At 39.7% G+C, this 288,358-nt stretch overlaps 2 protein-coding genes across 2 annotated transcripts in view; one reads left to right on the top strand and one right to left on the bottom strand.

The window, feature by feature from the left end:
* Nucleotides 1-48,386: 48,386 nt before the first annotated feature.
* On the bottom strand, nt 48,387-183,912 carry LOC124613419 (calcium-activated chloride channel regulator 1-like). Its single transcript, XM_047142121.1, has 12 exons — nt 183,679-183,912; nt 182,941-183,026; nt 167,160-167,289; nt 162,673-162,809; nt 155,117-155,264; nt 153,309-153,521; nt 127,394-127,523; nt 117,985-118,078; nt 117,284-117,462; nt 87,201-87,265; nt 64,097-64,220; nt 48,387-49,651 (listed from the first exon to the last, which is right to left on the bottom strand). The coding sequence occupies exons 1-12, from the start codon at nt 183,910-183,912 to the stop codon at nt 48,993-48,995; spliced, it is 2,199 nt and encodes a 732-aa protein (XP_046998077.1). The 3' UTR covers nt 48,387-48,992.
* An 80,519-nt stretch (nt 183,913-264,431) lies between these two features.
* Nucleotides 264,432-288,358, top strand: part of LOC124613417 (F-box/WD repeat-containing protein 4-like) — a 133,217-nt gene continuing 109,290 nt past the window's right edge. The window contains exons 1-3 of the mRNA XM_047142119.1: nt 264,432-264,822; nt 275,962-276,060; nt 284,882-285,064. Of these exons, the coding sequence (XP_046998075.1) occupies nt 264,596-264,822; nt 275,962-276,060; nt 284,882-285,064 (509 nt within the window). The 5' untranslated portion in view covers nt 264,432-264,595. The remainder of the gene's footprint in view (nt 264,823-275,961; nt 276,061-284,881; nt 285,065-288,358) is intronic.

The raw sequence follows: 288,358 nt of genomic DNA, 5'->3' as shown, positions 1-288,358 counted from the left end.
TACAACTTAACACCAGGATTTTACAAAATTTTAGTTCAGTTATTAAAGATGATTTTTTTCAATTGTAATGAAAATTCACAACATTTTTTTGCAATTTTTTATTTATATATTAAAAAATATACAGTTTTTTTGGAAAAAGACTGTGTTAAATTATGCAGAAGGTACTGTGTAACATTTACTGAAAGTTTGAAACAAATATGTTTGGAAGATCCTTAGAAAACATGTAATTAGTATGAGAAAATAAAAGTTTTGGGAATCGAGCGACAAAGATTGGATTAACTTTTTAGTGCATTCCAGGTCCATAGGATGGATTGTCTTCATCTTCTGCAAACTCCTCCTCCAGCTTCCTCTTGTTCCTCCTCCTGTTTACTCTTGCTTGTATTTCTAGACTCTTTACAGCCCTGTCTGCAGCCCGAAGGCGTTCCTTGTCTAAAGCAAGCATCGATCGTACCATGTTAGAACCTATCTTCATTCCCATATTTCTAAATACCTTGCACCTTACAATGTTGTCATCATTGAAAGTCGCAACAGCATCATACACACCAAAGTGAAGGGTTTCTATTCCAACAAATACAGTCTTGGGGATTCTCGACCATATAACACTATTTACACTTTCATTGGGGTATTGAGTTTTTCCGTGAATACACTTTTTCAGCAGTTCAGGTGCTGCTAAGTCTCTGAAAATAGGTTTTATCACCTCCATTATTGCATGAGGCAGACTATGCTTATGAGTGTACACTTCACCAGTTAGCAATCCTTTGTTATATTTACACCAACTGTCTTCTTCTTTGGGACACAAGCTATGTTGGGGATTTTCATCGGCTGAAGAAGTATGAAAAAAAAGAGCCCAAACAGTCTTCTTCATTTCGTCGACACTTTGTGTATTTTGCCTAATAGCCATTCCATAATAGTTCTGTATTTTGTCAATTACACTGTCAGTTAACCTTCCCTTCCCATCCAACCCTTTACCATCACTGAGTTTTTGTTTTTATTTCACAAAGCTTTCAGTCGCCGAAGTCTTGTTCCCATTCGCTTCTGTATGTGTCCAATACACTCAAATTTCTGCACTACAACATCATCACCATAGGGCTTCAGTCCTTGAACATGTTTGAAACTTTTAGAATCACCGTCACCAAGGTAATTAACATATCGCACTTTATCACACGCCTCAGAACGCTGGAATATACTGGCAACACCAGCCACTTCCATTCCTCCACTACTGCCACTATAGTTAGCTTTGCAATTATTTTCATGTGTACCTTTATATTTTTGTGGACATCTACAATACTTTGATATTACTGCTACATCTAAAACTTTCCCTGTATACATATTGGTGGCACCATGAAGAGATGTGTGTCCCCCTTTATGCCAGGTACCGTCGAACGCTGCAGTCAAATCTCTGTTACCATTGTTTTCCATTACTGCCTCTTCCAGAGCGTTCTTCATAGATTCTATGCAGACATCTCCTACTTTAGACCCTATTAATTTATTATAGGTCGTAAACTTGGTTGGGGGATTTGGAAGATTCATGATGCCACAGAAAATTGCACCTGCAGTAGCACCCCTACCAACTGAACGCAAGGAATAAACAAATCTAATGTTTTGTTCGTAGATTTTGTTACCATTTTCTTCAGTTGCAGTTACTGCAACACTGTTCCAAAAGGTGGTCGTGTATGAACACTTATCACATTTCAGTTGTATTTCACTAGCAAGTCCTACGTGCTTTATTATGGAGAGTTCCAGACCAACTTCACTACAATGAATACATCTTACACAGTTTGAAAAAATTCCTTTGAGAACCGACATATCAAATATTTCATTCACATCCGATTCGCCCATAAAACATTCATAGTTTTCACTCATTGAACCAAGCTTCTTCTGTGAAGTATTTTCTTTCCCACTTTGACTGCTATGGGCAGGTGTACTTGAGAGGTTAGGTTCACTCACTTGGTTATCGTCTTTATTGTTTACAGTAATAACACGTACCTTTGGCTTTCCAACATTTCTCCTTTTCTTAAAAGCCTTCAGAGGGTTTCTAATAACTTTACTTTTACTCATTATTATACTTCAACAAAACAGAGACTCAAGAAACAGAATTAATTACGAATATTTTCGAGATAACGACAGAGTAAATAAACATGAAACAATCGACAAACACACCAGCGATATATATTGAACCATCACAGGTTAGCCACAACACATACTTTATCTCACATCACTAAAATGTACCTGATGAACACGGACGTTAATAATAACACCATTTGACAGCAGTTTAACAGCGCCACAGTGGGTCACGCCCATGTAGAACACATTTCTAAAAAAATTTAAAAATAGTTGTAGTCTTCGGAATTGAATAAATTATATATCTATTAAAAGGTAATAGTCTGCAGATTCAGAAAACGCAAAAATCTTAAAATTGAACTTTTCATGATTTTGAGCCTTTCCGGAGCCCCTTAAAGTTACAACAATTTTACCCACCACTTCGTTAAAAGCCTCCTCGAACTCACTATCACTGTCACATTCCATATTTTTCACCAAGAAACACTTAACACTGTTTACTCTACCACCTGTGACGACACACTGGCGGCCACATATGAGAAAGTATTGGAAGCCATTATTGGTTTCGTGTATAAGCTTACTGGCCGGTAAAACTGGTGGCGTCCACTTCAGATCGCCAGAACTGGCTACCACTTCTGGCCCCGTGTACAGCAGCCTGTAGGCACGCATGGCGCCGGAACTTCAATTGTTCGATCTCGCAATGCTGCGCCATTTTGGCTGATTGCGCTTTCGCTATCGCTATCAACAGTGGGCATATATTTTTCGGTCATGTTACTTGAATTTGCAAAAGATGGAAATTTCACAAAAACGTTAAAAATTTCATGCACTATTTATTACACTTGATAAATGTAAATAGCCTAATGTCAAAGCCTGTTTTACGTCCATTACGATGCTCAAACTATTGTGCAACAAATCTTTGTTTTACTGTGTAACACACTGAAAAATTTATGTAAATTTTTCGACAGTAAAATCCAAAGAAGGAAATAATGATGCATCACAACACAACAGCATGATGCGGAGAATGGAGGTGCTTGCCACACGAAAACGTAAGTAAAAACGAATATAGGCGCGAAAACATCACGACATACTAAATTACATTCTAGAAGATAGGTTAACTCCCAGCAAAAAATATTCTCACCAACATCGTTTGGTTGCAGATGACAAGCTACCTGTAGTAATTAACACACAAGTGATCCAGAAAATTCATGCACATCAAATGTAAAGGTATTTACAAAAAGAAACAATATGTTCTTTGAACTAAAGATGCTCATAATTTTATAATCATTTAACATAAATGTTCACATTGCAGAATAAATAAAAACGAAAACCCACTGATAATGGCACAGTGGTGCCGAAAAATGTTTCGGTACTGAGAAAAAAACGGTGTTTTGCAAAACTGTCGGACCTCACATTCCAACATTAGTTAACAAACATTACTCACGACCGGTGCCCAGAAGTCCTGGCACAGAGGTCGACAGTTGTAATATATATATATAAGAGATTTTCTAATAACTGTATATGATTGTGTTGTTAAAATGTTCTGTGCTTATTGGTATTCTTTTGGTCATCGGACTTCCTTACACTTCTGTTGAAGCTGCAGGGGGCGGAGGACTCCGGGGACACCGGCGCTTGTCGTAAATCACGAAAATCCTCATCCCGTAATCTTCCTCTTCACTTACTTCAATAAATAAAAGGTTTGACACTGTTCTTTAACATTATATTATTCACTCACATACACACATAATACATCGAGATCGCGATACTTCCTCTCTAAAATCGCACATCCTCATCGTCAACTGTACAACCAATTGAATGAGAAAATGTTTTCGTTTGCCTGCGCCTTACCGCGCATTCATAACTAACAACTTTGCCAACCTTCTGGTTACTCGATGTTTCAGTTTTTTTATATCAATCTTAATTGTACGGCATCCTGGGGACCTTTCAGCATGTAGTTATACAAGCTCTACCAGATCTTAGTGATTTTAACCATTGTGGTATGGTCAACAACAATTTTTTGTTTTATTTCTTTATCACACTTTCCTGCATCATTGATCAGAGATTCTAGATATACACCATCATTCACTGCCTCCAGATCCTTTAAGCATTGAATTTGCTCTAAACTGTTGTGATTAATAACCAGTAGTTTGATTTTTTTATGTTTATCTCTAGACCAAAACTTAAACTAATAGTTTCCACTCTGTAGACTAAAACCCTAAGTTCCTCCTCACTGTATCATCTGCGTGGCATAGATTGTTGATTTTCCTATTGCTAATTGAAATTCGACCTCCCAGCCATCCAGTGCTCCCCTGATGACATACTCTGCTTAGGTGTTACAGAGCTGTCATTACACTATGCAACTTGACTGACTTCATTTGTCACATCAAAAAACTCTTCAGAATTCACCATACATTTACCATAAATTTTTAATGTACTCTTATATTTATTTAGTCGTACTGTATGTCGTGAGTATAGTTGCTTGTTGAGAAATTTTACGCTTAAGTTCTTATAGTTATTATGGATTATAGCTTATCTTGAGGACAGCAACTCCAAGAAGTGTCCGTTTCTAGAATGCAGATCATATCTCATGTTGGATTTCTCCAGATTTTGTCTAGCATGTTTTAAATAGTTACGTATGTACAAGCTAGGCAGTGTCATTACGCCGAGGCATTTAAAAAAGTTTCCACAGAAATAACTGTGTGCTGATCCTAATATACATTATATTGCTTCCTTTTGCGGTCTGAAAATACATTTAGCTCCTGGTGAATTACCTCAAAGCCATATTCCATAATGCAGCTGGGAATGGCAGAAAGCAATGAATGAGAGAAGTAACATCAGTTTGCTCATACTGCTTCTTAATTTATACAATAAAAAAAATACATGAGCTAGTTCGCTGCACAGATTATTAGTGTGTCCTTCCCAAGAGGTCCATAATCAATCCAAGTACTTTAACTGTTTTGTTTTCATTTTGAGATTAAAAATTATTTATCCTATTTTTGTGTGGTTTGTGCACAGTTGATTGGCCAGACACCAGAGGTTAGTCATTAGTACTGTTTCTTTGCTGTTATTTAGCACATTTTGTAAATCATTTTCTGTAGTTATTAGTGTCATATCATTAAGGTTTAGTATATTCACACATGGCACATGATATGAAAAGTCATTAACATAGACAATGAACAGGGAAGATTCCTTCTACCCGCAGATTCTAGAATACATGGTAGGGATCATGAGATGTATCGGATGATTAAAAAGTAAGTATAAATTTAAAAACTTAATAAACCACGCAATAATGTAGATAGAGAGATAAAGTTGACACACATGCTTGGAATGACATGAGGTTTTATTAAAACAAAACAAAAAAAGTTCACAGAATGTCCGACAGGTGGTGCTGGACAGCAAAACGTCAGTGATTGCGCGTGACAATCGCGTATAAAAGGAGCTGTAATGAGGGAGAGAATCAGATGCACCAGCAGTCGCAGCATGTTGACCTTACCTGAAAAGGCACTTTTAGTGAAGCTGTATTATCAGAAAGGGGAATGTGCTAGTTCAGCCTTACAATCCTATCGCCATAGGAAGGGGATTGGAATGGATAAAGGTCCATTGACAAATGCAGCTGTGGCGAGAATAATTTCGAAGTTCGAATCCACGGGTTGTTTAGACGATAGACCCTGTAGTGGCCGACCGAGCACAAGGCGTAATGCTGCTGAGACAGTTCAGGAAGAAATGGAGACTGTAGCGGGTTTGTCTATGCATGAGGAAGTCAGCGCTCGTGCAGTCGCATGTTGCCCGGAATTCCATACACTACTGTTTGGTTGGCACTGAGGCGTACCCTCTGATGCTATCCGTACAAAATCCATCGGCATCACGAACTGTTACCTGGCGATTTAGTGAAGCAGAGGGCATTTGCAGTGTGGGCGTTTCAAAAGATGGCGGAAGATGATGATTGGTTGAGTAACGTGTTGTGACCGACGAAGCTCATTTCACGCTCCGAAGGTCTGTCAACACCCACAACTGCAGAATTTGCGCTACCGAAACTCCTAGAACAATTGTGGAAACTCCATTGCATGATGAGAAAGTCACGGTATGGGTTGGATTTACCACATCTACCGTTATCGGGCCTTTTTTCTTCGAGGAAATGCGTGATTCTTGTTTTGTAACTACTACCGTGACGTGTGAGAGGTACGCCGATATGTTACAGAATCGCATCATCCCCAGACTGGCTGATAAACACCTGCTGGAACATATGATGTTTACGCAGGATGGCGCTCCACCCTATATTGCTAGATGTGTGAAAGATCTCTTGCTCACATCATTTGGTGATGATCGTGCGCTCAGCTGCCACTTTCGTCATGCTTAGCCTCCCAGGTCCCCAGACCTCAGTCCGTGCGATTATTGGCTTTGGGGTTACCTGAAGTCGCAAGTTTATTGTGATCGACCGCCATCTCTATGGATGCTGAAAGACAACATCTGATGCCAATGCCTCACCATAGCTCTGGACGTGCTTTACAGTGCTGTTCACAACATTATTCCTTGACTACAGCTATTGTTGAGGAATGATGGTGGACATATTGAGCATTTCCTGTAAAGAACATCATCTTTGCTTTGTCTTACTTTGTTATGCTAATTATTGCTATTCTGATCAGATGAAGCGCCATCTGTCAGACATTTTTTGAACTTTTGTATTTTTTGGTTCTAATAAAACCCCATGTTATTCCAAGCATGTGTGTCAATTTGTACCTCCTTATCTACATTATTCTGTGATTTATTCAGTTTTCAAATTTATACTGACTTTTTGATCACCCGGTATATGCAATAGCAAGCCGAGCTGCTGACATCAGAGTGAACCAACCAGCAGTCAGTGGCATGCAATTACCATAACATATTGTGTTGTAGTTGCATTTATGAATGAAAACGATGTTGTTTGTGGCAGTGCGAAATTTTATTAGTGACTGGTGATTGAGTACAGAGTTTTGCCATAATTATCAGTGTAACCATTGATTTTTTAAAGTAAGTTTTTAAGTGAAAAAGCAGGCTTGTTGTGCGATCACCAATTGTACTGGCCACTGCAGACAAGTACATTATGACTTCAAGATGCATTCAAGATATTCTTGAGAGCTACTTTTCTAAAGTAAGTGGACCGAGGAGATTCTGTGACCATCCTCTATGACCACCCTTTGCCTACCCCCATCTCCCAAAGAATTAAGTGTTTGATTTTGAGCCATACAGGGAGCAAAATCCTATCTGGTAGTATGTGCAAAAAAAAAAAAAAAAAAAAAGACAGAGAGTTTATTACTTTATAAGTTGTTTTGTTCCATTGTCTTGTGATCACAGTGATGAGATGGCTGAACAAGTCATCTGAATTGATCTGACATGCCTGAAACATTACTGTTGCTGTCTTGCTCCAGCGAGCGTTTTGAATCAGTGAGTGCTGTCGTGCAATCCAGTGAGTGACGACCAATGTCTTGCTCAGAATGTTATGCTAGATGCTGATAACTGATCCATGACTGTGTTTCACTTTCTCCATTTAAGTCTCAATTGTGATACACTGGTCTTTGAGCACCAGGGCCTCCACTTCCCTTGTAATTCTTGGTTCTTCACAGAGAGAAGGTCTGCCACCTCATTCTTCGTCATCCATCTAGTTCCGTAGAGCCAAATTGAAGAACAAATGTCCATGATCATGGAATGTGTCAATAGAAGAAATTGCAACAGAAAAGTAATAATAGATAAAATAAAATTTTTATGAATCCTAAAAGATGATAAGCTATAAGTTTATATAAATGCAGTCATCAATATAACACAGGAATCAGCATAATTTTTCAAGGAACTTCTCAATAGAACAGAAGGAGTGACCCAAGAGGAAAATTTCCAGTTTGCATTTGAAAGTGTGTGGATTACTGCTAAGATTTTTGAATTTTTGTGCTAGCTTATTGAAAATGGATGCAGCAGAATAGTGCACGCCTTTCTGCACAAGTGTCAATGAGGTGTGATACAAATGCAGATTGGATTTCTGTCTGGTATTAATTGAGTGAAAGCTGCTATTCTTGGTAATAAGCTGATATTGTTAACAAGAAATGACATTAAATTCAGAGACAGATGCCACAATATCCAGATTTATGAACAGGGATCGCCGAGTTGTTCACAAACTTATGCTCCCTATTGCCCAAACTGCCCATTTCTGAGTAAAAAAATACCCTTTGACAATGGGAACAATTACTCCAAAATATAATACCATACTACTGTTCTGTTGAACTATCACTTATTTCAGGTACTATTTCAATAGGAAAAATGGCAGCATTAAGTCTTTTAACATGATCCCAAACATGAACTTTCCATTACAGCTTAATATCTGTCTGAACACCTAGAAATTTGAACACTTCAGTCTCACTAATCATATGCTCATTTTGTGTAGGCCTAATGAAAACATCAGGTATTGTTCAATTTTGTAGTAGAAACTGTAAAAACTGAGTTTTACTGTGATATAGTGTTCAGATGTGTTTGACTGCACTGAAAACATCAGCACAACCTAATGACTGTGTCTTATGATTGGCGATACACTTCCACGAACTCTCATGGACTGTTTCAAAAAATTACAGAGTGATGAGTGGCATGAAGTTTATGATGTGCCTAGTGCCAACTCCAAATTTGGTAGAATTCTTAAAAAGTTTGTAATCATCTTTGGAAGTAGTTTTCCTTCCAAAAATAATTAAATTCTGTAACCTTGGACATAACTGGTATCAGAGGGGAAAAAAGGAAAGGATATCTACTAAATAGCAAGCATAAATAAGAATCTCTAAATATTTTCATGTTATAAGCAATGCAGTAATATTTCAGGAATAGTTGTAGAAAAACAACAGGGTAGGGACATCTTGTCAGAAACTGACTGATCAGACAAAAAATCAAAAGGGTATGGAATATTGTTAAAAGAGACACAAGGAAATAAGTCACAGAAGATGACACAATGTCTGTTAAAGAGAATGAGAGGACTATAAGAGACAGTTAATGTGTAGCAGATAATTTAAATGATCTTTTTTTAAATAGCTGAAAATAGTGATTAAAGAAGTTTAGAAGAGAAAGCAAAACGGTATACTGAAGAAGCGATACAAGAGAAATTCAGTGAAATGAACATTTCTCACACATTCCAACCAGAAATAAGGAAAATCACGTGGTCCTCAAAAGTAAAATTTGTATAGTTTATTTCTTTGTTCTTTATTCTTCTGTAGACAATCTCTATTGTATGGATATACTGAAAACAAATTCATATATCATTTACATTATATCTGTACATATAACGTTCCATAAACATATTCTAATCCAGCTAAAAAATAATAAAATTATACTTGGATATTGACAAATTCAATACAAGTTTTACAGATACATCGTAACCCAGGCAAAAAAAGCATATGTAAATCACCCACTGATTTTTATATCAATTCATGCACTTCTCTTTACAATTTGGCAGATTCACTTCTGTGGCATGTCGAAATGTGCTGTTATCTAGAGAGGGGGGGGGGGGGGGGAAAGCATGCATTGTGTCATATAGGTACCAGATGTCAGTTTGTGGAATGGAGTTCCATTCCTGTTGCGCTTGGTTGGTCAATACAGGGATGGTTAATGTTGTTTGTGGATGACAGCGGGAGTTGTTGTCCGGTCATGTCCCATACGTACTCGATTGGAGACGAATGTGGTGATCAAGCAGGCCAAGGCGACAAGTTGACACATTGTAGAGCATGTTGGGTTATGACAGCAGTATGTGGGCCAGTGTTATCCTGTTGGAAAATATGTATGATTTGGAACTCAGGGTGCATGAGATAACCAAAGTGTGCTCCTGCTGTCACCCGAAATCACACCAGACCATAACTCACCGTGTAGGACCAGTGTGTCTAACATGTAGACAAGTTGGGTGGAGTTCCTCATCTGGCCTCCTCCTAAACAACACACGGGCATCGCTGGTACTGAGGCAGAACCAGCTTTCATCAGAATAGACAACAGACCTCACCCCCACCCCCCACCCCTCCAATGAGCTCTCACTTGACATCATCCAAGTCGCAAGTGGTGGTGGTTTGGGGTCAAAGGAATGCTCACTACAGGGTGTCTCGGTTAGAGCTGTCCTTGAACTAAACAATTTGAAACAGTTCGTTGTGTCACTGTGGTGCCAACTGCTGCTCAGATTGCTCCTTCAGATGCAGTATGATGTGACAGAGCCTTACACCAAATACGATGGCCTTCCCTCTTGTCATGTGTCTGTCTGGAGCCCGGTCTTCTTGTGACCATTCATTCTCATGACCACCACTGCCAGCAGTAATGTACAGTGGCTACATTCCTGCCAAGTCTTTCTGCAGTATTGCAGAAGAAACATCCAGCTCCTAATAGCCGTATTACACAATATTGTTCAAACTCAGTGAGTTGTTGATAATGGCGTCTTTGTCGTCTTAAAGGCATTCTTGACTAACATCAACTCACTGCATCCATTCTCAAACGTAACTAATGCTATGGCCGTTACAGTGCATATTTAAAGCAAACCTGATTTGCATCCTCATGGTGGCACCACTAGTGATGCTCTTATGTGGCTGGTGCAAAATGTGAATAGACATCACCTTTCAGATGTAGAAATATGCCTACCAACTTTTGTTTGTGTTGCACAACTCATTCTTGGTGTTATGATTTTTTTCTGTCAATGTATTTCAAAATACACATATCTTTTCTATGCATTATGCTCTGTATGTTAGTTTAATACGTAAAATGCACTTATCTGATTTGGGATTCTTTTTGGTTACTTTCTCACATCTCTTGCACTCCCTTAAGGACAAAGATATGTAATGAATGTATGCCTCAGAATCCCATCACTAGTTAATCTTTCACTCAAGACTAGTGTTGAGATGGACAAAGGCATCTACCAAAGTTTCAACGACACAAAAGAATTACATTGTTCCTTTTTCTTATCATTGTCTAGAAATTGTATAAAATTCAACTTAATAATGTTCATAAGGCACAAGAACCATTGATCTTGCCAAATGGAGAGAGGCTTACAGGTGTAAATGATACAAATAGCCATACTGTAGGCGAAACCACATTGGAGGGGTGTTTGTGGAAAGACTAGACTTATTAGTTATAAAGTGCAGATTAAAGTTGAAGAAATTTATGTGATGGGAATTGAATGAGTTGAAATTGTTGAGACATTCAAAGGGAGCAATATGCAACAACTGACTAAATTAGGAGAAAGAAATACAATAAAGGGAATGGGTAGCTTTAAGAGATCAAACAGTGGAGACAGCAGAGGAACAACTAGGTGAAAATAAAAAGCTTATTAAGGATACTTTGATTTTAAGTTAATATATTAAATTTAATTGATAGAAGAAGAAAACATAGAAATGCAGCAAGCAAACAGGAATACAGGTGTCTAAAAATGCAACTGAAAGGAAGTGTAGAACTACAAAGCAAGAATGGCTAGAGGGGAAATGCAGAACTGTTAAAGGATGCCAGACTTTAGAAAATGTATATTCTACATGTAAGAAAATTAAACAAACCTTTGATCATAAGAGAGCAGATGTATGAAAATCAAGAACTAGGATGGAAAGCCAGTGTTAAGCAAAGAATGTGGGGCTAAAAGGTGGAAGTCATACACAGAATGGCAATATAAACGAAAAAAATCTTGAAGTTTTAATTTTTTCTCACTAAACTTGAATTCCTTCTCCAAATTTGTCCTTATTTTCCTTCACAGCTAATCTGCAATTACTATAAATCTAAGTTTGGCTTTTTTTGATGTTGTTGTTGTTGACGTTGTAGTCTTCAGTCCAAAGACTGGGTTGATTCAGCTCTCCGTGCTTTTCAATGTATCTTCTGAAATAAGTCATGTGGTAAGTATTGTCTTGTGTGTTCCTGCAGTTCTCCAGAATCGAAACTGATCACCCCTGAGATTGGCTTCTACCAATTTTCACAGCCTTCTGTAAATAATTCAAGTCAGCATTTTGCAACCATGAATAATTAAACTGATGGTTCAATAATGTTCACACTAGTTCTTTGGAACTGGAATTATTACATTCTTCATGAAGTCTGAGGGTAGTTCATCTTCATGGTTGATCTTGGATCACAGATGGAATAGTGTTTTCATAACTGATCATCCCAAGGATATCAATAACTATGAGAGAATGGTGTCTATTCCAAGCGCAATGTTTTTGTTAAAGTTTTATTTAATAACTTGAATGACATTTAAATACCACTGTCTTACCACACAGATTGTTTTATGCTCTTTACTGCAATGGAATCGTTTATTATCATTGTTAAGCACTGGTTTGTGGACTTTTAGTGAACCAATGTTTTTGGATGAAGAAAAACTTGTGTTATTCCTAAATAATCAAAAGTTTTGACTTTGGTCTTTCAGTGGTCTGTCAAATTCTTACTCACTGTATCATATGTCCCAACTCATTTTCATTTACTTCCTCTTCCCTTCCTTTAATATTGTCTTCAAGTTCATTTCCTTTGTGTAACCCTTCAATATATTCATCCCACCTTTTGGGATTCCCTATTTCGCTTACCACCTGAGCTTTTAATATCCATACAAATTAGTTTCATGTTCCATGGATCATTTGCATGATAAATCATAATGATGTGGAATGAGTCATGTTGCAAATTAATTTGTAAATATGGCTACATGCTGAAAATATATAAGTTTTTTGTTTCTTCTTTTTTACTTTGTTATTATTATTATTATTATTATTATTATTATTATTATTATTATTAAATGAGAGTTAGTAATTCTTACACACCATCTTTTAAACATTACAATAACAGAAATTCTTCAGCAGAACAGATGGAGTTGTCAAGGAGAGACTTTTTAGTCAGATATTTTATGTCACTGAATAAGCTGTCAAAAATTTTAGTTGGAGCATTGTGCACCCCTTTTTGTGCTAAAGAAGCCTTAATGTGGAATAATGAATGCTGTTTTTCCTTATGGTATTGTAATTATGTTCATCATTGTTCCCTCAGAATTGCAGTGAGTTACTCAACAAACTTTATGAGGGAATAAATATACTGTGAAGCAGTAGTCAGAATGCCCAACTTCTTAAACAGACAACTACCGGATGATTGTGGGTAAGCACCACATGTTATTCTTACAGCTTCTTTGAGAAAAAAAGACTTTCTTTTTAAATATGAGTTTCCTCATAACATAAAAGCATATGAAATTATTGAATGGAAATATGCAAAAAAAAAGGTCAACTTAATGACTCCTCTCTCCCCAAAATTTGCAATGTTTTTAAGAGCTCCAAGATGTGGTTCTTCCAGTTTAAATTCTCATCACTATGGACACCTAAGAATTTTTGCTTGGACTGATTACAGTTGTAGTGTTATGTGCAGAAAGAAATATTTTGTGTATATTAGATGTAAGATTTTTTGCATATATGAGGAACAAGTTATTGTGGTCTTCAGTCCAGAGACTGGTTTGATGCAGTCCCCCATGCTACTCTATCCTGTGCAAGCCTCTTCATCTCCCAGTACCTACTGCAGCCTACATCCTTCTGAATCTGCTTAGTGTGTCTTCCTTTATGATTTTTACCATCCACGCTGCCCTCCAATACTAAATTGGTGATCCCTTGATGCTTCAGAACATATCCTACCAACTGATCCCTTCTTCTAGTCAAGTTGTGCCACAAATTCCTCTTCTCCCTAACTCTATTCAGTAGCTCCTCTTTAGTTACATGATCTACCCATCTAATCTTCAGCATTCCTCTGTAGCACCACATTTCGAAAGCTTCTATTCTCTTCTTATCTAAACTAGCTATTGTCCGTGTTTCACTTCCATACATGGCTACACTCCATACAAATACTATCAGAAAAGACTTTCTGACACTTAAATCTATACTCGATGTTAATAAATTTCTCTTCTTCAGAAACACTTTCCTAGTCATTGCCAGTCTACATTTTATATCCTCTCTACTTCAACCATCATTAGTTATTTTGCTCCCCAACTAGCAAAAGTCATCTACTACTTTAAGTGTCTCATTTCCTAATCTAATTCCCTCAGCACCACCTGATTTAATATGACTACATTCCATTATCCTTGTTTTGCCTCTGTTGATGTTCATCTTATATCCTCCTTTCAAGACACTGTCCATTCCATTCAACTGCTCTTCCAAGTCCTTTGCTGTCTCTGACAGAATTACAATGTCATCGGCAAACCTCAACATTTTTATTTCTTCTCCATGCATTTTAATTCCTACTCCAAATTTTTCTTTTGTTTCCTTTATTGCTTGCTCAATGTACAGATTGAATAACATCGGGCATAGGCTACAACCCTGTCTCACTCCCTTCCCAACCACTGCTTCCGTTTCATGCCCCACGATTCTTATAACTGCCATCTGGTTTCTATACAAATTGTAAATAGCCTTTTGCTCCCTGTATTTGACCCCTGCCACCTTCAGAATTTGAAAGAGAGTATTTCTGTAAACATTGTCAAAAGCCTTTTTTAAGTCTACATATGCTAGAAACATAGGCTTGTCTTTTCTTAATCTATCGTCTAAGATAAGTTGTTTGGTCAGTATCGCCTCAGGTGTTCCAACATGTCTACAGAATCCAAACTGATCCTCCCCGAGATCGGCTTCTGCCAGTTTTTCCATTCGTCTGTAAAGAATTTGTCTTAGTATTTTGCAAAGAATTTGTCTTAGTATTTTGCAGCCTTGAATTATTAAACTGATAGTTCAGTAATTTTTACACCTATCAACACCTGCTTTCTTTGGGATTGGAATTATTAATTTCCTCTTGACGTCTGAGGGTGTTTTGGCTATCTCTTACATCTTGCTCATGAGGTGGTAGAGTTTTGTCAGGGCTGGCTCTCCCAAGGCTATCAGTAGTTCTAGTTAAATGTTGTCTATTCCCGGGGCCTTGTTTCAACTTAGGTCTTTCAGTGCTCTGTCAAATTCTTCATGCAGTATCATATCTCCCATTTCATCTTCATCTACATCCTCTTCCATTTCCATAGTATCACCCTCGTATAGACCCTCTACATATTCCTTCCACCTTTCTACTTTCCCTTCTTTGCTTGGAACTGGTTTTCCACCTGAGCTCTTGATATACATACAAGTGGTTCTCTTTTCTCCAATGGTTTTTTTAATTTTCCTGTAGGCAGTATCTATCTTACCTATAGTGATATATGCCTCTACGTCCTTACACTTGTCCTCTAGCCATCCCTGCTTAGCTATTTTGCATTTCCTGTCGATCTCATTTTTGAGATGTTTGTATTCCTTTTTGCTTACTTCATATACTGCATTTTTATATTTTCTCCCTTCATCATTTACGTGCAATATGTCTTCTGTTACCCAAGGATTTCTACTAGCCCTCATCTTTTTACCTACTTGATCCTCTGCTGCCTTTACTATTTCATCTCTCTAATCTACTCATTTTTCTTCTACTGTATTTCTTTCCCCTGTTCTTGTCAATTGTTCCCTAATGCTCTCTCTGAAACTCTTTACAACCTCTGGTTCTTTCAGTTTATCCAGATCCCATCTCCTTAAATTCCCACCTTTTTGCAGTTTCTTCAGTTTTAATCTACAGTTCATAACCAATAGATTGTGGTCAGAGTCCACATCTGTCTATTTATTTATTTACTTAGCATCCTTGTATCTCATCATTATGAAAATGATATAGGATTTGTCATACATTGCCTTACAAAGAAAATAGGACATGAAAAGATTTACAAATATATGTCCATAAATAAAATATTATTACATATAACATGAAACCATACGCATAACAACATTCATAATATGGTAAATTAGAATAATAGATGAATAGAATTTAGTTTTCAGTGAACATTTTTGGTCATTTTGATGAAGGAAATAAGCTACTGTATATTGAATGCTGGTGATTTAAGTATTCCTTGCACTATAAAAACTCTTGCTAATTAACATTTTTTAAGTTCTTTTTTGAATATGTGGAATTTTGGTATACTTTTAATTTTCTTTGGTAGTGCACTAAATAAGAATTTTGGCTGATAAAGAACACTTTTTTGATACATAGCTTTTGTGTGACTTTCTCTATGAAAGTCGTCTCTATTTCTCGTTTTGTAGTTATGAAATTGACTGTTTAACAAAGAATGTTCCTGGTGTGCCTTCATAAAACATATACTTTCATAAATATAAATACATGGTAGAGTCGTGATTTGTAGTTCCTTGAAAACTTTTTTGCATGATTCTCTGTGTGTCATACCTCTGATTATCCTTATTGCCCTCTTTTGAAGCACAAACGAGTGTTTGGCCAAACTGGTATTCCCCCAAAATATGATACCATATCTTAGTGTGCTATGTATGAGTGCAAAGTATGATCATAACACTGCATTAACACTACAGGAATTTTTTAATATTCTAAGAATATAACAATACTGACTTAATTTTTTGTTTAACATTTCTGTGTGTTTCTCCCACATTAAATATTCATCTAGCCATAATTCTAAAAATTTAGTATGGGGGTTTTTCTCTATCTTACACTGCCCAAATTTTACCGTTAGATCAGATTTTACTTTGTTTGTTACATGTCTGAAGTTCATCCAAACTGTTTTTTTGTCATTAACAATTAATGTCTTACAATTTAAAACCTGGTTCCTAAATATCTGTCTTGCCATTATATAATCAATCTGAAACCCTCCAGTGTCTCCCATGCCTCTCCCAAGTATACAACCTTTTTTCAAGATTTTTAGACCAAGAGTTAGCTATAATTAAGTTATGCTCTGTGCAAAATTCTACAAGGCAGCTTCCTCTTTCATTCCTTACCCCCATTCCACATTCACCAACAACTTTGCCTTCTCTTCCTTTTCCTATTGTCGAATTCCAGTCCCCCATGACTATTAAATTTTTGTCTCCCTTTACTATCCAAATAATTTCTTTTATCTCATCATACATTTCATCAATCTCTTCGTCATTTGCGGAGCTAGTTAGCATATAAACTTGTACTACTGTGGTAGGCGTGGGCTTCGTATCTATCTTGGCCACAATAATGGGTTCACTATGCTGTTTGTAGTAGCTTATCCGCATTCCTATTTTCCTATTCATTATTAAACTTACTCCTGCATTACCCCTATTTGATTTTGTATTTATAACCCTGTATTCACCTAACCAGAAGCCTTGTTCCTCCTGCCACCGAACTTCACTAATTCCCAGAATATCCAACTTTAAACCATCCATTTCCCTTTTTAAATTTTCTAACCTACCTACCCAATTAAGGGATCTGACATTCCACACTCCAACCTGTAGAATGCCAGATTTCTTTCTCCTGATAATGACAACTGCCCGAGTAGTCAACACACAGAGGTCTGAATGGGGGCTATTTTACCTCCGAAATATTTTACCCAAGAGGATGCCATCATCATTTAACCATACAGTAAAGCTGCATGCCCTTGGGAAAAATTATGGCTGTAGTTTCCCCTTGCTTTCGCCTGTTCCCAGTACCAGCACAGCAAGGCCATTTTTCTTAATGCTACAAGGCCAGATCAGTCAATCATCCAGACTGTTGCCCCTGCAACTACTGAAAAGGCTGTTGCCTCTCTTCAGGAACCACACGTTTGTCTGGCCTCTCAACAGATGCCCACCCATTGTGGTTGCACCTACGGTACAGCTATCTGTATCACTGAGGCATGCAAGCCTCCCCACCAGCGGCAAGGTTCAAAAACTGAGCCTTGAGGAATGTCATACCTGATTTTTTTTTTTCCCAGTCAGAGTAATGTCTCCATACCACATTCTTGAAGTACTAAGTATAGCATTCAGCATTCTTTCAGTTACGTATGACATTATCCATTGGTTGTTATATCTTCAATCCCCTAAAATTAGGGTTCATATAGGAGAATATTGTGATTCACACTGACAGATGCTTTAGGTCAGTGGCAGAAAATACCAGCTGGTGCTATTTTGTTACTTTATGGTTGTAAAATCTGGTGAGTGAACATGTAAATGACATTTTCCATAGAGTAATTCTTCTGATTTCAGAATAGCTGGTGTTGGTGGGAAGGCTACAGATGACACATGTTGTGAAGCAGTCACTGAAATGAATAATGTCATGATGGACAGCATGCTCAGCTTCTGGATGGTCCAGCTGTTTCCTGGGCACAATTTGTCAGTGGCCATTCATGCTTGTTGGTTGTCATGTCCATGTAGAATACAGTACAGTGGTTGCAGCTTAGCTTGTAGACCACAGTACTGGTTTCACAGGTAGCCCTGCCTTTGATGGGATAGGTGATGCTTGTGACTGGATTGGAGTTGTTGGTGGTTGGAGGACATATGAGACAGGTCTTGCATCTAGTTCTATTACAGGAATATGAGCCATGAGGTAAGGGGGTGGTGCAGGGTAGTTACCCTCCCAAACTTGTACAAAACTAGGTCATCTGTGCCTTACCTCCCCAATCACCCACCACCTCCAAAAGTCCCACAGTCTGGCCACAGAGGAACATTCCCCTTGTGAATCAATACCACCCTGGGCTGGAGCAACTGAATCACATTCTCTGCCAGGATTTCAACCACCTCTTGTTGTTCCCTGAATTGAGAAATGTCCTACCCACTATCCTTCCCACGTCTCCCACAGTAGCATTCTGCTGCCCACCTAAGCTATCCTTGTTCATCCTTACACAACCCGGTCCATACATCCTCCCACCACCAACACCTCCAGACCAACCACAAGCATCACCTATTCAGACAAAGACAGAGCTACCTATGAAGCCAGTTATGTGATCTACAAGCTAAGCTGCAACCACCATGCTACATTCTATATGAGCATCACAACCAACAAGCCGTCTGTCTACTTGAATGGCCATCAAAAAAATGTGGCCAGGAAACAGCTGGACCACCCAGTCGCTGAGCACCCTGTCCAACATGGCATTCTCCATTTCAGTAACTGCTTCACAACCTGTGCTATCTGTACCCTTCCCACCAGCACTAGCTTTTCTGAATTGCACGGGTGGAAACTCACCCTACAATATATTCTACATTCCCATAACCCTTCTGGCCTCAACCTTTGTTAGTCATTGTCCTTTACCCACCTATCCCCTTCCCTGTTCTGATTCCAGGACCACTCAGCCTTCTGTTCCACCAACACACCCACAGTCTTTTTACTTCTCTCTTTTTCCATGCTCCTTCCCCATCTAACCTCCTGACTGCACCTAGCTGCCCTACCCTCTCCCCTTCTTGTCCCTGTATGCTCCCATGAGCAGCACTTTACCATCCCCTATCCCTACACAGCTATCCCTCCCCCTCCCTGCCCCAGCCTCTTCCTTACCCGAACCACGCAGTTCGCTTCTTCAATCATGTGCTGCTTCTCACAGTCTGGCACTGTAGTGTGTGTGTGTGTGTGTGTGTGTGTGTGTGTGTGTGTGTACTGCTGACAAAGGCTTTAATAGCCGAAAGCTTTAATTGTGTGAATCTTTTTATTGTGTCTATCGCGACTCAGCATCTCCGCTATATGGTGAGTAGCAACTTTCTTCTCTGGTATTGAATAGCATCTATCCTTTTCATAATATTGTCATTATTCCATCCTGTATATTCCAATGTTTGAAACTGAGGTTTACTGTGGAAATTATCTTTGATTAGGTGAGATACTATTCTATAATACATGTCTTTCCAAAAATTTGGGAAAATGATGTTAGTAGTGAAACGGGCAAGTAATTATTGACATCTCACCTATCACTTTTCGTAACTAGGGATATTTCAGTGTCTGTGGAAAAATGCTTTGAGTTAGTGAAGTGACAGGGCTTATTATAAGGGAACAAATCTTTTGTAGTCTGTTGGAAATGCTATCAAAGCCAGGTGAGCTTTTACACTCCTGGAAATGGAAAAAAGAACACATTGGTGTGTCAGACCCACCATACTTGCTCCGGACACTGCGAGAGGGCTGTACAAGCAATGATCACACGCACGGCACAGCAGACACACCAGGAACCGCGGTGTTGGCCTTCGAATGGCGCTAGCTGCGCAGCATTTGTGCACCGCCGCCGTCAGTGTCAGCCAGTTTGCTGTGGCATACGGAGCTCCATCGCAGTCTTTAACACTGGTAGCATGCCGCAACAGCGTGGACGTGAACCGTATGTGCAGTTGACGGACTTTGAGCGAGGGCATATAGTGGGCATGCGGGAGGCTGGGTGGACGTACCGCCGAATTGCTCAACACGTGGGGCGTGAGGTCTCCACAGTACATCGATGTTGTCGCCAGTGGTCGGCGGAAGGTCCACGTGCCTGTCAACCTGGGACCGGACCGCAGCGACGCACGGATGCACGCCAAGACCATAGGATCCTACGCAGTGCCGTAGGGGACCGCAGACCGCACCGCCACTTCCCAGCAAATTAGGGACACTGTTGCTCCTGGGGTATCGGCGAGGACCATTCGCAACTGTCTCCATGAAGCTGGGCTATGGTCCCGCACACCGTTAGGCCGTCTTCCGCTCACGCCCCAACATCGTGCAGCTCGCCTCCAGTGGTGTCGCGACAGGCGTGAATGGAGGGACGAATGGAGACGTGTCGTCTTCAGCGATGAGAGTCGCTTCTGCCTTGGTGCCAATGATGGTCGTACGCGTGTTTGGCGCCGTGCAGGTGAGCGCCACAATCAGGACTGCATACGACCGAGGCACACAGGGCCAACACCCGGCATCATGGTGTGGGGAGCGATCTCCTACACTGGCCGTACACCACTGGTGATCGTCGAGGGGACACTGAATAGTGCACGGTACATCCAAACTGTCATCGAACCCATCGTTCTACCATTCCTAGACCGGCAAGGGAACTTGCTGTTCCAACAGGACAATGCACGTCCGCATGTATCCCGTGCCACCCAACGTGCTCTAGAAGGTGTAAGTCAACTACCCTGGCCAGCAAGATCTCCGGATCTGTCCCCCATTGAGCATGTTTGGGACTGGATGAAGCGTCGTCTCACGCGGTCTGCACGTCCAGCAGGAACGCTGGTCCAACTGAGGCGCCAGGTGGAAATGGCATGGCAAGCCGTTCCACAGGACTACATCCAGCATCTCTACGATCGTCTCCATGGGAGAATAGCAGCCTGCATTGCTGCGAAAGGTGGATATACACTGTACTAGTGCCGACATTGTGCATGCTCTGTTGCCTGTGTCTATGTGCCTGTGGTTCTGTCAGTGTGATCATGTGATGTATCTGACCCCAGGAATGTGTCAATAAAGTTTCCCCTTCCTGGGACAATGAATTCACGGTGTTCTTATTTCAATTTCCAGGAGTGTATTTTGGAGAGAATATGTAATCAACTTAGTTTCAGAAGGAGAAGCTGGTGGTACATTTATATGATTGAATTTGACTGGAGTTGCTTTTTCAACATACTTCTGTGACTATTCTCTTGAACTATTTGTCCCTATACTTTCTATTATGTTTAAGAAATGATTATTAAATATATTTACTACCTGTGACTCACCATTCATAACAGCCCTTCCAGTCAGCTATCATATTCTGCAGCTGGTTATCCTGTCTCTTATTTCACTAAATCGCCTATAGCCTTAAATCTGTTGCTGGAATTATTGATTTCTTACAAAATGTGTCAAGTTCCTTGACTTTTCAATAACTTTCCTAAGTGATCTTTGAGTAGCTTTTGTAGTGTGCAACCACTGCAGGATCTGTACTTGTTCTTGCTAACAGACACATTTCCCTTTTCCTTTCACAAGATACTTAAATCCCTCAAGTGATCCATGATTTTTACGTGGCTCGCTAATGTCCTTTATGATTAGTTTATGTGGAAAGCTATTTTCAAGTAATGATATGAATTTATTATGGAATAGATTAAATTTTATGTTTGCCTCTTGTTGATTATATACTTCATCCCATGGTCATCTCTTGTAAACAGTTCTCAAAAACATTTGTCCTGGAGTGATTAACTATTCTGATTTCCACTGAGAAGTATCAAAGCTGTAAGATACTATCTTATTTATCATAACAGACTTTGCATCATGATAAGAGAGAGTATTTGTTACTGGATAGACAGTTGTTTTCTTGCTTCAACCATTGCCAAATAAAATGTTATCAGTTAGGGTCCTGTTGTCTATATCTGCATCTATACTCTGCAGACCATCATGAGGTGCATGGCAGAGGGTATGTCCCATTGTGCCAGTGATTAGGATTCCTTCCTATTCCATTCACATATACAGCACAGGAAGAATAATTGTTTGAATGCCTATCTGCCTGCAGTAATTATTCCATTCTTACCCGCACAATCCCTATGTGACTGATATGTAGGTGGTTGTAATAAATATATTCCTAGAATCATCATTTAAAGCCAGTTCTTGAAACTTTGTTAGTAGACTTTCTCGGGACAGTTTACATCTGTATTCAAGAGTCTTTCATTTCAGTTTCTTCAGTATCTCTGTGACACTCTGCCATGGATCAAACAAACCTGTGACCATTCATGTTGCCCTTCTCTGTATATTCTCAATATTCCTGTTGGTCCTATTTGATATGCATCACTCACACTTGAGCAATATACTAGAACTGGTTATGTGATTGATTTGTATTCAATCTCCTTTGTAGACTGATTGCACTTCCCCAGTACCATACCAATAAACAAAAGTATTCCACCTGTGTTACCCACAACTGAGCCTATGTGCAATCCATTTCATATCCTGACAAAATGTTACACCCAGGTATTTGCATGAGTTGGCTGACTCCAATAAGGAATCTTTGATATTATAGTCATAAGATACTATGTTTTTTCCTTTTGTAAGAGCACAATTTTACATTTCTGAACATCTAAAAGAAGTGGCCAATCTTTGCACCACTTTGAAATCTTATCAAGATCTGACTGAATATTTATGCAGCTTCTTTCAGACAGTACTTTATCATAGATAACTACATTATCTGCTAAAAGTCAGAGTTTACAGTTAATATTGTATGTATGGTCATTGATATACAACATGAACAGCAAGGCTCCAAACACACTTTCCTAGGTCACACCTGAAGTTACTTCCACATCTGACGATGACTCTTCATCCAAGATAACATGCTACATCCTTCCTATCAAAAAGTCCTCAATCCAGTCACAAATTTAACTTGATACCCCCTATGATCGTACTTTTCACAATAAACTTAGTTGTGATACTGAGTCAAATGCTTTTCGAAAATCAAGAAATGGAGCATGTACCCGACTGCCTTGATCCAGAGCTTTCAGTATGTCATGTGAGAAAAGTGCAAGTGGGTTTCACATGATCGATGTTTTTGGAATCAATGATTTTTGAGTTGAGAAAACGTTCTAAGATTCTACAACAAATCAACGTCAAGAATACTGGATGGTAATTTTGTGGATCATTTCTACTACCCTTCTTGTAGACAGGTTTTACTTGTGCTTTTCTCCAAGGATTGGGAATAGTTTTTTGTTCAAGGGATCTATGATTGATTATAGTTAGAAGAGGGTCTGTCTCAGCTGTAAGTTCAGTATAGAATCCGACAGGAATTCCGTCAGGCCCTGGAGCTTTGTTCAATTGTAACAATTTCAGCTGCTTCTCAACAACACTGACACAAATATTTTTTCATTCATCTTTTCAGCAGTATGAGAATTAAATTGGGGCAACTTGCCAATGGCCTTGCTGCAGTGGTAACATTGGTTCCCATCACATCACCGAAGTTCAGTACTGTCAGTCTCGGCTAGCACTTGGATGGGTGACCATACTGTCTGCTGAGCGTTGCTGGCAAGTGGGATCCACTCAGCTCTTACGAAGCAAACTGAGGAGCTACTTCATTGAGAAATAGCAGCTCCGGTCTCATAAACTGACATACAGCCAGGAAGGCAGTGTGCTGACCACATACCCTCCATGCCTGCATCCAGTGATGCCTTTGGACTGAGGATGACATGGTGGCAGGCCGGTGCCATTGGGTCTTCATGGCCTGTTTGGGCAGAGTTTAGTTTAGTTTTTAATTGTCCTTAATTTTCTTTGCAAAAGAAAATTTGAAAATGGAATTATTACACATTTCAGCTTTTGCTTTGCTATCCACAGTTTCAGTTCATGTCTCATTTGCTAGGGATTGAATACTAACTTTGGTGCCACTAATAGCCTTTACATACGAGCAGAATTTCTTTGGGATTTGTGCAATATCATTTGAAAATATTCTGCTACGGTAGTCACTGAAGGCATTATGGATTGCTCTCTTGACAGCCAAATGTGTTTCATTCAGCATCTATAGCTCTACACTTTGTTTTACACCTATTTTAATATCTGTTTCTTTAGAAGTTTCTTTACAGTGATTGTATTTGATGGAGGATCTCTCCCCCTATGAAATGTTCTACTGGGTATATATCTATCCAGTACATGGTCAACTATTCTTTTAGACTTGAGCCATAGTTCTTCTACAGGTTCTTGTCCTGTTGTGTTGAGAGTTTCAGGTTCCTCACTGAGATATGACACTACTGATTTTTTATCTAGTTTACTGTACATCTTTCTGCTTGTTTTAGTTGTCCTTTGTACTTTGTAAATCACTGTTGCCACAACTACAGCATGGTCTTTGATACCAGTTTTGATGTGGACATCCTCAAAGAGATCAGGTCTATTTGCTGCCATTAGATCCAATATATTTCCATTATGAATGAGTTTCATTACTATCTGTTCTAGGTTGTTTTTCGAGAAGGTATTTATTAATATTTCACAGGATGTCTCCTCACACCACCTTTAACAAAACTGTAATTTTTCCATTTAACTGTATTAAAGTCTTCATTGATGATTACAGTATGATTGGGGAACTTGTGTACAAGTGAACTGAGGTTTTCTGTAAAGTTTTTGGCTACATCAGGAGATGAGTCTGGTGGGCGATAGAAGGATCCAATTATCATTTTATGCCCACCCCTGATACTGAGTCTTGCCCAAACATTCTCACATGTAGTTTCAATTTCTATATCGGTGGATTTGATTTTCTCGTCTACTGTGACTAATACACCTCCATTTCACATTTGCCTATCCTTTTGATGTACATTCAAATTTTCTCACTGCTGTCAATTTCAGGTTTCAGTTAGCTATCTGTACCCAGTATTATGTGTGTTTCACTGCTTCTAGGAGTGCTTCAAACTCTTGCACTTTGTTGCAAATGGTTCGGCAGTTACTATAAGGATTTTAATACTCTCCCCTGTGGGAGGCCTTTCTTTCAATCTCACACTGATACTTCTGGGTTTCCTATTGCTGTTGTTACCTGGATTGGATGGACAGTTGCCTAATCCAGATACCTGAGCAGCAGCCACTGATGTGTAGTGCACAATTGACCTATTTAGGGGGACCCTACAGTTCTCAACCTTATGGCACAAGTCCAAGAAGTCCCTGGTTCAGTCCTTCCACTCTTCTAAGAACAAAAGCAGAATTATCAAAACTGTGGACAATGCTGCAAATTGTGAGCTTTGTTGGAATTCCATGCCCAAGCTGGTCTTCTCAATCTTCTGTGCCAGTTGCTGGAGTGACCCAGGTATGATATCAGAGCCCAGATGACAGGCATCATTTGTTCCAACATATGCCACAATCTGCAGCTGATTGCACATTTTTTCCTCAATGGTTGCTGGAATAGCTTCTTCAACACATTGAATGAGGCCCCCAGACATACACACCGAGTGCACCTGGTGTCCTTCTGTGTCCCTTACAGTCAATTCCCTAAGGGGTATCATCATTCACCATGTATTTGAACTGATGATGATTATTAGACCCCTACCCTTTTGCATTTGCCTCCTCTTGACACTAGACAGAACAGGTTTCCTCAAAACACATGAAGAGAGTCCCACTGTGTCAGTTTCAGTGAAAGACAGCACCTCAAACTTATTGGTAAGGGTGATTGGTACAACATCCTGAGTCCTCCCTGGTCCCCATTGACCTTGTTCACGACACCTAGATCTGCCATTGACATGCCACTTGCTGTCAAGTGAATGAGTAATGACTGATCTTGTACTTTCTGCTGATGAGACAGGATCCACAGAGAGGATAGTACTTGAGGTACCTCTGGTACTGGTATCACAGGTATACAACCCTCAGAAGCTCTTCCAACATGCTGATTCACAGCAGCTGCCAATTGTATGATAGGAATCAAGGTGGTTTCCAGCTGCTTATGAACAGCAACCAACTTAGCCCATGTTTGAGAACAGCTTTCACAGTGGGGCTGCATTTAGGATAGTGTGATGTGTTACAAGGCAGCGAACAAATAACTTCAAGTTAAATCTGCTGATTATCTTTTAATCTGTTGAGCTAAGAGGTTGCTAATTCCCTATAAAAATTGAAGCAGATAAACAAAATGAGATTTCTATTAAGGCAACACATAAACATGTGGTCAAAATTACTAGTTTCCTAAAACGTTTTGATGTTAATTATAGTTGTCACTAAACTCGGAAACAGACTTTATTTATGATAAATACAGATAATATATAAGACTTCTCCTGTTTAAGGGAAAACTAGGTGTAACACAATATGCTTGTTAGAAAATCTGCTACAGTAACTAAATCATGAAAGCTGATTTGTTACACATTGCTCATAGATTATGCAAAGGACAATGGTAGCTTCCTAAAATTCTCAAAAAAGCATGTTTATTTGCGTTGACAGACAATGAAATTCAGGGGTAATGTATTCTTTAGCAGTAAATGTGAGCCTCAAACACTGATTTGCTACAAAATAGGTTACATATCCAAAATACTTGTACCAGTTAGTTTTGTAAGCATTGAAAATTCTCAAAAATAACCTATTTCTCAAGTAATCATACAATGAAATTAGAGAATGACTGTTTTGAATGATGACAGGCCTACTGTTCTCAAAATTTTTAAAAGAGCACATTAACTTTAAGCCTACAATTGACAATAACAGTAAGAGTTTATCATGGCACTCATGAATGTTCGAAATTTCACAATACAAAAGGATATTGATACAATCAATGAAAGATTATGCAGAAGTGGTGTAAACAGTAAAATAATCGAATCTAGAACTTTAAAAACAAATATGTGCAGTCTCATGCAAAGGAAATTTCTCAAGTCGGCTTTTATATACACTCCTGGAAATGGAAAAAAGAACACATTGACACCGGTGTGTCAGACCCACCATACTTGCTCCGGACACTGCGAGAGGGCTGTACAAGCAATGATCACACGCACGGCACAGCGGACACACCAGGAACCGCGGTGTTGGCCGTCGAATGGCGCTAGCTGCGCAGCATTTGTGCACCGCCGCCGTCAGTGTCAGCCAGTTTGCCGTGGCATACGGAGCTCCATCGCAGTCTTTAACACTGGTAGCATGCCGCGACAGCGTGGACGTGAACCGTATGTGCAGTTGACGGACTTTGAGCGAGGGCGTATAGTGGGCATGCGGGAGGCCGGGTGGACGTACCGCCGAATTGCTCAACACGTGGGGCGTGAGGTCTCCACAGTACATCGATGTTGTCGCCAGTGGTCGGCGGAAGGTGCACGTGCCCGTCGACCTGGGACCGGACCGCAGCGACGCACGGATGCACGCAAGACCGTAGGATCCTACGCAGTGCCGTAGGGGACCGCACCGCCACTTCCCAGCAAATTAGGGACACTGTTGCACCTGGGGTATCGGCGAGGACCATTCGCAACCGTCTCCATGAAGCTGGGCTACGGTCCCGCACACCGTTAGGCCGTCTTCCGCTCACGCCCCAACATCGTGCAGCCCGCCTCCAGTGGTGTCGCGACAGGCGTGAATGGAGGGACGAATGGAGACGTGTCGTCTTCAGCGATGAGAGTCGCTTCTGGCTTGGTGCCAATGATGGTCGTATGCGTGTTTGGCGCCGTGCAGGTGAGCGCCACAATCAGGACTGCATACGACCGAGGCACACAGGGCCAACACCCGGCATCGTGGTGTGGGGAGCGATCTCCTACACTGGCCGTACACCACTGGTGATCGTCGAGGGGACGCTGAATAGTGCACGGTACATCCAAACCGTCATCGAACCCATCGTTCTACCATTCCTAGACCGGCAAGGGAACTTGCTGTTCCAACAGGACAATGCACGTCCGCATGTATCCCGTGCCACCCAACGTGTTCTAGAAGGTGTAAGTCAACTACCCTGGCCAGCAAGATCTCCGGATCTGTCCCCCATTGAGCATGTTTGGGACTGGATGAAGCGTCGTCTCACGCGGTCTGCACGTCCAGCACGAACGCTGGTCCAACTGAGGCGCCAGGTGGAAATGGCATGGCAAGCCGTTCCACAGGACTACATCCAGCATCTCTACGATCGTCTCCATGGGAGAATAGCAGCCTGCATTGCTGCGAAAGGTGGATATACACTGTACTAGTGCCGACATTGTGCATGCTCTGTTGCCTGTGTCTATGTGCCTGTGGTTCTGTCAGTGTGATCATGTGATGTATCTGACCCCAGGAATGTGTCAATAAAGTTTCCCCTTCCTGGGACAATGAATTCACGGTGTTCTTATTTCAATTTCCAGGAGTGTATAAATAAACATGTGTATTGCATGGGTTTTTCACTTAGCTGTTTCTGTGCACACTTCTTACACTGGCATGCCAAAGAACAACACTCAATCAAAATCTAAAATGTGCAGCATCAACGAAGTACATCTTCTGCCTGTTGCAGCTAACAGTGCAGAGTCCATATCCAACCATGTTCATAAGTTAATTACTGAGATCAAATTGTAGTATCCAGATAAGTTTACATATCATTTTTCTGTCAGCATCCTTTAGAAAATCCTCACTGACATCACCGCAGATTATTAACTGATTACTGCTGGCTGACAGGTAGCATAGTTAGAAATCCGTATTCCTTATAAACAGTTCAAAACTTCCCTGTGGGGATCTACATATAGTTACAATTAAAAGTGAACTATTTTTCATTATTAGTTTACAAGCACATACTTCTATTTGCCAGTCACTACAAAATCTACTTGTCTCAATGCTTTTGAGCTTTCATTCTGTTTTAATATATGTAACAACTCTTCCTTTCCCATATTAGTTCAACATGAGTAACATGCTAGAGTGTAATTGTTAATATGTAACTTACGAAGCCTTGTAATTATGAGGTGCTCAGATTGGCACATGAGTCTATATTTTCAGAGTGCTCTAAATTTTCCAAACAGGCAAGAAGCTCTTCTGCCTTATTACTTAATACTCTGATATTTTGATGAAATATGCTAACATTTCTTTTCTGTTCATTCTTAATCATTTTGTGGGGCTTTTCTGGTTTTTTGACGTCTTCCAAAACAGGATGCCTGAATCCTGATTTGAATCTAAAAAAGGTACCTCTTTGACACCAGTTACCACAGTGATCCACATTGTGTGATGTGAACCCCATACAGTTCAACCAACATACCTTTCCCTCTCCTATTCATATGTAGGGCATGTCTATAAATCCCCATCTCCCAATTATAGCAACAGGTTCTGCACTCAGCAGCAGCTGGCTCAGCTCAGTGGTCACACAGCTCACAGCAGTGTTAACCCATGGCTGGTCATAGTGCTGTAGGATCTCCACAAAACTCACATTTTGTGTGTGGTTGCTACTCCTATTTCATCCAGGTCACCCCTAATTACTGTCCTTAGGAAGGCTGTTCCCTTCTTCACCTACTACGATAATCTGATCCTCTTCGTAAAAATCTTTGCACAAATTCACCATGTCCTCTGTTACCTGGCTAAGGTTAGCATTTCGCTTCATGATACTTGTGATATGGAACAGTGTTCTTAATTTTTCTGTACCATCTGACCTACACCCATACCATGGCTACCACTGAGCAGCAAGACCCTTTCTTCCTACACTGTTTTGGTACTGACTTGCACTTCGTTTCTTTGCGAGAAGTCTGCTGCGTCCTACTGTGACCTACAACTGGATGAGACTCTGTCCCCCCTACTTCGATTATGTAACCTGTAATCTTTCCCCTCCTTCCTAATTCCAGCTATTGTCCACAATAAGCAAAGTCTTTTCTGAAGATTTGAGATGAGTAAGATTTACAATAAACTTTTTAGTTTACTTATCTTTTCTTGTAGAGTTGGCTCCAGTTTTTCTTGTCTAGGGGTCCGATTCTTGAATCTGAAATTCCCACATTTTAGGTCCTCATGGTTGAATTGATCTCAATAATGTTGAAGATTGTTGTTGCACAACTTTTGTTTTTGCATTAGTATATTTTGTCGCATTTTAGTATATCATCTCCCTGACACGCTCTTCACTCTCTTGCAGTGAGAGGATTTTACATGGTGGAAAATCAACATTCTCAGAAATAAATTTAGCTGATCTGCAGTTAAACATTATTTCAAATGGTGACAAACGTGTTGAAGAATGTTGTAAGCTGTTCATAGCATCTTCAAAATCACTAACATAATCTATCCAACAAGTATATTCTTACTAAAATATGTTCTAAACAGTCTTCCAATTTCTCTCATATATCTTTCTGCAGGATTATTTGACAGATGGAACACAGAGGTTAGAATATGCCTTATTTTTGCATGATCAATAGAATCTTTCCAAGCTTGTGATGTAAGCTGAGAACCATTGTCAGATAAAATTGTTTTACAGAGACTTACCTGATGAAAATATGTGTTTTCAAACTTAGAAATGATTTGCTTACTGGTAGCTTTTCGAGGAAATAGCCTTATGAACTTCAAAAATACTTCAACCACCACAAAAATGTAACAAAATCCATTCTTAGACCTAGGCAAAGGTCCGTAGACATCCATAGACATGAGATCTAGGTTACTATTACGCAGTATGTTTTGCATTTGGCCTCTACTTGTTTGGCTACTTACCTTCACTCTTTGACATCTGTCACAGCTGGCTTTCTTCTTCTTGACTCTCCTTTTTAAGCTATAAAAATAGATGTTTTCATGAATGTTTTGGTTGATTGACAATGAACAAAACTCTCATGTGTATGAGTAATTAAAGTATCAATACAGTGTTCCAGCCAACACAGTTTCATTCATCTGAATCAGTCTTATATCTCCTGAATAAAATACCCTTGTGTACCTTATAATATTGTTCAAGATTTTCTCCTCATTTTTACCCATCATGCTCTTACCCAATTTCCAATTTTGATCATGATTTTGATACCTGCGCATGTCTTTGCAAATTTTCAAGATCTCTTTTTCCTCAAGTACATAATCTTAAACTCTTTCTCTCCTTCTCCAAAGTTGTTAGATGGTTTAGTTCCTAAAGGTAGCCTAGACAAAGCAAAAGCACTACATTGTCTGTGCCCTTAATGTACCTGATTTCATAATTGAACTGCTGTAAAAACAAGGCCCAATGAGTAATTCTGCTATGGAACAGCTGATGCTCCTGGAGATAACATAATGCTTTGTGATCAGTATAGACAATGACTTTGTTACCTAGTAAATAGTTTTTAAACTTGTTGAACACCCAATGTACAGCCAAAAGTTCTTTCTCAGGTACAGTGTATGTCTTTTCATGCTTCTGAAATGCAGGAGATCTATGTTCAATAACACCTTCAACTTCAATCTCTTGAAATAAATGTGGACCCAAACTAACATCACTACTGTCTGTCATAATATAAAAGAGGAAGAGACAAGTCTGGTCTGAGTAGTATCTGACTTTGACATAACTGTCCTTTGACCTCATCAAAAGCATCCTCACATTCCTGATTCCAATCCCAAACACTACTCTTCTTCAAAAGTTCACACAGGCATGAAGCATTCAAACACTGGCTGGTACAAAATTTTCTATACAATCCCATTAATACAAAAAATGATTTAAGCTGTTTTTTTTGTGGGGAGTAGGAAAATTAGCAATAGCATCAAGTTTATCTTCATCAAGGGCAATTCCTTTCTCACATATAATATGTCCTAAAAATTTTAGTTCTTTGACACCAAATATACACTTAACTATTTTGAAAGTTATTCTTCCTGTTTACAATTTTGAAAACACATTCTCAGCAGATCCAAATGTTGTTCCCAAATCTTTTCAGTGACCGAAATGTCATCAACATACACAAGTAATTTTGAAGTCAGTTTACTTCCCAAGACAGAATCCAGAGTTCTTATGAATTCAGCTACATATACATTTTGCCCAAATGGCATCACATAGTATTGAAAACAACAACATGCAGTATATGCAGTATACTTTCTAGAATTAATTTCAAGTGGAATCTACAGAAATCCAGATGTCAAGTCCAAACTACTCCTGAATTGTACATAATCAGATTTGTGTAACAGCTCATCCATGTTCTCAGAATGGTCATTCTTTCTGATAAGAAATTTATTAAGATGCCTAATGTCCAAAACAATTTTCACTCCACCATTTCTCTTACTTAGCACAACCAAAGGATTATTGTGGTTACTTCTCTCAGTTACTCCCCACGTTTCCATTTTCCGCATTGCTTTCTCAACATATTTCTTTTTTGAAAATGGTATATTATATGGCTTGAGAAACATTGGTTGATGATCTCTAAGGTAAAGCATGCAATGATAGCCTTTCTCTTTCCCTGAACTCGTTTCTAAACTCCATTAACAAATTCCTAAGTTGTTCCTTTTGTTGGTCATTAAGAGTTGTAGCTTCCCTCACTTTAGAATCTACACACTTTCAAAATCCTGATCCTCAGTCTCATCAAAATTTATATCGTCATCAAACATCTGTTACTCACCTTGGATCACAATGTTTTGCAAATATTTACAACTTTTCCCACAGTTTAAGTATCACTTTTAGGTTCCACAATAAACCATTCCTTGGCACTCCATCCAAAACAAGCCTCAACTTTCACTATCCAATCCAGACTAGGGATCACTATGCATCCATGTTCAAAGATCTTGTCTTCTATACAAGAAGTTAAAAAGTACCTGAGATTTTACCAATTTGCTTTGCTTGCCTGTGGCTCTTCTTTTATTCTACAATGGGCATTTTGACAAAATTCTTACTATACTTGATCTTGCCCCTAAATTGTTCAGATATACCACAAATTGGACTACCTGTATCAATCAAACAGTTACCCTCCCAATGATCAATCTAATTTTAATGCAAGGACACCCAAAATCTGAATCATCCTCTCTGTTGTCAGACACTTCATGCAAAAGATCACTTTCAGTTTCATCAAATGCTACATCCACACTGCCTTCACAAGGTTTTATCAACTTCATAGGTATCAAAACATTACTTTGATTACTCATGTTGTCAGGTAAAGATTGAACACCATGAATAGATTCCATGGCACAACTAACATCACTTGTTACAGAAGGAACACAAAACACATTACTGTCAAAATTACACTTCCTGCTTATATCCTCTTTCACTTCATTCCACCAACTGGGATACAAATTCTGACTAACCACAGCTAATTTATTCCAGAATGCACCTTTATCTATGTTATCATCAATCTGGTCCCAAACAAACTTCAAAAGGTTTTCACCTTTATTCTCCAGGCTCACAGATACCTCACCTTTACTGTTTGAATCTTTACCCTGCATGACATTAATGAAAAACTATTTTGAGTGGACTGGTATTCCAAGAACCCCACTTACAACATGACATATATCACTTACCTTACCTGTACTGTCAACATCATTTACAAATAACTCTGAAACTGCATTATTCTTAAACTCCACAAATACCTGATACTCATCATCATCATATTCCTCCAAAATTACTTCATCAACAGCATCACTAAGAATACAAGTATCATCTCATCAACACTTACCTCAGATACATTTATTTGCAATAAACACCAGTCTCAGACGTATCAGCCTCAGTTACCTCACAGCTCTCATTCACATCTACATAAAAAATACCACCTAGTTCAGATACAATACAGTCACCACCTGATTTACATACATGAAACAACAGTGTCTTCTGCCCAAGAGAAGAAATCATTAGTACATACTACATCAAAATCCTCACTACTCTCACATTCTGGTTTGTGATTAGCACTTACATCACCATAATTAAACATAGTATCCCAAAACTTTTGATCAAAACATAAATGAGAAATCTGATATTCTTTCTGTTCAGTTTCAGATACATGTGACGTATCATTAACACTGTTATTATTTTCTAATTGCAAGTGTAACTTGGGGGTCCTGTGCTTGTTATGTTGCTTCACCCCAAAACTGTGGACCTTCATTGTGGCAAACTGCCATTTCCCGAGCAGTTGATTTGATTTGATTTGATTTTAACAGGGAAGGTAAAACAGCTTAGGTTTAACCCACCACTGTCCACACCAAAACTGGGTTTATTGTGAGGTATTGCTCCCTGTATATCTAGTAAAGCCAGCCAATGAACTTGAATCGTGCAAGGAATCCCTTTACCAGTTTTTTGTTAGACACAATTTCTTCAGGTCTAGTTGTCCGGAAGATTCTGTATCTTTTGCTCTCCAATGCCTTGCATTCGAAGACTAGGTGTGATGCAGTTTCTTCATCCTCATCACAGGTCCTACATTTAGGGCCTTTTCCATTATACCCATTGTGTGTAGGTGTTTTTTTGAAATTCCCATGGCCTGTCATCAGTTCAGTCATGAGTTTGATCTCTTTCCTGTTCAATCCCAGGATTACAGAGTTTCTTTTAAAACATGGTTTGGGCATCATTGCCTTACCATTTTTTTGTTTATGGACTTGGTCCAATATTCTACATGCTATTTCCTAAGCCAAGTCTGTAGTTCTAGTTTGACCATAGCCTTGGTGATTGTCAGGATAGGTCCAGGTCCAATAAATGGAGTCATTGCCCCCATCCTGGCCAATCTGTCAGCTTCTTCATTGCCACAGATCCCTGAGTGGCAAGGGACCCACACTAGGTTTACCCTATTGCGTCCCCCTAGCTCCACCAGAGCCCTGTGGCATTCTGCAACAATCTTAGATCTTGTTGCAGGAGCTGCCAATGATTTCAGGGCTGCCTGGCTGTCTGAATAGATGTAGAAGCTACAGCCATTGTAGCACCTATGCATATTCTCCTCCACACATGCCCTGATGGCAGTAATTTCAGCTTGGAATACAGAGGCCAGTTTTCGTAGAGAGATGATGCCCTCCAGTCTTGGCTGAACCCTGTACGCCCCTGCCCCAACTCCTTGGTCTGATTTCGACCCATCAGTGAACCAAACGATGTCCCCCATATGGTGTCAAACTGTTTTTTCCCACTGCTCCCTGCTTCCAATTATTATATTGTAAGGCTTGTTGAAGCAGTTGGGAGTTATTATATAGCCAGCAGGCATTTCCCCAGCCATTCCTGTATTTACCTCACTCACTATATTAGTGTGTAATTCTGGATATCCAAATGAGACCCAGTTTTTTCCAGTTTTAAGTCTGTATGCCCCAGCTGCTGCCTCCATCTTGGCCCAAAAGTGTAGTGGAGGCATGTCCAGCATGGCTTCCATTCCAGCAGGTCAGTCTCTGCACCTTAGCAAGCTCCTTAGCTGCAACCCGCTGTTCTACCATCTTCCACCACACTACAGCCCATAGGAAATCCTAGGTCTAACCACTGTGGTGTATATACAGTGCATACCCCTGGGGCTTGCTGTTCTACCTTCTTCCGCCACACTATGGCCCATAGGAAATCCTAGGTCTAACCACTGTGGTGTATATACGGTGCATACCCCTGGGGCTTAGACCCCAGTTTTTGCCACAAGTCCTTCTGGTGCTCACTAGAGTACTTTTTGTCTTGGGGAAGATGCTTGTAATGTGAGGGGTCCATGTTAGTTTCTCATCTAAGGTTACCCCTAGGTATATCATATCCCCTTCACAGGCAGAGTCTCATCAAAGAGCTTTAGATTCCAACTTGAATGTTGGATATGCCTCTTCATAAATGGCACCACAACAGTCTTCTTAGGATTAACCTTTAGATCCTGTTTGATGCACCATTTTTGCACAATGTCCAATCCTCCATGTGCCATATTTCTAACTGTGTCAGTAAATTTGCCAAGTATTACTATGACAAGGTCACCTGCATATCCTTGGAAGAAGCATTGTATGGAATTTAGTTCCACAATGAGTTCATTCACCACTAGATTCCACAATAAAGGAGACAGAACTCCTCCTTGTGGGCAGCCTCTAGTGATTTTAATTATCATCTTTTCATTCATCATGGTAGCCTCTACCTACATTCCACTAAGCACAGCCCTGGTTCACCTACATATAGTGGTCCCTAGGTCATGCACTTCTACTGCCCTTACCAAGGAATTGAAGTCGTGTTACTGAAGGCCCCCTCAATATCCAGGAAGATGCAAAGGGCTATTTCTTCGAATTGAAGTGCTTTCTTCACCCTCCCAATGAGATGGTGGAGAGCAGTCTCACATGATTTACCTGGTTGATATGCATTTTGGTTTGAATGTAGAGGGGCCCTAATTAGCCTCCTCTCCCCAACGTATACATTAACCAGTTTTTCCAATGTTTTGAGAATGAAGGAGGACAGACTACTTGGTCTCATATCCTTGGCCTTAGAATGATCAATTCTCCCTAGCTTTGGAAAGAAGACAACCTTCACTGCCCTCCAAACATTGGGAATGATTCCTACTGTTAAGCTAACCCTGAATAACCTGCATAGGTCTCTTCTCTCCTGCCTATTGCATGAGAGCTGGAAAAATGTCATCTGGGCCAGGTGACTTGAATGGTTGGAATGTTCCCACCACCCATTGGATTTTATTAAAGTCCACACATGCCTTGGCCGATTCCCAGTGCTCTCTTCGAGTGCCTGAGAGTCATTGACTCTCTGGGATCACATTCTGGTCTGTGTTGTCTGGCAGAGCATATTGAGGAAAGTGAGTTTTGAGGAGCAGTTCCAGCGTCTCGTGTGCTGTCTTTGTATATTCCCCATCCTCCTTCCTCAACATATCTCCTGGATTGGTTGGTACTCTAGTGAGAAGTCTGGCAGCTGTGCCCTCCACTTACTCACAGAATGCCTTCCAGGATGCCTTCTTTGCTTGTCTGGTGGCAAGGTTGTAATAGACAAGAGCCTCATGATATTTAGCACATTGTCCTTTATGTCTCGCAATGTTGAAGTCTCTGTACCTGTTTTCTTTGCATTTCCAATTTATTATGCCACCAAGGCACACTCCTATTTGTGCACTTCTTGGTGATTGTGCAGTTGTCCTGATATGAGGGCACTAAGGCGGAGGTAACAGCCTCTGCTACTTCTTCAACTCTACTGGATTCCTTATTGAGATTTTAATTTCTGATAAGCCTAAGTCAAGGTCCCTCCTATATGTCTCCCAGTCTGTTTTCTGGGATTCCTATACCTCATGGTCTGTCTGATTCCCATTTCAACCTTGAATTTAATGTTCATGTGGTTCAATAAGGATGGCTCTAACACTACATGCCATTGTTTGACATAGCTGCCCATCATCATGGAACCAAAGGTTATGTCAATTACTTCTTACCTTCTGCTATTCCTAAATGTAGGTTCATTGCCCCTATTCAGGACCTCCAAGTGGTTAGCTAAAAGAAATTCAAGAAGGTACTCACCTCTACTGTTGGTGTCCTTGCTGCCCCACACTAGGTTGTGGGCATTGGCTTCACATCCCACCACCCTTGCTGATAGCAAGCCTCTACCAGTCTCCTCACCTCCAAAGGCAAAGGAGGAGGAGAGCTGTCTTCATAAGGGAGGTATGCTGAGGCCAAAATAATTTCCCTCATGATATGTTCCTCACATTGCTGCATTTTAATGGTCACTAAGTCCCTGGAGCAGAAATCCATCATTGGCATGAAAGAAATTCAATTTCTTACATAGATACATTTTCTGGAGTTTCTTAGATGTCTAGCATAAATCAGCTTACCTCCAGCGCCACCAAGGCCCAATATCTTCCCTTTATATAAATAGGGTTCTTGTATCAGGGCCACCTCCAGTCTCCATCTTGCTGCCATCTTTGAGGTCTTTGAGAACCCTGGCGGTGACCTGTGAGAACCCTAAAAACAATTTCAGATCCTGCTCTCGCATTGCCTTCAGGGACTTCTCTCCGACCTCCACCATCAGGGTTCATCCTTGTGGTACAAACTTCTAGTTGATCACTCTCCAGTCTTCTGTTGAGACTTTTGGGTTCTGGGCCCCTATTTTCTCAAACAGAGTCTTAGGAGAGACTTCCTTAACAATCTTTGGTACCCATATTGACACCTTTGCGGTCTTAAGAAACTCCGCTGCCGTCTTGACCAGCGGCTTTGCATCTTCCCACGGGAATATCATGGGCACCTTGTCCTTAAGCCATTCCACCATGTGTACCCCCTCACAGACAAAAATAAGGGCACCACAATCTAGATAGACCCTCCTGAAGTTGAGTCCTGGGCCAGTGTACCCCCCAAACTTTTGCAAAGAGGGCCATCGGTACCAATTCCTCCTGCTGCAAAGTGATAGCTACAAGTGGATAGCCTTCCTGGATAACTGCCATCCTAAAAACCATGACTGCAGTACTGTAGGTCGGTTTCCCTATTTCTTGCCTCGTTTTTTTCTGAACTCGCTTATCCAGGGAGGAGGGAGTCTTAGATTCCTCTCTTATCCTCTTGCTACCTGTCTTCAACGTTGTGGGGGTCTGTGTATCCCCTTCAACCTGAGACAGTTTTTTCCCGGGGGTCTTAGGTTCAAATCCCTTTAATTCCCTCCACTTTTCTTTAGGAAGCCATTCTTTCCCTTCCTTTTTCCTCTGTTCCCTGGGTAGTTTCCTCCTCTGAGCCCCAGACAAGGCTGTGATTTTAATCTGGTCTCTTGTCGGTTACAGTTCCCACTTCTGGCTCAGTTCTAGACCCTGATTCCGTAGTGGGAATGCCTTCCATCAGTCCTGACCCTGATGTTTGAGTGTCTAAGGTCTCAATTTGCTCCTCAGTTTGTTTTTCTTTATTTTCTTTAATCATGTCCATATTAGTCCCACGAGATTTGGGGGTCTACAAAGTCCACACCATGGATACCCTGTACACTGTACACTGATACAGTGTAAGGCTACTTACTCAGGGAGGTCACCCGGTATTCCTGAGGCTCCATTTGTGACACGTCTTCCCATGTGCCACGCCCCCCTTGCATGGATCACATCACACCTTGAGTTGGGAAAGGGTGTTGGGAAAGGGAATTGAGTAGGACTAAGAGTGGGTTGGGAAGCTGGGACATTGTGGGACACTCTTAGTTTGATCTATTGGCTGAGGCCTTTCCGGCAGTAAGTCCTCTACCTTCGGCATAGCCCTCAGCTTCACATGGATACGCAAGCCTCTCCACCTGCATGGACAGTGCTTCATCAAGGTGGTGTCCCCCGGAGAGGTTCCGAGCAGTTACTTCTATGATTGTTTCTTCTATTAAAATGTCCATGTCCATTGTCCCCATTATTCCTATCCTACTGATGTTTAAAATTTCTCTCTCTGTTGACACTTCGAATTTGCTGGAAGTTACCATTATCCCTGTTTCTGTGATTAATCCCATTACAATTTCTATCATTCTAATTATTATGGTACATACTTCTTTCTACTGCACTATCCAGCCTGTCAACATATCGTAAAAATTGTTCAACACAATTGTCAGGTCCATGTACTAAATTCCACTGCAATCTTTCTGGTAATCTTCTTTTAAGTCCATCAATCAAGGTCATTTTGTCAAATTGTTTGTCAAGATGTGCTAATTTTTTAAGCTGGTTCTTACAAAACTCTTTCAAAGTGGCGTCCCTATTCTTATAATTAAAACCATTCAAAATTCACTTTTGAGTCGCTCCTGTTTAACTTCCAATGAAAAATTATTTAAAACTTTTCTTGGACTTCTGATATGTTACCCAATGACTTAAATTTAAATTTACCCATTATTATTAAATTATATGATGGAAAACTTTTGATAGGAGTATTAGACCACACAGTACTATTGTTTGCACACAGATGTTTGTGAATGCAAATTCTCTGTACTGCTGCAATTTTTTGATCTAAAACGGTTACATTAGTTTACATATTGTTTTCTACATCTAAAATTTTTTGCTTTAAACTAGCAATATTTTGTTAGGGTTTTTTTTTCCACTACAGCCTTCTGTTCAACTCTCATGTCATCAACATTCTTTGATTGTTTTGCTGACTCAGCTACAAACTCATTTTCCAAAACAATAAATTTATTTTCTAAAACATCAACTTTTTCATTTACACTTTCTAATCCCTCTGACAACCCATTTTTTAAGTCTGAAACTTGATTACTAAGTTGATCTCTCTGATCTTGTACTCTGTCCATTTTGCTATTCTTTTCAGCTCTTATTTCAGTCAACTGATCATTGACTACCCTAAATTTTCTGTTGTTATCTGTTTTCATTTCCTACAGTTTTGTCAGAATTAACTGCAAAATATCAGTTTTTACTGTATCTTTACTGACTACAGTTTCACTCAGCTCTAGCATGTCCTGACTGGATCCTGCAGCGTTCATTTCTATCTCACCTTTGCTTTTGCCCCTATTCATTTTGTTAACAAGCACACAAGTCCACAAACAAATTAACTTCACAAATAGTTTGTACTTATCTTTCCTTTCCCATGTCCCTGATTGTAGATGTGGAGTTCTCTTCCCTTTCATTCGATCCAGTCCATCATTAATGGTAGTACATCATCTTTGTTGGGCAGCCTTCAGTTTTTCTTCATGTGATCAAAAATTTATTCATATATAATTTTCCAAAATCAATGGAATAAAGTACTTTCTGCAATAGACAAAACTTTATTGTTAGTTAATTAATCACGGATGATACCCCACTTGTAATCTTCCCCCTCCTTCCTAATTCCAGCTATTGTCCACAATTAGCAAAGTATTTTCTGAAAATTTGAGAGGAGTAAGATTTACAATAAACTTTTTAGTTTACTTATCTTTTCTTGTAGAGCTGGCTCCAGTTCTTCTTGTCTAGGGGTCTGATTCTTGAAGCTGAAATTCCCACATTTTAGGTCCTCATGGTTGAATTGATCTAAATAATTTTGAAGATTGTTGTTGCAGAACTATTGTTTTTATGTTAGTATATTTTATCACATTTCTGTATATCATACAGTGTTTTGAATTTTCACATTAACAAAGCCGAAAGTTCATTGTTTGCCCAAAATACAAAAATACGTCCAGTCACATCAGAAGCATGCGTATTTCTACTTCACTCTGCAGTAATAACAATATTCCAGAGGGCTTACAAGTTTTCTTGACAAATAAATTTATATTAGTTTCAATTATTATTTCATAAATGAATCCAGAAATAAAGATAGTAAACAGTACTAGATTTTGTAATTAATAATAGAAATTTTAAGTGTGCCAAAAAATTTGTATTTTCAAATGTTTCTAAAAATACAATTTTAACTGTACATTCAGAGCTAGTATTTATCAATTGTAACATCAAAAATAAAGTAATTCCTTTTTATAAACTTTAGCTTGAAGTATAACACATTGTGTATAAAATTACATGAATTTTTTTCTTCAGAAAAGCAACTGAGATAATACTAACCTGTCCAAAATTTGAAAAATATTACTGGTATTGACTAATCCTGTTGAGGAAAAGTAATACTAGAGGAGGATTTCCCATTATAAATCTCAAATGTGGATGAAGCTGAAGAGCTGTTCCCCTTCTACCCTTTACTTGTTACCTTTATCCAGTTCCTAGGTGCTTCTCTTTTGCCCAAAAGCCCTTTTAATTTTTCCATAAGTGGCATCTATCTTTCCCATAGTCATGCATGCTTCTACAGCTTTGCATTTCTCCTCTAGCCACTTCTGTTTTGCCTTTGCTGCAGTGTCATAGATTATCCATGGATTTCAATTGGATGTTGTTTCTTGCCTGTTCGATCCTCTGCTATCTTCACTGTCTCTCAAAGCTACCCATTCAACTTGTGTTGTACTCTTTTTCCTGTTTCTGTTGTTCATACTTCTGATGTCTTCAGGTGTCTTCCTTGTATGCAACCTTCTTTCATGAGTGTTAAATCAAGACTTCACAATGATTAAATCATGCACTTTGCAAAATTCCAGCATCCGTGTCCCCTATCATTCAATTCCTCCAATCCATGTTCTCATGCTATTTCTCTCTCTCCTCCTTTCCCTACTGTAGAATTCTAATCTCCCATTACAACAAAATTTATGTTCCCATGATTATCTGAATAATTTGTTTTATCTCATCATATATTCTTTCAATCTCTTCATTATCAGTGGAGCTAGTAGGCATATAAACTTGTAGTATTGTAGTAGATGTTGGCTTCGTGTTTATCTTGGCTACTATCAAGCATTCACTATATTGTTCATTATGTTTTTCCCATATCCCTATTTTCTTATTCATATTCTATTCCTGCATTACTCCTATTTCATTTTGTGTTTATCATTGTGTAATCAGATGATGAGATGTCCTGTTCTTTTCCCCAACACACTTCAGTAATTCCCACTATATCTAATTGTAACCCATGGGTGTACCCAGCGAGGGCAAGAGCTGCTGCCCCCCCCCCCCCCCCCCCCCCTCCCCAGAAGATATTCGCAGTTTTTCACTAGTTTACTGTTTTATTTAATAAGAAATGCTGCATGTTTTCTCGGACTGTAAAAATGCATTCTTGTATTAAAATGTTTATTAAAAGCAGTTTTTCACTGGTTTACTGTTTTATTTAATAATATATGCTGTATGTTGTCTGAAGTCCTTGTTTCCTGAGACTAGTATAACCTGCCCCCCCCCCCCCCCCCCCCCCCAGTTCAGATCCTGGGTACACCCTTGTTTTAACCCTTTTAAATTCTGTTACCTAAGTACACAGTTATCTTATAAGATAGGTTAAGCAAAGGCAAACCTACATTTATAGCATTTGCAGACTTAAAGAAAACTTTTTGACAATGTTGACTGGAATACTCTCTCTGAAATTCCGAAGGTAGCAGGGATAAAATACAGGGAGCAAAAGGCTTATTTTTGTACAGAAGCCAGACAGCAGTTACATGCTGAGAGGCATGAAAAGGAGGCAGTAATTGAGAAGGGAGTGAGACAGGGCTGTAGCCTATCCCCATCGTTACTGAGTCTGTACATTGAGCAATAAAGGAAACCAAAGAAAAATTTAGAGTAGGAACTGAAGTCCAGGGAGAAGAAATAAAAACTGAGGTTTGCCAGTGACATTGTAATTCTGCCAGATACAACAAAGGACTTGGAAGAGCAGTTGAACAGTGTCTTGAAAGGAAGATACAAAGTGAACACCAACAAAAGCAAAACAAGGATAATGGAATGCAGGCAAATTAAATCAAGTGATGCTGAGGGTATTAGATTAGGAAGCAATAAACTAAAAGTAGTAGATGAATTTTGCTGTTTGAGCAACAAAACAACTGATAATGGCCAAAACTGAGAGGCTATAAAATGTAGACCAGCAATGGCAAAGAATTTGTTTTTGAAGAAGGGAAATTCATTAACATCGAATATAGATCTAAGTATCAGGGAGTCTGTTCTGAAGGTATTTGTCTGGAATATAACCATGTATGGATGTGAAACATGGCCCATAAAAAGTTTAGACAAGAAGAGAATAGAAGGTTTTGAAATGTGGTGCTGCAGTAGAATGTGGAAGATTAGATGGGTAGATCAAGTAACTAATGAGCAGGTGTTGAACAGAATTGGCAAGGAAAAAAGTTGCGGCACAACCTGACTAGAAGAAGGGATTGGTTGATAGGACACATTCTGACACATCAAGGAATCACCAGTTTAGTACTGGAGAGAAAAATCGTAGATGGAGACCAAGAGATGAATACAGTGAGCAGACACAGAAGAACATAGGTTGCAGTAGTTATTCAGAGATGAAGAGGCTTGCACAGGATAGAGTAGCATGGAGGGCAGCATCAAGCCAGTCTTCGGACTAAAGACCACAAATTCAGTAACAACAAATGCCCACTGAAGACTAAGGACTCTCATGGATACGATGGAACGCCTTGCAGATTGTTAAAGTACTGTGCTGCACGTGTTAGCCCTGTATTTAGCAATATTCATAATTTTTCTTTTAGGAATGGTCAGTTTCCTGAATGATTTAAGTACTCAGTAGTAAAGCTGCTTTATAAAAAGGGAGAAAATGATAATGTAGACAATTTTAGACCTATTTCTATGCCATTAGTGTTTGCCAAGTTATTGAAAAGGCTGTGTATGTAAGGATAATTGATCATTTTATATCACATGATTTGCTATCAAATGTACAGTTTGGCTTTAGAAGTTGTTTAACAACTGAAAATGCTATATTCTCCTTTCTCTGTGAGGTACTGGATGGGTTAAACAAAAGGTTTCGAATGCTAGGCATATTTTTCGATTTAACGAAGGCATTGTGTTGATCACAAAATATCGCTCCAGAAGTTGGACCATTACGGAATACGAGGAGTAGCTTAAAATTGTTTCACCTCTTACTTTAGCAACAGACAGCAAAAGGTCATTATCCACAATGCTGAGAATGGCTGTGATGTGGGGTACAGTCAGGGGGGGGGGGGGGGGGGCTGCCCCAGGGATCAGGCCACTCCTGTTCCTTATTTATATAAATGATATGCCCTCTAGTATTACGGGTAACTCTAAAATATTTCTGTTTGGTAATGACACTATCTTGGTAGTAAAGGATGTTGTGTGCAACATTGGCCTTGTTTCAAATAGTGCAGTTCGTGACCTAAGTTTATGGCTTGTAGAAAATAAACTAACGCTAAATCACAGTAAGACTCAGTTTTTACAGTTTCTAACACACAATTCAACAAAATCTGACATTTTAATTTCACAGAATGGGCATATGATTAGTGAAACGGAACAGTTCAAATTTCTAGGTGTTCAGATAGGCCAGCCATTGTGGCCGAGCGATTCTAGGTGCTTCAGTCCGGGACCGCGCTGCTGCTACGGTCACAGGTTCGAATCCTGCCTCGGGCATGGATGTGTGTGCTGTCCTTAGGTTAGTTGGGTTTAAGTAGTTCTAAGTTCTAGGGGACTGATGACCTCAGATGTTAAGTCCCATAGTGATCACAGCCATTTGAACCACTTGTTCAGATAGATAGCAAATTGTCATGAAAGCCCACATTCGGGATCTTTTTCAAAGACTTAATCCTGCCATTTTTACTATTCTAACAGTATCTGAAGTGAGTGATCATTTGACACGAAAATTAGTCTACTTTGCTTACTTTCATTTGCTTATGTCATATGGTATTATATTTTGGCATAACTCTTCCCTTTCTAAAAGGATATTTTTGGCTCAGAAATGGGCTGTTCAGATAATAAGTGGTATAAGTTCATGAACCTCTTGTTGACCCCTGTTCACAATCTGGGTATTTTGACATTGGCTTCTCAATATATATATTCCTTACTGTCTTTTCTTGTTAACAATATTAGCTTATTCCCAAGAATAAGCAGCTTTCGTCAGTTAATACTTGGCAGAAATAAAACCTGCATTTGGATCAGGCTTCCTTAACTCTTGTGCAGAAAGGTGTGCAGTATATTGCTGCATCCATTTTCAAAAAGCTACCACTCAAATTCAAAAATCTTAGCAGTAATCCATGTGCTTTCAAATTGAAACTGAAGTGTTTCCTCATGGGTCACTCCTTCTATTCTGTTGAGGAGTTCCTTGAAAAAGTATGCTGATTCTTGTTGTATTGTTGATTGCGTTTACATAAACTTATGGACTGACTTTTTTGGTTTCATAAACATTTTATTTTTATCTGTTATTACTTTTAAGTTGTAATTTCATGTACCGACATGTTCCATGACCTTGGAGATTTGCTCCTCAATTTGGTCCTACAGAACTTGATGTATAAATAAGTAAAAATAAAACTTAAGGGATCTAATACTCCACACTTAGACCCATAAAATGCCAGTTTTGTTTCTCCTGATGACAAATTCCTTCTGAGTAGTATCCATTTGGAGATGTGGATGAAGACTGTTTTACCTCTGGAATATCTTACCCATGATGAAGCCATCATCATTAAACCCCACAGTACAGCTGACTGTTCCTGGGCAATATAATGGCTATAGTTCCCCCACACTTTCAGTTTATTGCAACAAAACACAGCAGTGCCATATTGGCTAGTGTTACAAGGCCAAATTAGTCAATCTCCTAACTGTTACCCCAATAACTAATGAAAAGGCTGCCACCCCTTTCCAGGGTATAATGTTGTTCCGACCTCTTGACCTCTCCACAGATACCCATCTAATGTGGTTGAATCTTTGGTATGGCTATCTGTATCATTGTGGCGGGCAAGCACCCCACCTCGGTAGGGTGATGAACCTTGTTTGGGGCGGGTGGAGGGGGGGGGGGGGGGGAGTAGTAGTAGTAGTAGTAGTAGTAGTAGTAGCAGCAAAAGTAACAATAATAATAATAATAGTAATAATAATAATAACCTGCTACTGTAGAAGACACATTTTTAAAGCACGGATTTTAAGTAGCCTGTTAGCACCCTTTGGTCACTGTTACTGTTTATGCTTGCAAGATCTTCAGCTGTTTGGTTACCCACAGATACAATTATGTTAGCACTTGCTCACAAGAATGTTTATTCACATGTGTCTAAAATGACAAAGACAAGAAAATGCTTCTGATTGTGAAATATGCACTGTTATTCATTTATTATATACAAAAGATGTGAAAGCTACTGAAATTCGTTGGCAGATTAGTGAGTGTCGGAATTGTTAGAAAATGGTGTAGAGCATTTAAAGATGGCCATGTATTGTGTGCACTGAAAAAAGAAGTGAGCTGCTCTCACTTTACCATTATCTCATGCCTTTCCTCATATTTCAAGACGTGTTCTATATGAAATTGATAGGACACTTAAAGTACTAGAGGTTCTGCACATGCACTTGCAGCAGATTTCTATGATGATAAACTCAGAAGCTGGTCACTGGACACAATAACTGTCATAATATAGGTGGAAATTACATTGAAAAGTAGGTTAAGATTGAGGCTTTCATGTGAAAATAAAATTGTTGTAATGTTGATTTGCTTTTTATTTTATTTCAAAATGGTACTTACTTTTATAATGAACTTTGCATAATGCCGATCTTAAACCTACACTGTTCAAATAAGTGTTGTTCAGCAATAAATTTTTTTTATTACTCTACAGAATTCAATCAGATTTTGATGTACAAAATAACTGGTATCTGATGAGACTAGCATCAAAGATGGTTCAAAACATTCTAAACTTAAACTAATTAACTTTTTCTCTTAAGTATTTTATGGTGAAATTGAAAGGTTACCATACCAAAGTGGCCAACAAGATGAATTACCAATATTAACTTTTTCCTGAAGGTTCTGGGCTCTGATTTCCATTAGAGAAGTTTCATAGGAAATATTTCCTTTTTCTGTCTTTCCACTGGTTACAAAATAGGTACAGAAAGAACTTTTTAACATTATCAATCTGTTTCTTAGTTTTTATTCTAGTTATTACACTGTATAAAAGCTTTTAAAAATGTTCAACTCTGTTTCACAGCCTCAAAACAAGCTATTACTGCATAATTTTTTATGCATTTTGTGTTAATTTTTATGCATTTTCTATTAAGTGATAGTATATTTATGTACAAAACAGTTGTGAATGTAATGCAAGCCAGCAGGCAAAATCAAACAATGGAAAGCCCAGGATGGAATAACAATATTATGAAAAGGATAGATTTCTGAAAATATGAAGTAACTAAATAGAAAAAAAATTTACTCACCAAGTGGCAGGAGGAAAAAACGCACATAAAGGTGCTGAAATTTGCAAGCTTTTGGAGCCAGTGGCTCCTCCTTCTGGCAGAAAGGTTGAAGCAGAAGGAAGGAGGCAAAGGAAAATGACTAATGATCTTTGGGAAATGGGGAGAGATCAGAAAAGTCGCTCAGAAACGTGGGTCAGAAGAGACTTACTGGATGGGATGAGAAGTTTGGTGAAGGGAGGAGGTGAAAGGGAAATAGAGAAAGAGAAAAGGACTGGTGGGTGCGTTGGTGGAATGGAAGGCTGTGTTGTACTGGAGTGGGAGCATGGAAGGGGATATGTATGTGGAGAACTGGGACTAGCAAAGGATGAGGTCAGGGGGGTTACAGGAATGTAGGACACGTTTCTGGGAGAGCTCCCACCTGCGCATTTTGTAAAAAATGCAGGTGGGAACTCTCCCTGCAATGCATCCAATGTTCCTGTAACCTCCCTCATCTCAGCCTTTGCTAGTCCCTGTCCTCCCCTTACCTTTCCCCTTCCTTGCTCCCCAGTCCAACACAATACAGCCTTCCATTCCACCAATTCACACATTGGTTCTTTTCCACTTCTCTCCCTGCAATGCATCCAATGTTCCTGTAACCTCCCTCATCTCAGCCTTTGCTAGTCCCTGTCCTCCCCTTACCTTTCCCCTTCCTTGCTCCCCAGTCCAACACAATACAGCCTTCCATTCCACCAATTCACACATTGGTTCTTTTCCACTTCTCTACCCCCTTTCACTCCCCCCCCCCCCCCCCTTACTCCACTTAGCAGCCCTACCCACCACAGCCCTGGATGCTCCCACATGCAGCACTACACCTTCCCCCATTCCACCCTGCTGTTCCCCCTCTCAACCCCATGCCTCCTCCTTACCCCCACCACCAGATTGCGGCTCCACAATCAGGTTTAGTCCCAACCTAGTATGGCTCCAGTGGTCAGAAACAGTGGTCATGCGTGTGTAAGTCAAACTTGTGTGGATGTGTCTCTCCTACTTCAGAAGAAGCTCTTTTGGCCAAAAGCTCATCCCCTCTATATGAAGAACAGAATCTATCCTTTTTATAATATTGTTAATGTAAGCCAATATAAGTTATACGATTTTTTATTGTTTGTACATGATTAATATTCATTCCATAATTAATAAAATCTTCTGAGGACAATGTAATTTATGACATTACTTCAAGAGAATAGCAATACTTAAGAAATGATTCTCATTTACTTCTAAAAATAGGTTCTTAATCCTATTCTATTTAAATTCATTGTCCCAGTCATTACAGAGTTAAATTTAATGACAGTGCTAAAATTCATTGGAATAAAGAACTGTTTTATTATTCTAGGTATGTAGTTAATTGCTTTCAATACTGTACCATACACATACCATTACAATTTATAAGAAACAGTCATTCATAGTAAAATCTCTAGAGGATTGAGAACAAAAAAAGTCTTTATTTACTTTTGTTTATTTTTGTAGTAGTACAATTCAGATATTTTACTAATCTGTTGCTTCAGGCGAAACAGACTCAACTGATGTATATGTTACAAGATGGGACTTCCTTTGCTTATACTTAGCACGATATACATTGTAAGAATGAGAGACACAGACATTTCTTAGTTTGTTCCATTTCCTCAATATTAAAAGTCCACCTATAATAATCAACAAAATCACAAGCACAGTTATTAAGGGTACAAAGGGAAAGTTACTTGTTTCCTGAGTTTCGATTCCAGTCTGATTTCTTGATTTATTTGGCCACAATGTTTGGTCATTGATAGTTTCTGAAATAATGGTGCTACGGGGCATATCACTGATAGTAGTAACAGTGCTTTCCTCTGTACAACATGTATCACTAGTTTGGAAGAATGGTGTCTCTTCCACTGATGAGTTTTCTTTAGTGTCATTTATTGTTGGGCAATATATTTGAACAACATTTGACAGTGGACCTGACAAACCCTCCTCAACTTTGGCATACATAGAAAGACAGAGACAAGTATTGAAGGAAAGATAGGGTGTATAATTTAAAGCAAGGCATTCAGGTTTTCCAGAAGGATGTGTCAAAACTGGTGCAACAACTTCTGCAGTCCACACTGACAAATTGGTTTGAAACATATGAGGACATGACTCCATCCTTATATATTTAATCATGTATTTGTCAACTGCAACAACAAAGAAGAATAAATAATAGTATTATGTTACTGTTTACAGTAGTTACATAGTGAAATATAGAGGGATTTACAATTGCAGAAACAATTGTGGTATACATAGGACTAACAGAAAATTTACTGATAGAAATAAAATAAACATAAATGTAGTGTCTGTATTTCATTCCTTTAAAGGATGGCACATAACAGGGTGTTTCAAAAAGAACATATGTATTTTGAATGCCTATATTTGTTAAACTTTAAGACATATGAATATGAAACTTTACACACATATTTACGAACCTCTCAAGTTCAGATTACAGATGTTCAATGTGTACTCCATCAGCAACACAAACAATATCAAATTGATACTCAGATTCCTCCCATACTTGAGCAAGCATGTCCTTCGTCACTGATGTTATGGCAGTACGGATCCAGTTCTTCAACTCTTCCAAGTTCTGTGGGAGTGGTGGTACAGAAATGTTTTCTTTAACGAAACCCCACAGGAAGAAGCCACAGGGTGTCAAATCCGGTGACTGTGAGCCCGGCTGAGACATGCTAAGTCATCAGCTCCTTGATGACGAATCCAGTGGTTCTGTAGAGTTTCATTCAGATATGGGGGTGCCCTATCTTGGAAAATGAAGTTGTCTTTGTGCAACCTCAACAACAACCACTTTTGTAACATAGCGAGATACTGCTGACTGTTAACAGTGCTTCTACCAAAGAAGAATGGTCTGTAAACAGATGATTGGTATATCACAAAAACACAATGACTTTGGCCAAATCTCGTACATGTTCAGTTGCTGCATGTGGGTTCTGTAGGCCCCAAATGCGAACATAGTGTTTGTTTATCTGGCCACTAACATGGAACGTCACTTCATCACTGAACACAATGTGTTGTGTGAAAGTTTTATCAATGTCAATAGCATCAAGAATCTCATTACAAAATGCCACATGTTTGCGTTTGTCATCAGGAGGCAGAGCTTGTAACAGCTGTAATTTGTATGGCTTCATAACCAACTGACATCTCAAAACATGCCAAATTGTTGCTGTAGGCTGTTGTAACTCGTGACTGGCATGATGAGTTGATTTTGAAGGACTATATTCGAAGCAGTTTGAATTCAAGCAACATTTTCTTCAGGAACACAAGGGCGGCCAGGACTCTTTACTTTACATACACATCCTGTATCTAGAAACTGTTGATATCATCTGTGAATGTCCCACCCATTTGGAGGATCAATTTGCTACCTCAACCTGAAACATCTTTGCAGTGTAATCACAAAATTGCACTTCATAAACTTGAGAACACAAAATGATTTCTGGTGCAGAGTAGCCATTTTAACCATATGAAGGTTACCAAGCAAAACAGAAGACAACTGACATCCTACGGCTATTATATAAATTAGACTATGTATTTGTTTCTCCAATAGCCGAGCCGAGGTGCAGCAGTCGATAGTTTGGACAAAATAATACTCTGTTAATACGTATATTCTTTTTGAAACACCCTGTATATTACACTCTAAAATGGACACAAGTGTGTGATATGTGAGACCCACACATAGTTTCAAGATAGTAAATTACAACATTTTTTAACAAAACAGGAACTATTCATTAGGAAATACAGAGAGCCTTTGACTAACATTACAGCTCAGAAATATGCCTGTTGAAAGAATCGTGTCGACCATTATTTACCAAACTTAAAATATTAACTCTACCATCCTTATACAAATATGAGATTATTATATTTTTTTACACCAGACATGAATTATTTGAGGGAAACCATTTTGTCCATTCACATGATACCAGAAACAAAGAAAATTTTATGCTCCCCACCCACCACCTCAGACTGTATGCCCAGGGACCTCAATACATGGGAATGAAAATTTGTAATATATTAAAAGGGAACAAGTTGATGCAGATGAATTTAGGTTCACTTAAAAGAAAACTATATGAGGTACTGACACTGAAGTGTCAGTGGATGAATTCATGCAGGACAAACTGGAAATTTGAGCTGGGTACAATGTGTTATCCTTATAGTGCTGTTATTTATTATAGTGCTATTATTTATTAATGTAAAAATCATTGTAATTGTTTTATAAATTTTTGACATGTCTCCTGTACACAAACCAAATGGTTGGCAAATGTACGTCATGAGATGAATAAAACACAATTCACAATTCAATGTATAAAAAGTGTGTGAACACAATAGCATGAAGTTAAAATAAATCGATGAAATAACAAATGCACAACAGAAGCTTGTGAGACATGTATACAAGAGTTCAGCAAAACTGTTACAAATGAAGCATGTAACTGGGTGCCCAATTTTTATGTTATCAACAACAGTTTTTTTTTTTTTTTTTTTTCGTCCATGGTATTGCTGAGAGGGATTTCTTAGAATCATCACAAAACTTAAAGCTAAAATGTCTTGCAGCTGGAATAATATTTTACATAAGTTGCTAAAGGGATGCAGAAGAGAACAAATGAAGCCCGTTATACCTAATATATACTGTCCTCTGCCATGTAGAATTCCCTTATCTCTTGAAAATTACTGAATTTCTATCGGCATATAAGGAAGGAATAAAAACTCTCACTAAAAACTGCAGACCAATATCATTAACTTCAGAATATTTTAAGTAACTTGAGAAAGTAATATTAAAACAAGTAGAGGCATATTTAAAGGAATGTGATCAACTCAGCAATTTGCAGCAAGTTTTTAGGAAAGGAATATCTGCCGTGACAGCAGCAGCAACTTTTATATATGAAATATTAAACTATAGGGATAAGGGAGACATAGTAATAGAACTTCCCTGGATGTGAGTAAAGCTCTTGATACTATGGATCATTCCATTTTATTGCATAAATTACAAGAATGACTAAGGGATGAGAGTGATAGTTTTATAAGCAGTTATCACCTATTTCAGCACAGCAAACAGTGTGTTAAGCTAACACAGAGAATGAATGAACAGTTGCTAACAAGTGAGTCAACCAACAGGATACTTCAATGTGTTAAGCTGCAAGAAAGTATATTTTTCTGCTTCTTATATATGTTAATGATTTACTGAACACAAAAATTACAAATTCATAAGCTATCCAGATGACACATCTTTGTCACCTATGGCAATGATATACAAACTGCTGTCAACAGTAGTAAAATCAGTTGCAATATTCTGCCATCTTACTTTACTGTGAAGACAGTACAATGCAATTACTGCTTAACTCTATTCTAAATATAAATGTTACACCATTTACACCTACAATGGCATGCAGATAGACAAAGAGACACACATTTTTGTGAATAATTGGGGATGACTTGTCATGGAAGGAGCATACAGATCATATTTGAAAGATAGTAAAAATATCTATTTATCAAAACAGGTCTCAGCCTTCCTCAACCATGACAACTTAGGGAAAATATAATTTTCTTGATTGACAAATCTGCATCTGCTGCTAAAATGGCAGGTTATCAAGATTTAAGCAAGTCTGAACATGGCGTTATAGTCGGCGCACAAGCGATAGGACACAGTATCTCTGAAGTAGTGATGAAGTGGGGATTTTCCCATACCACCATTTCATTCCAAGAGACTTGGGCAATGCCAGCAGGACAATGCAACAATCCACACATCCAGAATTGATACAGAACACTCCAGGAACACTCACACTGGCCACCAAACTCACCAGACATGAACTTCATTGAGCATATCTGGGATGCCTTGCAACGTCCTGTTCAGAAGAGATCTCCAGCCCCTCGTACTCTGACGGATTTGTGGACAGCCCTGCAGGATTCATGATGTGAGTTCCCTCGAGCACTATTTCAGATATTATTCAAGTCCATGCCACATTACATTGTGGCACTTCTGTGTGCTCGCAGGTGCCCTACATGATATTAGGAAGGTGTACCAGCTTCTTTGGCTGTTCGGTGTATAATTGCAACACACTGATAAGGGGACATTTTCACAGAACTACCAGCAATAAAAAAGATGCAGACTGCAGTCCACATAAAATTTTACAATAGACTACAATCTGATTATAAGATAGTTTATTTGAACACCTTTACATAGAAGTTTCAAACTGTAATGTCGCCTTGTAAATTTGTTAGTGTATATAAGCAAAATTTGATTTTGTAACAGCAAACTGATAATTCCAGGCCTCACTTTTATATCAGTATATGTATTTATCATGCCCCAGTAAGAAAAGTACAATTGGAACAACATTGCATCTCATCATATTGTCATATTGTAATTACACTCAAGACCAAATCCGAAAGCTGGATTGTCACTGAAATACAACATTCAGCACTGAAAGAACGTTCATTAAGAACACCAACATAAAGCCAGAGCAGAATAAAACTCTTGGACAGAGAGTGCAGTTATTTATACAAACATTGAATATTCCAGGTTAAATACTGAGGCTGAAAAACAAAGAAGACAACATGTATCGAATATTCCAAATATACAAACATTACATTCATAAGACATTCCAGAATTCTTTCAGAAATGATAAATACGAAATAACAAATAGTTTCTGGTAATAAGGTTTGACCACTGAATCCCAGTACACCAGCTAGCGACGATAACCACTACGACATACTGATGGCATCAGAACGAATCTGCAGTGGTACATGTTGCTATAAAGCATAGCAACACATTTCACTTTCTTTAACTAAACCAATGAAAGATGTGCCTGTGAAAAATGTGACTTCAATTAGTACTAGTGTAAAGAGCATCTACTGTGTCCAAGTTTGTTGGAATTTATGTGCAGATGTGAGAAAGAAAAAGCAATGACAGATGTGTAACTTCGACTGGCCAGTGAAGGGTCACTTGCATGTTGCAGTCATGCTTTGGGGGTGCTCTGGACTCCAAAGAAGAAAGGGCCTGATGACAATGGTAAAGAACTAAAGAAAAATGAACATTGTTATATAGACACTAAGCTATGATATCTTGAGTTAAGCAGAAACTTATGGTTTTGGTCAAGCATTGAAGCATCATGAATGAACATGTTGTCTGAAGAGCTTTGTTAAATATCAATTGTTGTGAGTTGAGAACTTATCTGAATATAGAAGATTTACAGAAACCATGTTTTATGATTTTGTTGTGAGTTGTTTAAATGGAGAAGTTCTCTTATAGCCCTAACCTCTCTGCAATCAGAAAATAAGTCAGCAGTCAAATACATGTCACTGCATAGCAGGACCACAACATCAAGAGAAAAGAAGACGGCAGCCAGGAAATTCGGAAAAGAAGGTAACTGTTATCAAAGGGAGAGAGTAAAGACTTGGCATCTCGCAATATATCAATCACCTAAAATCAACTCACAAAAAGAAAAACACCTCACATGGCAATGTATGTAAACTGAAATTTTTATTTATTTATTTAGTGCCCATTTGATCACATTCATGATATTGGACTTGTCAAAGTACAAAACAATATAAAATTTTATATATTTACATTCATGTACAAAATAAAGTCACATATAACTAGTAATGTTTCACCACATCTAGTTGCTTTCTTATAAACATATCTTCATGATTGTAGTAACATAAATGGTTTGCTACTTGATTAGGCACAAGAAAATATAATTTTGTACATAGAGAAAATAAATGCATTGCTGAAAAATTACTGAAACATCTTGGCCAATTTTACTTAAGTATTAAATGCTGTAGTTAAATAGGCATAATAACCTGTAGATTTTCATATCCACATATATGGCTTGAAAAATACATAAATAATTAGACACATTAGTATATTAGTAAAAGGAGCTGAGTTTTATCTAGGAAGACTTGGATAATTATGAATTTTTGTTTAGAGAGATTATGAGGCAGAACCAACAGATCTGAGCAATATTGCAGATATTGAGTAATATTGTAGAAGCTGTTATTTGTTAGTATAGTTTTTAGTTGTTTTTTTAAAATGTGTTAGTGTTTGGTATGTTTTGAAGTTATCGGGTAATGCACTGTAGAGAATTTTTGTTTGGAAACTACACTGTTCTGATTTATTGATTTTCTGTATGCATCCCTATGATAGTCATCCTGTTCCTTATTTATGTATTTTTATTTATTTATTAGTGCCCCTATTATCACATTTGTGATATTGGGTTTGTCAAAGTACAAAAAAGTATAAAATATTATATATTTACATCATGTACAAAATCTTGTCATTTGTATCGACAGATCTTTATAACAAAACATTATTCTGCTCAATTAGATTACAAAATTATATATGTACCGTACATATAGATAAAATAAAAGCTAGCAAAACACCTTGGTTGATTTTACTAAAACTATTAAAGACCACTACTTCAATTAAATATGCACAGTAACATACTGCATAAAGGTGAGGTGCATAATTAGATACATACATGGATAAAAAAGTTTAGTTTTATCTAGGAATGGTTTGATAATTATGAATTTTTGTTTAGAGAGTTATGAAGCAGACCCACAGATTTGAGCAAAATTCCAGGTATTCATTAATGCTGTAGAAGCTGTTCTCTATTAGCAGTTGTTTTAGTTCTTTTTTAAATGTATTACTGTTTGGTATTTTTTGATGTTATATGGCAATGTAATGTAAAGAATTTTTGGTTTGTAAACAGCACTGTTCTGACATATAGATTTTATGTGCACATCCCTATGATAGTCATCCCTGTTCCATGTTTGGTAATTGTGGATCTCACTATTCAAAGCTGAAACTTGGTGGTTTTTAATGAAGCAGATACTTTCGAATATAAATATAGATGATAAAGTCATTATTTTTAGTTCCTTAAAGATACCTCTACATGATGCTCTGTAACAACATCACTTATTAATCTTATGACAAGTCCAAAAACTGATTGTTATATAGACAGCAAATAGATAAATACCTAAAGGACTAACCAGGGATATTAAACATATACAAAGAAGAACAACAATGTAGGAAAAAATTGATTGCTACTTACCATAAAGAAGACAAGTTAAGTTGCAGACAGGCACAATTAAAAGACATTTACAAGAAGCATTCAGCCACAGCCTTCATCAGCGAAAGAGAAACACACACCATTCATACACACAAGCATGTGTGCACACCTCATGCACACATGACCACCAGCTCTGGCAGCTGGGACCAGAATGCAACTACCACAAGGGACATGAGCAGCAATCTGCAGGGGGCATGGAAGGGGAAGGGAAAGTGACAGAAGTGTATGGGTTGGGGGAGAGGCAAACTCTGTATGCAGAATGTGCAGATTCTAGAATGCCAAGTGGCACAGCGTCAGGAGGTTGTGGGGCGGGGAGATAGTGAAAGATGGGCGAGTGAATTGGCATAAGGTGGGGGACGAAGTGTGGGAGACAAGAATGGGGAGGAGATGATAGGACAAAGGGGGTGAGGAGGGGGGTGGGGCTGCAAACCACAGTAAAGTGTTCCCATAGGGAATGTGAACACAAAATTAGAAAACTTACAGTGCACGAAGAGGCACTTCAACAGTCATTCTGAGGGCTATACGAGAGCATCAGTATTTAAACAACTCACTACAATATCACAGAACACAGTTTCGGTAGTGACATGGCTGCTTTCACAGGTGGCCCGGCCCTTGATGTGGTAGGGTAAACCTGTGACAGGACTGGAATAGGAAGTGCTCGGTGGGTGAATTGGACATGTCTTGCACCTGGCTCTTCCACTGGGGGTATAATCCTTGTGGCTAGGGATTGGGACTAAAATGTTGTAGAGATTGTGTGGGCAACAGAGTGCCACATTAGGGGGATGGAAGGATCTCAGGTAGGATGTCCCTCATTTCAGGTCATGATGGTAGGTAATCAAAGCCCTGGTGAAGGATGTGGTTCAATTGCTCCAGTGTGGGGTGGTACTGGGAAAGAAAGGAGAGACTCCTTTGTGGCTGGTTCTTGGATGTGGTGGGAGGATGGGGCTGTGAGGGGAAATGGCATGAGACTCGGTCTGGACTAGGTCTGGGAGATAGTGCCTGTCTGTCAAGGCGTTGGTGAGATCCTCAGTGTACTGAGCAAGGGAGTTCTTGTCACTGTAGATATGCTGTAGCCCGGGTGGCCAGGCTGTATGTGAGGGATTGTTTGGTGTGAAAGAGATGACAGCTGTCGAAAAGCAGTTACTCTTCGTGGTTGGTGGGTTTGATGTGGACAGTGAATGGAACCATCAGAGAGGAGGAGGTCAATATCTAGGGAGGTGGCATGCCTGCTTGAGGAAGCCCTGGTGAAGTGGATGGGAGAAAAGGTGTTGAGGTTGTGATGGAACAAATATTGGGAACCTTGGCCCTGAGTCCAGATCATGACGATGTCATCAATAAACCTGAACCAAACTAAGGTTTTGAGGTTTTGGGAGGCCCTAGATGGCCCATAAACATGTTGGCTTAGGAGGGTGTCGTGTGGGTGCCCTAATCTGTGCCACAGATTTGTTCGTATACCATCCCTTCAAAGGAGAATTAGTTGTGGGTTAGCATAAGGTTAGTAAGGTGTATGAGGAATGAGATAGTGGGTTTGAGTCTGAAGGACATTGGGAAAGGCAGTGTTCAACAGCACTAAGACCACAGGTGTGAGGGATGTTGGTGGATAGGGTGGTGGCGTCAACAGTGACAAGTAGTAATCATGGAGGTATAGGAGTGGGGATGGTGGAGAGTCAGTGAAGGGAGTAGTTGGTGTCTTTGACATGTGAGGCTAGATTATGGTTAATTGTTTGGAGGTGTTGGTGAATGATGGCCTAAATATTTTCAGTTGGGGAACAATAACCACCCATAATGGGGTATCCAGGTTTATAGGGTTTGTGGATTTTGGGGAGCATGTAGAAAGTGGGTGTGCAGGGTGTCATAGAGGTGAGGAGGGAAATTGATTTAGGGGAGACTTTCTGGGAAGGGCATAAGGCTTTGAGCAGGGATTGGAGGCTTGACTTCTGCTCCTCTCCTTTTTTGCTCCTTTTTTCCCCTACCATCTTGCCTGAAGGTGTGCCTGTTGGCATTCTAGTCTGCGCACATTCCGCCAGACAGCGTTCGCCTCCCCCCACCTGTACACTAATACTCCTTCCCCTTCCCCTTTCTTCCCCTTCCCCTTTCCTCCCTCCTCCAGATTTCTGCTTGCATCCCACATGATAGTTGCATTCCAGTCTGTGCTGCTGGAGTTGGCATTCATGTGTGCATGTGGTGTGCTTGCTTGTGTATGGATGGTGTGTGCTTCTCTTTTGCTGATGAAGGCTGTGGCCGAAAGCCATACGTACGCATCTTTTCATTGTGCCTGTCTGCAACTTAATGTGTCTTCTTTATGGTTAAGTAGCTATCTATCTTTTCCTGCATTGTTGATATCCCTACCTGGAGCTTCCATTGTTTGACATACAAAGAAGTGCTTTGGGAGATCATCACAGATATGACATAAAACTTGAACTGACAGACCCTTGAAAATGGACGCCAACTGTCCTATAAAAACGTGCTTACAGAGTTCCAAGAACCATGGTAAATTGAGGTCAGGAATGCATACAGTCCCTTACACATTGTTCCCACAGGGAATGTGAATACAAAATTAGAGTACTTACAGTGTACAAAGAGACATTTCAATGGTTGTTCCTCCCATACTCCACATATATGAATGCAATGGAGAGCGTGTCTAATATTTGATACTGTAGGGAGTACCCTCAAGCATGCAATTCATAGTGATTTGCAGAGTATGCACATAAATGTAGATTTAGTTGTCTTCCTGCCAAATCAAAAAGAGTCATCTATCACTTTCCACCCTCAATGGGGACTCATCTCAGATGAAAACGACCTGCAATTCATTGTACATGTTGAAGTGCTCACAGCAAGTGCTCTCTCATTAGATGAATCATAAGTGGTATACACACAGCTGTTAGCTTCACACATGTATCACCTTTACAAAGTATCCTGTGGTATTACTTTTCTTCTGGTTGCCATAAGGGCAACCTGTAGTTGAGGTTTGGTCAGAGTGCTTAATATCACTTATTCTTCACTGAGACTTTTGGATACTGTGATTAAAAATTGTTGGCACTGTCTTTGAGCAAGTGGATACTGTGATTAAAAATTGTTGGCACTGTCTTTGAGCAAGAGGAGTTCTATCATATCTGAGTCTGCTCTGCCCTGATCTATCAGTGTTCTTCCACTCACATAGCTCGAGTGCCCTCATACCCTCACTATAGTGAAATACTTTTTTGCAGCACTGATTCCATGGCAGCTTTCTCAATTTATGAGCAGTTGCTCTAAATTTTCCTAAGTTATTGTTGTTTTGGTGACTTTTCCCATAATTCACAGAAAACCAGCTTTATATAATATCAAAGATTTGTGTGAAGAAATTTACTTTTACAGACATGTAAAGAAAAGTGAGAGAAGCACCACTATGATGGAACCTAATGATAAAAAGTTTCTGGCCACTGCATTATTATCCTGAGTTGATAAAATCAATGACATGTGGCACACAACCTCATTAACAATGAAAAGAGCACCAGCTGGGCTAAGGCTAAGATGTCTTTTGCTCCTATGAGCTACAATGGAAATAAAATCAGTATGGTGCATTGTACAGTGACTAGACAAGTATTCCACCAATTTATGATATTAGCATGTGAAGAAAGCTTACTAACACCACAGATATAGTCACAGCTTCTAGAAAAAGTAACTGGGAGTACTAGGAATCTAAATTATAACACACTTACATATGGTTTAGAAGATTAATAGACCTGACAATGGTAATTTGCAGGAAAATCCTCCAGGTTCATGCACAATGATATAGTTTGAAAACTTTGGTAAAGACTCCTGAATTCCAGAACAACATTTTAATCCTAGTTGTAAATCCATTCCAATTAATAGTCACTCCAGATTTATAACTTAAACAGAGCTGTTCCATCCTACACCAATCTCACCAAGGATCACTTTGAAATGGCACTCTTAAAATTTAGTTGCATCAAACATTGTTTGGCAAGCATATCACTTTTAGAGCTTCAAGGCTTGATAACATGGACAGAAAGACAAAAAAATTGTCAGTGCTGTAGGTTAATTGTAGTATTAACTCAGAAATCAGGATTGGTCTGCTTTTGCAACAGTTATATGTTGTTCAGAGTGTATGTTAGAAAGTCATAACATCAGTACCAATTGTATGGTTACAGCACTTACATACGTTATGCAGTTGTCACTCATTCATATGGATTGGAACATAAAACTGACAGTACCAACAGCTTCAAAGATAAGCTTTTAATGAAACTAATATAAAGCTATTAAAATCTGGTAGTTAGAAAAATCAGTATTCATAATATGAAAGAAAGAAGTGCTTCTTACTATAGCAAACATGGAATTCCTTTCATCTGCCAATACGAACAACATGAGTAGGGCTGGCAGATGGAAACAGCGAAAAAAATTGAAAGGGAATCTGCCCTGAGGGTCTAACACAATAAATACATCTAATGTAACAGCAGAGTGTCACTAATCACCATCTCACTGTGCAGTGGAGCCCTTGAAAAGTTGGTTGATCTCATAATAAGGAGTTGACTGTTGCAGCTTATTTCCTTGTGTGTGTGTGTGTGTGTGTGTGTGTGTGTGTGTGTGTGTGTGTGTGTGTGTTTGTGTGGTGCCCAAAATTATCCATTATTGTATTAAATCTAACATTTGTCTCTTGATGCAGAATAAAAGTAAGATCCCACACTAATTTCTGTTATTAACAGCAACTATGAATAGAAAACTGGTTAAATGATTCCAGGCTAAGAATAGTTGAAAGCGTTACTATAAAACATAACTCAGCTATGAAGGAGGCTACTCACAAAAGTTATGTGATACATTATTGAATGCTGTTCATCAGGCCAGTAGTTTTACCAAACAGGGCTGACAGAAGCAATGTAAAAATTCAAACTAAATGCTATCCAATTTTATTCAATGTGATTGTCAGAAATTCTAGTAAGAAATGTGAAAAAAGGACCTACATCACGCCGGCTAGGGTGGCCGAGCGGTTCTAGGCGCTACAGTCTGGAACCGTGCGACCGCTACAGTCGCAGGTTCGAATCCTGCCTCGGGCATGGATGTGTGTGATGTCCTTAGGTTAGTTAGGTTTAAGTAGTTCTGAGTTCTAGGGGACTGATGACCTCAGAAGTTAAGTCCCATAGTGCTCAGAGCCATTTGAACCATTTTGAACCAACATCACAAAAGGGTTTGTTCTAAAATTCTGAGTGTCAGACTTACAAGAGGAATCACTTAACCCTACTGTTCTGTTTGCTTTTACTGTACAAATGTGCTGTATGGCTCAATATGACCTGTCATAATAATACGCTGCAAAAAACTTCTACTCACGCACAATTTTCTTACAGTTGTAATCCATTGATATTGTTGTGAAATTACAGTAAGTTGTTAATGACCATAGCGATGATAGTAATAGCAATAATAGTAATAATAATAATAATAATACACAGAACTTCACTAAAGAAAATTTAATATTTTAATATTCACGCTGGGTATATTAGGAACAACAGACATTTCCACCAAAAAGTCATCCTCAACAACTATCTGTCCATCTGCCCATATTATTTTCTTTCCTTCTTACTCATTGCAGTTTGGACACAAGTAGGTGATGTGCGTTTTGTATACATATTTATTACACTTTCCACACAACATATTTGTTTTATTGACATTGCTTGAAGGACAGAACTTGTAGCGTGCACATTTAGTAAAGATCCTTGTTGTTACTGATTTAGCCACACCTGCCACTCCTTCACTGTCTTGGATGTTCCTAACCATTCTCAAAGAATCTTCTGTTCTTGTAAAATGCTTCCTTGCTGCAGTGTCCTTGCAACCAAGTTCCTCCAAAAATATTCTCCTTCTAGTCAATTTTCTTGCATTCCAGTTAGTGTTAATCGAAGTCCACAAGACGTATGCGTTATAAGCACGAACATCAGGAATATTGTAGAAAACTGTCATGGGCCATCTATTGGTTTCTCATTTGCATGTATAAGTACCTTTTAGCTGATCAAGTGTGTCTATAGCCCTTTTTGGTTGAATTATAATCTAAAATTATTTTTGTCTTCTTATCAGCCCTGTCACTTATTTCCCTGCCAAGATGTAGAGTGCTCATTAGTACAACATTCTTATTTCTCTTAGGAATATAATTGACCAACATAGTGTCATTTGTGAAGAAAATGAAGAGCTATGATCCTTCTTGTTGGTCATATAAGCTATGGTTAATTTTTATGTACGGTTCCTAACATTGCCAGTTTCCTTTTCACAAGCAGCTGTCCCAAACTGTATGACATAAAAAAATTGTCGTATGCTACATTCTGACCTTGCAAATCAGAGGTAAGATCAGTAACTACTCTCATTCCCTGATTTTTTTCTGGTGCTGCTTCAATCTCCTTTCCTGTATAAATTTGGGCTTTCAGTACATATGAAGATTTTCTGTCACACAGAGTCCATATCTTGATTCCACATTTTGCTGGCATACCTGGTAACTCCTTGGGTACTCCTGATGACATTTGAAGCAGGTAGGCGGCTGTGTTCTGCTGGTGGTTGCAACTGCCATTCCATGTTCCCATTTTTAGAAACAGAAGTCTGTACATTACTTTGAACATGCTGTGGACTGTCATCAGTGTCATCAAAACACTGGCTTTCAGGTGCGATATTGACATGATCTCGAAACTCACAAAGAAATCCTTCGTCTGTTGAGCTATTTACTAATCTTCCAACTCAGTGTCAGTCAATTATTTAATTGCCATGATGTCACTATCCAGACTGATCACAAATGATAGAGAACACAAACTGAGTAGAAATGATGGATAGTTCAAACAGTTGGCAAGTTGTAATGACAAGCCCATTGTTGTAAAAACAGTGTCTTTGTTGATTTGTTGAATGTTGAGAGTAGGTAAGAACAATGAAAGTCATAACTGCTATAAAATATGAGACAACCATAAAATATTTGACTTTAGAGTAATCATATTAAAGACAGGTCTCATTGACCTGAAAATTACATATGTCACTTTCAAGGCTTATGACCAGATAACTTAAAAATATATTTGAACTTTTTTAACCACTTACTGCACTTGCATTTTCAGACAATGTCACCAAATTTTATACAGTTGTTTTGATATTTAAATAATAAGAAACGAAATTTATAACCATTTTGGGTCATATAGATCCAAACAGAACAGCAGGGTTAATGGGCAGTTTATAACAATTCATGCTTGTAAATTGACATACAGGTAGTAATTCGCCTACAAACTCACCAGTGCAGTACGAGAGTGACTAATGACACTGGTACAGTGTACACCCTTGACTTCATACTGTGCAGTGATCTAAGCAATAGAAACTAATTCTGAAGGCTTGAGATTCAACATTATTACATATGTCTGAATGTCACTCTATTCAGTTCAAGTGATTTACTTCAGATTTTTGTTAGGTAGATGCTTTTTTACTACCTCACATTATTCTCAAAAGAATCATGTGATATGAGTGGCTTTAAAATTATTAAAAATAATTACAAATATTCTCAATAAGATATACCTTTTCCCCAGTCCAAGTGTTTCCCAGGAGCCGTCCAGCAAATGTTAACAAATGTTTTATTGCTTTCCACAATCTTCAAGTCATTTATGCATGAGGGAGGATAAATGCTTGCAGCAGATATTACCTGTAAAATATAAAAAGAAATGATGGAAAGCTGGATTTGTGTACAATGTGATTTTTTTTCTATCAAAGGTGTTATTGCTGGCAAGATTACAAAGAAATGATGTACACTAAAAACAGATTAAATAACAAGTAGGAAGACATGCCTACTATTTCTTGGGTTATTGGTAACATGGTACAGGAAACTTTGAATCATATTCAAGAATTTTTCCAATAAATTGTAATGTATAATAAAACTATATTCAATAATAAAATTATTTATCTGAACATGACAGTCAAAAGTTAACAAAAAAGACATACTGACTAGTCCAGTTTAGAAAATAGTAGAAAAATTCCACATGACGGAATTACAACTAATGCTTAAAAAGAACACCGGATGCTACAAATTTTCCTCCAAGCTATCTGACAGTAAACCAAACAGACAGGAGTAAGGATAGATAATACATGAAATTTGAGTATCTCATGAAAGGAGGCAAAAGCGCAGTGTACTGAGATGTTGAATAAAAGTGAAATTACATGAGATATGTTGTTGTTGTCCTCAGTGCAAAGACTGGTTTCATGCAGCTACTCATACTTGTTTGTCTTGTGCAAGTCTCTTCATCTCTGTATAACTACTGCAGCCTACAACCATCTGAACTTGCCTACTGTAGTCAAACCTTGACCTCTGTCTACACTGTGTAGCCCCAGCACTCCCACCCATTACCAAATAAACTATTACTTTATACCTCATAATGTGTCATATCAAATTAAGTCTTCTTTTAGTCAAATTGTAACAAAAAAATCCTTTCTCCACAACTTGATTCATTACCTCTTCATTGGTTATGGTATCTACCCACATATTCGGCATTCTTCTGTAACAAATTTCAAAAGCTTCTCATCTGCACTATTTACAGCCCATGTTTAACTTCAGTACATGGCTACACTCCAGACAAATACTTACAGAAAATATTTTTCAATACTTAAACCAAGTAAGGTTGTGCAGTGGTTAGCACACTGGACTTTCATTCAGGAGGACAACAGTTCTAATCCCCCATCTGACCACCCAAATTTAAGTTTTCCATGGTTTCGCTACATTGCTCAAAGCAAATGCTGGGTTAGTTCCTTTGATAAAGGCACAGCTGATTTCCTTACCCATACATAATGAGCTTGTGCTCCATCTCTGACTTCAGTGATGTTAAAATATTCCTCTTATTTCAGAAAAAGTTTCCTTGCTATTAATGCCAGTCTACATTCTATATGCTCTTTATTCCTGTCATCATCAGTCATTGTGCTGCCCAAATAGTAAAACACAGCTACTACTGGTACCTTTAATGTTTCATTTCCTAATGTAATTTCTCAGCATCATCTGATTTAGTTTGACAACAGTCAGTCACCCATGTATAGCATTTGTTGCTATTCATCTTACAAACTCTTGTCCATTATCAAAAAAGCATACACTATGCACACATAATAAATCAGTTCCAAAATAATCTAGAATATTATTATTCAAGAAATTAAATTAGTAAGGCAAATGAGATTCAGCTCCTTAAAACTAGACATAGAACAAAAGCCAATGTGAAAAACATTAGTCACTGAATTCCATAACAGTGACTACAAGAATATGAATTAAAAATTAATTGACATCATATTTTTAGAACTGTGTTTTAGTTGTTATAGCAGATGAAGGAAGATTGTCTTGATCACAATTTCTTTTATTAACAACTAACAGTTTCAGTTTGCCCTGCAGCATCTTCAGGCGTGACACAACACGGTGAAGCTTGTCAACAGTAATATGAATGACATAAAAGTCATGTAATTCATACTACTCGTTGCATCGCAGCTGCTTACTTGGCAAGGCTAAATAAAATAAAGCCTTCATAAGCTACATGACCTAGCCGTAACTCTGTTGTGGCTCAAGTAATGGGAAATGATCCCTTGACAAAGCAGAGATAAGCCAAGCCTATATAAATAAGCTCAGTATTCAGTTAGCCATCCACCAGCTATGAGGGGAACAATGTGCCAGTCTATGGGCTACATTGGGTCAACAAGCTTTCATCACCAGACACTTTTTTCAGTGGCTTCAGGCTTGCTGCACAATCTAAGTCTGAAACTGCTGATGTGGCACCTTCCAAGCAGTGAACCACTGCTGGCCAAGTACTTTGGTGGTCCATGGTTCGAACTCCAGCGATCTAGCTGCCTAAACGTCAATGCCTGCAGGCATACACTGGTACTGATCATCTCACTGTGCAGGCAAATGTTGTCACTCACCACCCTTGACTGTGCAGGTGCTTGTCACCATTGTCAGGCGTCACCCTCTGCACTGGCATCTACAGATTGGTTCTGTGCACCCAATGCATCTCACACTGAGATTTGTGGTCACCACCTGCCTCTTGGGTCTGCCAGAGTCAGTGTGGTACTGCAGTCTTGCCTGCCACTTCATGGCAGTCACTGAGCCAGGGACACTTCACCAACTAAGTCCAGCCTATGCCTTGGGGCAATGACGGCCAGTGAGGAATACTGTGCCTATTGTATTTTACGAGGGAATAAAAAAAGAGCATTTAACGTTGCAGTTTCTATGATGGATGTTGAGCAACTACCCCAACATACACAGAGGTCACTCATCCTACATCTCTACAGGTGGTGACAGAAGTGAATTCCTGAAACTTCTACAAGTAGTGTTGCAAATATTGCTGCCACAGATGGATGGATCCAGGACATTGCCAACCCCAGCTTGCAGCATTGCAAATGCAGTGGGGTGAGTGGACTGACTGTTTCTTCCCCCTACTGTCTCATGTGCAAGGGTAATGCTGGTGAAACAAGACTACCATAAGAACTTGAGTGTGGAGTTCGTGGGGTCCGAGGAACCCAACAATCTATCAGAGTTCCATGGGAACTCTAGGGAGGATTACACAGACATAAGTCCAGTGAGGTGCACACAGTGCAACCTTTTAGGCCACAGTACACTATGTTTGGAATGAGCACCAATGAGGTGTTACACACACCACTGCTAAGGCCATTTTGCTAAACAGTGGACTGAGCCAAGATGGCTCAAGATCGGGCATAAAATCTAGTAGTAGTATGTTGGTATTACAGCTTTTGTTTGGCAGACAGGAGTCCCACAGTGTTGGAGTATGAGACAGGATGTTTCCACACAAGAAATGATTTAATCATTGGTGAATCAAGTAGGTCACTTAAAAGCAGACAAAATGGAAATGCATAGGTAGCTAGCTATTATGAGAGAAGATAGGGTCTCACTGAGTTTGACAACTTCTTCATTGGACTCAGCTGCTGGCAGTTTGGTTAAATCCTTTTTGGGCAAGACAATGGAGGAGTGTTATCATTAATAGACGACTTATTGGTAGCCATAAGACCGAGCTACTGGACAGATGAGAAGTAATGATGACCAAATTGCACCTGACAGGAGAAGTAAGGAAATATGTATTATGAAGGTTTAAGAAATATGCTTACATTTGGGCTGCTTAAAAAAGGTCTCAAGCAGCACTATAAGAAGCAACATGGCTCTTGATTCTTTCATGAACAGCTGAGTTGAGTGTCACAGTGAAAGTAATAAGTATAAAATTTTGTCTACAATATAAGAAAGTTTAATGTGAGTACCAAAGAGTTGACAGGAAGAGACAAAGTGAACAAAATTATTCTCAATGGAGTGAAACATTGGGCACTGGATGCTTTCCTAAGGGGACTGCCACCCAACACATCAAGAAGGGTATGTGCAGGACTCCCGAAGGACCAGGTTTGATCAAAAAAGTGTCTTCTCTGCCAATATTAGGTGCTATAGATGTGGATATTCGGGTCACATTCAGAAGCAGTGTCGCAAACCACAGTGCACAAAATGTGGAGTGGCTGAGCACTGAGAGCAGGACTGTAGGAATAAGAAGCAAAGTGGGAGGGATGAAGTAATTGTACATTAAATACCGTTCAAAAATCCAAATCTACCCAACAGTGTTTCCAGTAAGATTCTATGCTACAAAAACTTATGCAGACGTGTAGTTTTGCTTATCTGACATCCTAGATGGTAAAAAGCATGGGCTTTTATTGGGCACAGGGGCTCATGTGTCTGTGACAAGTCTGGACCTCTTATAAGAGGTGGTTAAACCCTCAACATTACAGTTTAAGTGGAGTGGGTAATAATGATGTAGTCAGTAGTTTCAGCAATGTTGAGTTTTCAGATTGGAACGGAATGGTTGTGGGAGAATGTAGATGATGTGCCCCATGTAGGTGAAGGGTGCTGCATAGTTCTAGGGTTAGAATCCCTGTATAAACATCATACAAAAATTGATATTCACCAGTGCACAGTGGAACTCAGTGAGGCTTTGTTCTGACTGGGGAAACCTGTTGTCAATGACATACTGCTGCAAGGTTCATCTATCATGAAGGATGAACCAATTAAACTATGTGCAAAGTCATTAAGACTAAATACTCCAAGGTACAGAGAAATTATTTTGGGTGAATGTGGGAAAAGAACTACATGTCAATGTATCATGCATGGTAGAAGTACTAGAGGAGAATGATGAGTAGATGCATCATTATGTTTTATATGCATGAGTGTCAAATGTGTACAGGAAGCAGACAGTGAGAGAGTGGTTCCCATGAATGCAGATAATTTTGGTGCTAATGAAGTAAGTTTGGCAACAGGGTGGTTAGTTACCAAATTAGACTTTATAGACATGGTAGATGCAGACAGATCAAGTGTGGATCTTAGCCATAATCAAGCCAGTAGTACAACTATATTATGTGTTGAAATGAAGCATTCAAATCAAGCAGAGATTGTAGGTATGGAAATACTATTGTTGAAATTCAAAGCCCTATTTGATTCTCGTCATCCACTGCCGGCAACCCATGTAATGCAGCATAGGATTCTGAGTGGAGATAAATCACCTGTGTACCAGAAACCATATATGGTATCCCATCATTTACAGCCAATAATGGAAGATTTTATTAATCAGCAATTGAATGATGGCATAACAGAAAAAGCATTGGTCCTTGGGGAGCTCTGGTTGTTGTAGTACCCAAAAAATCATCATACAGTACAAAGAAATATAGATTCATTGCGACTATCATTACTTGAATAGTAAAACAATAATGGATGTTTATCTGTTACCAAGTACTATGAAGACCTGGATAACTTGTGGCAGTGTCAATACTTTTCACACAATAGATTTAAAAAGTTGTTACCCCCTACTGGAAGTAGTGTCCAGAGAACCACCAAAGACTGCATTCACAGCCCTTTGGGATCATTACCAGTATTGGCAAATGCCATTTGGTTTATAGATGCACCAGCTTATTTCAACATATGCTGAATTGAGTGTTAAGGGGGTCTGAAGTTGCAGCAATGCATAGTGAACCTTGACAATATTAACGTGTTTTCAAAGGATATGGAGGAAGATGTGCAATAGTTGAAAGGAGATTTTAAGAGATTAGGTTTTCTGTGCCTAACCTTGGGTGTTGAAAAGTGTCATCTGGATTAAGGGAAGTGAACCACTTAGGACATGTGAAGAGCCAAGATTGTGTGAAAACAGATCCTAGGTTGATACATGCATGCGAAGTTTTGTGTCACCATGGACAAGTAAACACTTGCAGCCATTTTTAGTATTAGCTAATTACTTTAGAAAATTTGTATAGGATTTTCAGATATTGCACAATCACTTTTGCATTTCTTGAAGAAGGGTATGAAGTTTCAATGGACAGCACAGTGTCAAGCCACATTTGAAAAACTGAAGGAGCCATTAACAAGTAGCTGTGCTGAATTTCCTGAATTGCAAAAGGGAATTTATTGTGTCATGTGATGCTAGCAACTAGGTAATAGTTGTGTTTTGAGTCAGAAGGTACAGGCTAAGGAGCATCCAGTGGCTTACACTTTACAGAAATTGAACATGCCTGAGAAGAATTGCTCTACTATAGAGAAAGAGATGAGCCTCATATACAATGCCTCATATTTCAGATGTTATCTATACAGCAAGAAATTTAAGTACTGATGAATGATGTGACAGTAAAATGGTTTTTAGGTTTAAAAGATCCATCAAGCAGACGTACATAGTGAGCATTAAAACTGAGTGAGTTTGACTTCAGGTTTTAAAAACAAATGATAACACACAAGGGCTTAGCGGGAAGATTGGTGTAATATGGGCACTAGGTCATGCCTTGCAGAATGGCAGATATGCTATCGTGTAATCTGCTGACATAGACTGCAAACTATTCACAACACAGTCACAGTCTGTCATTCACAGTGAGTTGTTATGTAGGTCAAAGAGGCTTTGACCATGTGTGATAGGCATGCCGTGCTATGGGAAGTGGTACTGAAGGAAGTACATGGTATTGTGTTATCTGAGCATGGTGATTGTAGGATGATAGACCAGACAGTAGCTGAGCATTATTAGTAGAGACCAAGAAACCAAGATGTGGATTAGTACATAAGAAATTGTGCACCATGTGTGCAGCATGGAGATTTCAGTTGTCAGCAAGTGCCACTACCAAGGGCCAGATATATCCAAGCCATTCAAGGTGATTGGAATGGATATTTTAGGAGGTTTTAGCTAAATACCAGTGGAAAGCATTATATACTGAATGGTGTAGATCATTTCTCATGATATGCTGCAATTATCACTATTCCACATCAACAAATGAATACAGCAGAGCCAAAAAGCCTGTGACAATTCTTACCACTCTTCTTTGCATATATTCAGTATCTCTTGTTTGTCCTATCTGGTACAGTTCCCATACACTTGAGCCAAGTGATTTGTATGAAGGTCTCATTTTTACATCTACATCTGTATACATACTCTGCAAGCCACTGTATGGTGCCACTACTAGTCATTTGCTTTCCAATTCCATTTCCAAATAAGGCAAGGGGAAAATGACTATCTATATGCCTCTGTATGAGCCCTAATTTCTCATATCTTATCATCATGGCCTTTACACAAAATCTTTGTTGCTGGCAGTAGAATCATTCTGCAGTCAGCTTCAAATACTGATTCTCTAAATTTCCTCAATGGTGTTCCTTGAAAAGACCATCACCTTCCATCCAGAGATTCCTATTTGAGTTTGTGAAGCATCTCCTTAATACTTACTTGCATGTTGTTCGAATCTGAACTGCTTCAATGTCTTCCTTTAATATGACCTGCTGTGGACCCAAGCAATCAAACAGTACTCAAGAAAAGGTCTCACTACCACCTTGTATGCAGTCTCCTTTACACATGAACCACACTTTCACAAAATTGTTAAGGCTTTCGTGGCCACTTGTTGACAAACAGCCTGTTGGCTTCTGTCTCGGGTTCTTCAGCCAATGTTTGTTTCATGATATTTTGCCAGCACAAGTGGCTGGCATTGTCAAAGCTTCACCCTCCATTGCTGATGGTGGACTGAAGTAGAGCTCACAGCCACAGATTATACACTGCTGGCCACCGTAAATGCAACACCAAGAAAGACAAGAGGTAGCACAACAAAATTTATTTTGTAGATAACATGTTGACCAAGTATCAAATGATTACGTTTACAGACGTCTGTGACATGTGGTTCCTGCCAGAATCAGTAGCCAGAGTAGCCGCCATTGTTGGAGATCACCGCTGCCACACGTCTCGGCATTGAGTCAAAGAGACGCTGGATGTGTTCCTGGGGTACAGCAGCCCAAGCAGCTTCCACACGTTGCCAAAGATCATCTGGTGTGGCAGCTGGGGATGTAATCTGGGTCACTCGTTGAGCAACCATGGACCACATGTTTTCTATCGGCGAAACATCCGGAGAGCAAGCCGGCCAGGGAAGCACTTCAATCTGGTTATTGACGAAGAACCTTTGGACAATGCGTGCCACGTGTGGTCGCGCATTATCCTGTTGAAATATGGCTGTGGCCGAGCCCTGAAGGTAAGGAAGGACAACTGGCTCCAGCACCTCGGATATGTAGCGCTGGCTATTTAAAGTACCGGCAATGCGTACTAGAGGCGTGCGAGAGTAATATCCAATACCGCCCCATACCATAATACCCGGTGCAAGACCAGTGTGGCGGTGCATAATGCAGCTGTCCAGCATCCTCTCTCCACGGTGTCTCCACACTCGAATCCGACCATCGTGGTGCTGCAGACAGAAGCGTGCCTCATCAGTAAAGACAATGTCATTCCATTCTGCCGTCCACATCCGTCTGTCATCACACCATTGGCAATGGAGACGTCTGTGGTTCTGCGTCAATGGTAGACGAAGCAATGGACGTCTTGCGGACAGACCACTCTGCTGTAAACGGCGTCGAATGGTACGCGCAGACACTGGATGATGCGTTAAAGACGCAATGTGCTGAGCTATGGTTCGGGATGTCACTGAGCGATCCGTCACTGCCATGCACACAATTTGCCTATCAGCACGTGGAGTGGTGCACCGAGGTGAACGCGATCGACCACGTCGGTCCGTCGTACCCTCCTGCATCCAACGGTCACATATCCGCATTACAGTTGTTTGGTTTTGTCCAACATGACTAGCGATTTCTCTGTATGATAATCCACAATCTCTGTAAGCCACTATCCTTCCTCTGTCGAACTCGGATACTTGATCAAACGATGTTCACTGTTGTCTACGAGGCATAACTGATTGTTTTGTGAAACAGCCACATGTGCCGAACGTACACTCGTCGAAATCGCCAAGCCTTAAATGGCACTATGAGGTGGCGCCACAGGCGCGCGTGATGTGCGTCTGCGCTGAAATTCTAATCAGTTGCATATCTCATCACTGCAAACCCATGGTGTAAATTTCACTTGATTCGGATGCTTCCTTCAGCGTGTTGCATTTACGGTGGCCAGCAGTGTATATACCTGACACACCAACGTCCAGGGGCTTTTCTGTGGTCATTTCTGGTGTGGTTTTCCTCTTGCTACCTGCAACAATCATTCACTGCAGCATGAGAATCCTGGATCCATTCACTTTGAGGTTTTATTCTTTCTTGTTGAAGCTATTCTCATGTTTGTATATTTCTATAGCTTCTCTGAACAAGCAGTTGTGAGAGCTCGTTTCTACAACCAGAACTTCTGCCTTGGCAAATTTTACTATGTGGTCAGCCTCACACGGTGCATGCTCTGGCACTGCCTATTTCTCCACCTGCCCCAACCTCCAATGTCACTTATGTTCCATGATCCTGGAGTTGATTGTCCAGTCATTCCAACACAAACTTTTCTGCATGTGCATGGTATGTGGTACATTCCCCACACTGCAAGTGGGTCCCTTTTCTCCTTTGCCAATCTGAGACACTGAGACACTCTTTGATCTACTTTGTCAGTTTATAAATGGTTTTTATCCCATATTTGCACAATATATAGCCGATTCTGTTCATCACTCTAGGAATGTATGGCAGAGTGGCTGTGCCTGACATTTCTTGTGTCACTTCTCTGAGTGTTTGACTTTGTTACACTTCTTATATAACTGGAGGAGTACCCTTTGCTCCTCAGAATGCTTTCCAGGTGTTGCATCTCGCATCCGAGGTGCTGTGGCTCACATATTTGTCTTGCTCATGATATGAGCATATTAATTATGCTTTTTTTCTGCCTCAGATGGTGATTTGTGCAGGTATCGATCCATGTGTGTTGGTTTTTGATACATGCCGTGTCACAGGTTTTCACCATCCCTTGTGACCAGCAAATCTGCAAAAGGTAGCTGTTTGTCCTTTTCTGCTTCCATGGTAAATTTTACATTGGCATGGAGGCTGTTCAAGTGTCTTAGAAAGTCCCTGAGCTGTTCCTCACTGCAGTTCCACACAATGAAGATATTATTGACGTATCTGTAGAGATCTTAGGTTTACAAGGTGTCAAGTTCAGTGTCTGTGCTTTGAAATGTCCCATGAAGAAGTTGGCCACCATTTAGAAGCACAGGCAGTGGACTTGGTATCTTGTAAACCAAAGGTCTGCTACAGATACATTGATGATACTTTCATTGTGTGGAGCCATGGTGGGGGACAGCTTGCAGGCTTCCTAATGCACTTGAACAGCCTCCATGCCAACATAAAGTTTACCATGGAAGTAGAAAAGGACAAACAGCTACCCTTTCTAGTTGTGCTGGTGACAAGGGATGGTGAGATGCGAGCAAGACAAATATATGAGCCACAGCACCTCAGACATGAGATGCAACACCAGGTAAGCATTCTGAGGAGCAACAGTTACTCCAGCAATTATATAAGAAGTGTAACAAAGTCAAACACTCGTCAAAGTGACACGTAGGAAAAAGAAATGTTGAGCATAATCTTTCTGCCATACAATCCGAGTGACAGACAGACCTGACCACATATTGTGCAACATGACATGAAGATCAAAGAGTGTCTGAGATTGGCAAAGAAGAAAAGGCACCCACTTGCAATGTTGGGAATATACCGCATACCATGCACATGCGGGCAAGTTTATGTTTAAATGATTGGGCGAATAACCAACACCAGGTTCACACAACATAAGCAGCATTTCAGGTTGGGCAAGTGGAGAAATTGGCAGGGGCAGAGCATGCACTGTGTGAGGCCACCCACAAAGTAAACTTCATCAAGACAAAAAATGAACAAAAGTATCTATTCAAAGAGTGAGAATATTGTGTAAAGAAAATTACTGCACATGTGCCTAGGCCTTTTTAAAGATTTATATATTTATTTATTGTATTTTTTTTTTGCATGGAGACACCAACTGGTGTCTTTTGCAAACATCATAGCATTTTTTTACAAATTTAGTACAAATGTACCATTGTACCTAATAAGGCACAATATTGGGTGTTACATCGTACCTATTACAAATATTCAGATTTTACACAACTATATATATATATATAGTATAAGAAGTGTAACAGAGTCAAACACTCGTCAAAGTGTTGAGCATAATCTTTCTGCCATACAATCCGAGTGACAGATATATATATATATATCATGTCTGCTTGTGTCTGTATGTGTGGATGGATATGTGCGTGTGTGTGAGTGTATACCTGCCTTTTTTCCCCCCTAAGGTAAGTCTTTCCGCTCCCGGGATTGGAATGACTCCTTACCCTCTCCCTTAAAACCCACTTCCTTTCGTCTTCCCCTCTCCTTCCCTCTTTTCTGATGAGGCAACAGTTTGTTGCGAAAGCTTGAATTTTGTGTGTATGTTTGTGTTTGTTTGTGTGTCTATCGACCTGCCAGCGCTTTTGTTCGGTAAGTCACCTCATCTTTGTTTTTATATATAATTTTTCCCACGTGGAATGTTTCCTTCCATTATATATATATATATATATATATATATATATATATATATATATATATATATATATATATATATATATATATATATATATATATATATATATATATATAATGGAAGGAAACATTCCACGTGGGAAAAATTATATATAAAAACAAAGATGAGGTGACTTACCGAACAAAAGCGCTGGCAGGTCGATAGACACACAAACAAACACAAACATACACACAAAATTCAAGCTTTCGCAACAAACTGTTGCCTCATCAGAAAAGAGGGAAGGAGAGGGGAAGACGAAAGGAATATATATATATATATATATATAATGGAAGGAAACATTCCACGTGGGAAAAATTATATATAAAAACAAAGATGAGGTGACTTACCGAACAAAAGCGCTGGCAGGTCGATAGACACACAAACAAACACAAACATACACACAAAATTCAAGCTTTCGCAACAAACTGTTGCCTCATCAGGAAAGAGGGAAGGAGAGGGAAAGACGAAAGGATGTGGGTTTTAAGGGAGAGGGTAAGGAGTCATTCCAATCCCGGGAGCGGAAAGACTTACCTTAGGGGGAAAAAAGGACGGGTATACACTCGCACACACACACATATCCATCCGCACATACACAGACACAAGCAGACATTTGTAAAGGCTTTACAAATGTCTGCTTGTGTCTGTGTATGTGCAGATGGATATGTGTGTGTAGTTAAATGTCAGTTGATGACAGACCTCATTCTGGACATCCTAAACATATGAACATGTAGAAAACATTCATGCAGTCATCAACAAAGATTGATGATGAACCATTGTAGAAACTGTGAAGCTGTTGAGAGTGACTTGGAGTTCAGTACAGTGAATTGCCCAATTCATGCCATGACTGCTGACTGCTGACAAAAACAAGGTCATGTGGAAGCAATCTGTGCTTTGAAAGAAGAACCCCGAAATTATCCAAACTTTTCTTCATAAATTGTCACACATGATGAAACTTGATGTTATGTTTACAATCCTGAATCTAAGCAACAATCAAGTCAGTGGAAAACATCAAGTTTACTTCACCCCAGGAAAGTTTGTCAGGTGAAATCAAACAAAAAACAAAGCTGATAACTTTTTGCGATGTGAGAGAAGTCATCCATTCAGAGTTTGTTCTGCAGGGTCAGACAGTTAACCAGGCTTTCTATTGGGAAGGTTTGAAAAGATTGCACAACAGTGTGCTGCAGAAGCAGCCTGATTTGTGGCAGTTGGGTGACTGGTTTTTTCTATCATGTCAATGCCCCTGCTCATATAGCCCTGTCTATACAATTCTTGACAAGGAATGGTATGAGCCCTGTGCATCATTCCCCATTCTCACCCATCCTTGCCCTGTGCAACTTTTTTTTTATTTCCTAGAATGGAAAGAGACATGAAAGGAAAGCGTTTTGCTGATGTTGCTGAGGTAAAGAAAAAAAAAAAAAAAAAACAACAGAGGCGATCACAAAAGATGAATTTGTAAAAGTTTTGAAAAATGGAATAAAAGATTAGACATGTGTATTAGTGCAAATAGAGAGTACTTTGGAAAGGACTAAAGCTTTGTGCTTAAAATGTGAATAAATAAGTTTTAAAAAAAAGTTCGGTTTCTTTCGGGTATACCCTCATAGATAAATGATCAACGGACAGGGTAAGCAGCCTTCTGCAGCTGTTTTCTGATGATGCTGTGGTGTACAGGCAGGTGCTGTCATTTAGTAACTGTAGGAGAATATAAGACAACTTAGACAAAATTTCCTGTTGATCTGATGAATAGCAGCTTGCTCTAAATGTACAAAAAATTAAGTTAATGCAGATAAGTAGAGAAAACAATTCTGTAATGTTTTAGTACAGCATTAATAGTGTGCTGCTTGACAGTCATGTCAATTAAATATCCAGGCTAATGTTGTAAAGCGATTTCAAATGGTACAAGCATGTAAGGATGGCAGTAGGGAAGGCGAATGGTTGGTTATGGTTTATTGGGAGAATTTAATGAAAGTATGGTTCATCTGTAAGGAGACCACATATAGGATACTAGTGCAACCTATTCGTGGGTACTGCTTGAGTGTTTGGGATTTGCACCAGCTCAGATTAAAGGAAGGCATTGAAGCAATTCAGAGGCAGGCTGCTAGATTTGTCAATCAACAGGTGAGTATTATTGGGATTGTTTGTGAACTCAAGTAGGAGTCCCTAGAGGGAAGAAAGGAACCACACAAATTGGATGTACTGGTCTCCTCTAGTTATGGACTTGTTACAGGGATGAATAAACTCAAACCCTCCCATGTAGAATATGAGAGATAACATTGATCATTGCATGAAAACAGAACTAAAGAAATGCAGTGATTGACTGGATCGCTGCATAGTCCCACACAACTCATAAGCTATGAAGTTCTGGAGTATGGCTTTGGATTCACCAATGAAAGAACACAACAGTTTCAGCAAGAACAATTTGAGGAAACAGAACTCAATCTCTCGATCACAATCTATACGGGTGCTTGGAGCACAATGTGTATTGATGGGATGCAGGCAATGTGAGCTTTATACACGTTTTAACTTCTTGGGAGGTACTGAGTTAGGCTCATGGAGGATCAGCAGAAATTTCAGCAGCTGGTGTGGGGGGTGGGGATGGGGGTGGGGTGGGGGGGGGGAGTATTAAACCATGACATGGCTCTAGCCTGTCAAAATGTATGAGCACTTTGCGATTAGCTAATTGAGACCTAGCATTCACGGGCAATCCTAGTCACAAGATCTGGTATGGACCCTCATAGGGCAGGGAGAATACTTAGTTTTTCACTTTTTTATTGCAGAATTTCTCAAGAAGTCCCAGTCCCCTTATTGATATGGCATTAAGATGGTATCTTTATTACCCCTCTTTATCTGCTTAGAGATTCTGGGTAAAATCACATACTATGCCAACTTCGGTCTCCCAAAGTGTCTGTGTGATCAGCTGCCTGTCAACAGACTTTTCATTGCCTTCAGGATGGTCTTAAAGCATCTCTGTGCCTGATGCCATATACTCTGGGTCTGCCATTAACACTGGTAATAAATATGTCCTGGTACAGTGTTGTGGAAGTTTTGCCTCACAATTTGTCAGATGGTTCGGAATGCCCAATTGCCTTCACCTCCAAAATGTTAAACTCTGTGCAGCTAAACTATTCTCAAATTGAGAAACAGGCTTTAGTGATCATTTATGATGCCAAAAGTTTCATGTATATTTGTGTGGCAGGACCAGTAGTCACACGTGTCATCCTCTACCACACATCACACAGGCTTGTGGAGAATATATGTAGATATGAACATACGTAGATATGAATATATGTAGATAATAGAGGGAAACATTCCACGTGGGAAAAATATATCTAAACACAAAGATGATGTGACTTACCAAACGAAAGTGCTGGCAGGTCGAAAGACACACAAACAAACACAAACATACACACAAAATTCAAGCTTTCACAACAAATGGTTACTTCATCAGGAAAGAGGGAAGGAGAGGGAAAGACAGAAGGATGTGGGTTTTAAGGGAGAGGGTAAGGAGTCATTCCAATCCCGGGAGCGGAAAGACTTATCTTAGGGCGAAAAAAGGACAGGTATACACTCGCACACACACACATATCCATCCGCACATACACAGACACAAGCATGGCTCTAGCCTGTCAAAATGTATGAGCACTTTGCAATTAGCTAATTGAGACCTAGCATTCACGGGCAATCCTAGTCACAAGATCTGGTATGGACCCTCATAGGGCAGGGATATGTGTGTGTGTGCGAGTGTATACCTGTCCTTTTTTCCCCCTAAGGTAAGTCTTTCCGCTCCCGGGATTGGAATGACTCCTTACCCTCTCCCTTAAAACCCACTTCCTTTCATCTTTCCCTCTCCTTCCCTCTTTCCTGATGAAGCAACTGTGTGTTGCGAAAGCTTGAATTTTGTGTGTATGTTTGTGTTTGTTTGTGTGTCTATTGACCTGCCAGCACTTTCGTATGGTAAGTCACATCATCTTTGTTTTTTGAATATATGTAGATATCAACGTGGAATCAGTGGACAAAACCAAAGATGTCATGAGTGGGATACTGAACAAACACCAAGAATGTAAACTGGATTGTCCAAGTTCAAAGCAGGCTTGAATACTAAATAGCAACTAGGCATGATACAACTGGGAACATGTGATGTATGATACTAGACTGAGCCATGGCCACTCACCTAAATCCAGGCTGTTAGTGGGTGAGATCATGTGACCTTTTTGTGGCACCTGACTCCGTCTAAATGTAGTACCTCCACTTCACTGTCGCTAATGTCTGCTGGCGGGGATATTAAAGATGTAGATGTGAATCTTCCATTCATACACAGCCTCATAAGGAGGAGTATGCCCCATCAACTCTTCAACTATTACAGACGGACACAACATATGACATTTATTTATCCCAGTATGCAGGATGTGCACGATGCATGGGACACAGGAGGTGTAACAGGGTGCAATGATGCACATGTAGAACTTCAACTGGACTAACGCTGTTGACATGGGGAGTCTGATAAATCACAAGGAAGTTATGCAAGGCATCCTCAATCGATGATGTCTGCAAGGCCTTCTGCATCAGACCCTCAAAGTTACGGACCAACTGTTTAGCCTCCACATTGAAGGCCAGGTGGAAAGGAGCAATTGTCAAATGATCAATGCTATTGTGCTGACAGAAGATCTCAAACTGAGTTGAAGTAAATTGTGGCCACTATCTGACAGAAGAGCACAAGGTGCCCCATTAACAGTGAAAATCCTCTCAAGGACACAGATGGTGGCAAGGGAGGTAGCGGTTGACATGCTTGCCGCATACAATAAATTGAAAAGAGCATCTACCACCAACAGCCACATAGTTCCCTGATGTGGCCCAGCAAAATAGATGTGAACCCTCTCCCACAAGTGGTCAGGATGAGGATATGGTGAAAAACATTGCACACTGGACGCCTGATTGATGGAGCAGGCATGGCAGGAGCAGCATATCTGTTCAATGTCAACATTATTGCTGAGCCAATAGATGTGCCACCGAGCCAACACCTTCATGCACATCATAGTCCAGTGTGACATATGAAGGAGCTAAAGATTGCAGGTTGGAGAGGGGGTGGAATGAGGACATGACAGTCAGAACCCTCTGTGGTCAATGTCATAATACCCTGTGAGGAATTGAACCAGTAGTGCAGCCCAAAATAATTACAAAAAACTGGATCAGTCAGGCGGGAAACGTGCTCTGGCCACCACTTATAGACCACTGAGAAAATGAGAAAACCTTGTACAGGGTGGGGTCACAGGACACCCCCGGGCAACCTTGCATGCTTTCAGGAGTAGTTCACCCAAATATGTTTGCATCTGATGATATAGGGCAAAACAAAGAGTTTCATGGTGATATAATTGCATGTCAGGGCCAAGAGGGAGGCAGGGCTGGCCAAGTTCATTGCCAAGTAGAGTGGGATGGTGTGGGGTAAGGGGAGGGGGGGGGGGGGGTAAAAATGGACGCTGTAATGATACCTACTTAAAAACAACTTCTCATCAGGGAGCTTAGACTGATGTCTGAACAAGAAAATCAAAGGTTTTTGAATAGGTGAATTTACTGCCACACAAATATACATGAAACTTTTGGCATCATAAATGATCACTAAAGCCTGTTTCTCAATTTGAGAGTAGTTTAGCTGCACAGAGTTTAACATTTTGGAGGTGAAGGCAATTGGGCATTCCGAACCATCTGACAAATTGTGAGGCAAAACTTCCACAACACTGTACCAGGACATATCTATTAGCAGTGTTAATGGCAGACCCAGAGTATATGGCATCAGGCACAGAGATGCTTTAAGACCATCCTGAAGGCAATGAAAAGTCTGTTGACAGGCAGCTGATCACACAGACACTTTGGGAGACCGAAGTTGGCATAGTATGTGATTTTACCCAGAATCTCTAAGCAGATAAAGAGGGGTAATAAAGATACCATCTTAATGCCATATCAATAAGGGGACTGGGACTTCTTGAGAAATTCTGCAATAAAAAAGTGAAAAACTAAGTATTCTCCCTGCCCTATGAGGGTCCATACCAGATCTTGTGACTAGGATTGCCCGTGAATGCTAGGTCTCAATTAGCTAATCGCAAAGTGCTCATACATTTTGACAGGCTAGAGCCATGTCATGGTTCAATACTCCCCCCCCCCCCCCACCCCACCCCCATCCCCACCCCCCACGCCAGCTGCTGAAATTTCTGCTGATCCTCCATGAGCCTAACTCAGTACCTCCCAAGAAGTTAAAACGTGTATAAAGCTCACATTGCCTGCATCCCATCAATACACATTGTGCTCCAAGCACCCGTATAGATTGTGATCGAGAGATTGAGTTCTGTTTCCTCAAATTGTTCTTGCTGAAGGACTCCTACTTGAGTTCACAAACAATCCCAATAATACTCACCTGTTGATTGACAAATCTAGCAGCCTGCCTCTGAATTGCTTCAATGCCTTCCTTTAATTTGAGCTGGTGCAAATCCCAAACACTCAAGCAGTACCCACGAATAGGTTGCACTAGTATCCTATATGTGGTCTCCTTACAGATGAACCATACTTTCATTAAATTCTCCCAATAAACCATAACCAACCATTCGCCTTCCCTACTGCCATCCTTACATGCTTGTACCATTTGAAATCGCTTTACAACATTAGCCTGGATATTTAATTGACATGACTGTCAAGCAGCACACTATTAATGCTGTACTAAAACATTACAGAATTGTTTTCTCTACTTATCTGCATTAACTTAATTTTTTGTACATTTAGAGCAAGCTGCCATTCATCAGATCAACAAGAAATTTTGTCTAAGTTGTCTTATATTCTCCTACAGTTACTAAATGACAGCACCTGCCTGTACACCACAGCATCATCAGAAAACAGCTGCAGAAGGCTGCTTACCCTGTCCGTTGATCATTTATCTATGAGGGTATACCCGAAAGAAAACGAACTTTTTTTTAAAACTTATTTATTCACATTTTAAGCACAAAGCTTTAGTCCTTTCCAAAGTACTCTCTATTTGCACTAATACACATGTCTAATCTTTTATTCCATTTTTCAAAACTTTTTCAAATTCATCTTTTGTGATCGCCTCTGTTGTTTTTTTTTTTTTTCTTTACCTCAGCAACATCAGCAAAACGCTTTCCTTTCATGTCTCTTTCCATTCTAGGAAATAAAAAAAAAGTTGCACAGGGCAAGGATGGGTGAGAATGGGGAATGATGCACAGGGCTCATACCATTCCTTGTCAAGAATTGTATAGACAGGGCTATATGAGCAGGGGCATTGACATGATAGAAAAAACCAGTCACCCAACTGCCACAAATCAGGCTGCTTCTGCAGCACACTGTTGTGCAATCTTTTCAAACCTTCCCAATAGAAAGCCTGGTTAACTGTCTGACCCTGCAGAACAAACTCTGAATGGATGACTTCTCTCACATCGCAAAAAGTTATCAGCTTTGTTTTTTGTTTGATTTCACCTGACAAACTTTCCTGGGGTGAAGTAAACTTGATGTTTTCCACTGACTTGATTGTTGCTTAGATTCAGGATTGTAAACATAACATCAAGTTTCATCATGTGTGACAATTTATGAAGAAAAGTTTGGATAATTTCGGGGTTCTTCTTTCAAAGCACAGATTGCTTCCACATGACCTTGTTTTTGTCAGCAGTCAGCAGTCATGGCATGAATTGGGCAATTCACTGTACTGAACTCCAAGTCACTCTCAACAGCTTCACAGTTTCTACAATGGTTCATCATCAATCTTTGTTGATGACTGCATGAATGTTTTCTACATGTTCATATGTTTAGGATGTCCAGAATGAGGTCTGTCATCAACTGACATTTAACTACACACACATATCCATCTGCACATACACAGACACAAGCAGACATTTGTAAAGCCTTTACAAATGTCTGGTTGTGTCTGTGTATGTGCGGATGGATATGTGTGTGTGTGCGAGTGTATACCTGTCCTTTTTTCCCCCTAAGGTGAGTCTTTCCGCTCCCGGGATTGGAATGACTCCTTACCCTCTCCCTTAAAACCCACATCCTTTCGTCTTTCCCTCTCCTTCCCTCTTTCCTGATGAGGCAACAGTTTGTTGCGAAAGCTTGAATTTTGTGTGTATGTTTGTGTTTGTTTGTGTGTCTGTCGACCTGCTAGCACTTTCATTTGGTAAGTCACATCATCTTATATATATATATATATATATATATATATATATATATATATAAAAATAAAAAAATAGAGGGAAACATTCCACGCGGGAAAAATATATTTAAAAACAAAGATGATGTGACTTACCATACGAAAGCGCTGGCAGGTCGATAGAAACACAAACAGACACATACATTCACACAAAATTCAAGCTTTCGCAACAAACTGTTGCCTCATCAGGAAAGAGGGAAGGAGAGGGAAAGACGAAAGGAAGTGGGTTTTAAGGGAGAGGGTAAGGAGTCATTCCAATCCCGGGAGCGGAAAGACTTGCCTTCGTGGCAAACGAATCTGCTCCAGCCCGGAATCCCTGAACCATTACACCAACAACCTGACAACAGCTTTCGCATCCTGCAACTACCCTCCTGACCTGGTACAGAAGCAAATAACCAGAGCCACTTCCTCATCCCCTCAAACCCAGAATCCCCCACAGAAGAACCACATAAGTGCCCCACTTGTGACCGGATACTTTTTGGGACTGGACCAGACTCTGACTGTGGCTCTCCAGCAGGGATATGACTTCCTCAAATCCTGCCCTGAAATGAGATCCATCCTTCATGAAATCCTCCCCACTCCACCAAGAGTGTCTTTCCGTCGTCCACCTAACCTTCGTAACCTGTTAGTTCATCCCTATGAAATCCCCAAACCACCTTCCCTACCCTCTGGCTCCTATCCTTGTAACCGCCCCTGGTGTAAAACCTGTCCCATGCACCCTCCTACCACCACCTACTCCAGTCCTGTAACCTGGAAGGTGTACACGATCAAAGGCAGAGCCACATGTGAAAGCACCCACGTGATTTACCAACTGACCTGCCTACACTGTCATGCATTCTATGTGGGAATGACCAGCAACAAACTGTCCATTCACATGAATGGACACAGGCAGACAGTGTTTGTTGGTAATGAGGATCACCCTGTGACTAAACATGCCTTGGTGCACGGCCAGCACATCTTGGCACAGTGTTACACCGTCCGGGTTATCTGGATACTTCCCACCAACACCAACCCATCCGAACTCCGGAGATGGGAACTTGCTCTTCAATATATCCTCTCTTCCCGTTACCCACCAGGCCTCAATCTCCGCTAATTTCATGTTGCCGCCACTCATACCTCACCTGTCATTCAACATCATCTTTGCCTCTGCACTTCCGCCTCGACTGACATCTCTGCCCAAACTCTTTGTCTTTAAATATGTCTGCTTGTGTCTGTATATGTGTGGATGGATATGTGTGTGTGTGCGAGTGTATACGCATCCTTTTTTCCCCCTAAGGTAAGTCTTTCCGCTCCCGGGATTGGAATGATTCCTTACCCTCTCCCTTAAAACCCACTTCCTTTCGTCTTTCCCTCTCCTTCCCTCTTTCCTGATGAGGCAACAGTTTGTTGCGAAAGCTTGAATTTTGTGTGTATGTATGTGTCTGTTTGTGTTTCTATCGACCTGCCAGCGCTTTCGTATGGTAAGTCACATCATCTTTGTTTATATATATCAGAAGGTAAAACATATTCAGTAAATTAAAATTGCTTTTTCAGATGACAATGAAACTGAAAATTCTTGTTCACTTTGTGAATGATATGCTAATCAAACCACATATTAAAGCAATTTACAGATTATTACACAGTTTCAACACAAGTAAATCCCACTCACTCACTGGAAACCTAAGCAGTTATAACAAATATACTTACACACATGAGCTACAGAAGTTCTGTACTGTGTCCTTAAATATTTAAATGGATGCCACATTTTGAAATAAGCATTTGCCACAATGGAAGGTAGTAATTGTTATGTTTAACAGATGTGTTCGGAAGAGGTAAGCTCATCCAATCGCAGTGTGCTCCATACATTGTGTGCTCAAAAGGTAATGGGAATTTTTGTTTTGCTTATTGAATCTTTATTTATTAACATCAAATTTGTCCCCTTCAAAACAAACCACCATATATGTGTGTGTGTAATACAATTGTGCCAATGCTTTTTTCCAGTCTTAGAAGCACTTCTGGAACTCACTTTTCATTACAGTGTTCATCTCCTTCAGCAACTTCATTTTTATCTCATCAATGGTGACAAAACAACATCATTTCATGGTTCTCGTCAGACTTGGGGATAGAGAGAAGGTGCAGGGAGCCATGTCCAGCAAATACAGTGGCTGATGTGACATAAAAGTTCCATTATTTGCAAAAAAAATCATGAACCAGCATTGACATGTGAATGGGAGCATTATCATGATGCAATTTCCATGAGTGGTTTTGCCACAGTCTTGGTTATTTTCTTCGGATTGCTTCACTCAGATGGTACACATATGATTCCTTATTGACCATATGACCATACAGCAGGAACTCATGATGCACTATCCCACTGCAATCGAAGAAAACAGTAAGAAGCACCTTTACATGTGACTGAACTTTTTTTTTTCAGTCTTGGTTCTTCAGGTAGTTTTCATTGAGATGATTGAGCCTTGCTTTTTATGACATACCCATACACCCATGTTTTCTCACCTGTTATAACCTTCTTTACATGTTCTGGATCGTTGTCAACTTCACTCAGAAATTCCTGAGTGATGTCTACATGATGTCATTTTTGGTTGAAATTCAACACTTCTGGAACAAACTTCGCTGTTACACATTTCACGCCCAGCAGCAGCTTAATATAAGCAAAAGGATAAGCCGGCATCATCAGCAACCTCCCTGATGCTGATTCAGTGATTTTTTTCCAGAACTGTTTTCTTTACTTCCTTCACATTGTTGTCAGCAATTGATGTGCTAGGGCGTCCAGGGTGGTAACTGTCTTCAGCGTCTTCTCAACCCTCTTTGAAAAGTTTATACCACTGATAAACTGTTGTCTTACTCAGCCTCAGTCAACATTTTGAATGCAGTACTGCACTTTATTCCATTTTTCAAGCAAATTCTTTGATCCATCTTTTTCAAAAGTAAAAATTCACTGAACACTTTAAAACATGTGAAACCTTTACTTCTACTGTCAACAATAAACTAAATATTCACAACAGATGAAAATGCACAAATACATCAGGAACATCTGTGTCACCCAGACAAAAAATTGAAAATCAGATGTATAAAGCCAGCAAAATTAAAAAAATTTCCATTACCTTTCGATCACATCTGTGAGTGAGTTAACCAGAATAAATGATATGAACTCAGTATTGCTGCATAAGAACACAATTTATTTAAGAATTGCAAATAATTACATACCATTGATGCATGCATAGAACATGAATGATTGCAAATAGGTTAAAGACTATCTAAAATATGTTGCTTGGCATGAACAGTGATCCACTGTGTCAACCAAAGAGAAAACATTACACTTGATGCACTTTTCAAACTTCTGTACCCACAAGTCCTATTACAAAATGGAGCCTATGGGGCTGTGCAACAAATGAAAACTATGCCTTTTATAACAAGTACAAGACACCAAAAAATCACAGAAAATGCAAGCTAAAATGCAATCAGTAATGACACTATTGTGTCTGGGAGCTGATGTTACATTGCATTAATCTTTAAAATCTTTTCTAGGAGTCCATTGTATGAAATTGCTGTGTCAATTAAAAAAACATCATCTTACCTTAAAAGAGTTAGTTTTGCAGATCCTGGAGAATGGCTTAACCTCAGAAGACATTTTTTCAGATCCTTTGAAGAACAAACACTACATTTTAGCAACAAATACTAAACTATTTTAAACAATTCATACTTACATTCAAATATCACAATAGATAAACTTCTCACAGATAAGTTTTACAAAAGAGGAATGGTTCCTTGGAATTAATTTGGGAAAGTGTGCTGAAAAGGCAGATCTTATGGCTCTAATTTTGGGAGCCAACAGAACAATCTGAGGTCCAAAAGCACCTTAAGAGATGACACAGAATATCTATCAAAATTTTATTAAAATCTTTAGTTTTCAGTACTCGAAACAAGAGGTTGAAACTCTAAGGGAGAATAACAATCATTCTGAATAACAATCATTTTCATTTGTTTCACAGAGATATTTTATATTCTTATTCTGTATTCAATATTATGCTTATTATTCAATGAATCACAATATTACACCTTCTCTAGGATGAGTCCTCTATTACTTCAAAACATAAGCAATGCCTTTGCTAATTTGCAATTCTTTTTTCAACTGGAACATTAAGTGGGAAATTGTATATTTGAATAAATGAATTCATAAATTTCACCCAATTCTTGAACCTGTCACCAAGAAATTGTGAGATTTAAATGGTTCTTAGCAAAGATCATATATTCATAGGTATGAATGCAGTCTCTGACAATTTGTGGAAATCAAGTGGAAAATTTGGAAAATATTGGCTGCTTAAGTTCTGTCAGAATATTCTACAATTGTCAGAATAAAACAGAAATGATTCATTGTAGGATTATTTGATAGACATTAAAACAGCATTCCAAAAAAAGTACCACATGGAACATTAGTAAAAATTATTTAGCAGTATCAGAACAAACTAAAAACAGAGCCTGAGTTGTGACTCTTCAGGCTTTCCCGGCGGATATGTTGTAAATAGTCTTCATGGGTGAGCAGCCAGATGACGTTGTGCAAATCCCACAATATTTCTTCGGAGCAACTGTCCGATATCATCAGGTGGTTGAAGCTCACTAGTGGCTAGATATGACTGACAAGATCCACATGTCGACGACGCTGTATATAGAGCACACGCGTGAAGATTGCGCGCACGTGGAAACCACGCGTGCACAAAAATTTGCAGATAGATGGCACCAAACTAAAACGCCCTCTGCCGGGAAATGCAGAGCGGCCATTCTGCGCGTGCGCTGATGCTGTGTTTGCTAACATGCTGCCAAAGTTATGATGGGTCTATTATCGAAAGCTCTTTGCTTTCTCGTCGTGATTTAACAGCAGCGAATGCAGGGTTCCAGGCTGTACTCAATTGAAATCCCGCATCCCTGTTGATAAGGTTATCAGCTGTACGGATATGTATTGCCTCCTTAATGATGCAATCCCAGAAAGAGGATGCTGGGGATAAAACTTCCGTCTTTTCGTAAATCATGTGATGTCCTGTGTTCAGACAGTGTTCTGCAATTGCCGACTTCTCCGGTTGGCGTAGGCGTGTATGACGCTGATGTTCATTGCAATGTTCTTGTACTGTGCGACATGTTTGACCTATATATGCCGCCCCACACTGACAAGGAATCTTGTACACACCACGTTTCCTCAGACCGAGATCATCCTTAACCAAACCTAACAGGTTCCTCAGTTTTGCAGATGGTCGGAAAACACACTTGATGTCATATCTTTTGAGGACTCTTCTGATTCTTGATGACGTGGCACCAAATTACGGCAAGAAGGCCAAGGTGGTGGGTGTCTTCTGCTCCATTGATTGAACTCGCTTGGGCCTGAATGCATTACATATTTGTCTCTCAGAATAACCGTTTTGACGGAAGACTGTCTTCAAATGTTGCATCTCACTCGGCAGGCTTTCAGAGTCAGATACCACACGTGCTCTATGAACTAGCGTACGTAATGCACTACCGCATTGTGCTGGATGATGGCAGCTTGTGGCCTGCAAATATAGATCTGTATGTGTTGGCTTGCGGTATACGCTGTGTCCCAAGGTCCCATCTGCTTTCCTTCGTACCAAAACATCAAGAAAAGGTAGAGTGCCATCTTTTTCCACTTCCATAGTGAAGTTAATATTCGGATGGAGCGCATTTAAATGTTGAAGAAACGTAGGTAGAGTATCCAGTCCATGTGGCCACACCACAAACGTATCGTCAACATACCGCAGAAAACAAGAGGGTTTGAGAGTGACTGACTGTAGTGCTTTATCTTCAAAGTCCTCCATAAAATAATTGGCCACCACAGGAGAAAGAGGGCTCCCCATGGCAACACCGTCCACTTCTTCAAAATATTGTTCTTGAAATAAGAAGTATGTTGAAGTAAGCACATGTTTAAATAGTGACACTATGTCCTCCTCAAAGTTGTTACTAATGAGCTCTAAAGAGTCGTGCAAGGGCACCTTTGTAAATAAAGACACAACATCAAAACTTACTAAGAGATCCGATGACTGCAGTCTAAGAGTTTTCAAGCAACCTATGAAATCCTCAGAGTTGCGAATATGATGGTCGCATTTTTACTGAGATGCCGTGACAAGCAAATCATCCCTGCATTTGCTAAATTTAAACACCATATAAACTCTGAGGCTGCCACTAGAATCAAACGATGGGCGAGTGCAGCACTTGTAAGAGAAAGTGTACGCTATACACGTCAGGAATTGTGCTTGGTGTCCAGACGATTACTATCACTCCATCCAAAAATCGCAGCGAATCTTTCAGCGGTATCCTGGAACTGGGTAGATAGCGCCACTTGGGCGCTAGCTGATTGGACTGAACAGCAAGCCAAGGTTCGTCAAATGGCAAAATACGATCGACTCGAAGCCCAAACGCAAGAAAACATGCCAAGAAGACACACCGTGTTTAATATCACGGAAAAGATGTTGGGCGACGCTGCAGTTTCGGTGCTAGAGAAAGGTCTGAATTTTGCTCCTACACCTGGAACCATTCCTATCCGAGATGTGATTAGTGGAATAGAACAGGCTGTTTTGAAACTTCCTAAGGAAGCTGCCGAAGAGATTAGGCGTGATTCATGCCGCATCCTGACTCGGGCGCCACCTAAGAAGACCAGCTTTAACATTACCGCAGCTGAAAGAACTGCACTACATGATCTGAGAAGAGACCAAGACATCGTCATCTTACCTGCTGACAAAGGAAACGCTACTGTTCTCCTCTCACACACAGAATATAACAGCAAGATGCACAAACTGCTCGACGATCCTGCATACAGTAAATTAAAAAGTGACCCGACGGGTAGGATCCAGAGGAAGACTTTGGAACTCATCAGAAAGAGCTCGATCCCAGCGCAATTCGCTAAGGGCTTACGTCAACAAGCTGCAGTTCCTCCTAGACTCTATGGCCTACCCAAGATCCATAACAATGGGGTGCCTCTGCGCCCTATCATGAGCAACATTGGAGCACCTACTTATTTTGTTGCCAAATATCTGACGTCACTATTGGGACCTCTCGTAGGCAAGTGCGACCATCATTTTCGCAACTCTGAGGATTTCATAGGTCGCTTGAGAACTCTTAGACTGCAGTCATCGGGTCTCTTAGTAAGTTTCGATGTTGTGTCTTTATTTACAAAGGTGCCCTTGCAGGACTCTTTAGAGCTCATTAGTAACAACTTTGAGGAGGACATAGTGTCACTATTTAAACATGTGCTTACTTCAACATACTTCTTATTTCAAGAACAATATTTTGAAGAAGTGGATGGTGTTGCCATGGGGAGCCATCTTCCTCCTGTGGTGGCCAATTATTTTATGGAGGACTTTGAAGATAAAGCACTACAGTCAGACACTCTCAAACCCTCTTGTTTTCTGTGGTATGTTGACGATACGATTGTGGTGTGGCCACATGGGCTGGATACTCTACCTATGTTTCTTCAACATTTAAATGCGCTCCAACCGAGTATTAACTTCACTATGGAAGTGGAAAAAGATGGCACTCTACCTTTTCTTGATGTTTTGGTATGAAGGAAAGCAGATGGAACCTTGGGACACAGCGTATACTGCAAGCCAACACATACAGATCTATATTTGCAGGCCACAAGCTGCCAGCATCCAGCACAATGCGGTAGTGCATTATGTACGCTAGTTCATAGAGCGCGTGTGGTATCTGACTCTGAAAGCCTGCCGAGTGAGATGCAACATTTGAAGACAGTCTTCCGTCAAAACGGTTATTCTGAGAGACAAGTACGTAATGCATTCAGGCCCAAGCGAGTTCAATCTATGGAGCAGAAGACACCCACCACCTTGGCCTTCTTGCCGTACTTTGGTGCCACGTCATCAAGAATCGGAAGAGTCCTCGAAAGATATGACATCAAGTGTGTTTTCCGACCATCTGCAAAACTGAGGAACATGTTAGGTTTGGTTAAGGATGATCTCGGTCTAAGGAAACGTGGTGTGTACAAGATTCCTTGTCAGTGTGGGGCGGCATATATAGGTCAGACATGCCGCACAGTACAAGAACATTGCGATGAACATCAGCGTCGTACACACCTATGCCAACCGGAGAAGTCGGCAATTGCAGAACACTGTCTGAACACAGGACATCACATGATTTACGAAAAGACGGAAGTTTTATCCCCAGCATCCTCTTTCTGGGACTGCATCATTAAGGAGGCAATACATATCCGTACAGCTGATAACCTTATCAACAGGGATGCGGGATTTCAATTGAGTACAGCCTGGAACCCTGCATTGGCTGCTGTTAAATCACGACGAGAAAGCAAAGAGCTTTCAATAGTAGACCCGTCATAACTTTGGCAGCATGTTAGCAAACACAGCGTCAGCGCCCGCGTAGAACGGCCGCTCTGCATTTCCCAGCAGAGGGCGTTTGAGTCTGGTGCCATCTATCTGCAAATTTTTGTGCATGCGTGGTTTCCGCGCCTGCGCAATCTTCACGCGCATGCTCTATATACAGCGTCATCGACATGCGGATCTTGTCAGTCGTACCTAGCCACCAGCGAGCTTCAACCACCTGATGATGTCGGACAGTTGCTCCAAAGAAATGTTGTGGGATTTGCATAACGTCATCCAGCTGCTCACCCATGAAGACTATTTACAGACCCTGAGTTGTTTGTAGTACATATCTATATTCTCTAGCACTGCAAACAAAGTTCACTGGATTAACCCAAACTCTAGATTAGAGATACTGATTACCAGTTAACAGAATGAGCAACACATGGTGGTACCACTTGTCATTAACATGAACAAGACTAACATCATACTGTCCTTGCGCTTTTAAAATTTTCCTCTGCCATGAGCACAATGATAATGAAAGGACCTCTTATTGTTGTGGTGCCGGACTCTACTAAATTGAACGCACCATCTAGAGAACACACCCACTGGATGTAGCAAAGCATTTGATACTAACATGATGGTTGCACTGCATTTTAGATGCTCTTAGCAGAGCTGAAGCAGTGGAGACATAACTGGGTTCTGCAGTGCTGCTGCACTGGTGGGCAGTGCTCTAACAAAGCTTCAAGGTTTGGCATGCCTCTGGTCTGCTCACATGATGTGACATCATTGCTGCACAGAGTTCAGTGTTTATAAGCATGGAGTTGGTACTGTATGTCATACAGTACTGTAAAGAAAGAAGAAGAGAATGCTACAAGATGTCAAATAACAGGGCAGGTCTAAACATGCCAGACAGCTGCAAATGAATGCAGCCAACTTGCAGAACAAAGACTGTTGCCATACCCAGCTCAAGGCCAATCTCCAAATGTATCATAGTTGTTCCCTGCTGCTACATATAGATTCCAGCCACTTGGCCCAGAATCAGGGAAAATAAATGAGGTGACCATCCAAGAAGGTGGCATCCCTGGAGATGAAAATTCTCCATGAATGGAACTTGCCAAGCATTAGTCGATTCTGGGAGATGTTTCCTGTGACATCGGATGCTTATCTTTACTAGCTGAAGAAGATTATGTTCCAAGATTGAAAGGCCATTGCACTAAACATTGCAAATTGAAAATATGTCAGCTGATAGGAAACTGTGTTGTGAGAACAGCTATCAATGACTGAATGCAGCCCTTTCAATTTATTTCACCTGAATGCAACCATAAAGTTGTTCTTGGAAGATATTTCTTGCAGGCAACACTTTAATTGCATTTTTGTTATGTGAATAATATTTGTTGTTTTCTTAAAGACTTTTGCAGAGTGTATAAGCCATTTGACAACTGTGCTGAAGTGTGTCCATGATGTAAGTTTCCATCTGAACTCAAAGATACAGTATCGGCAACAATAGATAGATTCATACCGCATAAGTTAATAAGAGACGGGACTGATCCAACATGGTACACAAAACACATCAGAACACTGTTGTAGAAGCAACGAAAAAAGCATGCCAAATCCCCAAGACTGGCTAACTTTCACGGAAGCTCGAAATTTAGTGCGGACGTCAATGTGAGATGCTTTTAATAGTTTCCACAATGAAACATTGTCTCAAATTATGGTTGAAAACCCAAAGAGATTCTGGTCGTATGTAAAGTACACCAGTGGCAATAAAACAGTCAATACTGTCACTGCGCGATAGCGATGGAAATGTTACCAATTATGGTGCCACTAAAGTGGAGTTACTAAATACAGTTTTCCAAAATTCCTTCATGAAAGAAGAAAAAGAAAATATTCCAGAATTTGAAACCAGAACAGCTGTTAGCATGAGTGACATAAAAGTAGATATCTTAGGTGTTGCAAAACAACTCAAATCACTTAAGAAAGGCAAGTCTTCCAGTCCAGATGGTATACCAATCAGGTTCCTTTCAGAGTATGCAGACACAATAGCGCCTTTCTTAGCAATCGTATACAACTGCTCCCTTGACGAAAGGTCTGTTCCTAAAGACTGGAAAGTAGCACAGGTCACACCAGTATTCAAGAAAGGAAGTAGGAGTAACCCATTGAATTACAGACCCATATCACTGACCTCAATTTGCAGTAGGATTTTGGAGCATATACTGTACTCAAACATTATGAATCACCTTGAAGAAAATGACTTATTGATATATAACCAATACAGATTCAGAAAATATTGTTCTTGTGATATGCAGCTAGCTCTTTATTCCCATGAAGTAATGAGTGCTGTCGACAAGGGATCTCAGATCGATTTCATATTCCTGGCTTTCCAAAAGGCTTTTGATACCGTTCACCACAAGTGACTATTAATCAAATTGCCTGCACATGGAGTTTCATCTCAGTTGTGTGACTGGATTTGTGATTTCCTCTCAGAGAGGTCACAGTTTGTAGTGATAGATGGTAAATCATCAAGTAGAACAGAAGTGATATCTGGCATTCTGCAAGGTAGTATCTTAGCACTCTGCTGTTGCTGATTTACATAAATGATCTAGGTGATAATCTGAGCAGCCCCCTTAGATTGTATGCAGATGCCGCTGTAATTTATCGTCTAGTAAAATCATCAGATGATGAATTCCAATTACAAAATGATCTAGAGAGAATTTCTGTATGGTACGAAAAGTGGCAATTGGCACTAAACAAAGAAAAGTGTGAGGTCATCCGCATGGGTACTAAAAGAAATCCAATAAATGTTGGGTATATGATAAATCGCAAAAATCTAAGCACCGTCGATTCAACTAAGTACCTAGGAATTACAATTACAAGCAACTTAAATTGGAAGGACCACATAGATAATTTGTGGGGAAGGAAAAAGAAAGACTGCGCTTTGTTGGCAGAAAACTTAGAAGATGTGACAAACCCATTAAAGAGACAGCCTACATTACACTTGTCCATCCTCTGCTGGAATATTGCTGCACGGGGTGGGATCCTTACCAGGTGGGATTGACGGAGGCATCAAAAAAGTGCAAAGAAGGGCAGCTCAATTCGTGTTATCACACAATAGGGGTGAGAGTGTCACTGATATGATACGCGAGTTGGGGTGGCAGTCACTGAAACAAAGGCAGTCCTCTTTGCTGTGAGATCTATTTACAAAATTTCAATCACCAACTTTCTCTTCTGAATGCGAAAATATTGATACCCACCTACAAAGGGAGAAATGATCATCATAATAAAATAAGAGAAATTAGAGCTCAAATGGAAAGATTTAGGTGTTCCTTTTTCCCATGCGCCATTCAAGAGTGGAATGGTGTGAGAAGTAGTATGAAAATGGTACAATGAACCCTCTGCCAGGCACTAAAATGTGAATTGCAGAGTAACCATGTAGATGTAGAAGAATCTCAGAGAGTGCTTCTTCATCACCAAAATAATAAAATCCTTGGGAAACTTAATGAGAATGAAGTGCATCCTGATGCAGAAAAAGTAAGAGCTGTAGGAGATTTTTCAGCTCCTTGACATATTAATGAGATGAGACTTCCTCCAAATGTACTAATACCACAGACACTGTGTAAGGTATTTCAGTTGTAAGGCAAAGCTACTACAAAAATAGCTGCACAGAGAGAACAAATTTTCTTGGAGCAAGCAGCCATAAAGATCTTCTTGTTCCTTAAGGAGGACTGTTTGCCAATAGCAACAAAATTTTAACAATCCATCATGAAAAGAATAAATATGTTAAACATTAAACAATTTTAATTGTGCCTATCTGCAACTTAATGTGTCACTTTTACATTAAGTAGCAATCTATCTTTTTCTGAATTGTTGATATTAAGTGTTTTGTGTTGTTGGAATCATCAATCGAATATGACTATCCTGCTATTTTTAGTTTTCTATAGGACTTAAGTTGTAATAAGTTTATGAGTTGAAAATGTAAGTTTTCTGACAAGTGCTGAGGAGGGCATTATATGTATGTTGGCCGCAAGGGGCCTTAGAGTTTCTTCAAGACATTCTAATACTCTGAGATAAGTGCAAGTCACTAGGAATTTGAATTTTGTTGTGTCAATCTCACACTTTGAGAATATCCAAAGCTTGAATTACTCGGACTTTGAATTACTGCAAGCAAGAATAATTTCACAGTTGTGAGTTATGGATTTTGAGATTATGAGGTACATTAACATTGTGAACTTGAAGAAATTATAGCATAGAGAGCTGCTGTTGGACTTCTGTTATTTGTGACATAGTATTTGAAACTTAGGCAACATCTACTCTGTGAGAAACTTTGACACAATTTGTAAAATAAGTGCTAGGCTGCCAAGCAACTGGATTTAATGAAATATACACTGACAGAAGAAAAATGTAACACCAAAAAAAAATTAAAGTAGAGTAATGAAATTTTGGAAATACCATTGTCTAGGTAAAATATTTAAGTGATTAACATTGCAAGATCAGGGGTTAATGTAAGCAAGAGATAAGCTATCCCAAATGTGAAATGTTGATACATTAATATTGTGTTGTACAGGTGCCACATGTCAGTTTGTGGGATGGAATTCCAGCCTGTTGCATTTAGTAGTCTATACAGGGATGGTTAATGGTGTTCGTGGATGATGCTGGAGTTGTCATCTGATGATGTCTCATGTGGTCCACTGGAGACGGATCTATTGACTGAGGAGGCTAATGTAACATTTTGAGACCCTGTAGAGCATGTTGGGTTACAAGAGTGGTATGTGGGTGAGTTTTATTCTGTTGGAAAACACCCCATGGAATGCTGTTCATGAATGGCAGCACAACAGGATGAATCCAAATTTGCAATCATAATATGTGGGATACCAACAAGAGTAGTCCTGCTGTCATATGAAATCTCATTCCAGGCCATAACTCCAGGTGTAGGTCCTGTGCATCTAGCACACAGACAGGTTGGTTGCAGGCCCTCAGCTGGCCTCCTTCTAACCAACACACAGCCATCACTGGCACTGTGGCAGAATCAGCTTTCATCAGAAAACACAAAATACCTCTACTCAGCCCTCCAATGAGCTCTCACGTAACACCATAGAAGTCACAAATGGCGGTGGTTTGGGGTTAGCTACATGGTGTCTGGCTTGGAGCTGTCCTTGAAGTAATCAATTTATAACAGTTTGCTGTGTCACTGTGGTGCCAACTGTTACTCATATTTCTACCGCAGTTGCTGTATGATGCACCAGAGCCATACGGCAAACATGATGGTCCTCTCTCTTAGTGGTACCATGTGGCCACCTGGAGCCCAGTCTTATTGCAACTGTCATTCTTGTGACTACTGCTGCCAGCAATCATGTACAGTGGCTGCATTCCTGACAAGTCTTTCTGCAATATTGCAGAAGGAACATGCAGCTTCTAATAGCCTTATGATGTGAACTTGTTTGAGGTCAGTGAGGTGATGATAATGGCATCTTTGTTGCCTTAATGGCATTCTTGACTAACATTAGGTCATCACATCCAATTTAAAAGGTAACTGTTGCACATAGCCATTACAGTGAGTATTCAAAGCAAACTTGATTTGCATCCTCATAGTGATGCTACTAGCAGCACTCTTATGTGACTGGCATGAAATTGGAATAGACATCCTCTTTCAGATGCAGAAACAAGCCTACCAACTTTTGTTTATGTCAGACAACTCCTTCATGGTGTCTGTAATTTCTTTTTCCGTAAGTCTAAAATTCACTCAGTCACTGAACATTCACAGCTGTGCAAATGAACTTGGGTGAAACAAACCGAACATCGACAGAACTTCAATACAGCTAGTGTTGTTTACTAGCGATATGGAAAGGATAGATTGCTACTCACCACATAGAGGAGGTGTTGAGTTGCAGACAGGTACAATGAAAAGACTGTTAAAAATTTAACCTTTCAGACAAAAAGTCCTTCTTTTGAAATAGAATACACATACACATTCATATTTTTGTTGTGCCTGCCTGTAACTCAATGGCTGCTCTATATGGTGAGTAGCAATCTGTTCTTTTTGTACTGCTGTTATTCCATCCTGGAGTTCCCATTGTTTTACTGTTGTTCACTGTGTTTTAATGAGAGTCTACCACATTCTATAGAGAGGTACTTGAGTTCGCATGCTGATTATTTAGTTGCATATATTGTGGTGATGTGGGGTCTACCCTTAGAATCCTAGTAGACTTTATGGATAACGATTGTTTCAACCATTAAATATACAGGGCTATTACAAATGATAGAGGCGATTTCATAAATTCACTGTAGCTCCATTCATTGACATATGGTCACGACACACTACAGATACGTAGAAAAACTCATAAAGTTTTGTTCGGGTGAAGCCGCACTTCAGGTTTCTGCCGCCAGCGCACTCCAGAGCGCAGTGAGACAAAATTGCGACAGGAGCCGAGGAAGCGTATGTCGTGCTTGAAATGCACTCACATCAGTCAGTCATAACAGTGCAACAACACTTCAGGATGAAGTTCAACAAAGATCCACCAACTGCTAACTCCATTCGGCGATGGTATGCGCAGTTTAAAGCTTCTGGATGCCTCTGTAAGGGGAAATCAACGGGTCGGCCTGCAGTGAGCGAAGAAATGGTTGAACGCATGCGGGCAAGTTTCACGCGTAGCCCGCGGAAGTCGACGAATAAAGCAAGCAGGGAGCTAAACGTACCACAGCTGATGGTTTGGAAAATCTTACGGAAAAGGCTAAAGCAGAAGCCTTACCATTTACAATTGCTACAAGCCCTGACACCCGATGACAAAGTCAAACGCTTTGAATTTTCGGCGCGGTTGCAACAGCTCATGGTAGAGGATACGTTCAGTGTGAAACTTGTTTTCAGTGATGAAGCAACATTTTTTCTTAATGGTGAAGTGAACAGACACAATGTGCGAATCTGGGCGGTAGAGAATCGTCACGCATTCATGCAGCAAATTCACAATTCACCAAAAGTTAACGTGTTTTGTGCAATCTCACGGTTTAAAGTTTACGGCCCCTTTTTCTTCTGCGAAACAAACGTTACAGGACACGTGTATCTGGACATGCTGGAAAATTGGCTCATGCCACAACTGGAGAACGACAGTGGCGACTTCATCTTTCAACAGGATGGTGCTCCACCGCACTTCGATCATGATGTTCAGCATTTCTTAAACAGGAGATTGGAAAACCGATGGATCGGTTGTGGTGGAGATCATGATCAGCAATTCATGTCATGGCCTCCACGCTCTCCATACTTAACCCCATGTGATTTCTTTCTGTGGGGTTATGTGAAAGATTCAGTGTTTAAACCTCCTCTACCAAGAAACGTGCCAGAACTGCGTGCTCACAACAACGATGCTGCGCCGAGTGTGGGAGGAACTTGATTATCGGCTTGATGTCTGCTGAATCACTAAAGGGGCACATATCGAACATTTGTGAATGCCTAAAAAAACTTTTTGAGTTTTTGTATGTGTGTGCACAGCATTGTGAAAATATCTCAAATAATAAAGTTATTGTAGAGCTGTGAAATCGCTTCAATCATTTGTAATAACCCTGTAAGTCAGACTGGAGTGCTGTAAGCTGGCACACATACAGGCCTTGGATACCCATTACAGTGGCAAATACTGACCTTTAAGCCGCAACCGGAAGAGATGGTATCAACTTTTAAAATTGTGCAGTAGTTGCGGCTATCAGAAAAATACTAAAATGGTACTTTATCCCATATCAGATCCCCTAATGCTTCTTAACCATTATCTAAAAAGGATAACAATTCTGAAGAGAGGAGACAAAAGCAAAGAGATGTCACCCATGTCCATTGCATGAAGCCTTGTCATTGTCCTGAGGCACAGATGAGCTATAGAGGCTTCATCATGAGGGCCATGACGATCTGCCTGATAATCAATGTGCCTCGATAGACATTACTGCATCTGAGTGTCACAGTTACCATGAGTACCGGTACTTGACAACATGGCTAAAACATAATTATTCAACATTGTTGCACAATGGAGGACCACTGACTATATTCAAATACACATGCTGTACATCTTCCACTGTTATCTAATGGTTATAGTCAGTTGTTGGTCATGTGTGAATCACAGTTTTGATTCTCATGTTCTCTAATTACTTATTATTTACAATTTGTAATTCGGGAAGGTTTTGGAACTTACTTATTAGTGTAATAGTGTAATTTACTAAATCATTCTATGTCTGTGTAAACACTCTACTGAGGTAGGCAGTTCAGTTACATCTATACTTTCGAGTGCATTTAATACATATACTTTCAGTTTGAAGTATAAATTATTGTTGATGACTATGCTAAGCTAACACTCTGGGTTCAATAAGACAATATTGTACCCAAGGTCTTTAACACACCCCATATATTGCAAAGGCCCCAACACACTTCCTGGGGAGCATTCCAGGAGGTATTTGTACACTTGTCAATGGCGTTCTATCTATAATGACATGCTGTAACCTCCATGCCAAGAAATCTGCACTTGATTCAGTTACGAATTTCATTTGATAATTGTTATGATGGTATTTTTGTAAATAAGTATTGGAGTGAAACTGACAAGCAAACATTCCGAAGAATAAACAAAAGATCTTGATGAAACTTGATGGATGTGTAGAGTGGGCAAAATAATGTAATACATATTCTTTTATTTGTGCATAATTTCACTTTTAAGTTTAATGAGAATATCTTTGAAATGTTGATATATAAAAAATGTTTTTCATATAAAAGTTGATATGTAATTAACATCCTTGAAAAATGTATGATGAACTTTTGTAATAATTTGAACTTTTGCAAAATACACCACAAGCATTGATTAACTTTGAAAAATGATAACTTTTCTAACAACATAAATTAAAGAAGCTGTTGGAAAATAAGCTGTTCACAATGTGCTGTTGAAGTATTTCCAACATACCTAATTGAAATATCTAAACATTCATTATTCTTCTAATTATTTATTTTGCTTAAATTTGTTTTATATTTAAATTATTATTTTACTTCATGTTTTTGTTTTTTGTTTTTTAGTTTACCATTCCAAGTGTGAATTATGTTAATTTATTATAATAAGTAAATCATTATTATGATACAAAATCATTATGATAATGATAATCTGTAAAGCAATGCTTAAAACATAAGGATTTTTACACCATGCACATAAAATAAATGAAATTCCTTTACATAATGTACACAATGGAGAATAAATATAAAACAAAATTCAGCAAGATTCCAAATTGTCGCAGGTGATTCTCTAAGTATCCTGATTTATGTCAGGAATTTTTCAGTACATTGGTAAGCCTTGATGAAAACAACTGACTATGCACTACTGACTGGAGGTTTGTTATATAGTTCTCAAGTATAGATTGACATCATAATCATTCAGCAGAACTAGATCTGAAAATCTCCTCACAAAGTTCTTTCAACATCAAAAGCCATATGTGTCCCATGGCTGTATCTGTGCCATTGAGTCCTTTGGAATCACCAGATGAACAAGCTTCTTATCCTCAGCTATGATGCTCTAAACAGTTCTTTCACAATGACCAACCCAAGAATCTAACAATAACACAGATTTTTCTTCCTCACTGGGGGATGGGGGGGGGGGGGGGGGGACTTTCAAATATTTTTTGACCTGGTCAGATGTTTGTTTACCAGATTTTGATGCTGTACAAGCACATTTGCAGCTTCAAAAAGAGATTCTCAGTCCAAATTCACCATTAGTTTCTTTTAAGGCACGTGGTCAGTTTGAAAGAATCTGTTTGTGCATCATACACAAAGACAAGAAATTTGTTGGTCTGGTGGTCCCAAAGAGCTTGATGATACAGATATAGCTGTCAGTTGTATACAGCTTCTACGTTGGAAGAAGTTTTTAAAAAGATTTTCAGTTCTCATTCTGTTGAACGATTATTATGTCAATCTGTACTCGAGAAACAATATAATCAGGCTCCAGTCACTAGTGCATAATGAATACGTTTCAGTAAGGCTTACTAATATACTGGAATATGCCTGATCCAAATCAGTTTATTTAGAGGATCACCTGCAACAACTAAAAAAGCTGTTGAATTTTGTTTTATATTGTATTCTCCACTGTGTAAATTATGTGGAGAAATATTCATTTTATATGTGCTACAGCAAGAACAAACACAATTTATGAAACATAGTACTTTATATAGTAACATGTAAGATACAATGAAGAACAACAGTAATATGGGTTGCAGAAATAGGCTGAGCACTCACTTGTGATTGCTTAAATAATACTGTTTCTTTGACAGCTCACCAGAGCCCACCATGGGGCTGACGCAGGTGGCCTTTATAAGTGGGCCTCTGAACTGTATGTACGCCTGATCTCTGAAATCGCATGTGTCATGAGTAAAGGTACATCACTACTCCCTTCTAGGCAGTGGGAAAACCACATACATACATAAAAAAACTAGCCAAAAAATATATATAGTGCAAAACAAGTGCAAGGTACAGAAAAAATGCATGACACATAAAAAAAGCACTGGTACCGAAAAATCAATAGTACCATGGAGAGAGAGAGAGAGGGGGGGGGGGGGGGGGGAGAACTACTGATCTCACAAGGCAGTGAAATTATGAGACATGGAAAAAACCAGTGACATCCATTTCATTGCCCGATGGTGGCTGCTGCAGCAAGTGGTGGGCAGTCACCACTGAGTAGGGGCGGAAGTGATGAGGGAGCGGATTGGCGCACCAGCTCCCTTTTTGTGAGAGGCCATAGGACAGGACCAGGGATGGCATCTCCATAGTGACATCTTTGTCAAGGTCATCAGTGAGCACTGGGGGCGTCAGAGAAAATGGCCGCAAAGGACCCAGCAACAGAGGCAGCTGCAGTTGGGCTGCACCAGCAATGGCAGTCGAGGAGTGGGGGCAGAGGCAGGAACCCCAAGACAGTGATCATCCTGGCAGTGAACTATGCTGCAACATGAATGGACTGTTTGTGGCACAGCAACAGGCATCAGTGGCAATAGGGGTGGGGTAGAAGATGAGCCCTCTGGAACAGACCCCCGCTGTGTTCAGCCGCAGCTGGTCAAGATGACAGGACATCCACCTGTCAGGGGCATGGATGACACACAAGCACCAGCTTGATGAGGGTAGGAACACATTTTGGCTGGCGGCTGAAACTATGAGCCTAGACAGGTGCACCCAGCCAGAGCCATCGTGGAGTCAGCGACGCTGGCAGATGCAGAAGGAGGATCTGTGGTTAGCATTCATGTAGCAGGACCACTGGGGTCTTGTCCCCCACCGGAGTGAGTCGGGAACTCAAAAAATGGTCTAAAGCAGCTTGAAGAGACCTGCCAGACACATACTTCCGCATGTGGGTTTTAAATATATGAACCACAAGTTCGGTCTCACCCTTAGGTTGAGGATGAAATGGGGGAGGTGTGAGATTTTGAACACCACTCGTCTGACAAGAAACAAACTGGTGTGTGTGTGGTGGTGGGGGGGGCATTATCAGTAACCACAGTATACAGAAGTTCATCAATTCCAAAAGTCTTTGACAGGGCTGAAATAGTGACCACCATGGGCAATGTGCCACACAGGAAAACTTGGAATAGGCATCCACTGCAATGAGCCAATACTGTTTTACAAAGAGCCCAGCAAAATTGGTATGTAGACACTCTCATGGGCACTGTTGGGAAAAAGACATCTGCAGGGCTGCCTATTGCTGAACACAGTGAGTGCGAGCAGCGATAAGCCCCGTAATGTCTTTGTCTATGACCAGCCAACACACATGCTGGTGGGCCAAAGCTTTGGTGTGAGAGGTCCCCCCAATGAGCACAGGCAGAAGCCACAGTACATTATGGTGTAAAGAAGTAGGAATCACAACCTGGGAAGCAGTGTCCTCCTTAGCTAACAAAAGAAACCACGCAAACACAGAAAGGCAGCCATGGAGGAACAAGTAGTTAAGCAAGGGGTCTAAGACACTGCCCAAGGCCAGCCGTGCTGCACAAGAGGGAGGACTTGATTAAATACAGGATCTGTGGCAATAGCCAATGCTATTGTGGCTCTAGTGATGGGAAAAATATTGACACAACTCCTCCTGACCAAAAGCTGGATCCAGCTGGAGCCATCAGTGGGTAATGGATCTGATAATGAGAATAGGAGAGGAAGAAAGCCAACTGCTGCAAGCAATGTGCTGCCTTGTCCAACACGGTAGCCAAAGGGTTAAAAAGAGCAACCAACAGCTTGTGATCTGTGATTAAAAGGAACTTAGAACCATACAAGAAGATGTGCAATTTAGTGAGAGTGAAAAAAAATTGCTGAAGCTTCCTTTTCAATTTGAGAATACCACTGCTGAGTGGGAGTTAAAGTCTTAGAAGCATAAGCATTGGGTCGTTCAGACCCGCCCACATATTTGTGCACTAACACTGCTCCAAGACCATGCTGAGAGGTATCTGTAGCCAACACAAGATGCTGCCTGGGTGAAAAATGGACAGACATGGGGCAAATTGAAGGTTAGATTTAAGCAAAGTGAACGCTCAGTCACTACCTGGGGACCAGAAAAAAAGGCACATTTTTACACAAAAGTATGTGCAGTGACTGAGCAAAAGTGCATGCATCTTGTAAAATCTTTTGATAGTATGCAACTTTACCTAGAAATATTTGCAGTTCCTTAACAGAGGTTGGCCATAGCAAAGCTGCAATTGCGTCAACATGGTGACATGACAACTTGACCCCTGTGCAAGAAACCTCAAAGCTAGATACTCAACTGATGGCTGGAAAATCTGAGATTTGGCAAGTTGCACTTGCAACACACACATTGCAAAACAGAAAACAATGATTGAAAATTTCGAAGGTGATCTTCAGTGGAAGCACTCGAAACAATAATACTGTCGAGATAATTGATGCAGCTGGGCAGAGAAGCTGTGAGCTGTTCTAAAAAACACTGAAAAATTGGGAGCACACTAGGAACACCAAAAGGCAAGTGTTGATATTGGTATGGCCAAAAGGTGCATTGACAATGAGAAGGTGCCTAGTGGTGTCTTCCAAGTGGAGCTGGAGGTACACTTCTGACAAATCAACCTTGGAGAAGTAACGACCGCCTGATAACTTTGTGAGCAACTCATCAGTGTGGGGCAAAGGGGTATTATCTATCATGGACTGCGCATTAATCATGATGCTGAAGTCACTGCAGATGGGAAGCTTACCTGATGGCTTCTTAATGATGACCAATGGTGTAGCCCATTCACTGGGGGATTAGGCCAAATGACATTGAGCAATGTCAAACGGTCTAATTTGGCCTTGACACAGTTGCACATCCTGATAGGCATGTGCTGCACCTGAAAAAAGTTAGGGTGGGTGAATTTTTTCACTGTAATGTGGGCCTAAAAACTGGTAGCACAACCAAGCCCAGGGGAAAACAGAGACAAAAACACAGCGCAGAGGGACTCCAGTTGCTGATACAGAACTTAATCTGTCACTAAATTTACCTCAATGGCAATGTAGAAACTGAAACCATCAAATGCATCTAACCCAAACAGGTCTGCAGTCTGGAAATGATGTACAACAAGGGAGGTGATAGGGCGCACAACAGATCTGTAAGAGACAGGAGCAGAGAACTGACCTAGGATTGGAATCTGCTGTTTATTGTAGCTAACAACTTCCGTGAAACCTGTGTGAGGAAGGTGAGCCCAAAAACTCACTGCAGTTCCTGTGTCCACCTGCATTTTTTGCGGTCTATTAAACACACGCAAGTCAATAAACAGTTTGTTCCAAGGGACAATCATTGTAGAGATACAGTTTCTGTCCATTGGTACTACTGTGTGTGCCACATTTGAGAAGAACTTACACGCTGATGCAATGTAGTGTTTCTTTCAACACTTGGTGCAAACCACCCAATGCTTAGGGCACATAGCACACTGATGTTTGGTGAAGCAGTATGGGCAAGACAGAAGGGAGGCACATGGCCTCTGCTGTGCTACAGCCTGTTGCTGCTGTGTCCGTAATTGATGCTGCCCCATATGATGCTGAGTTAAAGGTTGTGCTGTTGCTACAGCTTCCCCATCATCCTGAACACTTGCAGCATGCCTAACAGGGGTTGACTGAGCAACTTCCAACACCTTCTCCCCATGCAGAAACCTAAAAGCCTGCAGCCCTTGACATTGTGTTATGCTGAGCACATCCATACGCATTGGATTCTCACATTGAAGTGCTTTGTCATGGACTTCCCTATCCAAGACCAAACAAATAATAACATCAAACAACAAGTGATCAGCATAGGATTCCTGGTGGGTACTAACAACAAATTTACAACAACAGCTCAATCCATGTAATTCTGCAGCCCAGGCTTTGTAAGACTGGTTCAGCCATTTCTGACAATGGAAAAATTCTACACACATTGTAATGAAATGCTTTCTGTCACAGTAATAGGTTGTGAGGAGTTTGCACGTTTCATCAAATGATAAGCTGGCCAGTTCTTGCAAAGGTATAAGTTGGCACAACAACGGATAAATGCATGGTGAAAGCCAGGAAAGAAAGAAAGCCCTACATGGGTTTGCATTGCCCACATGAAAAATCTGGAAATGTTGGCATAACCATGTCTTGTAAGAGTCCCAATCTTGTTCACTGAGAGTGGTGGCAGGAGCCTGCTGTTGTTCCACGAAAGCTTGCAGCTGAGCAAAGATACATTGGAGCATTTCTTCCATCAAGACACTTGTCAGGTGACTTAGTACTGACACTAACACATGGACAAAACATAACACTCACTTGGTTCAAAGTTTGCTGTAGCAAGAACAAACATGATTTATGGAACATAGAACTTTACAGAGCAACATGTAAGATACAATGAAATACAGGTTGTGTGTAGCAATGAACACATTGAATGGACAGCAGTAATACAGGTTACAGCAACAGGCCAAGCACTCATTTGAGATCACTTAAATAATACTGTTTCTTTGGTGGCTCACCAGAGTGTGTTAAGGGGCTGACCCAGATGACCTCTATAAGTGGGCCTGTGAACGGTATGGACTCGAGTTCTCTGAAATTGCACATGGCATGAGTAAAGGTACATCAATATGCATGGCATAAAAAAGCCTTATGCTTTCAGCATTGTTTTACAGATTATCATTATTGTAATGATTTTGTATTATAATAATGATTTGTGTATTATTATCAGTTAACATAATACAAATTAGTGAAATAGTAAACTAAACAACAAAACCATGAATGTAAAATGTAAAGTAACAATTTAAAACATGAAACAATAATAAGTAAAATAAATAATTAGAATAATAATGAATGTTTAGATGTTTTAATTACATATGTTGAAATATTCTGACAGCACATTGTACACAGGTTATTTCAGAAATCACTTTTATCACATATGGATGTATGAGGCTTAAAAGCTTCTTTAATTTATGTTGTAACAAAAGTTTTATTTTTTAAAATTTTGAATGGTGGTAGGGTATCTTGCAAAACTTCAAATTATTACAAAAGTTGATTATACAATTTTCAAGAATATTAATTACTACACATCAACTTTTATATGCAAAACATTTTTTATATATCATCATTTCAAAGATATTCCCATTAAACCTAATGTGCCAAATTATCTTGCAGAAATTAAAAATGAAATTGGACATAAACAAAACACACATATTATATTAATTTGACCCCATTTACTCTTCCACCAAGTTTCATTGCAATCATTTATTTTCACTTGTTAATGTTCCCTCATGAGTCACATACTTTTCAGAAGTCAAGAAATACAACATCTATATGTGATGCCATTTTTCATTCTTTGTCTGACAGAGAATTCTATCAAGATTCCTTACAGTTAGATAGAAATTATGCTGCATAGGAAATTCTTTGGGTAATACTCAGTGTTAAGAGTGGGCATTAAGTTCTTTTATCAACAACCAAATCACCCCTAGAAAAAACCAAAAACTTTAGGGTACACCTCAGTTTGCTAGTGTGTATGGCCCTTAATCATGCTGTCATCATTGGATGAAACTTTGATCTTCAATACAGATAGGGTAAGTTACAGCTTTGTAAATGGTGGGCCAGACAACACATCCTGTGAAACAGTGCTAAATACTTTCTCTGAAAACTACTTGGAAGAGATAGTTCAGAAGCCTACTCATGATGGAAATATGTAAGCACTAATGGCAACAAATAGACTTGATGTCTTTGAGAATGTCCACATTTAAAAAGGTATCAAAGATCATGAGGTACTTGTAGCAACAGTGATTACCACAAAAGGTAGTAAAATAAGTACAAAGATTTAGATGTTCAGTAAAGTAGATGAAGAGGCACTAGTGGCATACTTCAAGAAAGAACTTGAAACATTCAACTCTCTTCAGGAGCATGTTGAGAACCTGTGGCTAAAATTTAGAAGAATAGTTGACCAATTACTGTGGTAGATATGTACCTATGAGAACATTGCAGACAGGATGGACACTCTGTGGTACACATTTTATGTAAAGACACTAAAAAAATCAATTGATGCACAACTGGTTTGATATAGAATGGTGGGTTATAGATATACAGATGGTAAATGAAAGGTGAATGGTTCCTGAAAGGCAATGAAACTCTCAACAACTATGACAGCACACCTCTAACAAAATATGAGGAACCTCTGTTCACACATTAGGGCTGTCAGTGGTACCAAAGTTAGTGTCATCAGTGCCAAAGTTATCAAAACCAATGGGTACCACTCTTCCACCATTCATTTCCTGAACATGTAGAATACTTCTTTGAATGAAGTATCATTATGCATCCAACACATCATTCTCCTCAAAGACTCTGTCACACACTACACATTAACAGGTAATTTCAGCCCTACACTCACCCACCCTATCTTGTGAGTTAAGCCTTAGTGATTTTGTCCACAGTTTAACTGGTTTGTCCCTGAAAGCAGACGAATCCTGTGACAGTATTTCATTGGTGACAGTTTCCCCCAGCTGGAACACTGAAACCTGAGTTCAGCCATATGCCATCAAATATCAGTTTTGGCATGATGTTTGAACAGAAAGTCTGACCCCATGATTGTGCAGTAACCTTCACTTGCATGAGGCACCAATTTCATTCATCCCTGAAATCATTCCTCCCAAACCTGAAAACTCTCACCCACCACAAACTACATCACAAAGGAATTAACCATTTAACATCTGAACATTTCGCTCCTTGGTTCTACAGTTCTGCTCCTGGTGCCCAAGCACACCACACTTCTCACTTTGTGGCTGTTGACACTGTCTCTAGACATGCCCTGAATCCCCACAACTATAACATCTTACATCACCTGATTAAATATTCCACCTACTGTGCAACCCTGTTTCCGTATCTATGCCCTCCTGCTTCATACCTATCCTAATGACAGTGTTCAGGTCTTTTGGGGTACCTTCCCTAATGCTCCTAGAGATATCGGATAGCAAGTCCCTCAGAAAAATGTCTATAACCCTATTCTCTGATTCCTGGAGGATAATATTATTTGCTTCATCACTTCCTGTTAATTCTTAAGTATGCCCATTGACTTTTATTATCCTATCACTGAAATTTTCTACTGACTTCCACTCAACTGCTCCTGAAAAAAATTCATACTATTCTGTTGCCTATTGTCTTGATTGATTCCAGACTGTTGAACCATCAGCACATTCTTCAACTTATAATTATACTTCAAAAATACTTTCGCATCCCCTGTCAGTTGCAACTTAGCCATCTGTAACAGCTTATTGTTTAACCAAAACCAAATCTTTGTCACTGCCTCCAGATCATACAGAAAGGACAGTATATCCTCAGTTGGCTTGCCAGAAAAGGGAGTAATCAAACTAAGCTTGTTTCCTCCTCACTCCCACCCCCATCCCCGGTTTGATGTGACTCACCACAATTTCCTTTCCTGGGCTAACCTCCTCATCTCAGAGTAGATCTTGCATCCTACATCCTCAATTATTGACAGGTTGTATTCCAATATCTGTCTTTCTCAACAGTTTTACTAGATTTATTAATAACTGAATCATCTCCTGTCCAGAAACACCATGGATCCCAGATTCTGTCATTGTGGATCCTCTGTCCCCAACACACAACCAAGTATAATAAAACAGTAACACAAAGACAATACCCACTCATAATCATAGCATACTAGCCTACACCTTACATCTAATCATGAGCCACTTCAACTTGGTACAATGCCTATCATTATGGCCATAATGGTGGCAAGCAAAACACTCCACTGATATTGACTTAGCACCTGTTGCACTGTGCACCAATAGGTTGTGCTGTGAGTACATTACTGATTGTAAGTAGTGCTTCCTGGAATTGCCTCGAATTTGTGAGAAATCATAAATACTACTCTCACCCTATGATGTCCATCCAGCCTAGAACCCATCCCCTGCCCACAAAAGTATGAGAAGAAAACAAAACAGTTCATAAGTTCTTCCACTACAACTCTTGATGCTAACTGCTGCAGCTGCTCTGTGATGTTAGGTCTGGCTGTCAATGTTCATCTTGGAGATGCTTCTGACACCAAAATTTAGAGGAAGTGCCTCCATGATGTTGGGACTGGCTGCCAATGTCCATCTTGGAGATGCTTCTGACACCAAAATGTAGAGGACCAGGGTGGGTAAACCCTGCGGTGGCAGAGTTGAGTTGAGGCAGTGTGTTGACATCAGGATGACATCCGTTGGTGGCTCAAGAACACAGTCACATATTTTATTAGAAAGCAAATTGCAGCACTTGTAGCATCATTCTGTAGCAGTTACACCTTACAGCCAGTGGCCAGCTTGATGTCAGCAGTGGAGTAGGAATGCTGACATGGGATGCCTGTGGCAGCATGTGCACTGCCTTGGCATGGTTCTGCAATTCAGAGTAGCGCATGCCTGCAGGTGTGGAAACCTGCCATTGTTGTTGTAGTAGAAGACACCCCAAAGCAGTGGTGTCCACCTTTGCAAGCAGAGGAATACAGTGTCAGTTTGCCTGCTCTGGGACAGGGAAAAGGTCAGCTGATCAGTCCTGGCCATGAATGCCTGCTCTCCAGAGCAGAAGTAGCTGCAACTGGCTAGAGATGTCCAATTAGCTGGAAGGCATCAAGTCCACAGGTGTGAATTTAGAATCAGAAGTTGGCTCTTTGGTGATGGAGGCCAAGTCTCGTGGAGGCAGCCTGAAAACCATGTTGCACTGTCATCTGCGTTGGACCTCCTGTTATAGTAGATGCTGCTAGATTGAAATGTCTTCGGCTAAAACTAAAGGGTATTTGTGCAGGTTAGGTGGTCATTTGTTGTGCCAAGGAACTGCTCCCAGCCATACACCAAAACAATGTGGCAGCCAGAAACTGCAACTTTCTTGTCATTGCCGTGGTCTGCCCACCTTTCTGCTGTGTTGTCAGTACTGAGAGTGCTGCTGGCATCTGCTCCACACCTACTGGCATCCGTGACTGCCTGTGATGGCTGTGGCAGAACTGCTATTTTACTCAATAGCACTGGAAAATACTATGGTGCTACACATAGTATAAGCCGAGTGACTCACAAATGTCCTTCTATGACAATAATTTTTGATCTTATAGCAAAGGCAGTGCCTTCACAAGCAAATTTCAGAACTTATCCAAGGCAAGAAAAGCACTATCTGTTTTTCTGGGTCGATTACCTTGTACGCCTTATACTGCAAATATAATTGCAATATGTACGAATCCCAACCTTAACATGCCTCTTGAAAAGAAGGGAATGTAGTAAGTATTGGATGGCTTGCTGCTGCCTACTGCAGATGAAACTGAGTGGTAGATAATTGCATCACAATCTTACTTAGAAAATTGATTTGCATCTTGAAAAGGAGAGAATGTGGTTGGCAAAGGGTAGTTTGGCAATGGTCATTGTGGATGAAACTGTGTAGAAGTAATTGTGTTGCAATCTTATTTAACAGACTAATTTGATACATGTGAATCTAAGATACCATTTTCAATTTTTTTTTTTTTTTTTTGTTGCAGCTGCTGCAGTAGCATGATTTGCACTAACTGAGAGTTCTTACCAAGCTATTATACACATAATGAATAAGAAACTCTTCGTTGTTAAATAGCATTCTCAACAAAATTTAGTATTGTGTGTTGTGTCTCCAACCAGGACAATGTGACTTTTGTTTACTGTAAACATGCCTGAAAGGGTCATTTTAAAGTTAAATGATACACACATTGTACCTTTACACCAAGAACTGTCGTCACTAATAGGTAGTCACCCACAAATTTGGTGCACACCATGGCAATGTTGTTCAAACATTCTACCACTATCACAAGTCTCAAAACATTGAAGATCTATGGAATATTTCTTCATGATGCCTTTATGGAGGCAACTGGAAGGGCTGTTTTGATCCAGACACTATGCAACTATTTTCACATTATCAGTTTGGCCTCTAGGTGTCAATCACAAACAACAACATAAAATGTGTAGCACCATGGTGGCCAAAGAAGGTGGGAAAGGGAACACCTGTAATGGATATTGGATCAGTGGCACTGGATTCTAATGATGGCTGACTTGTAGAAAAATGTGGATATAGTTATGTAGCAATGAATGTCTCAAGCATGCAGCTCCACAGGTTCAACAGTAGTTGGATCAATCATGTTTTGGGCCAGAATCATATGTGAAACTGACATGCCCTTTGTTGCTATTAAGGATCAATTATGCAGTCTTCAACGGGATCCTGTTCCTGTAACTTTTTGTCTCCCCCCCACAGTCAATATTGGCAATGGGTTTATCTTTCAATGTGATAACACAAGAGTACAAAGCACTCTCCTCATGAACACCATTCAACAGGAGACAGGAAACAAATGACTGGAATAACCTGCCATTTCTGCAGTATGAACCTGACTGATCATGCTTAAACCTAGTAGAGACATGCGGTGTGTTATCACAGGAACCACTACTTGCAAACACTAATAATGCTGACTGGGCTGGCCTTGCCATTTTAAAATATTCTTCTGATATTCAAGGCAGTGACTGGGTGGGCTCTAGCCAATGGGGGCAATGGAGTCTGTATTTATTTTCAATTCAGTGAAGATGCTACTTGGTGGACATGTTCCCAGGATATGGTACATGTTGTGTTGGCCAAAGAGCCAACACAGTGTTACTAGAGGAGGCCGAAATGCACGCGTTTTAGCTCACGCATGCTGGCATGAGGAGGGAAGAACTATACTTACGTGAGGTCTGGAACATGACATGGAATTAGAATTCAGAAAGCAGACATAATTAGTTTGATGCTTAACTTTAATCCATTAATGATGAACGTTGCTCTTGAAAGTACATGATTCACAATATCAATATCAATAGTAACTGAATATGGTGCCTTGCTAGGTCGTAGCAAATGACGTAGCTGAAGGCTATGCTAAACTGTCGTCTCGGCAAATGAGAGCGTATGTAGACAGTGAGCCATCACTAGCAAAGTCGGCTGTACAACTGGGAGAAGTGCTAGTGAGTCTCGACTAGACCTGCCGTGTGGCGGCAGTCGGTCTGCAATCACTTATAGTGGCAACATGCGGGTCCAATGTATACTAACGGACCGTGGCCGATTTAAAGGCTACCACCTAGCAAGTGTGGTGTCTGGCGGTGACACAACAGTACAAGCTTCAGAACAACCATGGCAGTAGTGCTGATTTAGATATACTACCACAACTTGATTTGTTAACCCATAATTGTCTCTAGTTTATTCTTGTTGTTAGTAAGACTGTCTCCAAGATATAGCATATCAAACAGAAATATCACATAGACAAAGATTGACACGTAAAGAGATATCGATCAGTATTCATTTATTCACTCATCATTTTCTGTAAATTCCATCATGAAGTAAAACAGTCAGGGATCTGGAATGGGCTATGTTTTACATTAATAGGGGCAAGCAGTCACTGCAGTAACCTCTATAAAGTATACTAACAACAAATTCTGAGTGGTGCTAATTTACTTTGATAAAAACCACTTCTTGTCAACTTACAAAGCACAATTTTGGTGTACTCTACTTCTTCCAAATAATCATTTAAAAAGGAAATAGGTAGTGACAGATGACAGTTTAACAACTAGAGTTCATAAACTTTGAGACCAATTTATGGAACATAACTAAAATATTGATTTACTGACAGCATGTCACTATAGTAATGTTATCCAGAGGTACCTAACAATGTAAAAGAAGTAGTGTTAAATGAATAGACAATGGCCCTATATGAATTTAGGCACAAAAATCTTCTACTCCTTTCTGCATGTCTTAGGCATTTAACTGTTACACCCTCTGTATCATGGTATTCATGGAATGATAATTCCATTTAGAAATGTATGACATCAACTGCACCTGTCAATGAGCTGAAGCCTGTAGCATTTCACTATTTCCAGATTTACACATAAAAGTAGCACAATGGACATCAATTTTATGAACATTCAATAATGTTTAAATTCTCAGCTCATTAATTCACTGCAATGTTTTTCCATGGATATGTAAGAAGAATTTTTTGCTATCTTCATTAGCCATCTTTTCATATTTTCTATATGGAGTTTTGATTTTCTGTGTCTTAGTTAATTATTTGCATGTTCCATGGGTCATAATTTTTGTTTACCTCTCAGGCTCCATACCAGACTGTTCACCACATTGTCAGTGAATGCAGGATTCAAGCCTATCACGGCACAAAAGAGGACTTCCTGCTGGCAACTCCAAATGCAGTGCACTGGATTGAAGGACTGGATATTCAGTTGTAAAGACAAACTTAAGTTTCTTGTGCGTCAATATGTATATATGTATATGTAATTTAATTTCATGATATGTCTGTATTAGCCATATGCTAAATAAATTTACCTCTCAGTATGATAGGGACTCAAATCAGTTTTATAATTATAGTACATTTTCTCAGCAAACTGTATGACAACATCATGGCCATTTACATGATTTCCTAAGGCAATTTTTTATTTTTATTTTTTGTTACATGCGTACCACACACACACAAACACACACACACACACACACACACACACACACACACACACACACCATACTACCACACATTACACTCTGAGAAATTAAATACGATTTCAGTTTATATATGAAATTATATTTTACTATCAATTAAATTCTTTATTTCACTGGGACTGGTCAAAGATTTTAATGGTTGAGTACTTCATTTCTTTCTGTTCTACACTAAGGCTGTGTAATGGATAGTGTAAATCATTGCTCCTTCTAGTATTATACTCACAAATGTCGCTGTTGGTTTCAAACTGTGATTGATTGTTGACAACAAACTTCAGAAGGGAGTAAACGTGCTGCAGGGGCATCTGTATGACAAATATTTAAAGATATGTCTACAAGAGGTTCTTGAGAGGACAGCTCATGTCATCCTTACTACATACATCTGTGTAACTAAAACTTTTTCATCAGTGGCAAGATGCCTCTCAATTATGACACCATAAGACATTGGTGAATGAAAATAGGAAAAGTAAGGCAACTTTTTGACAGTTTCATCTCCAAAATATGATATTTTCTGTAATGCAAAAGTTGCGCAGCTGAGGTATTTAAAATATGCAACATGTGACTTCCAGTTCAGGTTCTCAATATGAACAACTAATAATTTAGAATAATATTCCAATTTGTATAAATGTAACATTTACATAATTATTTACAGTGTGTTTTACAATGAAAGTATTTCAAACAAAAGTACGAGTGTTACTTATTTAACTTACTGTTCAGATTAAACATTAACAGTAAATTATCTTAATGAGCAAGCAAACTAAACTCCATTCATTATTTTGGTTTTCAGAGTTTACTGTGTTACTGATGTAAGGAGAAACCACAATAGGAAAAAGTATATAAAACAGATAAAAATGTGAAATGTAGCAATTTTTGTGCATTTACAGAATACACTGCCAGAAAATAAATTAGCACACCCTTTTAGAGGTTTCCAATTCACTCAAGATTTATTGTTGCAACAGTGCATATGTACTCATGAAATGATTATATTCACAGATCAATAACACAAGTGGTTCTGAGGTACCAGGTACTGATTCATGCTGAAACACCCATATTAGTACGTGGTGTAGCCTCCATGGGTGGCAATGTAGGCAGTGACTGTGACCAATGTCCAGTCAATTGTATAGATGGTGAATACTATCCTGGGATTCGTTGACGAGTCACATGAGTCATTTATTGTCCCATGATATTTCACATGTGCACAACTGTAAACGAGTATGGAAGTTGTGATGGCCAGGGAAGTCACTGCACATCTTGCAGAGCATGTTGAGTTTCACAGGCAGTGTGTGGGTGAGCACTATCCTATTGGAACAACACATCACCTTCCTGTTGCAGTAATGGCAATAGAAAGGGAATAACAACATTTTACATGTATCGAGTGCTGGTTAGTGTCCCCTACAGAAACATCAAAGGTAAATGAGAGTTGTAGCTTATCACACCCCAGACCATAAGGCTTGGAGTGGGACCAGTGTGTCTTGGATGAATACACTCTGTGAGATAGCACTCATCTGGTCTATATCATATGTGCAGAAAACCATCATTTATGTGCAGGCTGAATCTGCTTTCATCGCCAAAGATCATGGTGTGTCATTCCATCCTCCAGGTGATCCTCTGACAGCACCAGTTGAGCTGTGCATGTAAATGTGAATGGAAGATAGACAAGAGGTGGGGATGCCCATGGTCCCACTGCTGATAACCAGTTCACAACAGTTCATGCTGACACGTGTAGGCTCACAAGCCCTCTTACCTGTAATATGGTGGCTGTACAATCTGCCACTGCTGCCCTTATAATATGATGACCCTGGCAGGCATCTGTTTTGTGTGGGCATCCGGAACTACATCTGTGAGTCTGAGAACATTCATGTGACCACTGATACCGGCATCATTGCACAACTGATGCAGCACATCTGGCTTGTGTGGCAATTTTCTGAAAGGAACATCCCACCACTTCGAAAGCCACAATTTGACACCTTTCAAACTCATCCAGTAGGCTGTTGGAAGCACAAGTGCTTCTCCGTGGCATGCTTCACACATTTGCACTGCACTGAGCCTTCTGGCTGTGAGAATTCCTTATTAAAGAGCAGACACAGATGGTGTTCCAGTAGCTACATCATTATATTGTCTGTTGGCAGATGACACTGAAACCACTACAGAGCATCTACTACCCCCCAGGTGACATATGCCATCACCAGATCAAAATCAACATCATTTTTCCAGATGTACTAATTTCTCTTTTTTCCAGCAGTGTAGTTTGTTATAATATCAGTACTTAATAAATGTAGCTTGTCTTTCAGTAATTGGATACTGAATCTTCTGATTTTACACCTTTATGATAGCAAGTAATTTAAAAAATACAAGTTTATAACATATTAACGTGAGAGAAAGCACTACCTTCAACTGTTGTCCTGTACATCCCAATTGCTTCGAATTTCAGAGTGTACCTCCCAGTCATGGAGATAATTGCCAGAAAACGACTGTAAGTACCATCATTTTTCACCTCATCTGCTCCAGAACCATTATCCCAAAGGTCTATTTTTGTCATAGTTCCATCTGGTGCATAAAGAATAGCACTGAAACCAATTAATGTATTGCTATAGTATTTTCTAAATCTGTGTAAGCTACTGTTTTATCAAATAAAACATACACAATATGTATCTTCCAAAAAAATGTGACAAGGAATATCACAAACAATGAATTTATTTTGAGTTATATTATCATATTTTTGTGGATACAGTGTTCTCAGACTACTTTCAGTATGAAGGAATAATTTACTTTAAAAGAATTGTGATCAATTTTAGACTAACACCATGTATAATGGAAGAAGACCTTCTAATAATAAGAAATAAAACTGAAACAACTGGGCCAAATATAATAAGCAAACTATAGAGAAGGTACTCAATTTACAACTCTTGTAATCTACAGTTTTGTCCAATAAAGCAAAACACAGAAAATTTAATAAAATTGGTGCTTGTAGTGAAAGAGATAACAAATTCAAAATTAAAACAAGGAAAAACTCTATATATATATATATATATATATATATATATATATAACTTTTGAAATCCACAATTTCTTCTGCCATTTATACATACCTTATGTTCAAGTCAAATACAAAATGATGATCTTCATTAGATACAGTAGCATAAACTGCTACAGGTTTAAGGTTAGTATTTACAGGACCTGCCTCTGTAACACAAACAATCAAATTAATATTGTGAGAAGACTACAAATGTTGTATCTATGTCAGAATACAACAGTGATCATCTCAAAATACTGGAAGCTGTAGCATATTTTTACCACTGATATGCTTCAGTAAGGTATTCAGCAATATATATACCATTTGTAGACAGAAAAAAAGGAAAACAGATTAGGATTTAATGTCCTACCAACAGAGGCGTTAACACAGATGGAGCACAAGCTTGCAATGGATAAGGAACTGGAAGGAAACCAACCATGCCCTTTCAAATGAAACATCCCAGAATTCACTTTAAGTGACACAGGAAAATCACAGAAAACCGAAATTTTGATGGTTGCATGGGGATTTGAACTGCTGACATCTGGAAAATGAGTCCAATGTCTTACCACTAAGCTGCCTCAATCAGTAGCTTATGCGTACCATGCACGACATACCGAATATTAAATCAATGCTTACAAATTTACAAATGTCAGGAGTGAAATTGACTTTTGAAAATTGTTGTTTCTGTTGTTGTGGTCTTCAGTCCAAAGACTGGCTGATGCAACTCTCCATGCTTCTCTGCCCTGTGCAAGCCTCTTCATCTCCGATGACTACTGGAACATACATCCTTCTGAAACTTCTTAGTATATTCATCTCTTGGTCTCCCTCCACAATTTTCACCCTCCACAGTTTCCTCCAGTACTAAATTGGTGATCCCTTGATCCCTCAGAATGTATCCTACCAACGGATCCCTTTTTCTGGTCAAGCTGTGCCACGACTTCCTCTTCTCCCCAATTCTGTTCAGTACCTCCCCATTAGTTACATGGTCTACCCATCTAATCTTCAGCATTCTTCTGTAGCACTACATTTCAAAAGTTTCAATTCTCTTCTTGTCTAATCTGTTTATTGTCCATGTTTCATTTCCATATGTGGCTATGCTCCACAAAAATACTTTTAGAAAAGACTTCCTGACAATGTTAACAAATTTCTCTTTTTCAGAAACGTTTTGCTTGCCATTGCGAGTCTACATTTTATATCCTCTCTACTTCGACCATCATCAGTTATTTTGCTGCCCAAATTCATCTACTTTAACTGTCCCATTTTCTAATCTAATTCCCTCAGCATCATCTGATTTAATTTGACTACATTTCGTTATCCTCATTTTGCTTTTGTTGATGTTCATCTTATATCTTCCTTTGAAGACACTGTCCATTCCATTCAACTGCTCTTCTAAGTCCTTTGCTGTCTCTGACAGAATTACAATGTCATCAGCACACCTCAAAGTTTTTATTTCTTCTCCCTGAACATCAATTCCTATTCCAAATTTTTCTTTTGTATCCTTTACTGTTTGCTCAATACACAGATTGAATAACATTGGGGTTCGGCTGCAACCCTGTCTCACTCCCTTCTCAACCATTGCTTCCCTCTCCTGTCCCTCAACTCTTATAACAGCCATCTGACTTCCATACAAATTGTAAATAGTCTTTCACTCCCTGTATTTTACCCCTGCCGCATTTAAAATTTTGAAAGAGAGTATTCCAGTCAACACTGTCAAAAGCTTTCTCTAAGTCTACAAATGCTATAAACATAGGTTTGTCTTTCCTTAACCTATTTTTTAGGATATGTGTAACAATTTACTTAATTAGTGCAGTACTTCTATTTTTTTCCTTTCATTGGCCGGTTTGTTTTAAGAAAGAGTACAGTTACAATGTAAACATTGCTATTAGGAAATCCACAGCTGTGATGTAAAATTGTGTTTTGTTGATATTATAATTGACATGTCACATTCTTTTTAGTTTCTATCTTTAACAGCAGTGTATACTGTCATAAACTACCACTGTTTTCAAGTTTCTTACAAGAGCTTCTTATTTAGTATAACATCAAGAAACGAAAGTTTAAGACTCAAAGGTCTGGGTAGCTTCAGGGAATCAGTAACTTTATCCAAGGTGTTTTCTTCTTGTTATAACAGAAATCATTTTGTTGGGTGCTATTTCTTCAGGTCAAAAGGGAACTTTTAAGCCTTGCAGCATAAAATATTTAGAGAATCAACAAGCTTAGTTTAAAGTTATTTCTTTATAGTTCTGTAATGGACTGCACCAGTCAAAATGCAATCCCACTGTGAGTGGTGTACTGGGCATGGGGCAAGCGAGTTGCTTAGTTGGTGTTTTTAAGCAGCTGATAATTGGCCTGACTGCTATTGACTGACTGGTAGCTACTGCAGATGGGTGCAGTGGGAGGACTACAGTGTCACACATACCACAGATACCAAAGGTACGTCAAGTACAGTCCCATCCTATTGTTACTGTCTCCCCTACAGGAAGCACAGAATCTATCACCACTCATCTGTTTGACTGAGAGACATATTAGTGGTGGGTCCAGGGGTCTTGCACATTATTGGCAGGGTCCAGGAAGAAATTAAGGCATGAACCAATTCCTCTAACCAACAAGTTTGACATGCTATTTCCCACTAAATGGAGACTGTGAGACATATTTCTGGGATGCCTACTGCAACTTGCATCAGGAGTAGCTTACGTAAATGGTTAGGGATCTGTTAATCACTGCAGGTTTGAATGTGTGGCAATAAGGTACCTCTTAGGGAAATGGAAGTACCATTTTGTGCACTCAGTCTGGATGTCAAAGAGGCTGTTCTTGCAGCCACTGAGAGAGAAAAGTGCTGATTGAGGTGCACAGATAAAACAATGCCTACCAACTTGGCTTTGGAGCTGTATTTGGATCAATCTAGATCAGCCTTGCTAACAGAATTTCAACAAAGCTCACAATCTGCAGCATTGTTCAAAGAACTCTATGTTACCCCCTGCTTCTGAGTCAAATGGAAGGCCTGAATCAGTGACTTTGAAAGTTCTGTGAAAAGCTAGGTTGCATCTTTCCAGTCTTGAACTATAGAGTTGAGAACTGTAGGTGCCCTTTTGAACTGGTCAAAGGCATACTACACTTCACAAGCTGCTAGCCAAGTATGTCAGGTATCCAACTGTGTGTAGGATGCACATAATGGCTTTTCAGATCAGGCAACTCCAAAACCAGTCCAAATAATGATAGCTCTAGAAGACCGTGCATAATCAGTGTAAGTGATGCAGAAAAGGACAGCCAGAGTTGCATCTAAAATGGCAATCAGTTTTGGGCTATGTCCACTCTCAAACAAACCAATGTCTTCCAAGTAAAATGTCCATACAAAATCACAGTAAATAAAATGAGTACATATGCATATGGTTTCCTACTAATGCTAGTCAGTATCTGGACTATCAACAATATCTCAAGACTGCATGTCAATAGCCACCAGGAGAAATAACTGAACTGGACATTCTATTAATTATGTTAGTCAGTGTTCCAGTATTCACTGTATTCAGAACATTAGGATATTAGTTGGGACAATACATATGTGTGCTCACTGTATTTACAGCTATTTTGGATAGATATTTTACTTGGCAAATATTGACTGGTTTGAGAAGTCACTGACCAAAGAAAGATCCATTCTAGTTGCAACTCTGGCTGTCTCCTTTTGCATCACAATTTAAAATGATTGTTGTACCACTATATCCAGCATGCTGGAGCATTGCAGATTATTGTAAGATCCAAGGAATGCACCACAAAACTGAAATTATTAAAATCAAAGTGATTAGCTGCTGAAACATTTGCAATAAAGTGTTTGCATTTGAAACACTCTTAAAAACAGTGAAGCTCACATAATACTAGGTACAGTAAATCCAAAATTGACAGCTGGGAGATTTTTTTGGGTAAATTAAATTGTATATCAAAAGAGTAGGTTAGTGAGTAATTGAAGTGATGTATTTGGCACGGTAGACAAGAAGCTGTAATTCACTGAGATAGAAACTGAAGCTACATGTAAGAGAATTTGGACAATATTCATTATCAGGAATGGGCATAAACTTAAAACTAGATATTTCTTTTGACAACAAGAGCCACCCTACATGTAAGTGAAAATTTTAGAGAAAACCTCAGCTTGCTGGTATACTTTTTGCCCAATCAAACTGTCATCACAGTAGGGGACTTTAATCATCCAGCAGTTAATTTGGGAAGGTAGTACAGTTATGGGCATGATAGCATCTTACAAAACAATACTAAATGCCTTTACCATATAGTTCAGAAGCCCAATCATGATAGAAATATATTAGATCTAATTGTAACAAATTCACTAGATCTCTTTTAGTACAACCACATGTAAACAGGTATCAGCAAACACAAGGACTGTAGCAACACTGAAACACTGATTACCAAAGCACAAATAGCAACTAAAAACTTGTAGAAAGATTTACATGTTCAATAAATTAGGTAAAGAGGTACAAGATCCTATCTCAAGAAGGAAATGAAGCTACGGTCAAGAATATGTAGAGGACTGTGCTGCGTTCACCAGAAGACAGGAGGATAGCCATATAGAGAAAAGGTGCCATGCAGCAAGGTCAGCTTCCAGAAAGGTGCAACATAGTTCTTGCCACATGTCAAAGAGGATGCACACAATACAGACTACGTCATGCTTCTGCCTTATATCACATATATAGTTCCCAAGTGGACACCCCTCTGACTAATGCAGATAAAAGCTGATGCACAGCTCTGCTCAGTCATTATCTAGAGTATCTACATTATCTCAAGACTGCATCAAGACCACGTCTATAATCAACACAAAAATAACTGATTTGGACATTATACTAATTATGTTAGTCAGTGTTCACTGTATTCAAAACTAGACTAGTGTTCAAAGTTAGATTAGTGCAAGTGAACTATGAACTACATTGCCACACATTATCTTTATACTTTAATCAAGTATTACAAAATTTCAATTAATAAATTATTATTTTGATAGCCAAATGCACAAAGCAGTAGCCAGGAATAAGTTTTTCCAGCACTTTACAAGATACACCAAGGTAACAAAGACAGGATAGCAGAGCTACAGGGGCTCACTAGAGACTGAAAATTTCTGTGTAAAAATGAAAAATACAGAGAGCCTTATGCTGATTGTCTCATTCATGATACACTCATTATGCACTTGTCCAATAGCTAGTGAAAGACTATTTGCCTTTAATCTGGGTGCATGACCAGATACTTGCATCAATGTGGTCCATTTCAAAGATGCTAGTGTATTCATGATGCATCAACAACAAGAATGCCACAGACAGGCCATGAATGAGGCCATGAGAGACTACCACAGGACATAAAAAGGCAACAGCACCTAATAAGCATATATCATAGAGGGAAATTACATTAATATATATGCAGTAATATTAATCACAAGTGCAAAGACTGTTCTTCAGGAATGTGCAACACATATATTGCAAAAAGGAAGGTCATAAATCTGAAGCATGCACCATAAAGCAAATTAGGCAACATAATAGCACATGTAAGCAAGTATACAAAGGCTGTTAAAGACAAGCAAGTGCAACCAATTAAAAATCATGGGCAAAGAGTAAAGTGAACAATGTCTTCTCTGCTGATGACAAGCTTTTCTCTGTAACATTGAAAAGTAAATTAAGTGTTATTTAAATAAGTAAATAATTCATTTATAATTCACATATTTTTTCATTGTAGCTCCCATTTTCTTGAAATACCATACAATATGAAATGATGCACAATATTAACTTATTATGTGGAGTCAAATTATATTAATTTCATATACAAGTCACCAAGAACTGAGCAGTTATATGTAGAAGCAGTTTTTGTATCATTTGCAACTTCTACAGTAGAATATTGTGGTACAAAGAACTGTCGACTGACATGAAGATCATGAATACTAGGAAATTTTTAATTTAACAAGGCAATCAATCTTGAATTGCCTCTTCATGCAATTTGGAATAAAAGGCAATGGGTAACCTGGGATGGAATAACAACTATGTGCAATAGTGTATATTGCTACTCACCTCACAGAGGGGACACCAGGCAAATTTCAAGCATGTTTAAAAGTAGACTAAGCTATAAGACAAAGTTCTTCTTCAGATGTAGTAAAAAGACCCACCCACTCATCCAAACACACACACACACACACACACACATTCATACATGTACTGCACATTACACTGGGTGGCATGCTTGGCAAATTGGTAGCCCACCTGTCTCTTGGCAATAGCTAGGTGATTGGCATTCATGCCAATTGATAGTTTGTTAGTGGTTATAATACTGTAGAACACCACACAGCTTCGCAGCCAAGTTGGTATATCACACAGCTGCTTTCACAGATGGCACTGCCTCTGGCGAAGTAGGAGATACCTTCATGCAACTAGGTCTGTTGCATTCAAATAACGTCCGGGAATTCAGTCAGGTAACACTTTCAGTGACTGCCAATATTTCGGCTGGAGAACAACCCACCATTTTCAAGGCAACGTCCCCTCTAGGCAGTTTGCCTTGAAAATGGCAGGGTGTTCTCCTGCCAAAATAACGGCGGTCGCTGGAAGTGTTACCTGGCTGAATTCCTGGAAGTTATTTGAAAGTTGTATACACCAGGAGAAACTCAGTTCTCAGGTCTATTGCAGGCAGTGAGCCATGGGGGAAAGGGTTGGGAGCTGGGATGGAATGGAGATGGACAAGAATATTGCGTATATTGGGTGGGCAGCAAAATACTTCTTTGGGAGGGGTACAAGGAGAGTATTTCACATTTCTGGGCATGATGAGAGTATTTTGAATCCCTGGTAGGAAATGTGATGTAGCTGCTCCAGTCCCAGATGGTACCCATCCCAACATGTCGTTGTTGAATGTGGCAGTCGCTTTCCATATTCTCCAGGAGCTCTGCTACATCATGCGGTAGAGGCGGTACATACATTAGATCTTTAATGTGTCCCCACGTCACACAGAGTGAGATCTGGTGATCAGGGAGGCCATTTCATGAAACAGATGTCCCCTTCTGTAGCACGGCCAATCCATCGATGTAGCAGTTCTGTGTTCAGGTACCCATGAACTTCACAATGAAAATGGGGTGGAGCCCCATCCTGCTGAAAGATGAACAGAGAGTCCGATTGCATTTGAGGCATCAGCTATTGCTGCAACATGTCCAAGTAGGAATATCCAATGACAGTGCTCTCAGCAAAGAAGAATGGCCTCTACAGTTTTTGATGTGACAAGCTACCAAAAAAAAAAAATTACCTTTGGGGAACCACGCTCGAATTCAATGCATTTGTGTGGATGCTTTGTACCCCAGATTCGACAATTATGCCTGTTCACTTTCCCATTAGTATGAAAAGTGGCTTTGTTGCTAAAAATTAAGCGATCAACAATGCCATCTGAATCCTCATTCAATTGTTGCAACTGCGAACAAAACTCAAAACACTTGTCTTTGTCATCATCATTGAGCTTTTGCACTGGCTCCAATTTGAATGGTTTCATAGGTCGCTTCTGTTGCAGGACTTTCCACACTGTCATTGAAACCATTTTGAGTTCATGGGATGCACGACACACCAATTTCTTTGGACTCCTTATGAATGTCTCTTATATATGCTCCACATTCACTTCACTTACATTGGAATGTCCGCTTCTCTTTTCCAGGCACAAGCAACCTGTTGTAATGAATTTGTTGTGCCAGTGGTAAATGGCTTTCCTTGTTGGTGGCTTCCTACCATACTTGGTTCTAAACATCCATTGGTAGCACACTTGTTTTTGTCGAACTTCAACACACGGAAAGCTCGCTCAGCACCTGAACTCGCCATGTTTGCGACTAACGCTGACTATTGGCAAATTACCAAACTACGCTGTGGCAGTATACATGAAGAAAAACTTTCAAGGTTTCTCTTTAAAATGACATATGTATGATATTTGTACAATGTTTTGTTCTTATGCAATAAATAATTGAGTGTTCCCGTACTTTATGTACAGGTAGCTTAGTCTAGTTTTAAATGTACTTTAAGTGTGCCAGTTACTCAACACCTTCTCTATGTGGTGAATATCAGCATGCCCTATTTCATATTTTTGTTACTCCACCCAACTTTTCACTGTTTGTTTGAAACTTATTTTGACATATCATGTTAAGTAAGTTGCTATGAAGAATGAATTGGGTGATATCTTATGAAAATTGTAATCAATTAAAAAATTAGAATAATCATCAGAACAATTGCAAATCTGATAATTTGTAAAATAGTTAGCATTCGACACAATTGAGCAAGGCATTGGGAATTACAAGTCTCTATTACATAGTTCACAGAATATATAATGTGTTGCGGTAAAGCACCCATCTATTTTTCTCTTTGCTTTTCCTTTGCATGTTGTGTATAACACCAAGAATTGCAATTATTATTATTTATCAAACCTATGATTCTTAAGGTTTTAACATCATACACATTGTTTGCATCAGTCTCTTGACTACGTCTAGATTCCAAGTATTTCCACAAGCAATTAATTTGATATCCTCATGAAGATACAGTTATACATAGGACTACGTACACTGATCACTCAGAACATTAAGACCACAGACCTACTATCGATATAAACCCATCCACACAATCACAGTGACACCTTGCGAGAAATTACTGCTAGTTAGACACATGCATGCCGCATGTAGTATCAGTAAGCGTCTGTGGAATGGGGAAGGTGTGCCATCTTACTGAGTTTAACCAAGGGTAAATTATAATGGCCTAAAGGCCCAGCACAATCGTTTCAGAAACTGCACAACTTGTCAGGTGTTCAAGGAGTGCTCTGGTGAGTGTCTTCAACATGTGGCAAAACCAAGGTGAAACCATGTCAAGATGTCGTGGAGTTAGGTGGCCATCCCTCATCACAGATGTCAGACATTGTAGGCTGGGTAGATTGGTAAAAACAGGACAGGTGGTGAACTAACATCAGACTTTAATGCTGGGGAGATAACAAGTGTTGCTGAGCACACAGTGGACCGAACAGTCCTAATGATGGGCCTCTGCAGTTGACGACCCACACATGCACCAATGTTAACACCACCACATCGGCATGGGCACGTGACCAGCAGCACTGGACATTGTCACAGTGGTAGCACATAGCTTGGTCTGACGAATCCCAGTACCTTCTTCATCACGTCAATGGGAGGGCGTGACTCCATCATCTTACAGGGGAACATCTCCTTGACACTTGTACTTCAGGATAGATTAGTTAGTTAGTTAGTTAGAATTTATGGGATTAAGTGACTTGTGTGAGCAGATGTGGTGCCAACTCCCTCTAGCGACCTACCAAGGCCTCATTGCTTCCATGCCATGATGCATTGCTGCTGTTATCTGTGCCAAAGGTGGACATTCTGGCTATTAGGTTGGTGGTTATAATGTTCTGGCTGATCAGTGTATATCATAAACCTCTTTTCATATATATAACTGAGTGAATGATAAAAGAATAAATAATTAAATCATCACCTGCATTATGCCAGCACATCATATGTATCTTGGCATTAGTCTTCAGTTCAGAAGTCAGTAAACCACTGCTGACAAACACTGCAGCATACTTGTTTATGGAATTGTATGTGAGACTGATTGTCCACAAACCCTAGGCAAGTAACAAATATGTTTCTATCAGGTTTTATAAGACAATTAAGTATCTGAGCAATACATACATCGACAAAAATGAAGTGTTTACATTTACTGCACTGCAACAAATATGTGCCTAAAGCATTAGGTAAAGATAATGATAATAATGAACAGCAGTTGATAGCCAATTCAGTGAATTGTTGTGAACTAAGACAAAATTTCCACATTGAATAATGGATGGGAATTCCCTTTAAATGTGGATAAATGCAGGATAATATCTATATCCCCCTCAACCACTCCCATGAACCATGGACCCTGCCGAGGTGGGACAGCTTGCTCATCTCAATGACACAGATAGCTGTACAATAGGTGCAACCACAACACAGAGGTATCTGTGGAGAAGCCAGACTAGCCCTTGGTTCCTGAAGAGAGGCAGCAGCCTATGCAGTTGTTGCAAGGGCAACTGTCTGGATGATTGATTGACTCGGCCTTGTAAAATTACCCAACATGGACTTGCTGTGCTAGTACTGCAAATAGCAAAAAGTAAGGGGAAACTATGGGAGTTCTTTTTTCTTCAAGGGCAAGCTAGCTCTACTGTATAGCTTAATAATGATGGAATCCTTTTTAATATTTCCATTAATTGCAGTGCAATAAGTAAGTGCCTAAAGCATTACGAAAAGTAACCACTGGGGTAGGTAGTATTACTATTAAGAGGAACGAGACCATCCTAACCAACTGTGAACAAGTAGCTAATGTATTTAACAACCATTTCTTAAGCTTAGGAGAAAAAATTGGTGAGAACAGTTCAAAAGAAAAAGCCAGGCAGTACATGGAAGAGTCTGTTTTGAAAAAAATTAGTTAGATTAAGTTTCACCTAACAACCTCTTGTGAAATAAGTAAAATTATTAAATCTTTGAAAAATAAATGTTCTGTTGGCATAGATGACATCTCTAATACGATATTAAAACAATGTGGAGCAATTACAGCTGAGTCACATGTGTAATGCATCACTAACTCAAGGTATTTTTCCAGACTGGTTAAAATATGCCATTGTCAGGCTCTACAAAAAAGGGGGCACAACAGATGTCAATAATTATCAGCCAGTATCCCTGCTTAGAGCATTTTCAAAAATCTTCAAGAAAGTAATGTGCTCAAGACTGGTTAGCTATTTCAACATTAATGGGATACTTAGTAAATCACAGTTCGGATTTCAAAAATGCTGTCCCACTGAGACAGCAATATACAATTTCACTGTCCACATAATAGAGTCTTTAAATAGTAAAATGTCACCAAAAGGAATTTTCTGTGGCTTGTCCAAAGCATTTGATTGTGTGAACCATGACATTATGTTGCAGAAATTATGGTTCTATGGTATAAATGGAATAGCATATGAGAGGTTTAAGTCATACCTACAGAACAGGAAGCAAAAAGTTTCCTTATATGGGTCAAGTGATTTAAATAATTTTGCCACTTCATCTAACTGGGGTGAAATTACATTAGGTGTTTCACAGGGTTCAATCATGGGTCCCCTTCTGTTCTTGATATATGTGAATGACCTCCCTTCCTATCTGAAACAGGAAGCTGAACTGACACTGTTTGCTGATGATACAAGCATCATTATTAATCTGGTAAAAGAAACTCCAATTGAAAATGATACAAATAAGGTCTTTGGAAAAGTCATTAATTGGTTTTCTGCAAATGGACTTGCTCTAAACCTTGAAAAAACACAGTACATCCAATTTTCTGCTGCAAAAAGTACAGTTCCTTCAATAAATATAACACATCAACAGAAGTCAGTAGACAGGGTAGAGCATACTAAGTTTTTGGGTGTACACATAGATGAGAATCTTAACTGAAAAATTCATAATTTGGATCTCCTAAAGTGACTAGGTTCAGCACCTTTTGCAATCAGAATAATTGCCAATTTTGAGGATACAGAAATTAGTAAGCTAACATACTTTGCATACTTTCACTCTCTGATGTCATACGGAATAATATTTTAGGGTAACTCAACACCTAGACAAAAAGTATCCACTGCTCAAAAGAAAGTGGTTAGTTTAATGTGTGGGGTTCAGTCACACATCTTTTTAAAAGATTGGGAATTCTTACAACAGCCTCACAGTACATTTACTCACCAACGAAATTTGTTCTCAACAATGTGGACCATTTTAAAAACAACAGCGACAGTCATGATTATAATACCAGAAAAAAGAAAAACTTACACTATCCTTTACTCAACCTATCTTTGGCACAGAAAGGGGTCAAATATGCTGCTGCAAAAATTTTTGACAAATTACCAGATGGAATAAAATGTCTGACAGACAGCAGTAATAGCTTCAAAAATAAATTGAAATCATATCTCCTTGACAACTCCTACACCATAGATGAATTCTTGAATAGGAATAAATAAATCCATAAATATAGCATATGCATTTTGTGCCATTTAAGGGAATGGGGTAAATAATAGAAATATTAATCCTGATGTAACTTACCAAACGAAAGCATTGGTATGTTGATAGAGACACTAACAAACACAAACACACACACAAAATTCAAGCCTTCACAACCCACGGTTGCTTCATCAGGAAAGAGGGAAGGAGAGGGAAAGACGAAAGGATGTGGGTTTTAAGGGAGAGGGTAAGGAGTCATTCCAATCCCGGGAGTGGAAAGACGTATATATATATATATATATATATATATATATATATATATATATATATATATATATATATATATATATAACACCGTGAATTCATTGTCCCAGGAAGGGGAAACTTTATTGACACATTCCTGGGGTCAGATACATCACATGATCACACTGACAGAACCACAGGCACATAGACACAGGCAACAGAGCATGCACAATGTCGGCACTAGTACAGTGTATATCCACCTTTCGCAGCAATGCAGGCTGCTATTCTCCCATGGAGACGATCGTAGAGATGCTGGATGTAGTCCTGTGGAACGGCTTGCCATGCCATTTCCACCTGGCGCCTCAGTTGGACCAGCGATCGTGCTGGACGTGCAGACCGCGTGAGACGACGCTTCATCCAGTCCCAAACATTCTCAATGGGGGACAGATCCGGAGATCTTGCTGGTCAGGGTAGTTGACTTACACCTTCTAGAGCACGTTGGGTGGCACGGGATACATGCGGACGTGCATTGTCCTGTTGGAACAGCAAGTTCCCTTGCCGGTCTAGGAATGGTAGAACGATGGGTTCGATGACGGTTTGGATGTACCGTGCACTATTCAGTGTCCCCTCGATGATCACCAGTGGTGTACGGCCAGTGTAGGAGATCGCTCCCCACACCATGATGCCGGGTGTTCGCCCTGTGTGCCTCGGTCGTATGCAGTCCTGATTGTGGCGCTCACCTGCACGGCGCCAAACACGCATACGACCATCATTGGCACCAAGGCAGAAGCGACTCTCATCGCTGAAGACGACACGTCTCCATTCGTCCCTCCATTCACGCCTGTCGCGACACCACTGGAGGCGGGCTGCACGATGTTGGAGCGTGAGCGGAAGACGGCCTAACGGTGTGCGGGACCGTAGCCCAGCTTCATGGAGACGGTTGCGAATGGTCCTTGCCGATACCCCAGGAACAACAGTGTCCCCAATTTGCTGGGAAGTGGCAGTGCGGTCCCCTACGGCACTGCGTAGGATCCTACGGTCTTGGCGTGCATCCGTGCGTCGCTGCGGTCCGGTCCCAAGTCGACGGGCACGTGCACCTTCCGCCGACCACTGGCGACAACATCGATGTACTGTGGAGACCTCACGCCCCACGTGTTGAGCAATTCGGCGGTACGTCCACCCGGCCTCCCGCATGCCCACTATACGCCCTCGCTCAAAGTCCGTCAACTGCACATACGGTTCACGTCCACGCTGTCGCGGCATGCTACCAGTGTTAAAGACTGCGATGGAGCTCCGTATGCCACGGCAAACTGGCTGACACTGACGGCGGCGGTGCACAAATGCTGCGCAGCTAGCGCCATTCGACGGCCAACACCGCGGTTCCTGGTGTGTCCGCTGTGCCGTGCGTGTGATCATTGCTTGTACAGCTCTCTCGCAGTGTCCGGAGCAAGTATGGTGGGTCTGACACACCGGTGTCAATGTGTTCTTTTTTCCATTTCCAGGAGTGTATATATAGTTATAATAGAGGGAAACATCCCACGTAGGAAAAATATATCTAAAAACAAAGATGATGTGACTTACCAAATGAAAGTGTTGGCAGGTCGACAGACGCACAAACAAACACAAACATACACACAAAATTCAAGCTTTCGCAACAAACTGTTGCCTCATCAGGAAAGAGGGAAGGAGAGGGAAAGACGAAAGGATGTGGGTTTTAAGGGAGAGGGTAAGGAGTCATTCCAATCCCGGGAGCGGAAAGACTTACCTTAGGGGGAAAAAAGGACGGGTATACACTCGCACACACACACATATCCATCCACACATATACAGACACAAGTCTTTCCGCTCGCGGGATTAGAATGACTCCTTACCCTCTCCCTTAAAACCCACATCCTTTCGTCTTTCCCTCTCCTTCCCTCTTTCCTGATGAGGCAACAGTTTGTTGCGAAAGCTTGAATTTTGTGTGTATGTTTGTGTTTGTTTGTGTGTCTGTCAACCTGCCAACACTTAACATTCCTTTACAAATGTCTGCTTGTGTCTGTGTATGTGCGGATGGATATGTGTGTGTGTGTGTGTGTGTGTGAGTGTATACCTGTCCTTTTTTCCCCCTAAGGTAAGTCTTTCTGCTTCCGGGATTGAAATGACTCCTTACCCTCTCCCTTATAACCCACATCCTTTCGTCTTTCCCTCTCCTTCCCTCTTTCCTGATGAAGCAACCGTTGGTTGTGAAAGCTTGAATTTTGTGTGTATGTTTGTGTGTCTATCAACCTGCCAGCGCTTTTGTTTGCTAAGTCACATCATCTTTGTTTTTAGATATATTTTTCCCACATGGAATGTTTCCCTCTAAAATATATATATATATATATATATATATATATATATATATATATATATATATATAAAACTCTTTGCGTTTACAAATGTCTGCTTGTGACTGTGTATGTGCGGATGGATATGCCTGTGTGTGCGAGTGTATACCTGTCCTTTTTTTCCCCCTAAGGTAAGTCTTTCCGCTCCCGGGATTGGAATGACTCCTTACCCTCTCCCTTAAAACCCACATCCTTCCCTCTTTCCTGATGAGGCAACAGTTTGTTGCGAAAGCTTGAATTTTGTGTGTATGTTTGTGTTTGTTTGTGTGTCTATTGACCTGCCAGCGCTTTCGTTTGGTAAGTCACATCATCTTCGTTTTGATATATATATATATATATATATATATATATATATATATATATATATATATATATATATATATATCACATTCCACATCATAATGGCTACCATACCATGCGACTGATCAATGGAACATGCAACCAACTAACCAACTAACTAACTGATGATAATGATGAACGACAATAGATAGCCAGTTCAGTGAATTGCTGTGAACTAAATAAAATGTCCGCATTGAATAATGAATGGCAACTCTCTTTAAATGTGGATAAATGCAGGATAATATCTATACCTCCCCCATCCTCTCCCATCAACCATGGACCCTGCCGAAGTGGGGCAGCTTGCACACCTCAATAAAACAGACAGCTGTACAAAAGGTGAAACTACAACATATATGTATCTGTGGGAAAGCCAGACTAACCTGTGGTTCCTGAAGAGAGGCAGTAGTTGCAGGGGCAACAGTCTGGATGAATGACTGATCTGGCCTTGTAACATTATCCAATATGGCCATGGTGTGCTGGTACTGGGAATAGCCGAAACCAAGGAGAAAATACAGCTGCAATTTTTAGCTCCAAGGGCACACTAGCTCTACTGTATGGCTTAATGATGATGGCATCCTCTTGGGCAAAATGTTCCAAAGGTAAAATAGTCCCCCATTTGGATCTCCAGGTGGGGACTGCTCAGGAGGATGTCAATATCAAGAAAATCAAACAGGCCTTCTACAGATCAGAACATGGAATGTTAGATCCCTTTATCTGGTAGGCATGTTACCGAAATTAAAAAGGGAAATGGATAAGTTAAAGACAAATATAGTGGGAATAAGTGAAGTGTTACGGCAGGATGGACAAGACTTCATCAGGTCAGTACAGCTTCATTGACAAAAAATCAAACAGCAGTAACACATTTATCCCACTATGAGTCAAGATGGTCAATGCATTTATGGAAAAAGGTAGCAGTAGCCTATGGAACCATGAACTCTACCAAGGTGTGCATCTCTTTGTCTGAAGCAAACTGATAGCTATGGATGCTTTCTTCAGGACTCAAAAAATATGGAAATCGCATGGGGTGTGATCAGGACTATATGGAGGACATGTAAGGGTTTCCCAGCAAAACTTCTTCAGTGTAATCAATCCAACCTTGGCAACATGTGGGTAGGAAATCAGATTTTTAATTGTAAGACATTTCCAGGGACAGCTGAGAACTCTGGCCATAATTTATTGGCTATGAATTCCAGATTGAAGCTGAAGAAATTGCAAAAAGTATGACATTAAAGAGACAGTACCTGGATAAATTACAGAAACCAGAGGCTGTTGAGAGTTTCAGAGGAAACTTATGGCAACAGGGGAGAGGGATACAACAGAAAACAAATGAGTAACTTTCAGAGATGAAATATGGAAGGTGGCAGAGCACCATATAGGTAAAAAAGGTGGCCTGGTATAAATCCCTGGATAACACAGGAGATACTGAATTTAACAGACAAAAGGAGAAAATATAAAAATGCAGGAAAAAAGAACACAGACATTTAAAAACGTGAGACTGACAGGAAGTATAAAATACCTAAGCAGGAATGACTAGATGGAAAATGCAAGGCTGTAGAACCATGCTGCCTTTAGGAAAATTAAAGAGCCCTTTGGAGAAAAGAGAAGAAATGGGATGAATCTCAAGAACTCAGATGTTTTCAGATCTTTGAGATTGATTGATTATTATGTTTTATGTGGGAAAGTGTCTGTAGTTCATTGAGTGTTCCAAACAGTGTTTTGCTGCACAATGTTGTATTTTCATTCAAAACTTTATTTCCTTGTATGACTGCTTTTTGAATGTGATAGTTCTCCTCTATTGTGAGTTATTAATAGAAACTATTACCTTTTTTCCCCTTACAACTCAAACTTAACTCCATCTGAACTGGCCTTGGAAGGCCTAATGGTACCGCTGTCATCCCCAGCCCATAGGTATCACTGGATGTGGGTATGGAGGGGCATGTAGTGAAGCACACCATTATTCCGGCCATTGTCAGTTTTCATGACCAGAGCTCTCAGTCAAGTAGCTCTTCAATTGGCTTCACAAGGGATGAGTGCACCCACTTGCCATCAGCAGTCAGCAGACCAGGATGGTCAGCCATCCAAGTGCTAGCCAAGCCCGACAGCATTTAACTTCGATGACCTGATAGTAACCGTTATTACAACTGCAAGAAGGCAATTGGCATCCAGAGGAGCACCATCACATCCAAAAAATGATGATACAAGGAAAGAAAGTCTTGAATGAAAATCCAACACAGTGCAACAAAACACTGTATGGAGCACTCAGTGAACTATACAGAGACACTTCCCTACATAAGACATCATAAACAAATATTCTGAGATATCCGAAAACAACTGTTTTCTCAGCCCACTCCTCCCTCTCCCTCTTTCCCACTCATTCTCCCTCCCCCCCCCCCCCCCTCTACCTCCATTTCCGTCTAATTCACACACACACACACACACACACACACACACACACAAAAATTGCAGTAGCCACCAGAAAGATAGCAGGAGGTGCACATCGGCACGGCACATCACGGACAGTAGTTCCCGCAAGTAAAGTCCCATCCACCAGAAGGCGCGTGAGAATTCGGCTGTGACCTCTACTGGCGGAACAACAATAACTCCGGCAGCACGGGCCGTGCCGATGTGCGCCTCCTGCGATCTTTCTGGTGGCTACTGCACAAATCATTTACGTTCTCCACCCTACAGACAAACCACAATAGTTCTCACAAAAAATTTAAAATTAGCACCACATTAAACATAGGGCAAACAATGGACAAGTGAGCTGTGACAACAACATATCACCTCTCAATGAGCATGGAGACAGAAGTTCTGCTCAAATCACGCTTTGTCACATTTGTGGAACAACTATTTGAAGTAAACTTATGTGCAAAATTATATAAATAACAGTCTGAAAACAGTATTACCAATACCAATAGAAAGAGATATCCATCAAAGGTACACAACAGGACAGGAAACATAAATACAGAAACATATATAGCCAATACCCACAAAACAATGTGTCAGAAATGGACAAATAATTTCTTCATGATTACTTTGCAGATTACATGGTGTCAGAAACGAGAAAAAAGGGCACAAAAACCCATCTATAATAATGCAGTTTCACTAGCAATATTATTTTCAGGTGAGCAATCAAAACAAAGCAAACAAAGTGCACATTTTTAGATCTGCAATTGATAAATTATCATTAACTTTATATTATACTTTATGGAAATAAATTTGACCCACAGAAGATGACACATAGGTGTTGAAACATATCTGGGTGAATGAAAAGAAATAAATAGTGTTTTGCATAAAATAAATTTTAAGACAACCCAAATTTTACTCTCATATTTCAAGAAGATGGTAATAATTTTAATTCTGAATAAGGTTGGTGTGACAGGTCAGAATGCTACTGAACCATCAGTTTAATAAGTCATCCCTGCAAAATATTGGCACAAATGGAAAAAGGTAGGAGCCAACCTCAGGATAGTTTAATTTGGATTCTGGAGAAACATCAGGCAAAACTGAGCCTACAACTTATCCCAGAAGACTGTTTAAAGAAAAGCATACCTAAATTTATAGCATTTGTAGGTTTGTAGAAAGCTTTTAACAACGTTGATTGGAAAACGCTCTTTGAAATTCTTAAAGTAGCAGGGATAAAACACAGGGAGCAAAAGGTTATTTACAGTCTGTACAGAAATTTGCTCAGTAACTACAAAAATCAGAGGATATGAAAGGGAAATTGTAGTCGAGAAGGGAGTGAGACAGGGTTGCAGCTTATCCAAGATGTTATTCAATTTGAGCAGTGAACAAACAATAAAGAAACCAATGTTAAATTTTGAACGATAATTAAAGTTAGGGGAAAATTTAAAAAAAAAATTGAGGTTTGCCAAGGACATTGTAATACTATCAGATGGTAAAGTATTTGAAAGAGCAGTTGAGCAGAATGGATAGTATTTTAAAAACAGATCATAAAATGAACAACAACAGTAAAACATTGGTACTGGAGTGTTGTCAAATTAAATCAGGTGATGCTGAGGGAATCAGATTAGGAAATGAGAAACTAAAAATAGTACATGAGTTTTGCTATTTGAGCAGTAAAATAACTGATGATGGCTGGAGTAAAGAGGATATAAAATGCGGACTGGGAAAAGCATTTCTGAATAAGGGGAATTTGTGAACATCTGATATTAAGTATTAGGAAGTCTTTTCTGAAGATTTCTGATTTTAGTGTACCATTACCTGGAAGTGAGACACAGTTGACATGGAATTCAGACTAGAAGGGAATAAAAGTTTTTGAATTGTTGTGCTCTAAAAGAAATCTGAAGATTATTTGGGTAGATTGAACAGCAAATGAGAGGTACTTAATTAAACTGCAGAATAAAGAAATTTATGACAGAACTTGGCTAGTAGATCTATCAGCTGATAGAGCACATCCTGAGGTGTAAAGAAATTGTCTATTTGGTACCAGAGGGAAGTTCAAGGAGAAGAAACTACAAAGGGAGACCAAGGTTTGAACAGAGTAATTATGTTCAAACAGATGTAAGTTGCTGCAGTTATGCACAGATGAAGAGGCTGCCACAGGACAGACTGTCATGGAGAGTTCCATCAGACCAGTTGTTGGGCTGGAGACCACAACAAAGATAATTGTAACAGAGAAAAAGAACCCAGTACTATCCAATTATTTGGGTTGAGGTGAAAATCTTGAGTGTATCACATCACATAAATGTTTCAGGATAATACTAAGAACCTATATGGAATAGTTTGATCACATAAAATCAGTATTAGCAATGGCAAATGGCAGACTTATGTTTGTTGGAAGGGTTCTGGAAAAGTGTGCTGCAACTGTAAAGGAAATTACATACAAGACACAAATGCAATCCATTATAGAGCAATGTTTTAGCTTTTCGAGTTCATATTAAGTAACCAAATGAACAGATATTGAATTAATTCAGACTGAGACTTGACTTTATGGGTGCTCAGTGATTAATTGCTAGTATTGCAACTAGTTGTTGTAGCCCATACGAAAGTATAACTGAAATACTTGAGGCACAGAAATGGGAATTCTTGGTAGAAAGATGATGTAGTTCTTGCTTAAGGCCTGTTGGGTGTATTTAGAGAAAATTTATTCGAAGAAGATTGTGCTCAGACTGTACTGCCACCATTCTATGTCTCACAAGGGGATCATGAGGATAAGATAAAACAAATCAGGGCATGTACAGAGGTATATAGATGGTCATTTTCTCCTCACTCAATGTGCCAATGGAGAATGACACAAAATAAGTAATACTTGTATGAAATGATCCTCTGCCAAGTGCCATTCTTTAGCTTGCCAAGTATATTACGCAGATATAGATTATGGTTTCTGTTATTAATATTTACCTTACTGGAAGTGGCTTCAGCAAAGATCACTGAAACACATAAAACAATAGAATATCTTTTTGTTCAATGGAAATGCCAATTAAAAATAAAGAATAAGTTAAATTAGTCACTACGCAAGCACCATATTATCTCAACAGAAACCTTTGAGGTATGATGCTGGTTACCCCAGGAGACACAGTTATTAACTCTTTTCTGTACACAATATTGGAAAAAAAGGTAAAGAACACTCACTTAAAATTTTCCGCCAAACCTTCAGTAGTCTTATAAATAAAAAGGATGAAACTGTAATTTACACAAAAATGAAAGAGCTGGTGGTCTCTACGCAGATGTGTTATGCTTACCAGAAAATCACATGGAAATCATGTGAAACAGATTCATTTTGATGGAGACAAGCTAACTTCATACTACTGTATAACCAGTAAGAAGGTGAGAGAAATAAAGAAATTACAACCTAGACTCTTGAGACAAATTAATATCATGCTAGAAAACCCAATGAATGCTGTGCCAAATAATAGAAGTGACACTTTACAGGCCATGTGTACGAAATATCTTAAACTTTATGAAGGAGAAAGAGATAGTTTCCGTATGGTTATGCATATTTAATTGGAGAATTGTAAAGACTTAGACATTGATTTTGTGATAGATAGTACATAAATGATAGATAGTACACAAATGAGAATACCAAGCAGGACCTCACAAAAGAAGTACTGGCAGAGCTAAATGACAAAAATCATCATGTTGGTATATTGTGTGAACTTGCCAAAGCTTTTGATTGTGTAGGCCATGAAATTCTGCTAGGAAAACTAAATTCAAAAGCAATAACAGCATCCCTCTTGTGTGAATGGAGTTGTATCTTCATATCAGAAAGCAGAGTATCACACAGACAATATGTTGCAGGTTAAAACTAAACTCAGTATGGAGTAACAAAACATGTCACACAAGACTGGCTCTGCTCTGATTCCTCACCTACATACATAATCTTCCAGTTACTTTAAAGGATGGTACAAAAACTGTAAAGTTTGCTTATTACAAAAGCTTCCTACTCAAGAAAAAAACTCAGCATTGCCAAGCACAGCCCAGAAAATAGCTGAATAGATCTACAGCTGGTTCACACAAGACACGTATGTTGTAATCTCACAATGACTAATATTATTTTTATCAATAGGAGAATTTACTTCAAAAAACAATAAGACTTATAAGGAATCATAATGGCTGGACAGTACTTTTCAGCAGGCAGAATTATAGTATCATTAAACTCGTAAAAAGCAGGAATGCATAATATGAAATTTCAAACATGCAGAAATGACCTGCTATTGGCAATACATTAAATGAAACACTATGTGTAAAAGTCCTTGGGCTAAAAAGGTATCAATATATACAGAAAAAAACAAAAACAAATCAAGAAGTTCAGTTAGTTATACTTTGAACCTAGTAGTATCTTTCATTGTGTTGACCTAAAGACTATGTCATTGGCTTATTTGATATATTTTCACTCCTTGCTGTTTTATGGAGTTGTCTTATTGGCCTAAATAAATAAAATGTTTATTCAACAGAAGTGAGTGCTGAATATTCTGTAGAGCAGATAACTGCCCATCTTATAGGGGGCCTCTTTCATACAACAAAAACATTTTCAGGAACAACAATTTTATTTTGAATCATCCTCAATAAAACCCATGAACTTAATTTAAGCCAGCAATGGAAGTTTCCTTCTCTTGCCCCATTTCAATTCATTGAAAGCTATTGATATGCAAATTTATTTCTCTGAAGAATTTTTTGATTCAAGTTCATTAGCTTCACCAGAGCTGAAATGATTAAAATAACATGAACATTTCTTCTTCTTTCCTTTCGTTAAACATTTCATCTTCCACCAACATTTCTAACATCTAATTATTATTACACATAACTGTTCAAGAGAAACAAAATTACAATCCAATTTAATTATCCGTGATGATTTTTCTTATGCTGATTCTCATTTATCATTATTTATTCTTTATACCAGTAGATCCACTTTCCTGGTAACCAACTGTTTCACAATTTTCATTTTCTCTAACTAAATTTTGATTCAAATGCCTCTCTCTTCTCTTTTCTTCTTTTTGTTTTATGGTCCATAAACGTCCTTTCATGGTTGCTATATGAGAGTACCTGCTTACTCCACCAAATATTTTTCTGTCTGGGAACTTTTAGTTAATTAATTACATCAAATAAACTAGAGGGAACCACTCATGTATATCTGACTGATGTGTGGCACATAGCAAGTTATAAGTAGGGGTAGCAGCCCATTGTTTTGACTGTGACAATACCTACAGGCTTAGATGTTGGTAGTGTAAATGAACAAAATTCATGTCATGCAGTTACGTAATCTCTCACCTTGTTGTCAGTAAGTGGATGATGCTCATTATCTGGTTGTGAACTTTCTCAGTGTTATATTAAATCACTGCTGATCATCTTCTGGTTGTGATTGTGTGGGTCAGTATCTTTATCAACTTGGAGAATATTGTGCATCTTGTTGCCAAGCAAATTTAGAACTATCCTGGTGTTTTGTTTTCCAAGTGATGCATGGCAGCAGCAGTGTTTCTTGTCAATAAGAATAAGTGTTTAGCGTAGAGGCTTCATGAATTCTGGTGTGTGGCAATTGGTTTTTTGTATTTTTCTTGTTACTGATGCACACCAAACTAAATGAAGAACATAGTGTGCCAACAATTTAGTACATTTTTATCAGAGTAATGTGTTATTTGTGTCATGGTGCATGGCCTCTCCCAGAATTGTGTTGTGTTACTGCAAAGAATAATTATGCCATACCAGAAGGAGTGTAGCATAAGAATGACTGCATACCACTTAAGAGCAGGTAAGGTTTGGCAGGTAGAGGACATGTGGATGGAATTATAGTACACAGAGAAAACAGGAAAGTCTCTGTTATCACTCAGTCACACATCCCTTTTATTCATCTGCTTAATGTTGCAGATGGTTTGTTCTAACATATGTTGCAGGTGTGCTTTTGTGCATATTCCTTCTATTTGTTTAAACTTATGTGCTAATTATTGATGTTTATATAGTCTGAGAGGTTTCTTTAGAATGTAGTTATTATGCCATGCATGAAGAACATCCAAATAATTCACAGGTAGGATTGAACCACGAACGGTTTCAACCACAGCAGTGGTTGAGATAGCACCAATTAGTCACCCAAGGGGAACAATCTGTACTGCTACCACAGTTGCTACAACCACCATAAAAGTTGGCAAATCACAATCAGTTCCTTTCACTGTATGATTTCTTGTAATTAAAATTTGCCAAAATCACTTATCAACTGCTTCAAAATACATGACGTGTCTCACTCCCTGAACCATGTTATGGAATACCTTGCTTGTCACAAGTCAGGCCACTTGTTGATTGTGAATTTGAACTAGTGAGGGTCAATAATGCAGCACTACATGCCACTGCATACTATTATATCAATTGCAGCAGTCAACTGAGTTCTAACTAAATTGGTCCCAAAGTCTTTAGCAACTATGAGATGGAGATACTGGTGGACAAGGGCATTGCCATTTCTCTGATGGATGTTCGTAATGGTACACTGGCTTCCAGTCCTCATGCATCCACAGCAGCATGTTATCACATATAATGGAGAAGTAATCCCACTGAAGGGTCAAATCAACACCAAATAAGCTGCAAAGATATGGAATACTAAACCTATTGTAACAATGAAAGTAATCAATTTTTGAAAATATACTATAATTGAATGGATAAAAAATCTACACACCAAGCAGTGGCAACAGAAAATCCATATAAAGGTATTGAAACTTGCAATCTTTCATAGCCAGTGACTCCTCCTTGTGGCAGAAGGGTTGATGGAGAAGGAAGAGAGGTGAAGGAAAAAGGGATAGCAAGGTTCAGGAATTGAAGAGAGTTCTGAAAAGTTGCCCTGAATCCTGGGTCAGGGGCGAATTACCAGATGGGATGAGAAGGAAAGATTGATTGTTAGGGACTGCACCAAATGAGATTTGAAAACCTAAGAGCTTAAAGGATGAACATAGTGTAATACACAAGACAGAGATTACTGGTGAAACACAAATGCATGAGTTAAGAAGAGCAGAAATCTAAGTGCATTCTGATTTGATTTTGATTTGATTTAATTTTTTATTGGTTCAGTTTTATCATATAGCACAAATTGTACAATTGATATTCGACAGGTCAAAGATAAGTTACAATAATACATAGTATTAGCAATTAAAATTAGGTAACTACTACAATTAATTTTGTTATGTATTCAGAAATTCTCTGACAGAATAGAAACAGTGCTTTATTAGAAATGCCTTTAGTTTAGCTTCAAATATTGGATGAGTAGTATTTTTTATTTCCTCTGGTATCTTATTGTGTAGTATTACACCAATGTTAATTATGCTCCTCTGTTAGGTGGTTGTTCTGTGATATTTTTGATGTATATTTGATTCCCTTCTGGTACTATAGCTGTGTACACTTTTGTTCTGTAGCAGTTTGCCTGTTTTCAGGAGGTAGTCCCTAGTGAACAAGATAGTTTCATAAATGAATAAACTTGGAACATTTAGAACACCAGGCTCAGTAAAATGGGATTTACAGGACTCCATCTTTTTGAGACCACAAATTATTCTTAAAGCTCTTTTTTGCATTCTAAAAACCTTTACACTGTAAGTTGAGTATCCCCAGAAAGTGATCCCATAACGGATTAGTGAGTGGAACTGTGCATAGTATGCCTGCAGTACTGTTGTTTTGCTTGTTGTAGCCTTTAAAATTCTTAGGCCATAGCACACAGATGATGGTTTTCTACACAAGTTATTTATATGTGTGTCCCACTTTAAGTCTTGCTGAATCCAAAGACACAAGAATTTTGTGACACATTTTCTAGGGGATCATTTTTTAATTGGGCTTGAATAGACATTTGATTAGTTGGAGGAATTAAATGAAAATCGACACACACAGTTTTTTCAGTATTTATAATGAGTTTGTTTTTTGTGAACCACTCAGAAAGTATTTTCATAGAACTTTCTGCTGTGGACCGCAAAGTTTCTGGACTGGATCCAGTGAGCAATATGCTGGTGTCATCGGCAAACAGGATAGTTTTTGTGGGACTCATATATTCAACTAAGTCGACCACATAAATCAAAAAGAGTAGTGGACTTAAGATTGAGCCCTGTGGTACGCCATATTTTATTGGTAATTCCCTAGAAAGAAAGGAGTTATTTCTTGTTTTATTCATTTTGTTGAATTCATACTGAAGTGATACTTTCTGCTTGCGGTTTTTTAGGTATGAACACAACCAGCTATGTGCTACACCTCTTACTGCTCGTCTTTCTAATTCTATGTGGTAGAGGTGGGGAGAAATAGATAGGTCAGAAAGTGAAAGATATAGAAACTAAAAGGCGATGTACAAAGGAATAGTTACTGAGAAGAAATTCTGAGACTGGAGAAATCATCCTAAATTAAGCCAGGTGGGTGGCAAGAAGCTGTCTGCAGGTGGGAACTGGCATTACAACATGTCCTTGGTTCTTACCATCCACCTGGCTTTAATTTACATTAATTTCTTCAGTCTCAGCATTTCTTCTCAGTAATTGTTCCTTACTTCACTCCCTTTTGGCTTTCTATATCTTTTATTTTCTGACTTATCTATTTTCCTACCCCCACCACTATCACATATAATGAACTTATCTTCCTGCTCTCATTAACTCATGCATGATAGTTTGTCAGGAATCTGTGTCTTGCATATGACCATATGGTCCACCTTTAAGCTCTCAGGTTTACAGACCTAGTCTGGTGCAGTCTCCAAACATCAGTCTTTCTCATCCTGCCCAGTAACTCTTCCCTGACCCAAGGTTCTTGGTAACTTTAACACACTCTCCCCACTTCCTAAACCTCATCACTCATCATCCTTCTCCCCTCTTCCTTTCCCGTTGACACTTCTGCCAGAAGAAAAAGCCAAAGCTTCCAAATTTCAATACCTTTATAAGTTTTTTCTCCTGCCACCTCTTGGTGGGTAGATTCCTTACCTTTCAAATTACATTATAACAATTGTTTTAGTTGCTTCACTGATGGAAACAAATATTTTTGGGTTGTATCCATTTAAAACATTCACATTTTATTTATGATCAAGTGTCATTTACTGTTCTGTTTAGTGATTTAGACTAACAATGTGCAGAATACCAACAGTTGCTTGTACCCAGAGAAGGTTGCGAAAAAAATGTTCACACACATACTGTTCACATGCATGTGCAATACCAGGACTGGATGTGATGGCCGGGGAAATCTGCTTTTGAACTAGGCTGCTGGGATAATTACATCCATTGAAAGCTGATGTGAGAGTGGTGGTGTATTGCTATAAAGAGTCTTCATATGAACAAATATGTTTGCCTTGAATGCCAAGGCTGTTTGGGAGGGAACGTTTGACATGGAAAGGATGGCAACTGTCAAAAGGTAACTGTTGTTTGTTAGCAGGTTTGATGTGGACAGAAGTGTGTAGCTGGCCTTCGGTGAGGATGAGATCAACATCAAGGAAAGTGGCATGGGATTCAGAATAGGACTATGTGAAATTTAATTAGGAGAAGGTATTTAGAGATTCCAAGAATTTTAACAGATCAGCCTTACCATGAGTCCATACGGAAAAGATGTCATAAATGTATCTCAAACAAACCAGGGGCTCAAGACTTATGGATCCCAGGAAAGCCACCTCCAAGTGCCCCTTGAGGAGGTTGGCATAGGACGGAGCCATCCTGGTTCCCATGGCCGAACCCCTGATCTGTTTGTATGTCTGTCCCTCAAATGTGAAGTAATTGTTAGTAAGTATAAAGTTGTTTAAGGTGAGAAGAAGGATGTCATAGGCTCAAGATCAAGTGGACATTGACTGAGGAAATGTTCAGCAGCAGACAGACCATGCATGTGGGGGATATTGGTATCGAGGGAGATGGCATCAATGGTGACAAGCAAGGTGTGTGGTGAGAGTGGGACAGGCACAGATTTCAGATGATCTATGAAATAGTTGGTATCTTTGTACTACAAGTTGCAGGTGTTCATCAACTAAGGCAGATATATGTTTGGTGGGTGCTTTGAAGCCAGAAACTATTGGATGACCAGGACGACTGGGTTTGTGGATCTTAGGAAGAATGTAAAAGATCAGGGTGCATGGTTTGGGTGGGGTAATAAGTTCTATGGCTTGAGGTCTAAGTCACTGTGAGAGGCCTGAAGTTTTTTTAGGAGGGAGTGCAGATCAGTTTGAATCACATGGATGGGCTCTGAGCACTATGGGACTTAACTTATGAGGTCATCAGTCCCCTAGAACTTAGAACTACTTAAACCTAACTAACCTAAGGACATCACACACATCTGTGCCTGATGCAGGATTCGAACCTGCGACCATAGGGGTCGCGCGGTTCCAGACTGTAGCTGTGATACATTTTTGAATAGGTCTTTAGGAGAGGAAATTAGTTACTGAATAAAAAATACAGGGTGCCATTAAAAAAAGTCATACTGCTGTTCATAACTTTGTAAAAAAACAAAGCTACAACGAAGGCAATCATGCTCATTGATGTCCCCCTGATGGCTAAAGAACATTTCCTTGAAATATTTTGTAATTTGCATCTGGACAAACAGTAATTTAGGGTGGTCAAGATAAATGGGACACCCTGTCTAATGGCAGGCAGTAATGAGCCCATTGCCACATGGCCTACCACTGCAGGTTCATGTTGTATCCATGAAGTGAAGTAGAATAATAACAGAAAATGTGAGTAATCAACACAAATTATTCCTCTACCAATGAAGATTTAAAACTTCAGTGATGAGACTTATGCTGTCACTGGGACAGTGATTAACAAAGTCCATGGATGATACTGATCAGAAACTTCAGTAGAAGAAATTCCTGAATACTCCAGTTCCGAGCAGAGTCAAAGTCCAGTAGAGAGCGACCCAAGAGTTGTGGCGTCTTGGCAACAACAATAGCATAATCAAGGATGAGACTGCCTGAACGTGGTGCTGTATGCTCTTATGAAGCCCATGCTGTATGCTCTTATGAAGCCCTGGCAGCATAGGAATACGCCCACTATCAATGAGATTGTAGTGACGTGGGTGACGTGGCACAGCATGATTGGAGCAGTGCAAGGGTGCAGCTACTTCATGAGGGCACACCAGCCAGGTATTGCTGCAATACTTCAGAGACAGCTATTTACAGGAGCCATCCCTGTGCTGTCTGGCTAGGTGGTACTGCACATGACCCAGGCACTGCTGGTCTTGGGTTGTGTGACATGTGACCTGCAGTCGCTTGGTGGCAGGCGCCATGGTGCGGCATTGATGACAACACATTTCATATTGCCTTGTGTCATCATTAAAGCAGTTAGCAAGGAATGATATATTGCATTTAGTCTCTCTTAAATTTTTATAATTATAGCACATTAAGAATTAAACAATGGAAGGTCCAGGATGGAATGTTATCCACCCACTGACCTGTATACCACTATTACTGCCTTTTTATTTATTTTTCTCTTTGATCTCATCGTGTTTACATGTCAGTTTTAGTTTGTTTCACCTTTCACTATCAGCCCTACTTCCTCAGGTTTCATCTTTTTCACCATATTTTATCTGGTCCATCTTTTTTGTGAGTTTTTCCCATGTATTTTGGGCTTGCTCCTTTCATCTGTGCCAATACAGAAAAGTTTCACTATTGCTAGGCATTACTCAGATCAACATACCATTCCTGTGTTGTTCCCTAGTTCATGGAACCCCCCCCCCCCCCCAAATGGCCTGACCATCAGATTACCCATCTCTGGCTGCAACCCCTCCTTCCTCAATGACCTCTATCTGTTCAAATTCCATCATTCCATAGCCCTCACCAACCTAGTCCTTCAGAACCATGTAAACCAGGCCCAAACCTCCTTCCATTACCTCCTCTCCATCTTTAAGATTCTCCTGCTCTGCAATCCCAAATTCCTGTATCTCTCATACTGAAACTCTTGCCCTCCAGGACTAGAGCAGTGTGTACAACACCTTCTCTCAGTCTCCTGGTCACTACAGTGGAATCACTTTTTCACCACCAACCCTAATAATTAGAATCAACCCAAAACCAATATTGAACTCTGCCTGTCTCAGTTCACTCCTCTATACAACTATAATCGGTTCCTGCCACACTGAAATCATCCCCTGTTAACATTCCAGAGTTTCGTAATCTTCAAACTTGTAACACCATAATTAATCTCTCAAAATGGAAAATAGCCTTAAATTTTCAGAAAGAACAGCAATCCATCAACTAAAAACTGATCCTGAACTTATAAGCTTACCTACTGATAAAGGCTTCACCACTGTGATTTTGAACCAGAGAGATTACCTGGTGGAGGAACTCCACCAGCAGTCAGATCAGTCCGCCTACAAACCTTGCTACAGTGACCCCATTCCAGCCCTGTCTCAAATCCTTAGGCCCATCCCAGAACCCCTCCCATGAGCTCGCATCTCTCCTGCCCCTATCACTTCCTAACCACCGAGAATCCCAAATGCCTCTCCTGGTTCAGATTTGTGATCTGGGCTGAGGCTAGGGACACACTATCCACACTCCTCCAGAGCCTCAACATCTCCTCCATTTGCTTCACCTGCCCCTCTTCTACCCAATGAGCCACCTTCCTTGATGTTGCCACATCCAGAAAGGCTACTTTGACAGCTGATATCTATACTATACCAAGAAGTCCTGTCCATAAAGTCTAGCCATTACATGTGTAGTGACAAGCAGTCCCACTCCAAATATAACAAAGGCCTCACTGAGGCCTTCACAGATCTAAATTACCCTCCCAGTCTTGTGCAGAAACAGATCTCCCATGTCTTATATCTCCAGTCAACCACCACCTCCTGAAATCCCACTGGCTGGCTACAAAAGAGCTCTCCTCCATGATTCAGACCCACCCATGATTGGAACAACTAAATCACATTCCCTGCCATGGTTTCAACTACCTCTAGTCACAACCTGAAATGAGGAACATCCTACCTATTATCCTATTATCCTTCCCACTCCCCACACAGTGGTATTCTGCCATCTACGAAACCTATGCTATATCCTTGTCCATCCCTAATCCACTCCTGCTTCCAACCCCTTGCCTCATGGATCATAATCCCTGCAATAGACCTAGATGCAAGATCTGTCACATACATCCTCCCACCACCTATACCAGTCAAAGGCATCTCCCACCCCACGAAAGCTCTCTATGTGGGTACGACAAGTAATAAGTTGTCTGTCCACATGAATGGCCACTGACAAATTGTGATGAAGAGACAGCTGGACCATCCAGATGCTGAAAATGTGGCCCAATAAGATGTGCTTCATTTCATTGGCTGCTTCACAGGACATGTTATATGATCTGGATCCTGCCAACACCAGCTTTTCTGAATAGTGCAGGTGGGAAGTCCTCCTGCAATATACATTACATTCCTGTAATCACCTTGGCCTCAATCTTTGCTTGTCCCTGTCCTCCATCTTTCTATCCTCTTCCCTGCTGCCACTCTAACACTACACAGCCTTCTATTCCACAAACACACCTGCATTTTTCCCTTGTCTACTTTCTGCTTTTCCATGCTCCTTTTCAATCCTTCCCTCCCCCAAACCTCCCAAATGCAGCTAGCAGCCCTACCTTCTTCCTATCACATCCCTGCATGCTGACACAGACAGCATGCGCCTTTCACCACCCCAACTCTGCTATCCATCCCCCTTCTTGCCCTAAACTTCCTCATTGCTGCTCCAGTGAGGCACAGTTTCAGTCTGGCCACAGCAGATGGATTCCAGAAATGAGAGCTTACATAGAGGCTTACTGACAATCATTCTTCCCTTGCACCTTTTGCATGTGGAATAGGGAAGATGGGATCAGTTAGTGGTACCAGAAGTACCCTCCACCACACACCATTAGGTGGCTTGTAGAGTATGACATAAATGTAGACAGTGGTCATTTGTGAGTGAGTTGTGCACATGTCTGAATCTGTGTGTGTTTTCTGTTTTGGAAGAAGGTTTCTTGGCTGAAAGCTTAATATTATAGCAGTCTGCTTATTGTTCCTGGCAGTGACTCACCATCTCCTCTAGATGGTGCATATTAACAACTGAGACATTTAAGCAGAAAACATAATACTGGTAAAATCTTGTGTGGAATAAAAATAACTGAAAGAGTAAAGCAAACCACTCATCATATAGTTGAGGTGTTGAGTGGCTGACTAAAACATAAACAATGTTGACACACACTGCTTAGCTTTTGATCAATGTTCTTCTCCAGTGCAGACTAATACAAAATACACATGCACATAAACAAATATTCATGCATGACTACACTGTTCCCACCCATCACACTATCCTGGTACTGCAGTTCTATTGGGTGTAGTGTTGTGTCAAGTAAGGCAGATGAGAGAAGGAAGGTTAGGAAGGCAAAGGTGGTGTGGCTAAGAGCTAGTAGGAAGAGGTAGCAAAAGAATGGAATAGGAGTGTAACACTGGTAAACTCATGCTGGTGCTGGTATGGGAAGATGAAAGTGACACACAATATGGTGGATGAGTGGTATGTGAGGGAAGACTGCAGAGAGAAAAATGTGAGCATAGATTGACAGGCTGTAGAAGAAGGCATGGGGCAGAGGTGGAGATGGATGTGAAACAGAGGCTAATGACTAGTGGAGTTCAGTTTAACTACTTGAATGTTCACAGATCATAACTGTGATCTCTTGTTATTCTTTTGGAATGAGGTAGTTTTACAGGAGAGTGAATTCAAGTCAATTGCATGATCAAAGGATGTGTTATAGATAACTATGCTCAATGTAGTCCAGAGAAATTGGTATTGAGGGGAGAATATCCAACCAGTGAAGTTGAGCATGTTGTTCCAAGCAGTATGTTCTTCCACTCGGTGGCTGAAACTGCTCTTGGTAACAATTTGGTGGTGGTTATTCATTCAGATGGATTGTTGGTTGGTGGTCTTGGCTTCCATAAAAGGCTATTCAAAAGTTACAACATGGCTGATATGAATGCTTTCACATGTGATCCTGCATCTGTTAGGATAGGAGATACTGATGATGAAGTCTGGAATAGAATGTGCTAGGTGGGTGCTCTGGACATGTATTGCACGTGGTTCTTCCACTGGGATATGACTGCTGCAGCAATAGTAAACTTTAGAGAATAGTGTCTTTTTAAGACAGTCCTTCTGCTAAATAAAAATGTGGAGATAATCACACACTACACACTTGAACCATTGAGAGGTAGATACACACAAAAACAAGAAGTATAACATAGTAGCTTAACTTCCAAACTTTTGTCTTCAGAATACACAGCTACATTGTCTTGATGCTTTGAGACAGCTAGGCACTAAAGTAGTGGTTTTTGAAGGACAACATTTTGGGTTTGAATGTTACTTTTACTTAAAAAGCAGCATTAATGTTTGTATAATTATGATATCCATATACATAGGAGAACTTTTACTGTAAACCTGTTCAAACACATTAAGAGTTTGCAAGATAACAGAATTTAATGCTATTTCCTCCTGTTTCAAAATTTTCATGTTTGAAGCAGAGCAGTAGACTGTTACAGTGGCTAGTTCATACTTTCTTGCACACCCCTTTCACTAGTGCTGTGCAAGTCAAATGTCACATGATTGTTCAAATGATGTTAATACTGTATTGAGTGCTTCTGTGTATCAGGAAATCTTGAACTTTTCCCAGCCCATCTGAGTTCTTTCAAATAAATTTGTATGTGACCTCAGTGGGAAAGCTCCATCTGTGAATGTAAGACGACTCCTACATACTCTATTAAACAACATACAAATGTTAACCTCAGCAGCAATTGTTTAATCTGGGAATATAGGCTGACCCTGTATTTTTTGAATGACGAATTTGCACAAATAACTTGTAATTTAGACTGTTGCACTATTTCATCTTAATCACTCACTGCACTTGTGGGTGCTCTACTTTGTAGAGAACCTGACCGGGCCTTAGCCTGTCACACAAAATTGAAGACTCATTATATCATTCTGCTCTAGCCAATTCTATACTGCAACTACTGAGCCACACAAAATGCTTGCCCAAAGCAACAACAATCACTATATTAGAACACATTGTCAGTGGGCAACAGTTACTTTGAAACCTGAACTCAGCTAAAACAGTGGTAGCTGCAGCAACATAGTTCATAATCTGTGATGCAGTTAATTGGTAAATTTACAACAAATGTCACAAAGAATAACAAACATATTGACATAGGAAGATATTGGATCCTCAAAAACTGAAGGAAGGATGCATTTTCTATGGGCAGTAGTGCCAAGCCTGAAGCACATTTTTGACTCTGATAAGAAATGTTTCTATTTTTTCCAACATATCTAGTCTAGAATGATCTAATCAGATGTGAGACAATAATAATCTTTATATAGACGGTTTTGTACACAAGACAGCTATAATTACTGATGCCAACTTACAAACATTAAGCAGAGCTATTTCTAAGTATAGGTTTTTAAATTAACATAGTAAATGATAGAAGAGATTGCCAGCCTAGTCTAGTCTGGAAATTAATAAAGTTCTTTCCTTAGCCTGAGAAGATCAGAGGTACTGTACTTTTTATACAGTTACTCAGATGCAAGGACAGTAAATATAACTCTATACGTTTTTTACATGATAAGATCACAAATAAATGGGTTAAGGATTTCAAATCTACCCTCTGTTTGTAGAACTATATTGTCAGCTATCATGTTGTAAACTGCATTACTCCAAAGTGTTGGTCCATGCATTCATCCATATTTTTGAAGAACTGAAATATCTAGGGTGGAATACAAACAATGGAATAAGCATATATATAATAGAAGGAAACATTCCACGTGGGAAAAATTATATATAAAAACAAAGATGAGGTGACTTACCGAACGAAAGCGCTGGCAGGTCGATAGACACACAAACAAACACAAACATACACACAAAATTCAAGCTTTCGCAACAAACTGTTGCCTCATCAGGAAAGAGGGAAGGAGAGGGGAAGACGAAAGGAAGTGGGTTTTAAGGGAGAGGGTAAGGAGTCATTCCAATCCCGGGAGCAGAAAGACTTACCTTAGGGGGAAGAAAGGACAGGTATACACTCGCACACACGCACATATCCATCCACACATACAGACACAAGCAGACATATTTCGAGTGTATACCTGTCCTTTTTTCCCCCTAAGGTAAGTCTTTCTGCTCCCGGGATTGGAATGACTCCTTACCCTCTCCCTTAAAACCCACTTCCTTTCGTCTTCCCCTCTCCTTCCCTCTTTCCTGATGAGGCAACAGTTTGTTGGGAAAGCTTGAATTTTGTGTGTATGTTTGTGTTTGTTTGTGTGTCTATCGACCTGCCAGCGCTTTCGTTCGGTAAGTCACCTCATCTTTGACATATATATATATATATATGTCCTTTGTGTTGCATGGATAGCTTAGAGTGGAGATGTCTTCCTTCATGGCTGCCAATAGTCAGCTGAGCAGAAGGTACTTAAGAGGTAAAGAAGTAAAATTGTAGTTTTTGGAAAGTAGGAGAGATATTGGCAGAAATAAAGCTCTGAGGAACGGCCATGAGTCATGCTTGGGTAGCTGGGTTGGTATAGCACTTACCCATGAAATTCAAAGGCCCTGGGTTCAAGTCCCAGTCCAACATGCAGCTCTAATCTGCCAGGAAGTTTAAATGATGGAAAGTCCAGGTAGAAATATCATAATGTTATGAAAAGGATCAACAGCTAATCATAATAGAGATGACATGTTGAGTTGCAGACAAACACAACAAAAAGACAGTTGCTTGTTTAGTTTTTGCCCAGAGCCTCCTTGAGGAAACAAAACACATACAAATTCACACAAGCAAGCACACCCCATGCACACAAGACTGCTATCTCCAACAGCTCTGGCCAGGTTTCAGGATTTTACTTAGTTTAACAAATGTTTGTATGTTAAATGTGCATTACATTTATTGTACTGTTTTTAGTATATGTATATAATCTACCAAATTATTTATGTGCTCTTTTTCCATCAGAACTACCTCTATTTCCATCAGGACTACCTCTCGTACTTGCAATTTTTGTCACAAAGAGCAACATACCTAATATCAGTCAGAAGAGTATAAAATATGAAGTAGTACCTCTTGAAGAGTTTGTGCCAAATATCTATTACTTTTATCCCATTCTTCAAAGTCCTTGGTCATCATATATGACTCAGAAGAATTCAGTACCAGTTCATCAAGGCCCTGCTCTGGTCCATAGTAAATACTCAATGTTGGTATAGGTAAAGCAGAGTCAATAACAAAATCATTGTGAATTTTTTTGTCCTTATTAGAGATTTCTGCCTCAAATACCTGCAAAGAATTAAATTTTCACATTACACAGTAAAAACTAAAATAGGCTTAAAATAAACATAAACTGATTACTGTCTATTGACAAGAAATAATTCTTCAGATTACTAAGTTTTTTTCTGAAAAACAGATATTGACTTTTCGCCAAAATTGTAGCATATTAAAATTCCTTCTTGTATTGGTTTCATAGCAGATGTATGCTTTCTGTAGAAGTGGAGTTTCCATTATCCATGCAGTACTCTGGTGCACCATCATGTGAATTATTTTACTTTTCATTTTCCATCTCTAGGATTGGAGCAGACTGTTCAAGATTTGGTTTTATTTTATTTTCATTCTTCACCTCTATTTATATTCAGCCAATTACCAGATAAGTGGATAGCTGTCTTTCCAATAAAGAAACTTTTAATGACCTATTTTAATAGGTGCTTGTAAGAGAAGAAATTAGATCATTGTTTCCATATTGTGCTCATCATTTATGTTACATATTACAAGAAAGATGAATGGAATGGTTTTACTCACCAAAGTTATGAAAGCTCCCAAGCCAAAACAAAAAAATGTGAAAAGTTAAGAGTATTCTAATGGCAGTTGTTTACATCTCTAACAAAATTTATGTGAGACACTGGAAAGACTATTTGCAACTTATCCAGTATATACATTACTTGGAGCCAGCTGGACTACTGTTTTGGGAATATATAGTTCTGAGCTGTATTTACAGTTCCACTGAAATAAGATATCAATATATTTATGCCTATGCAGGTGATTGGAATCATGTATTGTCTTTCTTATATTGTATTAATCTTTGGAATATGAATCATGTAATAGAAAAGCTATAATACATAATTCTCATAATCTATACAGACTAAAAATTATTAATCTCTTCTGTTGGTAGGATCTTTTATTTCTTCTGAGTCCTGTCTTTTCAATCCACCACATCTTATTCTGTCCTCCACTACTTCTCTTTCGTTTGCTTTCCATGAGTTTCTGTCTCTTCATCACCCTCCCCTCTACACTTTCTACAGTCTGTACAACTTCTTATTTTTTTATTTATTTCATTTTACAGTTTCTTTGAGAAGTATATTTTGACACATATTGCACTGAGTCTTCTGTAACACGTTTTTATCAAACATTTACATCTATGTATTAACAGCACCTTTTCAACTGCTTCTGAAAGGTTGTCATCAGTCTCTATTTATGAATGCTGTTCTGTAACTAGATATTTATTCATTTCATTCCATATGTGTAATTTTCTTGTGAATAAACTTCTTCCCTCTGCAACCAATAGAAATAATTTTTTTGTTTCAGGGATCACAAATAAGGTACAGCCATCTCTATATTGACATTGGTCCACTATTGCTTTATAAATTCAATTGGGAGAATCTTTGGCCCATGGATACCATTTCAATTTTGCTTTTTATTTACTGGTTTTATCATAATGTCAGTAGTGTTGATAAAATGATTTCTGATTTAAAATTCTTTTGGATCCAGATAAAATTTTAATGTTGATTTTGATTACTGAAAAACTATAATAACATAATTATGACACAGAAAGCACTAAACCACAATTATAATATAAAAAATAGTTTCTAATATGCACTTACATTCGCAATTTGTAAAGTTTTCCCAAGAACACCATTTAATGAATCAAAAAGTGCACCAGTTAGCATCAGTAGCCCCTGCTGATCTTGCACAGAATAAGTTCTTCCTCCTGTTGTCCAAGCTAAGTGCTCCAGATCATCTGCTGCATCACTGACAAGTAGAAGAAAAAAACTTAACAGTCCATAGAGTATGAGGCATAAAAAATAAATAAATGCTGATGTGAAACCCATTTTATATATATATATATATCACACAGTTTTCCATTACTTTCCTCTCCATCTCCAGCATTTACTGGTTGATGTACTTCATGAGTCAATATTTACTATTTCAAAATTTTTTAATAAAGATTAACATCAGAATTTCATGTTGTATGGAAAAACAATTTTTCACAGCATTTTTTGACTAAATGCCCTTAGTTTTCTTTTAATATTAGGTTCCAATGACAAGCTTATAATTACTTTCTCCATGGCCCAAGGGCTGACTGTCAAAATTGATATTTTGGTAATATTTTACCAGTTACCTGAGATGATATCAAAGTAAGTAATAAAGGGATGTTAGCAATGCCATCAGTCTCATTGGAAGCAAACAAAGCTATAATAAAATAGGCAAGGTTCTGGTAAGATAAGGCTTCCAATCTATTTTCTGATCACTCAAGAAGGTAAATAATATGATATACACAGTAAAGGCAATCTCAGGCTTCTGGAATTTGTGGTATTCCTCATGAGTGTAGGAATTATTATATTGAAGGGCTACACATACAATGGTGGAACTATGTGCAGAATTCCATTCAAATCTTTTGGATGTGCTATCAAATCATAATATAAATTACTTGAAAAACCTGAATATTAAATTAACAGCCATCTTTGCTCATACAGCAGTAGCCTCAGGACATAGATTCACTTAAGAATATATAAAGTAGTGTTCCCCCTCCCCATTGTCAGCTACATCAGTCCATACCAGGATTTCTGAAACTGTGCTCCATAAAACATTGATGTTTTATGGGAAGTGAATAAGTGCTTCACAAAAACAAATTTTTCTCATTTTTTAAAATTTTATTAACCTTCAAAATAAACAAGGTATTCCATCAAAGTACCAGAATTTTCAAAATGTTCTGTCGAAGCAAATGTTTGGGAACCCCTGATCTACACCCTTATGAACACGACAAAACATGCCAAAACGTATTTTTGTATCTAGTTTTTAAATTATTTTATGTGATGATGTGTCAGTGCACCCAACTGATCACTGATGCCACATGAAGTACAGTGAGCGGGAAAATATCAGCAGTTTCTAAGCACATCACAAACAAGCATATATTCATGTTTGATGAGACACAAATCTTGCTCCATTCATTTGTTACCATAATTTTGTCATTAAGACAGCAATGTGGATCAAGTTTTCAACATCCTGAAGCAAAACAGTTACTATGCTCTTAGTGATGCACTGAAGCAGGTGATTGATGCCGAGATGCTACAAAGCAATACACTGAGCTGTTTACTTTCCAGCAAGGTTGGTGGCACTACAACACAGACATTGACATAATATCTAGTAGCCTGTGTAAATCCTTGGCCGCTGCAAGATATCACCATGACATAATATGGCTGACAGTCAACTACAACAGTCAGCTTCTAAAGGTGGCAGTGGAGAATGTTGTCAAAGGCTTCAGTTATAATTTAAACATAATACGGCATGAAAACTAAGATAATTTTTTCTAAGGAATTCATGCTGGTGATATTACAAGCTTTTCTGAATTAAAAATGCATGTGTAGAGTAAACAACCAGATTATAGCAAGAAGTATAACGAGATAGAAAATCAAGTGCAGCTATCAAATTTCAGAATGAGACTGTTCATATGGATATGAATCTTATTTTTGAGAAACATGTCAGGTATTGTAAGACATGCATGTTATGGCAGATGGTGCAAGGGGATTTTAGTGGACATGTGATAGATTCTGAGCAGTAAGCTAAGAACTAAGGTAGTCATTCTCACAACAGAAAAAAAACAATAACAGAATTTACTCCAGAATCATACAACAGAAAAAGAGAAACATATTGCTCATATTACAGTGAAATGTAATTCAGGTTTTACAGATTAAATGGAGACCATGAGTTACGTTATACATCAAAACAACTAGGTAACTTCAAGTAATGGAAAATTCATATTGGTGCTGTACCTAGAGAAGTATTCTGTACTATTAAAAATCTGTTTGCATAGAGTGAGACATTTAATGTGCAAAGCATACAAATATCACAATAATAATACCAATGTTGATTGGTGCATAAAAATGAAAAGGAGTGCATAAATTTTCACCAAATTCTCAATTCAACATCAAGAAATATTGCAAGGGATCTGGAGGATACCACATAAATCTAATTACAGGGAAGGAACTATGTTACACAGAAAACTATCATGTCCAGCTCCTTGTGAACACATACAGTAAACAAGTTGTCTCTGAACGTACATCAAAGTAGAATGTGAGAGTACTACGTTTAAAGAACAAACTGTACAAAAGTGAATCACACAAAATTGAGCATAGCACAGCAGTCATAACTGATTATATAACTTCTGCTTGTAAGGTGTCCTTCAAAGGTGAAATGACTGAAATTCATACGAGTTCTTATAATCAGTGAGTTTATTGTCATACTTAGCCAACAGCATACATTTTACAGCATTAATGTTCATCATAGGTTACTTGACTAGAAGGGATATTATGATGTTGCACCTCCCCTCCCCCCCTTCCCCCCTCTGGTCTTGATGCCTGCACTGATTTGGTTGGGGAGGGTGTAATAAAGCTGTTGTATCCTCTTCTGTGGCAAGATGGCCCATAACTGTTGTAACTGGTTCTTGATATCTTGGATAGTGGTGCTGAAATCATCAGAATAAAAGTCTTAGCCATCCCCACACATTCTATCGACAGATCTGAGAACCTTGCTGGCCACAAGAACATCTCAGTATCAAGTAAACAGTTGACAGAGCCACATGCCCCTAGTGGGCAAACACTGTCTGTTGAAAAAATGGCACCACAATGAGGAGGTAATGCAGGATATCTGTGACAGACCATTGTGCCATCAAACTTTCCTCAGTCACTACCAGTCATTACTGAGGCCTTACCCATTGGCTCCTCAGATACTGATGCATGGAGTAACACCCCTGTGCCTCTCCAGAACATTGGAGGAACGAGGCCTCCTCTCAGACCACCACCATACTTGCCGACAATGATGGTCATTAGGGGTAGTAGACAATTGGGATTCATTTCTGATCACAATGTGATGACATTCATCATCAGTCCATGCAGCCCTCCCACAGCACCATTCCAAATGAGGATGTTTTCTGTTGTGGTGTTAATGGTAGCCTATGCTTGAGACAGTAATTCCCTAGTCCACCTGCTGTTAGTCTCTGACCAATGATGCAGAATGACACAGAATGTTAGAGGGAGTCCATTACTAGTTCCTGGGTGGCAGGTGCAGATGTGAAGGAGTTACGATGTGCTTAGGGCACAGTACATCTACCCTCCCTTGTGGCGGTCAGATGTGGTTGACTTGAACCTTGCAATGAGTAAGCCTGCCTCAGATTCCCATGCAGTCTAACATCAGGTCACTGTCCCATCCAAATGCTCCACAAATCTGGATACTGCACAATTCGGCCAGCCAGCCAAATGGAGACACACAGCAAAGCCCCTTTTAAATGCTGCCAGGTGCTGATCACACAGTCTCACAAGAGTACACAGCAGCTCCTTATCCTTCATACTGATCACTCAATGTGTGACGCCGTCCGTGCCCCATATATACCCTATCAGACCACATAAATAACACTAATTGTGAACAACACTGTTGCACTCTGGTGGCCTACATAGCTATCACTGAGCATTGCAACTCTAAACTATTTCATAACCCTGAATGGCAGAATATATATTGCCAGTGACCATGTCCTGGATGTTTCACTTTTTTTGCGAGATATTGTATTTTATACTCATAACTCTATAGGCTAATATCTCCAGAGCACACATTCTTCACTCTTGCTATTTCCTGGTCTCAGTGTTTTCTAGTGCTTGCCCCACATCTGTCTACACCCCTGGCCCCATGATCCGAACTTCACTCATCCTACACTCACACTTCTTGCTCCACAGAATCCCGTTTCCTTTGTTCAAACTTCCCTTTCCATTTCACTCCTCTGTGGCACCACATGCTGTGCAAAGCTCATACAGGCTGCGGCCAGAACAAGGTCATCAGTGTAATTTTTCTATGCTGTGTTGTTGAAGCCTCTCCCCTCCTAACTACCAGTCACTTTCCCCAATCTTCCCTTCTGATCTCTTCCTCCTTTCTTCCCTCACCCACACCAACTGACATAGCCTTCTCACTCCAATACAGCTGCAGTGCAAGTACAATGCAGTCAGCTAAGACAATATAGCTCTACAGGTTTATGTACATATGTTTGTGTACATATACTCAACAGCTCTGAAGAATGATTTGTCCAAATGCTAGCAACGTTCTTAGTCTTACTTCTGTGGGGCCTATACAAAGTACTGAGACTTCTGCAGGGGCCAGAGTTTTGGAAGTAAGGTTGACAACAATGTTACAGGATGGGTGTTAGAAGTAGTGTCTTTTGTGGAGGAGGGAGGAAATTTTTTGGATGTGGAGAGCAGAATAAGTCAGCAAGGCATGGCTGGGGAGCTAAGCTGGGTTTAAAAAGAGGTTGGATCAGAGTGGTAGGATCATTCTTGGCTACAGGCAATCCTGTGCGAGCATAGGACAGAAGTAGCTGGGACAGCTTCCTCAGATGATGCTGGGAATAGTGCTCCAACTCTTTATGGACAAGAGTTTCTATTGCAGAAAATAGCATTCAGGAATTTGTGGTATTGAATACATCCATTTGTCTTCTGCTGCTACCTAAATATTTACCTGACCACATTTATATTTACCATAGAATAACAGGTGTCTTCATTTTTAGAACACAGGCCTGCTTACAATTAAAAATTGCTGCTGATCGTGCAGCAAACAAGAATCATCAATCTTTAAACCTAGATAATTTGTAGAAGGGTTGCTAATCAAGTATATTTGATAATCAAGTATATTTCTACTTTTCTTTTCAATTTGAATTCCAAATTCATAGCTATGTGACTCATGGGAGCGTGCTGACATTGGGAATAGAATAGAGAAACACTATATGAAACCTGGATGTGAAGGAAAATAAACTTAGATTTTTATACTGTTATTGAGTAAATCCCATTTCAAATGAAACTGAGTTTGATGTTATATATAAAAACAAAGATGAGGTGACTTACCGAACGAAAGTGCTGGCAGGTCGATAGATGCACAAACAAACACAAACATACACACAAAATTCAAGCTTTCGCAACAAACTGTTGCCTCATCAGGAAAGAGGGAAGGAGAGGGAAAGACGAAAGGAAGTGGGTTTTAAGGGAGAGGGTAAGGAGTCATTCCAATCCCGGGAGCGGAAAGACTTACCTTTAAATATGTCTGCTTGCGTCTGCATATGTGTGGATGGATATGTGCGTGCGTGCGCGAGTGCATACCCGTCCCTTCTTCCCCCCAAAGCAAGTCCTTCTGCTCCCGGGACTGGAACGACTCCCCACCCTCTCCCTTAAAACCCACATCCCCTCGTCCCTCCCTCCCCCTCCCTCCCTCCCGATGAGGCAACAGTCCGCCGCGAAAGCTTGAACCCCGCGTGCATGCTTGTGCTTGCTTGCGTGTCCGTCGACCCGCCAGCACCCTCATTTGGTAAGTCACATCATCCTTGTTTTTAGATATATTTTTCCTACGTGGAATGTTTCCCTCTATTTTTATATATATATATATATATATATATATATATATATATATATATATAAAAAAAAACAAAGATGTGTCTGTGTGTGTGGATGGATATGTGCGTGTGTGCGGGTGTGTGCCTGTCCTTTTTCCCCCTAGGGTGGGTCTTTCCGCTCCCGGGATTGGGGTGACTCCTTGCCCTCTCCCTTAAAGCCCACTTCCTTTCGTCTTCCCCTCTCCTTCCCCTTTTTCCTGATGGGGCGACGGTTTGTTGCGGGGGCTTGAATTTTGTGTGTGTGTTTGTGTTTGTTTGTGTGTCTGTCGACCAGCCAGCGCTTTCGTTCGGTAAGTCACCTCATCTTTGTTTTTATATATCTATATATGTATATATATATATATATATAAAATAGAGGGAAACATTCCACGTAGGAAAAATATATCTAAAAACAAGGATGATGTGACTTACCAAATGAGGGTGCTGGCGGGTCGACGGACACGCAAGCAAGCACAAGCATGCACGCGGGGTTCAAGCTTTCGCGGTGGACTGTTGCCTCATCGGGAGGGAGGGAGGGGGAGGGAGGGACGAGGGGATGTGGGTTTTAAGGGAGAGGGTGGGGAGTCGTTCCAGTCCCGGGAGCGGAAGGACTTGCCTTGGGGGGAAGAAGGGACGGGTATGCACTCGCGCGCGCACGCACATATCCATCCACACATATGCAGACGCAAGCAGACATATTTAAAGGTAAGTCTTTCCGCTCCCGGGATTGGAATGACTCCTTACCCTCTCCCTTAAAACCCACTTCCTTTCGTCTTTCCCTCTCCTTCCCTCTTTCCTGATGAGGCAACAGTTTGTTGCGAAAGCTTGAATTTTGTGTGTATGTTTGTGTTTGTTTGTGCGTCTATCGACCTGCCAGCGCTTTCGTTCGGTAAGTCACCTCATCTTTCTTTTTATATATAATTTTTCCCACGTGGAATGTTTCCTTCTATTATATTGAGTTTGATGTTAGCAAGAAATAACATTAAGAAGTAAACATCATTGTGATCAAATGTAATAACTCAAAGACTGTTGAATAAATATTTAATTTAATTTAAATAATTTAAGAAGTGCAGTAGTATGAGTAAAACAGAAGCACAGAGTTGCGGAAAGACACAAAAGACTGTGAACTTTGATAAACTTCAGACATGTGTGCACTGCTCGACTAGACTGAGGGGTTGTGTCATGTAGGGAGAGTGAGGGCAGAAAGTAGGAGTGGAGCAGTAGGGAGAGTGACTGACAGGCAGCAGGTGCCCCAGAAAATTATTCCTTTTGATAACAGAGACAAAGTATGCAAAGCAAGCTAGCATCCTTTCCTTCAAGACAACACAATGATAAATAATTATAAATGCAAACACAGTGAACTGATCTTTTGATGTTTGCCAGTGAGTGGTAGTGCCCTGTGTGCTATGCACCAGTGAGGAGAAAAAGAAACCACATATATTACTAGGCAACCATTTTAAGTGAGAAAACCATGCATAACTCTTAACAATGTTTTCTTTATAAGCTGATGATAAAGCACTTATTTTCTGACACAAAAGGTAAGAATAAGTAAATAAATAAGTAGTAATATAAAGGACTAACATCTAATTGTTGCAAAATCTGCAAGTAGTCAATGAACTTGCTAATTATTCTTTCTGTAATATGTTAAACATTCAGCTGCCACATACTCGTGTTTCTGAATACTACATTAATAAAAATTCAATATCACAGTTATGAACAGACATTTTGGTTTATTCAGGCACATATGTTGTTACTTACCCCAGTGATATAGTGTTAATCTTAATCTTTGTGCTGGAAACTAGACTTAAAACATCTTTCACATCTTCTCCTGGGACAGTGTTCCTTCCATCAGTAATAAGAATAACAGTACTGCCTTTTTCATCAGCTCCTAACATCTGAATTGAAAAGAAATGATGTAATATAGATTTCCAAAAGCAAACTCTGTTCATTTAGTATAAAGGCTGACATTAATTCCTCATATATTCCTTTCTCCAAAAGCTAATAAGATTTTCTCAAACTTCAGAAAGTCTAATATGAAACTTGCTAACAATCTGCCTTTAAGCATGATAATAATAATAATAATAATAATAATAATAATTTTATTGTCGTTCAGCTGATTACAGCAATAGACAAAGTCAAGAGCATATATTTCTACATAAACTACTATAGCGATGTAAATTGGTTTACAATAGGTACACGTTAGAATACAGAATTTTCATCTTCAAAGAATTCATCAATGGTGAAAATGGATTGTTCACTAGTAGCTTGTATAATTTAGCTTTAAAGATATTTACAGGCAGTTCTTTAAAGTCAGCACTTAGTCTCTTAAACATCCTTAGTCCAACAACTAGGTAAGAGTTATGCGATTTTGATAATCTATGATATGGTACGTCTACAGATGTTCTGTTTCTAGTATTATGGCTATGAATATCACTTCTCAACACAAAATTAGACACATTGTTTCTAATGTACATTAAAACATTGTAGATGAATAAGTTTACTACTGTAAGACACTGCAATTTAATAAACAGAGGTTTACAATGTTCTGTTTTATCAGAATCCATTATTATTCTTATTACTTTCTTCTGTAAAAGTAAAATGTCATTTAGATGACAGCTACTACCCCACAGTAAAATTCCATAAGAGATTATGCTTTGGAAGAAGGCAAAATATGCTGATCTCACATAGTCATTGGGAGCATGTCTTTTTAAATTTCTAATTAGATAAATAACTCTTGAAAGTCTAGCCAATATATTTTTAATGTGTGGTTCCCACGTCAATTTATTGTCAATAGTAACACCTAAAAATTTAACAGTTTCTAATTCCTGGTAGTTAGGAATCTCTTTGAGGCTAAAGTAAAGTGTCTGGGTTTTGTTTTCATTTAGCAAGAAGCCATTAGCTTTGAACCATAATGAGGACTGAGCAAGGTTATTTTCGGTCAGTGTTTTCAGTGTACCTAGATCAGAGCTTTTATGTAGAAAAGTTGTGTCATCAGCATACAATATTGTATGAGAATTTATGAATAAGGGCAGGTCATTAATCATTAGTATAAACAGTAAAGGTCCAAGCACCGGCCCTTGAGGCACTCCGTACCTAACATTAACCAAATTTGATTCCTCCCTACCAATGTACACAACTTGTTGACGGTTCTCTAGAAAAGACCTGAACATATTTATGCTGTTGTCATCAAAACCATAGTAAACTAGCTTATTCAGCACAGTGTCATGCTCTACACAGTTAAAGGCTCTGCTCAGGTCACAAAATGTAGCCTGGGCATAGTCCCTAGCCTCGAACACATCTAGGACTAATTTTACGAGGGAGTCCATTGCATCCGTTGTGGATTTACCTTTCCTAAATCCAAACTGTTTATCACTAATTATATTTAGTTTACCCAAGTAGGCACTAACTTGCTCATACATAATTGTTTCTAAAATTTTTGAAAAAACTGGGGTTATGGATATAGGTCTGTAACTAGCGGGACAGTTCTTTTCCCCTTTTTTGTATATGGGCACAACTCTAGAAATTTTTAGTATGTCGGGGAACTTACTTTCAACTAGGCATTTGTTAATGCCTAGTTGAAAGCTTTGTCTTTAAATATGTCTGCTTGTGTCTGTATATGTGTGGATGGATATGTGTGTGTGTGTGCGAGTGTATACCCGTCCTTTTTTCCCCCTAAGATAAGTCTTTCCGCTCCCGGGATTGGAATGACTCCTTACCCTCTCCCTTAAAACCCACCTTTCGTCTTTCCCTCTCCTTCCCTCTTTCCTGATGAGGCAATAGTTTGTTGCGAAAGCTTGAATTTTGTGTGTATGTTTGTGTTTGTTTGTGTGTCTGTCGACCTGCCGGCACTTTCATTTGGTAAGTCACATCATCTTTGTTTTTTTATATATATATATATATATATATATATATATATATATATATATATATATATATATATATATATATATATATATAAACAAAGATGATAGATGATGTGACTTATATATATAATACAGAGTTAAAGATTAATATTTCTATTATTTACCCCATTCCCTTAAATGACACAAAATGCATATACTATATTTATAGATTTATTTATTCCTATTCAAGAATTCATCTATGGTATAGAAGGAGTTGTCAAGGAGATATGATCTCAATTTATTTTTGAAGCTATTACTGCTGTCTGTCAGACATTTTATTTCCTCTGGTAATTTGTCAAAATTTTTATAGCAGCATATTTTACCCCTTTCTGTGCCAAAGATAGGTTGAGTAAATGATAGTGTAAGTCTTTCTTTCTTCTGGTATTATAATCATGAATGTCACTGTTGTTTTTAAACTGGTCTATGCTGTTGAGAACAAATTTTATTAGTGAGTAAATGTACTGTGAGGCTGTTGTAAGAATTTCCAATCTTTTAAAAAGATCCCTAAAGATGTGCAACTATGAACCCCACACATTATTCTAACCACTTTCTTTTGAGCAGTGAATACTTTTTGTCTAAGTGTTGAGTTACCCCAAAATATTATTCCGTAGGACATCAGAGACTGAAAGTATGCAAAGTATGTTATCTTACTAATTTCTATATCCTCAAAATTGGCAATTATTCTGATTGCAAAAGTTGCTGAACCTAGTCACTTTTTTTAGATCCAAAATATGAATTTTCCAATTAAGATTCTCATCTATATGCACACCCAAAAACTTAGTATGCTCTACCCTGTCTACTGACTGCTGTTGATGTGTTATATTTATTGAAGGAATTGTACTTTTTGCAGCAGAAAATTGGATGTTCTGTGTTTTTTCAAAGTTTAGAGCAAGCCCATTTGCAGAAAACCAATTAATGACGTTTACAAAGACCTTATTTGTATCATTTTCAATTGGAGTTTATTTTACTGTATTAATAATGATGCTTGTATCATTAGCAAACAGTGTCAGTTCAGATTCCTGTTTCAGGTAGAAAGGGAGGTCGTTCACATATATCAAGAACAGAAGGAGACCCAGGATTGAACCCTGTGGAACACCTAATGTAATTTCACCCCAGTTAGATGAAGTGGCAAACTTATTGAAAACACTTGATCCATAAAAGGAAACTTTTTACTTCCTGTTCTGTAGGTATGGCATAAAACTCTCATATGCTATTGCATTTATACCATAAAATTGTAATTGCTATAACATAATATCATGGTTCACACAATCAAATGCTTTGGACAAGTCACAGAAAATTTCTGTTGGTGACATCTTACTATTTAAAGACTCTATTATGTGAACAGTGAAATTGTATATTGCTGTCTCAGTGGAACAGCATTTTTAAAATCCGAACTGTGATTTACTAAGTATCCCATTACTGTGGAGATGGCTAACCAGTTTTGAGTACATTACTTTCACAAAGAGTTTTGTAAATGCTGTAAGCAAGGATACTGGCTGGTAATTATTGACATCTGTGGTGTCCCCCTTTTTGTAGCCAGAGGCCATTAAGACAGTCCTGAATAAAAACTAAACTGACTCATGGAGAACTGCCTTCCATAATCTAAAAATACTAATGCTTCCATCCATATACTTGTGCAGAAGAAGAAATTCGTTAATCAATGCCAGTAGATTACTAGGAAAAATGTAGACATTCATTCATATGATACAAGAAATAAAGGCCAGCTGAGAAATATACCACACAGTCTGAGAGCTGTTGAAAAGGCCCTCAGTGCTCAGGTGTGCAATTTGTAAAGTGTCTTCATGTGAGTCCACGGTACAGTATATGAACAAAGACGTTCCACAGATTTCTCAAGGATTACTTAATGGAAAGAAATTAATAGTGTAGAGTATTTTATGTGGAAATAATGAGGAATATTTTTATTACCTGTATGTACATATTGGATTTTGCCAAATATACTGTATGCATCATAAATTTTTGCAGGCCTTTTCTTTAGTCACCAGAGTTAAAAGATTATGTAGATAACTTTAAGACTTAAATCTAAATCAAGAGAAAATGTACCAAACATTATTATCACATTTGCCAATTTTAGGTAAGTTGAACTGTCCTACATCATAGGCACCACAGTACAAATGTAATAAAGTAGGATCAAATAAAAGCAAATAGATCAATAAAATTATAACAACTGCAATTAGGCCTGACACAAAGTGTTTATGTGAGAAGTTTCAGCTTCTCGCAGCATTATGATTCAAATAAGACCATACTGGTATGAAATAAACAGCAATTTGATGACACCCACATAAAAACTTAGTCATTTACTATAGATGTTAAGAACATTAATACCTGGATAGCACATTTCACTGCACAGCCAATGCAGCACCCTCCTTCAGCTATGATGGGAATGGCATCCAGAAATTTTGCCTTTAATCTTTCACTGACAGAAGATACGTTTATCAGTGGATGGGCAAAATCACTGCAGACATAACAAAACATTACATTTATCGACAAAATAAAATTTACTATTTACTTGTATATTAATCTCTGAATTGTTAATGTAAAGACTAAGTCCTGGAAGCTTTATATTCCTAAGGAGAACAAAACAATATACAGGCTAAGTGAGACGTACACAATACCAACAAATAACATAATGTTAATTAATTAGATCTACACTTTCTTGCATCCTGCATATTATTAAATACTATGGAATTTTAGTTTCATATGCTCTACTTTGCCAAATTTGATAGCAGTGAAACTTCTGGAGGTAAATCAATGCATATGCTATAAGGATTGGCTAATGGGAAATGGAGGTCACATAGACAAGAAACTCAAATCCACCAAGATATAAATTCAAGCTGAATATGAGTCAGCTTGGGCAATCCAACAATTAATTAGAATAGTTATGGCTTTGTAATTGATAAAGCAATACTAAATGCCTCTGAAAACAGCTAGTTCAGAATCCCATTTGTGGTGCATACCTAAAATAACAAGAAAAATTTACATGTTCATCAAACTAGATAAAGAGGCAGTAGTGATATATTCAGTGATGAACTTGAACTATTTAGCTCTTGACAGGAGCATTTAGAGAAATTGTGGTTCAAGTTTAGAAGAACAGTTGGCCAAGCACTGGACTGATATATACTTAGAACTGTTTGTGATTCTGCATAGTGTACAGTAACTGTTTGTGATTCTGCAGAGTACACTGCCTCTGTACAGAAACCTCTAAACAAACTGTGATTACTGCTCAAAGGGTGCAAATCAAAGCATAGGAATGTATATAGAGAGATGTTAGATGAAACAAGTTAGACTGTCAAAAGGGCTATTCATCAATCCTTCAGTGCAATCCTTGAATGACTAATGTAGCAGAATCTTATCGAAAGATCCCTCACAAAACATCTGCATTCATATATGAAGAGCAGGAAGAATGACTGCCTAAATGCCACTGTGTGTGTGTGTGTGTGTGTGTGTGTGTGTGTGTGTGTGTGTGTGTGTGTGTGTGCGTGTGTGTGGGAGAGTGGGTGCGTGGGTGGGGGGAGCGCACGAGCCCCTACAGTAATTTGTGTAATCTTGTCTCTGCATTCCACAGAGGAATAATACATATAGCTTATAGTTTATTCCTAGATTCTTCAGTGAATATTGGTTCTTGAAACTTTGTAAGTAGGCTTTCATGAGATAGTTGGCATCCATCCTCAAATATCTGCCAATTCAGGTTTTTCAGGATTAATCTACTGGAATGTACATGTAAGAATTCCAGACTCCTTAAAAAGACTTCTACAAGAGGTATGGTTACCTGTTTCACACAATATCCTTACACGCTGCTTTTTCTGAATAAATACTTTATTTACTTTAGATTCACTGTCTCAAAAAATACTTCTTTTTGTTTATTTGAAACCCAGAAATCTTGTACTGTGTGACCGCAAAGGTAGGGGACTGATGAAAAAATATTAAATACATTTTTCACATATTGCATTTGCAAACAGCTGAAAATTTTAAGTAATGAAGCAATAACCTAACATTTATCTTAAGCAGCTAAATAGTCTAAAATATACATGAAAATTCAACACACATGTGGTTTCAAATACAACAATGGCTACAATACAGAAATGAAAATAGACTCAGCATCTATTGTAATATACTAAAACGCAGAAGATACAGGGTAATACCTTAATAGATCATGTTACTTGTGAGTGCAAGCATATTATTTCTTATAGCTATATGAAACAATGACAAACAGATATGTTTCCTAAAATGGAAGGCAAGCATAGAAAGTAATAACAAACACAGTGTACACAATATGTTTTAGGACTTGTTTTTCTTAAGATTTACATTTTGTGTAAGAGAGGACACGGTCACTAGTTAATGCAAGTTTGCCTTCAGGTACTCATTGACAGATTAAAAAGTACATTTCATTAACAAATCCTGAACTTTCTTGCTGAAGGTACTGCTTTTATTTCTAATTGATAGCGGTATTTGCTAAAAAGTAGGTTGCCCACATTTCTCATCCCATTGTGACTTCTGCTTAATCTTTGACTCACCAGATGAATGTATGCCTTTATTCTTGAGTGCACAAACCAATGATAAACAGTTATTGTTATTTTTATATCACATGACTGCCTGAGTATTCTGAATGTGCAGCACAGTATGCCAAGCTTGTTTAGCAGTTTTGTCCTATGATAGTCCCACTGGAGTGAACTGTCAATCCATACTCCCAAAAACTATATTTCCAATGATAGTTCAACTTCTCTGCCTTCAATTTGCAAAGGCTCCATGTAGACAGGATGATTTTGAGATAGGCTTGTAAAGGGACATCTTCCTCTAGTATTACTTTTCCTCAACAGTAGTAGTCGATACCAGTAATATTTTTCGAATTTTAGACAGGTCAATATTGTGTCAGCTGTTTTTCTGCAAAAATTCATATAATTTTATCACAGTTTGTGATATTTCATGCTAAATTCATGAAAATGAATTACTTTATTTTCATTGTTACAATCGAGATGTACTGGCTCTGAATGTACACTTATTTTTTTTTTTTTTAGAAACATTTGAAATTACGAAATATTTGACATACTTAAAATTTCTATTATTAATTACACAATCTAGTACTGTTTATTATGTTTATTTCATTTATAAAATAATAATCTAAACTAACAGAAATTCATTTGCGAAGAAAAATTGTAAACCCTTTGGAATACTGTTATTACTGCAGAGTGAGGGAGTAGTAAGCATGCCTTGGATGTGATCAAATGTATTTTTGTATTTTGGACAAACAATGTCATTTTGGCTTTGTTGATGTGAAAATTCAAAAGGCAGTGTGATATAGTAAAATGTGAGACAATAAATTATCATAAAAATAAAAATTCTGCAACGACATTCTTCAAAATTATTTAGATTAATTTGAACCATGAGAAGCTAAAGTGTGAGAATTTCAGCTTCAAGAATCAGACCCTTAGACATGAAAAACTGGAACCAACTGTGCGAGAAATGATAGGTAAAAAGATTATTGTAAATCTTACTACTCTGGAATCTTCTAAAAAGGCTTAACCATAGTGGACAGTAGCAATGAGGAAGGGAGGGGTAGATAACAGGCAGAAGCATATGAGCTGTCTTGTTTATGTTTATTGCAATAGAGCCATGAGAGAAGTCTTTCACTTGTGTTGTAGTGATCAAGATTGGTGTCCACTTCATTTGTGTTGTGTGTGTTTGTTGTTATCACGGCTGTCGAAGTGTTCATGTCTCAGCCACCAGAAGCACTGTGTTTCAGCATTCACAATTTCTATTTATTCTTTGACTTGATGATGCAACCTTCTTTGAATTCAATGATTCAAAGTGACAAAATGGAGCATTCCAAAGGCACACTTCAGCCACATCCTGAACTTGATGCACCCCTTGTGTTAGTGGTAGATGCAAGTCAGACTGCTACTGGTGCAGCATTGCAATGATTACACAATAGCACATGGCAGCCTCTTACTTTCTGTTTGCATAAGCTGTCACCATCACAGCAAAATTGGAGCATGTGAAATTGAGAATGTCTTGCATTTGTTGAGCTAATCAAGTAGTTTTGCCCACAATTAGAAGCCAGAGAGTTCATAAGCCAGTCACCTATGCCTTTCAACAAAACAACAACAACAACAACAACTGATCATCACATCAACACACAGATTTTGAATTTATCAAGCAGCTCAATACCGATATCAAGCATATTTCAGGCACTGACAATGCAGTAGCTGAATGTCTTTCTCATGTCAGCAGTGTGTCAAGCACAATTTATCTTGCAGACAACTTTCCAAGGCATAACATACAGACCAGAAGCTCCATAAACCCCCTAGTGACGCTTAGAGATACAATTAATTGAAGTTTCTGGTGCATAAGTTGAGTTATTCTGCAATATCTCGAATGGGAAGCCTTGTCCAGCTACATTAACAACTACATTCCACCAATGTACTTTCAACAACTTGCATAACTTTTGCCAGCCAGGCATCAGATCATCATTCGCCTGATCTCAAAATGATCTGTTCAGCCCTGAATGGAAAAAGATGTTGTGAATGAACTTGTGGGTAGCGTGTATCCTGTTTCAACACTGCAAACAGTCCTGCCACATGCATGCACCAGTGGGAGACTTTCCTGATATAGCTTCATGATTTACATATGTACATTTCAACATTGTAGGCCCAATACCTCATTCAAATGGTCAGCTCTATTTTCTAACAATGGCTGATCTTTTCACTTACTGGCAGGTAGCAGTGCCAGCATTTCAGTGGGAACTCTAGCCTTTGCTTTTGTGTCAAGTTGGATATCTCATTTTGGTTGCCCATTATTGTCACAAAAGACCACAGTTGCCAATTTTTGGCTGCCAATTTGAATATATTCATCAAACTTACCAAATTCTGTGGTACTGTTCATGACAAAGCTACAAGTTATCACCTGGTGGGCAATTCCATGATCAAACATTGGTACTGTGCCCCAAAAGCAGCACTAATGGGTCAGGAAACTAACTGGATGACAGCTCCACTGCTGATCCTGCTTGGTACCCAAAACATGCGAATTCTCTGCAGCCTTCTGATCAAGACCAGCCAGAATTCATTCATTAGTTGAGAGAACACATAGCATGCATTCACTCCCACAAAGTTGTTTCGAGACACAGTACAACACCTAGTTACGTGCATCGCAACTTGAAAACAAGGATGCATGTAATACTACATACATATGGTGTTAAGCTCTTACTTCAGCCACCTTACAGAGAGCCACACCACGTCTTACAAGTAGGAGCATGAACAATGGACTTAAGGTAAATGACACACTCTTTACAGTTTCCATCAGCCAAATCAAATCAGCATGTGTGTTCCAAAAATGTACTGCCAACCAATGCGCCATGGAACCAGCCTATCTGTAAACATCAGCATCACCCAACGCAAATAAATTTCCATAACAAAAAAGATCTGAACAATGTGTACATTTACCTGCATATTTTTTGGACAACACTCCATCCTTGAGAGGGCTGATGTTGTGATCAAGATTGTCATCCACTGCATTTGCACTATGTGTGTTTGTTTATGGTGTGGGTGTTGAACTGTTTACGTGCCAACTGCTGGGGGCACAGTGTATCAACACTGACACTTTCTGTTTGTTCTCTGAATTCAGAGTGTAACCTTCTGCGATTTCAGTAGTGTGATAGTTATGGATGATTCTTCGAAAGACTCGAAAGACATAGTTCTACTCACATGTAAAGCTGCTCTTAAGTTGTTTTTCCTAACAAGATATTTTCTTTCTGTGTTGTGTTAAATAAAGATATTTTTACGTTGTGTGCAATAGGAAGATAATTGTTTACATCATAACTGTCTACCTTTTTGAATAGTGGAATTACCTTACAGGCCTTTAATACTTCTGCTTACTGAGGTATTGCAATATTACATTGGGGTGTGATAATTTCTGTTACCTTCTTTCAGGGAGAGCGTAAGGGAACATGACAAGAATGGGGAAAAGAAAAACAGTAGAAGAAGAATGGACAGCTTTGAGGGATGAAGTAGTGAAGGCAGCAGAGGATCAAGTAGGTAAAAAGACAAGGGCTAGTAGAAATCCTTGTGTAACAGAAGAAATATTGAATTTAATTGATGAAAGGAGACAATATAAAAATGCAGTAAATGATGCAGGCAGAAAGGAATATAAATGTCTCTCAAATGAGATCGACAGGAAGCGCAAATTGGCTAAGCAGGGATGGCTAGAGGACAAATGTAAGGCTGTAGAGGCTTATCTCACTAGGAGCAAGAGAGATACTGCCTACAGGAAAATTATAGAGAGCTTTCGAGAAAAGAGAACCACTTGTAGGAATATCAAGAGCTCAGATGGAAATCCAGTTCTAAGCAAAGAAGGGAAAGCAGAAAGGTGGAAGGAGTAAATAGAGGATCTATACAAGGGTGATGTACTTGAGGACAATATTATGGAAATGGAAGAGGATGTGGATGAAGATGAAATCGGAGATATGATACTGCATGAGGAGTTTGACAGAGCACTGAAAGTACAGTACAAAAGCAGTCCCTGACCAACTAGCACTAAAAATGCAAAATATAGAAGTCACTTCCATGATTAATGGGAGAAAATTGAATGTGACAAACACAGGCTTCAATGACACAGTAATAGTCAGGCTACGGATGAAGGTACAAGTCTCACATTTCTTTCCAGATAAACATCAATTATAGTTTGTCATGCTAGATCTGGTGCTTGTGCAGAACAGTGCGACCAACAAGCAATGAAATTTGCATGACTGTCAGCCAACAGTCTTGATGCTAGAGCAACAACTATAGCATCAAACGTAATACTGAGATCAACAATATTGACACCTAACGACAATGCTGATCAGTCAGCTGTGCAAGCCAGTGGAACAATGTTTACAGCAAGTCATACATGGCGAACACAAGGTAGGCGGAAAATCTTTGGAATTCAGGCACCACTTACGAGGAATTGTAAGGGAATATGAGTTGTCAGATACAATGTTGTGGCAGGTATGAACACTGAAACTTCCTGTAATTGTAATAGTGGCTGTAGTCACATATGTAACTTTGTCAATAGCAGTAGCAGGCAGGGCGTGTGGAGCACCGGACCTAGCAGCCATGTCAGGCATGAAGATACATAGATACCACTAAGTAACTTAACCATCTGAAAGAGCACGTAGATGCACTGCAACAGGAGATAAAGGTGTTAGTGTGAAATAAGACGATTACATCCAAACAAGACACTAACAAAAGAGGTAAACCATTTGAATGAGAGCAACAAGGGCAAGTTCATTAGTATCACCAAGGTTTTTGTGAATGAGCCGCAAGACGTACATGCCCGTCTACCTACCATAATAGAGTCAGTGGCCAGGTCGCAGGAGAAAATGTAAATGTCTGCTTTCTGGTCAATACTGGCTCAGATGTTATCATGTTGTCTCCCCTCAGCATAAAGAGTGCAATGCCAACCACTCTCGCCCACCTGATGATGGCCAATAATTTGTTCATACCAATTTATGGGGGGAGCGAGATAGAAGTGGATCTCAGGTTTAGTGAAAAATGCTGGTGGAAACAGATGTAATGAAACCCATCTTAGGTGTGGATTTCATTAGCAACCAGTGGCCTGAGATAGATCACAATGGAGTAAAAATTAAGATGGACAGAGAGATCATGATAGTTCATTATAGGATGGATAGCTTTGAGCACAATGGTCCCTAGTCAAAATTTGTAGGTACTGGAAGAGGACCACAGTAGTGAGAGTCGAGATGAATGTGTGGTGCATATCACAGTTCACCACACTAAGACTGTGTCAGGCCAACTGATATCACTGTGACTGAGAACGTTATCACCCAGCCATTTTGCTGTGGCAAAGGTGGAATTTGAGAATATATTGCATGTAGTGGGTGTACGCAGGTCAGACAGTCTGTGGGCATCACTGCTCCATCTCATCACAAAAAGGTATGGCACCTGGAGGCCATGTGGAGATTATTGCAAGCTGAATGCACACACAATTCTAGATCAGTATCCAGTGCCAAATATTAGAGATAGTACCAATGTAGTAGCAGGGGCTACAATATTCAGCATAATAGATTACAAAAAATGCAAGTGCCTCTGGCAGCAATGTAGGCAGGGAAAGATACCTCAGGATGATAACCGCTGCCATGGATAATAGAGATGCAGCAGCCTTTTGACCTGATTAAAGCCAGTTTAGAAAAAGCAGCTATTTTATCCCATCCAGTTCATGAGGTACTGCAATGGTGGTACATACAAGTCAATAGGCAATTGGAGCCACACTCCATCAGTTGGTGCAATACAAATGGTAACCACTGGGGCTTTCCTCACACAAACTCACAGTATCAATAAGGTATTGTCAACTGAAAGTGAAGCAAAAACAACAATGGGGGGGGGGGGGGCACCTGTGTGGAAATTATCATAAGAAAAGGCTCCTGTTAATCACTCTTTGTTATTAACTGACAGTTTTAATAGTTCTGAGTGAGAATAAAAAGTAATTATAGAGAGTAGTGTGAGATTTGATTCACCACATTAGGCATCATGCAAGAAAGCTAGAATGGTGCTTGAAATGTTTCTCAACATTTAGGCTGCTAGTTTTTGTGAGTTTGCAGAACTGGGAACCTTCTCTGACTAATATCAAGCAACCACCATCTCTTTTTGACTTTCTGCAATAGTATGAGCCTGACTCTAAAAGGATGCATAAACGAACAGGCTGTACTGTCTGCCTGTTTTAATGCACACCTAAAATATTCTAGCCATTAGGATTATTACAGGGAGCAGAACTAGACAGTTATATGAACCAATATTTAAAACACTGAAAGTGCTACCACTACCTTGCATGTTTATATGTTTATTCTTAACATGCTAATGTATATTAAAAGAAATGTAATCATAAATGATAACAGTATTAGAAATAATTGTGGCTTACATAATCACAACACCTGATTAAAAGGTAATTTGCATTTACTCCCAGCATCAGATAGGTACATGCTACTTGAGAATAAAATTATTCAACAAGTTGCCAAATGATGTAAAATGTATACTAAATATTATTACTTTTGAAAGATCTGTTAGAGAATATCAACATTACCACTGCTTTTATTCACTAAATGAATACTTGAAATGTAATAAATGTATAGAGCTGTAACTTCTATAATGTATAACACACAGAACTACAGGTAACCGTGGAAAACTGTCTACTGTAATGACTAGGCTTAAGCCCAATATCATGTTGTATATTATACTACATATCATCAAAGGACAAAATAAATAAATATTATAGTTTGTAATATGGATTACTCTTATTTCATCGACTTCAAGTCACAATTCTATAAGGCATATTACACATTAATTTTTATGTTCATTAAGACAGTACAACTGGTTTCCCCAGAGTTTATTTCTTACTGATTGAATGTTCTGATAGAAAATACAGAGGGCTTTGTTAGTACTCATTTAAGTTCCAATGAGATCTGGAGTGTTCACTGTTTTTGTAATATTTTTGTCGCCAGTACTGCATTGTGGATATATGACTACGGACGCTACCTGTCAGCTTAATAGCTTATTGGGATAAAAAACACCTGTACAATCTGAAGCACACCATAGTATTAACATACATGATCCTTGCTTAATTTTCCTTGCACTTGAGCTGTAATTCCACTGCCTAAATAATTATTTCCAAAGTCAATGAGATGAAGTCCGTGGTGTGTGCAAAATCTTCCAGTGGTATTTCAATGCACAAAACAAACATTTTTTAATCATTTCCAGACTTCAGACGGATAATTGATTGAGCTTTTAACTTCTTGATTTACATAGGATTCATTCATAAGGATATAATGATGGGGTATGTTAACAAAAACTACAGTCATATGTTCATCTTCTTCCACATAATTTTAGTTCATGGGACACTTTATTCATCTCATTTTTGTAGACATCAATTGAACCACTCATCAGAACAAAAATATCATGATTTCATTTAATTTGACTCAACCATACTCCTTCAGGCATAGGACAACAGGCACTGAAAATATGCAAAATAAGCCAATAGTTTTATCCTTTGGCCAGCACAGTGAGAGACATTTCTAAGGGAAAAAAGTCTTCTCATTCTCCATCTATAATAATGTCATTACTCATAGGATGTTAAACCCTATTCTTCCTTCTCCTTCTGTTATCTCATTTCAGTATTTCTATACAAAAGCTTTCGTGACAACAATGATGGTGAAACAGCTGACAAACTTTTACACAGTATCAACGCAGTTCGCTTGTGCAGTGGACTGAAACGGTTGATGCCTTGAGGTATTGCACCTCAGGTAGAAAAGTCTAGCCTTTGTTAAAAACGATTTGGAGATGTTAAACCACCAGACTGCATTGCGTCCACCTCTAGAACTTCTCAGATGTTATCACATACAATTAAGGTCAAAGAGGAATTGAAAGCTCTCAAACTAGCTTGTAAATCTGAGTCAGACTACTCTAGACCATTCAGCAGTGAGAAAGTAATGACAGCTCTCAAAGAAATGGTGATGATGATGATTTTGATGGCATCCATTCAGAATTTTTAATTGGGTAAAAAAATTGGGTAGCAATGTTCCTTAATGATATTCTCCTAAACATAACCCATAACTTGAAAACAGCAAAAATCATAGATATCAGAAAACCAAGTACACCAAATGGCAAACTTTAAAGCTAGTGACCCATTGCTTTAGTTAACACAGTATATAAACTTTTGGATAGAATTCAGTATAACAGAGTCAGCCATAAAATTTCCCAAAACCTGTCTACTGAACAGGCAGGATTCTGCCTGAACCACAACTGCACCAACCAGGTTCTCTCATCACCAACTTTCACTGAAGAATGACTTTCAAACAAACAAGAGATCTCAACTGTGTATACAGCTCTAACAGTCACTTGTAATACTGTATGAAAGCAAGTGGTAATGTTCCAAATTCTCAGTCATATCATGTCTTATAATTGGAAACCTCATCAACGGTATGTTAAGCAATGGAAGCTTTCAATTTCTAATGGGCAATAAAATGAGCCCTCTAACGAAACATAAAAATGGCCTTCCACAAGGATCAATGTTAGCCCCTCCTTTGTTTTCCCTGTATAAAGCAGACATAATTAAGACAACATCAAGGAAATTTGGGTATGCTAGTGATGGGGCTCTTGCTGTGAGCTACAAAGGTCTAGTCATTACCAAGTCTGTCTGGACTGAAGGTCAACAAACAGTTGGCAAATACTTCTATAACTGGAGGTTACAGCTAAGTACTGCCAAAACAGAACTCACAATTTCCATCTTGACAAGAAGCTCTCAAACAAGAAAATGAAGGTATATTTTAAAGAAAAGCTACTGAGCTTTAAAAGAAGTCCACATTAACTAGGGATCACTCCTGATAGGGCACTCAGTTTTAACCCTTTATGATCTCATGGACTTCAAAGTCCCACTCTATAAAAATGAATGCAAAACATTCTTCATCATTTTAATTGCTGCAAAAATGTAGCATGCCACTTATTATTCCTTTGGTACTTTGTCAATGCATCACAGTTCTTTCATGGATGTGTTATCTGTGATGCCAAAGTGATTTGAATTTCAGTGCACACAGTCCTCACAGAATTTGGTTGTGTGCAGTTGCAGGGCAATCATTCAGTGAGAATATGATCTTCATAATTTTTTCCGTGCTACTCAGTAAGTCAATTTATGCTAATTATTGGCTATAAGTGGAATATATTATAAATGCTAAGAACAAATTTGTAAAGTTAATTTGCTACTTGCAAGTTCCATCAGGCCTATATATACAGGTTTTTGCATGACAGGCTATGGCAAGAAAGTTGAAAGATGATGAGATACTGGAGCTACTCCTGAAGAATTTTCCATCTGACATCGATAAGCCTGATGAGGAAATTAGTGATTCAGATACAGAACAAGTTTTAGAAAAAATTGAACTCAACAATCTAGAAGCGCAAAGAAAAAAAAATTATGCCACACCATCCATTAGACAACAAGAAAATATTTCCACTTGTTCTCAAGAAGCTGAAGAAATACATTTTGAAGGCAGTAGTTATTTTGAAAATAACCTGTAGGACGATGAACAAGAAAGCTACAATGTATAAGCACAACAAGAGGGAAATAACAAAAAGCAAGCTGCTAATCACAAAGACAAAACAGACTCTGCCTCTGCTGAATATGAAAGAAATGCTGAAATTGTGAATCACAATCTAAAAGTTCATCAAAAATTTAGAAGACAAAACTGTGTAACAGATTTTCCTAAATTTATGCCCCAAAAGGGGGTGATCGAGCAATACTTTTCTCAAAACGATTCTGCAACAAATACCTTTTCGACTGTTTTGTCAAGCAAACTGATTGAAAATATTATTTTTCAAAGTAATCTATATATTGTGCAAAAGGGGAAAATGAAGAAGAGCTTTACTGATTTCTTGACCTTGAATTCTTCTGCAGTTATCATCATTTGCCACAAAAACTGACATTATTGTTGTTGTGATAGTGATCTGAATGTGCCACTTGTCATACAAACAATGACAAGAGAGAAATACAAATAAATTCTGTCTGTGACAGACCTGAATGATAATCTTTCTGTACCTAAGAACAATGCAGACAAACTGTATAAAGTACATCCGCTAATTACAGCGTTGAACGAAAACTTTCAGGAACTACTGCTTCCAGATCAGATTCAGAGTATTGACGAGAGTATTGTTTGATTCAAAGGATGATCTTCCCTAAAACAATAGAATCTGATGAAGCCAGTGAAATGAGGGTATAAGCTTTGGTGTCATGCAGATATGTCAGGTTACATCTACGAATTTGATGCCTACCATGGTAAAACATCTGATAGTAGCAAAGGAAAGTTTGGACTTGGTGGAAATGCAGTGCAGAAACTGACATTCTGCTTTCACTACAATAATTATGTAGTTGTGACAGACAATTACTTCTCTTCTGTGGATCTTTTTGAATATCTAAAAGCTCATGGTGTATATTTGCATGGAACTGTGCATCCCAATATACTTGGCCTACCAAAACAAAAGAGTGATCAAGAGCTGTTAAGAGGTGAATTTGAGAGTCAAACTTTGGAAGAAGGAATTGTTGTTGTTGTTGTGGTCTTCAGTCCTGAGACTGGTTTGATGCAGCTCTCCATGCTACTCTATCCTGTGCAAGCTTTTTCATCTCCCAGTACCTATTGCAACCTACATCCTTCTCAATCTGCTTAGTGTATTCATCTCTTGGTCTCCCTCTACGATTTTTACCCTCCACGCTGCCCTCCAATACTAAATTGGTGATCCATTGATGCCTCAGAACATGTCCTACCAACCGATCCCTTCTTCTGGTCAAGTTATGCCTAAAACTTCTCTTCTCCCCAATCCTATTCAATACTTCCTCATTAGTTATGTGATCTACCCATCTAATCTTCAGCATTCTTCTCTTGCACCACATTTCGAAAGCTTCTATTCTCTTCTTGTCCAAACTATTTATCGTCCATGTTTCACTTCCATACACGGCTACACTCCATGCAAATACTTTCAGAAATGACTTCCTGATACTTAAATCTATACTCGATGTTAACAAATTTCTCTTCTTCAGAAACGCTTTCCTTGCCATTGCCAGTCTACATTTTATATCCTCTCTACTTCAACCATCATCAGTTATTTTGCTCCCCAAATAGCAAAACTCCTTTACTATTTTAAGTGTCTCATTTCCTAATCTAATTCCCTCAGCATCACCCGACTTAATTAGACTACATTCCATTATCCTCGTTTTGCTTTTGTTGATGTTCATCTTATATCCTCCTTTCAAGACACTGTCCATTCCATTCAACTGCTCTTCCAAGTCCTTTGCTGTCTCTGACAGAATTACAATGTCATCGGCGAACCTCAAAGTTTTTATTTCTTCTCCATGAATTTTAATACCTACTCCGAATTTTTCTTTTGTTTTCTTTACTGCTTGCTCAATATACAGATTGAACAACATCGGGGAGAGGCTACAACCCTGTCTTACTCCCTTCCCAACCACTGCTTCCCTTTCATGTCCCTCGACTCTTATAACTGCCATCTGGTTTCTGTACAAATTGTAAATAACCTTTCGCTCCCTGTATTTTACCCCTGCCACCTTTAGAATTTGAAAGAGAGTATTCCAGTCAACATTGTAAAAAGCTTTCTCTAAGTCTACAAATGCTAGAAACGTAGGTTTGCCTTTCCTTAATCTTTCTTCTAAGATAAATCGTAAGGTCAGTATTGCCTCACGTGTTCCAGTGTTTCTACGGAATCCAAACTGATCTACCCCGAGGAATTACATTTTTCAAATATACGAGTGTATATTTTTTACCTAATTTTCATGCAACTGAAACAATTAACATAAAACAGAAACAAAAAGATGGTACAAAAATTGATGTGACGGCCTCAGTAGTGGTTAGAGATTATAATTCACATGTGGATGGAGTTGATACAGCAGATATGCTCCAGTCTATTTATGACAGGGATTGTAAAACTAAAAAATGGTGGCACTGCCTGTTTTTCACTGTCAGCAATATAACACTTGTGAATTCGTATGTTATATATTCAGATTTCAATGGATGGATATCTTTCCTTCAGTTCAAGCGTATGATAACTCAGGGACTTCTGACAAAAAGTAAAATAGTTTTGAAGAAAAGAGGAAGACCAAAACAAGAAACATCTTCCAGCTCTTTACTGAATAAAAGAAGGAAGAAAGGTTTTTTACCTTCAAATGAAATTTGAACCCGAGATCTCGGAGTTCATTGGCCAAATTTTGTTGCAAATCATGGTAGATGTGAAAACTGTGCTATTCATAATATAGAATTAAGCCCTCATTCTAAATGTGCTGATTGTGAAGTATTTTTGTGTTCAACGAAAGAAAGAACTGTTTTTATGAGTACCATGTTTCATGAAGTAATGTTTGTTACTGTCTGTACCATTCTGACCTGACAGGACTCTCAAGTCACTTTTTGAAATAAATAAAAATTCAAATAATTTTATTCGAACTGGTTTTTCCTTATACTAAAGCTATTTCCTAACAACTAGAATACCACAGAAAAATTTCGAAATGTCGAAGTCAAAAAATAAAAAATTCACATCATAAAGGGAGAGCATTTGCTGAGATCTGCTGATAAGATGAAGACAAAAAGTAGCACTTTGCAGAATTTTTGTGGTACAGCATGGAATCCATCAGTTCCAATGCTAAAAACTTCTGCACTTGGACTGATGTACCCTGTGGCAGAATATAGTGCTGCATTCTGAATCGACAGCACGTGCATCACACTGTCTGACATGCAGCTCAACACTCCAATTTTCTTGTATCCTATTCTCAACCATATATCTCAAAAAACAGAAATAAAGGAAATATTGCACTAAAGTAACCATTTTTTTTCCAGCGCAGAAAGTTATGTAAGGAAAATAAATGTGACAAGAAAGTTTCAACAGAATTAGATTTTGCTCTCTCTCTCTCGCTCTCTCTCTCTCTCTCTCTCTCTCTCTCTCTCTCTCTCTCTCTCTCAATCTGTCTCGCACGCACGCACGCACGCACACACACACACACACACACACACACTCACCCACACACACACACACACACACACACACACACACACACACTTTTGTGTGTAACTCTGACTATGGAGAAAAAGAATCTTTAGGATGCTGATGTAAGAAAACATGAAAACTTTGTGTTTAATGGCATAACCTTAGGAATGAAAAACCAGCAAAGAATTAAAATAATAAACTAAAGTCGCTATTAATGAATGAGTATCTATGATATGTTAACAACTAAAGATCATTAAAATTAATTTGCATTTGATGATAAATCAAAAAAAGCTGACATTTAACATTTTTCTGAGCAAATGTAGACAGTCATGTATCCAGACATAAAGCAGTTTAAATGTTTGTAATGTAACAAAACTGACCTTCTAAACATATAGCTGTCATTATTAGCAGGCTGAAACAAGACTGACCACTGTAGTGAACAAGAGATGTACAATTAGTTTTGCATCACTGAGCACCCTTTCCATATCTTTCCAGTAAAGCTCAACTTAAAGTGGGGCTGTAAAATGTGTCTTGAATAACTGTACACAGGGAGATAAAAATCTATAAAATAATTTTTAAACCTAGGAACTTACTTGAATTGTGCTAATCCAATCATCAAGTCTTCGGGGATAGAATGAATCCAATGACGAAGAGCATGCTTCAGTTTGTAGATTCTATTCTGGAAATTAGTGCACTATTAATGAAAACTAAAATTTCTCCATATTTTCAAAAATATTTGAATCAATTATTGTTTCATTTTTATTCTAATACATCTTTTATTCAAAATACTGATGTTTATACTAATAACATGAATTTTTCTATTTCTATTTGATTTACATGGTGCTTAGGAAGGTCAGCACATTTTGCAGTGCATATATCAGTTACTAAATATAAGATATTTTGGTAACCAAGTTTACTTCATCTGCATATATAAGCAAAAATGGAAGATAGACAAAAATGGAAAATTGACAGTTAGTTAAGTCACAATATGGTATGGGATGTGTGATTTTCAGACTAACTCATAGCTTGTGGTCTTGTTTTCACCTAAATTACATGTCCTTTGTAGTCTTTCTAACCAATTATCCATATTCTATCCCAGCAGGAATTTTCATCTGAAGTTCCGTAAATTGCTACATTGAATTAATCACAGTCTTCCACAGAGTTGACATGAAATTATTTCAAACAAGTATTTTAATGTCAGTTTACGTATAAATGTTTTTTTTTTTTTTTTCCTGTGTAGAAGCTAATGTAGCTTTTTGATCTAACTGTTTTGGCATAAAATTGAAACATTAAGTTTAAGCTATCACTTTCAGTGGAACTATTCTACTTACTTGAGAATACATATTTTCTGATGCATCTAAAACCAACAGGATTTTGTTATTTTCAAATACATGAGGTAGAAAATTTTTTTTGCTTTCATTGAAGTTTAATTTTAATGAGCTGAATGGAACATATCCAAAGCCTGTTTCAAAACTGTAATTCATACTGCATGAACAGTTATTCATGATAACTGAGGAAATAAATAGCCAGTTTATAACAAAGCGGAAGTCATCACTATAAAGCATTTTCATTCTATATGGAAATGTACTCAACAAATATCATGCAGCCACAAAAACTCAGTCACTTGGCACACACTTTCTTCTTTATCCATAAATCTGATGCACTAACATGATACAAATGTTCATGTTATCTCAGAAAGCTGACAAGTGTCAGAAGGCAAGTATCCCTTAATCAGAAATATCTGACACATCACTTTGTTGTAACTCAATCATGTTTACTATGTTCAAATTTCTGCTGAATGCAGCATGTCCTATGTACGACTACAGAACTCAGGTGGCACACCTTCTTGTTTGATTATGGTTGTTGGAGATAGATAAGATAAGAGAGCTATAACTCTGCAGTAAAATATGATTCATCACAATGAAGTTTGTGCATGGCCATAAAATTCTGCGAGAAGCTAGTGTAGTAGAGGTAGCTGTGATGAAACATCCACTCATAGATTATCAAATGATTCACAGTGGTAATAGGTATTCTATAGAATTTCTAAAACACTACCCTACTTCAGGAGGCATGTTACAGTAAAAACTCTATATTCCAACTGCCTTGCATTTTTCTTTCCTGTTAAGATATTATAATGATTTAATTCCAGTATGTAGGGTATGTCCTGTAAAATCTGTAAGTGAAATAAAATATCTTTTTCAGATTTAAACCATTTTATCTACTACAACAAAATATAGAAATAAATCATGAGCACTGTGCACACATTAGTTTATGCTCTCAGATAGTAACTTTCTAAGAATGATATTTCTTTCTTTTTTTTAAGAAAGCACTTTTCTCTCCTTTGAAATACAAGGCTGAGAAAAATATCCTCCACGCTTACGCACTAGTCTTTACATATGCACGATGACCAGGCTAAACATTATTTATTGTACTAATATTCATATTCAGTGCCTGAAGACTAGTAATTCATATCTGCATCCATATTACTTGATAACCACATTTCCCCATAGGCAATGGGTCAAAGTGAAAGTATTCTTGTATGAACACAATGATTTTCTCGGGTGGAAACACTGTCACTTAACTGTTCATTCATTCATTAATTCAGTCATTCATCATGTTTCATAAATCTCTTCAAGAATGTAGAACAATTGAAGTTATAGATCAACAAGGAATAGGCAGATCACAGAAATGTAAACTGTACATGCACTGACTGTCACTATATTGCTTAATGCTACTTGTGATTAGGTCGGCTATGAGCAGCCATGTGAATCAGATAGAAAGCCACAAGTTTGAGAAAAGCTTATAATTCCTCATTTATATTGATTAACTATTGTTCTTCTTCTGTAGGTGTGAAGGCTTAATATTTGCTTCATGACATTATATTTTTCAATTAAATCAACAGAGGTCTGTTTACAATACATAACCACTTGACTTGCAGCTTTGTAATGTGAAAGGCAAAGTATTTCCAGGATAAGATTTGAAACTAAGAAAGCAAGTATTTGTTTTTAAATAAGTCTCTTCTCCCTTCTGCATTTCCAAAGTCAACAACAATGTGACATACATCAAAATTGCACTTCTTGTTAATCTTTCTCTGATTACTACAGCTTCATTATTCAACAGTTTCAGTACTAAAGTGCACATCAGTAATGATTTCTTATTCTTCTATCATTCATTGATAAAATGCTTTCTCCCATTTCTGAATATTGATGAACAGAAACTGATTTCCTAGAGCTGATACAGACTGCATGGAGAAAAACGTCAAGGCTTTCACCTGTGACATACAAGAACAAGGTCTCAAGAGTGATCAGACAATCATAACACATTACAAACATCAGCTATGAAATTACGTCAGCCACACAGGAAATTTAAATGCAGGTGATGGAATATGACATGGTATGAAGACATTGATGTGTGAATAAAAGCTTGGAATCAATACAATGAGCATTAAATACTTGAAAGATGGGAGTCCTTCCTGAAGATTCAAAACAAGATCTCAAAAACAATTTATCACTAAAAAACATGCCTACAACAAAAGCAGGTTCATAGAAATTGACTAGGATTTCCATAGAAACAACACCTGAAATTCCTACAAGACATTGCATGAGGACATATCTGGGTTTAAAGCACCAGCATTGTGTTTTTGTCAAGTTAATGGAAAATGAGAGATAAACTGCATGATACTTGCTGATTATTTTCAAAATAAAAGATTGAATTTTAAAAAATCTGTGTAAAACCCACACTTTAAACCCCCAACAAGTCAAGAAATAAGAGAGATAATTCAATCACTCAAACATAACATAGTGCCAGGAGAGGATGGCATAACTCGGGAAATGTTAAAAATAGGAGGAAATAATATCAAAAGAAGATTTAATGCACTTTTAGCAGAAATATGGAAAACTGAAACGTTTCCAAAGGGCTGGAAGAAAGTTATAATACGTCCATTGCATAAAAAAGACAATGGAGCAGACCCCCAAATACAGAGGTAAACTGCCAATTGTATACAAGTTCTATTGAAATCTCTCTTAAACAGAGTTGAACAGCAAAGAGATCATTTGATTGGTGAACATCAAAAAAGCTTTAGGAAAGGCAAATCTTGGGTTGAGCAGATTTATTGTTTAAAGACAATATTAAGGATATGTCAAAGTTCCAGCATTATGACACCTTCCTGGATTTCAAGAAGGCGTATGACTCTGCTGACAGGCAAATCAATTTGGACACTTTAGAAGAGCTCAGGGTAGATGGGAAGACTAGCAAACTAATCTGCCAGACAATCACAGACATAGCATCTCAAGTGAAGTTTCTGGATGAAATGTCTGATTCTTTTGAAGTACATACAGCAGTTTAACAAGGAGATGGTCTCTCCCCACTTCTGTTAAACACTGTGTTAGACAAAGTCATCAGAGAATGGGGAAAGAAATCAAAGGTATAAACACTGGAATCTTGGGACAGAGAATCAAAGTGTGCTAGCTTTTGCTGACAATCCAGCTATCTGTGCTAACACTAGTGAGGAGTACAAGTTCGCCATAGAGAAGTTATATGAAATGGCATCAAAGGCAAGCCTCCATATATCATATGGGAAGACACATTTGATGGAAAATTTATACAAAAATTTCAAGGCCGCACCTAAAAATGAACTATGGGACAATTTCACATATGTCTTCTTTTAAATATCTTGGAGAAATTGTAGTACCATTTGGACTAGACAGTAAGGCCAATTTAGAAAACGCCAGCAAACTTCATACAGCATACACAATAACATGGAATCACTGCAATAAATGAGCTGTAATGCAAAACACCAACATACAAGTCTTGCCTGAAGCATTATATGCCTCAGGAACTTTATTTCTAGGATACCATTCAAAATTTGCTGAAATTTCAAAGGAAAAAGGCAAACTATAGACTTCCACACAGCACAAGACAAGTTCACTGTTCAATATGTAGAAGACACTTGAAGTTCTATAATTAAGTCTACAGAATGGCTAACACAAGATTACTTAATATAACAAATTTAAAAAAGGTAAGAAAAAAATACTTGGTTAGAAGAAGTTGAGCAGTACTTACAAGAAATGAATGCCATAGAAGGTACCAGCACAAAATACAAAGTCTTTGGAACCCTAGCTGCAAATCACATGTTCATAGAGAAAGCTTAAAAAAACACTGGTGGAAATTAGTGGACAGAGGAATAATAACTAACATAGCGAATCCATGAAAGGATTTTGTGAAGAGAAGAAGAAAAGAAGCTGTCAGACAAGTAAACAAGTTCAAACACATACTTTAACGGGACATAATGGTAAAGAAGAATATGAACTTATTTTACGTATAAGAGTACAAGTGTCTGGTCTGAACAGTAGCTAAACTCATACTAATCTCAAATTTCATGTCCAATTTTGGATCTTCATTTATGTATATCATGATGAAGTACTTTGAGGTTTTCCTTGGGACTTTGCATGGTGCTGTGACATAGGAATTTCTGCTGTCAAAGTGCATCTATTGGACTCTGCCCAAAAAGTATCTCAAACAAATAACAATTTTATTTATTTTTTAATTTATTTATTGTATTTTTTTGCATGGAGACACCAACTGGTGTCTTTTGCAAACGTCATAGCATTTTTTTACAAGTTTAGTACAGTCATATATACATATGTGATTACATATACATGATACAAATATACCATTATACCTAATAAGGCACAATATTGGGTGTTACATCGTACCTATTACAAATATTCAGATTTTACACAACTATATTCAAGCTTTCGCAACCAACAGTTGCCTCATCAGGAAAGAGGGAAGGAGAGGGAAAGACGAAAGGATGCGGGTTTCAAGGGAGAGGGTAAGGAGTCATTCCAGTCCCGGGAGCGGAAAGACTTACCTTAGGAGGAAAAAAGGACAGGTATACACTCGCACACACACACACACACACACACATATATCCATCCGCACATACACAGACACAAGCAGACATTTTCATGTGTATTAAAGCTCAATGTCACAAAAACATAATTAGTGAAGTTCAGTGCAAAAACATCATCAGCATCTCCCATAAAAATAGTCTACGATGATCAGGAAATGACTGAATCAAGTTATGTAAAATTTCTAGCTCTAAATCTTGACAAAAATTTAAATTGGAAGGCCATGTAGACTTCTTAGTAAACAAACTAAAGAGCCTAGCTTATGCAATGAATGTCTTATCTGGTTCCGCCCTTATGCACACCAGGAAGACAGTCTACCACAGCCACTTTGAAACTGTAATTCAATGCAGGATAATTTTCTGGGGAAACTCTACAAAGAGCTGGAAATTACAGTACTTGTCACAGACACAGTTTGAGACTTCCCTCTGATAACTTAAAATTTTACACTCAAACACCATTGTACATGGGATTAAAAATTTACAATAAATTAAATAACACAAATCTGTTAAATATGGAGTTTTGCACACTAAAAAGATTGTTATTTAATAACTAGTGGAAAAATTTTATTATTCAATTGAAGAGTTCATGCAAGACAGTTTGGCACTTTTAAAAGAAAAGAGTCAATAAGATTATGTATTGTATAATAAATTGTTAATATATTGTATGAATTGTATTGGAAGTTGCAAAATGACTGAGTGTTATATATGTTCTTGTTAAATTGTACATGTCTAAAAATTCAGAAATGCCTGCTTAAATGTGTTAATTATTATGACCTTTCTTTAAAAAAATTAGTTTGAGATGTCTCCAGTACATAAATCTTTGATTTGTAACTGTACATCAAGAGATGAGTAAACTACATTCTACATTAGCCTTTGTCAGATTTTGTGGCAGTGCTATTTTTATGCATAAATGATGTTGTTATGTTGTTAATGGTTTCTTGTGTTTCCACATCAAATCAACCAGCAAAAGGCTGGATGGATGTTTCTGATCCGTTCACCGTCTTTGTGCAGCAGCAGAATTTCTTAAGATTTTCTGAAAGATCCTTTGCTGTCATCAAAATTATCACACCTAACATTTAGACCTCCAATTAGGGGAGATTTTCTTTCAGTTGTTAGATGGTCCACAAGTTCTGTCATGATGGCTCCTACAGGTTATGGTTACATCAGCTGAACTACAGTATCTGCTCTTGTAAACACTATCTTGACACATATGTGATATATTTAGTAGAGAAATCTTGGTTGTAAAGTTGTTTTTGTGGTCTTCAGTCCAGAGACTGGTTAGACACAGCTCTCCATGTTACTCCATCCTGTGCAAACTTCTTCATCTCTGAGCTACTACTGCAACCTACATCCTTCTGAATCCGTTTAGTGTATTCAAGTCTCCCTCTGTGATTTTTACCCTCCAGGCTTCCCTCCAATACTAAATTGATGATCCCTTGTTGCCTCCTAACAACCAATCCCTTCTTCTAGTCAAGCTGTGCCACAAGTTCCTCTTCTCCCCAATTCTATTCCGTACCTCCTCATTAGTTACATGATCTACCCATCTAATCTTCAGCATTCTTATTTATCATCCATTTTTCATTTCCATACATGACTACACTCTATGCAAATACACTCCTGGAAATTGAAATAAGAACACCGTGAATTCATTGTCCCAGGAAGGGGAAACTTTATTGACACATTCCTGGGGTCAGATACATCACATGATCACACTGACAGAACCACAGGCACATAGACACAGGCAACAGAGCATGCACAATGTCGGCACTAGTACAGTGTATATCCACCTTTCGCAGCAATGCAGGCTGCTATTCTCCCATGGAGACGATCGTAGAGATGCTGGATGTAGTCCTGTGGAACGGCTTGCCATGCCATTTCCACCTGGCGCCTCAGTTGGACCAGCGTTCGTGCTGGACGTGCAGACCGCGTGAGACAACGCTTCATCCAGTCCCAAACATGCTCAATGGGCGACAGATCCGGAGATCTTGCTGGCCAGGGTAGTTGACTTACACCTTCTAGAGCACGTTGGGTGGCACGGGATACATGCGGACGTGCATTGTCCTGTTGGAACAGCAAGTTCCCTTGCCGGTCTAGGAATGGTAGAACGATGGGTTCGATGACGGTTTGGATGTACCGTGCACTATTCAGTGTCCCCTCGACGATCACCAGTGGTGTACGGCCAGTGTAGGAGATCGCTCCCCACACCATGATGCCGGGTGTTGGCCCTGTGTGCCTCGGTCGTATGCAGTCCTGATTGTGGCGCTCACCTGCACGGCGCTAAACACGCATACGACCATCATTGGCACCAAGGCAGAAGCGACTCTCATCGCTGAAGACGACACGTCTCCATTCGTCCCTCCATTCACGCCTGTCGCGACACCACTGGAGGCGGGCTGCACGATGTTGGGGCGTGAGCGGAAGACGGCCTAACGGTGTGCGGGACCGTAGCCCAGCTTCATGGAGATGGTTGCGAATGGTCCTCGCCGATACCCCAGGAGCAACAGTGTCCCTAATTTGCTGGGAAGTGGCGGAGCGGTCCCCTACGGCACTGCGTAGGATCCTACGGTCTTGGCGTGCATCCGTGCGTCGCTGCGGTCCGGTCCCAGGTCGACGGGCACGTGCACCTTCCGCCGACCACTGGCGACAACATCGATGTACTGTGGAGACCTCACGCCCCACGTGTTGAGCAATTCAGCGGTACGTCCACCCGGCCTCCCGCATGCCCACTATACGCCCTCGCTCAAAGTCCATTAACTGCACTTACGGTTCATGTCCACGCTGTCGCGGCATGCTACCAGTGTTAAAGACTGCGATGGAGCTCCGTATGCCACGGCAAACTGGCTGACACTGACGGCGGCGGTGCACAAATGCTGCGCAGCTAGCGCCATTCGACGGCCAACACCGCGGTTCCTGGTGTGTCCGCTGTGCCGTCCGTGTGATCATTGCTTGTACAGCCCTCTCGCAGTGTCCGGAGCAAGTATGGTGGGTCTGACACACCGGTGTCAATGGGTTCTTTTTTCCATTTCCAGGAGTGTACTTTCAGAAAAGACTTCCTGACACTTAAATCTATACTTGATGTTAACAAATTTATCTTCTTCAGAAACGCTTTACTTGCCATTGCCAGTCTGCATTTTATATCCTCTCTACTTCGACCATCATTAGTTATTTTGCTCCCCAAATGGCAAAACTCATCTACTACTTTAAGTGTCTCATTTCCTAATCTAATTCCCCCAGCATTACCTGATTTAATTCAACTACATTCCATTATCCTCGTTTTGCATTCGTTGATGTTCATCTTATATCCTCCTTTCAAGACACCATCCATTATGTTAACTGCTCTTCCAGGTCCTTTGCTGTTTCTAACAGAATTACAACATTGCCAGCAAACTTCAAAGTTTTTACTTCTTCTCCATGGATTTTAATTCCTACTCCAAATTTTTCTTTTGTTTCCTTTACTGCTTGCTCAATATACAGATTGAATTACATCAGAGATAGGCTAGAACCCTGTCTCACTCCCTTCTCAACCAATGCTTCCCTTTCATGCCCCTCGACTCTTATAACTGCCATCTGGTTTCTGTACAAACTGTGAATAGCCTTTCACTCCCTGTATTTGACTCTTGCCACCTTCGGAATTTGAAAGAGAGTATTCCAGTCAGCATTGTCAAAAGCTTTCTCTAAGTAGTTGGAATAGAATGTTATCTACTCCCAGGGCCTTGTTTCGACTTAGGTCTTTCAGTGCTCTGACAAACTCTTCTCACAGTATCATATCTCCCATTTCATATTCATCTACATCCTCTTCCATTTCCATAATATTGTCCTCACATACACTGCCCTTGCATAGACCCTCTATATACTCCTTCCACCTTTCTGCCTTTGCTTCTATGCTTAGAGCTGGTTTTCCATCTGAGCTCTTTATATTCGTGCAAGTGGTTCTCTTTTCTGCAAAAGTCTCTTTAATTTTCCTGTAGGCAATATCTATCTTATCCCTATTGATACATAACTGTACATCATTACATTTGTCCTCTAGCCATTCCTGCTTAGCCATTTTGCACTTCCTGTCAATCTCAGTTTTGAGATGTTTGTATTCCTTTTTGCCTGCTTCATTTACTGCATTTTTATATTTTCTCCTGTCATCAATTAAATTCAATATCTCTTTTCTTACCCATGGATTTCTACTAGCCCTTGTATTTTTATGTATTTGATCCTCGGTCGCCTTCACTATTTCATCTCTCAAAGCTACCCATTTTTCTTCTACTGTATTCTTACCTCTGTTCCTGTCAATCGTTCCCCAACACTCTCTCTGAAACTCTCTACAACCTCTGGTTCTTTCAGTTTATCCATGTCTGATCTCCTTAAATTCCCACCTTTTTCAGTTTCTTCAGTTTTAATCTACAGTTCATAACCAATAGATTGTGGTCAGAGTCTACATCTGCCCCTGGAAATGTCTTACAATTTAAAAGCTGTTTCCTATATCTCTGTCTTGCCATTATAAAATCTATTTGAAACCCTCTAGTGTCTAGAGGCCTCTTCCACATATACATCCCTCTTTCGTGATTCTTAAACCAAGTGTTAGCCATGATTAAATTGTGCTCTGCGCAGAATTCTACCAGGCGGTTTCCTCTTTCATTCCTAACCCCCATTCCATATTCACCTACTACTTTTCCTTCTCTTCCTTTTCCTACAATCGAATTCCACTCCCCCATGACTATTAAATTTTCATCTCCCTTCACTATCTGAATAATTCTTTTATCTCATCATACACTTCTTCAATCCCTTTGTCATCTGTGGAGCTAGTTCGTATATAAACTTGTACTATTGTGGTAGGTGTGGGCGTTGAGTCTATCTTTGCTACAATAATGTGTTCACTATGCTGTTTGTATTAGCTTACTCATGCTCCTATTTTTTTATTCATTTTTAAATTTCGGAAATTTGTGGTAAGTTCGTATGGGACGACCCACCTCAGACCGCACAGCTATTCATTATTAAACCTACTCCTACATTACCCCTATTTGATTTTGTATTTATAACCTTGTATTCACCTGATCAGAAGTCTTGTTCCTCCTGCCATTGAACTTCACTAACTCCAACTACATCTAGCTTTAAACTATCCATTTCCCTTTTCAAATTTGCTAACCTGCCTGCCCAATTGAGGGATCTGACATTTCATTCTCCAATCTGTAGAACCAGTTTTCTTCCTCCTGGTAATGGCATCCTCCTGAGTAGTCCCTGCCCAGAGATCCCAATGGAGGACTATTTTACCCTAGAGGATGCCATCATCATTTAACCATGCAGTAAATCTGCATGCCCACGAGAAAAATTATGGCTGTAATTTCCCCTTGCTTTCAGCCGTTCATGGTACCAGCAAAGCAAGGCCGTTTTGGTTAATGTTACAAGGCCAGATGATACAGTGAGACAAACACGAGTAGAGCAAATTTAGTTCTATTTATGGCAAACCATTTTATTACTTGTATGAGGATTGTGGTGGCTTGAATTTCCATTGTTCTTAGGACCTAAATCCCTTATCTGTACCTTCATCATCATTCATTGGTTGATTTTGACCCATTAAATACTTTGTTAGCATGTGGGATAAAGAGCAAGTCTGTTTTCAGAAAAATAAATGACAATATTATGAAAAGGATAGATTCCTATGATACAATGCTGTTCAGAACTGAATCACACAGTGGAAAGTCCGGGATGTAATAATGACAATATTAAGGAAAGTATATAGTGTTACTCATCACATAGTGGAGATGCTGGTCACAGACAAGCACAACAAAAAGAATGCACACACACACACACACACACACATACACACACACACACACACACACATTCACACACAGTTGTCCATACCAGCTTCAGCCATCACAGACAATGATCATGTGTGAGTGAGTTGTTTGCAAGAATGTGTGTGCATGTTTTCTAATTCTGAGGAAGGCCTTGTTAGTAGAAAGCTCACTTTCTGACAGTCTTTTTGTTGTGCCTATCTGTTACATTCCATCCAGGATTTTCCATTGTTCGATTTTGCCTGACAGCTTTTCATAATATTGTGTAGACTGAGTCATGTAGATATTACCCCCATGCTGTGGGTATGAATGTGTTTATTTTGTTGCATATTAATCCACATTAGAAGTAGTGAACAGAAGTACATGTAATAGGCATGGTCCATTCTGATTTCCTTGCACTCTAGTTTAGTAAAGGTGAAGTATAGAAAATTTTAAAAGCTTTGATGCAATAGTTCTCACATGGCAGTCCCATTTACATATTTTGTAACCCTATTCCTAGAACTTTGGTGTCAGTGACTGACCTCAATAATGTATTGTCAAGGCTCAATTTGGTACCACATTCTTGTAGAAATGGGGAAAAGCAGTTATTCAAAAACGTAGTTTTATTTTCAGATATTAGATAATCGGATTATGTTGAAGCCAGCTATGTAAACATGCGCAGGAATCACCACACATTCACATAATCTCATCCTAAAAATAATAAAAATGTAAGGAAGAAGAGAGCTCACCTGATAAAGAGCACAAAGATGCTAGAAGAAATGTCCTCCTTCCCAAAGAACTGCAAAGGAAGTTTTTCAAGGTATAAAGAGACTACAACAACAGTTTTTCACCTTCAAGTATTTCTGTCACACAGGACCATAATAATCACCACTAATTTTTAAGGTGCACAATTTTTATGGTATTTATAAAAATCAGACCTGCTCTCTCAAAATATTCACACACACCAAAAAACCACATAAGTATGGGATTTGGGTAGTGCATTACAGTGGCTTACATCATATCTATGTAACAGAAACTAAGCAATAATTGTCTGTTTATACACAGCAAATTGACATTTAGAATGCACAATGTCCCTCATGGCTCTAGTTTCAGCCTTTTTCTCTTCTTTTTAAATGATTTACCATTAATGCTACCACTCAGTCAGTTCTATTTACAGACGTTACGTCTATGTTAATTTAAGATTATGCAGCACAAAAATGTCCCTGGTCGTGTCATTAACACATTCAGTGACAAAGATTAATGGCAGCCCCACGTCAGGTGCCATGAGTGTTCATTACAGCACTATCATGGTTGTATATCTTGCTGTGGCTAAAACTTTTATTTGCCTCATTTATTAAGTTTATGTAGATAGGTGAATCCAACAATGATCATTATGATCCAAACTGATAAATGACTTAAATTAAGAAATTTTCTATCAAAGACTTAGTCTGTGCGAACTCATAAAAGCTTTACCAGCACAATAAGATTAAACTATTAAGTATGCAAGTTAACATTATTCATAATTATTCCAGTGAAATAAAACCAGGTAAATCACAAAGACAGGTGCTATTTTGAAAACAGTTTCTTCAGTTATATTAAATATGGTAGGTGTTGTTTATCTTCTATTGGTAACTTAATATTTACTTGTTTACACTGTTGTTTTTCAAAGAAAATATTTATCTACATCTGAAAACAGAGTCCTGTTTACATTACTTCACTACTTCACATTCACCTTTACAATGACTACTACTGATTCTATGCAGCTAAGAGAACTTTAAAAAGTCTCCAGTCTAAATATTCAGATAATTTGTAGGTAGAAGAGTTGACAAGGTATGTTTCTACTTCTCTTTGGAGCTGTTTGGAATTCCCAGTTTCTTGCTTTATGTTAATGGGAACTCAATGAATACCTTCGCACCAGAGAATATAACACCATTCTGATATGTAGACAAGGAGGCAAAGTCTATATGACAATTTTTGTTTTTCATTGAGATTGTGTGCATCACAGTAACGTTGAAACTGATTTTTATTGTTAGCAACGAAAACCATTAAGGGACAAATTTAATGAGGGGTGAGAGCAAGAATCCCAAAATTCTTAAAAGGGCACCCACAAGACTTACTGCTACTGAGCTAACACAACATTCCCATGACCCACCTCTGCTAAAAAAAAAAAAAAAAAAAATTGCTGTCAGTGCATCTCCCCAGAAGACGATCTGACAAGACAATAAGGAGTGAAAATATGTGAAATAAGCAGACACTCACATCTTCAGATCAACAGACCCTCCAAGTGCGAAACATACTTAACCCTTTCGAGTGCACATTTTTTGTAGCTACTCAGCGAAGATAATTTCTTTTCTGTCCTATTAGAACTGCGATTGACTGACTACATTTACTTTTCGATAATTTTATTTTTCTGATTTAGGACCAAAAACTATGGTGGTACATATATCACCACAGCACTTTTGTGAGGTATTAAAACTATTAAAGCTTTAGTGAGCTGTTAAATGTTGCCATTACACATAAAAAATTAACAGTATTTTCTGATGTTATTTTAAGTTTTCTTTTGCTTTATTTAAAAAATAATTGTTATAAATATTAGCGTTTACTTACCACAAATGTGAAAACAATCCTTGAAATTTTGTCGGACAATAAAGGTATGAGCTGATACAAGTCACAATTATGTATATTGCAGAAGTAAAGCAATGTGTTCCAACACAGTAGTGGTGTGATGACAAACATAAATTAATTGTTGAAGCAGTTTTCACATATGTGGTGCAGTGTACTACCACAGAATGTCAGGAGTAGACAGCGGTGGTAAGACATATTCCCAAAAGCTTTGGGATATCCCTAAGTTGTTGGTAAGCATGCTTCCCAAGGACCACAAAAGACAGATTAATTTTGTGGTAAGTGTACTTCCCAAGCCCCTTCCAGAAACCACTTTGGCAGTAACCATACTTCCTAATAACCATTAAAACACCATTGTTTGGGATATATACTTCCCACAGTCCTGAAGGTCATATTTAATGACAAACAGAAACTAAAACTGGTGCAGCGGACTGCCACCAGGTGTCAGGAGCATACACAAGTGGTAATACATATTCCCTTAACCCTTTAACTGCTCTGGACGTGTTAACGCGTGCCCCTTTGTACCTGTCCCTGTCGGCTCTGCATGTGTTTACGCGCACCACCAGTCCTTCTACCTGGTACTCTGAACATGTCTATCCACAGACACATTCACAGTACCAGGTAGAAGGACTGGTGGAGCACATAAACACGTTCAGAGCGCACAGGGACAGTTACTAAGGTACACGTGTTAACATGTCCAGAGCAGTTAAAAGGTTAAATGCTGTAAAGAAATACATTTATTGGGAAGTATATCCTCCATGACCCACAAGTGGGTTAACTGAGCTTCCCATTCCACCTATATGTCTCGACTCACTTTAACTTCCTGTCCACCCATGGCCTCAAGGAATCACACATACTGTGCTTCACCCAGTGTATGACTGCTAAGTCTGCTTCCAATGCTAGCATGCCATTCTTGTCTGTTTAAAACTGCATAATATGAGTCCCTGTGAGGATAAGAATCAAATTGCCAGCCATGAACCAATTGTAGGCACATTCAGCCAGCATCTGAGCTGAGCTGTGTCTGGTATGTGAAGCTTGGACTCCTGACCAATAATGCTATGACAGTTTTTAAGAATCCTTCAAAGTCACAGGAAGATCACCTAAAAAAAAAAAAAAGAAAGGTAGGCCCTCCTGCACTGATCCCTGTGCAATCCCATATGTATTCCCCACTTGGAGACTATCTTCAGGCCTGTGATACAGTATCAATGTGGCCCTCTGACCTCTGTTATGAATGATACCATACAAGCAAGAGGGATGCCATCAATGCCACAACAGTCCAGACTGCCAAACATAATCCATGATGTGCATGATCTTCATCACGCATGTTATACAATTTCAAACAGATAAGAATGGCTTGCTAGCATCACAAAAGGAAGTTAAAGGCCACAAGACTTACTTATAGGGTAATTCCTTTGGTCTTCACCAGGACTTCATCTGTGAGCTCCCATACTCCGCATCCTCTGAAGAATCTCCTACAAAATCCAAGAAAGGCAGCAAACAAGTTCTGCTTCGATAAATGAATTGGCACTTTATCACATTCCACCCATTCAAAAACCCATGAATATACTGGAAGGATTGAATTGGGCCCACAATTAGCAATGGTATACCAATCTCCAGTACTATAGATAAGTGTTACTACAGTACATTTAAGTCAATCAGAAATATACCCTGACTCAATGACTGACCACAAAGACAGCACAAGACTAGTTTTATCAAATCAGCAAAAGATTACAATACTCAGAATCACTATCCTCAGTCCTCTGAAGAACTTTAAACTCACATTGTTGTTCTCTAGAAGCACAGTCAGTGAATTAGTATCTGGTTGTCTATAAATGGTTGCATTGCTCGGTTTCACTTTGCGGAAGTAATCATTGACTCTGGCAGCCAATGATTTCAATGTGTCTCTGGACGCCCAGTCTCATTCAAGTCATTATTCTTTTCTTTCTTTTTTCTTAAATCTGTCCTTGCCTTGTTCCTGGACTGTTTTATTTATTATTTTTAGCACAGTGCATGTGCTTTGTTCCCATAATAAGATTGTAGGTAATGAGTTTCAGTCTTTGGCTATGGCTTGTTCTGAATTAGGTAGAGCTCTCTCTTCCGAATATAAAATGCTACATTTCCAAGAGTTATATATCCCTTATTCTTGCTTCTGTTAAGTTTCACCCTTACTTGTTTCAAGGAAAACAAGACAAAGTGCTGCAAAAACAGCTAAAGGAAACATCAAAATTTCTATCCATACTGTCTACTTTATGGATCTCCTTGCAACTTTCGTTCTGCTACCTCTCTCTTAACACAGTGATAGAGTCATTACTCATGATATTATGACACACCTTTCTCCTATGGTCTGTACAAAACTCTTCAGCAGATTTTATTGTTAATGAGTTTCATGATCAGGCAAACCAGTGACCATCAGTCTCACGTATAAATCATTGAAGATAGCAACATACAAAAACAAACTGTCAGCAGCTATTCTATCACCTCACTCAACCCTGCATGGAATTTTACTGCAACAAACAGCCTAAGTCTGGATATCAAGAACTCCAGGTATCTTCAGTCACCACTACCTGTTGGAAAACGATATATAACCATACTTAAACTGTCTCTCCCACAGACACTTTTGCTGGTGGCCCATAGACTGTGAATACGACAAGGCTGTTTGTCTCCTGATCTATTACTGTGGCACAGAACTCAAAAAGTTGTTCAGCAAAATATTCAACAACCTAAAGCTACTCTCACTTTCATCCCACTGTTTGTACGTAGTACATTACCTATTCAAGTCCATCAAGATGAATCAATTCAATTTCACTGACCTTCCACATGATTTGCTGACGTGCACAACTCACCTGAGATTACATCTATCCTTCCACCTTCTGGACGGATATGAGAGGTTCACCCTTTTCATTAATAACACTTCTGATGTTTCAATAGAAAGCATCAAATGTAATTTCTCTAATATGTTTGTCTTTGTCCCAGCTGCAGAATTAGTAAAAGTCATGGATCAAGGCAAGCAGTAATTTCTGAGTCCTGGAAAAATTTAAGTCAGTACCACAACACAGAAAATGTGAAAGGATTTAACATTCCTTGGTACAGAGGATGCAGAATTGTATTTTGGATAGAGAGTCATCAACATACATAGAGGAGATGTCAGGTTTACACCTGGGAAATATGTTGGTATCTTTGCTGTTCATGTTGTATATTATTGACATGGCAGGCAATATCAATAGTAACCTTCAAATTTTTGTAGTTCATACAGTTTTGTTTATTGAAGTACTATCTGAAAAATTTGTAGCACTAATATCCAGTCAGATATCGATGAGATTTCAAAGTGGTACAAAGATTGCTAATTTCCTTTAAACATTCAGAAATGTGCACTTCACAAAGAGCAAAAATGAAGCACCCTATGTCTACAACATCAATGAGTCATAATTGGCATCAGTCAACACCTACAAATATCTTAGTGTAACAATTTATGGGGATATGAAATGGAATGATCACATAGGCTCAGATGTACGTAAAGCAGGTGATAAACTTCAATTCACTGATAAGATACTGGGGAAATACAGTCACTCTGCAAAGGAGGTTGTATACAAAATACTTCTGCCAGCCATCCTAGAGTATTGCTAATCTTTGTGAAACCCATACCAAACAGGATTAACAGGGGACCACTATCTTCACTGCTTGAACAAAGAAAACTGGAAAGAAATTTATATTTGCAAACACACAGATCGAAAATTTCATAAATTTATCAGTAATTTTTCCTACTATTTTGAATTGTACTTCCCTCCAACAAATAGGAAAATATACACAAGGAAAGCAAAAAATAAATGGATCACTTCTGAGATTCTGGTATCCTAAAAAAAAAAGGGTTAGCACACATGTTATTCAAACAACTCACATCATCAGAACTTGATACCTATTAAACAAGTAAAAATAATGGCAAATGAGATGTGCATAAAAAATTCCACCAATAGGATGAAAGCCATATGAAATATTGTAAGGTTAACTGCCTAATGGTGGCAACTGAACCTAGTAAAACTGCAAATAAATCTAATTTCTACTTTACACAGATGGCTAAAAAATTTACAGTGTACTCCTAGAAATCAGTACATTTGTACTATAAATAATAAATCTATTTTTGTATCTCCCACCAATGACAAGAAAATACTTGTTACAATCAAAGAACTGAAGCCCATATTGTCTGTTGGTACTGACAATATCCCTGACTATGTCTTGAAGACACATGCTAACCTCATTGCCAGGCCACTTGTCAACATCTGTAATCGTTCTCTATCAGAAGGGGTGTTCCCAGAAAAATTGAAGGTACAAAAGTAAAGTCCCTGTTCAAGAAATAGACAAAAACATAAGTATCAAACTATAGGGCTATTTCATTACTAAGTGGTTTTTCCAAAATAATTAAAAAATCTATTATAATCAACTAAAAAATTTCATAGAAAAAAATAATTACTTCTCAAATATACAATACAGATTCCAAAAATCTAAATCTACTGAGACTGCTATTTTTGCATTCCTACATGAAGCCTTAAATGCAATGTACAGCTAAGAGCATATCTCAGCCATATTTCTAGACCTCTCGAAAGTATTCAATGTCATTAATCACACCAATTTGCTTAAGATACTTGACTCTGTAGGTATTATGGACCCGGCCTAGGAATGGATAAGATAATGTCTCCAAAATAGACAGCAATTAGTTGAGCTTGCTATCCACAAAGGAACCAAAATAAAGTGTGCTCCGAAAATCAGAGCATTATGTAAAGTGTACCACAAGGCTCCATTCCAGGGCCAATTCTGTTTCTATTCTTTGTAAATGACTTGGAACCAACCAGTCCATTCCATAATTACATAAAAGTCACAAATGATACAAATGTGATAATAAAAGAAAGGACCAGAGAAGAATTATTGCATGAGATTAAAAAGTGTACTGCCCATATCACAGACTGGATTTCTGGAAACAATTTAGTAATAAGGACAGAAAAAACAGTTACAATGTGCTGACACACAGTGAAAAATAAATGTCCACTAACACCAGACATAAAGTTGCTTACAAGTACCCTTGAAAATGTGAGCTGTACAAAATTTCACGGAAAATGGACCTGAGAAGATCTAAGATGGGTCCAACATGCAAAATACATTACAAATAAGCTGAGTAGCATTTGTTACACTATCAAAATTCTTTCTGGTTGTACATCAAAAGAGACATTAAAATGTATGCTTCACCCAGATAGAATCCTTACTGTGATATGGCATAATCTTTTGGGGAAACACATATGCTACCAAAAGTCTTTTTACACGCCAAAAGAGAACTGTACGAGACATAAGGCTGAGTGAGGTATTGAGTACACTCGAGGCTCGCAACTGTGCCAACTCCCACACCATTGCCAAATCAGCTAAAATTCTACGACATGTCTGCAACTTTTTTAGTATTGTGTAGCGGTTGGGACAATCACGGCATCGCCAGAAGCTGGCAGAAGCATCACTCATGCCGATTGTATCACAAACTCCGACAACAAAACGGCACTGACATTCCTTACTTTCCCCGCCAGTTTGCACATTTGTCCATTTTGTCTGTCAGTCTGAGGATTGTTCCATTAAATATCTCTGTTTAGTTGAACAACGTAAGAATTTTCTATATTAAAAAAAATGGACAACACCGAGTGTAAATGAAAAACACTCTGGGCCCTATTTGGCTACAATTTCGTTACATAATTTAAATGTAGCTTTTATGCTGAAATTGCGTACCGATAATTAAGTTTACTTACAATACAAAATGATATTTATTCACGAAAAATAATTCTAAAGATTTGAGAAAGTCACATTCACACGGTTGTAAGAGCAAAGTGCCTATTCATAAATATTATAAGAGGGATGAAAACGTTTAATGCCACAGAGCACTGGATAATTTACTTTAGATCTTAGCCACTACAATTAGGGTAGGACTAAATCGTAATAATTTGCTAGTTACATCACGTACAACTAAATCGTAATAATTTGTTAGTTACATCACATACAACTACCGGATAATTTAGTTTAGATCTTAGCCACTACAATTAGGGTAGGACTAAATCGTAATAATTTGTTAGTTACATCAGATACAACTACCGCTAATAGTATTATGAATACTGAAGTGACACAAAATTAGTAACAGCATAGCACATTCTAATATTTTCGTAAGAGCTACAACTTGGCTTTGTATAGGACATGGATCTTTGTTCACTTTAACGCGTATTATTTCCTAGTTACAAATATGCTAATGTGTAAAACAAATACAGGACTGAAGGTGTCCGAGAATTTGCTGCATGGCACACAAGTATCTGGGCATGCGCGTGTTGTTCCTGCGAATCATTGTTGGGGCCGATATTGATCTCCGGTGTTGCCAATGTAGTTTTCTTTTCCTGTTAGATCTGGCTTATTTCATTGGCCTGTTAGCGGGAAAAGAGAGGCGCAGCAAAAGCTGCGCAGAAGAAAAATCATTCTGCTATTGTGCGCGTGACGTCGGGGCGGAACATTTGATGGCCATATTTGTGTGTTGGAGGGTGTGTGATTGTTTGCGCTTAGTTAGAGAAGAGAGAGAGAGAGAGAGAGAGAGAGAGAGAGAGAGAGAGAGAGAGAGAGAGAGAGAGAAGAACCTTGTGACAGTTCTGGAAAATTTACTCAATGTAAATTCTTTTTAATTTTGGTGTGCGACTTGGTATTTACCTTGTCTTCCCAATGATGTACAACAATGCCGGCGTGGCTGCGGCGGCTATTCCCTCTTCGCGTTAACTTCGTCTCCGAAAAGGTCCCTTTAAAAATGCAAGCCCTCGTCGCATGGGGAGGTGTATATGAGGATGTAGCTCGGTAAGATGATGAAAACTATACTAAGATACTAATTCAAGATCCCCTTCAACTGTGTCTTATTTTGAGGTACAGGACAGTGTCTGATAGTATCAGGCTTCTTAGGGTCTGGAAGTATGCCTTGAGGTGATATTTTGTGTCCAAGGAATTTAACCCTTTCCTTACCGAACAACTTAGGTTGCCTGTGACTCTATATTTTGAAAACCTATACATTACTTCAGGCAAGAGCCTTAAGTATTTTGACCAAATGGGAACCGCACCGAGCGAGGTGGCGCAGTGGTTAGACACTGGACTCGCATTCGGGAGGACGACGGTTCAATCCCGCGTCCGGCCATCCTGATTTAGGTTTTCCGTGATTTCCCTAAATCACTCCAGGCAAATGCCGGGATGGTTCCTCTGAAAGGGCACGGCCGACTTCCTTCCCCATCCTTCCCTAATCCGATGAGACCGATGACCACGCTGTCTGGTCTCCTTCCCCAACCCAAGCAAATGGGAACCGCAATCAAGAATCAAGAATTGTATTCACCATAGATCATTTCACAATGATATCGGTTTTGTCATACAGGAAGTACTAGTTCATACAGAATAATAAAATAAACAAGTGTCAGTACATTATATATTAGAATACATTTCAAGCATGGCAGTGTACCAAATTACACCCGGATAGCTTCTAAAAAGTTAATTCTATAAGCTATACTATAATCTAATATAATATACTATTGTATTGTTTATTGTATACACTATGTAATTACGTACGATTAACCACAGCACACAATAATATGTTTAACTGCAGACAACTTTTAAATGCTAATATCCTCTTCAGGCATCTCAAAGAATTCTTTAATGTCATAGAATGGATGATCTGAAAGCCAGCTGTACCACTTTATTTTTTTAAAAAAGAAAATTATCCATAGACCAAACATGAATTGGCAGTTTATTGAACATTTTGAGTGGGTTAACTTTGTGGGAATATCCTGTTCTTGCTAATCTGTGACGTGGTATGTCTAAATCACCCTTAGCCCTGGTGTTGTGTTCACGTATTTCCCCTCTGGCAATAAATTCTGAAATATTATTTTTATTATAGAGTACAGATACATGGATGTATAAATTTATAATTGTGAGTATTCTGAATCCGGAAAAAAGGGGACAACAGTGCTCCCTAAGACCTCTTTTACATTTTATACATAAGACTTTTTTTTGTAATTTCAAGATGTTCTTCATGTGAAGGGAGTGCCCCCATATAATCAGACCATACGAAATAGGTGAATGGAAAAGCCCAAAGTATGCCACCCTAAGGTACTCTAAGCTCAATACCTACCTTAGTTTCAAGGTAAGGTATGGCAGCCTAGATATTTTTTCACATATGTGATTGACATTTTCCTACCAACTAATTGCCTACTTCATTTGATGCTCCCATTAAAAGATGTTGGGCTTTATCAGGATTGCACAGGAGCTTACTGGCTGCAAACCAGTTCAGGGCCTTATCAAGTGTATTTCTTTTCTTTTCTTTTTTTTTTTGTTTTGTTTATTCAGATCTGAAATGCTCTGATGTGTGGTATCGTCAGCATAACACATGACAGGGTGGGCTTAGCTTTTAGGTAAATCATTAATAGCTACAATGAAGAAGAAGGGTCCAGGGATAGACCCTTGTGGTACACCTGTGCTGATTTCCATTATACAAGAATTTACATTTCTGACTGAAACGAATTGTTGTCGGTTACTTAAATAAGAATTTATCACAGCAAAAGTGCTCCCTCTCGCCCCATAAAACTCTAGTTTCCCCAGCAGTACGTCAACAAGAATGCAATCGAAAGCTTTGCTTAGGCCACATAGTACCTACCAGTGATACCATGTTATTGTTTTCAAAAGCTGTTAAGGTTTGGTCAATGATTTCCAAGATGGCCCCCGTTGTGTTTTTCCCTTTGCGAAAACCAAACTGATTGCTACATAGGATCTTGCGTTTTTCAAAGAAGCTGCTTATTTGTCTGTGTGTATCAGTGCCTCAAATATCTTTGAGAATATTGGAACAATGGAGACTGGCCTGTAGCTTTGGGGAAGATGTTTGTCCCCTTTTTTTAAAAACTGGGGAAACTTTTGATACCTTAAGTGCATCTGGAAAAACTCCAAATTTTACACATTTATTAAAAATAAAAGCTAATGGTTTGGCGATTGAGTGTATTGTCTTTTTAATTATGGTATTTGATAACCAATAACAGTCCATACTTTTAGAACCTTAAAACTTGGATACAGCTTTTATAACACCAGCAGGTGTGACCACCCTCCATTGAAATATAAGATTAACAGGTAGAGGTGTTCCAACAAGGTCCATTGCAGATGAATTTGTTACTTTAATACTGTTACTTACTTATTTAACCGAGTTTAAAGAGTATTGATTTAATTCCTCAGGTTCAAGCAGAGCTGTTTCTGTACATTTTTGTGTATTCCCTTGTTTTATTATCTGCCATGCTGCTTTGCATTTATTGGGAGCCCTTTCTATATGGTTTTCCACTGCTTTCTGTTTTAGCAGAAGAAGTTTAGCTTTGTAGTATTTTTTGCATGAATGTTCACACTCTGTTCTGCTCCTTGGTTAATGGCTTGCTTATGCAACTGGTACAGCATATGCATGTTTCCTCTAATTTCTGCTAGCTCTTCTGTAAACCAGTTCAGAGTTTTCTTTTTAATTTCACTTGGGTATCTAATTTTTTTTAAACTGTTGAACAAGAATACCATAAATCTGTGTACTTTTGAAAGAAGTTATCAAAGGTAATTTCAGCTTCCCTTTTTCCAGATTGACAATTGTATATAAAGTCCCAATCTGCACTTCCTGATCTATCAACAAACATACTTATATATTCTTCTTTTTGTCCTCATACCATAACTACTTTAGGTTCTTCCGTTTTAACTGGCTGCCTCTTACAGAGTGTAAGGAGTAGTGGCTCATGATCTGCAAGTCCACTTCCCGCAAGTCTGACTGTAAAATCTTTCCTATGGAAATTCACAACAACCAGTAAATATCAACATACACAGTGACTACTTGACAGTTCAGATCCTAAGACTCGATCTAAAGCAGAAATAAATATGCGTGCACTGACCCTTAAACCGAAAGGGAGAACGCAGAACTCTTAGCTTTTGCCCCCACATACAAAGGCAGTGTACTTAAGGCTATCTTCATGTAGTGGAATTTGTCAGTATGAGGCTCGGAGATCTGTTATGATGAGGTACTTCACGTTACGGAATTTCAGAAGTTGTTCTTCCGGGTTTTCAGGCCACGTCCTGACAGGCGCAATAATCTTATTTATTCCTTATGCATCGAGCACGAGGTGGACACAACCGTCTGATTTGCTAACGGCCAAATTGAGGCTACATTACGGAGATGAGGATGGTTGTATCATTTCCCATTTTAGCATTCTATTGATCTCTTTCCTCACAGCCTCCTTATTGGCGCATGGAATGGGATAAGACGAAAAGCAGAAAGTTTCATGTGGGTATACCTCCATTTTGTATTTGTATCCTTTGATTATGCCAGGGCGTCATTCAAAACATGAGCATAACATATTGGAAGCTCCTGCAGTTCTTCATTTAGTTCTTCTGTAAGACACACTGACTCACTTACCTTGGTGTGCTTAATCTCAGGCCTATTTCCACTTCCCGTGATTACTCAATTCCCTGTGTGCTTACAAACATGACTATAGGATGGAAGATGGTTCAAATGGCTCTGAGCACTATGGGACTCAACTGCTGAGGTCATTAGTCCCCTAGAACTTAGAACTAGTTAAACCTAACTAACCTCAGGACATCACAAACATCCTTGCCCGAGGCAGGATTCGAACCTGCGACCGTAGCGGTCTTGCGGTTCCAGACTGCAGCGCCTTTAACCGCATGGCCACTTCGGCCGGCTAGGATGGAAGAATTGTATTCGAATGTCAGCAGTGTGTATCGGTTTGCTTTCTCTGGCGTTTGACTTGACTAGGTTACTGAATATTGTGAGTCGTTCACAATGAAATAAGCATTCCCCTTACCAATGCCAATTTGTGCTTGGTACTTCCTAAAAGTGTCCATGCCGATAAGGCAGTTTACTATTAGCCTTTCAACTACAAGAATAATTCATTGCAAAGAAAAACTATGAATCTGAATAGGAATCCATGTCTGCAATTTTCTGCCTGTAGACTTAACTCACACAGCTGTTTGTATTTTACAATTTTGGACTGGAAGTGTCGGTATTTGTCCTCGTTTGTGTAATTGGCCAAACAGGCCCTGTAAAATTATATTCATGATAACTCCCAGTGTCCAGGACTATGGGTACCCTTAGACCAAGTACTTGTGCATTGACTACTGCCTGTACAGTGTCTTCATTTTCATCTATCCAGTTGGTGATATCATCCTGACACAGGTCATCTTTGATACCACCACAGTTGTCGCACCTAAGAAAACAGCTTTTAAGTACCCCAACTACTGGTCATCGAAAGGGGGAGGGGGGGGGGCTATCGAGACCGGTTCGAGTTTTCCGAATTACCCTGAGCACTGACCTCTTCCTTAGGGACAATCTCAACTATTTGCACATTTTCATCTGGTTTCTCCAGTTAGTATCTTGTGCAGCACTCGATTTGAAATATTGTTGTCCCTGGCTGCTATTCGGAACATAATTTAGATTGTACTGGTTATAGTCAGGCGGCGGCGGATTATTTTGTCGCTCGGTTGCGTTCTGCCCTCGCCACTGGCCGTTTGGGTCATTGGCCCGGGTCGGCGGCGCGTTGTATATTTGCTGACTGTAACCTCACTGGCCATTAAATCCTGACTGATTTAAATTTGTCCTTGGCTATATTTATATCCTCGCTTGCATTTTTGTTCCTTTCCCTTACCAAACTGGTTCCTGTTGGTATTGCTGCGAGGGGAATAGGGCTGCCAATCCCGTTGATTGTTATTGCGATTCCCACCGCGTTTTTTTGTTAGTTCTTGTGGAGTCTGCCTGGGTGCTGTCTCTTTGTGGTTTTGCGGTCTCTTTTTGTAGATACGATCAATGAAATCGAGAACTGAGAGGAAATTCTCTATATCGTGCTCAGAAGTGGCGATTAATTTCTCACTTATGTTAGCCAGTAGTCGGCCTTTCAAAAATTTTAGGACATCTACGTGTGATATAGGATTTGTCCAGTAATGGGTTTTATTTAGGTACTTCTCGAAATATCTTCTGAGCCCTCATTGTTTATTGCTGAATTGCGCAATGATAAACACTTCGCACCTCAATCTCTCTTGTAATGTGATGGACCAGAACTTGTCTAGGAATGCCCTTTGAAACTGTTCGTAGGTGCAACATTCTTCCGCCAAGTCGGTGGCTCACAGCAAAACATCACCCTGTGTATAATCTACCACAAAGCATATCTTTTTTGCTTAAGTCTAATTCCGTGGCTAAATGTTCTGGAACGCTCTTATGAACACGACTGGGTTTGTTTGCTAACCTTTAGAAGAAAAATCGGAAACTGCCTGTGTCGTAACAAGCCTTCATCCCATGTGCAAAGTAGAAACGCATGCAAAATTGTCCGTTGCCAGTGTGGCATTGTTTTGATGTGTCGGAATGTATTCCGAACACCTCTGCGCGACTGGTACACAAGGCGGCAGTGCCTGCTGCATGCTATAGTTGCGATCTATTTCACCCGACAGGTTAGGGTTCACATGCGGATAGATGTTCGGATTATCTATCCTGTCTGTCGACACCTGACAGCTTGTGGTTGAATGTTCCCTTTCCTTTTCAAAGTTACTAACGATGTCAGTCTGCGAATTTTTGCTCCACTTTCAACCTCTGAAACACTGGTGTCCAAAATGAAAGCAACAAATGAAAGTGTTTCAAGGTTGCGCTTATTTTGCCACAAAACAATATGAACGTGTTGACAATGCAACGTATGTTAGCCTCAAGAGACACTATAGATCACAAATCAGATTAGCAAAATGTAGAGCAAATGATATCTTCATTAAAAACTCCAATAATAAGTGTAAGGCTGCGTGGAGGATCATTAAAGCAGAATTGGGTATAGATAGTCATAGTGTCAAAGTTACAACTGATGTTAATGTCACCCCAGATGAATTTAACCTCTTTTTTATCAATGCAGCAAACCCTAATCCCTCATCTCCTCATAAGAAGAGTTCAAAATCAAATTCACAATCTACTTATATAAATCAGTTTTTACAAAACTTTGCTAATACTGTGCCAACCTGTAATTGGGGAGATGTGGAAATAAGTGATGTAATTAAATCAGTGGTAAAGTTAGGTGACTCCAGATCAGAAGATATTTATGGCCTCTCAAATTTTGTGATTAAAAAAATAATCGACTTAATATCATTCCCTGTCTGCACACTCATAAACTGGATATTTGACAGTGGTATTTTCCCAGAATGTCTAAAGAAGACAGTAGTAATTCCATTACACAAAAAGGGTGATAAAAACTGCACTAATAATTATCTTCCAATTTCTCTGATACCTATTTTTTTCAAAAATAATCGAATATTGTATACAAAAACAAATGAACATGCATTTGTCAAAAAAACCATGCACTGACTAAGTCTCAGTATGGTTTTAGGGCCCAGTTGTCAACAATTAATGCTGTTGAAAACGTTGTTTCTACTGTGCAATCTTCTTTTGAATCCAAATTATCTGCTGGAGCCACACTAGTGGACTTAAGCAAAGCATTTGATTCTGTAAACCACACAATACTGCTGAAAAAACTATGGTATTATGGCATTAGGGATCTGGAACTCTCCATCGTTAAATCAGATCTCAGTAACAGAAAGCAAACTGTAAGCTACAACAGTCAAAAGTCACAGTTACTGAATGTCACTAGAGGTGTACCCCAAGGATCAGTGCTTGCGCCATTACTGTTTATAATATTGATAAATGACCTGCCCAGCAATATGCCACGCAAATCTGTGCTTTAGGCAGATGATACAACTTTCATCAATTCAGGGAAGGATATAAATAAACTGAAGGAGCAAAGTAAAGATTTTCTCAGATTATCCAATACGTGGTTCAAAGCCAATGAGTTAGCTATTAACTATGAAAAGATTATAAATATATCCTTCAGCTTATCCGATTCTGATATTGAGTACACTTCTACCAAACTTCTTGGCATATACCTAGATACTAAATTAACCTGGCAGAGTTACATAGACAACATATCTCTAAAGCTTTCGCGAGTTATCTATCTACTGAAAAGATTACGCACCTGTATTTCTGAAAGCCTGCCGATTAATTCCTATTATGCATTCTTTCATTGCCATATTAGCTATGATATTCTTCTATGGGGTAATTCTCCATGGTCCAGGAAAATTTTTATTTGGCAGAAGAAAGCCACCAGGAGCATCTCTGGGATTACCAAAAACAACATATCATGTAGGTCATACTTCATAGTATTACAGATAATGACAGTCCCTTCTCTTTTTATATAAAGCTGACTCTTGTACATACAAGAAAACTTTAACAGTTACAACCCTAGGCAGTCCGTTCATAATCATAACACTTGTCAAACATTTAAGATAGACATACCAACAACTCGACTCAAGAAAACACAAGACAGTTATGAATACATGGGAATAAGGCTTTTTAGCACATTACCTGTGCAGTCACATTGTGTCTCTCTTACTATATTTAAAAGTAAGACTAAAAAATGGCTGAAAGGTAAAGCTTTTTACAGTGTTAAAGAATTTGAAAACTCTTCAAAAATAGACCTGACTTACGAAACAACTTGCAACTCTGTTTGTACCTCTTCCTATGCTTTTTTTGCCTCTGTAGTTCCCCATTTAACTGTTAAACATGTGGAGAAATCCTTATGTATTAAATGTTTTCTTTTATAATGCACATTTTTTAAAATGCACACTTTAGTTATGTGGGTTATCTTTATGTATCAAATGTATTCCTTTATTATGTATGTTCTATTAAAATGTATACTTTAGCTTTGTGTAATACCTCACAATAGTTATATTTCTTAATATGTAAATTGTACATTACTCATGACGACATCGATTGCATGTAAATGCTTAAAGATGGATAAATAAATAAATAAATAAAAAACAGGTGATATGAAAGTAGAAACAGTGTAAAGAATACAGAATGTAAACAACTGCCACACGCATAACGGCAGACAGAACTGTTCTTCATTTTTTTCCAATTTAACAGATTTGCTCACACATTCTGACAACTGATTAATGTGCTCAGTACAGTACGACCACCTCTGGCAGCAATACAGGGCTGACAACACCAGAGCATGCCCCAAATGACGTCATCAATCTCTTTTTGAGGCAGTAACCCTCATTCTTCTTGCAGAGCTGCACGCAGGTCATGGAGAGTGGTTGGTGGATGCTGAAATGAAGCACCCTGTCTTCCTACTGCATCCCAGACATACTCATAGGATTCAAATCGGGAGAGTGAACAGGCCACACCATGTGAGCACTATCTTCCATTTCCAAGAAAACATCAGCCTCCCGTGCTTTATGAGCTTGAGCATTATCATCCATCATTATGAAGTCTGAGTCCACACACCTCGCAACAACTCCACATGACATCCCAAGATCTCATCACAATATCTGATAGCAGTTAATCCTTGCCGATTCACCTGTACAATTTCATGAAGAGGGTTCCAGTGGTCAACATAATCCATGCCCTACCATTAGGGATCCTTCTCGATATCAGTCTCTTTCCACAATGTCTGGGTCCCAAACTCGTATTCCACATTCCATTCAGATGTGAATCCATGGAGAATCACCCTCCAGACCAAATCAGGACTCATCTGTGAAAAAAACATTGGCCTACTGTTCGACCATCAGGTGACATGTTTACGATTCCACGCTAGACATTTCCTCCTGTGAAGCACATCAGGAGTACACATACAGCATGACTCCCATAATAAAGGCCATTCTGTCAAAGCCTTCTGTACACTGTTTGCCTCGATACAACATGTTCAGTGGATGCTGTGAGGAAGGATGCCAGTTGCTGTGCAGTACTAAGGTGATACCATGGTGCCCTTACAGCCAAATAACGTCCCTCTCTTTCTGATGTCACACATAGTCGGCCCTGCCCCAGTTTTCGGGGATACAGTTTCAGTCTCTATAAACTGTTGTCACATTCGAAAAACAACAGAACGATTCACATTAAGCCATCGGGCCACATCAGTATCCGACTGTTCAGCTTCCATTCTTCCTATGGTCCTCCACCACTGAAAGTATGATAGGCGTCTTTCCTGTGCCATACTGCACCATCTGTAACTATGTACCAGGCGATGGTGGATGTGGGACTACATGGCAAACACTACTATGTCGGGAATTAGACACATGGGGGAGAAATAGCTGTTTGTTGCTTTATTTTTGGACACTAGTTATTTCAGCTCTTAATTCTACCTTCTATACCTTCATCGCTTCCTGATCACATCTACATAACTCTTCTGTTCCTGGATTACCTTCTGTGCCAGGATACTGCCTTGGTCTAGCGTAACAGCCTCGGCTCTGTGCTTTATTTCCTTAATGTCTTTATCTATTCTTTATTGCTCCTTGCTCATGCACTGAGTATTTAAACTTACGCTACATACTGTAGTTGCAACGAAAGGTCGTTCACCTGATCAGATAGACCTTTGTACGCAGTTTGCAACCCATCAACGGTACCTGTGAATGTATTTATATTCTGGTACAATTGTGACTGCTTCTGCTGCATTTTTGTCTGAGCCTCAGATGCCTCCTTCACCTTTTCCCTGCGCTGTTCTCGTGTCTCTCCTACTGATGACACTTTTCGGCTTAAATTATTTATGTCATGTGACAAATCAGTGAACAATTGTGGTTTTAGATCTTTCCGATACTTACAAGTTTATCCGATAATTCATTCGAAAGCTCACCACACAAATCCTTTGCCAAGTCATTGAACTGTTGTGCTATGTCGGTTTTGAAAGCATAAAGAGTTTGCTTTTGCTGTTCAAGTAATTCCTTTTGAGTATCTATCTGTTTTTTTTTGTAAAATCATTAAATTTTTCGATTTGTTGTTCTTAAAAATCATTAAATTTTTCACCATTACTTTGTTTGTGTGTTTGTTTCTGCTCTTCCTCAAACTTTTTCTTGAAATCATTGAAACTTTGTTTAAATGACTGTTGCAACATTTGCATCATGATCCGCGTTTCTGATGTGCATGATACACACCGTCCAATCACGTTTGCATTAGGCGTAAGCTTGTCAGGCAAAGAATGATTTAGTGAGTGCGTGGTGTCACGCGTTATGTTTCACCAGGAGCAAAAATTCTCCCTGGGAAAAATTGTGATCCTGTCTCATTTGCTGTCATCATCATATCATTTCGAATAATAATGTTACTGTCAACTTTGTCCATGTTAATTGAAAAATGTAATTGGTCGTCGTCACTACGACCGACATTTTCAGTTTCTTTTTCATTTATTGCCACGTCCATGTCGGTAATATCTTGTACCTGGCTATCCAGCTATGGACTGGCAACAATGTGCCTACCTTTTGTACTCATTTTTCATAATTTTACAAAATGACAATATAAATGAATACTTTCGAAAATGAAATATTCTGTTTCTAATAGTGAATATACCACTATGAAACCTATTCAGTGGTGCCTTGCTAGCAAGTATCAAGTTACATTGTCGGCGTAACTCAATTGTATGTACACTTGTCTCTCCGTAAAATTAATTTTCTGTCCAAATGTGTACGTATTTTACGAGAATGCTTCAATTTGGGAATTGGATTAGGAAAGATACAACGATCATTATTGGCAGAGATGCTAGAGTAGACGCTGGATCCGGTGGCCAATGCATAGTGACCAGTTTTCGTTCAAAGCGCTGGGTGAGTTCATTTGTTTGTTTGGAAGAGGAGGCCGACAAGGTGTGTTCCACTTTTCGGGTGGTCAGCTATGACAGAATCGAGGCGCACACCCTTCAGTCTTTCTCAAACGATTTTACAGCAACTATTATGTAAAAAAAAAAAAATTCTTTTTCGCTTTCCTTAAAGCTTTATATGTTAGGTTTGTGTTGTGCCCATCATTTCGTTAAAGGTCATAGTTGTCATATTTATGTGGAAGTAACAGACTGGGCGAAATTCGGAAAAGTTTGCAATGAAAAATAGAGGCCGCTATTATTTTGCGTTTGATGCATATTACGTAATATGTGTGTGAATTCCTAAGGGACCCAACTGCTGAGGTCATCGGTCCCTAGACTTCCACACTACTTAAACTAACTTATGCTAAGAACAACAAACGCATCCATGCCCGAGGGAGGACTAGAACCTCCGGCGGGAGGGGCCGCGTAATCCGTGATTTGGCGCCTCAAACCGCGTATGAAATATAGCAATATACTGAATTTTGCTTTAGACTTGGGTAGAGGTATCTATCTGTCACCAATCGCGAGAAAATTGATCTGATGTAGCACACACATTTGCCATAGCACCGCGCCAGCGATAAAACCAGAGTGAAATACCCTCAACATTCCTCACATTTCATAAACGGTTTCAAATATCAAAATGAGATGTTGGCAAATGTGGCACGCAAAGAGGGTATTTTGCCACATCAGTATTACGTAAAACTTCATTATCTACTGTTCGTCTCTGAAAAGGTTCATTTAAAAATGCAAGTCCTGTCGCATCGGGAGGTGTATATTAGGACGTTGATCTATACGACAATGAAAACTTGTGACTTCATGTATTATATCTATTAATTAAAACATTACTGGGAGGGGGAATTAAATACGTCTTCATCGCACCAGCTCAAAAGACTTGCAGACATCGAGATCGGTGAAAAAAAAAAAGAGGTACACACAATAATTGACAGTTTAGCCTTCACAATTCAGTTAGCTTACTGAGATGATTAGACCCCCCTATGATATCTTTGCCGCACGAGGACGGCGCGAATATTCATTTATTTGTGTAGGCCATTTAAAGAACCTACACACATGCTTTCCCTCGTGACGCAAGTGTGCAGAAGGTTTGGCTGTCGAAATTCTATATACAAGACGCTGCGAATGTTGCAAATTCCAGAATATGCTCTCGTCATTTCAAAGAAACTGATTATATTAGAGCCGCCCGAAGTGGCCGAACGGTTCTAGGCGCTACAGTCTGGAACCGGGCGACCGCTACGGTCGCAGGTTCGAATCCTGCATCGGGCATGGATGTGTGTGATGTCCTTAGGTTAGTTAGGTTTAAGTAGTTCTAAGTTCTAGGGGACTGATGACCTCAGAAGTTAAGTCCCATAGTGCTCAGAGCCATTTGAACCATTTTTTGATTATATTAGAGCCTAGCGTTAAGGGCCCGCATCTCGTGGTCGTGCGGTAGCGTTCTCGCTTCCCACGCCCGGGTTCCCGGGTTCGATTCCCGGCGGGGTCAGGGATTTTCTCTGCCTCGTGATGGCTGGGTGTTGTGTGCTGTCCTTAGGTTAGTTAGGTTTAAGTAGTTCTAAGCTCTAGGGGACTGATGACCATAGCTGTTAAGTCCCATGGTGCTCAGAGCCATTTGAACCTTTTGAACCTAGCGTTAAGGGTTGGTAAATTTACTGGTGAAACGAGCTTAATTTCCACCGTGTAGTTTACCTTACAGTAGCAGCGCCGTTGTTACTACGCCATGTGCAACAGAACATGACATCCTTAGAAGAAGAAGGAGGAGAGTTACGCAAAGCTTTCACTAAGGCTGTAGACTGCTGATAAATGTACACTTACAAATGAAGCTGTTGGTAATGATTGAGATAAAACCAGTTTCAGGATTCCATAGTGACATTACAGAATAGATACGCTCATCTGAAAACCATGTGCATGAAATTGCGAGCACGTAATATAAACCCTCGACCTTTGAAGTCAGATGACATCAACAAAACGATGTCCGACGATGAAGACCTTTTTTTTTATTTTGCATGTTTCGATTCGATAGATGCTATGATTTTCTTTTAAATCATCTCTGTCTGTTTAAAAGCTAGTCAATTTACAGAATGTAGCAGCAGCATAGTAACATTCTGGCACCACCACAACACCATTTGACTTTTCATTATTTCAGGAGAACTAAAAAGTATCACAAATCTTTCTTTCTTTCTTTCACTGGTGCCATGTCCTGCGCTAACGCAGGGTCGGCATTGTTAGGAACGGATTTGGTAAGGTTAGTGGAAAGAGGTGGCCGGATACCCTTCTTGCTGCCACCCCATACCCCCCAGGACGGAAGTAGTGTACCCCTACTGTCTGCATCGAGTGTAAGTAATGGAATAGTGCGAGCGTCTTCAGATGTCTGCGAGTCGTGTAACTGAGGCGGAACCTGGGGACCAGCCCAGTATTCACCTAGTGGGATGTGGAAAACCGCCTAAAAACCACATCCAGGCTGGCCGGCACACTAGCCCTCGTCGTTAATCCGCCGGGCGGATTCGACCTGGGGCCGGCGCGCCTACCTGAGTCCAGGAAGCAGTGCGTTAACGCTCTCGGCTACCCTGGCGGGTTAAAACATATCACAAATACATGGCACAAATGCGCGGCCCACCACTTATAGCACTGTTCCCGAGGCAGACGGCGTTCCTTAATAACGTCAGTGTGTCAGCCCATGAGAAACCCAGGCCGTGACGCGTACCGTAGATCATAGCACGCGACACTGCATTGCCAACAGCGTCTGCGGTGGACAGCGAGTAATTATTTCAGACATGTTTAAGAACTGTTGACTGTGTTTAAATGCATCCAAGCTCTCGATTGCATATCACAAAGCTAAGACCTTTAATGGGTACCTTTTCAATTACATATTGATTTCCCTTGTGCACTGCAGAGAGCAGAGCATCATGCGCGAAGTGTGGTGAACAAGCCGACTAGTGTACTGTTATAAGTTCTTTTCGAGGCCCATATTTCCCGTGGGCACCGGTCAGCCAATAGCAGCATGGAGCGCTTAGTGCCCAACCTTATATTTCTATGGACTATGACAGGATTTCTAGTTTATTAGATTCTCATGGTGGGTTAGCTTTCGTTAGATGTGGTTGAAAATTTGATGAACTTGAAGCATCTAAAATATACCTAATCAATAAAGAGAAGAATAAAATATATTCATCATCATCATCATCATCTCTGTACCTCTCCAGCGAACTGGATAGGGTGTTTATGAACAGTTTTGCTCTATTTTTCTCTATCTTGACATACTTCTTTTCCTGATTTCCCAGTCTTTCCTTCTCATCTTCAAATCTTCTTTAATCTGATCCAGCGGTCTTTTTTTTGGGGGGGTCATCCTGTTGGTAAGGCCATTTCCACCATTAGTCAAGACTAGAGACAGCTGCGGCTAGGTTGGTAAAATTTTAGAGGCGGCAAAGGGCGGAAAAAATCAATTTCAAATCAACCAGTGAGAAAATTGAGCAAGTGAAGATGAAGAATGTAAAAGAGGAAAATTAAAACGTTGAATTGTTTTCAGAGCATACAGAACAGTTACTGAATAACTCTTTACTTACTTTGATGAAAGTAAATACGTTTTTCTACCTACCTCAAAACAAAAGCAGCCGCCATTGAGCACAAAACAGAAACAGGTATGACCTCTGTTCATCTCTGTCGACTGCTAGAGCTGGGCACCCACACTGGCTTGCAATCACGTTGTCACTTGATAGCAGATCGTTTGTTAAGCGTCAGTTGTATTGAGTGGTTCTGTTGATGATTTTAGTTGTACTATTATTTCCTGTAGAATATCGATCATGTGTTCAATAGCTAGGTTTTGTACTTCTTTTTCAACATACAAGTATCTAAAATGAGTTAAAGGTAAGTGCAGTTAATCATATATAAAAATGAGTTGGCGTCTGTAAATCTGTCTCTGAGTGTCTGAGGCTCACATCATGAGAAAAGAGCAACATCTTTTTTTCTCAAACAAATTAGCTGTAATTTTCTTAAAATTTGAAATATAGGTACATGCAAATAATAACCACAAGAGAGATTGTTAATTGTTTGGTTAATTTGGGGGAGAGGACCAACCAGCAAGGTCATCAGTCTCATTGGATTAGGGAAGGATGGGGAAGGAAGTTGGCTGTGTCCTTTCAAAGGTACATCCTGGCTTTTACCTGAAGTGATTTAGGGAAATCACAGAAAACCTAAATCAGGATGGCCGTATGCAGGTTTGAACTGTTGTCCTCCCGAATGCGAGTCCAAGGAAGAGGTTGACATTACTTGTTTATCAATAGGACATAATTGTAGAAACTGTGTGCTCTGTGCTTGCAAGCTATTGTCTCAGTATACAAATACATATGTTTTATTCCTCTGTTGAGCATATTTACATGAAATTGGTGTCATCAATGTTTACATAATAATAATATAAACTTCGGCAAACCAAATGCTATTAACTACAATATAATTCAAGATGGATACAATACATATTTGTGCAAATGTCAATAACAACAAGAAGTTTCCTGATAGATCAATTACAAGATAAATGAACTACATAGTTCTGTGAATGCCAAATAAATAATCAAACAGATAATAAATACATGAAACAGTAATAAAATAGTTGCACAGTGTGGCATATGTAGTAGTTGTTGTAGTAGTAGCTTAATTCATTCGTGGAGCTCTTTTTACAAGGATACAGGACATGTCAAAGTATTTACAAATTTAGATCAATTTAAAATAAGCTAATTTGTATACATTTATATTTACAGACTTCTAATTAGAGACAATCATTAGATTTACTCCTGGTATACAATACTTCTTTTACAAATAACTTATTAAATAATGTTATGCCACGTTGTTCACTCATATCTCACTATCAGTCACTGCACACACTATACGCACATTGTTTCATAACACTTCACTCACAACACACACACACACACACACACACACACACACACACACACACACACTTGTACCATTTTCTGTACTGCAACTTCCCATTTGCTATCCTGAAAAACTGAGTCAGTATCCCTCCATAATGAGTGAGATGTTGAGCTCAGAAAGAGAAAGATGTGTTAGTATTTGTGCTATGCATAGCTTGGGGGTAAGTAATTCTAGAAAGGAAAAAAAGGAAAAAAAACATGAAGTGAAGGTGTTATATGGAATGTTGGATATTTTATACTCATTATTATTATTATATATTTCTATAACATTTTTTATCAAACCCCTACCCTGTTTTAGCTAAGTAATCCTTCAATGTATAAAATGTATTGGATAACAGGAACTTTTTAGATGCCTTTTTAAACAAGTGTATTTTTGCAATTTCTTTAATCTCTTTCGGTAATTTATTGTACAGTTTTATTCCATGGTAGAAAATGCTGTTTTTAGTTTCATGTTTATTTTTTCTTGGTAAATGTAAGTTTAGTCTGTCTCTTGTTGCATGGTCATGGACAGAGCTGTCTGTGCAGGAATTGCAAATGGTATTTTTGATGTGTACAACTGAGTGGTAAATGTATTCAAATCGAGCAGTTAAAATCCCCAGTGTTCTGAACAGATCTTCACAGTGAGCTCGACTAGTATTTTTGATTATAATTCTTATGGCTCTTTTCTGGAGTTTGAAAATTGTGTTCTTATTTTGTGCATTTGTTCCCCAAAAAAGAGTTCCATAGCTAAGAATTAAGTGTACATATGAATAATATGTAATTAAAAGACACTGCATGTTACACACTGATGATAGGATTCTAACAGCACAACATGCTGATGACATTCTGTTTGCAAGTACCTTTGTGTGTTCACACCACTTCAACAGAAAATCAATATTCGTTCTTAGAAATTTTGCATTTGTTACACAGTCTATAAAGGTGCCATCTACATTTAATTTAACATTGTCATTTTTCCTCTTCAAACTGAAATTCATGGCATTAGCTTTCTTTATGTTCAATGTCACTTTGTTAATTATTGACCAATCATTAACTTTCTTGAGAGTTTCATTTGCTTTCTTGGCAAGGAGTTCTCTTGTTTTCTCAGTGACTATAATATTGCTGTCATCAGCGAAGAGGATTTTTTCACCATGAGCAACACTACTGGGAAAGTTATTGATGTATATCAGGAACAGTTTTGGTCCTAATATGCTACCTTGCGGAACCCCTATATTAACGTATTTTGGTTCTGATAAGTGTTTTACTAAATGTTTAGATCTATTTGAAGAATGTGTTATCTCTACTCTTTGTACCCTATATATTTGGTATGATCAAAACCAGTCATTAGCTAACCCTCTTATTTCTAATGCTTCTAATGTATTTAACAGAATCTTGTGGTCGACTGTATCAACCGTCTTAGAAAGATCCAAAAATATGCCTGTGACACACTCATCTTTATCAAGAGCATCAAGTACAACTTTTGTGAATTCTACTATGGCTGACCCCATATTTTTGCCACTTCAGAAACCAAACTGTGATTCACTTAAATTGTTGTATTTATTCAGGTAATTCATTGATCTGTCTTTCATAATTGCATCTATTATTTTTGAGAATGCTGACAGCAGGGAAATAGGCCAGTAATTTTCTGTCTTCTGCATTACCTTTCTTAAGCAAAGGTACAACTCTTGCCTGTTTTAACTGCTCTGGAAATATCCCTGATGTGAGGGATTCATTTATTATATTTTTTTAAGGGGCCTTGTATAATCCCTATGCATTGTTACAGTACACACATTGGTACTTCATCTAAGCCTAGTGACTTTTAATTTTTTAGTTTCTGAATTGTTTTACTGACTTCATTCTCTGTGGTTGGAAGTAACATCACTGTACTTAGCGCAACATTATTTGCAGGTGTTATATTTTTTTGGGGGAATTTTTGCTGTAACTTCTCTGCAATACTTGAAAAATGCTCGTTTACATAGTTTGCTAATTGCTGTGGATCATTTATTACTTTATCCCCATCCCTTAGCAGTATGTTATTCTGCATTTTTTTGCCTCTCCCCGTTTCCTTTTTTATAACATCCCAGACTGCTTTGCTTTTATTCTCTGCATTATATATTATTTTGTTATTAAATGACATTTTTGCAGCAATCAGCACCTTCCTATAGATCTTTTTTATCTATGATAAAAATTTAAGAATTCTGGATCATTGCAAATCTTTTTCATGGAACTGAGGTGTTTAAGTGTTTGGGCGGACTTCTTAATACCTGCTGTTATCCATCTTCATAAGAAGTCGGAAAATCCTGGTGTACATCCACACCCAGGCACAGAGACATAACATAGTTCTTTCAGTCCTTCAGTACTGGAAATTTAGCTATGCTTCTGACATTACATAGTCACTGCATCCTGCAACTCTCTGGATAAGACCTCTCTCTCTCTCTCTCTCTCTCTCTCTCTCTCTCTCTCTCTCTCTCTCTCTGTGTGTGTGTGTGTGTGGTATAGTGTGTGTGTTGGTGTCTGTGAACGTATATGAGAGAGAGAGAGAGAGAGAGAGAGAGAGAAGGGACAGAGGAAGGGAAAAAGTATGGAACAGGGAGGAGAGTAGAAGTGCAAAATAAAATATTGATAGGCAAGGACAGTGAATCTTACAGAAAAGTATGTCATAGTTCCTTTTATCTTATGGAAGAGAAAAAAAGATAAGACAAGGATGTTTTCAAAATGAAGAATGAGTAATGAATGAAAAATGTGATTTACAAGAAAGTGGTTTCATAGTTTTAGAGAGGAATGGCGGATAAGGAAAGCAAAAAAGAAGTACGATAGAGGGGGACATTACAACGGAAAGTGTAATTACAACAGATACTGCTTTAATTGTTTATTAATTTTGGGAAAACGGAGTGATAGACAAGTGAGACAATAGTGTAGGAGAAAGACAGATAGAAGGTAGAAAGAGAGTTGGGAGGAGAAATAAATGGTGAAGAAATATTTGCAGACATATTTGACATATTTTTTGGAGGCTGCAAGGGGTAGCAATAGAGTGGACGAAATAAATGAATTTGAAATAACAAAAAATAGCCTTAAATAGCTCCTCTTAGTTTATTACGTTTCAAGCATGTAGACAGAAGTGAAACAAAAGAGAAATGTAATATTTATGCCGGGCTGTGTGGCCAAGTGGTTCTAGGTGCCTCAGTCTGGAACCGCGCTTCAGTCTGGAACCGCGCGACCGCTACGGCCGCAGGTTCGAATCCTGCCTCGGGCATGGATGTGTGTGATGTCCTTAGGTTAGTTAGGTTTAAGTAGTTCTAAGTTCTAGGGGACTGATGACCTCAGATGTTAAGTCCCATAGTGCTGAGAGCCATTTTTCTGTAATATTTATTATTTAAAAGAGGCTTAAAAAAGAAAACTAACCCATGTTCAATTATCTCAGTTTCGAACTTTTCTGTAGCCGAGTGAACTTCCATGGATTCTTACTGACAAAAACTGAACAACAGAACAGGTAAATAAAACAGAATGTTGTCAGTGGTCCAATATTTTGTCATAGAATTTATGAGATGACAGACATCATTTCGAGAGGAGGCCACTTCGCCCCAGGCTGCAAGAATACAGTCCCAAAGGGCTTAAAGAGGAGCCAGTTGCTTTTGTGGCCAAATATGTAACAATGTTCGTGCTGTCTCACCCATTTTTCCTCCATTAGATTCATGTCTGCAGCCTGTGGCGGCCAGTCCATGGTGTTAATGTCCATTTTGGGCACCTGCTGCTAAACAGGTGTCGCCTTATGCAAAGGAGAATGATCTTTCTGTAACCTGAATTCTCCTTCGCACTGAAGGCGGTATATTTAATTCTTGACTGTATGAGTGTACTACCCAATATCAAGAATTCCCTTAATTCTGTGGACTTATGACCACAGCAGTTGAGTCCCATAGTGCTCAGAGCCATTTTTGAACCTTAATTCTGTGAAGTACTCCTGCTCCTCTCGCAGAAATCCAACACCAATAGGAAAGCAACAGCCGCCCATTTCTCACTTCGTTGCTACAAGTGCTTCACAATGTCTTGTCCCTCGTGATCTGTAAGACACTCTTGCGCAGTCGTTATACGCGGAAAACATATCTCATGAGTGAATATCGCGTTTCCAATGGCACACTTCAATTGGAACTTCCTGAATGCCAGCTGGTATAAAACATTTTCTTCTCTGGGCTCCGAGGGGAAGCTGCAGGGCCTTCACCCAAGCTTTTTTTCGACCTGGTGTATGCTCAGTCTCTGGCTACCTCAGCCAGAAACTCTGTTGATAGAACCTCAACCATCTCTTTGCAGTAATAGGTGACAAGCCACACCTAATGCCAGCAACTCTAATTGAAAACCTGCCTTCTTCTATTAGAGTGACAAGTCTGTTTGGAACTGAATTCTACCAGTGAGCCATAGTAACTGACTGCTGCAATGTGATTTCTGCTTGTAACTGCAATACGATGCCCAGGGTAGAAGTAAACATATTTCCTTTAAAGGGTGTGGCAGTGCCAATAGGATGAAGGAAGATCTAAGCTAAACATCTTGCCTCTTTAATTCTGTCCATGAGCCTATGAGTCTCTGGAATGAGGAGGCCGAGTGGGGACTTACACTATAACGCTTCTTCTGGAGGTCGTCGGTTCGAATCCCACTTGTGATGTGGACGATTTTGTCTTGAGTTTGTGTATGTCTATGTGAGTCCCTTAATACACATTTGTGAACTAGCTCTTAAGAAACATGTTGAATTTGAAAAAAATAATTATTAGCTGTATTGTAAAGTTACTAAATGTCAGTATAAGCGACTATTGCAGGTCAGTTTCTTTGAAACATATATCTCCCAGTAAAGAGAAAAAGTTTGTTTGGAAGACTTCTGGTTATCAGTGGATCTAAGGCAGCGAGAGAGAGGGGGCAGATTCGACTTTGTTCAAAACACTGTGATCTTCATACAGAGTTTGCGTTTTCTTTATGTGTAATTAGTAAATAATAACAATGATGATAAAACACAGTGATTCGCAGTTTGACCTAACTGTTGAACGCCAATGCCAAGTACATGAATAACTATAATGCATATGTCTCTAATATGGAATTCTTAAATAAAAGAATCATGTGTACTGGAGATAGCTACAGTAAAAATATGTGTATTCTATGTTAAGCTGTTGTTGGTTTGTTCTGAATACCATGCATTTACTGAGTCCACATCTCGATTCTATGAATAGGCCCTTGGTATTCCAAGGCTCCAGCCATCACACATGGTGGTATATAATCAACAGTTATCAATACACATCCTTGAGGTGAAATTGGATAGCCTTTACAATAAATGTTACTGCCACTTAATCACTGTTGTATGGATGCAGCATACCTAAAAACTGACAAATGTGTCAGACAGGTGACATGCATGGATAGTAAGTCACTTTATCTACATACTGCAGGTGTTTGCTGAATCGTGTGCAGCTTTAAAAAGCTTCAAATTGTAACCTTCCCCTCACTTATCGAACTTAATGACAGTGAAAAATTAAACCGCGTGCACCTAATGGAAATTTGGGAAAAGCAATCGTCACTGAAGTTAATTTATCGGTAAAGAGGGAGGAAAGGGTTACATCTAAATGAAAGGAAAAATGCAAATGAAATTGGTGGAAATTAATTTTGAGAAAAGGGTAAAATTAATAGAGAAAGTAAATGGGCAGTCGTCACATTAACAATTAATTGGCATTAATTAGATATTTGAGATTTGGGGAAAATTACGGTCGCCACTCCTATGGATAACTACTATAATAACTGAAAATGGAAGATTAATGCACATGTAATTAGCACAAAAAGCGTGGCAACTGAAGGTTGACACGTGATGTGAGAAAACTGAATGTTTGTCAGAAGTAATAAATTTCGCTACACTCTGACTTAATTTAGCAAAAGAATTAATAAAAACGGAAAATTGAAAGTTAATTTAGTGACTGAAATTGATAGTGAACTTTGTTTCTTAAGCACTACGAAATTAAATAAAATAAGGTTAGTCTTGGGCTACCTCAACAATCATTTCAAAAGCTACTTGAATCTACGCAATTTAGAAATAAGAGATTTAACTTTGAACTTGAATTAAATGATTCTGAACAATTAACAATAGTAAAATTTAGTGCGTACCAAGGTGAGCTGCAGTCACAGGTAAGCTAAAAAATGGTAACAAAACTCGCACTCTTAATTTGTGCTTGTGTAATCTAAATATTCTAGCCAGCAATGAATACTTTAACTGAACTTTGAAATTAAAGTAGTGAAATAGAATGATTTTACTTTAATACTGGCGTTTGAATTTCAACGACACATGGGTTCATTCCAGAAAAGGAAGGGACCCTGCTTGGTAATGCAATTGGGACAATGAGCAACAAAGGTTCATGCTACGTTGTTGTAATTTTGTGATACAAATTGAACAGTTTGAAAAGCTGAGGTCTACCATACAGTTCTAAGGCTTTACGTGCTTCCAGTCTTCCTTGTTGGTTGATTGAAGGTTTGAAGTCGTCGATCGGGGAGGTGGCGAACAGTCAATCATTGTCGGCCGTCGCTGTTTCAGAAGCTGGATGTTGGCGCGCCTTCTTCTCGACACGGTCACCAGGCGAAATGGGCTCTTGATGTGCGCCAGCTAATGCTTCCCGTCCGCGACACCGTGTCAGAAACTATCATATCAAGTCGAACGCAATTACATGCTGCCAAACCCCAAAAGCGCGGCAACTCGCGTGAGCGTCACCCAACACACCTGCTCCACCGCCCTACTCCATCCAGACTCCCTCTGCCCACTCTCCATGTGGCAGAGTTAACGCTACCAAAGATCCTAAACACTTTGGTTCTCCACACGACCTATCGACGTAATCGTTCGATAGCATAGTTTTCCCTACGCCAGACCCAGCGTAAAATATATGTACAAATAGTAAAACAATTACAATATATAAAGACATAGAAATGTCATATCTTCAGTTAACAAAATAAGGAAAAAAATTTATAGTACAATAGATGGAAATAGGATGATATGCATTTCCGGCATTACAAAATCATTAGCATGACAAGAGAGATAAATTACTAGCAGATCAATATGCTATATCTGACATACATCATAAATTCCTTTGATAACAACTCCTTCAATGTCATCCATTCACAATCAGCACCACAGGTGCTTTAAAGTTACTGGAGATCAGCGATTCGAGTTTAATCCAGGCCATCTACTGGTGTGTTGGTTTGTTTGTTTATGTTTATTTGTTATGCCTGTTACTACTAATCAGTGTCCACCATTGTTCAAAGGCCTCTCCAGACTTATTTCACAGTTCTGTGTCCTATACTATTGTTCACATTATGGTCCACCACGTGATTGTAGCTCATGTCGCCATCTACTTCCTCACACTGGACTCGCATTCGAGAGGACGACAGTTCAATCCCGTGTCCGGCCATCCTGATTTAGGTTTTCCGTGATTTCCCTAAATCGCTCCAGGCAAAAGGCGGGATGGTTCCTTCGAAGGGGCACGGCCGACTTCCTTCCCTGTCCTTCCCTAATCCGATGACCTCGCTGTTTGATCTCTTTCCCCCAAGCAACCCCAACCCATCTTCGTCCTCGTTTTCTCCTTCTCGTTTTTCCTGTTAGGGATGATTAGATTTTCGTCAATTTGTTTGTAAATAACCGCAGGCCTATCCGCATGACATTTACTGTGTTCAGAATCTGCGTGCATGGCATAATTCGTGTAGGACGAAAACCTGGATAATATCACACTACTGGACATTAAAACTGCTGCACCAAGAAGAACGAAGAAATGCAGATGATAAACGGGTATTCATTGGACATATATATTACACTAGAACTGACATGTGATTACATTTTCACGCAATTTGGGTGCATAGATCCTGAGAAATCAGTACCCAAAACAACCACCTCTGGCTGTAATAACGGCCTTGACACGCCTGGGCATTGAGTCAAACAGAGCTTGGATGGCGTGTACAGGTACAGGTGCCCATGCAGCTTCAACACGATATCACAGTTCAGCAAGAGTAGTGACTGGAGTATTGTGACAAGCCAGTTGCTCGGCCACCATTGACCAGACGTTTTCGATTGGTGAGAGATCTGGAGAATGTGCTGGGCAGGGCAGCAGTCGAACATTTTCTGTATCCAGAAAGACCCATACAGGACCTTCAACATGCGGTCGTGCATTATCCTGCTGAAATGTAGGGTTTCGCAGGGATCGAATGAAAGGTAGAGCCACGGGTCGTAACACATCTGAAATGTAACGTCCACCTTCAAAGTGCCGTCAATGCAAACAAGAGGTGACCGAGACGTGTAACCATTGGCACCCCATACCATCACGCCGGGTGATGAACCGGTATGGCGATGACAAATACACGCTTCCAATGTGCGTTCACTGCGATGTCGCCAAACATGGATGGGACCATCATGATGCTGCAAACAGAACCTGGATTCATCCGAAAAAAATGACGTTTTGCCATTCGTGCACCCAGGTTCGTCGTTGAGTACACCATCGCAGGCGCTCCTGTCTGTGATGCAGCATCAAGGTTAACCGCAGCCATGGTCTCCGAGCTGATAGTCTATGCGGCTGCAAACGTCGTCGTACTGTACGTGCAGATGGTTGGTGTCTTGCAGACGTCCCCATCTGTTGACTCAGGGATCGAGACGTGGCTGCACGATCCGTTACAGCCATGCAGATAAGATGCCTGTCATCTCGACTGCTAGTGATACGAGGCCGTTGAGATCCAGCACGGCGTTCCGTATTACCCTCCTGAACCCACCGATTCCATATTCTGCTAACAATCATTGGATCTCGACCAACGCGAGCAGGAATGTCGCGATACGATAAACCGCAATCGCGATAGGCTACAATCCGACCTTATTCAAAGTCGGAAACGTGATGGTACGCATTTCTCCTCCTTACACGAGGCATCACAACAACGTTTCACCAGACAACGCCTGTCAACTGCTGTTTGTGTATGAGAAATCGGTTGGAAACTTTCCTCATGTCAGCACGTTGTAGGTGTCGCCACCGGCGCCAACCTTGTGTGAATGCTCTGAAAAGCTAATCATTTGCGTATCACAGTATCTTCATCCTCTCGGTTAAATTTCGCGTCTGTTAGCACGTCATCTTCGTGGTGTAGCAATTTTAATGGCCAGTAGTGTCTAAACCCCACCTAGAACCTTGAAACTTTTTTTTTTGCGAACCGCGTTTTTTACAGTATTTATCCTTTTACCATATTGTCTGGTTTGTATTTAACGAACTGTACTGAACTAAAAACCCATTAACTGCAATTACCTCATTACTCGAAATGCGAACGTTTGAGTTAATACTCCTATGTAAAGCTTTGAATTGTGAGCATAATTTATTTCTAGAAGTCCGTAATAGACTTAGTTTTCTTTTTTTTTTGGGGGGGGGGGCGGTCATCTGACTGGTTCGATACGGCCCAACACGAATACCTCTCCTGTGCCAACCTCTTCATCTCAGAGTAGCACTTGCAACCCATGTCCTCAATTATTTGCTCGATATATTCCAATCTCTGTCTTCCTATGCAGTTTTTGCCCTCTACAGCTCCCTCTAGTACCATGGAAGTCATTCCCTCATGTCTTAACAGATGTCCTGTCTTCCTGTCCTTTCTCCATATCAATGTTTTACACATATTCCTTTCCTATTTCATACTGTGCGGAACTTCCTCATTCCCTACCTTATCAGTCCACCTAATTTTCAAATAGTTCAAATGGCTCTGAGCACTATGGGACTTAACTTCTGAGGTCATCAGTCCCCTAGAACTTAGAACTACTTAAACCTAACTAACCTAGGGACATCACACACATCCATGCCCGAGGCAGGATTCGAACCTGAGACCGTAGTGGTCGCGCGGCTCCAGACTGTAGCGCGTAGAACCGCTCGGCCACCCCGGCCGGCGCCTAATTTACAACATTCGTCTGTAGTCTGTAGTCAAATGCTTCGATTCTCTTCTGTTTCAGTTTTCCCACAGTCCATGTTTCACTACAATACAATGCTGTACTTCAGACGTACATTCTCAGAAATTTCTTCCTCAATTTAAGGCCTATGTTTGATACTAGTAGACTTCTCTTGGCCAGGTAAGCCCTTTTTGCCATTGCCATTCTGCTTTTCATGTCCTCCTTGTATATCGAGACAATGCATCAAAAAAGAATTACACGCAAGAATTCTGAATGGGATCCAAATGTCGTATCGATGTCTGTGATGGAGGAAGCAACTGATTTCACAAGTGTTCTTGGTCAGATAGTGAGAGAGGAAGATCAAAAGGCACTTGGATTGCACGGCGAGCAAAAAACCGAGACGCTTGAAGAGGTCATAAGGGAGGAAGTGGAACAGGCATTGAAAGCAATCTCTCGTCCTTCATTTCCCTTCAAAACGGTGAAAAAGTCGAGACCCAGGCGGAGTTACGTTCCTACAATGCCGTATGAGGAACCTACTTGGGCATCAACGAAGAATGACGTCTGGAGGACCCAGGATAACCAACCAGGACATGTGCTGTGTTATTGTCGAGAAAGGCGGCTGATATTTGATGACGCCCACGCCAGAAGACAGCAGACCGACCTTAGCCGACGCCAACTCCAGGACGATGAAGATGAACAAAAAGATGTGGGTGCAGGATGGTTGTATGTCACCGCGGCCACAAGCTAGCCTCTGGAGAGAACGCTGCCCAACACGCCGATCAAGGTCTCCATCGCCGTTTAGAAGCTCCAGCCGATCACCTAGCCGCCGCAACCTGGAAAACTAAAGGGTGCGACCTCCCTAAGAGGTGAGGCCGCCGAAGAGAAAAATACTGCGCCGTCTATCGTTACAAAAATGACAGGAAACTACATCGATATCCTCATGGATGGCCGACCAGCCCAAGCTCTTGTGAACTCTGGAGCATCATATTCAGTCATTTCGGAGAAGTACCGTCGCCAGCTGCAGAAAAACGTATTCGTCGACAGCAAAACATGTCTGCTGAATGTGGCTAATGGGAAATACGCAAAACCTACAGGAAGATGTACCATTCATGTGAGTATAAGTGGCCATACACAACTCTTAGAATTCATCGTCTTACAAGAGAGTAGTCATGACGTCATTCTCGGATGGGACTTTCTGAAAGCTTCTCAGGCAATTATCGATCGTGGTCGCTCGAAGATTATGCTAGACGAGATGAGATACTGTGGACACGAATATGTGCATCCGAGTGTGTGGAGACTATGTGTGCTGGATGAAGTGATCATTCCTGCAGTCAGCGCTAGAGAGGTAACTGTCATGTGTCATGCCATGCATCAATCCATGGATCTTATAGTGGAATGTAAGAGAAGCATACCACTGAAGAATAACTTGGTCATCTAGCTTCTGTCGTATTGTTTAAGAACGGATTCGCTGAATTGTGGATAGTTAACTGTTGCCGAGAACCGCAGATGCTTCCAAGACGCATGTGCGTAGCAAACGCTGCGCCGTAGTTTAAGAACAGCTGAGCGTCATAGAAACATCCCATGCCGAGTCTGTGGGCGAAATTAGCGCTACCGCTACGAGACAAGATCTTCTAGCTCGACTATCACCAGATCTCACTAAGGAACAACAGAAGAAGCTACTTCAAGAGTTTTCTGAATGCTTCAGTCCACAGGCGAAAAGCAAATCAGACAAATCTAAGGTGAAGCACTGGATTAGCACTGGAGACCCTCATCCAATAAGTTAGAGAGCATACTGTGTGTCAGCAATGGAGCGTCGAATAATTCGCGACGACGTAGAGAAAATGATGAAGAATGACATCATTCAGCCTTCGCTGAGTCCATGGTCGTCACCAGTGGTTCTCGTCAGGAAGAAGGATGGCAGTTGGCGCTTTTGTGTTGATTACAGGAAGTTTAATAAGATAACTGAAAAGGACGTTTACCCCCTTCCACGAATTGACGATACATTAGATTGTCTGAAAGGGTTAAGTTTTTCTCTACCATGGACAGGTACTCGGGATACTGGCAAATCGAAGTAGATGAGCCTGATCGTGAGAAAACTGCATTCATCGCCCCTGAAGGCCTGTATGAATTTAAGGTAATGCCGTTTGGTTTGTGTAATCCACCAGCAACTTTTGAACAGATGATGGATAATCTTCTAAGTCACCTAAAGTGGACGATGTGTCTTTGTTATTTAGATGACATTATAGTGTTCTCATAGACATGTGATGAACACTGAAAAATACTGAGCTAACAAGACGGACTGAAACTTAATCCAAGGAAGTGTCTCTTTGGAACAAAAGAAATCAAAATACTTGGACACCTAGTGTCAAACGAAGGTATGCCGCGAGACTCAGAAAAGGTGAGATCTATAACGGAATTTCCAATTCCTAACATTATTAGAGATGTGAGAAGCTTCCTCAGATTACGTTCTTATTACAGTCGTTTTATCAAAGACTTTTGTGTCAAAGCCAGGCCACTCCAAGATTTGTTAAAAGCTGATACTAAATTTACCTGGGGTGACGCTCAACAAGATTCTTTCGATGTGCTGCGAAAATCTCTGACGACTGACCCTGTACTTGGCCTGTATGATGAGAGAGCATCTACAGAACTACACACACACATGCCAGCGGGTATGGGATCAGTGCTGTTCTGGTGCAAATTTCTGATGGAAAAGAAGAGGTTAAAGCCTATGCTTTTAGGCCACTTACAAAAGCCGAGAGAAGCTACTCAACTACAGAAAGAGAATGTCTTGCTGTGATCTGGGCCATGTGCAAATTTCGACAGTATCACTATGGAAGGCCATTCACAGTTGTTACAGACCATCATTCACTTTGTTGGTTGACAGGTGTTAAGGATCCAACAGGACAATTCGGCAGGTGCGCACTACATCTTCAAGAGTATGACATTACCATAGTGTACAAAAGTGGAAGAAAACACCAACATGCCGACTGTCTCTCAAGAAACTCTGTGCAAGACCATTAAGACTTTGATGAAGATAGTGACCGTCTCGCTGCACTCCAATATCTCTCTGCTGAGGAGAAGAAGGACGCCAAGATATCTCAAATTATGCTTGCCTTAAATCGGTCAGAGGATGTGAAAGGACAATTTAAGGTATTTAATGGATTACTTTGCAAGAAAAACTTTGATCCATTTGGGAAGAGATTTTTCTGGCCAGGGTTAGTTAGGAGTGTCTGTCACTATGTGTCGCACTGTCGGGAGTGCCAGAGGAGAAAGACAGTCCATCAGAAACCAACTGGCCGACTCATACCAATTCCACCAGCCGAAACGCCTTTCCAGAGTGTTGGGATTGACCTCCTCGGACGATTTCCAACGTCTGTTAGTGGCTCTAGATGGATTATTGTTCGCACTGATAATCTGACACGCTATGCCCTTACAAAAGCCATGAAAACAGCTGAAGCATCCGAGGTAGCCAAATTCATCTTGGAAGACATTGTATTAAAACACGGTGCCCCAAGGTAATTAATTACAGATAGAGGGAAAGTTTTTCAATCGAATCTTGTGACAGAGATAAACTGTCAGTGCAACATTACTTATCACATGACGACTGCCTTCCATCCACAAACTAAGTAATGTCCCTATCAATTGCTTCTAACAGTACAGGATCAGTCAATAACGTTTCGAATCACTGACCAGTCAGTCATGATCGATTTAGTCATACTTTGACTAGTACCATACTTGTGCAAGAAATAAGTCTCAACATTGGGACAGGTAGTAAAATCACTATTTACATAAATCATTTCGAAAAGGAAAAGGAAAATTTCATGAGTTTGAGACATGCTTTAGATTAGTCCTCGATATTGGACACAGGTAACACAATTCTTCACACATTATGCATGCGACAAAACATTCCTAGAGTGCTTGCTGCATGACACTATTTTCGTCTCTCGCTTTGCTTTCATTATATGAGCTATGTGATTACTGTTGTGCAAGACAAAACTTATTGCTACTATATATAAACATATATACACATACATACATAGATTTGCTAATCCATTAGATAAAAAAAAGAACATTCATTGCTACTGTTACGCAATTATTCCAACATTGCAGTGATATTTTGCATTCTACTGTTACTGGCAGTACAATTAATTTTACTCACGAAGTCACTGATTGCCACATGGTTAACAAATTTTACTCAATTTCTGATACAGTGGAAAATTAGTTAAATCATCTAAGTAATACATTATTCTCACTTCAGTCTATCATCTTGTGGCCATAAAAGTCTTTACTAGATGAATTCCATGTAACCAAGAAAGTGAAATTGTCTCATCACTGTCCATTGTAAAAATATACCTTCGACATCTTTTCGATGAAGACCTGTCGTTAGAAATGTTCATTATCTAAGACTCATTTGACCATAATTTTTGGTCACTTTAAATGTTTATATTCCAGACATCATTCAACACTTATCACATTTTGCCCACTGGACTTAAAACAACATGACAGAAAACTTATTCTGCAATGCAGACCGAACACTTATTGACCCAGACTCAGGTACATGATGGTTACATAAAATCCTTAAATTATAGGCTAACACATTTACATTAGGTCTTAGCTACACGTGGCAGATAGACTTACAATATGATCTTTTTTGCCTAAACTTTCTGATTACTGACACTTAGCCCCTTAGTAGATCACATCATAGGACATAGCATTTGGCTGGATATACATACACGTGAAATTCTTACATACAGTCATTCACATATTATACAAAATACTTTCATACCTTGTAGAGGGCCATTAATTTTTCGTCCCCTCTTAAGAAACAGACATATGACTAAAATACTTCGACTTACATACTATACATGTCATATCCATTAATTTCGATGCTCTTAATCAATACTTCACCTAAGGTTACAGTGGTATATTATGTAGACATTCTCCTCTGACACATAATGTTCTGTCGTAGGCACAAGCGCCGAAATAAGACGAAGAACGCAAGACCAGAGAAGGCAGTGAGACGACGTCAGCCAAGAGCGCGCTGACCAGGAGGATAGCAGCAGCATCTAGCCAAAGTGAGTATCAGCGCCGTTCCTGCCAGCATTGGCTGGACATTAGAGGACAGTATTCACAGAGTATTAGCACGGCCTAGCAGAGAGTGATCCATATCCATTGCTTGTTTGGATATTGTCTACAGCGAAGAACATTCTTGTTTGCAGGTCGCCCATCGCTTGCAACACCCTTGTAAATCACAAAGCTAAGTGCTGTCCATCTGCTTTATTGAAATAAAGCGATTAATGTTATTTGCTTGAATTGTTGTATAGCGTTCAGAGAACGCAGCATCCTTTAGGCACCCTACACGAGACGATGGGGCAGGACCCCACACGTAAAGTGCATGTTTCCACTGGACCTGACGGAATAGAAAGTCCACTGGACCTGACGGGATACCAATTCGATTCTACACAGAGTACGTGAAAGAACTTGCCCCCCTTCTAACAGCCGTGTACCGCAAGTCTCTAGAGGAACGGAAGGTTCCAAATGATTGGAAAAGAGCACAGGTAGTCCCAGTCTTCAAGAAGAGTCGTCGAGCAAATGCGCAAAACTATAGACCTATATCTCTGACGTCGATCTGTTGTAGAATTTTATAACATGTTTCTTGCTCGAGTATCATGCCGTTTTTGGAAACCCAGAATCTACTATGTGGGAATCAACATGGATTCCGGAAACAGCGATCGTGTGAGACCCAACTCGCTTTATTTGTTCATGAGATCCAGAAAATATTAGATACAGGCTCCCAGGTAGATGCTATTTTTATTGACTTCCGGAAGGCGTTCGATACAGTTCCGCACTGTCGCCTGATAAACAAAGTAAGAGCCTATGGAATATCAGACCAGCTGTGTGGCTGGATTGAAGAGTTTTTAGCAAACAGAACACAGCATATTGTTATCAATGGAGAGACGTCTACAGACGTTAAAGTAACCTCTGGCGTGCCATAGGGGAGTGTTATGGGACCATTGCTTTTCACAATATATATAAATGACCTCGTAGATAGTGTCGGAAGTTCCATGCGGCTTTTCGCGGATGATGCTGTAGTATACAGAGAAGTTGCAGCATTAGAAAATTGTAGCGAAATGCAGGAAGATCTGCAGCGGATAGGCACTTGGTACAGGGAGTGGCAACTGACACTTAACATAGACAAATGTAATGTATTGCGAATACATAGAAAGAAGGATCCTCTATTGTATGATTATATGATAGCGGAACAAACACTGGTAGCAGTTACTTCTGTAAAATATCTGGGAGTATGCGTGCGGAACGATTTGAAGTGGAATGATCATATAAAATTAATTGTTGGTAAGGCGTGTACCAGGTTGAGATTCATTAGGAGAGTCCTTAGAAAATGTAGTCCATCAACAAAGGAGGTGGCTTACAAAACACTCGTTCGACCTATACTTGAGTATTGCTCATCAGTGTGGGATCCGTACTAGATCGGGTTGACGGAGGAAATAGAGAAGATCCAAAGAAGAGCGGCGTGTTTCGTCACAGGGTTATTTGGTAACCGTGATAGCGTTACGGAGATGTTTAACAAACTCAAGTGGCAGAGTCTGCTAGAGAGGCGCTCTGCATTGAGGTGTAGCTTGCTGTCCAGGTTTCGAGAGGGTGCGTTTCTGGATGAGGTATCGAATATATTGCTTCCCCCTACTTATACCTCCCGAGGAGATCACGAATGTAAAATTGGAGAGATTAGAGTGCGCACGGAGGCTTTCAGACAGTCGTTCTTCCCGCGAACCATACGCGACTGGAACAGGAAAGGGAGGTAATGACAGTGGCACGTAAAGTGCCCTCCGCCACACACCGTTGGGTGGCTTGCGGAGTATAAATGTAGATGTAGATGTAGATGTAGCTAATCGTCTATGTCCTACCTCCTGTTGCTACACCAGCAACGTTCGCATATGGTTTAGATATACATTTTGAAGTGTTTGCGGCCAATGCATTTCCTCTACCAAAACGAAAACTTCAAGGGTCTTGTTAATTTATCTCCCCATTTCTTAACATTATAAACTGAGCAACAAATTATACTGACTGTGATTACCACAGTTGCATTACGTAAGCCTATGTTCATCTTACTTTATTTGTGCTGTCAATATATGCATTCAGCTACTGGAAACACTTTTTCGAGTCATGATGAGGATACAGTCCATTAATTCTCCTTGTAGTCAGCTCGACCAAAAGTAACTACCTTCATGGGAAATTTGGACTATCAAAAGAATAATCCAGTATATAGTAGCTATCATTTCTTATCCTTTCTTAGTATCAGTGAACGTATATAGCGGGAGATTTATAGTGGGTTTTCAGCATCACTTTCCCGTCTACAGAGTATACTTGCATTCTACCTAGCGTCTTGCCATACTGTTCCTTTCTCAGATTAACATTTTCCTTGACAGATATCAACACATGTTTTGTTTTTTCTTCCATGGTTTCCACTGCTCATGGCATACGTGAAATGTGATTCAGCCACTCATTTTTATCTTTTCTACATACCCAACAGTATCTGACATGCTGGCGACAAGGCAACAAATCTGACTTGAGTGTCAGTCATGACTGCTGCCGTACTGCTGATGTGGCAGCACTGCCTGGTTCACTCCATTCCATTATTACCTGTCCTTGCACCTTCATTTATTAAACCAATGCAGCCTAGTAACTAGTATGGATAAAAACTATTCCAAATTGGATTAAGATACCTGCACTAGATTTTCTCTACTGTGAATCAGCAACTTCCCTCCAGAATACATAACACATATTTATGTGACACAGGTTCATCCCTGAAATGAGTCCTGTTCAAATATTTCTGAGAATACTTTCTTAGGTTTCCTTGTCTAAGACTGCATATTCCTGGATTAAAGAGTTCCTTTCTAAATTTTTCTTGGGTGCATTTTGACCAATACCTTGCCAAAAAGGCATTTCCAAATTGTTCATACAAGTGGCAACATTCCACAATCACTGTAGCCCATTGAACAGCCTCACCCTGGATAAAGCCTGTGATGAAGTGAATCTTTTGTTGGTCATACCACGTTTCAGGCAATGCATTTCTAAGACTTAATGAAAAAACAGAATGTATAGTTTTCTTTTCCAGTATGAGTACCTGAAATTGTCTATGTCTGAGGAGACTTTTCTCCAACAAGATAGAAGGAACGGTGGATCCTTCCACTAAACTGCTACTGGTTGTTGTTGTTGTTGTGATCTTCAGTCCAGAGACTGGTTTGATGCAGCTCTCCATGCTACTCTATCCTGTGCAAGCTTCTTCGTCTCCCGGTATCTACTGCAACCTACATCCTTCTGAATCTGTTTAGTGTATTCATCTCTTGGTCTCCCTCTACGATTTTTACCCTCCACACTGCCATCCAATACCAAATTGGTGATCCCTTGATGCCACAGCATATGCCCTACCAGCCGATCCCTTCTTCTAGTCAAGTTGTGCCACAAATTTCTCTTCTCTCCAAGTCTATTCAATACCTCCTCATTAGTTATGTTATCTACCCATCTAATCTTCAGTATTCTTCTGTAGCACCACATTTCGAAAGCTTCTGTTCTCTTCTTGTCTAAACTATTTATCGTCCACGTTTCACTTCCATACATTGCCACACTCCATACAAATACTTTCAGAAATGACTTCCTGACACTTAAATCTATATTCGATGTTAACAAATTTCTCTTCTTCAGAAACGTTTTCCTGACCATTGCCAGTCTACATTTTATATCCTCTCTACTCCGACCATCATCAGTTATTTTGCTCCCCAAATAGCAAAACTCCTTTACTACTTTAAGTGTCTCATTTCCTAATCTAATTCCCTCAGCATCACCCGATTTAATTCGACTACATTCCATTATCCTCGTTTTGCTTTTGTTGATATTCATCTTATATCCTCCTTTCAAGACACTGTCCATTCCTTTCAACTGCTCTTCCAAGTCCTTTGCTGTCTCTGACAGAATATAAATGTCATCGGTGAACCTCAAAGTTTTTATTTCTTCTCCATGGATTTTAATTCCTACTCCGAATTTTTCTTTTGTTTCCTTTATTGCTTGCTCAGTATATAGATTGAATAACATTGGGGATAGGCTAGAACCCTGTCTCACTCCCTTCCCAACCACTGCTTCTCTTTCATGTCCCTTGACTCTTATAACTGCCATCTGGCTTCTGTACAAATTGTAAATAGCCTTTTGGTCCCTGTATTTTACCCCTGCCACCCTCAGAATTTGAAAGAGAGTATTCCAGCCAACATTGTCAAAAGCTTTCTCTAAGTCTACAAATGCTAGAAACGTAGGTTTGTCTTTCCTTAATCTTTCTTCTAAGATAAGTCATAGGGTCAGTATTGCCTCACGTGTTCCAAACTGATCTTCCCCAAGGTCAGCTTCTGCCATTTTTTCCATTCTTCTGTAAAGAATTCATGTTAGTATTTTGCAGCCGTGGCTTATTAATGATAGTTCGGTAATTTTCACATCTGTCAACACCTGCTTTCTTTGGGACTGGAATTATTATATTTCTCTTGAAGTCTGAGGTTATTTCGCCTGTCTCATACATCTTGCTCACCAGATGGTAGAGTTTTGTCAGGACTGGCTCTCCCAAGGCCGGCAGTAGTTCTAATGGAATGTTGTCTACTCCCGGGGCCTTGTTTCAACTTAGGTCTTTCAGTGCTCTGTCAAACTCTTCACACAGTATCATACCTCCTATTTCATCTTCATCTACATTCTCTTCCATTTCTATAATATTGTCCTCAATAACATTGCCCTTATATAGGCCCTCTATATACTCCTTCCACCTTTCTGCTTTCCCTTCTTTGCTTAGTACTGGGAGTCCATCTGCTACTGGTATCTTCTGGCAATTGTGCTTACCTTATTTGAACACTGTTTTCTCCCAAAACTTACCAAGGTTAGAGCAAAGTCTACAAAAAAGCCATGGATTACTCGAGGAATAAGGGTATCTTGTAAAACAAAAAGAAAACTGTATCTGTCAATCCGAAACAGTTCCAATGTTGATGCTATAGCACATTACAAGAAATACTGCAAAATATTAAAGACTGTAATATGGATGTCAAAGCAAATATATTACAAGGAAAAGATAGTCATATCAGATAACAAAATAAAGACAATATGGGATATAGTGAAGGAGGAGACCAGTAGAACCAGACATGAAGAGGAACAAATAGCATTAAGAGTAAATGATACATTGGTGACAGATGTGTATAGTGCTGCAGAACTTTTTAATCAACATTTTATAACTGTTACTGAAAAGATGGGGTTGTCAGGTTCGGTAGATTCTGCTATAGAATACCTCAGACCAGATATTTCAAGCATCTTCCATAACATGAACTTGACCCTCACTACCCCAACAGAAATAATGTCCATCATAAAATCTTTAAAATCAAAAACATCTAGTGGGTATGATGAAATATCAACAAAGTTAAGTAAAGAATGTGATTCTGAGCTAAGTAACATATTAAGCTATCTGTGTAACCAGTCATTTATGAGTGGAATATTACCTGAATGGCTGAAATATGCTGAAGTAAAGCCACTGTTTAAGAAGGGAGATAAAGAAATAGCATTAAATTTCTGTCCAATTTCACTGTTGCCAGCATTCTCAAAAATTTTCGAAAAAGTAATGTACAATCGGCTTTATAACCATCTATCTCAAATAACATACTGTCAAAGTCACAGTTAGGATTTCTAAAAGGTTCTGATATTGAGAACGCTATCTACAGTTACAGTGAAAACGTGCTTGATTCATTAGACAAAAAATTGCAGGCAACTGGTATATTTTGTGATCTGTCAAAGGCATTTGACTGTGTAAATCACAATATCCTTTTAAGTAAGGGGGTGGTGGTTAGTGGTGAGTGTTTAACGTCCCGTCGACAACGAGGTCATTAGAGACGGAGCGCAAGCTCTGGTTAGGGAAGGATTGGGAAGGAAATCGGCCGTGCCCTTTCAAAGGAACCATCCCGGCATTTGCCTGAAACGATTTAGGGAAATCACGGAAAACCTAAATCAGGATGGCTGGAGACGGGATTGAACCGTCGTCCTCCCGAATGCGAGTCCAGTGTGCTAACCACTGCGCCACCTCGCTCGGTATCCTTTTAAGTAAATTACAGTATTATAGTGTAACAGGAAATGCTGCAAAATGGTTCAAATCTTATATCTCTGGCAGGAAACAAAGGCTGTTATTAGGAAAGAGACATGTATCAAGCTATCAGGCATCATCCACCTAGGAACTAATTACATTTGGGGTCCCACAAGGTTCCATTTTGGGCCCTTATTTTTTCTTGTGTATATCAATGACCTTTCATCAGTAACATTCCCAGATGTCAGATGATACAAACATTGCAATAAATCAAGCATAATCTTAGAAAGATCAGCTAATAAAATATTTGTGGACATTAATCACTGGTTCCTAGCCAATTCTTTGTCACTAAACTTTGAAAAAACACACTACATGCAGTCCAGAACCTGTAAGGGGTGTCCCACGAGTATATGTCTAACATACGATGACAAGAAGATAGAAGAAGTGGACAGTGTTAAATTCTTGGGATTACAGCTTGATAATAAATTCAACTGGGAGGAGCACACCACAGAACTGCTGAAGCGTCTTAACAAATCTCTGCTTGCAATACGAATTTTGTCAGACATAGGGGACATAAAAATGAAAAAGCTGGCATACTATGCTTACTTTCATTCCATAATGTCATATGGGATTATTTTTTGGGGTAATTCATCAATCCAAGCTAAAGTTTTCTGGGCACAAAAACGTGCATTAAGAGTTATATGTGGTGCAAACTCAAGAACATCCTGCAGAAGCCTGTTTAGGGAACTAGGGATACTAACTACTGCTTCCCAATATATTTATTCCTTAATGAAATTTGTCATTAAAAATATATCAATTTTTCAAACCAACAGCTCAATTCATGGAATCAATACTAGAAATAAGAATAATCTTCACAAGGATTTAAAGTCACTTAGTCTTGTACAAAAAGGTGTGCATTATTCAGGAACTCACATTTTCAATAACTTGCCAGCAGCCATAAAGAGCTTAACAACCAATGAAATTCAGTTTAAGAGAAGCCTAAAGGATTTATTGGTGGCCAACTCCTTCTACTCCATTGATGAATTTCTCAGTAAAACCAACTGATTTGTGTATATATATATATATATATATATATATATATATATATATATATATATATATATAAGTACAATATAACTTCTGCTCAATTTCAGTGCAGTAATATGTTCATTGTAAATGTGTGTGTAAGTACAATCTAACTTCTGCACCATTTCAGTGCAGTAATGTATTCATTGTAAATAAGTATTATAGCAGTTGTATTACATGTTTACTACCTTACAAATATATAAAAAACTTTTTTTTATTTTGAATTCAGTGCATTAGTATTTGTAAAATGACTTTCATATAGTGTTCATTAAAAAATGACGATCATTCCACTTGGGACCTGTGGAATGGTACATTAGCTTATTTGTTTTAGTTGTAAATATTTGTCATGTATTGTTGTTTTTCTGACATGTTCCACATCCTGGAGGACCTCCTGACTATAGATAAATTGGAATGAAAGTAAATCTAATCTAATCTGTAACTAGCAATTTTCTCTTTTACAGCAGTTAAATCCTTTTCCACATGATCAATTTGACCAGTTAATTTAATCTGAACCTCTCATTGCCATTTGGGCATATCTTGAGTCAACAATTTGCTTACAATCAAATTCGCTTTTCGACAGTTTGCACTGTAGTACTCTGTTCAGCATGTACCTCAGTGACAGTACGACCAATCACCTTCCTTAGCACTTTTTGGGTAATTTGATTAGCCTTTTCTTTTAGAAACTCCGCTATTTAGCTTTCAGGCTCAGCAGACAACACTACTTGTTTCACTGTAAGCTTCAGATTATTTCGCTCTACTTGAAACGAGTAAAAACTTTGGGTCAAATCTTTTACCTTTTCTGGAAGACCCTGAATGGTTTCCTGAAAATCTGATAGTTCAGTATTTATGTGATCCAGATCGAATCTTAACACATCTGTTATGTGGTTAGACGCTTCTACTTTCAACTATTCAGTTTTATTCTTAGATTGTTCACTAACTTGCTCCAGTTGTTGTTTCAAAATAGAAAAAGCATTAGACATAGTGTCTTGGTTATGATCTATGTCATTTATTCTTTAACTTACAGTGAATAGGTTACTGTTCATTGTTTCTTGTTTTTGATTTACGGTCGCTTGAGGTTTTAGTGTTGAAGTCAGTGGACATGCTCCCTAATTTTTGCAAAATCAATGCAAGAGAATCTTGCACTGTAGTAACAGATTTAGTAATGAGGGCTCATGATACAATATTTACTCCCATAATGAGACTGGAAATAATTGCGTCTGGGTCAATAACTGCATTAAAATTCATAGTATTAGCTTCAGTAATAGAAGTATAGCTCATAATACTGGATTCTGTATACATGTCAGATCTTTTGTGGATCAGAGAAATACTGAAATATCAGATTTTGAGGAAACCATTAAGGGCCTTCCTGATGTAGTAAAAGATTTGTCCAGAAATTTCTACACTTTCCAAGTTGGAGGAATAACACTACTCAGAGCAGCAGAGCTGGCAGTTATGTTTACGTTGGTGAACACGTTATCCATCTGAATATCCTTGTTCACAGTGTTAGTCTGTGCCATTTTCAGCAACTGAAGCCGAATTAACACCATAACAAGCGCTAGTAACTTTCTAAAACATTATTGATTTTACATAATAAAGGTGAAAATGTTACAAAGGTAATTCTTGTTGCTCATTAATGCACATGGCAAAATTAATCTTTGCTAACAAATGCAAATTACATACTAAATGCAGAAGACATGTCTCACTGCCCAGGAAATTTATTTGTACTGAAGCGGATCTAATGAACTGAAAAACATTGAGTGATTCTGTTCTCTTTACCTGGTGCTGTATACACTAACAATCATTATGATAATAAATTCGTAACTCTTTTATTTCGACTTATTTTATTTCCTAATTTTCTTGCTTTTAACAGAGTTCAATATACATTACCCTCTCTCCCTCGTCAGGTCTCAATTTCTGAGTGTATTTAATTACTGTCTCACTGATTTCATTCATTATTAATTCTCATAGAACATTGCATGTAACAGAAAAGAACAAAATGATTACAACATATGCAGCATAAAAAAATCAAGTTCTTGCATGGGCACCTGTATAACTCTCCCTCATCAACTCAGAAAAAGAATTACATTGTCAAAGAAAATTATTTGTGTTTGTAAACAACTAGCTGCAAATACCATACCTTTTCTTTTTTTTCTCATTACTAATTTGTATGAATGTTTTCTCTTCCTCATTAGTAATAAGAAATTTGTACATTGCTGCAGAAGATGGCAAAGACAGGCTTTTAAAATTATCTTTGTAACAGAGGAACAATGTCTAGAGAATATTCAGTTATTTTTAACAACTGTTGTTTCAGTCTCGCTTGAGAATACTTATGTTTACGATCTCACATAAATAGGACACGCAATTTTTACTCATCTGTCAACAATGTGTGTAGTAAATGTTGTGTATAAAAATGCAAGAATATATATATATATATATATATATATATATATATATATATATATATATATATTAAATTCATTATAGCTGCAAGAATATTTTTATTTCTTAGGCCAAAATATTTCAAGAGTCGTTCATAAGCATGAGTTTTGCCTGCAGTCATAAGAAGAAGCAAAATTTCTTCCATCCTGCAACACTTCTTAAAATATATATGTACTAATCATCAGGATTTAGTGGCTGGACTATATTATCAGCAACCATAGAAAATTGGAGCTAAATTATTGATATCAGTGCAACCTAATAGTGACTTCTATTAAATATATATGTTTAATAATCGAACAATTGACTTTTTGTTAAGCACCAAGTTCACTGCAAAATCAGACATTCTAAAAATCTCCATCGACAGAGTAAGAAAAATTATCCTATATACAGTACATTATTTATTTTTGTGACTTCAGTATTTGTACGATGCACTGTATTTTTCTTAAGCTACAAGGAAGACTGTTCATGGCACCAATTTAGTTTCAACAAGAATCTATGCTTTTAATTCCAGTACTGCAAGTAGTAATTATATGTCATTGCATAAATTTCATGCCCATTAATACTCTTTGTGTTAGCTGTTGCACTGCCTCCCAGCACAATTATTTCAAAACGAAGTAACGGACTAACACAACAGGTGCACCAATTTCATTCCCACTTGGATATCATACTACATAATAAAATGATAACTGCAGGTTCTGACAACGTTTGCTACCGTTAGTAGAGATCTGCACGAGACATAGAAAATGGCTGCTAATTGCTTGTGCCGGCCTCTATGGCCGAGCTGTTCTAGGCGCTTCAGTCTGGAACCGCGCTGCTGCTATGGTCGCAGGTTCGAATCCTACCTCAGGCATGGATGTGTGTGATGTCCTTAGGTTAGTTAGGTTTGAGTAGCTCTAAGTCTAAGGGACTGATGACCTCTGATGTTAAGTCCCGTATTGCTTAGAGCCATTTGAACCTTTTTTTGTAAGTCCATCCTTTTAGCAGGAGGTCTCTGGGACGACACCCATTTACTATCGTGACAAAAAATAAAAACACCTACAGCCGTGCATATGATTTTATTTTATTTTGTCACTACCAGTTTCAACGCTTCATTGCTTCATCTTCAGGGTGTTTTGAAGCGGTACAGGTTGATATGATCCCCGTGCATGACCCATCAGTTGCTAACACTACTGGATACGCAGATAATGTGTCAGCATTCCAACTATCAACTGCAAACTCAGTTGGCAGTTATGCATGGGGGATCGTATCAACCTGTACCGTATCAAAACAGCCTGAAGATGACGCAATGAAGCGTTGAAGCTGGTAGCGACAAAATAAAATCAAATCATATGGACGGCTGTAGGTGTTTGTATTTTTTGCACCTTTTTTTTATTTTTTTTACTTGTGGGTTAGCTGTTGCTCCACAGAATGGTACAAGTACTTACAGGAACCTGAAATTTGGTCTGTCAGCTGTGATAATGGTGGTAATTAGTCTTGCAATAAATACACATACACCAATTCCAGTTAATGCAATACTTATTATCTAATAATTACAAATGCTTACACTAGCAACGGCCAAAGCAGGAGAGAGTAGGCTAGCTTAAGAAGAAGACAAGATAGAGAGTTTATTAACAAGTGATGAACAACTTACAACATTCAGAGACAACGATTTGTTGATTTTTATCGCAGTTCCTGATATATACATAAAGTTTGCTTTCTCTGGCCATGTGCATAAAACGTCATTCAATTACAGATATTAAAAAGGATTTATAATACAGCTTTAAGAATCATTTGACAAACATACGAAAAGAAATCAATGTATTGTAACAACTCTTACTCATAAAGTCTGAAAGACTGCAAGGAGGCGTTGAGATACACAAGCCAAAGTTTGCACTTAGTTAGGTAATTAGTTGCATAGTCACATACTGCACACAGTAGTTAAGGATGTAGCCACAGTGCAGTTGCTCGCAATAGTTAAAGGGGCCCTCACCTTTTCAATAATATTACAAAACTGTCAACGTATTGTCCATCACAGGCCACATATTGACATATTGTCAATCCTACGAATATTGATACGCAGTACTGATTGACCTCGAAATATTGTCAGTATTGTCAATACATACTGGAGGTGTGAGGTCAAATATTGACTGTTGACAATATTCTCCATTCAGATGTTGACAGAGTTTCAGGTACCAGCCACTCAGCGTTAGTGTGCACTGTTTATTTTTCCAGTTCGCCATAGTGTATGTCATGCCTTAGATTAAATTTTTAAGGAGTCTTTTAACACAAAACAATTTTAATGGGCCAGTGTAAGGGTAATCATCGTATATGCCACTTTAGGATGGTTAAAGAAGGATTCTCTATGACCTTGCTTAGGTCATTAATTTGAAAATATAGTATAGATTGTTGTGTTGTATACCACTTTTGAAAAACGATCCCATTTCGAAAAATACGTCATGCATCTGCAGTGACTAGTAAGAGGTCTGGGAAATGCGTGTCAGTTTCACCAAATTATCACAAAGTGTAAAAATAATGTTTGATGTTAATTTCCTGAAAAGGTCCTTGCCAGGTAAATACACATTGAACCCCAAAGATTCTGGTATTGGCAAGTGTAGTCAAAAACAGAGATATGTAAACAGGCAGAACATAGCGTTACGATCGGCAGCGCCTGTATAAGACAACAAGTGTAAGGCGCAGTTGTTAGGTCAGTTACTGCTGCTGCAATGCAGATTATCAAGATTTAAGTGAGTTTGAACGTAATGTTACAGTTGGCACACGACCTATGGGACACAGCATCTCAGAGGAGAGATGAAATGGGGATTTTCCCGTGCGATCGTTTCAGGAGTGTACCGTGAATATCAAGAATCTAATAGAACATCAAATCTCCAACATTCCTGCAGCCAGAAAAACATCCTACAAGAAGAGGACCAATGGCAACTGAAGAGAACCGTTCAATGTGATGGAAGTGCAACCCTTCTGTAAATTGCTGCAGATTTCAATGCTGGTCCATAAACAAGTGTCAGCCTGCCAACCATTCAACATCATCGATATGGGTATTTTGGGCCAAAAGCCCACTCATGTGTCCCTGATGACTGCACAACACAAAGCTTTACGACTCGCCTGGGTCCGTCAACATCGAAATTGGACTATTGATGACTAGAGAAATGTTGCCTGGTTGGACGAGCCTCGTTTCAAATTGTATCGAGCAGATGGACATGTACGGGTATCGAGACAACCTCATGAACCCATGGACTCTGCATGTCAGCAGGAGACTGTTATAGCTGGTGGAGTTTCTGTAATGGTATGGGGCACGAGCAGTTGGATTGATATGGGACCCCTGATACGTCTAGATACGACTCTGGCAGGTGACACATACATAAGCATCCTGTCTGATCACATGCATCCATTAATGTCCATTGTGCATTCCGACGGACTTGGGGAGTTCCAATAGCACAATGCGACACCCTACATGTTCAGAATTGCAACAGAGTGGCTCCAGAAACACTCTTCTGAGCTTAAACACTTCCGCTGGCCACCAAACTCCACAGAAATGAACATTATTGAGCATATCTGGGATGCCTTGAAACGTGTTGTTCAGAAGAGATCTCCACCCCCTCGTACTCTTACGGATGTATGGACAGCCCTGCAGGATTCATGGTGTCAATTCCCTCTAGCACTGCTTCAGTCATTAGTCAAGGCCATGCCATGTTGGCCGGCCAGAGTGGCTGTGCGGTTCTAGGCGCTACAGTCTGGAACCGAGCGACCACTGCAGTCGCAGGTTCGAATCCTGCCTCGGGCATGGATGTGTGTGATGTCCTTAGGTTAGTTAGGTTTAATTAGTTCTTAGTTCTAGGCGACTGATGACCTCAGAAGCTAAGTCGCATAGTGCTCAGAGCCATTTGAACCATGCCATGTTGTGTTGCGACACTTCTGAGTGCTCGCAGGGCCCCTACACGACATTAGGCAGGTGTGCCAGTTTCTTTGGTTCTTCAGTGTATTTACTTCAAGGATTCCACAGGATTTTACTAATTGTGCTTGCCAATATTAAAAACTAAACTTGAATCGTAAAGACTAATTCAGACTGGCTGTCACTGCACTTTCAAGGCATGGCACCATCGTGTCAAGATGTATTCACGCTGTCCGTTACGTCATAGGACGTCAAGTCAATTCAAGTTGCGTGACCTCAACTCGCATGGTTGTCCTCAACTATTTTTTTTTTTTTTTTCAGGCGATCTGCGATCTTCGCAAGATGGGTTTCCACTGTTTTTACATGCAAATTACGTATACGTGGATGCTGGAGTGCACAATTGTACTAAAAGGACGTTTATTGGACTCAAATGGTTGCCGTATCCTGACATAGGTGGGAGAGAGAGAAAAGGGATTACTGGTCAGTCTGCCCTCCCGAGCGGTACAGAGCAGAAGGCAGAAGGACAATTCACAGGGAAGGCATTTGATTGTTTTCGGCTATCTGAGCCAAGACTGGTACAGGCATTTACTAGAAATGCAGGTGGTGAGACTTGGTAGGGAATTCGTCGTGGAGACTCTGGAACAAACAGGGTTTTGAAATAATTGTTTATTTTAGACAAAAAAGTGGTTCAAATGGCTCTGAGCACTATGGGACTTAACTGCTGTGGTCATCAGTCCCCTAGAACCTAGAACTACTTAAACCTAACTAACCTAAGGGCATCACACACATCCATGCCCGAGGCAGGATTCGAACCTGCGACCGTAGTGGTCGCGCGGTTCCAGACTGTAGCGCCTAGAACCGCTCGGCCACTACGGCCGGCTTATTTCAGACAGGACTAACTAATACACTGCAGGCTAGTTCTTGGGTTAGAAAAAGCATCAATAACACTGTTACAACAGAAACCAGTGCAGAAGTCCTAGGTGTTGATGCTAACCACAGTAGCAAACACGAGCAGCATCTTAAGGCAACAACTTAGTTGCAAAACAAAACATACTGAATGTGACACTGTTCATTGAGGCACTCCATGTGAGAGATCAGACTTGGAGCTGGACCGAGGCTGGAGTCGACGGACGCATATTCAGCGCCCAGATCGTCTGACTGAGAACTCCGCCAAAATGCGGAATCTAGGGGTTTTAAAGAGTCGTGTGGGGGCACTGTTCTTCCCGCTTAAAGCCACCCAGCCAATCTCGCAGGTACCTGCCAATCAGGGTTTAGTTAGGTCCCCTCTACTGCCCCTAAGGCGGGGATGTTAATGCAGTTGTACTGAGTCTGTATTTGGTATCAACATTGTTCAGCTGAAAGCTAAACGTAACTTCTCTGCCAAATAAGGCTTGCAACACTATTGTTATACGTCATTTAGCCCCGCCTTTCGGGCTCCCCGCAGTAGAGACTGCTAGGTCAACAGGTCTTTGGCGTTTTCACTACATTCTAACCGTTGTGAGCCTACTTACGTTGTTGTTCTCAGGGTTGGTGTCAAGTTGGCTTTATACGTTACTAGGTACCTGTTGGTTACAAAGTTCTACAGTGGCAACCTACCACAGCATATAGACGACATATAAAGCTACATGTTAATTCCTTGAAGAATAACTAACGCCTTGGGACCGCATCTGGAGGCGTCTGCCTTTTCGCAATGCTCTCCCCTTATGGTTTACTTCATGTAATAATATCTCTCCTAGTTTCGTCTGCCCTCAGCATCGTCTGTGCTTCCGCATCTTGTCAACAAATTGGTAAACTGGCTTCTGTTGTGCTTAAAACATTTTATCTTTAGAAATGATATTAATTATATTCGCTTTCTGCTAAACACTTCAGTCTATGAACAGTCCTTTAGTGCCTTGTCACAGCATAAAACACTTTTCACTGCACACATAGATCATCACTATAAAATACTTTACATGAAAACATCGTTGTCACATATTGCTTTACAAAATGTTCACTTTACAAATACATCACACACACACACACACATATATATATATATATATATATATATATATATATATATATATATATATATATATATCCTAAATTTAATACATTCACTTACTTAATTGCTATCCTTGGTTAATTGTTTTTGTTTATTCCATAACATTTTTTCCATCACAGATACACAACAATATAGACGTTGTATGTTACATTTAGTATAAGCAATATCGAAAGAATATACAGTTTTACATTATTCAGTTTACATAGAGTGTCATGAATTACAAAATTGGTTTCTCATGTACTAAGGGGGATTTCTGCAGTGTCTTGTTTTATCTTTGATCCCTACGCGGAACTGGAATCAGTAGCGGATCACTTTCTTCATTGCGTGCTGAAATAGTACAATCCTCATTTCGCTCGTCACTACTTCACCTGCTGTTTCGGAGGGGTTGTCTACTCCGGATGCGTGTCATTTCTGACCCTTCGCACGTATTTACTATTGTTGTTCGCACACATATTCGGCCACAACAATCTTCTCCAACGCTTTTCCACGCGTATTTGAAACAATTTCGGAAACATTTGCAATATCGGTATAAACAACATATAAACAAAATAGTCAGTATTACAACTCCTAGGTAAGACCAGAACGAATAATGATACCAAAAGATTTCCGAGAAACTGTACTGTTCTTGGAATGCTATCTCGTCCTCTATATCAGCTATTTTATGACCAACGACCTTGAGGTAGTCTAAATGTACTACATGCTCTAACGTCATGCCCAACTTCAGCTCTGATATCTTTCTTTGTTCGTTGTTAATTATACAACAATCAATCTGCCTGTTTAGAGCGGGCACTATATCTTCACTGGTCAGGTTAGTTCTTATGATTTGTTCATACTGTATCAACACTTGTGTTCTGTATCCCTTGCACCTGCCATAAAAGGTCAGTTTACCTGTACCTTTTACTAGTACATCTGTGGGCTTGTTATCGTTACACAAAACTGTCAACCCTTCCTCTTTCGGTGCAACGAACAACCATTGATCCTGAATCAAGGGAGACCATATACTATCATTCAATTTCACAAACTTTTTAATACAATCGCTAGGAATTTCCCTTATGAGTTGCAACATTCAAGTTGCACACGTTTCATGATCGTACGTGGACATTAAAACAAACTTTTGTTTACACATTTTTCGAACACGATCTATTTCCTTATACTGTTCGCTACTCAGTTTGACATAGTGCCGCTTAGCTTCCTGAATTAACAAATAATCTTTCTCAGGCTGTATGTACATAAATAAATTCTGATTTCCATCAACTTCTGAAGGTAAAGGTAACACTTTGTATAAACTGAACAATTCATTTTCCACTAATGGAACATTTAGTACATAACTTAGTATATTGCCTGACAAGAAAGCATCAACATCAATCATGCATACCAGCTGGTACCCACTCTGTTCTGTGAGCGCAATTGGGAACTTCTTATCTTTAATGTCATCCTGAATTAATTGTAAGTATTTAACTATTTGAACTGGATTAATTATATGAGGTTCCAGTATTACTTTTTGTGCGTCTACAATTGCATCAGTTAACAACTCGTATTCCTGTTCTAATTCCATAAATACTGATACCAACTGTATCAGTTGTTCATTAACAGTAGTAAGAACACTTAGTGTTGTATTTTTTGATCTGTGCTATTAGCATATTCATTCATGTATGTATAAAGTTTCTCCATGTTCTTGACAATAATTTCTTTGTTACGTGCAAGGCTAGATACTGTGTGATTGAAACTTGTCAAAGTGGCTGCAATTTTGTCAGCTTAAGCAACTGCCTCTGTTCGCTTTCAATTAAATCAATCTTTGATTTGAAAAACGAGGCATCCTGTTCGTCTAAGGTTCCAAACAGAATTTTGCTGATTTCTCCCACAAAATTCAAGACACCTCTTTTTCTACGTATCTCATGCCTTGTTAATTGTCCAATTAGACCTTGTGCAGTTCGTATCTTTTGGACATGCCCTTCTAAAACCTGTTCCACTGCTGCGCATTCCTGATCACCAATTCCCAGACTGGTTAATTTCTGTTTACAGTAATTTATAGATAAATGTACAAGTCTCTCTGTTTCATCAGCTTTAGCTTGGAGTTCTCCTAAATGAATATCACTCACGATTTTCCACGTCACACTGTAGATCTGTACCTTGCCATTGCTGTCATAATACAAGCCTGAGGACGAAGGAAACTTTTCCACTCTAAAATCTGTATAGTGTCTGAGGGTGTACACGGCGGCGATACAGCTCACCAGGTACAACACTCCCGTCAGTTTCCTCATCTGTAATTTCAAGAAAATCCGGTTTTAGTAGAATTCCTTTAATCTGTTGGCAGCTACTGTTAAAAATTTGTTTCTTCTTAAACGGATAACTACATTCGGTCCTTTTGTCCTTACTACAGTGAAGGGACCATGCCACTGGGTGTCCAGCTTACGACTTCTACCTGTGAATTTTAAAATTTTCCCGGTGAATTGACTGTTCAAACAAATTTCGGGCTTGCAGTCGGTCGTCGTTCAATACTTCGCACGATATTTCAACTGGGCACCTGCCAGTCATCTTCAGGTGAGCCGTCACAGACTGGCGAAAACGTCCTCCGTTCCGCAATATTCAGCGTACTGTAACTATTCTGCGCATGCGTCGAAAACTTGATAGTTGAACCACACTGTCCGCCGGCAGCGCCCTCGCTGGTGGAATAGCGGCCGTCGACGCACTGTCGTCTTCGATTCGAGCAAATCGTGGAGATGATGGGATTCCATGCACTGTCCAGCTGGTAGCCGCTGTCACGGTTTAACAGATTTTCCGCCAGTCGTATTTCTACGGATTCTTTAATAATGGAGTCCCAGAAAGACGTTGCTGTGGACAAAATCATTGTTTTCTCATACTCCATTGAATGTCCAGTAGAAATACAATGTTCAGCAATAGCGGACTTGCTTGGCTGCAAAAGGCGGGTGTAACGTTGATGTTCAGTGCAGCGTTCTTTCACGGTACGTGTGGTTTCACCTTTGGAAGCCATTGCTGAACATTGTATTTCTACTGGACATTCAATGGAGTATGAGAAAACAATGATTTTGTCCACAGCAACGTCTTTCTGGGACTCCATTATTAAAGAATCCGTAGAAATACGACTGGCGGAAAGTCTGTTAAACCGTGACAGCGGCTACCAGCTGGACAGTGCGTGGAATCCCATCATCTCCACGATTTGCTCAAATCGAAGACCACAGAATGCGTCGACGGCCGTGGCAAACAGCAACGCAGAGTGCGACTGAGTTCCGCTATTCCACCAGCGAGGGCGCTGCCGGCGGGCAGTGTGATTCAACTATCAAGTTTTCGACGCATGCGCAGAATAGTTACAGTATGCTGTATATTGCGGAACGGAGGACGTTTTCGCCAGTCTGCGACGGCTCACCTGAAGATGACTGGCAGGTGCCCAGTTGAAATATCGTGCGAAGTATTGAACGACGACCGGCTGCAAGCCCGAAATTTGTTTGAACAGACTTCTACCTCTTCTGACACTTTCATCGTACAATAGAACCCGATCACCTGTTTTGAAGTCTTTTGGGTTCTTCGTTCTATCATAGTATTCCTTATTTTTCTGTTTACACTGTTTGTTATGATCCCGTGCGCACTGGTGCATTTGCCTCATTTTCTCTTTTAATTCAAGAACATAATCATCATAATTATATGTAACACCTGTGGGATCTCTTTACAATGTTCCAGGTATGTTGTATTCTCTACCGAAAAAAATACTCATGGGGTGTATAATTGGTTGCACTATGGGGTGTGGTATTGAACACGAAGACAGCGAATTGAAGCCAGTCGTTCCAGTCAGTTTGATGTCTGTTGATATAGTGTCTCAGGAATTCGGTTATGGTGCGGTGCGACCTTTCCAATGTGCCATTCGACTGCGGATGGTAACAAGAAGCTTGTACTCTGTCAATCCTTAACATTTTGCACAATCTCTTTAGCGTGTCTCTAAAGAAGTTTCTGCCGTTATCACTGACAAGGGAACCTCCTCATCGCACTCCCCTCAGATTTAGTTATAAGTTGGCACAGTGGATAGGCCTTGAAAAACTGAACAAAGATCAATCAAGAAAACAGGAAGAAGTTGTGTGGAACCATGAAAAAATAAGCAAAATATACAAACTGAGTAGTCCATGTGCAAGATATGCAACATCAGGGATAGTGTGAGCTCGGGAGCGCCGTGGTCCCCTGGTTAGCGTGAGCATCTGCGGACCGAGAGGTCCTTGGTTCGAGTCTTCCTTCGAGTGAAAAGTTTAATTTTTTATTTTTAGACAGTTATTATCTGTCCGTCCGTCCGATGCGAGGTAACTGCGCCGTAGTACGTATCGACAAGAAAACCTAAATCGGGCAAGGTAGAAGAATCATTTTACCCATTCGCCAAGTGTACAAGTTAGGTGGATCGACAACATATTCCTGTCATGTGATGCACGTGCCGTCACCAGTGTCGTATAGAATATATCAGACGTGTTTTCCTGTGGAGGAATCGGTTGACCTATGACCCTGCGATCAAATGTTTTCGGTTCCCATTGGAGAGGCACGTCCTTTCGTCTACTAACCGCACGGTTTTGCGGTGCGGTCGCAAAACACAGACACTAAACTTATTACAGTGAACAGAGACGTCAATGAACGAACGGACTGATCATAACTTTGCGAAAATAAAGAAAGTAAAATTTTCACTCGAGGGAAGACTTGCACCAAGGACCTCTTATTCTTCAGCTGCTCACGCTAACCACGGGACCACGGCGCTCTTGAGCTCATGCACTCCTTGATGTTGCGCATGGACTACTCAGTTTGTATATTTTGCTTATTTTTTTCATAGTTCCACACAGCTTCTTCCTGTTTTCTCGAGTGATCTGTGTTCAGTTTTTCAAGGCCTATCCACTGTGCCAACTTATAACTAAATCTGAGGGGGGTGTGATGGGGAGGTTCCCTTGTGAGTATTACCGAAGGCATTCCAAACTTCAAAAATTATTTTTTCCACGAGGACGCGAGCCACAGACTCTGCGCCCTGTTTTTCTATGGGTTCGGCCACAATGAACTTTGTTAGCGCGTCTTGAAATGTCAGTATATACCTGTTGTTTTTCTCGGCTACCGTTAATGGACCGCCAATGTCAATATCACACCGCTCAAATACGCCTTGCGGCGTTGGTGTTATAACCAAAGGCATTTTTGGCTTATTCTGTGTTATTTTGTTTTTCTGGCAACTGGGGCATTTTCTAATATAGTCTTCAATGTCCTTCTTCATACCGGGCCACGTTCGGTATTTTCGTATACGATAGTAGGTTCTCACGACCTCTTGATGACCAGAATTGGGTGCGTCATGGAATTCTCGCAAAATTTTCGCCTTTTCTGCATCTGTTATTTCCTGTTGTTCGTCTACCTGACCTACCGGTGTTTCCTCACTTTTGTTTATACATTCCGCCGTAATTGGCTCCGCTGGTGCACAGTCTCCTTGTGAGTCCGGGAACAGCTCTATGGTTGCCTCTTCGGCCTTGTCCTGACCTAGGCTACTGTCGCAGTCCGGCTGGTTATCAGACGCCCTTAACTCTTCTCATTCTCGAGAGTGCGTCAGCAACCTGATTATTTTTCCCCTTTTTATACACAGTTTCGTAATCGTATTCTTGTAATTTCAGTCTCATCTTCATTAAACGTGAGGACAGATCGCTAATATTTCCGATCCACTGTAATGGCTTGTGATCAGTACAGATGATGAACTTGTGACCAAACACGTACTGTCTGAAAAGTTTGACGGCCCAAACCAAGGCCAATAATTTCCATTCAATAATTTCGCTCTGCATTGTTTAGGGTTCTGGATGTAAAGGCCACGGGGAGGTCTTTGCCTATTTCTTCTTGTGATAGAACAGACGCTATTGGAAATGAACTCGCGTCAGTTGTAATGATAAAATTTTTTGAAAAATCTGGATACTGTAATACCGGGGGTTGGGGCGTTAAGTAGGTTCTCTTTTAGCATTCGCAACGCATTTTCTTGCTCAGCAGCCCATTCATACTTAACACAATTTTTTAATAATTCATGGAGTGGTTTTGCCACTTTGCTGAAGTCACTCAAGGAATGCCGATAATACCCTATTAATCCAATAAAAGACTTCAATTGTTTTGTTGTTTGTGGCTGTGGAAACTCCACCACTGCTTTCAACTTGTTTGGATCCGGTTTTAACCCATCTGCAGTCAAAACATGACCCAAATATGTGACTTCCTTCCTTAAGAATTCGCATTTATCAATCTTCAACTTCAAATTATGTTGTCTTAGTCTCTCGAAGGCTTCACCCGATCGGGAATTGTGCTATTCCAGAGATGGACCAAAAACTGCTATGTCATCTAAATAAATAAACATCTTGTCACCCTGATATACCGTTAATACGGCATTCACCAATTTTTGGAAGGTGGAAGGTGCTGAATGAAGTCCCATGGGCATCCTTTTAAACACCTAATGAGCATATGGTGTACTAAAAGCTGTAAGTTCTCTGTCTTTTTCTTCCAATAACACCTGATAATATCCTTTTGCCAAATCAAGAGTTGAAAAATATGCGGAAGTGGGAAGATTGTGTTGACAGTAATGTCATTCGGCTTCCTGAAGTCCGCGACTACTCGCCATTTCTTTTTACCTGATGCATCCATTTTTTTGGAATCATAATTAAAGGAAAGTTGAAAGGACTGGTGGAAGGAACGATTATATCGTCCTCTAACATTTGATTTATCTCTTGTTGCAACGCTTCTTTCTGCGCTTTCGGGATTCGGTATGGGCGGGAACAAATAGTTCGCCCCTGTGCCTCAGGAATCAATTGTATCCCATGTCGAAGCATCTCTGTATATGTCAACTTGTCCCTGGGTAGATGGAAAATATCATTATACGCAGAACACACCTCTATTATGGACTGTTTTTCTACATCATTTAAATGATCAAATCGTAAATTCTCCTTCAGTAGACTGATTCCTGACTTTTTCTTGCTCGAGACTTCTATGTCATGCATGGTCCGCTGCGGACTAGCGCTGAACTGTGGAACTCCCTCCACTTTAATCCGAGACATCTCAAGAGAAACCACCTCCTCTCGTGTATTTAACACACTAATTAAACAAGAGCCTTTTCTTATTCTCACCAACGCTTCTGGGAGGTACACTTCTTCCTGCAATTCTTGCTTTTCCACAATGCTTTCCTCTAGGCTAGTATCTGCAACATCTATCCTCAAAATCCACTCCTCGCGAGGACCTAACTCTATTTTTGCCACCTGGCCTGTCCTAGGCTCGGTAGAGACTTTTTCTTGTCGGCGACACGTCTGTATACCGGTATCCTGTGTACTGCATCCTCTCTCTGCAGTTTCAAACTCCATTGGCAGCCCCTTAATCCCCGGCTCTTGTGTATGTGGACTTGGTGTCTCCACCCCCATACACAGTTTAACGGATCTGTCCTTAATCCACAATATTCTTTTTGCATAGTCAATCACTACGCCATACTTCGTAAAGAAGTCTCTTCCAATTAAACCAGCATAGGGAATATCCAATTCGCCTTCTACCAGACGAAACCTATGTTTCAGTCTTAACTCGCGATCTACACTCCTGGAAATTGAAATAAGAACACCGTGAATTCATTGTCCCAGGAAGCGGAAACTTTATTGACACATTCCTGGGGTCAGATACATCACATGATCACACTGACAGAACCACAGGCATATAGACACAGGCAACAGAGCATCCACAATGTCGGCACTAGTACAGTGTATATCCACCTTTCGCAGCAATGCAGGCTGCTATTCTCCCATGGAGACGATCGTAGAGATGCTGGATGTAGTCCTGTGGAACGGCTTGCCATGCCATTTCCACCTGGCGCCTCAGTTGCACCAGCGTTCGTGCTGGACGTGCAGACCGCGTGAGACGACGCTTCATCCAGTCCCAAACATGCTCAATGGGGGACAGATCCGGAGATCTTGCTGGCCAGGGTAGTTGACTTACACCTTCTAGAGCACGTTGGGTGGCACGGGATACATGCGGACGTGCATTGTCCTGTTGGAACAGCAAGTTCCCTTGCCGGTCTAGGAATGGTAGAACGATGGGTTCGATGACGGTTTGGATGTACCGTGCACTATTCAGTGTCCCCTCGACGATCACCAGTGGTGTACGGCCAGTGTAGGAGATCGCTCCCCACACCATGATGCCGGGTGTTGGCCCTGTGTGCCTCGGTCGTATGCAGTCCTGATTGTGGCGCTCACCTGCACGGCGCCAAACACGCATACGACCATCATTGGCACCAAGGCAGAAGCGACTCTCATCGCTGAAGACGACACGTCTCCATTCGTCCCTCCATTCACGCCTGTCGCGACACCACTGGAGGCGGGCTGCACGATGTTGGGGCGTGAGCGGAAGACGGCCTAACGGTGTGCGGGACCGTAACCCAGCTTCATGGAGACGGTTGCGAATGGTCCTCGCCGATACCCCAGGAGCAACAGTGTCCCTAATTTGCTGGGAAGTGGCGGTGCGGTCCCCTACGGCACTGCGTAGGATCCTACGGTCTTGGCGTGCATCCATCCGGTCCCAGGTCGACGGGCACGTGCACCTTCCGCCGACCACTGGCGACAACATCGATGTACTGTGGAGACCTCACGCCCCACGTGTTGAGCAATTCGGCGGTACGTCCACCCGGCCTCCCGCATGCCCACTATACGCCCTCGCTCAAAGTCCGTCAACTGCACATACGGTTCACGTCCACGCTGTCGCGGCATGCTACCAGTGTTAAAGACTGCGATGGAGCTCCGTATGCCATGGCAAACTGGCTGACACTGACGGCGGCGGTGCACAAATGCTGCGCAGCTAGCGCCATTCGACGGCCAACACCGCGGTTCCTGGTGTGTCCGCTGTGCCGTGCGTGTGATCATTGCTTGTACAGCCCTCTCGCAGTGTCCGGAGCAAGTATGGTGGGTCTGACACACCGGTGTCAATGTGTTCTTTTTTCCATTTCCAGGAGTGTATTTCAAGATCTATGAGTGCCGTCCCATACGTGAGCATGGCTGGGTTCGTAATACCTTTAATCTTTGTACTTTCCTCGGGTCTATACCTGACCTGGTGTTACACATACTTCATATTAAATAAACTAATCTGAGCTCCATTATCTAGAAGCAATTTTAACGGACTTTCTGTACTCTGGGGGCACCTCAATTGTACAAACTCATTGTTACTCTCATAGTCAACTTTAAATACCTCCCCTAGTTTAGCATAAGGCGACTGTAATCTTATGCTTTCCGGTCGTTTTCCTGCTTCTTACTTTTCACAGGTGACCCTGAGTTCTCAGTACATTTACTTTTCACAGGTGACCCTGAGTTCTCAGTACATTCTCTAGCCATGTGTCCTCGCCTATAACACGCAAAACACACAACTGATTTCGCTTTCTTGCAGGGACCTCGATGTCCCAATAAACTGCAACTTTCACATCTAATTGTTTTTGACGTCTCTGGTTCTAAACACGCGTGCGCCGGTTCGACTTTGCGAATTCGTTTCTCAAGTCGGCAGTCTCGCGTTAAATGACCTCATTTCCCACAAGTCTTGCACCTGATATTGCTCCTGCAATCCTTTGAGGTATGCCCTACACGACCACAGGTAAAACACTTGAGAGTAGCTTTCCCCATTTTGCCCTGCTGACTTCTGTCATTAAATCCTTTTTTCTTGGTGGACATAATTATTGACTCTTCCGTCAAAGTGACGTCGACCGCTTCAGTCAGAGTAATGTTTTCGCCCCTTGCACGCACAATTGTCTGTATACACTCATCATAGATCCCCTGAATGAATACTGTTCTGCTTAATTTTCCTACTAACGCCACAGATCCCGCCAGTTCTGACGGTGGCATGGCACTGTGCACAGCTTCACGAAACTGATGTTGAAGTGAACCTACTTTACTAGCCCAATCTGCAATAGATTGCCGGCCGATGTGGCCGAGCAGTTCTAGGCGCTACAGTCTGGAAACACGCGACCGCTACAGTCGCTGCCTCGGGGATGGATGTGTGTTATGTCCTTAAGTTGGTTAGGGTTAAGTAGTTCTAAGTTCTAGGGGACTGATGACCTCAGAAGTTAAGCCCCATAGTGCTCACAGCCATTTGCACCATTTTTTGCAATTGATTATCCCTTTGATTGTCTACTCGAAAACATGCTACAGGCATAAAAATCTAACGTGCGCTTGGATGCGTAATTTTCTAACAAAATGGTTCTTACTTCCACCCATGTGGAAGATAGTTCACGTATGAGCAATTTGCTTCGTGTGGGACCCTGGATTCCTGTTTTGAAAAATTTTAAAAGGATAAGATGTTCTGCTTTACGTACTAGTCCAAAGGCTAAGTCTACATTATTTATAAATTCATTTAATGTTGACTTAGCGCCATCAAAGGCCTGAGGGATCAACTTAAACACGTCGCATATTGAAATACTAGCCGTAGCCAGTCTGCTTTCAGTAATGGCAGAGTTAGGGGTCGTCATGACTTACTGCGTTTCTGATGCGACGTGCTGAGTAGAGGCGAGCTGGCACTGTACTGTTCTGGTATGTGCAGATGCGTGCTCACGTGCTGTCCTTGGAGCCGAGTTGCTATCGCTTGTCTAGCACAGCACTGTCTCGGGCCGGGCGTGGTGTCGCGTAGCCCGCAGCCGCTGAAGCCGTTGCCGCTGCTGGAGGCGCCTGCTGACGCCTAAAGGACGTGTCTCCGCGCTGCCCTGGCGAGGTGTCGTGGGTGTGTTGACATGGCGGTCCTCCCAGGATCGCAACGAGGCCCCGTCTCGTTGGCGCTCCGCCGCTCCCCCGACGTCCGCTGTGTCGGTAGTCATGAAGACAGGCTGCCCTGGCCCCGTCTTCTGGCGGCGGCTACGAAGTCCAGCCTCTTCTTCTGTTCTTCTCGCTCTGTCTACTTTCACTACAGTGCCAATGCTGCGTCTAACAGAGCCTCAAAGCCATCTGTCCAGTCAAGACCTTGTGCTGAACAGGAACTAAGTATATGCCTACCTCAAAAATTAGTTCCATCGAAAAGAACCCCACACCTGGCACCAAAATATTGTACCTATGTCGTGTCCTGACATAGGTGGAAGAGGGAGAAAAGTGATTACTTGTCAGTCTGCACTCCCGAGCAGTATGGACCAGAAGGCAGAAGGACAATTCGCAGTGAAGGCATTTGATTGTTTTCGTCTATTTGAGCCAAGACTGGTACGGGCATTTACTAGAAATGCATGTGGTGAGACTTGGTAGGGAACTGGTTGTGGAGACTCTTGAACAAACAGGGTTTTAAATAGTTGTTTATTTCAGACGGGACTAACTAATACACTGGAGACTAGTTATAGGGTTGGAAAAAACATGAATAACACTGTTACAACAGAAACCAGTGCAGGAGTCCCAGGAGTGGATGCTAACCACAGTAGCAAACACTAGCAGCTTCTTAAGGCAACAACTTAGTTGCAAAACAGAACATACTAACATACTGAATGTGACACTGTTCGCTGAGGCACTCCAAGTGAGAGAGCAGACTTACGTGGAGCTGGACCGAGGCTGGAGTCGACGGATGCGGATTCGGCGCCCAGACCGTCTGACTGAGAACTCCGCCAAAATGCGGAATCTAGGGGTTTTAAAGAGTCGCGTGGGGCTACTGTTTTTCCCACGTAAATCCACCCAGCCAGTTTCGCAAGTCTCTTGCAGGCGCCTGCCAATCACGGTTTAGTTAGGTCCGTTCTACTGCTCCTAAGGCGGGGATGTTAATGCACTTGCACTGAGTTCGTATTTGGTATCAACATCGTTCAGGTGAAAGCTAAACGTAACTGCTCTGCCAAATAAGGCTTGCAACATTATTGTTATACGTCCGTTAGCCCCGACCCTCGGGCTCCCCGGAGTAGGGACTGCTAGGTCAACAGTTCTTTGGCGTTTTCAGTCTCATTCTAACCTTTGTGAGCCTACTGACGTTTCTGTTCTCAGGGCTGGATCAAGCTGGCTTTATACGCTACTACATACCTGTTGGTTACAAAGTTCTACGGTGGCAACCTACCACAGCATCTAGACGACATATGAAGTTATATGTTAATTCCTTGAAGAGTAACTAACGCCCTGGGACCGCGTCTGGGGGCGTCTGCATTTTCGCAAGGGTCTCCGCTTATGGTTTACTTCATGTAATAATATCTCTCCTAGTTTCGTCTGCCCTCAGCATCGTCTGTGCTTCCGCGCCTTGGAGTGTCTGTCCTCCTTTCTCACAGCTTCAAGATAACACCAAGCAGCAAGGAATAATCAATAAATTACATGGTTTGCAGCTTGCAGGGATAGTTTGAATATTAAATCAGGAAGACAGAAGTGCAAAACAACACAACAAGAGAGTGGTGGGTCGAAAAATGTCATTACATAATGGAATTTCACACACTACATAAGAAGATCGAGGAAAAGGAATCTGCATTATATATTTTAGGAAGTCGAAGCATCATATTTAGCATTTCTTACGTCCAATAACACCCAGAATTACTAAAAGTAACGCATTGTTATAAGCTGCCATCACACCCCTTGAAAAATTGGTTTAAGGTTAATAAGTTTATTTGCTACTTGCCAGCCCATTTCAAATTTTTGTGCAATAGTCATATCTTTCTCAATACCTTTCCCATCAAGATTTATACAGTTTCTTCACACCTTGTATGTGGCTTTTATTTGTTCAGTTGCCTCATTTGTACTTTAGTTAACTAGTGAAACCACGTAAATATTGATCACTGATGATTGCAAAACGATTTCGCACACAATCCAGAACGCTGCCTAACATTAAATCGGCTTGCCACAAACACATATTCAAACAAACAACTTGCAGTGCCTGAAGGTTTCAATCCATTTCTTTATCAAGCACAACAAATGCCTGACAATATTAAAAGAAATTTCACTTTCTAACTGATGATACCCACAGTTCTTTTTTTACTTCGCAAGTCCCAGCCAAACTGCAGTCCATTTCATTTCAAAATATGAAATAAGTTACTGGTATGTACAAAAATCCACTTTCAAAATGTAGTAGAGAGCAAGTAATTTAGTACACTCTTGCCATACAATTCAGGCTGCTATCTCACTGCTTCAATTATTCTTTCGTCATTTACTACAAATTTTAAGAAAATAAATAGTGAAACGAAACTATTCAGAACAAAGTAGCGAACAACAAATGACTCATATCAACCACGAAAACCACCAAGAAACGAAATATGGAAATCTGTGCATGGCCATGTACTGGGAGGAAATAATGTGTTCAACAACGGATGGATGGCGTCAACCATCAAAACTTTGTTCCTGAGAAACCTTGATGGTGCTGTGATAGGCGGGGTCATTGTAGATGCTGCCATATGAAATGCATTGCACAATATTTTGACAGGATAGGGTGTGACATGACACGATGGCCAGTATGAATTCACCTTTAGAATGACCTGTCTGTCGCCAGACATATCTGAGTTACTGCTAATCTCTTGTTGAATGAGACTGCCGTCCTCAGTAACGTATTTTGCTTCTCTATTTTATCTCGTATCAACACTAATAATGTGTCGTACAATACAAAACTCATTGGAAATGATATACATAATCTTGTGTGTCTGTGATTCTGCTTTCAGTTAAATTAACGTGTCACCAGCGACTCCTTCTTTCAACCAATCTTGGGCCCATTTAATCTTTGGTTGTTTTCTATTGCTTGCAAGCTATAGCTAATATATTTGCAGTACACGCTTTCTTTTGAGTTTTCGGTATCGCAACCTTGTAAAATCGCGTTTTCAACAAATAGTTTTTGTCAGTCTTATTGCCGGGGGATGGCGCCGACGGCGGATGTCGCCCAGCTCTCCCGATCATTTGAAACAATGCCAAAGACACGACCGCAGTTTCATTGTCTTCGACCGCATCTGGCATACCACCGACACCAGGCGAAATTGAATACCAATCAACTGCATCTTGGTTGTTCGAAGAAAAGAATAAACCTAATTGTTTGTTACTATGTGTTTTCTTTTTTTTTTAATATACCTCACCCTTCTGTGTGCCACTCGTGCCCTCCCCCACCCACTACCGGGGAGGCGTCGTGCCTCTTAGTTTGAGAACCACTGGTAAAATCCCGACTTGACGGTGTTGGTGACGTGACGTGACGTGTCGTGTCGGTCCTTTGTGTCTAGTGTGAATCTGGCTGTTCACTCTAATTACTACATCGCGGTACAGAAGGTGACAAGATGGCTGTACCTTATACAACATGAAATAACAAATAAGGGCATTACTGACCAGACGTAAAACAGACAGCTTTATGTAATACGCCGAAGGTTATACTCTAAACATAAAAAAATAATTTTTAAACTCTTATCTGAAAAAGATTAAGATCTTTGCAGTTTGCTGCGCAAAATGTAATTCCCCTGGTTCTAATTTAAAACGGATGGAGAATGTGTATATTAAACACTATCCTAAACGTGTTGATACGTCAGAAAAAACTAGCCTATCGGAAATTATGAGTGGTGAACTTTCATCGGATAGGACTTCGCAATGGAGTTTGGCGTTCCTTACCAAAATGCAGTGATGTCGAAAGAAAGCTACGAAGCTTAATGCAGACTGCTTTATTTTTGTGCTTTCAAGGTCAACGAAGAATTACTACTTCTGATTTTACAGTAATAACCCAACATATACAAAATGAATTTTTTTTCTGGGAGCAACTGACTGCGCAGAAACTAAATACGTTTCTTTGCCGCTGACGATGTTTGGTGTAAATGGATAGCAGCGGTGTTATTTTCAAATGTAGAATGAAAGGAATGTAATCGAAAATAAAATGTCAGCACGGGTCCAGGAATATTATTTCTTTAGTGCATATATTGCTCTCTCTTACGGAAGTCCCAGAAGGCATGAATGGGCAGAGCGTGCTTCAAGAAAGCGAAGACGAAAGTCGTCTGCGACTGGATAACCTTCCATCTGATGTGTTGTACATATTGTTTCAGTATTGTGACAGAGCAACATTAGGCCGATTAAGTCAGTGCTGTAAACGATTCAATGACATTGTTACTGGTATATGGGAAACATTAAGTAGGAAGTTAATCGCAACCAATCAACTAAATGATGAAATATGTAAAAGGTAAGAAGTACGGATACAGTGTTATCCATGTAGAAAATTTTCAGTACTAGTTTTCACTTGGTGTGCTCTATAGCCAAGACCTGTACATTCCATTATCATAGAAAATTAGCAGAGGGTGAGAGAAAAATTGTGCAAGAGCACGAGCTAATGTTGCTGCTACTCAGCTGATTTTCATTTTCTCGTATTTCAAGGTCTGCCGAGCGTGTGGGTTTACTATCTTTCATCAGCTATGATATCTTTAATGCCCCACAAGCTGATAACGTAATTTATAAATATTAAGATTCACGATTCAGAATGGTCTTCTCTGCTGTTGGCCTTTTTTTCGTACAATCTCTTTAAATAGTGAAATGCAATCATTGACTCTGTAAATGGATAAGTTTTCAGAAATCTCTTTCCGAAATCAGCAAGCAGGTATTATTGCTTATGCGCGCGTGTGTGTGTGTGTGTGTGTGTGTGTGTGTGTGTGTGTGTTTTTCGTACAATCTCTTTAAATAGTGAAATGCAATCATTGACTCTGTAAATGGATAAGTTTTCAGAAATCTCTTTCCGAAATCAGCAAGCAGGTATTATTGCTTATGCGTGAAACACAACAGTTTTACCCCCACATAGCAGGGCAGATGTTACTTTTAATGAAATTAAAATGTTGTTAGGGGCTATTTTTGGTACATCACAGCATTCAATTTGCCATCCGTGGTTGTAATGTCAGTCTTGATTGATGGCAGCAAGTAGCTGGTTTTCCGTCTTGATCATGCACTTTACAGACCAGCGGCTGGACTAGTACTTGTCTTTTGTGGAATACTGTGATGCCACCATCTTAATGTCAGTTCGTTTTATTTTATCCCTTTATGATTAGGACAGGACAAAGGTTGTAGGTTCATTGTTTGATTACTGTTGATTGTTGCATTTCGCCTAGGTGGCCATGTTGCTTTTTGCCTACTTGGTTATTTGTGTGGAATGGCTTCTGATGAAGACAATTATAAGGGTTGCCTTGCAACAAAATGACAGTTCTGCAAACCTTGGCTGGAACTGCTGGTTTCCCTGTTTGTTCAGCAATTTTTATTTTTTGCAGCCTTCCCCACCAATTCCATTGGGGGATTCTGCCTTGTGGGACAAAAAGTCAGAGTCTTGTAAGACATGCTCTCCATGTATGAGATTTTTTTATTTTCAGAAGTATGTCACATGTGCATTCTTGCGCGCGCGCGCACACACACACACACACACACACACACACACACACACACACACACACCCGTCGCCTGCTCCCAAACTTGCACTTTTTATTAGTTCATTACTATATGATATATGTTTGTAATTTGCACCTAAGTACTTATCAGAGAATTGTCTGTTATCTAACACACTTTTATCAGTGTACTTTATGGTGTTTTCTTATAATGTAGACATAGTGTACTCTGGCACCACAAGCAAGATATCGGGGGGGGGGGGGGGGAATCCGGCATACTTGATTGAAGCTTATGTAGTCCATTTGGTCATTATAAAGGAACATCACATGAAAAATTGGATTACGTGATATTCTTCTATTTGTCAGCATGCCACAAGCCACACAGCATTGTGGAGAGAGGTGTGTGTGTTGTATCCCACATTTGCTCTGAGTGGTGTGGTGTAGTGTTGTGATAAATATTTAGAACAGTACATAAAATTTCTTGGTATAAAACCACAAGTTATTGACAGTCTTAAATAAAACATCATTGCCAGAGAAGAAAAGTGTCGTCTTGTCAGAGAGTGGAACTAAATTTTCTAGTAGGTTTCCCCACAACTCAGTGTTGTAAGGCTTGCAAGTGGGTACTGCATTATTTTTGTCTTATCAGGATGGATTGGAATGTTCATACTGGTTTTCTCCATCTTCCTTCCAATTACATTTTGCTTATCGCTGGGTTTCTCTTAGCAGTACTTTGTTGTTTGAAGGCATTGCAACTGAGCCAACTGACTGAGTGAAGTGCACCAATTGAGATAGCACCCTGGAATTGCATTTGGAAGGATGGTAGTTCAAATCCCCATCCATACTTAGGTTTTTCGTGGCTGTCCTAAATCTTTGAAGGCAGATCCTGGGATGGTTACTTTGAAAAGGATGCAACAGGAAGTGTCCTCGAATCTGAGATTGTGCTCCACCACTAATGACTGTGTCATTGATGGGAAGTTAAATCTCAAACCACCTTTTCTTCACTTGAGAGACATCACAACCACCACCCTCATGCCAGTCACTCTTAATTGTTAAATGGTTTCCAATGTGCCTTGGCTTTGCCCCATGGCCCAACTACAGCACTACTGCTTGTCCACACTAACTTGAAGATTTTACTGGTGCTGCCAGAAGCAGAGAAATCAGTACTACTTGAAAGATATTCGTTTATGTCAGAGTGCTACCATTGTTTGGCCGCCTTTTGACATGAAGTATTACTGTACACATTGTTAAGGATAATGGTGCTATTGTTGTGGCAAGTAGCTGACATTGCCTTCCCTCTCGCTCCTCTTCCCTCTGTAGTCCTAATGTTGGGGCAAGGCTCATCTCCTGCTGTTCCTGACAGCCAGTGTTTGAACTCACAAACTTATCATGGACAAACAGTAATTCTTCATTCACTGTGCAACAAATGTCTCCAGAAAAGAGATTTGGGATTAAAAATAAAGGCCTTTTGATTAATGGCTCTTGCACTACAGTGGATTGTGAACTGTTTAAGAACATTTGTAAAAGAAGTAAAACTTGCCACAGGCCGTTGTTCCTTTGCGGGTGGGCTGAGGGGAGGACAGAAAGACATGGCTGGGAAATAGTGGCATGTTTATGGGCCTGATGGCTGTTTTCGGAACAATTTTCTGAATAGACTAGTATCAGTTCAACAGCATAACAGCAAGTTCATGCTTCTGGAGTCATTAGTGGGTGCCCTTGATAAATGAGGCATTGCAGTTATTAAGACACTGATCCCATATTTGAGAGGATAGAGTTTGTGCTATCTGCCCATCCAGATTTAGGTTTTTCTTGGTTTTCATTAATTATTTCAGGCAAAGTGTGTGTGTGTGTGTGTGTGTGTGTGTGTGTGTGTGTGTGTGTGTGTGTGTCCAGCATTTCCTCCTAAGCCACTGGATTAAATTCAATTAAGTTTTGTATACATAATGCTCGCTATTTTCAAATAAGCACTGTGGGGATTAGAAGGTCCTAGGTTTCACAGCAGCAAAGATACAGGCAATAAAGTGTTGTTCTACCCCCTTACATTAGGCTGCCCTACATGATGCATCCCCCCCCCCCCCCCCCCCCATAAACCATGGACCATGCCGTTGGTGGGGAGGCTTGCGTGCCTCAACGACACATATAGCCATACCGTAGGTGCAACCACAATGGAGAGGTATCTGTTGAGAGGCCAGACAAACATGTGGTTCCTGAAGAGGGGCAGCAGCTTTTTTAGTAGTTGCAGGGGCAACAGTCTAGATGGTTGATTGGTCTGGCCTTGTAACACTAACAAAAACGGCCTTGCTGTGCTGGTACTGCGAATGGCTGAAAGCAAGGGGAAACTACAGCCATAATTTTTCCCAAGGGCATGCAGCTTTACTGTACGCTTAAATGATGATGGCGTCCTCTTAGGTAAGATATCCCGGAGGTAAAATAGTACCCCATTCGGATCTCCGGGCGGGGACTACTCTGGAGGACGTGGTTATCAGAGAAAGTAAACTGGCATTCTACGGATCAGAGCGTGGAATGTCAGATCCCTTAATCGGGCAGGTAGGTTAGAAAATTTAAAAAGGGAAATGGATAGGTTAAAGTTAGATATAGTGGAAATTAGTGAAGTTTGATGGCAGGAGGAACAAGACTTTTGGTGAGGTGACTACAGGGTTATAAATACAAAATCAAACAGGGGTAATGCAGAAGTAGGTTTAATAATGAATAAAAAAAATAGGAGTGCAGGTAAGCTATTACAAACAGCATAGTGAACGCCTTATTGTGGCCAAGATAGACACGAAGCCCATGCCTACTACAGTAGTACAATTTTATATGCCAACTAGCTCTGCAGATGATGAAGAAATTGGTGAAATGTATGATGAGATAAGAAATTATTCAAGTAGTGAAGGGAGACGAAAATTTAATAGTCATGGGTGACTGGAATTCAAGAGTATGAAAAGGAAGAGAAGTAAATGTAGTAGGTGAATATGGATTGGGGCTAAGAAATGAAAGAGGAAGCCGCCTGGTAGAATTTTGCACAGAGCACAACTTAATCATAGCTAACTAACACTTGGTTAAAGAATCATGAAAGAAGGTTGTATACATGGAATAAACCTGGAGATACTAAAAGGTTTCAGATAGATTATATAATGGTAAGACAGAGATTTAGGAACCAGGTTTTAAATTGTAAGACATTTCCAGGGGCAGATGTGGACTGTGACCACAATCTATTGGTTATGAACTGTAGATTAAAACTGAAGAAACTGCAAAAAGGTGGGAATTTGAGGAGATGGGACCTGGATAAACTGAAAGAACCAGAGGTTGTACAGAGTTTCAGGGAGAGCATAAGGGAACAATTGACAGGAACGGGGGAAAGAAATACGGTAGAAGAAGAATGGATAGCTTTGAGGAATGAAATAGTGGAGGCAGCAGAGGATCAAGTAGGTAAAAAGACGAGGGCTAGTAGAAATCCTTGGGTAACAAAAGAGATACTGAATTTAATTGATGAAAGGAGAAAATACAAAAATGCAGTAAGTGAAGAAGGCAAAAAGGAGTACAAACATCTCAAAAACGAGATCGACAGGAAGTGCAAAATGGCTAAGCAAAGATGGCTAGAGGACAAATGTAAGGATGTAGAGGCTTATCTCGCGAGGGGTAAGATGGATACTGCCTACAGGAAAATTAAAGAGACCTTTGGAGAAAAGAGAACCACTTGCATGAATATCAAGAGCTCAGATGGAAACCCAGTTCTAAGCAAAGAAGGGAAAGCAGAAAGGTGGAAGGAGTATATAGAGGGTCTATACAGGGGCGATGTTCTTGAGGACAATATTATGGAAATGGAAGAGGGTGTAGATGAAGATGAAATGGGAGATACGATACTGCGTGAAGAGTTTGACAGAGCACTGAAAGACCTAAGTCGAAACAAGGCCCAGGGAGTAGACAACATTCCATTAGAACTACTGACGGCCTTGGCAGAGCCAGTCCTGGCAAAACTCTACCATCTGGTGAGCAAGATGTATGAGACAGGCGAAATTCCCTCGGGCTTCAAGAAGAATATAATAATTCGAATCCCAAAGAAAGCAGGTGTTGACAGATGTGAAAATTACCGAACTATCAGTTTAATAAGCCACAGCTGCAAAATACTAACACGAATTCTTTACAGACGAATGGAAAAAAACTGGTAGAAGCCGACCTCGGGGAAGATCAGTTTGGATTCCGTAGAAATGTTGGAACACGTAAGGCAATACTGACCCTACGATTGATCTTAGAAGAAAGATTAAGGAAAGGCAAACCTACGTTTCTAGCATTTGTAGACTTAGAGAAAGCTTTTGACAATGTTGACTGGAATATTCTCTTTCAAATTCTGAAGGTGGCCGGGGTATAATACAGGGAGCGAAAGGCTATTTACAATTTGTACAGAAACCAGATGGCAGTTATAAGAGTCGAGGGGCATGAAAGGGAAGCAGTGGTTGGGAAGGGAGTGAGACGGGGGGGGGGAGAACAAATAAAAACTTTTAGGTTTGCCGATGACATTGCAATTCTGTCAGAGACAGCAAAGGACTTGGAAGAGCAGTTGAACGGAATGGACAGTGTCTTGAAAGGAGGATATAAGATTAACATCATCAAAAGCAAAACGAGGATAATGGAATGTAGGCGAATTAAGTCGACTGATGCTGAGGGAATTAGATTAAGAAATGAGACACTTAAAGTAGTAAAGGAGTTTTGCTATTTGGGGAGCAAAATAACTGATGATGGTCGAAAGAGAGGATGTATGGCAATGGCAAGGAAAGTGTTTCTGAAGAAGAGAAATTTAACATCGAGTATTGATTTAAGTGTTAGAAAGTCCTTTCTGAAAGTATTTGTATGGAATGTAGCCATGTATGGAAGTGAAACGTGGAAAATAAATATTTTAGACAAGAAGAGAATAGAAGCTTTTGAAATGTGGTGCTACAGAAGAATGCTGAAGATTAGATGGGTAGATCACATAACTAATGAGGAAGTATTGAATAGAATTGGGGAGGAGAGGAGTTTGTGGCACAACTTGACTAGAAGAAGGGATTGGTTGGTAGGACATGTTCTGAGGCATCAAGGGATCACCAATTTAGTACTGGAGGGTAAAAATCGTAGAGGGAGACCAAGAGATGAGTACACTAAGCAGATTCAGAAGAATGTAGGTTGCAGTAGGTACTGGTAGATGAAGCAGCTTGCACAGGATAGAGTAGCATGGAGAGCTGCATCAAACCAGTCTCAGGACTGAAGACAACAACAACAACAACAACAACATGATGCATGTTGTGCAGGTTGTTTAGTGTGCCTTGGAGCGGAGGGGGGATATATGTGGATGGACACGAGTGAGCAGAGAGGGGAGAGAGTAAGAGAGGAGATGGATATTGAGAAAGGAGGAGGATTACATGGACAGGAAAGGGTGGAGGAGGAAACGGGCAGACAACAAGGAGATGCGGTGCATTTAGAGGCGGGGGGGGGGGGGGGGGGGGGGGGGAAGAAGAGGTGGACACACAGGTGGGGATTGGGAGAGATTTGCCCATAGTGTTGAATGCATATGATGCAAGTAAAGCTACGGGGAAAAGGCAGGTGAATAAATAAATTTAAGATGGTGATTGCGCTTAGAGGAGCAAGAGTGGAGTGGCAGCATTTGTCTGCAATATACACCATGAAATACCTGTTACCCCTACTAATCATCTTCAAGCTTTGGCTGTTCAGTCTTACACACTATTAAGAATAACTGGGTGCTTTTTGTATGCCCTTAATTTCTTCTCTTGGGATATTTCAATGCACGACATTTGTACTGGAGCTCAACATACACACTTGTCCCAGTGGTATACATGGGGGGAGGTACTTTCTGTTGAATGTTGTCTGGCTGCACAATATAGGGAAAATGATAACATCAATGCTGCAGTTGGATCATCCATAGTATTGACCAATAAATTCCTCTTCTACAACTGATAACTGTCCTTTGAGAAGTGACAGAGAACTTGTACTCCAGCAACCATTTTCCCATTTGAATCCACCAGCCAGTTACATCAGAACATGCCATCAAATGGATGTTAAGCAACGTACAAACGCAAATCCGGTCTCCAGGAAATATCACTACTGCCATCCACAGGACTAATAGTGCGTCTGTTTCTGGAGTCATCTGTTAAAGCTGGCAGACGGCCATTGCTGTTGTGGAGCAAGGATGTGATTTATCAGTGAGCAAAAAGCAGCAAGAATTATAGCATTTTTTAGACTGTTTGATACCATCAGCAGACACATGAGATTTGATGAGAAGGATCAAAGAGGAAGGTTCACTGCAGTGACCACTGTGGCGGTGCGATTACTACCCCAAAAGGTGTTGCGCAGATAATGACAAAATACGTATAACAAATTACTTCTAATGCCAGTCAAAACCCGAATTTCCCATTGCTAATGGAATCACTGGAGAAGATACATTTAGACTTGAGCACAACTAATGCTGAAGAGTACAAGAGCCCCTTTTGTACTTAGGAGTTAGAGCATGTGTTATCTGAGGCTTTCAAGACAGCAGCATGCTGCAACATTTGAATATTGGGTCACAGAATTACTTAATCATGTTTCTTGACTGAATCTGCCTTGAAGGATAATACTTAGATTCTTGTAGGGAAGCAACCATAATCCCACTCCGGAAGCATGGGACAGATCACCACGGAACCAATCAGCTTCCTCAGTGTAGCACTTGCCAGTTGTGTAGGGAACACAGCCACTTAGTATGGTCTCTAGTGACCAGAAAACTTCCGTCACCTTCAGGATGGTTACCTTAGGTATCACTCTACACATGGACCGATGGCCCTTGTAGTCTGGTCCCTTCAATCCCACTCTACACATGACCAGCTAATGCTATTGGAGAGTGATAGGAGAGGCTTTTATTGTGTAAGCACCATGAGGTAGGAAAAGTTTTTGTTACTGGGTAGGCCTATGATTACAGGGAGATACAATATCATCTGACAAGTTTATAAATGGGACTTCTGGGATTGCCCTTGTGATGAAGCAACCTGAGATCTCTTTACTTCCTCTCTTGTTTTGTCATCTGCCTCCTTAAATTCATTTTAGGCCTATTTTCATTTTTGCGTAATTACCATTAACATGCTTGAGTATGATCGACATTTCCATAAAAGAGAAAGGTTGGTCCTTACTCTTAAGGAATATAGCACCAAGTCTAATTTTGTGCTTAGTTTTGTGTAAGTAATTAATTTATTAATTTATTTTGACCATTCCTAACTAATACTTTTGTTATAGGGTGAAATCAGTAACTGTTTTGTGACTTAGATTCTATTGTTGACTTATAAACAAATATGAATTCTGTACTAATTAAAAAAATTTGGAAGGCGAACTACTGTCGTAAAGTATTTATTTGGCTCTCTTCGAAAACATATTAGCAAAGCCAGCACTTAATTAATTCCAAAATAATTACCAGGTTTGTCAAAAGAATTGTTTGTGTAGCTATATCTGTTAATTTCATTATTTAAACAAATAATTCGGCCTAACATTTGTGGTAGAAGTAACTGTTTAAAAAGAGAGATTTTTCAGTGTATTCAGTTAATTGAATGAATTATGTTCTAATTGTAATTTCTGTAACTTAAATATTGAGCAATGTATAGTTTCAGTGCCTATTATTGTGAGGATACATATAAAGGGCTGAGGTTTGGTCCCGAGACAGTCGGCCCACCGTTGATTTTCAGACAGGAATTATGTATCTGATAAAGTAACAACAATGCATCAACTTAACAGTGGAATAAGTGTAACACAGATAGGCCGTGTGTTAGATCTAGTAATGACAATGTCTGTTCCAATTATTTGAGAAATAGTGCCACACATACCTTATTATTCTGCAAGAACTGTAAACTGTGTAATTAGGTTTTTACTGCTAGTAGATGTTCAACAGCAAATTATTGTAGCAATACGCTGATGTTTGCCTGTAACCTATTAATGAGGCTTATCAACATTTACCAATAGTGAACTGACCATATAATTGTGTAATATTGGGGGGTTGTGAACGGTGAAAGTAAATAATTGTGAAACGCGATTGTGCAACAGTCGGATACATCATATACAGTTGTCAGTGTTGAACTTCCACTCCCCATTTTTCAACCAGTATAACAATGCAGTACGTCGATACTCAGGGCTATCAACGAAGAAATAAGGCAGGCAAACGTCACATCCTCTAGTTATATTGCAGTATTTCCTTTCGTGACATTATTTTAAGTTTGGAGTTGGCAATGTTTTCTCAGACTGACATACCCAGGAAATAATGTCCCGAAGGGGAGATTGTCATTATCAGTATTGTGTCCACAGTCAGGAGCCCTATTTCCTGGGTGATTTTTTTTCAGTCTTTTGCTTGTCTTCTAGTCTTGAGATGATGATCAACAACTGCAACTATAGTGCTTCCACATCAGAAGCTACTGCACAGAGGAAGAGGGCAGTAGGGAACATGGAGAGGATGAGACTGTCTTGTCCAGAGTAGCAGAGAGAGGCAGCAAATATCTTTCATGTTGTCAAGCCTTACAAACTGTTGCTGAGAACCACATGAGCATAATAGCCATTTCGCAGTATTTAGGAGGACATTTATCACTGTCCACCACTATTCACTGATCTACAGGCTTCAAATTATCGCAGTGTGGGGAGGAGTGAATTTTAGTTTTGTGTATGATGTGTTTTTAATAAACCAAAACTGCAACTGTGGGATAAGATTCATAGTTTGAGGAATCAGTATAGTTCCTGGACTTCAATGAGAAACTGACCTTGTTGCCACACTGGAAGCATTTCAAGGCAAAAACTCTAAAGGTTCAAAGCCTGTTGAAAGTGCCTCAGTTGCAGATAAATTCTCCATAGCGTTATTTTACAGAGGAGTTGTTCTGTTGTGGCTGTGTTCTTCTGCGAGATCATCCTATCTTAAGCCCATAGGCCTCATTCAACATGAAGGCATTAGATTGGCAACAGGAATCTTCAGGATAAGCCGTTTTCCCAGCATCTGTGCTTAGGCTGGGGAATCGCCTTTAACCTTGTGGTGGGTTCCTTATAGTGCAACATATATATAAGCTCCGGTCATCCCCACAGTCTCCATCATTTAATCTGCTTGTGTGATCATCAGTAGAGCATCGGTGAGTGGTATTCTTTAAATTATATGTGTATAAAATTTCCAATAGATGAACACAATCATTTTCAAGGCACAAACGAAACTAGAGATGACTGTGTAAGGCAACCATAGGTAATTAATGATCATCTAGTAACATGTACCAAGAAAAAAAGCCTTAGTGAATTTTTCAGCTGATTTTAGTTGTATTTAATGTTTTGCATTGTAATTATATTATAGTTCTATTAGTTTGAGGAAAGGGCATGAGTGCGCATGATCTTTTACTATTCATGTTAATATATGGATAAAGAAATGTTGTCTGTGTTGTTTTAGCCAGGCAGTCTTTCAAATCTGTGGTAGGTGGGCGTGCTGTGGTCCCGAAAAGATTACTTATGAAGAAAGACTTGGTTTCAATAAATTTGTACATTGATATTAAGCAAGGGTCTGATAACCATGGTGTTGAGTGCTCTCAAAAATATTATCACTGTCACCATCAACATCAAGTGTGGGTAAGTAAAGCTTTGCTAGAGGTTGGGAGGGGGGAGCAAACACAATGGAGATTGTTAATGGGAAATAAAATTATAAATCTTACCTAGAGTTGGGGCTATTAAAAGAAAAAGCATGGTAAATATCAGTAACAAAAATGTCAGTGCCTATAAATGTCGTCTGGTTAAGAGCTACTCATCTGTTACCCCATACCATCCTTCCATTGGATGCTGCCTCAAACTTAACATTATGAAGCATTACCAACATTGATCATATGACACACAGTTGCAACGTGTGAATAGTAAACTGCTTAGTAAACTTATGCAGAAAATTTTACAGATTTCTATTACATGTGCAAAATTTTATACAAGATGTTTCATTTCAGATCATTTCGCACTTTACGTGAGTGGGAGAAATGCCAGATTTCCAAAAATTGGACTAATGGACGGTTCAGGGAAGTGTGTTATTTCGCAAGCACGACCAGGTAAATTTTGCTGTTGCAGTAGCTTTGAGGGTTTATCCAACCCTGGTTTTCAGCATTTTATACTATATATGGAACTTTCATAAATCATGCCGCAGTTGTCATTATCAGGCCCACATTTCTACCAGTTAGTTTAATATTGGTACATAACCCTTGAATAAATAACATGCTCAGAACTGGAGAATGGTTAGTCCTGCTGGGGAACGAGCATTGTGTGATATGACAACATTGTATGTATGAAGGTATTACTTTCTTGGTTGTGTCGGTGTCTTAAGAAAGGTTATGACTCCTGTAAAAATATTGCTGGTGTCAAGATGAGCAATACATAACGGAGATACATGTCTACTGTAACTAAAACTTCACAAGTGTGGGGCATCTGAGTATGTGTTACACTTCTGTTGTTTTGGATGAGTGATTCTTTACCTACACAAACTTTGTGTTGCCCTATTTTATTGTGCATCCAGGTGAGGATCCTAGCATGTGGTGGCGGGGGGGAGGGGGGGGGGGGGTGGAGGCGGGCAGCTTTCAGGCTGTCAATAGTTTGCATGGATTATCAGAGAATATTAACACTTCTGTAGCAAAAAAGCTCATAAAGCTAACTCTTCAGTGGATGTAACAAAGAGAAAAGAAATGTCTGTGACAAACTGACTGTACCGTCATCAAGAAGGGTGGATTAAGAAGTCTGCTAAATTTCGATGAAAGAGTGGGACATGTTTGTTGTGCCTTTATGGTCGCTAAGCTTGATTATTCCAAGGATTTAAAAAATAATGTTGTCCTCAGGGGCTCAGCACTCATTTGCTGTGTTCAGGCATGGCAACCCCGGGGTTCCTGAGCTGGGGACTGGTATGCACTGCCAGTCCTCTGTCACTGTAAGCTCTGGTGAACACTATGCGGTGCAGTGATGGGTAGTTGTGTGTTACAGGGAATTGAGTTCTTGGCTTGACCACCCGAATGCGAGTATGGTAAAAACCTCTATACAAAACTTCTCAATCTTGAGGTATGCTGCATGCTGATGAGATGCAAGGCTGTTTAGGTGAAACAGTCATTAGTGGCCAATCACTGGGGAACCTGCCACACCTTAGTTGTATAAGACTTACTCAAGGATGTGGGGCTCTGTATAGCTGGACTTTTAATTTCGCTAGGTGGTTGTGCGACGGAGATGGATTCCTTCAAAATTCTCTCTCCCCAATGGAATGGGTGGGCTGCTGGTAGGTACCAACACCCAATCAAATAAGAGGGCTCGTGTGGCCAGTCCTCCAGACTCAGGAATGGTTCAGAATTCTATTGTCTTTGTAATAGAATACATGCTGCTACTCAGTGCGTTTTTTTTAGTTAAAAGGAAGGAGGGAAACTTTGAAAAAGTCACACCTTTTTACATTCAAATGGTTTAGAGGGGATTGCAGGTACATTAAAATATGCTAAGTGGTTGTGGAATGGGACACTGTTGGTTGAAACCTCAAGTTCTCAACAAGCGACAAACCTGCAGAAGGCCAAGAGCCTTGCAGAGTATTCCATTGAGACAGAGCTCCATACCTCCTTAAAAACTACAGTAAAGGTTTTGTCTCGTGCAGAGATCTGGTGGACATCCCAAAGAAGACCTGAAAGTTGAGTGGCTTGTAGAAAACATGTAGATGTGCAGAATATCATGAAAAGGGTGGTAGGCAATCTGATCAGATCTAACTCATTCATCCTCACTTTTAATAGCACGAAATTCCCAGAGCATATTAAATGCCAGCACTTTGGGCACACCACTCTTGGATTTAAGGGAGAAGCCACTTGTGGCAAATGTGGTAAGGATATCCACGAAAGTGTTTGAATTGCTCTAGGGCTCACCCTGTCTGGAGTAGGGACTGATGTGTCTTTCTTGAAGAATGGAATATACAGCAGATCAAAATGACAAGACAGATCCCATACGAGACCACAAAGATTTTTAGGTTCATACAGCCCCCCCCCCCTCACACACACACCACACACACACACACACACACACACACACACACACACACACACATTCCCTACCTGCTTTGCTTGGTTGTTAAAAAACTCCATTGCAGAAAACTAGCCCTGGTACCTGCGTTTGGCAGTGCACTTGTGCTGCTGCATTTACTTTGAAGTGTATATTTCCTCCCAGCAATATCAGATAAGGCCTTATTAGCTAATGCTGTGGAGCTCCCTGCTCCTCCAAAGGTTCAGTATGGTCCACCTGTACACCATTGCCACTACTAGTGCCACGGTTTGTGGTTTCTGAAGACAACCCAGGGCAAAAAATCAAAGACCCAGCCACAGATGGAGACCAGACATAAGCAGTCTGATGATTTTGCATTTCTCATGAGTTTGTCTTTGGAGCTGAGGGAGCTAGATGCTGGCCTAGGGCATTCATTTTGCCCCAGGACTGGCCCTCCACCCCACTATGGTCTCACATTCCAGATGGGATGGAAAGACAGGGTGAAAATGTTGACCCCCTTGATAAATGGCTCCCATACGACAGTGGAACATTTATGGGTTCATGAGACGTGGAGAAATTGAAGCTCCTAGCACAGGCATGCACCCCCCCCCCCCCCCCCCCCCCCCCCCCCCCCCCCCCCGTGTAAACAAAGAAACACTAATGCCTGTGTGACATGGCGCTATATCATTCACTGAAAGGACAACCTGTGTTTGTCAATAACAGACACCAGTCCTCTGTGCTCTCTCCATGGTTATTGAGCTACAAGCTGTCCCTGTTCACGTGTGGTGAGATCACCATCTGCTACCTGGTTTACCTCTGTAGGATGGAGGATTGGTTAAGTGGAAGGCACTGAAATGGATGGTCATCAGGGCTAACTGGACACTGTTCAGCCAGCTGACTGTATTTGAACACCATGACAGGGTCCATGAAAATTGGACTGCATCACACAAGTGATCCATTATGCTGCTGATTTATCAATCGGGAGTCTTCAGGTCATCTTAGGAGGCAACCTGTACCTTGGTGGACTGATAAGTTCCATTTACAAACAGCAGCAAACAATGACTGGAGACATCACTCGAATGGTGGCAGAGCATTTTGCAGCGATTACTGCCCAGTGACAGCCATGATCCAGCGTTTTCCCACTACTGAGAGACTACAGATACGGGTAAGTTGGACTTAAGACCACCAAAATTCTGAGCCTTCCAGCGAGTCTTTCTCCATGTGGGAGCTGGAATTGGCACTGTCTGAAACTCGTAATTCTGCACCCGTTCACAACCAATTCTGTACTTCTTGCTTAGACATTTGCCAGCAGTGTAAAAGGAAATCTTCCTTGAATGAATGTTTTAATTGTGATATCGCCGACAGGGCACTTCCTCAGCTTGTGGAGAGAGACAATCACTACCTCTTATCAACCAGGAAAGGGCCTCACCGACTGTGCGACTTCTTAGCCACTCTGTGTGGATTCCAGAGATTTCGGTCCACTGTCGACAACCCTGACCTTACTAGAGGTGACTACTCAGCAAGCTTTCCTAAGTAAACATGTCTGTCTTGATGTATTCTTATCAGTAAGACGTACAACACTACTTGGAGACACAGTATTCTCTTGCAACTCCATCAATTGGCCTTTCATGCCCACTTCCCTATCTTCATACAGTCTGTACTGTCTCAGTGATTTTTTTAGGTCATGCGTTGGTGGACACACTGGCGGCTTGTTTTGAGCAGGAGAATGGTGTCGCTCGGAGCACTTATTTTTTAAGTGTTACCCTTCTAGCCATAACCATAAACAGTTATCACGTCTACAGTAAAGAGTCCTGTACAAGGTGCTTTATTTGTGGATGATTTTGTGTTTTCTATGCTTCTCCAGTTTTGCAGCAGTTCCTCATCAGTTGCAACTTATTGTGTGGAGATGTGAACTGCTAAGTCAGGTTTTCAGTTTTCTGCAGACAAGTGTGTTCATTTTAATCATTCTCGTTGTATTTTAACTTACCTGACTTCCATATGGGGGATACCATTCTTCATTTCAAAGTCGGAGCGAGATTTCTAGGCCATATTTTTGATGCCGTATTGTCATGGTTATCACAATTGAGAGACCTGAAAGCAGAACGCAGAAGGCATGAATATCGTAAAGTGCCTTAGACACAGGTCTTGGGGAGCACATAGGGTCGTCTGCTCCAGTTTTATTGGGCTTTTCTACATTCACAGTTAGACTGTGTATGGCACAGTATACATGCCAGTGAGGCCTTACTACATGAAAATTGTTGATACTATTTGCCATGAGAGGATTAGGCTGGCCGCTTATGCGTACAGGACCAGCTTCGTGCCCAGTCTCTGTGCTGAGGCTGGAGAACCACCACTCACCATCTGCCAGAAGCTGCTCATTGTGTGTCGGGCAGATAAAATCCTCACAGTTCCGACTTCACCTGTATGCCCTACAGTTGCTCTTCCACCTCAGGATGGCCTTTTCTCCAATTATTCATGGGCAACAATGCTGTTTGGGGTCCACCTGCAGTGGTGTGCTGGAGTCGCTCAGTGTGGAGCACATACAACCCCAAATCCAGGGTTTTAACAGCCTGCCGCCATGGCCTGCAGAGACCCAGAGTAATTTAGATTTGGTGTAGTACAGGAGAGATTGCACTCATGCATATGTTTTTAATACATATTTTATGACATTTTAACTGACCACCACAACTGTGCAGCTATCTTCATAGGTGGGTCTAAACAGGGGGACTCAGTTGGTTCCTCTTGTTTTCCCTGATTGTGTCCTCAAGGTCCGACTGTCTCGAGGCTTTGCCATCTTCGACGCAGAATTGTGTGCGATCTTGCTGGTAGTGGAGCAGATGAGATGTGCTTTGAATGCTAAATTTGTTCAGATTCTCTGAGTGCTCTTCACCCTCTACAATGCTTATACCTAGCAGACAAAGTAGCCCTGAACATCCAAGATGCCGTCCAGTTATAACAGCTAGAGAAGGTGTCTTTCTGATAGGTACCAGGGCATGTGTATTGTCAAGACTAAAGGGCAGATATAGCAGCTAAGAAGGCATGTCATGATCCTCAGTTATTTTAGTGTTCCATCCCCTTGCATAGTATTACCTCAGTGTTGAGCTGCAGAATTGTGCTTCGATGGGAGGATGATTGGCTGGAAGTGATAGACAATAATCTGCATCTAGTAAAGCCCACATTGCAGCTGTGGCATACCTCCTTTCAGCCACGAAAATGGGGTGAGGTCCTCCGTACTAACCTTCACATAGGCCACAATCCTCAGATGCATGGCTTCTTGCTCCAGCAAGAGGACCCTCCAATTTGTGGTGCTTGTGGCATACATATCAATGTGTGCCCTCCCCTCCCCTGCCTTGCCCCAAGGGCTCACCACTCTTTGGTGAGTTTGTGCTTGGCTACCATGGGGCCACAGCCTTTGCAGCGTCTCTTCCTTTACCGTGCTGCATGTCTATCATCCTGCAGTTCTTTTTCCCGTCCCTGGGGGAACATGTCTGGGATGATGGGAGTGTATTCTGAAGTTTTGAAAGCCTAGCATCAGAATATTTCATCTGTTTTTTTCTTTCTTTCTTTCTTCTATCTCCATCTCCTCCTCTTCCTCCGCTTTGGTATTTGAGGTTTTCTCTTTGTTTCTTCTTCCTGCCTGTGCGTTCCTGAAGGCCAGCCCACGTGTTTGATGCGTAATTCCCAGTGCCTGGTCAACAGCTAGGATTCGGACATACCCCCTGGTATAGGCCAGGCCCAGGGAGATGTGATTGCCTGAGCTATTATCTTGCCAATTGCCAGTTGGGCCCTCTGTCTGGAGTTTGGGAGGTGTGACCTGAGGTGTGGACAACCACATTAGGTGGGTGAGACCCCTCTGAGAGGGTCCCCTGTTAGAAGGAGCGCATCATTGCAGACGCAGGCAGTCGTGGGGATTTCTTTGCAATGAGCCAATCATCATCTCAGTCTATATCTGCTAAATGTAAACTGAGTGAGGCTAAAGATTCAGAGACTCTCCCAGCTGCATCTCGGTTCCTTGTGGTATCATTTACTATAGGAGGTCAGTTTTTTGCTACGGTTAATCCGTTTGTTATTCAGAAAGGTGTTGATGTAATTGCAGGCCCTGTGAAATCCTGCTCTTGCTTACACAATGGGACTTTGCTTCTAGAGACCAATTGTGAGTTTTAAATCCAACAACTGCTTACAGCTTCGCTCCTCCACTGCTATCCTGTTCGTGTCTACCCTACGCCATTGCTCGCAAGTTGTTGGCTGCATTTTACCATTTGGCACTTGTAATACAGTTCTTCCTATGCCTCACTCCGTGAATGACATGGTCATGCTGACTTGCGACCTCCAATTTGGTTATTACAGTTGTGACGTCCAATATCATGATAGCATCCCTACCTCTTTCTCCTACAGCTGCACAACAAGCCACCAAGTCTTCGCCCCTGGCAGCAAAATTGCCTGCTACACAACCTGCAGCCTGGACAGGACAAAAGGAATGCTCCTATGAAGATTTTTTATGTCCCTCCAACCAACAAATGTCTGAGTCTTCATTTGTCAACTGTAAAGGCTTTAAGAAAATGAACAAAGGCAAATGGTCTTGCTTTTTCCTGACTTGGAGGTTCTCATCAATGGTGACACCGTGTGATACCCACACCCAACCAGCCTCCAGTTTGCCTGGGCCCACCATCTACCATTTTTCTGCCCTGGAATCTGCAGGCTGACCCAGGGAGAATGCTGATGCCTCTGTAGATTTTGAGAGACAGCACCCTCCAGCCTCTGTGCCCTGTAGCAGTGAGTCTTAAGGATGGAAACTGGCCTCTGCTGAGGGGACTACACTTCATTTGTTCCCTCCTCCCCATTCCTCTTACCTTGGCCTACTAGCTCTTCCATTCCTTCTGATGATCTCCATTTTGCCCTCTGTCGGGAGATGGTGTCACTTTGGCATCACCACTGCTCTTCTCTTCACGGGAACAAGCTCGGGGAAATTAAACCTCTCCCAGTGGCTTGACCAACCTCCTCTCGGCCCTCTTGTTGCGAGGAGATCATTTTAGCTAGGTTGCGTATTGGGCAGTCTTTTTGGCCATCACTATTTGTTAAGTGGTGGCACGCGAAAAAGTGCTCTTTCAGCAGGATAATGCACCATTGTACAAATCAGTGATAACACTAGAAGTAGTGCATCAATGGGTCTTTGAACTGGTTCCACATCTGCTCTGTTTGCGGGACTTAGTCCCCAAGGTACTTCTTCCTGTTCCCCAACTTGAAATTTTATCTTGCTGGGAAGAAATTTTGAGGAAGTGGTAGTTGCAGGCAATGAGCATTTTGCAGAGTGTGACAGAACCTATTTTTCTGATGGGATGAAAACGTTCAAGGGTCACTGGACCAAGTGCATATCCCTCAAAGAAGACTATATTGAGAAATAAGGAGAGTTCTTTGTGAAACAAACATTTTTTTTTCCTTGCACTTTCACCGAACTCATCAAACCACCTTTGTATCTACAGTAATGAATTGAAAGTAATAGTTCGGCAAGCACTAACCATTGAAAAATGTTGCAGTAACTTTTCAAGAACCATATAGCTATCTAATGAGACAATTTTTAAAGTAATTGCTTCATGCCAGCAACTAAAACTCTGCATAGTAATATTCCAGACTCCTCAAGCAATGGGAAAACTACATGCTTAAATGCAGTAATAGTGTTGTCACAGATTTTGTGAGCTGTTTGCATTACCCACCTCTCCCCGTGGGCCCCAGCTGCCTACACGCTGGCATTTGAGCTGGAACAACCTGCTCTGTTATTTGTAACATTATTTCCAAATTTTTAAGGAAAGTCATGATCTTAGTGTGTGCCTCCCACATATCAAAGGAATGAATTCCATCAAAATTTTCCTGTCAACATTTTCACTCCACAGAGGGGACTCATTAATATGAGTACTCCCAACAGATAAAAAAAATAATAAAAAAAGGATGATGTGGAACTTGAATAAATGCACTTTTTATTCATGATCAAAAGTCTACAGTCTTAGACTGAAAGCAAAGCAAGCACTACCATACCACAAAATTTGTTTTTAGAAGAAAGTATTCATTGATGTTGTTTTGTCTGGGAGCTGAAACTGTATCACTGCTTATGTTTGGGTATTGCTGGGACCACTTTTCTGTTTCTTGTAATTTTCTTGGTTATCTTCTCATATTGTAATAATGAAATTGAGTACTCTGTTTCTAATTGTGGAAACTATGCAGTGCAGCAAGCATGAGTGTCTTTGTGGTATGCTTGGGGCTATTTTTCTCATTTGATTTCTTAAATATTGTATAAATGTTTGTAGCACTGTATCAATATTGTTGTAAATTTCCACAATACTTGATCGCCACGCAGGTTCAGGGAAATGCTGCTAGATACCAAAGCAGTTGCCACCCAATAGAATGAGTTGACAGTTAACAGATTGACTTCTTAGGGTAACACTGTGCATCAGTGTTTTCATTTCAGTTTCCATTCAGATCTGTTATAAGTATGTGTTGATTACACCAAGACCTCATGAAGATGAACACCAATGAGTGAACGTTAAAGTTTTTTTGTAACTGAAGAACAATTTAGTATGGTATTAGAGTGAACATAAAGTTTTATCATTCTAATAATTTAACTAGTCTAGTCACTCTATCAGAGTAGCGTTCTTGATGTCGACTGTGAAGTTTTTGACATCCATAAATGATTATTTTGATTTAGGAAATTCAGCAGCAGCATGACCATCAGCACACATGTAGAAATAGCTTGGAATACTTTTTATTTTTATTTGTTTATTTTCAGGTGTTCCACTTGTGAGAACTTTTATCAGTTAACTGACACTGTCAGTTAAATTGAATAGTAAAACCTTTACAGTATCATGAGTTTTTCTCTTATTGTTGTAGGTACATGCCATGGTTGTCATTGTCTGACAAGGTTCTGTGGCTGAGCAGAGGAAATGTGATAGAAGGATACAAGCGAACGAAGAAAGGTTTAAATGTTTCTCGTGCCCTGTTCTCTCTAAAAGGACACACTGATGATATTTGCAGATTTGTAATACATGATGAAATTATCATCAGTGGTAGCAGGTAGATGCTGATATTTGTATCTTTTCATAATATAAGGCACTCACTATTAAAGAAGAGAACAAACAGAAATTTGGCAGCGTCACAAAAAAGGATGATGGTCACAATAGTGCACTAAGAATATTCGAATTATTATTTTTTTTTGTAGTAAAAGTTATGTGTAGTAATTTTTCTGTATGTTGTAGAATTTGGCAAAAACAAATGTAATTCCTTTCTTTATGTAGTCTCTGTGTCTGCACGTATGTTTATCAGGCAAAGCCAACCACTAAAAAGGTTTGCAAGCATGTTGCACGAGGCACTTCACACTCGTCAATGATTAATAAGTAGTCACACAAACTTTCCCTTGTTCCATTTGTCTTGCTACATTGTTACTTTATTTTACATGTGACTACAGTAGTTACGGATTTTGTGAAGTCCCTCGACTTGCGCCATAGGGTGGTGGGGTTTCGGGTTCCGCTGGATAGGTCAGGAGTCCACTACACGCAACAAGCGGCTACACGGGTAGCAGGGGTTGTGTGGCGTGGACTGGGCGGTTTTTTAGGTTAGATGGCCTTGGGCAAGTACAGAAAGGGCAACAGCCTCAACGGGTGCGGGGCAAAGTCAGGACATGCGGGAACCAAGCAGCAATCGGTATTGTAATTGTCAACTGTCGAAGCTGCGTTGGTAAAGTACCAGAACTTCAAGCGCTGATAGAAAGCACTGAAGCTGAAATCGTTATACGTACAGAAAACTGGCTTAAGCCAGAGATAAATTCTGCCGAAATTTTTACAAAGGTACAGACGGTGTTTAGAAAGGATAGATTGCATGCAACCGGTGGTGGAGTGTTCGTCGCTGTTAGTAGTAGTTTATCCTGTAGTGAAGTAGAAGTGGATAGTTCCTGTGAATTATTATGGGTGGGGGTTACACTCAACAACCGAACTAGGTTAATAATTGGCTCCTTTTACCGACCTCCCGACTCAGCAGCATTAGTGGCAGAACAACTGAGAGAAAATTTGGAATACATTTCACATAAATTTTCTCAGCATATTATAGTCTTAGGTGGAGATTTCAATTTACCAGATATAGACTGGGACACTCAGATGTTTAGGACGGGTGGTAGGGACAGAGCATCGAGTGACATTATGCTGAGTGCACTATCCGAAAATAACCTCGAGCAATTAAACAGAGAACCGACTCGTGGAGATAACATCTTGGACCTACTGATAACAAACAGACCCGAACTTTTCGACTCTGTATGTACAGAACAGGGAATCAGTGATCATAAGGCCGTTGCAGCATCCCTGAATATGGAAGTTAATAGGAATATAAAAAAAGGGAGGAAGGTTTATCCGTTTAGCAAGAGTAATAGAAGGCAGATTTCAGACTACCTAACAGATCAAAACGAAAATTTCTGTTCCGACACTGACAATGTTGAGTGTTTATGGAAAAAGTTCAAGGCAATCGTAAAATGCGTTTTAGACAGGTACGTGCCGAGTAAAACTGTGAGGGACGGGAAAAACCCACCGTGGTACAACAACAAAGTTAGGAAACTACTGCGAAAGCAAAGAGAGCTCCACTCCAAGTTTAAACGCAGCCAAAACCTCTCAGACAAACAGAAGCTAAACGATGTCAAAGTTAGCGTAAGGAGGGCTATGCGTGAAGCGTTCAGTGAATTTGAAAGTAAAATTCTATGTACCGACTTGACAGAAAATCCTAGGAAGTTCTGGTCTTACGTTAAATCAGTAAGTGGCTCGAAACAGCATATCCAGACACTACGGGATGATGATGGCATTGAAACAGAGGATGACAAGCGTAAAGCTGAAATACTAAACACCTTTTTCCAAAGCTGTTTCACAGAGGAAGACCGCACTGCAGTTCCTTCTCTAAATCCTCGCACAAACGAAAAAATGGCTGACATCGAAATAAGTGTCCAAGGAATAGAAAAGCAACTGGAATCACTCAATAGAGGAAAGTCCACTGGACCTGACGGGATACCAATTCGATTCTACACAGAGTACGCGAAAGAACTTGCCCCCCTTCTAACAGCCGTGTACCGCAAGTCTCTAGAGGAACGGAGGGTTCCAAATGATTGGAAAAGAGCACAGATAGTCCCAGTCTTCAAGAAGGGTCGTCGAGCAGATGCGCAAAACTATAGACCTATATCTCTGACGTCGATCTGTTGTAGAATTTTAGAACATGTTTTTTGCTCGAGTATCATGTCGTTTTTGGAAACCCAGAATCTACTATGTAGGAATCAACATGGATTCCAGAAACAGCGATCGTGTGAGATCCAATTCGCTTTATTTGTTCATGAGACCCAGAAAATATTAGATACAGGCTCCCAGGTAGATGCTATTTTTCTTGACTTCCGGAAGGCGTTCGATACAGTTCCGCACTGTCGCCTGATAAACAAAGTAAGAGCCTACGGAATATCAGACCAGCTGTGTGGCTGGATTGAAGAGTTTTTAGCAAACAGAACACAGCATGTTGTTATCAATGGAGAGACGTCTACAGACGTTAAAGTAACCTCTGGCGTGCCACAGGGGAGTGTTATGGGACTATTGCTTTTCACAATATATATATAAATGACCTAGTAGATAGTGTCGGAAGTTCCATGCGGCTTTTCGCGGATGATGCTGTAGTATACAGAGAAGTTGCAGCATTAGAAAATTGTAGCGAAATGCAGGAAGATCTGCAGCGGATAGGCACTTGGTGCATGGAGTGGCAACTGACACTTAACATAGACAAATGTAATGTATTGCGAATACATAGAAAGAAGGATCCTTTATTGTATGATTATATGATAGCGGAACAAACACTGGTAGCAGTTACTTCTGCAAAATGTCTGGGAGTATGCGTGCGGAATGATTTGAAGTGGAATGATCATATAAAATTAGTTGTTGGTAAGGCGGGTACCAGGTTGAGATTCATTGGGAGAGTGCTTAGAAAATGTAGTCCATCAACAAAGGAGGTGGCTTACAAAACACTCGTTCGACCTATACTTGAGTATTGCTCATCAGTGTGGGATCCGTACCAGATCGGGTTGACGAAGGAGATAGAGAAGATCCAAAGAAGAGCGGCGCGTTTCGTCACAGGGTTATTTGGTAACTGTGATAGCGTTACGGAGATGTTTAATAAACTCAAGTGGCAGACTCTGCAAGAGAGGCGCTCTGCATCGCGGTGTGGCTTGCTCGCCAGGTTTCGAGAGGGTGCGTTTCTGGATGAGGTATCGAATATATTGCTTCCCCCTACTTATACCTCCCGAGGAGATCACGAATGTAGGCTTTCAGACAGTCGTTCTTCCCGCGAACCATACGC

Source organism: Schistocerca americana, chromosome 4 (assembly GCF_021461395.2).
Source record: "Schistocerca americana isolate TAMUIC-IGC-003095 chromosome 4, iqSchAmer2.1, whole genome shotgun sequence".
Lineage (NCBI taxonomy): Eukaryota > Metazoa > Arthropoda > Insecta > Orthoptera > Acrididae > Schistocerca > Schistocerca americana.
This window is presented reverse-complemented; position numbering and strand designations above follow the sequence as displayed.

What these genes read in the sequence shown, in the direction of transcription:
- LOC124613419 (XM_047142121.1), bottom strand. Translation starts at nt 183,912, where the DNA reads ATGCTTTATAGTGATGACTTCCGCTTTGTTATAAACTGGCTATTTATT. An exon ending in ATTAACACTATATCACTGGG is followed by an intron (nt 155,265 to 162,672) that starts GTAAGTAACAAC and finishes TCTACTTGTCAG; the next exon opens with TGATGCAGCAGATGATCTGG. An exon ending in GCAAAACTAACTCTTTTAAG is followed by an intron (nt 64,221 to 87,200) that starts GTAAGATGATGT and finishes TATATTTTACAG; the next exon opens with GTAATATCTGCTGCAAGCAT.